Below are 288,358 nucleotides of genomic sequence, written 5' to 3' on the forward strand. Positions count from 1 at the left end.
TCCACCCTGAGTGCAGACACTCAGGATGGAATGAGAGTGTATTACTGAACTAGCTTCCTCTTGGTAACAAGCCTGGCTGATTGATCAGTATCACCAGGGTCATATTTTGAGAGGTAGTATGGACTACTGCGTTTCAAGACAATCTGTCTGGGTGGAGGAAGGAGAGGAGGTTATCTGCTGAACCCATCTTGTTTTGATTAAAGATTTACCCCAAGGACATTAACTCCATTGCACTTACAGCTACACTTTGTTAGAAGCCCAACAGTTAGGCACTATCTCAGCCCTCTTGGGGTGGGAGGTGAGATGTGTGTGGCTTGGGGAAAGGGAGGGGAACCATCGGGATGTGCTCATGTAAAGTCTGTTGCTTCCGTAGTCTCTGGGCAGAGCCCATACAGTGGTTGCTACGGTGGCAGTTGGGGAAATAAGTGGTCAATGACCCTGGAGTCAGGCCAAGCTGTTTGGTTTATAGGTGACATATACACTGCTTGATAATGTCTAACACACTGCCCTCCTTGAATCTTGTTTTCAGCATTTCTTTAATTCCATTTAGTGTTCTTCCAATAAATTCTCATTTTTTGCTTGCTAATCAGAGTCCATTTCTGTTTCATGAGGCCAAGGAAACAATTTTAAGCAATATTTTACACTCTCCTTAGTGCTCCAAACACTGCTGTATACTTATTCGGTGCTAATGCTCGATGAACTGCAGAAACTTATCTATGTACTGTGCCACTTATCTATCGCTGTATAACAAACTGCCCCCAAATTAATGACTAGAGCAATAATGATTCACTGGTTCTCCTGCTTATCTTCTCTGGTAGGTGGGTGGGTATGGGCTCAGACTCTCTCTCCATGTGGTCTGTCATCTTCATAGGGACTAACCCACATTTCTTACGTGGCACCTGGATTTTAGGACAGCAAGCGCTAATGCTCTTATCAAGGTGCTTGCTGAGGTCCTATTGGCCAAACAAGTCACAAGGCCAAGCCCGGCATCAATGTGGAACTCTGCACAAAGGCATGAATGTCAGTAGGTGTGATTCATTGTAGGCCATCAGTGTTACAGTCTACCACGGGGTATTTACATTGTTCTTTGGAGCACAGACTTCTGGTGGTCCCCCAACAGCTGTTCTCCCTTGCTTCTGTATTAAGAGATCCCTGAATTCTGTTAATGAACTCATGATTCTCAAAAAAAATATTTTTTTCCCTGTATCCCCACAGTAAGGTGTGGCTTTATGTCCATGTTTTGATCAATGGGATGTAAACGAAGGTGTATTGTGGCAGTTTCCAGGAACTTCCCGTAAGTGAGAACAGGCGTGTGCCTCTGGCTTTTTCTTTATGCCTTCCCGCACCCCGCTGTTTAAAATGTGGGTGCGACTTTTGGCTGCCATCCTGGACCCTTAAGCACCCTCCAGGGATGATAGAGTTATGAGTTGTAGGTGCCTGTGTCCCCTGAGGACTTCACTGAGGAGAACCTTCACTTAGTCCTGGAATTCCTACCTCTAGACTTTTATCTGGGATACTAATCTTTTATTTAATCTATTGTTATTTTGGGTTCTGTTATTAGCAGCTAACATAATCCTGTCATACTGTTGAAGTATAGTCTCTCTCTATGTTTTTAGACCATACTTGACCGTATGTAATTATTTTATTTTTATTTATTTATTTTTTTTGAGACAGAGTCTCACTCCGTTGCCCAGGCTGGAGTGCAGTGGCGTGATCTCAGCTCACTGCAACCTCCACTTCCTGGGTTCAAGCAATTCTCTTGCCTTAGCTTCCTGAGTGACTGGGACTACAGGCGTGCACCACCATGCCTGGGTAATTTTTGTATTTTTAGTAGAGATAGGATTTCACCATTTTGGCCAGGCTGGTCTCAAACTCCTGGCCTCAAGTGATCTGCATGCCTTGGCCTCTCAAAGTGCTGGGGTTACGGATGTGAGTCACCACACCTGGCCCACAGTATGCAATTTATTCCCTTCTACTCATCTTCACCCAAAACATTCTGATGGCTTTTATTGATTAGAAGAGGAGGAAAATGCATTAAGTTTAGTTGGCAGAAATTGTGTGAGTTTAAATCAGTGCATTTAGAGAAACATGTGTAGCTCATCAAGTCATTAAGAAAACAAAAAAAAGGAAACAACAAAATGCTTGTATTCCTGTAGCCCACAAGAGACAAATCTAGAACAATGCTGGGGTCTGGTCAAGTAGGGAAAGCTCTCAGTAAGACCAAGCACAAACCCCACTTCTGGTTTCCTTGGTTTGGGGCTGTCTCATGTTAATGATACCTTTGATGAGAAAAACCACATGCAAATGAAACAATTCGTTGTCCCCACTTGGAGGTGCAGTGGTGGTGGTGGGGAGAGCTAGGGAAGGGTTTGTGCATCAGACAAAGGTTGGGATTACAAGGGTTGTAAATGAACCAGATGTGCCTTCAGTCACAGCCACTTCTTAACTGCTGTATGTCTATGTGACTCCTGATGACTTGGTCAAAGAAAATATCAACAAACTGCCTTAGCTGTTTTCCTTGATGGGGAGAAATCAACACATTTGGAAATGGAAGAGTTTCCTCTCTTGGTGCAGTGGCTTTGTGCATTGGCTTGAGCTGTAGTAATGTGGCAGTTTGTTGCTTCAGTCACTGACCCTGGCCCTTGCCACTGCCGGGGAGAGTTGAGCCTGCACTGAAGGCATAATAATAGTGGCTCAATACAAACATTATGGAAAATGTTTTAACTTTTTTTTTTTAAAGGTCTGTCTGTTATCTTTACACCTCTGTTACCCACCCCACCACTCCAGAAATGAGCCAGAGCCTTTGTGATGGCTAGATTTGTTTGAATATTTAATCTCCTTCCCCATCTGTTTTGAGAAATATCTAGTCTTTTTATCAGAAGAGAGCTTAAAGTCTCACCAACATTCTTGTCCCAGGTATCATGGGCTGAACTGTTTCTCTCAAATTTATATTTCGAAGTCTTAACTCCCAGTACCTCAGAATGAAACTGCATTTGGAGATAGGGTCTTTACAGAGGTAATTAAGTTAAAATGAGGTTGTTAGAGTCATTCACTGGAAAAGTATTTGTCAAATGTCTACTATGTGCCGGGCACATGTTAGGCATGCAGCCCCACTGGTTAGGAGAACAGATATAGACCTACCTTCGTAGACTGTCTGGCGTCGTGGACATGCAGCCTGTGTAGTCACATAGTTCTCCATGTTAGAAAGACTCTGTGGTTGGTTTAAGGCTCTGTTGTCACCATCTTGAAATTCTTAATAATTTTTGAATGAGGAGTTCTGCATTTTTTTTTCCTCTGGACCCTGCAAATTATGTAATTGGTCCTGCTCATGGAAATTGGTGTACTAGGAGAATCAATCGTATTCTCTGCACTGAGGAGTGTGGTTTGGTGGCATGGAGAGAAGGTCAGTGTAGCAGAAGTAGTAGAGTATAAAAAGATGAAGATGATGATATTCACAATGGTGGGAAGGAGGGGAGCCTGCTGCTGGGGGATGAAAAGATAAATGAGTGGAGCAGCAGGGATTCTTTTTTATTTCCTTCACTTTTTTCCCCCTAATCTTATTATTAACCCTGAATAATTCAGATAAACTGAACAGGTCTGTATTCCTTGAAACCTGAAAGAATCTAACATGCACATATGGGAAGTTATTTAAGTCATGGGATTGAAATAGAGCAAGAAGAGAGGAGAATTGAAGATGCTTGAAGACCAGTGTTTCCCACACTATCTATGAAAGAACTTTTCATTCTTTTTCATTACCCTTTTGTCATGAACTGATATTAACACTTTGGAATGTAAAATAGAAACAAATTGCAAAAAATTATAATGAAAACAGAGGCACACCAAATATTGTACAAGCTCACATTTTTTATATTAAACAGAAATATAATTACATTTCAATAAAAATAATCAGAACAAACATAAATGAAAGAAAAAAATTACAAAATGTACATTTATTGAGAGTGTCCAGATAGATCATTAATAAAGAGAATTGCCATTATCCTCCTAATATTTATCACTTCACAGCCATAACAACTAACAAAAAGTTGGGAGAGAAGTAGCAATTTCCCACTAAACAACCAGCATGAATGTTAATATTTGAAGTTTTAATGTGACAAATGAGTGGGCTCTTTGCTTGTTAAATTGTCTAATCTAGGTTGGATTGGTGACATGCTACTTGCAGGAGATGATGTATATCTAAATTGTTTTTATATTTTATTTTAACAACACTAGTAGTAGAAAAATTAGTCTCTCAAAAGTATGTTGAAGGGAATGGAAGAAGAGTTAAAGCAATTTAACAAAATCAGGATAATCACTTTTAACTTTTATCCTTAATGACGGAAACAATGCGTTATTTTCAAAATTCATCTTCAATCTTTCATCAGTAGCCAGTTTCAAAAACTGTCACTCCAATTATCTTTCAGTGAAATAAATGGATTTTGGATCTATGAATTTCTTGCATGTGGAGCTTATTTTGATAGAAAATACTCAGATATTTTATCAAACTTATAATTAGTTTTTAAAATATTTTGTATATAAATGTCCTTTCAGTTTGATGGCTTTATTGTTTCATTAGTCTGTAATGATTTTAGCACTTCACTATGAGTTATGGCTAAAAACTCAATAACAGGGGATTATACTTCTGAGTAAAATTAGTACAAACTCCTAGTTGTTTAATTCTTTGGAATTACTTCTCTGATCATTATTTAGTTTACTATTATGATTACTAACACATTACTGATGTGTGTCTTGTATTGGCAAAATTGGACAGTAAGGCTTGTTTTGCCATCTATAATTTAGGGTGAAAACAAATGACACAAATTTTACTTCCCTAATTTAGGTAAGAATTTCCAAAAAATAGGCTTGATTAAAAATGAAAATGATTGTAAAAATAACAAGTTATATAAGTAAATAAATATTTACATTTTCATAGATTTTTACTCTTGGGTTGCAGGTGACAAACTTTGAAATTTTACTTATTGTAATGTCGTACTATTGCACATGACAGGGACACAACCATGCCACCTACAACTCAAGAACCAGGTTGAAGAATACCTGAACTGTTTAACAAGCAGTGTCCAATGATCATGCACTTGGATAGTCCTGAAATGTCAAATCGATATAAACACTGCTAAGCACTTATCCTTTTAATTTCAGTACTTATTTCCTTGTGGACTAAACACAAAAAGTTTGCAGACTAACACTGGTCCAAGAACCACACTTTGAGTAGCATTACTCTAGGGAACACTTGCATTGAAGGGACTGGCAGAAAGAGAACTAGTGAAGGAATTTATGAAGTAACAAGGGAGGAGAACAAGGAGACAATAGATTTGTGGAAGACTAGGGAATTTTTAAGAGGAAGTGGTTAACTACATTGACTGCAAGAAAGGTCAGGTAGGTTGAGGACCAAAAGAAGCCATGGGATTGACAATTATCATCAGCGACATTTGAAAGAGTGATTTCAGTAGGGTGCTCTTGGTGGTAGTGAAAGAAAGCCAGGGACCAGCAGGCTGAGAAATTGGGGAAGCAGAGACAACCAATGGGGACTAACCTTCTAAGGAGCTAAGTAGTTAAGAAATGGAAATAGTGTGGTAGCTTGGGGGTATAAAAACTTTGAAGGAAGACTTTTTAGACCGATGAAGACTTTTTAGACTTTTCCCCAAATTTTAAAGTCACTGAAGGGGTCTCAAGCTGGAGAGAGTTCCCTCTCTAGATAGAAAGTCGAAGAAATATATATATATTTTGTAGGAGTCTTACAGTAATCTTAAAATTACCATGCAGGTTGGAAGAGAGCCATGAATTTCAACAAGTTCAGGGGGAACTTCTTTTAAGACTCTGCTGAAACTTTTTTTTTTTTTTTTTTTTGAGACAGGGTCTTGCTCTTGTCACCCAGGCTAGAGTACAATGGCACAATCTCAGCTCACTGCAACCTCTACCTCCTGGATTCAAGCAATTCTCCTGCCTCAGCCTCCAGAGTAGCTGGGATTACAGGCACCCGCCACCACACCCAGATAATTTTATATTTTTAGTATAGATATAGTTTCACCATGTTGGCCAGGCTGGTCTCAAACTTCTGACCTCAGGTGATCCACCCGCCTTGGCCTCTCAAAGTGCTGGGATTACAGGCGTGAGCCACCGTGCCTGGTCTAGACTCTGCCGAAATTCTAATATTTCTTTGGTAGTGCAACAGAAAACTGTAAAGATTTTGATGGTGAACTCAATTGCTTCTGAGTTGTGTAGATGGAAAATATATTTTATTATTTTTTCCTTCAAATTTATTTTAAGCTCCCGGCTATATGTGTAGGATGTGCAGGTTTGTTACACAGGTAAATGTGTGCCATGGTGGTTTGCTACACAGATCAACCCATCACCATGGTATTAAGCCCAGCATCCATTAGCTCTCCTGACCCTCTCGCTCTCCTGACCCTTCCGCCCTACTGGCCCCAGTGTGTGTTGTTCCCCTTCCTGGGTCTGTTTTATGGTATGTATGTGTGTGTATATATATGTATCTATTTATGTGTATATATTATGATATATACACCACACTTTTAAAAACTATTATTTTAGGTTTAGGGATACATGTGCAAGTTTGTTATACAGGTAAACTGCGTGTCTCTGGGGTTTGGTGTGTACAGATTTTTTCACCATCCAGGTAACAAGTGTAGTACCTGATAGGTAGTTTTTTGATCTTCTCTCTTCTCTCACCCTACACCCTCAAGTAATCCCCAGTGTGTGTTTTTCCCCTCTTCATGTCCACGTGTTCTCATTGTTTAGCTCCCACTTATAAGTGAGAACATGCGGCGTTTGGTTTTCTGTTCCTGTGTTAGTTTGCTGAGGATAAAGGCTTCTGGCTCCATCCATGTTCCTGTAAAGGACATGATCTCATTCCTTTTTATGGCTGCAGGGAAATATATTTTATATACTAGTAAACATAGTTAAATTAATCCATGATCAAAATATACATTCTTTTGTAAATTGAGAAATCTCTTTATCATAATTGTACTATGGCAGTAAATAAACTGGTTTTAAATAAAGCAAGTGATATCTACATATGAAGAGAGTTTACTTCAGTTCCTAGAACTTTCCCTCGCTTTCCTGCTGTCCCTACTTTTAGTAAGCAAGCATTTATTGTATGCGTAACACTGGGCTAGGTACTAAGGCAATGAGGATACCCAAGATTTGGTCTCTATCCTGAAGGCACACACAGGAGAAACATTATCAGTCATGATGCTTCCTGTTGCTAACAAGTAAAAACCTCAGCTCAGCTTACCTCACTCCAGGGCTGGCCAAATCAAGAGGCTCATTTATAACACTAAGGATCCAGATTCTTTTGAAATTCCTCCTGCACCAATCTCAGCATTTCTACCTTCTCTGTAGGTTGGCTTGTCTCACGTTACAATGGCTGCAGCAATTGGAAGTGTCATATCCTCAGTAATATTTAATATTATTATTTAATAATATTTAGAACTGTGCCATCCTTGTATTTCAATTTATCAGGCTCCTAGCAGACTACTCCTTACCTTTCAAATGTCTAAACTGCATCCTGAGCTCTTGCCTAAACTGATCTGGGGTGAGGTGAATGGAAGTAGCACTTTAATTGTATTCATTCTTTGTAGTTGGACCTGGGTCTGGGCCCTACCTCCTGACATTTGCCCTCCAAGAAAGATTTCTGAAGTTACGTAGGATTGGCTGTTGAGTAGGCCAGTGCTTGCAAACCTTTACACATCCTCACATATGTCATGATATGCAGACAAAAAGATAATCCCTTATACAACTTGCTGGATAAACTCAGGAGGCTTACAGCCATGACCTGCTTGAAGGTTCTTCCTGCCTTAGACCTTGCTCAGCTACTCCAGGATGAGTGGATTTACATCAGAGCACAACTGTATTTTATTCACAGCACAAACAATCTCATTCCTTCTCAGTTGGTGAGTTCAGAGTGAGCAATAACAGTGCCTGCCAAAGAGAAGAAAACATGTACTCAAACTAGATAATCTATTGATATAAATACCAAGACATAGAAGTGATACAGCTTTAAGCCAATGTTTGATGGTGGTAGTCCCAGCAAGCTCTTTTCTGATGTCTTTGTGTCTTTGCACATGCTCCTTCTCTGTCACTGTTTTCTTCATCAACATAATGTAATGGACAAGTGGAATCAAATAGAGTTGAGTTCAAATCCTCTGCTACCCATCTGCCCTGGTATTGGACAAATTAATTAACTCTTCTGAGCCTGTTTCCTCATCTGCAAGCTAGACTAGCTAATACTACCCATTTGAAAGGGCTGTTTCTTAGCTACATGCATGCGGGGCTTAACACCTAGATGACGGGTTGATAGGTGCAGCAAACCTCCATGGCATACGTATGTCTATGTAACAAACCTACACGTTCTGCATCTGTATCCTGGAACTTAAAGTTAAAAAAAAAAAAAAAAAAAAAGGCTGTTCCTGGGGATTAAATAAGATAATTATGTAAGGTGGCCAGCACAGTTCCTGGTACATAGTAAATGTCAGGCCTGCCTGACAAACATCTATTCAACAGCTACTGCTCCCCTGAAAATCTTCCTTAGACTTTTCCACGGTGCTTCCCGTTTTTACACCACTATCATCTTTTATTACACTACTATCCGTTCATTCCCCACAGCTCCCTCCCTTCCTTTCCCTAACCAGTGATCCCCCAAAAGGCCAGCAACTGTCTAACATTTTGTATCTTCTAGTGACTGGTAAAGTTCAGCATCTACTAGCGCTCCAAGTTTCTTTTTGTTTTGGCCGAGTTTGCAAAACGGATTAAGCGCGATGAGAGGGCGGGCGCCGCCCAGAGAAGGAGAGCGGCGCGCCCGCCGAGGGTGCACTAGCCAGATACTACCTGCGGGGCCCGAGCGTCTTCCCTATCAGACCCCGGGATAGGGATACGGCCCACAGTCACCCGCCAGACTCTTTGTATAGCCCAGTTAAGGGCAGCTCGGCTTGGAGGGGGTGGTTCCGGGTAGAAACACGTCCGGGCTGCGCCGGATGCTTCTGGGAAGGCTCCTGGACCCACGCCAGGTTTCCCAGTTTATCCCTTCCCATCTAGCGTCCCAGCCCGCGCACCGACCAGCGCCCCAGTTCCCCACAAACGCCGGCGGGCCCGGGAGCCTCGCGGACGTGACGCCGCGGGCGGAAGTGACGTTTTCCCGCGGTTGGACGCGGCGCTCAGTTGCCGGGCGGGGGAAGGCGCGTCCGGTTTTTCTCAGGGGACGTTGAAATTATTTTTGTAACGGGAGTCAGGAGAGGACGGGGCGTGCCCCGACGTGCGCGCGCTTCGCCCTCCCCGGCTCTCCTCCACAGCTCGCTGGCTCCCGCCTCGGTAAGGCGTCATGCCGCCCAAAACCCCCCGAAAAACGGCCGCCGCCGCCGCTGCCGCGGAACCCCCGGCACCGCCACCGCCACCCCCTCCTGAGGAGGACCCAGAGCAGGACAGCGGTCCGGAGGACCTGCCTCTGGTCAGGTGAGCGAGCAGAGCCGCCGCCGCCTCACGCGGGAAGGGCGCCCCGTGTGCGTAGGGCTGGCGCCAAGGCTGCTCGGCGGGACGCGTCCTCGCCGGGGGCCGGGTCCCGGCGTGAGGAGACGCCCTCCCTGCCCCCCGCCACCGCGGAGAGTCTGCAGAATGGTGACAGGATTTTGGGGTTGCGGGCGTGGGGTCTTGGCTTTAACTTGACACGTGTCGGGCGGGTGGGTCTAGGGTCCTGAACGAAGTGACAGGTGCAGTTCCCTCTTGTGAGGCTCAGAGGCAGAGGGTCGTTGCGAGCGTCCATCAGACGCAAAAAAATGAAAAATAAAAATACAAAAATGGTGTCTGTGGGAGAGTTCTTCACCGGTTGAGAACTGGAGTACTCCGGTGGTCGTCTGACTTTCAGTTTTGGTCTCACGCGATGCAACAGTTGGGAAGTATTTTCTTCTGGGCGTGCACTGCATCTGAACTCCATTCGTGGGAGAGGCCAACCAGAAAGCCTTGGACAAGAAGCACAGGGTCCTGAGTGTCCATTGCCTGCAGGATACTCGGCTCAGGAGCCTTGCGGCTTCTCCTTAGAACAATAATGCATCGAGGCCTTGGGGACTCAAAGCCATCTGTAGTGATCGATGGAATGTAACTCTTTAGAGGAACTGATACATGGGCAAAACTTTCGTGAGACGTTTACCAGAAGTGCTTGAAAGTTTCTAAAGTTTTTTTTTTTCTGTTGGATGAACTCTTCTTGCGTGTTAGTCGGCTTCAGCTTGTCTCATTATTACTTCCATTTTGCCTTTTGACTTTGAACCAGCAACGATCCTGGTGTCCCGTCTTTTTGCCTTTGTTTTTGGCACAAAATTAGTGGTTCTGTGCTCAAATGGAAATTTTCGTTTTCCCTTATTAAGTGGAATCTAAATTTAAGCAAGTCCATGCGAATGCACTAGAACTTGAAGGGAAGTATTTATTGTATTGCATCATCTTACTTTTCTTGATTGTACTACTTTATGGTTAAATAGCTATGACTGAAAGAGTGTAATTGTCATTATTATTGTCAGCACTGGTTCTACTTTGAGATTACAAGTTCATTGCAGGGGGAATGGGACTTGTTTCTGTTTTTCACTATTTTCTCCCCTATTCTTGCCCATCACCAAATCCTTTCACCCTCACCCATTTCTTTCCACTCGGTAGACACTAACAGAATTAACGGCAGAAAAGATTGAAGTGGGATTTAGGAAATGGCCCGTGGAAGGCTATTAAAAATTTATATATTTAAATGGACTGTCTTATAGGTCAGTTAAAAACCATATTTGTTAAAAAACCAAAACAACAACAAAAAAATTAAAAACCACGTCTGGGGCATGTTCTGGGAAAAGACATGACTTTAGTTTCTGATTAAATTCTGATGTATCCAATTCTTGCAAATTTCCCTTTGGAAAATGCAGTAATGGCTACTCTAAAGAATTCCATGTTACGCACACAGCTTTAGAAGCATACTCTAATGTAGGGTAACCAGGAATATTGACGTTCTGACCACTGCTTGGAAAAAAGAGGACTGTTTCTTTCATTTTTTAACTCATTATTTTATATATTTTAAGTAATGGAACTATAAAAAATTCTCTTATAAGTCAGATCCATACAAGATACAGTCTGTTCTTGATTATCCTTACCCACAAAGGGTTTCATTAACATAGACAATTGAACTCTATAAATTAACCAGCAAGGGTAGAACCACTGCCGTGCAGTCTGATGCTGAGCATCTTGCCTGGAGATGGAATCAGGGCTCAGTCCAACTACACTTCCAGTGACAGATTCCATTCCTAATTTGAGAGTTGAGATCTTATTTCTGTTGCCTTATCTCTGGCCTAAGTAATGTAGCTGGAAGGGAAAGTGTCACTAGGAACAGCATACCACATTCATTGTTGAAATAATCAAAGGTTAATCATGTTTCAAGCTGGGCGTGACGGCATGTACCTGTAGTCCATGCTACTCAGGAGGCTGAGGCAGGAGGATTGCTTGAGCTTGGGAGTTGGAGGCCAGCCTGGGCAACAAAGCAAGACCCCAGTCTTTAAAAAAACAAACAAAAAAGTTGACCAGGCATGTTGGCTCACGCCTGTAATGCCAGCACTTTGGGAGGCTAAGGTGGGAAGATTGCTTGAGGCCAGGAGTTTGAGAGGAGCCTGGGCAGCAAAACAAGACCCTGTCTCTACAAAAAAATTAAAAAAAAAAAATTATCCAGTCGCTGTGGCACGCCTGTAAGCACATCTACTTAGGAGGCTGAGGTGGGAGGATCCCTTGAGCCCAGGAGTTTGAGGCTGCAGTCAGCCATGATTTCACCACTGTACCCCAGCCTGGATGACAGAGTGAAATCCTATTTCAAAACAAGAAAAAAAAAAAAACAACGAATTATGTTTTGAAGGAGGAATTGGCAATCTAGAATAGTGGTCAAGGGCATGGATTATAGAGTTAGATTGTTAGGCTCACATGGTGGTTTACCTCTTACTGGCTGAGACCTCAGGTAGGTTCTTTAACTTCTCTGATTTGACACACATCTGTAAATGTCTGTTTTTACAGATGAGAATACTTATCTAAAAGGGCTGATGTCAGGATTCAGTGAAACCATATGTTTAAGGTACTTTCTATAGGATCATAGTAAATACTCAAGAATTATGAATTATTCTTCGTACTATTCTTATTATTAGATGTCACATAGAAATTAGATGAATGAAAAGGAATTAGCCAACAAGAATTTATTGAATGCTTGTCTTTGTTAAGGAGAAAGGACAAAAATAAGCAGTCACATCATGTAAGATGTGCTAGTAGGTAGAGAGGTTATGTGAAACATTGATAAGAGTAGACTACAGCTTAACAAAGTTACTGGTGTTGAATTGTATAATATTATCTATGGGTTTTTATCTTCTTCTTGTTATCTTTGTCCTATTTTCCCAAACAGCTTTAGCTGTTACATTTATTTTCCTTCACAGAAGTGTTTTGCTGCTCTGAAGTATATTTGACTTACCATGCAAGCAAATATTTTTCACTGTGTGGTATCCTTGTTTTGGAATGACCATGAAAAGGATAATCATGTTTAAATTTGAAGTGTAATTTTTTCTATGATAAAATAAGATCTTAAAGTATTTAATAATGTTCTCTTTCACAGTAGTGTTATGTGCAAACTATTGAAACAAGTGTGTACTGAATCAATTTGATTTATAAGTATATGCCAATTATATGATTATTTTCATTTGGTAGGCTTGAGTTTGAAGAAACCGAAGAACCTGATTTTACTGCGTTATGTCAGAAATTAAAGATACCAGATCATGTCAGAGAGAGAGCTTGGTTAACTTGGGAGAAAGTTTCATCTGTGGATGGAGTATTGGTAAGGATTTTCTTAAAATGTTTTGAAATTTTTTTTTCTCATTTTAAAAACAACTTCACATCACTATATAAAAATTGAAAGATAGAAGAATATAAAGACAATAAAAGCTAATAATAATTTCACTACCCAGAGGAAATTTACCTCTGCTAACGTTAAAAATGTTTGAGGCTGGGCACGGTGGCTCACGCCTGTAATCCTAGCACTGTGGGAGGCCGAGGCAGGCAGATTGCCTGAGCTCAGGAGTTTGAGACCAGCCTGGGCAACATGATGAAACCCTGTCTGTACTAAAATACAAAAAAAAAATTAGCAGGGTGTGGTGGTGTGCGCCTGTCGTCCCAGCTATTTGGGAGGCTGAGGCAGGAGAATTGCTTGAACCCAGGAGGTGGAGGTTACAGTGAGCGGAGATTGTGCCACTGTACTCCAGCCTGGCAACAGAGCGAGACTCCGTCTCAAAAAGAAAAAAAAAGGTTGAAAAAAAATCCCTCCATATATGCCTCCCACCAAACAATTTTAAAGCAGGTCTTAGTTATATTTTATTCACTATAATACAAGGACTTTTAAAAAAACACTGCCATACCTTATAAAATAATTTTTATACCTTCTAATATGCAGTCAGTGTTCAGATTTCCTGATTGACTCAGAATTAGTTTTGTTAGAATTCAGGATCTTGAAAATATTTTGATATATTCCTTTCATGTTTTTCTTTGCATATGTATAAATGTATATGCTTAATAAAAGCAGCAAATAATTACTAGAGTTTTATATGTACTGGGGCAATAGTATAAGAACTTTACATAGCCGGGCATGGTGGCGTGTGCCTGTAGTCCCAGCTACTTGGGAGGCTGAGGTGGGAGGATCATTTGAACCTGGGACGCGGAGGTTACAGTAAGCCAAGATCGCACCACTGCACTCCAGCCTGGGCAACAGAAGAAGACCCTGTTGCAAAATAAATAAATAAATAAACAAACAAACAAACAAACAAACAAAAATAAGGCTGGGCGTGGTGGCTCAAACCTGTAATCCCAGCACTTTGCGAGGCTGAGGTGGGTGATCACTTGAGGTCAGGAGTTGAAGACCAGCCTGGCCAACATGGTGAAACCCCATCTCTACTAAAAATAAAAAAATTAGCCAGGCATAGTGGCAGATGCCTGTAATCCCAGCTATTTGGGAGGGTGAGGCAGGAGAATCGCTTGAACCCAGGAGGCAGAGCTTGCAGTGAGCTGTGATCATGCCACTGCACTCCAGACTGGGCAACAGAGAAGACTCCATCTCAAAAAAAAAAACACACACACACAAAACAATCAACTTTACAAATCTACAAATAACTCGTTTAAAAACCATTGAGATGAAATATAAAATCTTTATTTTTACAGATGAAGACACCGAGTAGAGTGAGGTTGAGTAACTTGACCAAGGTCCCTAGGAAATAAGATCTCAAATATAAATTTGAGATTATACATGTAGTTATGTATAGTTACATGTAGTTACACATAGTTTTGTATTTTCCTGTTTTTTTTCTCATATGAGCATTTTCTTATGTTATTAAATTTTTTTGTAATATAGTTTCTAGTGATAGTATAATATTTTAGCTATTGGATATATTTTAATTTGTTAACTCTTACTGGATATTTGGGTTTTTTCCAACGTTTTGATGCTATAAAATAATGTAATAAACATTTGTATTCGTAAGACTAATGCCTGGCACAAAGTGAGTCCTTGATAATTTGTTAAATAAATTAATGAATGAATCTCTGATTATTTTATTAGAATAAATTCGTATAAGATGAATTACTAAATCAAAAGCTATGAACATTTTTATGACTCTTGATGATTATTGGTAGATTACACTTCAGACAGATACTTTTAATGAATTTACTTTCTCAAAATAGTAGTATAAAAGTATATATGTTTTTACTGATCTGATTAACACAATAGAATGTGTTTATGTATGTCCCATAAGAAAAGTGTTTAAAACCATTAAATAAAATCTCTGGCAGTAAAAAGGAGAAAACAAGTGTCATAATTTCCAAAGAATTGAACATAGTCTCACATTTCTTATCTAAAAAGAAAGGAATACTGAAGTATCTTGAGTGTATGACTTGGGTATTATAATCCCCAGGCATCTAGTGTATATTTTAACTGACTTGGGTACTTCATGTACAAAGCTGTTTTTGTGCATATACAATTAAATGGAATCAGAGCTCCTTCACTTTTCTCTTCCTAAAATACTAGATTTTTGGTGTTCAGAAATTTTGGGATAGCTGATTATAGAGAGTATTAGTGAGTATACATACTGTAGTTTTCAATTTATAAGTGCATTGTGTTCCAAATCTGTTTGTAAGTTTGATATAGTAGTTAGATTTCCAGCCTAGTTCACATAACTTATTTTTTTTGTACTAAACTATAAAAATAATAGTTTTAACAGTAGAGGCTCTTTTGAGCTTCAGAATTGAATACATATTTAAGCAAATATTACTGCTTTATTAACCCTTTTTTCATCCTGGCTTTGTCTCTACCTTCCCTGGGAACTGGCCCAATTTAAATGTTATTTCCTAATGGACCTCATGATGGGGACTAGGATGTGTGAAATTATTTATGGCTAGGTACTGGAGGAAGGTAAGAAAGGAATTTCATGTTACTTTTGGGATTTGAGGTATGCTTTTGAAGGGTATAACAGAAGATGATGTCCTGTTGTTGTGTTATAAATCAACAGACTTTTCCTTGAAATATGATTTTAAGTGACAGTTAAGTTTTTGAGGGTTGGCCTGAGAATTTAACCTTCATTTATATAATAATATCTAAGGGAGAATGTGATAGAGTGTGTTCTAAGAGGCACATGTAATGACAGAATGAATATGTTTCCAGTGCAGCTATTCTAGTGGCAGTTGTCTGTCTTCTTTGAAACAAGAGGAGGAATATTGTCAAAAAAGGAAACCCCTTTTTAACAATAGAAAGTAGGTGATGTTTATTGGGATAGAGGATGGGTTAAGAGCAAGGATTAAGAGTCAAACAGATATACCATGTCCTAACTCCATTATCCTGAACATGTTATCTACAATTCTCAAGCCTTAGTTTTCTTATCTGTAAAAGGGACTGACAATAATTTCTGGATCTTGGAGTTATTGTGCAGATTAAATAAATTAATGCATATAAAGCTCTTATTAGAGTCAATGAGTGTGTATATTAGGTCTTGGAAACAGAATAATTTTACTTAAGAAATACCCCAGAAAATTTTATCATTAATGTAATTTTTTTTGGAGAATTTAGGATATCAGTTAAAATGGTTATAATTTTAAATGCATTGTTGTGATTTTGATGCAGTATGTTTGTTAAAACTCTTATTTTTAAGTACTTTAGAGTCAGAAAAGTTGTTTATGCATACATGAAAGCATGTATTAATCCCTTTAAAGTTTGTGGTATTTTGTCTAGAAAATTTTTTTTTTTTAAATAAATATTTAGTGAAGTGTAATAATAATGATTAACTTTGTTCATAAGGTTAGATTGTGTTCATGCTGCTTATAGCATATGAATAGGACTTTCCATTAAGAAATTGGCTAAGGTGCTGTTCATATTGTGACTTAAGGTGAATCAGCTGTTAGAATTTTGGTGTACTTTCTGCATCTTCATTGGCAGTGTGGTAGAATGGAAAATGCCTTGGACCTCAAGGCAGAAAACTTTGGTTGTAATTATATTGTAGCTATATGATTTTAGGCAAATTGGTTAATTCTAAGAGTCTCAGTTTGCTAACCTGTAAGGCAGAAATAATGCCTGAATATGAACCTCATAGGCTTTTTGTTATACATACATATATATGTATATGAAATGTATGGGTATATACATATCTCAAAGAGCTTTGGGATATATTGCCCTTGATAGAGCCACTTATTTTTGTGATATGGTGGTTATATTTTAAATAAATACAGTCATGTGTTGTTTAACAATGGGGACACATCTGAGAAATGTGTCATTAGGTGATTTCATTGTTGTGTGAACATCATAGCATGTACTTACACAAACCTGGATGGTATGGCCTATGACACACCTACATTGTGTGGTATATAGCCTGTTGCTCCTAGTCAGCAAACGTGTACAGCATGTTACTGTACTGAACATTGTAGGCAATTGTAACACAATGGTAAGTATTTGTGTATCTATACATAGAAAAGGTACAGTAGATCATCCATATCCTTACTGATTTTCATTCTGTGTATTTTACTAATTATTGAGGGAGAAATATGAAGCTTCCAACTATAATTAGATTGACCTTTTTAAATTCTGTTTTTTATTAATGTATTTTTTATTTTATTTTATTTTATTTTGAGATAGAGTCTTGCTCTGTCACCCAGGCTGGAGTGTGTGGCACGATCTTGGCTCACTGCAACCTCCGCCTTCCGGGTTCAAGCGATTCTCCTGCCTCAGCCTCCTGAGTACCTGGGATTATAGGCATGTGCCACCATACCCGGCTAATTTTTGTATTTTTAGTAGAGACAGGGTTTCACTGTGTTGGTCAGGCTGGTCTTGAACTCCTGACCTTGTGATCTGCCCTCCTCGGCCTCCCAAAGTGCTGGCATTACAGGCGTGAGCCACCACACCTGGCCTTTATTAGTGTATTTTAAAGCTTTATTCTTGGGTGCATACAAGTTTAGAATTTTTATGCCTTCTAGGTAAATTGGTACCTTTATCATTATGCAGTGTGCTTTTTTATCCAAATTTGTATCTTTTGTTCTGCAGTGTCCACATATCCATTCCACTTTTCTTGTGATCACTGTTTACATTATATATCTTTTACCTTCATTTTGATTTTAACCTATTTATTTTTTATATTTAAATGGATTTTTGTTGTTTTGTAATCAGCATTCATTAAAAATTTTTAGCTGAATACTTTTTACTTTTGTTAGGGTTCCCTGTGTCTCTTCCTTTCATGCTGTGCCACAGATGAGCCATTATTTATATCTTTTCTCTCACTGGAGTTTCCTTTTTTTAGGGGAAACTAATCTGAAATATAAGGAAAGGATATGTTGATTTCAAGAAAGGTTATGTTTTTATTCCTTATCTGGCTTGTTCTTGTTGTGAAGGTGGGAGCAATACTCTGCAGCTTTCTACATTCTAGGAAGAAGTGGAATTTTACATTACCATTTGCTTCCTTTACAGGTTTGCCTTGATATTGTCTATCCATAGGACTAATTAAAACTATGCCAGACTCCTATTTTAAACCTATCCATTCAGTCTCAAGTTATCTTTTTGCATTGCCTCTCACATCTGTCCCTTCCTTTCTCTTACCAGCAGTGCTTGGTTTTTACTGTTTGCTTTGGTTTTAGTTTCCTTTTTATTTTTTTAATTTCAGAAGGTGGAAGCTTATGTCATTTGGGCATTTTTAAATGCATGTTTTAGTGCCTCTTTCTGACTAGAAAAAAGTCAGTTTTCTCCATCTCATCCATCCTGTGCCTGAGTTTTAGAAAAGACTGGTTTACAGTTTGCCCCCTTTGCTTTAAAATTTATTTTTCATTGTTACAACCCACTCTCAATAGCCTCCATTGTAACACCCGCCCATGCTCCCACCACCATTATGAAGAAGTAAAGTCCAAACTGTCTCAGTGTTTGTAGTTCTCCATAGTCTGTGCTTTAACCTTCCTTCCAGTCTTATTTTTTATTTCCATTGATGGCCCCCAATGCCTGTGTTCTCCTCCCTTAGTATTTATATTCATGCTGTCTCCCCCTTTTTTTGGAATACCCTTCTTTTTTCCTTTAGCCTAAATTCTGTTTTTAAGATGCAGTTAAAGCTTCTTCTTTATGCATGTCTCTTATAAGATATATTATTTTCAGACTTCCCCCCATTCTGTGAGTTGCCTTTTCACTTTCTTGATGATGTCATTTGGAGCGTAGGATTTTAATTTTGATGAAGTCCAGTTTTCTATTTGTTTTTTTTTTGTTGTTGTTTTTTGGTTGCTTGGGCTTTTCATGTTGTATCTAAGAAGGCCGTGACTAACCCAAGGTCATGATGACTTATTCTATGCTTTCTTCTAAGAGTCATATGATTTTTAGGTCTTACTTGTAAGTCTTGGGGGTTTTTTTGTTGTTGTTTTTTGAGTTAATTTTTGTGTATGATGTGAGGAAGAGGTCTAACTCCAGTCTACTGAATGTGGATATCCAGTTGTCCCTGCACCACTTATGAAAAAGACTATTCCTTCTTCACTGAATTGTTTTGGTGCCCTTATTGAAAATCAGTTGACTATAAAAGCCAGGGTTTATTTCTGGAGTCTCAGTTCTATTCCATTGCTCTGTATGTTTATTCTTATAGTACCATGCTATTTTGATTATTATAGCTTTGTAGTATGTTTTGAAATATGGAAGTGTGAGTTCTCCAACTTTGATTTTCTTTTTCAAGATTACTTTGGTTACTCTTGGTGCTTGAATTTCCATGTGAATTTTTAGGATCAAGTTGTCAATTTCTGTTTTAAAAAAAGGCAGCTGGGATTTTGATAGGGATTATGTTGGATCTGTAGATCAATTTGGGGAATATTGCCGTCTTAACAACACAAAGTTTTCAGATATGTGCATATGGAATGTCTTTTCATTTAAGTCTTCTTCAATTTCTTTCAACAGTGTTTTTAGTTTTCAGAGTATAAATCTTATAGTTGAAAATTATTTCTAAATATTTATTCTTGGTGATACTATTATAAATGGAATTGTTTTCTTTCCTTTTTGGCTTATTCATTGTAGCTGGATAGAAATAAAATCTAATTTTTTTGGATAAGAGCAGCTAAAATCAGTCAGGCGTGGAGGCTCATGCCTATAATCTCAGCACTTTGGGAGGCCGAGGTGGGTGGATCACTTGAGGTCAGGAGTTTGAGACCAGCCTGACCAACATGGTGAAATCCTGTCTCTACTAAAAATACAAAAAATTAGCCGGGTGTGATGGTGGCACCTGTAGTCCCAGCTACTGTGGAGGCTGAGGCAGGAGAATCACCTGAACCCGGGAGGCAGAGGTTGCAGTGAGCTGAAGTCGCGCCACTGCACTCCAGCCTTGGCAAAAGAAAAAAAAGGAGCTAAAATCTATGTATTTAACAAAAATCTCTAATACAATACCATTTTATTTATTATAGTCCTCATGTTGTACGTTAGATTTCTGGACTTGTTTGTCCTATGTATTTGCTAGTTCGTATCCTTTGTACTACATCTTTTAAAAGGATGAAATTGGGTAATGTGATGCCTCTAGCTTTGTTCTTTTTGTGTAGGATTGCCTTGGACATTCAGGCTTTTTTTTGGTTCCATATGAATTTTAAAATAGTTTTTTTTTTTTTTCTTTTTCCTAATTCTGTGAAGAATGTCATTGGTAGTCTGATAGGAACAGCATTGAATCTGTAAATTGCTTTGGGCAGTGTGGCCATTTTAATGATATCGATTCTTCTTATCCATGAGCATGGAATGTTTTTCTATTTGTTCGTGTCATCTCTGATGTATTTGAGCAGTGTTTCTTGTAGAGAGTTTTCACCTCCCTAGTTAGCTGTATTCCTAGATATTTTATTCTTTATTGTGGCTATTGTGAATGGGTTGCATTCTTGATTTGGCTCTCAGCTTGGGTGGTGTTGGTGCATAGGAATGCTAGTGATTTTTGTACATTGATTTTATATCCTGAAACTTTGCTTATCAGCTGAGGGAACTTTTGAGCAGAGACTATGGGATTTTTCTAGGTATAGAATCATCATCTGCAAACAGGAATAGTTTGATTTCCTTTTTTCCTATTTGGATGCTCTTTATTTCCTTCTCTTGTCTGATTGTTGTGGGTAGGACTTCCAATACTATGTTGAATAGGAGTGGTGAGAGAGCATCCTTGTTTTGTTTTGCCTTTCAAGGGGAACACTTTCAACTTTTGCCTCTTAAGTATGATGTTGGCTGTGGATTTGTCATAGATGGCTCTTCTTATTTTGAAGTATGTTCCTTCAATGCCTAGTTTGTTGAGATATATACCACACTTTCTTTATCCACTAATCAGTTGATGGGAACTTAGGTTGATTCCATACTTTTGCAGCTGTGAATTATGATGCTGCAGTAAACAAGTGGAGGTCTCTTTTTGATATTATGACTTCTTTTATTTTGGGTAGATACCCAGTAGTGGGATTGCTGGATCGAATGGTTGCTGCTTCTAGTTCTTTGAGAAATCCTCATACTATTTTCCATAGAGGTTGTGCTAATTTACATTTCCACCAACAGTGTATAAGCATTCCCTTTTCACTGCATCCTCACCAACATCTATTTTTTTTTTTTTTACTTTATTTTCCATACAAAAAGGGGTTTATTTAGACGTTAGAATCATCTAGTGATTGAAAAAGATTGGACATGAATCCACCCAGGCCCAGGGCTGAGCTGCAGAGCAGCTGCTACTGACATCCGCGGGGGATTTCACATGCAACAGGGAGCCCTCACGTGCTTGCTGGCCATTGTGCTTCAAATCGTTTTTCAGGGGACGGCTGTGACTGCAGTTTTCAAATGTGCTCTGGCCTCCAAGGACCAGGGGGCGGCAAGGGGGCAGGGATGTCCTCTGTATAAAAAATGCTGTCCCGCGAGCTTCCCGACAGATACCTTGGGGCATCTGAGAGATTCCCGGGGAGGGTAGCTTGGCCTTCCTCAGGCTACCACTGCTGCCACCGATGGACATTGTCACCAGCAAACAACCAAAAAACATCAGAGTCTGTGAACTTGGCTGCGATGATAAGAACCAAATGTTTTCTAATCTAAGACTTGTATGCAGAACACAGAAAACTGCAGTTAGAAACACCCTACAAAACTGAACAACAGTATTTTCTAAAAATATTTTTTACCTCACTTTAAATAATTTACAGATAGCTACAAAAATCATATTTACCAGGACACATCTGTTAAATAAAAGCATTGTTTCATGTTGGTGTACGTCTATACAGGGCTATACGTATAAGGGACTCCTGTTTCCCCTCCCTGCAACCACAGAACCGTCACACATACACACGGATACACGCACAGATATGCCCCTTTCCACAAATGCACGGAAACCGGGACACGAACCCACAACTCGAGGGCTTAGACCTTCATTGCTGAGCTGCTGCCACTGTTCTCCGTGTGCGGAGTGTCGCTGAAGTCACTGCCCAAGGCGTCCCCGTCCAAGGCGTCCTGGTCCTGGTCGTCCCTATCGGTGACCCTTCGTCAATACCTCAGGTCTAAAATACTTTCCTCTGAGCCCGAGTTCCTCCTGTCGGGCAAACTCAGCCCTGTCTGTGCCTTCCGGCTTGGCCAGGGCCCGCCGTCCTTCTTCGCCAGCAAGTGTGGGCTTCCAAAGACAGGGCTGGGCTCGGCCTGGGCCTCCCTGAAGGCCGAGAAGGACGCGCCCTGCAGAGGCAGCCTCGTGTGGGGGCTGAAGAGACCGGCCTGCCTGCACCCCCGGGAGACACCCTTTCCAAAATGGAAGAGCTGGGTGGACCGCACGGGGAGAAGCCCGCAAGAGGTAGGCTGGGCAGGCCCTGGGCGGGGCCCTCGGAACCCTTGGTTTTTCCGCTCCCGACGCCCCGCCTCTACTCCGCATCTCTACCTTCGGAGCGCAGCCCATAGGCTCCGGAGGGTGAAGTCGCTCCAGGGCAGGGTGTCGTCGATCTGGGCTCCAGAGTCCCTCAGCTTCCTGGCTGGGGGTGAGGAAGCCCCGGCTCCCGCAGCCCAAGTGAAAGGTCCCCCCAGCACCTCTTGCCTCGGTGCCCGCTGTGGCACTGCTGGGCAGCTGACCAAAAGCACTATTGGCAGCATTCTCGGCCCCTTGTGAGCTCTGGTCTTTCTGAATGTAAACATTTCTCCTGCTCTCTGAGAGCCCCTTGGCGGAGACACTGCCACTGGTGCTCCTCGGTGGTGCTGGATCCCCTTGGGCCGGAGCAGCGGGGAGCCCCTGCCCGCCCTGGCTGAACAGGCCGGCTGCGCCTTGTGCTCCAGCGCTTTCTGCACCTCACGGCCCTTCTGCTGGCTGTAGGACCCCCTGGCCCTCTGGCTCTGCGTGCACACGCCAGGCGGTGGGGCCGGCTCCTTACTGCCCAGCAAGTCTGGCCTGAATGAGCCCCCAGTCCCGAAAGCAGCAGGGCCCTCTGCCTGAACTTCTGAACTGCTCAGACTCCTTGGCCTTTTCCGCCAAAAACTTAGTAATCTACAGTTCGATGCTATCGTCACTGTGCACTGAACTGCTGTCGTGAGACAGCGAGCCGGGGCTGGGAGCTGGGCCCTGGCATTCCCTGGGGAATGGATTCCCTTCAGAGGTGGAGGCAGAGGCGGGTCCCCTCACTCGGAAGGCTGGGGCCGTGTCCTGGCTCCTGGCGCCCTCCTGCTTCTTCCTCTCTGCCATTACTGCCACAGACACTGGGAGGTTTCTTCCCTGGGCCCTCGCCGCTGTCTCTCGTGGACTTGGAGAGTCAGCTATTAAGCACTGGCGGGCTTCGGTCTTTCCAGTCTCTCCAGAGCCCGCCCAGCTGCTCCAGGAAGTGCGTCTGGGCAGTGCTGAACCTGAACTTCTTCCTGCACGCAGCCCTGGGCTCCTTGCAATGCTTCTTGAGCTTTCACTTGGACCTTAAGTCCCTGATGGCCGTGTCCAGGTCCTCGTCACTGTCCAGGGAGCTGCTCTTGTCTTTGGAGCTCTCCTTGTCGTCCAGACGCCTCGCTTCATCTGTCTTACCCTGGCCCTGCGTCATGCGAGTGTCGCCGGGCCCCCTGGCTGCGCCCTCCCCTCCCAGGACCTCGTTGGCTTTGCCCTGGACGGGCAGGTCTCGCCTCTCATGGCCCGGCTCGGCTCACACCTGGCTGTGGTCGGCATCCTGGCCACCATCTTTCACCACCTCCCGCGTTTTCTTGGGCGTGGATGGCCTCACGGCGTGGCCGCCGCCTCTACATTTCCTTTTGCAGCTCAGAGGTGGGTCCGGTGTTTTAGAGAGAGGGGCCTTGGGGCCACTGGTCTGGCTGTTGGGGCCAGGCGGTGAAAGTGGGCCCTGGGCAGCCTGCGAGCAGCTCTCACCTCTGGTCAGCAAACTCCCCGAATGTGCCTTGAGGTTCAAAACGTCTGGATTTCCTGATTGATGCTGTCGTCGCTGTCCACGGAGCTACTGTCGCCGTCAAAGTGGGAAGGCACGTTCGGGGAGTAGAAGAGTGGGTTTGCAGACAGGGACTTGTTGCTGCCTTACACGGGTCTGGCAGGCTAGTCTTGGAAATGCCCAAGACTGCTTCCGCGCACGTCACTTCAGCGGACATGTCTGCCTGGCACGAGGACCGTTCTACAAACTCGCTCCTGGAAGCCGGGCTCGCTGGAGGCGGAGCTTTGGTTTTCTTCGGGAGCTTGTGGGGAATGCTCAGCGTCCAGGCGTCCCGGGCAAGGGTCTGTGGCCTTGGTGGCCACTGGCTTCCTCTAGCTGGGTGTTTTTCTGTGGGTCTCGCGCAAGGCACTTTTTGTGGCGCTGCTTGTGCCGTAGTGCGGAAGGGTCGGGCGTCCTCTCTCCTCCCGGAGCTGGGCCCTCTGGGGCAGGTCCCCGTTGGCCTCCTTGCGTGTTTTCTGCAGCTAGTACACCTGGATGGCCTCCTTAGTGCCGTCGTTGCTGCTGGAGTCGGACGCTTCGGGCGCCTGTGCCGAGCTCATGACTCGCTTTCCCCTTCTCAGGGCACCGGCGCTCCTCTTGACCCCACTTTTATTCTGTGGTGCTTCTGAAGGGCGGCAAGGGGCTGCTGGCTTTGGGCTGCCCTTGTTCTCCTGCTTGGTCGTGACCTTGGACTTGAGGCTTCAGGGCTGCACGTTCGCCTTTGCTAACCCGGGAGGTTTGCAAAAGGCGAACTCCTTATGGGCGCCCATCAGACCCTGCCGATGCGCCACCTTTGCCGCTGACTCTTGGTGGGATTTCAAGAGTGACTTGGTCGAATTTTCGTTTGGGTCTGGTTTTTTATCTATTGACCCATCACATTTTTGGTTCGCATGCTGTCTCTTCTCATTCAGAAACTATTCTATTTCCGCCTTAATGCTCTGCTGAAAGGAGTGGTTGCTGCTCGCGCTGCCGGGGGAGGCGGAACCCTAGTCCTCACTGGATTTCACCGGGCTGCCAGGGCCACCACCTGAGCCAGGTACAAGTTTCAGGGGGACATACGGAAGTCGGGGCACTGCCGTGAGATGGTTCTGGCTTACATCTACTGCCACTGCCTGCGGCCCTGGAAGGCTGGGCTGCGCCTGATTCGCCCCTGCCAGCCCCTGCCTGTGCGGCTCCAGTCTTTGCCTTCAGGTACTCCTGGATGGCTTCCCCAGTGTTCCGGTCCATGGAATCGTCATTGTCTTAATCTAGCACCAACGGGCCAAAGTCTGCAGTTTCCTCCTCCCCCGTGGGGTCAAAGTCAGCAACAAGACCACAGGCAGGCAATACGGGCTACTCCTTGTGCACGGTGGGCTTGGCAGCTGGCTTGGCGTCTGCCCTGTGGCCTCTCAGTGCAGCGCGCTCATTGCTGGTGCCCCGAGCAGCCCCGTTGCGCTGCAGCGTGCTGCACCAGTGCGCTCACCGACACGTTCTCCACGCCCTCGTCAGCCTCCGAGAAGCACCCGGGGAACCTAAAGCTCCGTGGTGGACCAAAGGCCTCCCATTAGGACTGGGGAGCAATCCCTGGAGGAGCATTCCTGAGAAACGTTCTAGCAGACGAGGAGGGACGCGCAGAGGGACGACGCTTTATTTTTCTGCCAGCTTCATGTCCTCAAAAGGTTGGCGGCTGGGTGCAGTGGCTCACGACTGTAATCACAGCACTTTGGGAGGCCGAGGCGGGCGGATCGCGAGGTCGGGAGTTTGAGACCAGCCTGGCCAACACAGTGAAAACCTGTCTCTACTAATAATACGAAAATTAGCCGGCGTGGTGGTGTGAGCCTGTAGTCCCAGCTACTCATGAGGCTGAGGCTGGAGAATCGCTTGAAGCCGAGAGGTGGAGCTTGCAGTGAGCCGAGATCGCACCACCGTTCTCCTGCCTGGGTGACAGAGCGAGACTCCGTCTCAAAAAAATAAAAAATAAAAAATAGAAATTAAAAAAAAGGTTGGCAAGCGGTGGCCATGAGATAAAGCCTGCAAATGCTCCTTTGCAGTTTAAAAAGGACGACGACTATAAACCCAGGATCAGGACGACATCACGCATAGATTTATTCTTGACCTGACCAACAAACTCTTGAAATTCTCTTTACGTCCAGATCGACTGTGATGAAACTGCAGCCAGTGTCCCCAAACGCCCCAGGGATCAGGTCTTTATCACTCCGAGGCATCCTCTAACCGCTTTTTAAATAGACTTTTGACTCGGCCCGGCCCCCTGCCACGCGCCGCCGGGACCCTGCCTGCGCTTTGGTCCTCCAGCGGTGAGGCGGCGGGCCGGGGTCTCCCGGGCTGGCCCATTTACTTAGTTTTGTTTTTGTTGCATTTGCTTTTGGTGACACCCCCTTTTTTATGTTCCACATATAAATGAGATCATGCAATAATTTTCTTTCCATGTCTGCTTATTTCATTTAGCATAATGGCCTCCATGTCCACCTCAGCCCCCCGCGCTGTGACGAGGCGCAAGGCCCTCCGCCCAGCCCCGCCTCCGCGCGCGCCGCTGCCGCCGCCCCGCACCCTTTTTTGACTTTTTAATAAGGCTAATTCTGACTGTGATAAGGTGGTATCTCATTATGGTTTTAATTGGTATTTCCCTTGTGATTGGTGATGTTGAGTATTTTTCGTGTTTGTTGGCCATTTGTGTATCTTCTTTTGAAAAATGTCCGTTCGGCCGGGCGCGGTGGCTCACGTCTATAATCCTAGCACTTTCGGAAGCCAAGGCGGGTGGATCACCTGAGGTCAGGAGTTCGAGACCAGCCTGGCTAATATGGTGAAACTCTGTGTCTACTAAAAATTCAAAAATTAGCTGGGCGTAGTGGCATGCGCCTGTAATCCCAGCTACTCTCTAGACTGAGGCAGGAGAATGACATGAACCCAGGAGGCGGAGGTTGCAGTGAGCCAAGATTGCGCCATTGCACTCCAGCCTGGACGACAGGAGTGAAACTGTGTTGCAAAAGCAAAAACAAAAAAACCAATCCATTCACCTAGTTTGTCCACTTTTTAACGGGATTATTTGTTTTCTCCTTGCTTATTTTCTTGAGTTTCTTGTAGTTTCTGGATCCTTTTTTGGATGTACAGTTTGTAAATATTTTTCTCCCATTGTGTGGGTTGTGTGTTTACTCTGTTAATTATTTCTTTTGCTATGCAGAAACTTTTTAGTTTAAGTCCCATTTACTTAGTTTTGTTTTTGTTGCATTTGTTTTTGGTGACACCCCCTATTTTTAGATTCCACATGTAAATGAGATCATGCAATAATTTTCTTTCTGTGTCTGCTTATTTCATTTAGCGTAATGGCCTCCACGTCCACCTGTGTTATGGCAAGTGACAGGATCACTTTTCTTTTTATGACTGAATAATAGTCCATTGTTTATATATATTACATTTTGTTTATCCACTTGACTGTTGACAGACACATAGGTTGTTTCCATATTACTTAGCTGTATATAGAAATACAGGTGATTTTTGTATGTTGATTTTGTACTCTGAAAACTTGGTGAACTAGTTTATTAGCTTCAATAGTTTCTTAGTGAATTCCTTAGGATTTTCCATATGTAAAATAATGTCATTTGCAAATAGAGATAGTTTTACTTCTTTTTTTAAAATCTGGATACCTTTTATTTCTTTTTCTTGCCTAATTGCTTTGTCTAAAATCTCCAATAGAATGTTGAATAGAATGATGAGAAGGACATTGTTGTCTTTTCCTGGATCTTAGTGGGAGACCATCCAGTTTTTCACCATTAAGTAGATGTTAGCTGTGGGGTTTTTGTAGATGCCTTTCATCAGCTGAAGAATTTTTTATTTACAGGGTGTTGAGTGTTTTGTTATGAAAGGGTGTTGGATTCTGTCAAATGATTTTTCTGCTTCTATTGATATAATAATGTAGTTTTTGTTCTTTATTGAAATGGTGTACTATATTAGTTGATTTTCAGGTGTTAAACCAACATTGCATCTGTGGAAAATAAGTCCCACTTGGTCACAATGTATAATCCTTTTGATATGTTGCTAGATTTGGTTTGCTCATTTTTTTTTGAGGATTTCTATATGTGTATTTATAAGAAATTTTGGTCTTTAGTTTTTTTCCTTGTGATGTCTTTGTCTGATTTTAGTATCAAGATAATACTGGCCTTTCACAGAATGGACTGGGAAGTGTTCCCTCCTCTTCTGTTTTGATGGGGCAGTTTGTGAAGAATAGATATTAATTCTTCTTTAAGTATTTGGTAGAATTCATCAGTGATGCCATCTGGGCCTGGACTTTTCTCTGTGGAAAGTTTCGAAATTACTAATTCAGTCATTTTACTTGTTACAGGTTTATTCAGTTTGTCAGTTTCTTTTTGAATCGGTTTTTTTAGTTTATTTTTCTAGGAATTTGTCTACCTCATCTAAGTTATCTAGTTCATTGGCAAATAATTGTTCATGGCATTGCCATTATAATCCTTTTTATTTCTGTAAGATTGGTAGTAATTTTTTTATTTCATTCCTGATTTTAGCCTTCTCCCTTTTGTCTTGGTTAGTCTAACTAAAAGTTTCTCAATGTTGGTGATTTAAAGTTTTTTTCTGGTTTTATTGATTTTTTTCAATTTCTCTATTCTCTAAAAAATTTTAATCAAAGAAGTTTTCCCTATTTTTTCACTATCTAATGTTTATACTTAATGTGTGTATTGGATAACTCTATTAAAGTTCATCATCATGAACTTTCATCATGAAATAGCCAGATATATCTTATATATAATTGTACTGCCTATTTTTAGAATTGCTTGTTCTTAAAGCCTTTGACTTCATAAAAATTTTCACTCTTGGCCAATATTATTTACTGCAGTGCGTTTTCTTCTTCATGAGGAACCATGGAAGAAATCTTTGGTTCAAGACCCATTAAGCTTTTTTTGAGAAGCTAACTAATTAATTTAATTTAACCTTATAGATACTATGAATCTTATAATTGTTTGTTACTGTTTTAACTGCCAGCTTTCATGATAGCATGCATTTTGGGGGATACTAACATTTTTCTTGTCATTTTTTTCACCTTTCTATATTTTACTTTCACAATAATAAGTAAATAAATAGACTTGTTTTAACATAAATCACACTTTATAGTAATAAAGAGCGGGTCTCTGTTGCTCTCTTTTTTTACTTTAAAATTTTTTATATTTAATTATTATGGAGGCATAATAGGTGTACATATTTACGGGGTATATGTGATATTTTGATACAAGCGTATAATGTGTAATGATCAAATCATGGTAGTTGGAGTATCCATCACTTTAAGCTTTTATCATTTATTTGTGTTAGGAGCATTCCAATTCTAATCTTTTAGTTATTTTGAAATGTACAATAAATTATTGTTAACTATAGTCACTGTATGGTGACTATATAGTGTTTCCATAGAGCACTAGATCTTGTTCCTTCTATATAACTGTCTTTTTGTACCCATTAACCAGCTCCTCTTTTATCCTCCCATCCCCACTACCCTTCACAGCTTCTGGTAATCATCATTCTACTCTGTCTCCATGAGTTCAATTTTTTTTTAAGCTCTTGCATATAAGTGAGAACCTGTGGTATTTGTCCTTCTGTGCCTGGCTTATTTCACTTAACATGATGTTCTCTGGTTCCAAATGACAGCATTTCATTCTATTTTATGGCTGAATAACATTCTGTTGTTTTTATGTACCACATTTTCTTTATCCATGCATCCATTAATGGGCATTCAGGTTAATTCCATGTCTTGGCTGTTGGGAAAAATGCTGCATTCAACATGGGAATGCAGATATCTCTTTGATATGCTGATTTTATTTCTGTTGGATATATACCCAGTAGTGGATTGCTATATCATATGGTAGTTTTATTCTTATTTTTTTGATGAACCTCCATACTATTCTTCTATAGTGGCTCTACTAATTTACATTGTCACAAGAGGTTGAACTTTTTTTTTTAATTTTTTAATTTTTTTTTTACTATTTTAACATAATTATTTGGAACTTCATTCATGTTGGCATATGCATCAACAATTTATTTATTCTCATTACTGAGTAGTATCTCATTGCATGGGATTTTTTTTTTTTTTTAACTTTTAAGTTCAGGGGTACATGTGCACTTTTGTTACATAGGTAAACTTATATCATGGGGGTTTGTTGTACAGATTATTTCATTGCCCAGGAATGAAGTCTAATACCTACTAGTTGTTTGTCCTAATCCGTGTCCTCTCCCACCCTCCCCTCTCTGATAGGTCCCAGTGTGTGTTGTTCCCCTCTGTGTGTCCATGTGTTCTCATTATCTAACTCCTACTTATAAGTGAGAACATGCAGCATTTGGTTTTCTGTTCCTGCGTTAGTTTGCTAAGGATAATGGCCTCCAGGTCCATCCATGTCCCTGAAAAACATTTCTCTCTTTCTATTCCTAGTTATAGCCATAGAAATGACCACTGATAGTTTTTGCTTACTTTGTCCCTCCAGTTTTTCCTTCCTCTAGCATATACACAAGGATTTTAATTTTACCCAATTGAAGTCTTACTTATCTACACCTTTTAACAAGTCATCGTCAGTAATTTTGGAATAGGCATTAGATTCACATGGTTCAAGATTCAAAAGAAAGAAAAGTATAAACAGTAAAAAGTCTCTTATTCCTATCCCTAAGTCACCCACTTCTCTTCAGAGGCAACTAGTAAAAGTTTCTAGTTTTGCATTATTCTATATCTTGCTTTTTTCATTTAGCAATATATCTTGAAGAGCACATCTCCCTCTGTATTTAGCTTAATGCTTTTAGTGGATATATTTTTTATTTTTGGGTATATCATAATTTATTTATGAATTTCATTGTTGAGAGACATTTAGTTTGTTTTTGAATGTGTGATACTACAAACCGTTGTGGTGAATTATCCTTATATATGCATTTTCATGCCCAAATGAGAGTACTTTTATAGTGTAGATTCCTAGAAGTAGAACTGCTAGGTCAGAAGGTATTCACATTTAAAAATTTTAAATTTGCTCGTAGAATGAAGTCTTTGCTCATACAATAGTCTCTGCTCAAATCTCACCTTACCAAAGAGGCCTATGGTGACCACTCTGCTTAATAATGTAACCTGCTCCTACTTCTCCCTGAACTTCTCTATCCATTGCACTCTATTCTTTTTCTGGCATAGTATATCGTTTACCTATTTATACTGCTTTCTGGTTACTATCTTTTTCCCTCTGCTCCAGGAAACAGGAATTTTGTTTTGTTCACTGATATATATTTCTAGTAGTTAGAATAGTGTTTGGTGCTTAGTAGGCATTTAGCAAACAGTATCCAAAACTGTCTTCCATAAAAATGCCCAATTTCTTTTTTTTCCCTCCGTATCTCAATGGATTAAAAAAAAAAAATTGCTGACTTCCTTTACCCACTTATTTTGGATTTTTTTGGTCTTTTTTTTGTTTGTTTTTGAGTTTGACAAATTTATTGGCATTTTCGTAAAGACATTCATCTCAGTCGTTTCTCTCTCCTAGCTTGACCTTAGGTTGATATTTCATTTGGGTCAAGAAAAGAATATGAGAAGAGGTATGTTATTTTAACAAACAGGAAAATGGACAAAAATGGATAGTTTGCCTACATTAAAGTGAGTTAAATTCATGTATCTTGATATAATTAAATCATGTAAGAACTAAGAGTTCTATATACATTTCCATCGTTTTACCTGGGGCTTATTCTGAACTTAAATACTAGTGAACAAAGTGTTAGGAATATACACAGGCTGCTTCTCTGAGTTATTACCGACTAAAAGAGCTCAGTGAGCAGTTACCACCAATAAAACAGTCTGAAGCTGCCTTCAAACACAATGTTGTAGTAGTAGTTTTCAAGGAAATTTTTATACTGTATTTTTTTTTTTTTTTTGTCTGTGGCTGTGCTTTTAAAGATGTTTGTCACATTAGAAAAAAAGTTCATATACAATACAAAAATATGAAAAAAAACCCCCACAAATTAACAAAGTATGTGTGGTGAGATTCCAAAAAATGTTGGAAGATGCATTTTCTTTCCTTCTATTTCAGTATCTAAAATGTGCTTTTTGAGAGGTCAATATGTATACATTTAAAATAAACCATATAATTTTACTAGTAAGAAAGCCAGTAGTTAAGTTCAATTCAAATTGCATTTAACAAGTTAGTAATTTAAATCCTTAGACAAAGTTACAGAAAGTGAATCTTCTTGTTTTCCATCTTCATACAATGTTAATTTTTTTTTTTTTTTTGGTGTTTATACCTTTTAAAAAAGAAAAGCAACCAAATACTTAAGCAATGTGTACATTTAAAGTTTTGGTGGTGGTTTGTATTTTAAAAGAAACAGCTTTCTTATGATTTGCCTCAAGTTCTGGTGGAAATGCTTACAGGACCTAACTAATAAACAAAAAACAAGAGAAGCACATTCAAAATACTGATTTACGTTGGTAGCAAATGATTTTTCTCTGAAGACTAATGAGGATACATAAGACCCATTAAGGTGAAGTGGGCTATTTCAAATATTCAACAGTTTACATATAAAAAATTATTTTAAGAGCTAAGCGTCTGTATCCACTGATAGCAATGCCATACCTAGTTTATGATGACTTGAAAGAAAACAAATACCCATAAAGAAAAAAGCTGTATTTTAATTTTATCTAAATTTACTTTCAGTGAATAGTTCAGTAACATTTTCCTCCCAATACAATACTCCCTCTCTCTATAAGGCTGTTCCTGGGAGCCAGACAAGTTTAGGTAATAAGGGAGTTAAGAGAGTAACCGCTTGCAGCTTTAAATGGACAATAACTTTTTGCTTCCCTCTTAATGTGCTAATAGTTGTGTCTAAAAAAATAGGCAATTCTTAAAAAGGTACCATTTCTGATTTCTTTATTACCTGTAAACTTGGGAAACTAATTACACAAAACTACCAAATTAGCAAATGGCTTGAAATCTGTATATTAAACATAAATTACCTCTAATTTCAAACTCTCATTTATTAGTACACCACTCAATCTTTCAAAAAGATGAAAAAGAAAAAAAAAAAAAAGCAACTCCAAAGATAGTCTTACACCATTCTTAAAAAAAGGAAACTGTTCCTTTTAACTTTATACCTACCCCACACCCCAATTTCAAAACATCATTTAATTGTCTTGGTCATGGACATTTCCAAGATGAGATTTTATATTTCGCTCCCATAGCTTCTGGTTATCAGAAAACCCATGCTTTCCTTTATTGAAGGAGTTTAGTCCAGCCGCTGTTGATGTATCCCTTCCAATATTCTTCATCCTCATCTTTGCTTCTGGAGGCCTTTCCTCTGGTTCACTCTCTTCATCTTCATTAAAAGCTGCTGCTACCGAAAGAGTTTTTGGAGCAAGAGTTGGAATACTTTCTTTAGGGTTACTTGATCCAAGTTTGATGGATATGGGTGATGTTTTCTTTGTCGTCTGACTACCTATGGCAAATCCAAAGTTGGAGATCTTTGCAGGCTTTGTTGGAGGTCTGCAGCTTCTTCTTCAGCTGATCGCTTCTCAGCGCTGCGACTGGAACTTTCCTCTCCACTACTCCGGCAGCTCCAGCTCGTTGCGACTTTTCGGGCTTCTCCTCTCCCGCCTTCTAGTCAGCCATTTTCCCCGCCGCCTTGTTTTTTTAAGATTTTAGAAATCTTTCTAATACAAGTTGGGATATAAATAATTAGATATAGAAAATAGCTACAAGGTATTTCTTTTAACTTTCCCCACCCCCAGCTCCCAACAGTTAAGAGTCAAGCCCTAACTCTTGTCCTTTCTGTCAGAAGTAGATACAAGAAGGATACATCAAACACTGCTGTAACACCTCTCTCATAGGATTCAAATCGTTGTGGAGATTATTATAGGCTCCAGGTGAGTTAGGATATCTTAAGTCTCAATTTAATAAAACTAATTGTTTTCCTGTGCTTTAAATATCTCTACATTCTGTACAAATATAATATAGATCTAACAGATGTAGTCTTGAAATAGATGGCTATAATGTCAGTGAAGTATTTTTTCCTTATTTATATACATTATAATTTTCCTTATTTATGTACATTATAATTTTAAAGGCCTGATAGTCATAATTATTGATGTTCAGATTGGTAGTTATTTCTGTCTCTTATGTATTCAACTATAAACATTTAATCGAGTTTATGAGACCTAGATATTTAGCAGAGTTTTGCAGTAAATTATTTTATCAAACAAAGAATATAAAATAAACTTTCCTATTTATGTTCCTTTTTTAATTTACCTCGTTTATATGCATCTTGATATTGCATTCTCAAATTCTAAAAACTATTTTTAAAGACAGATTGATTCAGAATTACAGTGTACTTGAAAATCATCAGGTACCCATTATCAGTTTTCGCCCACATTGAATCTGTGTTTTGGAAACTGTCTACCAAACTTTGTTTATTAAGTAATTATTTTCCCTAGTTTTATTCAAGGTATAGAAAGCTACCAACTAGTGCTTTTTATCAGCATCATGTAAATTGTGTTACTATACTGTGCTGAATTTTAGCGAAGGTAAAGTATTTGCTATTTTAGTTATTGTAGCTTTGTTGAAAGTAAACATATAGGTTTTTAAAAGTATTGGAAAACTTGCCAGATTATCGTTATATGACTTGGAACCCTAGAAACTCCCAGACCACGAGACTTAATGGTTAATGATCTCTTTCAGTTCTCTTTCAACTTGGAATTCTCTTATTCCAATGCCAACTCATTGCTCTTTTGGAAAGACCCTTTCTTTCCTCTATTGTCTTGGTACCTCCTCAGGACATATTCCCCAAAATGGAAATTTCAGTTTAAGAGAATTTTTAGCATGGTGTAGAATAAGAATGGTTAGACAGCTGATGTCAGCAAGATGGTAGAATAGTAGCACTGTCCTTCAGAAACACCAGTTTTGACAACTACCATGGAAAGAATGCCTTTATACTTGAGCATACATGGAACATTCTCCAGGATCAATCATATGTTAGGCCATAAAACAAGTATTAATATATTTAAGAAGATTGAGATAATATCGAACATCTTTTCTGACCACAATGGCATAAAACTAGAAAGCAAAAATAACAGGAAAACTGGGAAATACACAAATACGTGAAAACTAAACATGTTCCTGAACAACCAGTAGTCAAATAAGAAATCAAAATGGAAATTAAAAAAATATATATATGATACAAATGAAAATGGAAACAGCACATCAAGATTTGTGGAATGCAGCAAAACAGTTCTAACAGGAGATTTTGTAGTGATAAACACCAACATGAAGGAAACAGTAGGACTTCAGATAAGTAACCTAACTTTACATCTCTAGGAACTAGCTAGAAAAAGAATAAATAAGCCCAAAGTTAATAGAAGGAAGGGGATAAGAAAGATCACAGCAGAAATAAATGAAAGACTCGAAAAACATAGAAAAGAGCAAGAAAGTGAAGAGTTGTTTTTTTGAAAAGATAAACAAAATTGATAAACTTTTAGCTAGAATAAGAAAAAAAGAAGATTCAAATAAATAAAATCACGAATGAAAGAGGAGACATTATGACTGATACCACAGAAATACAAAGAATCTTGAGACTACTGTGAACAAATTATATACTAACAAATTGGATGGCCGAAAGGAGACATATTTTTTGCCACATACTACCAGCTAATACTGAATTATGAAGAAATATAAAACCTGAATGATCAGTAACAAATAAGGAGACTGAATCAGTAATCAAAAATCTACCAATAGAGAAAAGCCTCAGGACCTGATGGCTTCACTAGTGAATTCTACCAGACATTTGAAGAAGAATACCAATCCTCAAACTTTTTCAAAAACTTGAATAGGAGGAAACACTTCCAAACTCATTTAACAAGGCTAGCATTGCCTTAATACCAAAGTCAGGCAAGGATATCACAAGAAAAGAAAATTATAGGTCAATATCCCTGATGAACATACGTGCAAAAATCATCAACAAAATATTAGCAACAGCACATTAAAGGGATCATACATCATGATGAAATGGGATTTATCTCTGGGATGCAAGGATGGTTCAACATATGCAAATCTATAAATATAATATACCACTTCAGAATGAAGGACAAATTATTGATCATCTTAATAGATTCAGAAAAAGAATTTGACAAAATTTAACATTCTTTCATGATGAAAACTCTCAACAAGTTACGTATAAAAGGAATGTACCTCAGCACAATAAAGGTTATATGTGATAAGCCCACAGCTAACATTATACTCAATGGGGAAAACCTAAAATCTTTTCCTCTAAGATCAGGATCAAGACAAGGATACTCGCTTTGCCACTTGCATTCAACATAGTACTGGAAATCTAGCCAGAAATATTAGGCAAGAAAAAGAAATTAAAGACATCTGCTACAGTTTGTATGTTTTTCCCCTCTAAAACTCATGTTGAAACTTAATTCCCAATATGGTTGTATTAAAGATGGGGACTTTAAGAGGTGATTGAGTCCTGAGGTCTCTGCCGTTATGAATGGATTAATCTATTCATTGATTCATTGGTTTTCATGAGAGTGGCATCAGTGGCTTTATCCCGAGCTAACATCTTAGCATGCTCAGTTCTCTCACCATGTGATCCCCTGCACCACCTCAGGACTCTGAGGACTCATAGCTATTATTCAAAAAGTCGGAAGATAACAGATGTTAGAGAGGATGTGGAGAAAAGCGAACTATTGTTCAGTGTTAGTGGTAATGTAAATTGGTACATCTTTTATGGAAAACAGTATAGAAGCTCCTCAAAAAATTAAAACTCAAACTGCCACATGATTCAGCAGTCCTACCTTTTGGTATATATCCACAGGAAATGAAGTCAGTATGTTGACGAGATACCTACACTCCCATGTTCATTGCAGCATTATTCACAGTTGCAAAGATATGGAAACAACCTAAGTGTCTGTCATTTGATGAATAGATAAACTAATGATTGGGTTATATACTGATAAACCCATTGTATGTCAAAAAATCTTGTTAAAATTGCATTAAGATCCTGACAAACCCATTGTAAAGTTGAAAAATTGCAAATTGAACCTTTGTAAGTCAAGGACTATCTGTTATATATAATGGAATTTTATTTAGCCTTAAAAAAGTAGGTAATCCTGCCATTTGCAACATGGATGAACCCAAAGGACATTATGTTGTATTAGTCAGACACAGAAAGACAAATACTGCATGATCTCATTTACATGTAGAATCTTTAAAAAGTCAAATACAAACAGTAAAAAGTTGGTTAGCAGGGGTGGGGGGCCTGGGAAGAATGTGGAGATGTTTGTCAAAGGGTACAAACTTTCAGTTATAAAATGAATAAGGGTTAGATGTGGCAGCTCACACCTATAATCCCAGCATGTTTGGAGACCAAGGTAGGAGGATTGCTTGAGGCCAGAGTTAGAGACCAACTTGGGCAACATGGGGAGATCCCCATCTCTACCAAAAATTAAAAAAAAAAAATTGCAGGTGGTGACATGTACTTGTAGTCCCAGCTATTTGGGACCCTGAGGTAGGAGGAGTGCTTGAGCACCCAGGAGGTTGAGGCTGCAGTGACTATTATTATGCCACAGCAATCCAGTCTGGGTGACAGAGTGAGACCCTGTCATGAGACCCTGTCTCAAAAACAAAAACAAAAAAAGTGGTAGTTCTGGACACTTAATTTACAGCATGGTTGATTATAGTTAATAATAATGTTTTGTATTCTTGAAATTCACTAAGAGAAATCTTAAGTATCTTTACCACATACACACAGACAAAATGGTGACTATGCGAAGTGATAGATATGTTAATTAGCTTAACTGTAGTACAGTAGTCCCCCTTATCCTCAGAGGATGTTCCAAGACCCTCAGTAGATGCTTGAATCCACAGATAGTACTGAACCCTATATATACTATGTTTTTTCCTATCCTGAACATATATACCTGTATTAAAGTTTAATTTGTAAATTAGCCACAGTAAGAGATTAGTAACAATAACTAAGAAAATAGAACAATTATGACAAGATACTGTAATAAAAATTATGTGAATGTAGTCTGTTTCTCTCAAAATAGGTACTCTGCTCATCTATTTTCAAACCATGGTTGACCATGGGAAACTGAAACTGGAAAGTGAAACCATGGATATGGAATGACCGATGTAATCACTTCTTATTGTATAGATATATCAAAATATCACATTGAACACCTTAAATATAAACTTTTTCATTTGTCAATTGTACCTCCATAAAGCTGGAAAAAATTGTCACCTCATTTGTTTGTTGGTGATTTCCTTTTTTGAAACAGCACATGTGATATTTGGTAAAAGGAGTTGATACTGTTGATCCATGTAATTGGATCTGAGTTGTAGGAATTAATCTCCTTACTCAATGGTTTTCAACCTTGTTTCCAAGAGTAGTAGACATCAGTTTTGTAGCTATTTTGCAGAAAAGCCAATTAGTAGCCCTTTGAGTATGGTGGCAGTTTTCTTTCCTATATGGTTATACCTTCTTGGATGGAGAATTTTTGGGCTTTGAGCTCAATAATCTAAGCAGAGAACTTGACCAGAAACTTAGTTCTAGGTAGGTTATATATCATCTGTTCAGAAAATGAGGTCTGTAATGTCATTCTTTTTGTGTGTGTGTGTGTTACGCTTATTGATACTTACCAGTTTGCTATCAATGTGTGAATGGGAGCTGAAGAAACTATAGTGGATCTAACAGTCTTAACTTACACTTTGGTGGTTCAGTTTCTGCTTGTTTCTCTGAGCATATTGGAGAAAAAAAAGAAAAAAAAAAAACAAAGAGAGAAAAAGTCACTCTGTAGCTACTGCCACAGCTTTTTAAAAAAATTATTTTTATTTTTTCCTTTTTAGAACTATGTTAGTGTTAGTGTTGGACACTACAAGGCTCTTGGGGTACAGTAGTGAATTAGATACAATTTTTCTGCCTTCAGGATGCTTACGTATTAGTAGTTGAGACAGGGACAAATGAGCAAGCAAGCAAGTCAGTCACAGTTCAGTTAAGAGCTTACATAGGTTTATGAACTGAGTTCCATAGGAGTTTTTCAAATTTATTTTTATTTTTCCGACCATATACTGCATGATCTGTAAGAGTTCTTAAAGGAGGGAGTCCCAGGTGCTCAACTTTTGGGCAAATGGCCAGGTAAATCTGAATTTGCCAGGTACATGTTTTTCTGGGAATAGAATCAACTTTCTTACCCACGAAGGCATTGTATAACTGGGTGACTGATTCACATGGTGTTCACTCCTACATGTTGTTTCAAAAATGTGATTGAGTACAGGTAAGGTCAGTTTTTACTTTCCTCTTCTTGGCTTTGCCACTCTTGCCTTTTACTTCTGTGCACATCCAAGAATGTCCTTAACACTAGACTACTGTAAGCTCATATTATATAGGTGAAATTTTCAGACATCTTAGCACGTTATTGCTTTTGTTCCTACGTATCACTTAGGTAAGTAGGAAATCTAGTAGTAAAAGATAAAGGCAGCTCTTCCCCCTATTTCTCTGTAATACCTTCATATTTCATTTAATGTAACCCTACTGCCACTGACTTATTACAGTCTCATGAACTATGTGTAAGGATGTATCTTTTGACCCTGAGATAGAAAACAAAAGCACATGTTTCTTATGACTTATTTTCATCTTTCATATTTCACAAAGTACAAGCTAGATAGAACATTATTTTTAACTTTTGAAACTGCAACTTAAATTTGTGTTAGTTATGATAGCATGCATAGTAGTAATTTTCTGATAGTTCCAAGATGATTTATGTCACCACTTGGTGGAGCTCTTTTATAAGTACGTGCATTGTTAAAAAAAAAAAAAGCAAGTATAAGTTGTCACTCATTAGGGGTTATCATTAGATTGGTTCAAATGAACTCAACTAAATGACGGTATAATAGGTAATCTCTTCAAGTACTCAGTGTAGATTTTGATTTAAACTGTAATATATGTGATTAAAATTTTGATAATTTAAAGATTTTTTTCGAGTATTTCTAATTTTTTTCTCTCCTGCTTTATGTAATGTAGCATTTTTATTGACTTTTCTCCTATTTTACAATTGTAGATAATTTAGAAAATGTATGTAGGATTAATAAGGAATCCTACCATATAGAAGATAATCATGAACATTTTAATATATATTTTCATTTTCTCTTTTTTTTTTTGTTTTTTCACAAAATTGGAATCAAAATACGTGCAGAACTTTTTATTCTGCTATTTTTTTCTTAACATTCTATGTTGGATATTTTTACATATCCTCTTAATATTCCTTGAAACTGTTTTGGGGTTTTATATTATTCTATGATATAGCTCTATCACAATATGTTTAACCATTCTGTATTAAGATTTTTAGGTTCTTCTTACTATTTTTGCTATTATAAATAACTTTTCAAACATCTATTACACTAAATCTTTTTTTAATTTTTAATTTTTGTGGGTACATATCAAGTGTACACATTTATGGGGCACATGGAATGCCCCAATGCAGGCATATAATTCTGTTACTCTAAATCTTGACTTAACTCTATTTTTACTTGTTAAATTCTTAGCTGTAAAACTGAGCTATTTTAAGGATTTTTATGTACCTTAACAAAATGTCCTTCAATTGACATTATTCTGAGGTTTACCATTTTCAAAATATGTTTGTCGAAAGTACCTTTTTTTCTTGGCAAAGTGCTTGTTCTTTGCCCATTTTTTTCCCTCCAGTTTTTGTTCTTTTTTTGGTGGGGGGGAATTGTTTTGGCTAGGTAAGAATTACTTTTCTTCTGTTTCAACAATTTTTAAAGTGCTATCCTGAGTCCTTTTCATAATTTTCATCTGAATTTTCAAGAAAACACATCAGTTACAGATTTTAGGTTGCAAATTGTTGTTGGAAAAGGAGACCTGGAGCTTAAAAGAGGAATCAGGCTGGAAAGCAGAATGAGATATGAGAACCATCTGTATGTGGAGATGATGAGGGCTATAGGAGTGGATGAGAGTGCTGAGGAAAAAAGAGAATGGTGGGAAAAAAGCACATGGGGTTGAGAAACCCCATGAAAAAGTTGTGAGAGGAAAAGAGAAGAGAATGAGGGTGTGAGGGCATTTAAAAAAGCTAATGAAAAAAGTTGTGTGGAGGTATATTGAAGGAGAAAAATGGCAGCAGTGTCAGATGCTGCATAGAGGTCTTTCTGGATGAACTCAAAAAGGCCATTTGTTTTAGAAAGCCAAGATTTTTGAGGACTTAGAGAATAGCCTCAGTAAAATAGTATTTGTGTAGTAAGAGGGGTATATGTTCAGTGTGTGCAGTGTGTGTGCACTCTGATAGTGTGTATGGTGAGTGTGTGTGGGAATACTGAGAACAATGAGAGGTGTGTGTATATAGTGAGAGGGAGTATATGTGTAGTGAAGTCAGTAGCTTGATAAGGTCCAGGGATGGAGGGACAGGTATTGTAAGCTTCCCTGTACCCAAAGGGAAACTTTGAGGGAGAGAACTGTTAGAGAAGTTATAAAAGACAGAGAAAGGAATTAATACACTAGGTCTTGAAGGATATGAGAGGCATTGTGATCTAAAATGGGAGGGAATAGGGGTGGTATTAGAGTTGTAATTTGAGAATGGAGGAGAATATCCATTTGTCTAGGTCAGAAGAGAAGAGGAATTTATAGATGAAGATGCAGAAATATTTTGAGAAAGACTAGAATATATGATGATTAGAAATGATTTGATGTGGGGCCAGGTGTGGTGGCTCATGCCTGTAATCCCAGCACTTTGGGAGGCTGAGGCAGGTGGATCACCTGCGGTCAGGAGTGTGAGACCAGCCTGGCCAACATGGTGAAACTCCATCTCTATTAAAAACGCAAAATTATCTGGGCATGGTGGGGCGTGCCTGTAATCCCAGCTACTGAGGAGGCTGAGGCAGGAGAATCACTTGAACCTGGGAGGCAGAGGTTGCAGTGAGCCGAGATCGTGCCACTGCACTGTAGCCCGAGCAACAAGAGTGAAACTCCATCTCAAAAAAAAAAAAAAAAAAAAAAAAAAAAAAAAAAAAGGATTTGATGTGAAGAAGAATATGAGGTTTTTTAGATAATGTGCATCTTCAGCCTTCCCAACAAAATGGAAATCAAGACCCCTAGTTAAGAGGACAGAACTCTTGATGGGGGCAATGAGATTAAGGATTTTGATAGCAAAAATGTTAAGGATATCAATATAGAAATGTAATAAGAAAATACCTTTAAATGGAAGATTACTAAATTAAGTGGTAGGAAACATGGGTTTTGGGTCTGTAACAATTAACTGGTTGTGTTGAGTAAGTCTTAACTCTCTAGTCTTTAATTTTTTTTTTATTATTATACTTTGAGTTCTAGGGTACATTGTGTACAACATGCAGGTTTGTTACATATGTATATATGTGCCATGTTGGTGTGCTGCACTCATTAACTCGTCATTTACATTAGGTATATCTCCTAATGCTATCCCTCCCCTCTCCTCTCTTCCCGCACCCTACAACAGGCCCCGGTATGTGATGTTCCCCTTCCTGTGTCCAAGTGTTCTCATTGTTCAGTTCCCACCTATGAGTGAGAACATGCAGTGTTTGGTTTTTTGTCCTTGCGACAGTTTGCTGAGAATGATGGGTTCCAGCTTCATCCACGTCCCTACAAAGGACATGAACTCATCCTTTTTTATGGCTGCATAGTATTCTGTGGTGTGTATGTGCCACATTTTCTTAATCCAGTCTATCATTGATGGACATTTGGGTTGGTTCCAAGTCTTTGCTATTGGGAATAGTGCTGCAATAAACATACGTGTGCATGTGTCTTTATGGCAGTATGATTTATAATCCTTTGGGTATATACCCAGTAATGGGATGGCTGGATCAAATGGTATTTCTAGTTCTACAACCTTGAGGAATCGCCACCCTGTCTTCCACAATGGTTGAACTAGCTTACATTCCCACCACTGTTGTAAAAGTGTTCCTATTTCTCCACATCCTCTCCAGCATATATTGTTTCTGTACTTTTTAATGATTGCCATTCTAACTGGTGTGAGATGGTATCTCATTGTGGTTTTGATTTGCATTTCTCTGATGGCCAGTGATGATGAGCATTTTTTCATGTGTCTGTTGGCTGCATTAATGTCTTCTTTTGAAAAGTGTCTGTTCATATCCTTTGCCCACTTTTTGATGGGATTGTTTGTTTTTTTCTTGTAAATTTGTTTGAGTTCTTTGTAGATTCTGGATATTAGCCCTTTGTCAGATGAGTAGATTGCAAAATTTTTCTCCCATTCTGTAGGTTGCCTGTTCACTCTGATGGTAGTTTCTTTTGCTGTGCAGAAGCTCTTTAGTTTCATTAGATCCCATTTGTCAATTTTGGCTTTTGTTGCCATTGCTTTTGGTGTTTTAGTTATGAAGTCCTTGCCCATGCCTATGTCCTAAATGATATTGCCTAGGTTTTGTTCTAGAGTTTTTATGGTTTTAGGTCTAAAATTTAATTCTTTAATTCATCTTGAATTAATTTTTGTATAAGGTTTAAGGAAGGGATCCAGTTTCAGCTTTCTACATATGACTAGCCGGTTTTCCCAGCACCATTTATTAAATAGGGAATCCTTTCCCCATTTCTTGTTTTTGTCAGGTTTGTCAAAGATCAGATGGTTGTAGATGTGTGGTATTATTTCTGAGGGCTCTGTTCTGTTCCATTGGTCTGTATCTCTGTTTTGGTACCAGTACCATGCTGTTTTGGTTACTGTAGCCTTGCAGTATGGTTTGAAATCAGGTAGCATGATGCCTCCAGCTTTGTTCTTTTGGCTTAGGATTGTCTTGGCAATGTGGGTTCTTTTGTGGTTCCATATGAACTTTAAAGCAGTTTTTTCCAATTCTGTGAAGAAAGTGATTGGTAGCTTAATGGGGATGGCATTGAATCTATAAATTATCTTGGTCAGTATGACCATTTTCATGATATTGATTCTTTCTATCCATGAGCATGGAATGTTCTTCCATTTGTTTGTGTCCTCTTTTATTTCATTGAGTTTGTAGTTCTCCTTCAAGAAGTCCTTCACATCCCTTGTAAAATGGATTCCTAGGTATTTTATCCTCTTTGAAGCAATTGTGAATGGGAGTTCACTCATGATTTGGTTCTCTGTTTGTCTGTTATTGGTGTATAAGAATGCTTGCGATTTTTGCACATTGATTTTGTATCCTGAGACTTTGCTGAAGTTACTTATCAGCTTAAGGAGATTTTGGGTTGAGACAATGGGGTTTTCTAAATATACAATCATGTCATCTGCAAACAGGGACAATTTGACTTCCTCTTTTCCTGATTGAATACCCTTTATTTCTTTCTCCTGCCTGATTGCCCTGGCCAGAACTTCCAATACTATGTTGAATAGGAGTGGTGAGAGAGGGCATCCCTGTCTTGTGCCAGTTTTCAAAGGGAATGCTTCCAGTTTTTGCCCATTCAGTATGATATTGGCTGTGGGTTTGTCATAAATAGCTCTTATTATTTTGAGATATGTCCAATCAATACCGAATTTATTGAGAGTTTTTAGCATGAAGGGCTGTTGAATTTTGTCAAAGGCCTTTTCTGCATCTATTGAGATAATCATGTGGTTTTTGTCTTTGGTTCTGTTTATATGCTGGATTACATTCATTGATTTGCGTGTGTTGAAACAGCCTTGCATCCCAGGGATGAAGCCCACTTTGTCATGGTGGATAAACTTTTTAATGTGCTGCTGGATTCAGTTTGCCAGTATTTTATTGAGGATTTTTACATCGATGTTCATCAGGGATATTGGTCTAAAATTCTCTTTTTTTGTTGTGTCTCTGCCAGACTTTGGTATCAGGATAATGCTGGCCTCATAAAATGAGTAAAGGAGGATTCCCTCTTTTTCTATTGATTGGAATAGTTTTAGAAGGAATGGTACCAGCTCCTCCTTTTACCTCTGGTAGAATTCAGCTGTGAATCCATCTGGTCCTGGACTTTTTGTGGTTGGTAGGCTATTAATTATTGCCTCAATTTCAGAGCCTGTTACTGGTCTATTTAGGGATTCAATTTCTTCCTGGTTTAGTCTTAGGAGGGTGTATGTGTCCAGGAATTTATCCATTTCTTCTAGATTTTCTAGTTTATTTGCATAGAGGTGCTTATAGTATTCTCTGATGGTAGTTTGTATTTCTGTGGGATTGGTTGTGATACCCCCTTTATCATTTTTTATTGCATCTATTTGATTCTTCTTTCTTTTCTTCTTTATTAGTCTTGCTAGCGGTCTATCAATTTTGTTGATCTTTTCAAAAAACCAGCTCCTGGATTCATTTATTTTTTTTGAAGGGGTTTTTTTGTGTCTCTATCTCCTTCAGTTCTGCTCTGATCTTAGTTATTTCTTGCCTTCTGCTAGCTTTTCAATGTGTTTGCTCTTGCTTCTCTAGTTCTTTTAATTGTGATGTTAGGGTGTCAATTTTAGATCTTTCCTGCTTTCTCTTGTGGGCATTTGGTGCTATAAATTTCCCTGTACACACCGCTTTAAATGTGTCCCAGAGATTCTGGTATGTTGTGTCTTTGTTCTCATTGGTTTCAAAGAACATCTTTATTTCTCCCTTCATTTCGTTATGTACCCAGTAGTCATTCAGGAGCAGGTTGTTCAGTTTCCATGTAGTTGACTGGTTTTGAGTGAGTTTCTTAATCCTGAGTTCTAATTTTATTGCACTCTGGTCTGAGAGACTGTCATAATTTCTATTCTTTTACATTTGCTGAGGAGTGCTTTACTTCCAACTATGTGGTCAATTTTGGAACAAGTGCAATGTGGTGCTGAGAAGAATGTATATTCTGTTGATTTAGGGTGGAGAATTCTGTAGATGTCTATTAGGTCCACTTGGTGCAGAGCTGAGTTCAAGCCCTGGATATCCTTTTTAACTTTCTGTCTCATTGATCTGTCTAATGTTGACAGTGGGGTGTTAAAATCTCCCATTATTATTGTGTGTGAGTCTAAGTCTCTCTGCAGGTCTCTAAGGACTTGCTTTATGAATCTGGGTACTCCCGTATTGGGTGCATATATATTTAGGATAGTTAGCTCTTCTTGTTGAATTGATCCCTTTACCATTATGTAATGGTCTTCTTTGTCTCTTTTGATATTTGTTGGTTTAAAGTCTGTTTTATCAGAGACTAGGATTGCAACCCCTGCCTTTTTTGTTTTCCATTTGCTTGGTAGATGTTTCTCCATCCCTTTATTTTGAGCCTATGTATGTCTCTGCACCTGAGATGGATCTCCTGAATACAGCACACTGATGGGTCTTGACTCTTTATCCAATTTGCCAGTCTGTGTCTTTTAACTGGAGCATTTAGCCCATTTACTTTTAAGGTTAATATTGTTGTGTGTGAATTTGATCCTGTCATTATGATGTTAGCTGGTTATTTTGCTCGTTAGTTGATGCAGTTTCTTCCTAGCTTCGATGGTCTTTACAATTTGGCATGTTTTTGCAGTGGCTGTTACCAGTTGTTCCTTTCCATGTTTGGTGCTTCCTTCAGGAGCTCTTGTAGGGCAGGCCTGGTGGTGACAAAATCTCTCAGCATTTGCTTGTCTGTAAAGGATTTTATTTCTCCTTCACTTATGAAGCTTAGTTTGGTTGGATATGAAATTCTGAGTTGAAAATTCTTTTCTTTAAGAATGTTGAATATTGGCCCCCACTCTCTTCTGGCTTGGAGAGTTTCTGCTGAGAGATCTGCTGTTAGTCTGATGGGCTTCCCTTTGTGTGTAACCCAACCTTTCTCTCTGGCTACCCTTAACATTTTTTCCTTCATTTCAACTTTGGTGAATCTGACAATTATGTGTCTTGGAGTGGCTCTTCCTGAGGAATATCTTTGTGGCATTTTTGATATTTCCTTAATTTGAATGTTGGCCTGCCTTTCTAGGTTGGGGAAGTTCTCCTGGATGTTATCCTGCAGAGTGTTTTCTAACTTGGTTCCATTCTCTCTGTCACTTTCAGGTACACCAGTCAGATGTAGATTTGGTCTTTTCACATAGTCCTATATTTCTTGGAGGCTTTGTTTGTTTCTTTTTACTCTTTTTTCTCTAAACTTCTCTTCTTGCTTCATTTCATTCATTTGATCCTCAATCACTGATAACCTTTCTTCCACTTGATCAAATCGGCTACTGAAGCTGGTGCCATTTGTCACGTAGTTCTTGTGCCATGTTTTTCAGCTCCATCAGGTCATTTAAAGACTTCTTTACACTGATTATTCTAGTTAGCCATTCATCAAATCATTTTTCAAAGTTTTTAGCTTCTTTGAGATGGGTTCAAACTTCCTCCTTTAGCTAGGAGAAGTTTGATCGTCTGAAACCTTCTGCTCTCAACTCGACAAAGTCATTCTCTATCCAGCTTTGTTCCGTTGCTGGCGAGGAGCTGCATTCCTTTGGAGGCGGAGAGGCATTCTGATTTTTACAACTTTCAGCTCTTCTGCTCTGTTTTTTCCCCACCTTTGTGGTTTTATATACCTTTGGTCTTTGATGATGGTGACATACAGATGGAGTTTTGGTGTGGCTGTCCTTTCTGTGTGTTAGTTTTCCTTCTAAGAGTCAGGACCCTCAGCTGCAGGTCTGTTGGAGTTTGCTGGAGGTCCACTCCAGACCCTATTTGCCTGGGTATCATCAGTGGAGGCTGCAGAACAGCAAATATTGCTGAACAGCAGATGTTGCTGCCTAATCATTCCTCTGGAAGTTTCGTCTGAGAGGGATACCCGGCCATGTGGGGTGTCAGTCTGCCCCTACTGGAGAATGTCTCCCAGTTAGGCTACTTGGGGGTCAGGGACCCACTTGAGGAGGCAATGTGTCCGTTCTCAGATCTCAAACTCCTTGCTGGGAGAACCACTACTCTCTTGAAGGCTGTCAGACCGGGACATTTAAATTTGCAGAGGTTTCTGCTGCCTTTTGTTTGGCTATGCCCAGCCCCCAGAGGTGGAGTCTATAGAGGTGGGCAGGCCTCCTTGAGCTGTGGTGGGCTCCACCCAGTTCGAGCTTCCAGGCTGCTTTGTTTACCTACTCAAGCCTCAGCAATGGCAGGCGCCCTTCCCCCAGTCTCACTGCTGCCTTGCAGTTTGATCTCAGACTGCTGTGCTAGCAATGAGCGAGGCTCCGTGGGCATGAGACCCTCTGAGGCAGGCACAGGATATAATCTCCTGGTGTGCCGTTTGCTAAGACTGTTGGAAAAGCACAATATTAGGGTGGGAGTGACCTGATTTTCCAGGTGCTGTCTGTCACAGCTTTCCTTGGCTAGGAATGGGAATTCCCTGACCCCTTGTGCTTCCCAGATGAGGCGATGCCTCTGTTTGCTTCAGCTCACACTCAGTGGGCTGCACCCACTGTCCTGCACCCACTGACAAGCCCCAGTGGGATGAACCCGGTACCCCAGTTGGAAATGCAGAAATCACCCATCTTCTTCGTCACTCACGCTGGGAGTTGTAGACTGGAGCTGTTCCTATTCGGCCATCTTCTAGTCTTTAATTTTTAATCTGTATGATGAGAGGTGAATCCAGTGAATTTTTTAGATTGAAAAATTTTGAATCAAACTCAACTAAATACAAACAAAATATATAAAACTACAGTAATGAAGACGTTATGATATTGGTGAAAAAGGACAAGTAAATCAATGGAACAGAACAGATAATCCAGAAGTAGACCCACATATATATATTATTGTAAGTTCATTTTCTACAGAGATGCAAAGGGTATTGGAGGAAGGATATTCTTCTGAACAAATAGTGCTGGAGCAATTGGGTATCCAAATGCAGAAAATGAACTTCAATCCTTACCTCACACCATTTATAAAAACTAACCAGAAATGAAGCATAGACCTAAACTTCTAGAAGATGACATAGGAGAAAGTCCTAATGAGCTTGGGTTAGGCAAAGATTTCATAGATACCTACCACTGAAAACATAACCATAAAAGAAAAAAATGAATAAATTGAGCTTAATCAAAATTAAAAACTTCTGTTCCTTGAAATATACTTCTTAAGGAAGTAAAAACACAAGCTGCATCTGAAATAAAGGTCACATTTTGCTCATAGGAATGTTCTTCAGGTCCTTAAAAATCAGAACCTACTTGTAGAACATTTCACTTATGCATTTTGTCATATCAGATGATCCTGTATTTAATTGTTTTGGCTACTAAATGTCCTAATAAAATTTGCTGTTTTAAAAAAATGAATAAACAACATACTAAATTTTAGCAACTTTCACTTCATGTTTTAATCTTTAAAAGAGAGAGAGAGAGAAAAAAAAAGGGCTGGAATTGATGAAAGTACATATATTGAGAGCAGTTATTGCCTGACTGCAAAGAAGCAAACCAAAATGGTAAGAAATAGGCATAAAAATTTAAAGACTATGGTAGTTGGGGTTATTTATTAAAGAGACAAACAACCTTTGACGTCTTATTAGTTCCCAAGAAATTGACCGTATTAACATAAACACAAATGCAGAAGTTGATTTTTGTTCATTTTATTAAAATATATATTCTTAATTAGTCATCAAAACCATGAAGCAGTATATACTTTGTATCTTCAGTTTCAGAAATAGTAAGTGTGTAACATAGTTGCAAAATCAGATTTATTGAGGTATAATTTACATACACAAAATATGCCAATTTTAAGTGCACAGTTCAATACATTTTAACAGACATATTCACTCATATAATCACCACCATTAAGATATAGAACTTTTGGATCACTCCAGAAAGTTCTTTCATTCCTCTCTGCAGTCATTTCCCAACACCTCCCCCCTCTGTTCTGCAGGCAACTACTGATCTACTTTTTGACTTTAAAGATTGGTTTTGCCTTTTCTAGAATTTCATATGAAAGGAATTATGCAGTGCACCCTTTTGAGTCTGGCTTTTTCTCAGTGTAACAATTTTGAGATTTATCTATGTCGTTATATATATTAGGACATTTCCTTTTGATTGTCAAATAACATTCCATTGTAGGGATAGACCCCAATTTATTTATCCATGCACTTCTTTTTTTTGATATTTGGGTTTTTGTAGTTTTTGGCCATTATGACTGAAGCTGCTATGGACATTCACATATAATGTTTTCATTTCTCTTGGGTATGAATATCTGGGAGTAGAATTGCTAAGTGTTATGGAAAGTGCATATTTAACTTTATAAGAACTTCCAAATTTGTTTTCCAAAATGATTGTGCCATTTTACATTTTCACCAGTGGTGTTTAAGTGTTCCATTGCACTACATCCTCGCTGTCCCCTAATATTGTCAGTCTTTTACATTTTAACTATTCTAGTGGTGTATAATTGTAATTTAAGTTGTAAAATATTTACATCCCAAGTAGCTAAAATTAAGAAAAAGTTTAGAGTTGGATGGTGGTAAACATTTAATTACCTGTAAAATTTGGTAATCCAGAACAACTGACTTATCCCAAAACTTTTATATAATTGATATTTCAAAATGATGTGAAATCGTATTACATGCTTTTTAGCTCTATTGTAATCTCCAGTTAAGAGTAAGTAAATAGTTCCAACTATTTAATGAACATTAATTTGACATTTCTTTTGTTTCCAACTTAATATAATCCAAATTTTACCCATAACATGTAATATTTAAGAGTGGTATATATTGTGGGGAAAAACATGCTCTAAAAATAATGAAAAAGTACTCTAGTGATAATGATAGCTGTCAATCATTAAGAACTGACTGTATACTGTATACTATGCCAAAGGCTATATAAATATAATTTCATTTAATTCTTACAAAATGGGGTACATATTATTATTTTGATTTTACAAAGAAGGCAGTTAAGGAACTGAAACATGAAATACAAGGTTAAAAAATACTTGAATAAATAAATTGATAAAAGGAATGAATGAATAGAGCAAGGAAAGAATAAGCGAATAAGAATGTGGGCTTGTTGGCCGGGGGTGGTGGCTCACGCCTGTAATCCCAGCACTTTGGGAGGCCGAGGTGGGCAGATCATGAGGTCAGGAGATCGAGACCATCCTGGCTAACAGGGTGAAACCCCATCTCTACTAAAAATGCAAAAAATTAGCCAGGCGTGGAGGTGGGCGTCTGTAGTCCCAGCTACTCGGGAGGCTGAGGCAGGAGAATGGCGTGAACCCGGGAGGCGGAGCTTGCAGTGAGCCGAGATCGCGCCACCGCACTCCAGCCTGGGCTACTGAGCGAGACTCCCTCTCAAACAAACAAACAAACAAACAAACAAAAAGAATGTGGGCTTGTTTTTTTCAAACAAATTATATGTTATGGACTCTAAATCTCTTAATTTGGTTTCAATGACATTGGATTATTGAAAAATGAAACTATTTTGAGGAGTTGACCCCTAAAGTTTCCACAGTAACTTATTTAATTTTTTGATCTTTCTAGTACTTTTTTGCCTTATAATATAAAATTCGAATGTTTGTAATTAGTGTGAAATGAAATCCTTTCAAATATATGCCATCAGAAGGATGTGTTACAAATATACAATATTGCAAACATTTATTTTGTATGCTGAATAAGAAAAAATCAGTTATAATGCAGTTTTAACGCAGTATCCAGTGTGTGAATTATTTAATGAAATATTTGATCTTTATTTTTTGTTCCCAGGGAGGTTATATTCAAAAGAAAAAGGAACTGTGGGGAATATGTATCTTTATTGCAGCAGTTGACCTAGATGAGATGCCATTCACTTTTACTGAGCTACAGAAAAACATAGAAATCAGGTAAAGTTTCTTGTATAAATATAAGCCTCTGCCATAAAAGGAAACTAATTCTGGACTTTCCTTTTAATAGACTTTAGTGAATTAGTGAGAAATGCTAAAATCAAGTAAAACGTAAAGAACTTGGGCCAAATAGTGAACTGCCATTCTCTCATGGAGCTGTTATGAAAGTGTATTTATGCTGTATTTCTTTAAGATGTAGCAGTTTGTGTTCTGGAAAAATTTTCGTTGTGTCTCTCACTATTCATGTGTAAGCTTTCTTCATTGTGGCTGTTAATAAAGTGAACAGAAAAGCAAGGATTTGTAAATAGGCTTGTTTTACATTAAAATCTTTATATAAGTAGTTTGAGTTTATCTTAAAGGAATTTAGGTAAGGTTTATTAAAGCCTAGGATTGTTTTAACATAGAGGATATTATAGTTAAATGCATTTTTTCAGATTATATATTGATTTGAACATGCTACAATACTTGAGCCAGTAATTACTTAATAGGTGTTTGTTGTTGAGTTTATAAGCCTCATAAGAAGAGCTTATTAATGTGTTTTCAATAATGTATGAACTTTATCTTCAGAAAGTATCTAGGACTTCCAGTCATTTTCTTTGCAACATATTTACAAAAATGCAACAGTATATATTTTTACCAAATAGGTAATTATGTTTCTCCTTGAACAAAGACATCTAGAATTAAACATAATTGATATTTTATTTAAATGAGATAGATTGAATTGTTGCATTTTTGAAATACTTTTTTTTGCTATATCTAAATAAAAACAAAGGCCTTGCTTATTCATAAATATACAAAATAATAGAAATAACATAAATAGTTCATAGAGTCAATACCTGCAACACCACAGGCACTCACTGCTTCTCTCCCTTCCTTCTTTTCTTCCCTTAAGTTTCCCCTAGAAAAAACGCTTTGTTGTAACAATTTAGTTTTCATGGTAATCTCAGGACAGGAATTCCCATATACCTGAAAAAAACTGGAACTGAGAGTAGTTCTTTAATAAATGCTATTCTGAGGCTGATTTCTTTTTCTCTGGATATATCTGCACATTTGTTCCTTTCTCTTTTCTCTTCTAATCAACATTCTGATCTTCTATTCTTTGTCATTTCTACTCTTTCTTTATTTGCTTTTTCACATAGCTTGTCCTGGCTTCCCCATTCCTTTCTGTATCATGGGAACTTTAATAACCTTTTGGTTCCCCTGCTGATTAGCTGAAGCTTTTATTTCCCCAGTTCTTACGATAAGTATCTGATTGGTCCAGCCCATTTTTTTGAGTGAGGGCTATAACTCATTGGTTGCTGGACAGCCTATGGATGGGTCAGGTGACTATCTTTTGGTTCAGTTAGCTGCTTTGGTATAATTCCTTATACAAACTTCATGATTAGAAATTAGCATGTGAGATGTAGTTGATGATTGCTATCTTTAATATCCTGTTGGAAAATGTGTATATTGATGTTTCAAATAGGTTAATTTTTATGGAAAACAGTAACAAAGGATGATTTAAAGTTATTATTTAAACTGCTTAAATTTTTAAAATCAACTTTGCTTTTCCAAAAACAATTCAATTCTAAAATCATTGGTGGGGCAAATAAAGTATGCATTTTGGTGTGTATCTCTGACAGGAGGGTGCCACAGGGCCCAGAGCAGGATGTTAGAGTCAAAGTAGGGTGAGGAGGGCATCCTTTATGTGGGGGCAACCCGATGTGGCTGCTTGGTGTGCAGTGTCAGAGACTAAGCAGGGTGTGCAGGCAGCCGGTGCAGGGAGTCAGAGCACAAGGGAGGTGAGGAGGGCAGCCTACTGTGGGGAGTCGGAGCCCTACCATGGTGAGGAAGTGTCTATGCTAAGGGGTGGGGTAAGTCCAAAACTAGGAGTCGGTTCTGAGAAGAACAGAAAAGTGTCCACATGGGGGAGGGGTGGCTTTGGAGGTGGAAGATGGTTACTTACAGGGGGATTGATTAAATGAGTAAGTAAACTGAGGATGAATGGGTTCCAGGTTTCCCACTGTCAAAGAAGAGTTACAAATATAGAAAGGGAAACACTAAAATGAAGCATATGGTTTTATATTGGAATTGGATAAATGGATGTGAACTCATGTTTTTTAAAACATATAGACAGATACAGAATAAATATACACATATCTCTTCATGACCCTTCGTTTTCTTATATTCTCAATGATAAATAGATATAAGCATAGGTATATAGATAATAGAGGTGTAAGTTGAAGGCTAATTGTTTTTGCAATAAGTAATTCCTTCCAAAGGATATAGTAGTGATTTGATGTAGAGCTAATAATCTTTTGAATTGAAATATCTATGATTTGAAAACAAAATAACAAATTTTTAAGGTTACTGATTTACTTTTTTCTATTCTTTCCTTTGTAGTGTCCATAAATTCTTTAACTTACTAAAGGAAATTGATACTAGTACCAAAGTTGATAATGCTATGTCAAGACTATTGAAGAAGTATGATGTATTGTTTGCACTCTTCAGCAAATTGGAAAGGTAAAGTAAACATTTTATTAGGGTTATACTCTGATTTTTTATGTCATTGTTCATAATTAGATTCTGGGAATTATTTAACACGTTTAGTAAAGTTAGTATTACTTCTTAAACTTGTCCCTTTTCATGTGAGCTTATTAATTCTTAGCTTTTGTATTTATCCAGTAATATGCATTCTGAATGCTTCCTGCAAAATTAACCGTTTTATTGTCCTTTCATGTCTTCCATTTGTTTTCAAAAACTTTAAGCTTATCTCCCATTGTAGCCTTCTCTGCCAGAAAACTTCTAGTTCTGAATAGAATGATGACATAAATTTAAACTTCTTCCTAATAGTGTTATTTAGTTTGGAATGAGAAAACACTGGCAATGGAAGGTGTATGTGACCTATACTATGAAGTAACGATTTGTACTCCCAGTGGTGGCTTAGAAGACTTTTTCCATTACAGTTCAAGTAGGAGCATCATGAATATGCTTAGGTTAAGTTTTTTCTATACTTTTCATCAAAACTGTAGTCTCCTACCCCAAATGTTTCAGCCCTTAATTTGGCATATGTCTGTTATCATGTTTGTTTTGAGGCTCATTCCATTTGCGGTTAAGAGAATATGAAAGTTACTGTGTTAGCTAAATAAGCAATTTGTAATAGCATGGTAAAGGGAGAAGGGTAAAAGAGGCATGTCCGTATTCTAGAGAGAATGAGGATGCATATAGAGGTGGAAAGAAGCATCTCCTTAGGAGGATGCCTCTATTTTTCTCCCCCTTTTTCTTTTTTGATCACTAAAGCTTGACAACTGTGGTGGAGGATGAGAAAAAATAGAGAAAAAACTCAAAGGCCTAGGGCTTTTGAAGGAATGTCTTTTCTTGCCCCTGGTTTTAATTGTAATATGGTAGCATTGGCCATCTTTTTTTTTTTTTTTTTTTAGTCTTTTCTTGATGAGAATAGAAGCTTTTTACACAGGAAAAAGGAGAATTTTAAATTATTAATGGAGATAAATTATCTAAATAATTTGCATAACAAACATGAACTAATTATAGACTACTTTGAAAACACAGAAAGACATAAATAAAATATGAATCGACCAAAATGTCAACGGTGGAGAGAATCACTTTTCGTGTTTTAGAATGTTTCTTTTCTTTGGGTATTGTTTCACACTGAGTAGAATATTATGTGTTTGTGTGTGTGTGTGTGTGTGTGTGTGTGTGTGTGTGTATGTGTTTTGCTTTTAAAATTTACCTAATTGTGACTTTCTACATTTTTTTCTATTCTTTAAACTTGTTTATGACCTTTTAATTCATATCTGGTAGCTTATTTTAATATAATCCTAAATACAATGTTGCTTTAGAGGTTTTTTTTGGTCACAATATTATTTAGACCCCTGAAAAACTGGAAACAACTGTGTATTCACAACTGAAGTTAAGCAATAAATATTAAACGTATCTAAACATAAAATGTTATAAATATAAAATAAAATGTGATAAAGAATAATGGCAATATTGGAAAGTGCTTCTAATGTTAAACAAACGAAGCAGGATATACTCTGATTATAACTGTGTGTAAGGAAGGAACCTAGACCACTAATGCATAGAATGGAAATGACTGGAGAGAAGTTTACCAAAATGTTAACCCAAGTTTTATATGAGTAACCTACATTTGTAAGGAGGATGTATTACCTCTCTAGTAAACAAAGCAAGCAAAAACTTCTTTAAGCCAACTTTAATGAGTATTCTGTACATATAAGTACTTCAAGATCTATAATCATCAGGGTTTTTTTTTTTCTAGATACAGAATTTGGGGACTCGTTGGTAGGAGTGATTTGGGGTACAGGTCTGATTTTTTTTTTCCTGCTATGGTAATTTTGACTGGATGCTTCCAAGTTGTTTGCTCTGCTGTATGGGATAAGGAATCTGCTTGGATATTTGTTTCTGTTGTAAGAAGCAGAAATTACATAGCGGACAAAACATTACATTGTATATGTTTAAGAGTGAAGGGTAACTATAGTCGTGATTTTGGTCAGAGAAAAAACCATAGAAGGCAATGTCGGAATAGGGTTTACAAGAAAAACAGAAATTCACCAAGCAAAATGAGTGGGAACTGGGAGCAAGCATCTTAGAGATTAGCATGTGTACAAAGCCAAAGCAGTAATATCAGGATGTACTTTGATATTGCTAATGACTGAAAGGTAGGAAGGGATCAGATTGGTAGTAATCTTGGACTTTGCCCTACAGGCAGTGGAAACTCCTTGAATGATTTTAAACTAGGGAGTAACAGTCGGATTTGGCCTCAAAAGACCACTCAGGACTTTGTAAAAGGGACTTAAAATTTTTATTGACAAATCATATGAGATAATTTAGAGTAAACTTTACTAACCTTAGGTGGATCAGCAGGGTTTTTCCTATCTTATTTATACCTTTTTTTTTTTGAAGAGTAATTGAGAGGATTAACTGTGATACCAAAGCCTGTTTATTTCAGAGTAGGCTATATGAATGTATATGACTAGCAGTTAAATAGGTTTTTATGACCTGATCTAGGATTCTAACCAACTACAGTGTTACAAATGAACATAGGGAGTTCAGTCACTGTAATTAGATATTACAGTGATGTGAGATGTCATAAATTGGGAAAATCTACTTGAACTTTGTTTTGTAATGCTGTACATTTTTTGTTTTTAAAATGTATAGTTCTTAAAAGATGAATAAAGCATGAGAAAACTACTATGACTTCTAAACTATGAAAAAATGTTAAAAAATCATAATATTTTTCTTTTCAGGACATGTGAACTTATATATTTGACACAACCCAGCAGTTCGTAAGTAGTTCAGAGAACGTTATTTTTCACTTTAAAAAAAAGATTTTTCTGGAATAATCTCAAACATCTTGATAGTTAGGGTTAGTTTGATCGATTATAGCAGGCTACTTCATAAATGAAGCCCATAGATTTAAGTCCTGTGTAGATTATTTATCTTCTCACAAAGAAAATAATATAAAATACATGCCTTGTACTACAAGGAAGAACTAATAAGGTGGAATTGATTCAGGGCAACATATCACCAACTCTGAGAAAAATGCAAATTGCTTGACTAAATCTTTATTGAGGGTCTGTTAAAGGCACTTTATTAACTAAGAATCAGCATAATTTCTGTGTAAGAATAAATGTAAAAATCTGTATTACAATTTCCAAATGATTATTTTAAATGTATAATGCATGCTCTAACAGTATGCCAATATAGAGCTCCAGAGTTTTTTCTTGAAAATGGAATGAGTAGTACATGAGATTTTCTGCCCCATTGGAGTAGTATTGAAGATTATTAATATAAAGGGAAATTGTATATTTACTGATTAATTGATATCAATCTATTAATTCCAACAAGTGAATGTCTATGGAAAGATTATTGAGGCAAAGTGTTAAATTGGCAAACTAAAGTCATCCAAACCTTCATTTTTCTGCTCAGTGTTGATAGTTAATCAGAAAAAAAGAGCAAAAAATATTAAGGTAATTTGAAACAAAGTATATTATAGCATACTATGTCTTTTATATATTTTTATATTAGAATTGAAATATTCAGTATTTCTTTTACAAAATTTTTCTCTCAAAATATATACTTTTTTTCTTAATTTTTTTTTTTGCAGCTTCTCATGGTCAAGAATGTATACTGTTCTGTAGGCTAAATATCATATCTTAGAATTATAAGATATAGAAACATTAAATGAATAGAGATATTCAGGTGTAAATTATGCATTTAAAATGGACTGCATTCTATTATGCATTTAACTAAGGTCATTTTTTTTTTAAATGCACAACAAGAAACAATGAAAAAGTGTATCTGGAAAACATTCTTTCAGTGATACATTTTTCCTGTTTTTTTCTGCTTTCTATTTGTTTAATAGGATATCTACTGAAATAAATTCTACATTGGTGCTAAAAGTTTCTTGGATCACATTTTTATTAGCTAAAGGTAAGTTCATTATATTTATTAAATGCTAATATTTCAAATGTAATGATTAAATTGGCATTCCTTTGGACTGAATTCCCCAATTTTTATTGAGTAATGTACTCCTCTCTCATTCTCTACATGGCTTATTAACTGTTAGCAAGTTCTTTTAATTCTGGTACTAGAAACAACCTTGGAAGTGCTTTATTTCATTTATGTTTCTAATATTCCATCTTTCCTTCCTTTCTTTTTTTTAAAATAATGATGTTACTGTTTTCATAAAAATGATATTTGCTCATGAAAAATAATTCAAATAAAATAATTTCGGTCAGGAAAGCACAAAGAAAAATTACCTAAAATCTACCCAGGAATAATTGGCATTAAAATTACATAATTAGGATGCAGTTAAAGTATAGAGTTTTTATTATTTTTGTTTGTTTATGCAAACAGTGTTAACTTGTTATCAGTTAAAATAATGGGTTATAAGATAGTAGTTGCAAGCCTCATAGTAACCTCAAACCAAAAAACATACAATGTAGACATGAAAAATAAAAAGCAAGAAACCAAAGCATATCACCAGATAAAATTAACTTCACTAAAGGAAGACAAAAAGGAAAGAAAGAAGGAAGAGAAGACCACAAAACTACCAGAAAACAAATAACAAAATGGCATGAGTAAGTCCTTACTTATCAATAATAACATTGAGCGTAAATGGACTAAAGTCTCCAATTAAGAAAAACAAGACCCATTTGATCTGTATCCTACAAGAAACACACTTTGCCTATAAAGATACACGCCAACTGAAAACAAAGGGATGGAAACATATATTCCATGCCCACAGAAACCAAAATAAGAGCAGGGGTCACTATACTTGTATCAGACAAAGATTACAAAAACTTTAAGGACAAAGAAGGTCATTATATAATGATAAAGGGGTCAATTCAGCAAGAGGATATAACAGTGTTAAATATTTATGCAACTAATACTGGAACACCCAGATATATAAAGCAAATATTATTAGAGCTGAAAAGACACACAGGCCCCAATACAATAGAAATAGCTGGAGACTTCAACACCTCACTTTCAGCATTGAACAGATCTTCCAGACAGAAAAGCAACAAAGAAACATCAGACTTAATCTGCATTATATAGACCATATGAATCTAATAGATATTTATAGACCATTTCATCCAAGAATATACATTCTTCTCCTCTGCATATTGCTCATTCTCCAGGATAGACCATGTGTTAGGCTTAAAACATTAAAAAAGCATGAAATAATATCAAGCATATTTTCTGATCACAATAGAATAAAACTAGAAATTAATAACAAGGTATTTTGGAAACTGTACAGATACATGGAAATTAAACAACATGCTCCTGAATGACCATGGGTCAATGAAGAAATTAAGAGGGAAATTTAAAAAATTTTTGAAACAAATGATAATGGAAACTTATAACCAAAACCTATGGGATACAGTAAAAGCAGTACAAAGAGGGAAGTTTATAGCTGTAAGTGCCTACATCACAAAGAGGAAAACTTCTTTTTTAAAAAAAAAATTTATTTCAGATTTGGTGGTACATGTGATGGTTTGTTACATAGGTAAACTTGTGTCACAGGGGTCTGTTGTACCGCTTATTTCTCCACCCAGGAATTAAGCCCAGTATCCAATAGTTATCTTTTCTGTTCCTCTCCCTCCTCCCACCTTCCACCTTCAAGTAGACCCCAGTGTCTGTTGTTTCCTTCTTTGTGTTCTTAAGTTTTCATCATTTAGCTCCCACTTATAAGTGAGGTCATGCAGTATTTAGTTTTTTGTTCCTGCATTAGTTTGCTAAGGATAATAGCCTCCAGCTCTATCCATGTTCTTGTGAAAGACAGGATCTCATTCTTTTTTATGGGCTGCATAGTATTCCATGGTGTTTATGTACCACATTTTCTTTATCCAGTCTGTCATTGATGAGCATTTAGGTTGATTCCATGTCTTTGCTATTGTGGATAGTGCTGGAGTGAACATTTACATGCTTGTGTCTTTATGGTAGAATGATTTATATTCCTTTGGGTATGTACCCAGTAACGGGATTGCTGGATCCAAGGGTAGTTCTGCTTTTAGCTCTTTGCGGAATCATCAGACTGCTTTCTACAATGTGTGAACTAATTTACACTCCCACCAACAGTGTATAAGTGTTCTCTTTTCTTTGCAACCTCACTACTATCTGTCATTTTTTGACTTTTTAGTAATAGCCATTCTAACGGGTGTGAGATGGTATCTCATTGTGGTTTTGATTTACATTTCTCTAATGATCAGTGATATGGAGCTTTTTTTCATATGCTTATTGTCTGCATCTACGTCTTCTTTTGAAAAGTGTCTGTTCATGTGCCTCGCCCACTTTTTAATGGGGTTGGTTTTTTTCTCTTGTAAATTTGTCTAAGTTCCTTATAGATGCTGGATATTAGACCTTTGCCAGATGCATAGTTTGCACAATTTTCCTCCCATTCTGTAGTTTGTTTACTCTGTTGCTTGTTTCTTTTGCTGTGCAGAAGCTCTTGAGTTTAATTTGATCCCACTTGTCAATTTTTGATTTTGTTGTGATTACTTTTGGTGTCTTTATCATGAAGTCTTTGCCCATTCCTATGTCCAGGATCTATCCTTTTTGTTTTTTTTTTGAGACAGAGTCTCACTCTGTTGCCCAGGCTGGAGTGCAGTGGCAAAATCTTGGCTCACTGCAACCTCTGCCTCCCGGGTTTAAGTGATTATCTTGCCTCAGCCTCCTGAGTAACTGGGACTACAGGTGTGCACCACCATGCCCGGCTAATTTTTGTATTTTTACTAGGGATGGGGTTTTACTATGTTGGCGAGGCTGGTCTTGAACTCCTGACCTCAGGTGATCCACGCTCCTCAGCCTCCCAAAGTGCTGGGATTACAGGCATGAGGCACCACACCTGGCCATCTTTAATCCATCTTGAGTTGATTTTTGTACATGGTGTAAGGAATGTCCAGCTTCAATCTTCTGCATATGGCTAGCCACTTATGCTAGCACCAGTTGTTGAAATGAGAGTCTTTTCCCCATTGCTTGTTTTTATCAGCTTTGTCAAATAGATCAGCTGGTCCTAGGTGTGCAGCCTTATTTCTGGGTGCTCTATTCTGTTCCATTGGTCTACACTATTCTGAAAAAAATGTGCCTGTGCCTGTTTTTGTACCAGTAACATGCTGTTTTGGTTACTGTAGCCCTGTAGTATGGTTTGAAGTTGGATAATGTGATGCCTCCAGCTTTGTTCTTTTTGCTTAGGATTGCCTTGGCTATTCGGGCTCTTTTTTGGTTCCATTTGAATTTTAAAATAGTTTTTTCTATTTCTGTGAAGAATGTCATTGGTAGTTTGATAGGAATAGCATTGAATCTGTAAATTTTTGGGGGCAGTGTGGCCATTTTAATGATATTGATTCTTCCTATCTGTGAGCATGGGATGTTTTTCCATGTGTTTGTGTCATCTCTGATTTCTTTGAGCAGTGTTTTGAAATTCTTGTTGTAGAGAGCTTTCACCGCCCTGGTTAGTTGTATTCCTATGTATTCTTTTTGTGGCAATTTTTAATGGGATTGCCTTTCTGATTTGGCTCTCAGGTTTGCTCTTGTTGGTGTATAGAAATACTAGTGATTTTTATACGTTGATTTTGTATCCTGAAACTTTACTGAAGTTGTTGATCAGCTGAAGGAGCTTTTGGGCTCTAAGTCTATAGGGTTTTCTAGATATAGAATCATGTCATCTGCCACAGAGATAGTTTGACTCCCTCTCTTCCTATTTTGATGCCCTTTATTTCTTTCTCTAACCTGAGTGCTCTGGTTAGGACTTCCAATACTTTGTTGAATAGGAGCAGTAAAAAAGGGCATACTTGTCTTGTGCCAGTTTTCAAAGGGAATGCTTCAAGCTTCTGCCCATTCAGTATGATGTTGGCTGTGGGTTAGTTATAGGTGAAAAAAGAGGAAAAACTCAAACAATCTAACATTGCATCTTAAAGAAGTATAAAAATAAGAGCAAATCAAACCCCAAATTAGTAGAAGAAAAGAAAGATCAGAGCAGAAATAAATGAAATTGCAATGAAAAAAAATTGCAAAAGATCAATGAAACGAAGTGTTTTTATTTAAAAGTTAAACAAAATTGACAAGCCTTGAGCTAGATTAAGGGAAAAAGAGAGAAGATACAAATAAAATCAGAAATGAAAAAGGAGATACTACAACTGATACTGCAGAAACTAAAATTATAGAAGTCATTAGTGGCTTCTATAAGGAACTATATGCCAATAAACTGGAAAATATAGAAGAAATGGGCAAATTTCTAGACATGTACAACTTACCAAGATTCAACCAGGAAGAAATCCAAAACCTGAACAGAACAATAACAAGTAATGAGATTGAAGCCATAAAAAGTCTCCTAGTAAAGAAAAGCCTAGGACCTGATGACTTCACCGCTGAATTGTACCAAACATTTAAAGAAGAACTAATATCAATCCTACTTAGAGTATTCTGAAAAATAGAGTAGGAAGAAATACTTCCAAACTCATTCTATAAGGCCTGTATTACTCTGGTAATACCCTGTATTACCAAAACCAGATAAAGACACACTACAAAAAGAAAACTACAGGCCAGTATTTCTGAGGAATATTGATACATAAATCTTCAACAAAACACTAGCAAACTGAATTCAATAATACATTAGATAGATCATTCATTATATCCAAGTGGGATTTATCCCTGCAATGCAAGGATGGTTCAACATACACAAATCAATGTGGTATGTCATATCAACAGAATGAAGGACAAAAATCATATGATCCTTTCAACTGATGCTGAAAAAGCATTTGATAAAATTCAGCATCCCTTCATGATCAAAACCCAAAAAAAACTGAGGATAGAAGGAACATACCTTAACATAATAAAAGTCATACATAACAGACCCACAGCTAGTATAATACTTAATGGGGAAAAACTGAAAGCCTTTCCTCTAAGATCTAGAACATGACGAGGATGTCCACTGTCACCACTGTTATTCAGCGTAGTACTGGAAGTCCTAGATAGAGTAGTCAGACAAAAGATATAAAGGGAATCCAGATTGGAAAGGAAGAAGTCAAGTTATCCTTGTTTGCAGATGATACAATCTTATATTTGGAAGAACCTAAAGACTCCACAAGAAAACTATTTTAACTAATAAACAAGTTCAGTAAAGTTAAAGGATAGAAAATCAACATATGAAAATCAGTAGTGTTTCTGTATGCCAACAGTGAATAATATGAAAAAGAAATTTTAAAAGTAATCCTATTTACAATAGCTACACATAAAATAAAATGCCTAGGAATTAACCACAGAAGTGAAAGATCTCTATAATAAAAACCATAGAATACTGATGAAAGAAATTGAAGAGCACACCAAAAAAATGGAAAAATATTTTATGTTGTTCATGGATTGGAAGAATTAATATTGTTAAAATGTCCATACTACCCAAAGCAATCTATAGATTCAATGCAATTCCTATCAAAATACCAATGACATTCTTCACAGAAACAGAAAAAAATAGTCCTAAAATTTGTATGGAACTACAAAAGACCCAGAATAGCAAAAGCTATCCTAAGCAAAAAGATGACATTGCTTGACTTCAAATTATACTACAGAGCTATAGTAACCAAAACAGCATGGTACTGGCATAAAAGCAGACACATAGACCAATGGAGCAGAATAGAGAGCCCAGAACCAAATCCAGATACCTACAGTGAACTCATTTTTGGCAGTGACCAAGAACATAGTCTGGGGAAAAGACAGTCTCTTCAATAAATGGTGCTGGGAAAACTGGATATCCATATGCAGAATAATGAAACTAGACCCCTATCTGTCACCATATACAAAAATCAAATCAAAATGATTAAGGACTTAAATCTAAGACCTCAAACTATGAAACTACTATAATAAAACATTGGGGAAAATCTCCAGGACATTGGTCTGGGCAAAAATTTCTTGAGAGATACCTCACAGACAGGCAACCAAAGGAAAAATGGACAAACGAGATCACATCAATTTAAAAAGCTTCTGCATAGCAAAGGATACAATGAATGAAGTGAAGAGACAACCCACATTCTGTGGGAAAAAATATTTGCAAACTACCCCTCTGACAAGTAATTAATAACCAGAATATGTAAGGAACTCAAACAACTCTATGGGAAAAAATCTAATAATCTGACCAAAAAATTGGCAAAAGATTTGAATACACATTTCTCCAAAGAAGACATACAAATGACGAACAGGTATACGAAAAGGTGCTCAACATCAGTGATCATCAGAGAAATGCACATCAAAACTACAATGAGATATCTATCTCACTGCAGTTAAAATGGCTGATATTCAAAAGACAGGCAATAACAAATGCTGGCTAGGATATGGAGAAAAGAGAACCCCTGTACACTGTTGGTGGGAATGTAAATTAGTACAACTACTATAGAGAACAGTTTGGAGGTTTCTCAAAAAAATTAAAAATTGAGCTGCCATATTATCCAACAATCCCACTGCCAGGTATATAGCCAACAAAAGGAAGTCAGTATATCAAAGAGGTATCTGCACTCCTATGTTTGTTGCAGCACTGTTTACGATAGCTAAGATTTGGAAGCAACTTAAGTGTCCATCAACAGATGAATTGATAAAGAAAATATGATACATATACACAATGGGGTACTGTTCAGTCATAAAAAAGAATGAGGTCTAGTCATTTGTGACAACATGGATGGACCTGGAGATCATTTATGTTAAATGAAATAAGCCGGGTACAGAAAGACAAACATATATTGTCATTTATTTGTAAGATCTAAAACTCAAATCTAAACTCATGGACCTAGGGAGTAGAAGGATGGTTACCAGAGGCTGGGAATGGCGGGGGCGGGGGGCGGATTTGGGGGAGGTGAGGATGGTTAATGGGTCCAAAAACATAGAAAAAATGAATAAGACCTGTTTGATAGCACAACAGGGTGACTTTAGTCAATAATACCTTAATTGTACATTTTAAAATAACTTAAAGAGTGTAATTGGATTGTTTGTAACTCAAAGGATAAATGCTTGAGGAGATGGATATCCCATTCTCCATAATGTGATTATTTCACATTGCATGCCTGTATCAAAACATCTCACATACCCCATAAATATATATATATTATATACCTACAAAAATTAAAATTTAAAAAATTATGTAATTGTCATTCCAGATATATCTTCATATATACATTTTGATTAAAAAGATGGGTAGTTGAGTGCATTCATGAATATAATTTTCTAAAACTAGGTTCATATTATAGTGCTACCTTCAAAATATAAAAATTAATTTCACTGAAACTTTACAGAAGAAAATAAAGAGAAATGGAAGGAATTGCTTAAATTTAGATAAATATTTTGCCACTTTAAGTGATATTATTTCAAAAAATATTTCTCTAAGATTATGAAAAAATGTGAAAAAATTAAGAGGTCTTTGTTTGTGTTTTTATTTAAAGCAATATACATTAATCTGCTTTGAAGAAGGTTACTATCCTCACTCTACCTGTTGCCTCCCCCTCTCCATTTTCAGATTAGTACGTTTTATTGTTATGACGTTATCAAGTATTATAACATTTAAATTCTATTTTGTCATTATAATTATTGTACTTGGTTAGTCTCAGTTCTGTGTGTAAATGGATTCTAAGGTTATCGTAACTCCTATGTTATAGTTTTTCCATTTCTCAGTTCTTTATTTTTATTCATCTCTTAGCTGGGCTGTATTTTACCATCAAGAAGTTTTTAAAAATATGCTTTTTGGTTCCATGTCCTTTATGTTTGACATGTTTATGAGTCATGTCTATAGCTTTTATACTTGAAGGACAGCTTTGTCATGTATTCTATTCTTGTGTCATATTTTGTTTTCCTAAGGACAATATTTTCTGGCATTGAACATTGCTGTTAAGAAAACAGACTAGCTTAATTCCCCTCCTCATTTACTTCCTAAAGAATTTTTTTTAAACTTTGAGGTTTAATACCTTAACCAGGATAATATTTCTTGATTATGTTATTCTGTAGTAGCTTTTTTTTTTGAGCACCGTATCCTTTTTTAAACTGAAGGTTCTGCTGTTCATTTTAGAAAATCTTAACATACTCTATTTAAAAATATTCTATTCAGCTAGGTTGTTCTATACCATTGTATTTTGGGAACATTTTCTTATGTTGGATTGCTTTTGTTCTCCCTATTTATTGTCTTCTCTCATATTATTCTGAATTTAAAAATCTTTTTCTTAAGTATTGGCTGTTTTTATCTGAAGTATTTTTTCCATTTTGAGCTTAACTATTTTTGTAATGGTGTTATTTGGTCCTCAGCTTTTTTCTTAGCTTGTCTAGTTCCTTGCTTTTATATAATTTGTTCATTAAGTTCCTTTTTATGATACATTTTTATTGAATTGGATTTATAATAGACTGAATTATTCAATAATATGTATTTGGATCACCAAACAAATATATTGAGAATAGCAAGTGGATTTTAACTCTCCCGGTAACCCAGATCAATTGCTAGTGGCTTTCTGGCCCATTGTGTTAAGAAGGACTCTAGATTAGCATCAGGTCTCTGCAGGGAGGGGTACACTTAGTGATGACTGCCATGTAAAAGCTATGAGATGGTGATGGTGATGCTACCCTCTTATCTCAGAGGCACGTTTACATTTCATATAGTACATTACAGGTGACTAAAGGTCATGGTTGTGCATCAGAGAGGGTAAGATGATGATTAGGAGAAGCTTCAATATTACCATTTATTTATTGATTCAACAGTTATTTATTAGAATTTACAATGTCTCAAGCATGATACTAGGTGCTAGGATAAAGTGGTGGAAGATATATATGGTCCCTGCTCAGATAGAACTTATAGTCAAGTAAGGGAGATAGACATTAAATGAACAATCACAGAAATACTTAACTACATTTGTGATAAGAAATGTAAAGGGAAAGTGTATTCCCCCAATGGGTTTGTCCTGCTGGCTGCACAGACAAAATCAGTCCACGAAGATTGTGGCATTGCAGTAGAGAGAGTTTAATTGACCACTAGACTGACCCATGTGGGAGAACTGGAGTTATCACTCAAATCAGCCTCAGCTTGTTAAGTTCTTAGTGCAGGAACTCAGGGCATTTTCTTCTTTGAGATTATCTTTCAGGTTGGGTTCTCTGTCTGATTTTTTTCCCCCTTCTTATGTTGTGATTCTTTTTTGATTTTCTATGTTTAATAATCACTGTGCTTTTCTCCCTCATATTGCTGGGACTGTATGTGTGTAACCCTGACTTGGCATTCTGTTTTCTCTGATTTAATGTGAGTGAATATCCCTTCACTCTGCACTTAATCTGTGACTTGTTTATGTTCCCCAAAGAGCTATGGTATGGGAGCAGGCATTTTTATTATATCTACTTTTAGTCAGGAGGTAAGGGAGAAAGTAGATAATTCAACTGTAATCATACAAGCAGTTGTTGTTCTGAGTTTTTGTTAGAATGAACTTTATAACAAAACACTTCTAGCGGCAGTTTTATCTTTTTTCTATAGCGAATTGTTTTGGGATTCAAATTCTCCCCAGTTCAACACAGTATGCTAGAGTCTCTATGCTGTCAAAAAAAAATAAGCTATAGTTGTTTACTTCCTCCATTTTACCCTTCTCTCAGCAGCAGTTTCTCCCTCCAAGTCAGAGAGCAAAAGATGAGGATACCCTTTGAGTTAATCTCTCTCAGTCTCTCATCTGGTATTGGTACCAGCACTTTAATACCTAATAAAATGAAAGCAAAAGAATGTACTTGAGAGAGATTCTTTCATCTGACGTCATTTAACCGTTTTTACCTAGAAATCCATGATATCGTTCTTTACCACTATGGTATTTTAAAATAACTTATTTGTGAATATATTGCAAACATATGTTTTGCACCATACCATTATATCTAGAAAACCTATAAAAATGCAAGGTTATCTGTTTTCTCACAAAGTTTCTGCACTTCCAGTTTTTGTTGAGATTTTTACTGGTTTAGCAGTCAGATACTCAGAAGATAGAAAGTGAATCAAACTGAACTTTTCTTTTAAAAATAATGTATAACATGGAGCCATAAGCAAATTTGTGATAGTTATCATGTAAAATAAAATGTAAAATAAAATACTATGTAATAGTGTGTGTTTTATCATGATTTGTATATTTTATGTAGCTACACTATTTGTTTTCTTGGGTATCTGTTACATGCATTTATTTTTCTCACAGCCATCTAGTTGTGTATATATTCTAATAACTTTAAAGATTTTATGGTGAACAATTATTTTATAGATGACTTTAAATTTATATACTAATTTTGTTATCTCTTAATGGTTCTGATTATTATAAGATTTTAGAGGGGTTGAAATTAAAAATATATAAGGTTTAGATGTAAATAATTGGAATAAAATCATAATTTTATAAATAAAATAATTATTTTAAATTTTTAGATAGTGAGAATAAATCGAATAATTGGAATTAGAATAAATTCTAATAAACTTAGTGATTTTATATAATAAATATAATACTTTATAAAATTGGAATTAAATATTTTAATTCTAATTATATTATAAATAAAATATTTATTATACAGACATAAAGAAAATATTTATAAAATTAGAATTATAATTTTTTTTTTTTTTTTGAGATGGAGTCTCGCTCTGTTGCCCAGGCTGGAGTGCAGTGGCGCGATCTTGGCTCACTGCAAGCTCCGCCTCCCGGGTTCACGCCATTCTCCTGCCTCAGCCTCTGGAGTAGCTGGGATTACAGGTGCCCGCCACCACGCCTGGCTAATTTTTTGTATTTTTAGTAGAGACGGGGTTTCACTGTGTTAGCCAGGATGGTCTCGATCTCCTGACCTAGTGATCCGCCCATCTTGGCCTCCCAAAGTGCTGGGATTACAGGCGTGAGCCACCACACCCGGCCCAAATAAATTTTAAAAAGCAAAATTTATAATGATTTTAGACATACAGAATTATTATAGAAATACTTAAATGTAAAATTCTCATAGTAGACTTAACACTCGATTTATAACTCCATAACTTTATATATTTCTATTTTATATATTTTATACCTTTTGAAACAGATTTCTTTTTGCAAAAAAAAGAAAGAAAATCTTTACCATGCTCATAGTTGAAGGAATGAATTTATGGATATACTCTACCCTACAATTTTCTCTGATACAGAGATCTGAATCTCTAACTTTCTTTAAAAATGTAAAATTTTTTTTTTCAGGGGAAGTATTACAAATGGAAGATGATCTGGTGATTTCATTTCAGTTAATGCTATGTGTCCTTGACTATTTTATTAAACTCTCACCTCCTGTGTTGCTCAAAGAACCATATAGTAAGTATTTAATTTATGCCCCTTTTACTTTCTCATTCGGCAGTTGCTTATTGAATGTCTAGTGGGTACCAAACATGGTTCTGAGGCTGACAGGATGATAAAAAATAAATCAGACATGGACTTTGCCCTTAAGTAGTGTAAGTTATAGAAGGAAAGATAAGACATGTAAACAAATGATTAGAGTATATGGTAGAAAGTGGTTTGGGTCAAAATACAACAAATGGAGGTTCAGGAGACAAGAAAGTTTTTCCAGCTGTGGAAGACCAAAGAATACTGTATAAAAGAAGTAGTATTTGAAATTAACATCTAAGACTGGTTAGGATTGGGGAAAGGCATTCTCAGTAAATATGTTGGGAGAGGGCATGCCCAGTGAAGAAAAGCAAGAAACAAGAAAAAGATATGAATGAAATTGTGTGGGAAGAGTGGCCTATTATATGGGAAACAGCTTAACTAAGTTTTTATTACTATTGGATGTTGTAATAACTATGTTTTTTTTGTATATAAGCTGTGACTCATACTATTTCAGTGGGTGATGAGTGATGAGATGGGAAGTACATTTAAATAAAAATAACTTGCTAATATAATTAGATAGCATTAAAGAAGTATGAGTGGCTGGGCTCGGTGGCTCAAGCCTGTAATCCCAGCACTTTGGGAGGCCGAGACGGGCGGATCACAAGGTCAGGAGATCGAGACCATCCTGGCTAACATGGTGAAACCCCGTCTCTACTAAAAAACACAAAAAACTAGCTGGGCGAGGTGGCGGGCGCCTATAGTCCCAGCTACTTGGGAGGCTGAGGCAGGAGAATGACGTAAACCCGGAAGGAGGAGCTTGCAGTGAGCTGAGATCCGGCCACTGCACTCCAGCCTGGGCGACAGAGGGAGACTCCGTCTCAAAAAAAAAAAAAAAAAAAAGAAGTATGAGTAAGGTATATTCCTTTTAACCTAGAATTGCTTCCTTTCATGGCCTCAAGAGTAGGATTTCAAAGTCACTTATATTAGTATATACAGAAAACTGTAAACTTTCCTACGGTCAGACTAACTCCTTGCTTCTGAAGTGATGAAAGTATTAATGCTAAAAATAATAGATAACATGGACGTTTCAAAGTGTTGAAATGGGTGGAAGGATGAAGCCTCATTAAACTTTGTGAACAAGAATTTAGTGGAAAAATGAAGTCTGGAGCAGAATTTTGAAAGTGTGTTGAACATGGTTTGGCAGAGAAGGCAGAAACTATCATTTAGCAGAAACTGCATGCAAAGAAAGAAAGAAAAAAAAACTTCTATATAGAAAACAAATATACTTCAAATTTTCTCCCAAATTTTATAAATTTCCTTTATGTACCCTTTTCTCACTTTTTTTCAATGTTGTAACTTAATAAGTTGATGTTGCAAGTTACTTTAGGTTGACAATCTTTGTTCTTTTGAATAATTCAAATGTACATTTGAATTCTCTAAGTGCTCTGTTAAAGAGAAATCAGCATGAGGTATTATTGAACTGACCGAATATGGTAACTCTTAATTAACTTTTGTTGTAGAGAATTTCAAATGAATACAAAAATAGACAGTAGTATAATAAGCCTCCATGTACTTATCATGTAACTTCAACAGATAACTTACAGTTAATCTGTAGCCCCATCGCCTGCTCAGTTCCCCCAGCTGTTATTTTGAAGCACATCTTTGCATACCATTTCATCCTTATATATCTCAGTATGTATCTCTAAAAAATACTTTTAAAAAAGTGTAATTACAGTGCCGTTTGTTATCACACCTAAAAATCAATAAATAGTGACTCGTTAATATTACTGAATATCTACAAAGTGCTCAGATTTTCTTGTAAAAATAATTTAATTTTTTTTTTACAGGTTGACTGTATCAGAATCAAAATAAGATTTATACTTTGTGATTGGTTGACATGTTTTAAAAACTCTTTTAAAAGTTTCTCTTCCATCCTTTCTTTTTTTCCTTGTAATTTTTTTTTTAAATAATCAGATTGTCTTGAGTTTTCCACAGTGTGGTTTTTGCTAATCATATTCTGTGGTATAGTTTAACATGTTCCTCTGTCCTCTCAATTTCTTGTAAGTTGTTGATTGGATCTAGAGGCAATACATACTTTTTATACTTAATCATCTGTAATTTTTTTTTTTTTTTTCCAAGACAGAGTCTCACTCTGTCGCCCAGGCCTGGAGTGCAGTGGCACGATCTCGGCTCACTGCAACCTCTGTCTCCCGGGTTCAAGCAATTCTTCTGCTTCAGCCTCGCGAGTAGCTGGGACTATGGGCATGCAGCATCACGCCTAGCTAATTTTTGTATTTTTAGTAGAAACGGGGTTTCACCATGTCGGCCAGGCTGGTCTTGAACTCCTGACCTCGTGATCCACCTGCCTTGGCCTCCCAAAGTACTGGGACTACAGGCGTGATCCACCACACCTGGCCATCTATAATATTTTTAATAGCTGAACCTGTATTTAGTTTGGATTGGGAATGCTCAAAATAATCCAGGAGATTTTTAAAAATCACAGTTTATTATCATATTATTATATTTACTATAATATATTTATACCTATCTCTTAAAGACATCATAATTTACTAAAACTTAAAATATTGTTTTTATGCTATGTCTAGAAATTGAATTCAGAAATATTTGCTAATTATTTTTAAGACTCTAAGACAGAAAACATTTTTTTCCTCTTGCAGACTAAGATGCACTTAGATTTAGTTTGAAAGTTGGCTATTTGTATGCCTTCTCTTTGTATTTGTTTATGAGACTGTAGTTTACAGTTCTTTTTGGGCTGTTTGGGAGCAGAGTAGACGAGGGATGACAAAAACTAATATTAGTACATAATTCGTAGTAGATATGGATGAAATTGTTATCCTTCTAATAAGTAAAAGTAGTCCAAGATTATTTTTGACCTAAGTTATAGTTAGAATACTTCATTATTTTATATGATGGATGTACAATTGTTCTTATCTAATTTACCACTTTTACAGAAACAGCTGTTATACCCATTAATGGTTCACCTCGAACACCCAGGCGAGGCCAGAACAGGAGTGCACGGATAGCAAAACAACTAGAAAATGATACAAGAATTATTGAAGTTCTCTGTAAAGAACATGAATGTAATATAGATGAGGTAATTTAACTTCATGATTTCTTTAAAACAGTTAAAGTAGACTTAGATGTAAGTTCTCCCTAACAATATTTACTTCTTTTGTGATGAGCATGTTTTTTGTAATTAGTGCTAACTCTTTTGCAGTAATAAAATATTTAGAAAAAATTAATTTGTTATATTTAGTTACTTTGAGTTTAAAGAGAGTAGCTCCCTCACTCTGGAATCACTGAAAAGTATATAATCAAGACAATAGTTTTCAAATGTAGTTTTTTATTTTATTCCTCTGAGATTACTGATACCCCTAATGTTTTAAAATACCCTACCAAGGCTGGGCGTGGTGGCTCACACCTGTAATCCCAGCAATTTGGGAGGCTGAAGTGGGAGGATTTCTTGAGGCCGGGCGGTCTAAACCAGCCTGAACAACATAGTGAGACTCCGTCTCTACAAAATACATATTTAAAAAAATGAGCTGGGCATGGTGGCATGTGCCTGTAGTGCCAGCTACTTGGGAGACTGAGGCAAAAGGACTGCTTGAGCCCAGAAGTTTGAGGTTACAGTGAGCCATGATTGCACGACTGCCCTCCAGCGTGGGCATCAGAGTGAGACTATGTCTCTAAAAACCAACCAACCAACCAAAAAAGCCCTGCTTAGAAAACTCTAGTGCTCTAGTGTTTTGGTTTAGTGATAAGTGATACCGACATTAAATTTCTGTTTCGCCTTCTATAATTACTCTCTTTCTAAATATGACAGCACATAATAACTGCTGGAGAATACATATGAATTACTTATCTTGCTCATAGAATGTGGCTTTTCCAAGGAATCTTACAAATAATGTATTAAATCTCCTTTTTATAATGAGTAAACAAGCTTCCAGGGACTGATAGCTTATTATTAACAGAGTCTCCATTAGACTTTGGGATATCTGGTACTACTGCTTCTTTCCTTTTTACCATACAGTTTTTTTCATAATTTGTTTTATTGTCCACAATCACTAACACCAGATAGCAGTAAAAAATGTTACATCTTTGAAATTTCTCTGTTAACTTTGGGAAGGAATGGGAATGTGGTCCTAAAATCTAATTTAAGAAGTATTAGAATGATTTATCAAGATATATCATAGTTTTTGCACTATGGCTTACTAATTTCAACAAATATACAGTTAACTCTTGAACAACAGGTTTGAATTGCATGGGTCCATTTACACACAGATTTATTTAATTACATATATTAGAAAAATTTTTGGAGATTTGCAATAATTTGAAAAAACTTGTAGCAAACCATGTAGCCTAGAAATACTGAAAAAATTAAGAAAAAGGCATGTCATGAATGCATAAAATATATGTAGATACTAGTCTATTTTATCATTTACTATACCATAAAATATATACAAATCTATTTAAAAAGTTAAAATTTATCAAAACTTATACAAGCACAGACTGTACATGGTGCCATTTGCAATCACAAGAAATGTAAACAAACATGAAGATGCAATATTAAGTCATAATTTCATAAAATTAACTAGTCCATATTGTACTATTGTAATAATTTTGTAGCCTGTTGCTATTGCGGTAAGCTCAAGTGTTGTATCCACTTAAAAAGCTGCCCCGTGACACTAATCATCTCCATGTGAGCAGTTCATCTTTCCAACAAATTGAATATTGCAATAAAAAGTGACTTCTTGAGGTTTTCACTATTTTTTATCATGTTTAGTGCAAGACCATAAACTTTGAATAACACCATAGGACCCATGAGGAGTTGCACTAGTGATGCTGGAATTTTTCCCAAGAAGCAGAGAAAAATCATGACGTTACAAGAAAAAGTTGAATTACTTGATAAGTACTGTAGATTGAGGTCTATAGCTTCAGTTGCCTGCTGTCTCAGGCAGATGATTTTTGTTAACAGATGACATAAACTTACTGTAAATGTATTTTCTCTTCTTACAATTTTCCTAATATTTTCTTTTCTCTATTTTTATCATAAGATGATATATATATAGTATGTATATATAGTACATATACAAAATATATGTGCATCAAATCTTTATGTTATTGGTTGGCTTCCAGTCAACAGTAGGCTGTTAGTTAAATTTTGGGTACTCAAAAGTAATCGATAGACCTGTAGTCTCAGCTACTTGGGAGGCTGAGGTGGAAGGATGGCTTGAGCCCAAGCGTTCGAAGCTGTAATGCATGTGATGGCACCTGTGAATAGCCACTACACTCCAGCCTAGGCAATATAGAGAGACCCCTTCTCTAAGAAAATAATAAAAAATAAAAAAGTTATACACAGATGTTTTTACTGCATGGGGGACTGACACCTCTAACTTACCCTGCATTTTTCAAGAGTCAACTTTGTATAGATATAGATATATCAACTTTATATATTCTAAAAAAGAAGTTCTGGAAAAGAAAACATGTTATGTAGAAATATTAATAGTACATATAAATATGTATACTTATATACATATAAATATATATGCTTTCTTTTTCTAGAATTACAAATTATCTTTACAAATAAGCTGACAAATGTAGTTGAAATGTTTCTTTTTACTCTGGGTTTGTTGCTTATTCATAAGATAATGAATAGCAGCAAATGTAATTTTCTGATTCCTGATTGTTAATTATCTGGATTTCAGAACTACTTGAAAAATTTCATTTTTAAGATTAGGAATAAACCATTTTTCTACTTTTAATTTTAAGGAATTTCTTACAATTTAGAATCTTCATAGTTATGATTTTTAAAGTACAGTCAGTTAAAAGCTTAGGTGGTATTTTAACTGACACTTCATTAACTACATATTGCACTTATGGTTATACAACTATTGGTTAGTCATTTTGATTGGTTAATTTATGGTATATATATGGTTTATATATAATTTATGGTTTATATACCTAATATATAACTAATTGGTTTGTTTATTGTTATATAACTATTGTTTAGTCATACTAATGGTTAATTAGAACTAGTTACGTTATAAATATTCTAGGTAAATGTAAGCTAATTAGGAAACAAAACTATTAAGTAGGGTCGGGCGCGGTGGCTCAAGCCTGTAATCCCAGCACTTTGGGAGGCCGCGACGGGCGGATCACGAGGTCAGGAGATGGAGACCATCCTGGCTAACACGGTGAAACCCCGTCTCTACTAAAAAATACAAAAAACTAGCCGGGCGAGGCGGCGGGCGCCTGTAGTCCCAGCTACTCGGGAGGCTGAGGCAGGAGAATGGCGTGAACCCGGGAGGCGGAGCTTGCAGTGAGCTGAGATCCGGCCACTGCACTCCAGCCTGGGCGACAGAGCGAGACTCCGTCTCAAAAAAAAAAAAAAAACTATTAAGTATTTCAGAGACTTAATTGTTATAACTTATTTAGGAAATAGAGGTAGGAACTGATATTAAATTACTCCCACCTTAATAAATGTAAACTCCAAGTTTGGCAAGGAAGATAAATAAAGAAAAGCAAATTGTTTAAAATTCTGTTAACACACTGCAAGTATAAAATGGCCAGGAATATAACTCCAGGTTTTCTGAGTGTGTGTGTGTATGGTTTTTTTTAGATCCATATTAATTATAGGGTGCTTTTGCATAAAGCCACGTATACTCCCAGAAAACATTTTTATTTCTAATTTTTTGATAGAAAAAAGTTTTATTATCAAAAAGTAGGTAAATATTTCTTTTCTTTTTCTTTTCCTTTTTTTTTTTTGAAACGGAGTTCCGCTCTTGTTGCCCAGGCTAGAGTGCAATGGTGCAATCACGGCTCACTGCAACCTCTGCCTCCTGGGTTCAAGCAATTCTCCTGCCTCAACCTCCTGAATAGCTGGGATTACAGGCGTGTGCCACCATGCCCAGTTATTTTTTTTTTGTATTTTTAGTAGAGGCGGGGCTTCTCCACGTTGGTCAGGCTGGCCTCGAACTCCCTACCTCAAGTGATCCGCCTGCTTCGGCCTCCCAAAGTGCTGGGATTACAGGCATGAGCCACCGCGCCCGGCCTGATAAATATTTCTTAATCAGGTCACAAAACCCACAGCCTATAAAGGAAACAATTAATAAATTTAAGTACATGAAAATTAAGAAGTTTTCTCTATCAGAAGACACCACTGAATAATTTGGTTTTGAAATGAATTATTGGGTATTAATTTTGGGTGTGAAATTTTTTTTTAAAATTTATGCTTAAAAATTGACTTGATATTTTCTGAGCAGATATCAGATGACCTATGAGTGAAATGTCCAAAAATATACTCTAGAGAGAAATCAGAGGCAATGTAGAAAAGCCTTGGCTTTGGTGGTAGACAGACTGGATTTTAATTCAAACTCTGCCACGAGTCAAGTTGCTTAATTTTTTTGAGTGTCCTGTCTTTTTATCATTTGTTAAATGTGGAATATTGAAATTGGTTTCAAGGGGTTCTCTTCTCATAAATCCCATTTCTTTAACAGTTTCCTACTTACCTTCATATGCATTAAAAAGTAAATAATTGAATTAATTATAAATATTACACTATCTTGAATGGATGTCATTGATAAAATGTCAGTTAACACTTTCATTCTAGTGTTAATAGTGACAGAGATTAGATTTGGTTTTACATTTTAATGATCATGTTGTAACTTCATCTTTTTCAGGTGAAAAATGTTTATTTCAAAAATTTTATACCTTTTATGAATTCTCTTGGACTTGTAACATCTAATGGACTTCCAGAGGTAATCTGAAAGGAAATTTAATAAAATATTAATGTTTTGAGACTATGGAGGGAGGATAATTGTCTAACTTTCTTAGATCAATTTACTGTGTATCAAAAATTTTTTTTTTGCCCAAGAAGAATCTAGCCAAGTAGAATTGTGGTGAAACTAACTTTTGTATAGTAACAAAAAGCTTTTGAGTAGATAATCAAATGTGTTAGCATCATTTTGTGATTTATACTAGAAATCAATCTTTATTGAAATTTTTCAAAACCCAAAGTATAGACTTTTAAACTTCTAAATACCATTAAATAGCTAAATATTAATAGCTAAATATACACAGTTACATTTGCTTTGGTAAGCATCATTAAGTGTAGGAACCATGATTAATGCCATCTACATTATTGGCATTACTATATTGTAGAACATCTCTTTTGAGGACTTTTAGGAACTACTTAATTGAAAATACAAATGTATTTGTTGAAATGACTGTGACGTAGGCCGGGCGCGGTGGCTCACGCCTGTAATCCCAGCACTTTGGGAGGCCGAGGCGGGCGGATCACAAGGTCAGGAGATCGAGACCATGGTGAAACCCCGTCTCTACTAAAAATACAAAAAAATTAGCCGGGCGCGGTGGCAGGTGCCTGTAATCCCAGCTACTTGGGAGGCTGAGGCAGGAGAATGGCGGGAACCCGGGAGGCGGAGCTTGCAGTGAGCCGAGATCGCACCACTGCACTCCAGCCAGGGGGACAGAGCAAGACTCCGTCTCAAAAAAAAAAAAAAAAAAAAAAAGAAATGACTGTGACTATTGCAGAAGTGTTTTACCTTTGTGATATTCCATCCATCTATCTGTTTTGTTTCGCATTTTCCTAGAAATGTCTTTCCAATGAGAACAGAATAACAGAGCTTTGCATGGTAAGGTGCAATATGTGGAGAAAAGGATGCTGTGATAAATGATGAAGAACAAAACCAGTGTTTTAGAAGCACCTAGTATTAGTCACTATGACCAAAAGGCATGAAATAAAATAGCTAGACTACTAGTTCTGTAACCTGAATTTATAGCTAGTTTTTGAATTAATTTATTAATTCAACAAATATTTTTTGAAAGCTTAATATATGTCAAACATGTGCTAGATGCTATGGATACAGAGATTTCACCCTCAGTCACTATCGTTAAAGTGCTAGTGGGAGAGGCTGACAAAGATATAGACCATTACAGGAGTCTACAAGACTGTGATAAAAGTATTCACAGGGTTCTGCGATATCTCAAAGGAGAGTACCTAATCCAAACTGGGGCTGATAGGTTTTGTGGAAAATAGTTTAGAGGTGATGTGATTTCAAATCTGAGTAAGCATTACAGATACAGCATTTACAAGGGTTGGACATTATAGATTCAAAGGTGCAGTGATGTATGATAGTATAGTCTGTTCAGTGAACTCTAAGTAATTCATTAAGGTTGGGATACAGGGCAGAACAATTAAAATATGGTACTGAAGAGGCAAGAAGGGACCAAATGTTATATTAATAAGTCTTGTTACCACTTTTGGTACCAAAAAATAGGCTGCTCATAACTTTAAAATCTGTTATAGCAATCTTTTTTTTCCTTTAGAAGGATTACAGTTTTAATATAAATCTTAAGAGTAATTTTACTTTTTCTTCAATATTTCACATAATATAGCCAATCAATAGATGACTGGTAATTAGTGCCTCAACTAAGGTAGGACAGGAACAATGATTAAACTTAATCAAGCACAGATTACTGTTCTATCTAATACATTTATGAAGATTAATGAAAAGTTTGCATTTAATTTGGTTTCTTCCTATCTCTCCTTTTAGAATGCAATTTTACTTCTCTCAGGTTGGAATCACTTTGGCATTAAAAGTCACAGTAGAAGACATGCCAATAGCTTTCTCTTGGGCATTGGTTTTTAAAGTATGATTTAAAAATTATGGATCAGAACTGATGAAAGATTTACAAATTCTAGCAATTGAAAAAGTATCTAAGATTGGGAATAAATTGTGCAAGTGTGTTAATTGAACTGATAAACTTTTCTCTTGCCCAAGATGCTTGACTGAAGGGTACTGGAGTGAACCAAAGGGTTTAGAAAACATTGGTAGAATATGTAATCAAGGGGATTTGCAATAATGTTTGAAAAAATATTTTATATTGATAACCATAAAAGATTAAAAGTAGACCAGGCACGGTGGCTCACGCCTGTAATCCTAGTACTTTGGGAGGCCGAGGCAGGTGGATCACCTGAGGTCAGGAGTTCAAGACCAGCTTGGCCAACATGGTGAAACCCCATCTCTACTAAAAATACAAAAATTAGCTGGGCGTGGTAGCAGGTACCTATAATCCCAGCTCCTTGGGAGGCTGAGCAGGAGAACCCATCGCTTGAACCCGGTGGGTGGAGGTAGCAGTAAGCTGAGATTGTGCCACTGCACTCCAGCCTGGGCAAAAGAGCGAAACTCCATCTCAAAAAAAAAAAAAAAAAAAAAAAAAAAAGATTAAAAGTAAAGCATATATGGAATGTTTGGAAAATCTTGGCAGTTAAACAGTTATAATAATAGCTATTTTTATCTTAGGTACTGTTTTGTAGCATTGGTTATCTTTGTCTACGTAAAATTCTAGTAAATCTTTCATATGCATGAAATAGACCTAAAATCAAAGTTGAACAAATATTGCAATTTTCTGTACCTCACTTTTAGATAGACCTTATTTATATTGCATGCAAACTCAGTGTATATTGCAAAATTAAATGTATATTGTACAAAAATTCTTTAATGAAATCTGTGCCTCTGTGTTCTGAGAGATGTAATGACATGTAAAGGATAATTGTCAGTGACTTTTTTCTTTCAAGGTTGAAAGTCTGTCTAAACGATATGAAGAAATTTATCTTAAAAATAAAGATCTAGATGCAAGATTATTTTTGGATCATGATAAGACTCTTCAGACTGATTCTATAGACAGGTATTGCACATGGTATATTTGATTGATTTGCCTTAGATATAGGTTGATACTGATATAGGTAGATTATATAGTTTTTAGCTTAGCGACCTTTAGATATCATTTGTAACAAATTACTTTCAAATGTCTTTATACAAAGAAAAGCTTAACAGTATTTTAAGCATATAACTTATCTACAAATATAGATTTAATGTGAATTGTGTGTCCTATAACAGTTACCTTTTTGCAGTTAACTGAATATAATTTTTTAAAATGTGCACCTAAAGATAATGTCTAAAGGAATTAGTTTCTGCAAATAGTGGTCTCTATTTTATTACTATCCTTTCATATACTATTGCTGCCTGGTTTATTAAAAAAAGTTAATACAAAAGTGTAGTCTCTTTTATTATCATGTAGAAGCCTAAAATTGGAATGATTGAGACTGATTGTTAAAATTTTTGACTGATCATAAGTAAAGTTAATTTTGTGTCTTTAGCATGAACTCTTTTAATATGAAACTGAAAATATGCGTAATTTAGAAGTTAAACACAGTAAAATGTTTTAAATTTTATTTAAGTGGAAATAAAGTTTTTGGAAGGAATAATGCATTGAAAAACTTGAGTTTTAATGCTTTTTAATACTGAACAATTTGGTTATCAATACCACCAGGGAGAAAGCATCTGACTTTCACTTTAAAAGAAATAATGGTTGGTATACCTCTTTGTCATAAGCATAATGGAAAGAGACCCACAATTAAAAACAATAGTGAAAAAGATTTTATTTAAGCAGCAGTTGGGTCATCTATTTTCTATCGTATCTATTATTGAGTTATCATTTTATATGATTTTATGAGACAACAGAAGCATTATACTGCTTTTTTGATGCATAAAGCACAAATTGTAAATTTTCAGTATGTGAATGACTTCGCTTATTGTGATTTAGTTTTGAAACACAGAGAACACCGCGAAAAAGTAACCTTGATGAAGAGGTGAATGTGATTCCTCCACACACTCCAGTTAGGTATGAATTTTCCTACTTTAATTATATTATAATTTGGTTATTCATTGCTTTATAGTGTTTCAGATTTGTTCACATGTTTCTTTATGTATTCATACATACATGTAAGAAATACATGTATCCACTCATAGATACATACATGTAAGAAATATATATTGAAGGCCAGGTGCGATGGGTCACACCTGTAATCCCAGCACTTTGGGAGACCAAGGCGGGCAGATCACCTGAGGTCAGGAGTTTGAGACCAGCCTGGCCAATATGGTGAAACCCCATCTCTACTAGAAATACAAAATTAGCCGGGTGTGGTGGTGCACACCTGTAATCCCAGCTGCTCGGGAGGCTGAGGCAGGAGAATTGCTTGAACCTAGGAGGCGGAGGTTGCAGAGAGCTGAGATTGTGCCATTGTACTTCAGCCTGGGTGACAAGAACGAAACTCAAAAAAAAAAAAAAAAAAAAAAAAAGAAAAAATATGTATATGTATAATCTTTGTGTGCTGGGCATTTTACTAGTTGCTGAAGATACGGTTATTGGACCTAGTTTTGTCTATCCTTAAGGAGCATAACCTAAAATAGGAATGTGTTCGATTTCAGTAAATAAAAAAGAAAAAATTAAAAGTATCACTATTTGATCTGCATACAACCTAAAAGGATTAGAACTATTTTTTATGTCTTTTTCCTCACTCATTTCCCACCTCAAAATCTGTTATCAAGGCTTGTTGAATAATCTACCTCCAAAATATTTCCTGAGTTCATCTACTTTTCTCCATTTCTACTCTCCCAACTCTTGTCCAAGACATCGTTCTCTTTCTCTTGGATTTTTTTGCAGTAGCCTACTACCTGCATCTGATCTCTTCACTGTTCCTGTCTCCTCACCATCAAAGCTATTCTCCATAAAGCCCCCAGAATTTCTCCTAGAAATGTAAATCAGTTACATTCACCTTGCTGTTAAAACCCTCTGACTGCATCCCATTACAATTGGTATACAATGCAAATTCCTTAACAATGCCTAAAAGATCTTATCTGATCTGGTTTCTGTTGCCTCTCCAACCTCATCTTGTTTACTTTCTTGCTCTGTGTTAGCCACACATTGGCCTTCTCTTAGTTTCTTGGGATTTCCAAGTTCTTTTGTACTTTGAAAACCCTTGTATCCCTCTTCTTGATATTCCCTCTTCTTGAAACTCTTCCTCCTTTTCTTTCCATGGATTACCAACTGCTACTCTTCATTCAGCACAAATATTGCTTTTGAAAATATGTTTCTCTCTGAAGTATTTTATTATTTCTCATAGCATCCTGTTCCATTCTTTATAGCATGCACCCCAATTTATATTGATAGATTCATTTGTGTTTGCTTATTTTTTACTAATACCCAAAATAGCCTTAAAATTCCATATCACAGAGACCATAACTTTTTTGTTCACTATCTAATAATTAGGACCTGTTATAATACTTGATACATAATAGGCAATCAGTAATATATTTCAAATGACTGTATAAATATGTACATGAATACATTTTCATATAAGTATAGTATATACTTATGGACAAGATACTGAGATGACACAGAAGGGACTATAAAGCAATGTCTGAACTGAATTTTGAAACATGTAAAGGCCTTTGTCACAGGATAAAGATTTTAGGGAATGGGAACAGCATGTTCAAAGGTATGGAAGTGTGAAACATGTAAGTGGAGAAAACTCTGCTGTCACACTACCGACAACAATCAACACAGAAATCAACACATTTGGAATCAACACATTTGTACAACATTATGTGACCAAATGTGGGCAAGTTTTCCTCACCAAGAAACAAGCAATCAGTTCTGCAGCAGTCCCCAGCTGGGTGTCCTCTAATTTACTTCTGACACTGGTTACCTGGAGACAGTGTCAGATCCCACAGGTTGAGGGCTCAGTCCCCAAAACTGGCCCCAACTTCAGATGCCAGTTGCAAGTCTGGGTTTTTGGATCTTCTGACCAAAGGGCTTCAAGTTGGGGATCCCATGACACCTCTTAGGTTCGATTAATTTGCTAGAGTGGTTCACAAAACTCAAAGAAACACTTCTGTTTACTGGTCTATTATAGATGATATTACAAAGGATACGGATGTAAAGATGCATAGGATGAGGTATGGGGGATGGGATGGGAAGCTTCTATGCCCTCCCTGGCCAGACAGCTGTCCAGGAGCCTCCACGTGTTCAGCTCTCCGGAAGTTCTCTGAACCCTGCCATTTTGGGTTTTTATGGAGGCCTCATTGCATAGCCATGACAGATTAAATCATTGGCTATTGATTATCAACCTAACCTTCAGCTTTCCTCCCCTCCCCAGAGGTTGGGGGCTGGGGTCGAAGGTTCCAATCCTCTAACTCTGCTTTGGGCTTTCTAGTGACCAGCCCCCATCCAGAAGCTTCCTAGGGGCTGCCAGCTATGTCAATTCATTAGCACACAAAAAGACATCACTGGAGTTTCTAAGTATTTTAGGAGTTGTATGTCAGGATATGGGGTCAAAGACCAAACGTGTATTTCATAATATCACATAACACAATGTGTCTGGGAAACTATTAGCAGCTCTGTATTGATTGACTGTAAAATGAGAGTAGGAAGTCACAGGAGAGGAGAGTGGGTGCTAGATATGAGGGGCCTTATATGCCATACTCACAAATTTGGACTGTAGCATGTGTATGATAGAGCCTGTGCTATAAATGGATGTTAAGCAGGGGTAAGGATAAAATCAGACATAATTTTTGCAAGTTCACATGGTAATAGTCTGTGGGGGGGATAGACTGAGGAGAATAAGAAAAAGTGAGAAATAAACCTGTCAGTCTGTCTCAGTGGTTCTTAACCAGGTGTGCAAATTAGAATAACCTGAGGAATTTTGTTTTGATTTTTCTTTTAAAAAATTGTGTGTCCACTGAGGAATATGCCTCGGCCTTACTACCACAGACATAGTATATGAAAATCTCTGGACTTGTCTGTTGCAGCAGTTTACTTGAGAGGTTTTAAAGATCTGACCCAATGGTAGTGGTGGGAATGAAGGAACAATAACAGATTTGATAAATATTTGATGAATTCATACTTAGAATATTGTTCTAGAGGCATTTCTGAAGAAGCTATCTAGTAAGCAGTAGGATAGTCTTCTATAGATTTGGGAATCATCAGGGGAGTTAAAACCATAAAAAAAATGAGATTGCTTGAAGTGAGGGTGCATAATGGCAAGAGTCAGTGGCTAAGGGCTGAAGCCTAAAGGATGCTAGCATTAAGGACTAGATAGAAGTTGTGAGGTTCTAGAGCAGGGGTCCCCAACTCCTGGGCCAGGGACCAGTCTGTGTCCCCTTACGAACCGGGCCATACAGCAGGAGGTGAGTGGTGGACAGACAAGCGAGCATTACCGCCTGAGCTCTACAACTCCTGTCAGATCAGCGGTGGAATTAGATTCCCGTAGGTGCGTGAACCCTATTGTGAACTGCGCATGTGAGGGATCTAGATTGTGTACTCCTTATGAGAATTTAATGGCTGATGATCTGAGGTAGAACAGTTCAAAACTATTCCCCCTACCCTCTTTTCTTCCCATGGAAGAAAAATTGTCTTCCATGAAACCAGTCCGTGTTACCAAAAAGATTGGGGACCGCTGTTCTAGAGAATGGGAAAGTGTGGTTGGGAAGCGCAGAGAGTGAAGCCAAGAAAGCTGAGGGAGGGAGGGAGTTTCATTAAGAGCAAGTTTCTCTAACAGTGTCAAATGCTTCAAGGAAGGTCAAGTATTAGAACAAATGAGAAAAGTCTTTTGTTTTTACCAGTTGGTCATATGTGGCTTCAATCACTGTAGCTTAAATATGGTTAGTGGACACAGAAGCATATAGAAGCTGTGTTGTAATATATTTGAAAGGCGAGGCCAGGTGTGGTGGCTCACGCCTGTAATCCTGGCACTTTGGGAGGCCAAGGTGGGCACATCACCTGAGGGCAGAAGTTTGAAACCAGCCTGGGCAACATGGCAAAACCCCGTCTCTACTAAAAATACAAAAATTAGTCCAGTGTGGTGGTGGGCATCTGTAATCCCAGATAATCAGGAGGCTGAGGCAGGAGAATCGCTTGAACCCGGGAAGTGGAGGTTGCAGTGAGCCAAGATTGCGCCACTGCGCTCCAGCCTGGGCGACAGAGCAAGACTCCTTCTCAAAAAAAAAAAAAAAAAAAAAAAAAAAGAAAGAAAGAAAGAAAGAAAGAAAGAAAAAAAGAAAAAGAAAAGAAAGATGAGGAAGGTAAATACTGGTTTTCACATGCTTAGTTGAGAACACTGAGCATATTTTACTAAATAATATTTGAGGATCTTTTCAGCCCTAAACAGTCTACAGTTCTTTGCATAATTAAAGTATCCCAAATGTTCAGCTACTCCAAAATTGTAATATTGATATTTACCATATACTGCCCCCTTCATATACACACACATAAAATTATAGAATTAATGAGATCTTAAGAGATTGACCTAATTTTATGCTTTGAAAATGGTGACTTTTAAATGTATCCAGGATCTTAGTATCCTTTCTTCTTGAAGGTCTCTGTAAAGAAGAATCATCTGATTCTTTACTTGAGTTGCTATCTTATTGTCTTTAGTTTGAAAATGTTTAACATTTGATTGCAATAATGTTTTCTTAAAACAATACCATTTTGTTGCCAGTTTATATAGTTTCTCCTAAAAATAATGCCACTATTTTATTGATATGTAGTTTTATTAGTAAATAAGTATATCCATTCTATAACTATAAACTTATTGATTGTGAATACATATTTTCTTAAAGATTTAAGTGAAATGTAATTTCTTATAAACCACAGTCTTATTTGAGGGAATGTAAAGACAAGCGGGAGGCAGTGTATTTGAAGACACGTTTAACTTGGGGGATAGAAAACATTTCATTTTTTCCTTTTTTCTCCCTTCATTGCTTAATACATTTTCCTATTTTTTTCCCCTCTAGGACTGTTATGAACACTATCCAACAATTAATGATGATTTTAAATTCAGCAAGTGATCAACCTTCAGAAAATCTGATTTCCTATTTTAATGTAAGCCATATATGAAACATTATTTATTGTAATATCTTGGCAAAGAAACTTGAAATTAAAAGTTAAAGTACTGGATTCTTTTTAAAGTACTTATCTCCTATCTAACATGTAGTTATCCATAATCTTGTCTTGCTTAGTATTGTTTTATTTATACAGTGTTATTTAAAAAAAATTTTATATTTACCTATTTGCCTTGCTCACCATTCTTCCTTACAACTGATGCCTCACTTCTGAGATCATTGTTTTCGTCTTCAGATATATCCTTTGATAATTACTTTAGTGGTATTAATTTGGGATGAACTTTTTGAGGTTTTGTTTTGTTTTTTGGTTTGAAATTTTCTTTACTCTTATTTTTTTGTGAGATCGCTTTGCTGAATCTTCAATTCCAGGTTGACATTTACTTTTTAGACTCTTATAAGTTTGAAGATAATACATTTCCTGGATCCCATTTTTGCTAATTAAGAAGTCTTATGTCACTCGATCTAACTGTTGTTCCTTTATAGTTAATCTATCTTTTTCTCTCTGGCTACTTTTAAGATCTTTTCTTTGAATGTAGTGTTAGATAGGACTTAACATTCCCCATACCCCTATAATCTTTTTCATCCAATATTTAACCCGTTTTTATTTACAATTCTTACCTGGCCCTGTTAGCATTGTAGTTTGCAACTCCTGATAGACAATGAGTTTGATATCTGAAGGCATCTGCTACCCTCTCTCCCCTGAAGACAAGGAGAGAGAAAGAGAGAGAATGAAACTATCATCAATGTTGCTTGCTTGCTCCTTCACTCCTTCCTTAAACTCAGATGAGGGTTGGGACCCACTGAAATGCTCATCCTCTAAAATTGGACATAGGGTCAGGAGACTTATTAAAATTTGGCTTTTTTCAGCAACTGTGCTTTTTGTACTTGTTAACAATTCATTCATTGCCATAACCTGTCTGTAATTTTGTCATAATCGGTTGTCATCTCTTGCTGTGTTCCCCCAGGAATTAGCAAAGTAATATCTGTCATCATATTCATAATTGTTTTGGCTCAGAATTGATTTTGTTTGTCCAACATGCATAAAGTCACTTTTGTTTATGAGTTATCTATAGCACAAGAATATATGCCAAAACATATGTACCCAGGTACCTAAACCTTTTAACAAGGGATAATGGAAGAATTTAAAAGAATGATAAGCTCTTTCTTCTCATATCATTTTGAATACTTCCTCCAATATTTGGAGTATGTAGGAGTTCTTTTTTATTTAAAAAAATTCTGCCTCAAAGACTTTTTTTTAAACTTGGAAACTATATGATCTTTATTTATGTTTTTATATAGTTTTTCAACCCTCGCTCCCTTCCTTCCCTCCTCCCTCTAGTAGTGCCTAGTGTCTATTGTTGCCATCTTTATGTCCATGAGTACACGATATTTAGCTCCCACTTATTAATGAGAACATGCAGTATTTGTTTTTCTTTTTCTGTATTAATTTGTTTAGGATAATGACCTCCAGCTACATCCATGTGGCTGCAAAGGGCAAAACTTCGTTCTTTTTTTTAATGACTGTATAGTACTCCATAGTGTATGAGTACCACATTTTCTTTATACAGTCCACCATTGATGGGCACCTAGGTTGATTCCATGTCTTTCCTATTGTGAATAGCACTCCAGTGGACATATGAGTGCATGTGAAAGACATTTTCTAGAGCTCAATTTAAAGCTTAACTTTTAATGAAGCTTAAAAGCTTAATTATGTAGATGATAAGTTGCATATGTCAAAGTGAACATGTCTTGAAGGTCATTATGTTTTTCCTTCATTTTAATTCTCTATTATTTCAAGTTTCTTAATTTTTAAAATTAATGCCATCTTCCCTCCATGTGAAATCTTAGAAGCTATGAACATTTTAATGGACATTTTGGCAACAATTGTTTTATGACAGGAAATGCTTGTTTGTTATATGTTTCTAAGATTTTTGTGCTTTTTTTTTTTTTCAGGAATATAGAATTGTTGATATTCTAGATTGTGAAAATGTTGACAGACAATGCACATTAGAATGAAAATTATAATCTTCTTCTTATTTTTTTGAGACAGAGTTTCACTCTGTCGCCTAGGCTGGAGTGAAGTGGCATGATCTTGGCTCACTACAACCTCCACCTCGTGGGTTCAAGTGATTCTTGTGCCTCAGCCTCCCAAGTAGCTGGGATTACAGGAGGCTGCTACCGTGTCCAGCTAATTATTGTAATTTTTGTAGAGGTGGTGTTTGACCATGTTTCCCAATCTGGTCTCAAACTCCAGACCTCTGGTGATCTGCTCATCTCAGTTTCCCAAAGTGCTGGGATTACAGTCATGAGCCACTGTGCCTGGCCATACTCTTAATTTTAGAAATTTTATTTTTGAATGTATATTTTGAATGTGTTTTATGTATAAAGGATTAAAAAAATAAATCTTTGTAGCTGATGAGAATCATGCTGTGATTACTTTTAATATATCATAATATGAATTATATAATATTATAATACATTATAATATGCATTTTAATACATCATCTTGTGATGTGTTATAATTATTAAAGTTGAATAGCCCCATTCCAAATGATACATGTATGGGAACTTCTTTTGAACAATTTCCCTATCTTGTATTTCTGAAAAGGTAATTAAATGATTTAGCTAATTCATAACTCTTTCAAAGCACATTTTAAAATTAGGAAATGGGCCGGGCATGGTGGCTCACACCTGTAATCCCAGCACTTTGGGAGGACGAGGTGGTTGGATCACTTGAAGTCAGGAGTTCGAGACCAGCCTGGCCAACATGGTGAAACCCCATCTCTACTAAAAAGACAAAAATTAGTGAAGCATGGTGGTGCATGCCTATAATCCCAGCTACTTGGGATGCTGAGGCAGGAGAATCACTTGAACTTGGGAGGTGGAGGTTGCAGCGAACCGAGATCGCGCTACTGCACTCCAGCCTGGGCGACAGAGTGAGACTTTGTCTCAAAAAAAAAAAAAAAAAAAAAAAAAATTAGGAAATGATACCAAGCGCAAGCCTTGGTTTTATTTCATTTGCTTTTTTGGAGGCAACATACCTCCCAATATAACCCTTAATTGAAGATATTTTATGAGAATGTATGAGGCTCTTTTTGATGGATGGAAAGCTTAACAAATTTGCTCTTCTGTAGCCTAGTGGCAGAAAATTTAGATAATAGGGTTTTTTAGTTGTACTCTAGTATTTTTTGGTCATTAACATCCAATGAAATTATATTGTCTGCTTATGTTCAGTAGTTGTGGTTACCTAGTTATTGTGGAAGCGTTTCCACATTTTTATAAACAATGTTAAAAGTCATATATTATGGAGCAGAAAATATTAATTCTGATTACACAGTATCCTCGACATTGATTTCTGTTTTTACCTCCTAAAGAACTGCACAGTGAATCCAAAAGAAAGCATACTGAAAAGAGTGAAGGATATAGGATACATCTTTAAAGAGAAATTTGCTAAAGCTGTGGGACAGGGATGTGTCGAAATTGGATCACAGGTAACTTGAATTCATTTTAATTAGTGGTACTATAGAGTAATAATGTTAAAAGCAGCATCTTTCCAGTTGGTATAAATACTCTAACAGTATTTGTCTAGTAGTATAAAATACTGGCAGATACTATATCCCTGCTGCCTGTGGATGTTGCTATTTATAGGAAACTGTATGGGAAACTACCTCCCACCCCATTATAAAAGCTATGTAATAAAGGAACACATACCACTTGTAGAAACTTTAGAAAATACAACTAAGAAAAAAATTGAAATCTTTGATATTAAATTTTTGATTTTGCTTTGACTTCTACATGTATGACTCTTCATGTATGCATATCCTAATGTGAATGGGACTATACTATACATGCCATTTCTCAGTGATATTACTGAGTGATATCATTATTATTTCAGGAAATCTAAAGCTAATATAATAGGTAAGAGTATGGGCCATGGAGTTACAGCCCTGGGTTTATATTTGGTTCTACCATTGTCAATCTTGGACATGTCATTTAACTTCTCTGAGAATCAGGTTCTATATTTGCTCTGCTTTTTTGTGTGGCATTAATGAGGATAATATACAAAAATATATTGGAAAACTGTAGTCCACTCTACACATTTATTTCAGTGTAGTGAGGTTATATTTTGATGCCATCAGTGATTTAAACATTGATATTTAATGGTTCTTTTTGATCCTACAGCCATGCACCACTTAACAGGCATATGTTCTGACAAATGCATCATTAGGCAGTTTTGTTGTGTGAACCTGGTAGAGTGTGTCTATACAAACCAATGTGTTACCATTTGTGTATCTAAACATATCCAAATACAGAAAAGGTACATTAAAGATATAGTATAAAAGATAAACAATGGAACACCTGCACAGAGCACTTACTATGAATGGAGCTTACAGGATTGAAAGTTGCTCTGAATGCGTCAGTGAGTGAGTCACAGAGTCAGCAAGTGAATGTGAAGGCCTACAACATTACCTATGACATTACTGTACACTATCATAGACTTTATAAATACTACACTTAGGCTAAACTAATTTCATAAACATTTTTTCTTCAGTAGTGAATTAACTATAGCTCACCGTAACTTTTTTACTTTATAAATCTTCAGTTTGTAAAAAACTTTTGACTCTTATAATAACACTTAGCTTAAAACACAAACACCTTGTCCAGCTGTACAAAAATATTTTCTTTCTTTATAATCCTTATTCTATATGCTTTTTTTCTGTTTACATTTTGTTTTCAATTTCATAAACATTTTTGCCCAAAACAAAGGCAAACACACACATTAGCCTAGGCCTACACAGGATCAGGATTAATAATACCACTGTTTTCTGCCTCCAAATTCTGTCCCAACTCTTCAGGGACAATAAAATGCATGGAGCTGTCATCTCCTATGACGATGATGCTATCTTCTGGAATATCTCTTGAAGGAGCTGCCTGAAGGTGTTTTACAATTAACTTTTTTTTTTTTTACAAGTAGAAGGAGGATGCTCTAAAATAATGAAAAGTATAGGATAATAAATACATAAACCAGTAACATATTCATTATTAAATATTATGTACCATACATAATTGTGTGTGCTATACTATGACTGGCAGTGCAGTAGGTTTATTTACATCAGCATCATCACAAAGATGTGAGTAATGCATTGCACTACAACATTACACTAAACAATAGGAATTTTTCAGCTCCGTTATAATCTTATGGGACCACTGTTATATATGCAGTCAGTTATTGACCAAAAACATTGTTATGTAGTGCATGATTGTGTATGAGATTTTTGCTCTTAATTTGAATGAAATAATATGGTGTGTGTTTATATCTCTAAAATTTGGTTATTCTTTCAAATAATGGGAACCAGTTATTTGGTTAAAACTTCTTGCTCATAAGGTCAGTTTGATCTGATTTTTTCTGTGTCAGTTTTACTAAATTTATGGACAAAGACTGTCCTCTTAATCGTAGACAGCCATCTTGAAAATACATGTCCTAGGTCATGAGAAATGTTATAGAAGGTACATAAAGTGCTTAAAATAGTACTGGGCATATAACCTATCTTTAGTATGAATGATATAGACTGAAAAGAGTTAAGGAAATCCAGGTACTGGACCTACCCTCTTGTTAATTTACTTGGGAATGTTAATCACCACTTAATACTTAAGTCTTGAGTTTTAGACAAGCTAGCTTTTGTGTTTTCTTGGCGGCCATATTTCTAAGAAGGGTGAGAAGTATGTTTTAAGAAAAGGCTTTTTAAAAAATTAGTAATTGTCAGCTGGGTATAGAAGTGCATGCCTATAATCCCAGTCTCTTGGGAGGCCAAAGCAGGAGGATCTCTTGAGCTCAGGAGTGTGAAGGCCAGCCTGGGCAAAACAGTGACACTCCATCTCAAAAAAAAAAAAAAAAAAATTAGTAATTGTGATTTTCTAAAATAGCAGACTCTTATTTTTCTTTTTGTTTGTTTGTAGCGATACAAACTTGGAGTTCGCTTGTATTACCGAGTGATGGAATCCATGCTTAAATCAGTAAGTTGAAAACAATATAAAAAAATTTCAGCCGGGCATGGTGGTTCACACCTGTAATCCCAGCACTTTGGGAGGCCGAGGTGGGCAGATCATGAGGTCAAGAGATCGAGACCATCCTGGCCAACTTGGTGAAACCCTGTCTCTACTAAAAGTACAAAAATTAGCTGGGCATGGTGGTACACGTCTGTAGTCCTAGCTACTCGGCAGGCTGAGGCAGGAGAATCACTTGAACCTGGGAGGTGGAGGTTGCAGTGAGCCAAGTTCGTGCCACTACACTCCAGCCTGGCAACAGAGTGAGACACCATCTTAAAAAAAAAAACCAAAAACCAAAAAACAAACAAACAAAAAAAACAACAAAAATTTCAATGCTAACACAAATAAGATTTCAATTAAACAACTTCTTTTTTTTTTTTAAATTATCTGTTTCAGGAAGAAGAACGATTATCCATTCAAAATTTTAGGTAATTTTTTTACTTTTGGTAAAACAATTTTTTTTTCTTTTTATAAAAGTAAATATCTTATAATCTTTTTTTTTCCTTTAGCAAACTTCTGAATGACAACATTTTTCATATGTCTTTATTGGCGTGTGCTCTTGAGGTTGTAATGGCCACATATAGCAGTAAGTTAAATTTTCATAAATAAACATTTTTGTTCAATTTAAAGTGAAAATGTGGTGTGTTTCTTTGGTGGGAGGAGAGGGATAGTGTGAGGTTAAGGAGAAGGAATGCTTATTTTAGATCACTATACACTGAACAATGTAATTGGTCATTATAAGCCATTTAAGAGGCTTATTTGAATTATTTGAGGCCATCTTGGGGATAATATTTCACTAGGCTCCTCTTCTGAGTATACTGGTATACTGAATTTAGAAAAGGTGCATTTTGAAATCCCTCCGAAGACCTGTGAGATTGTAGAGTGCCAAAGGAGTATTCAAGAGTGGCCTCTACTGATATGGAAGCACTGCTATAACCTCCATGGTTATGAAACTAAAGACTAAAGCTGGAACCCACTGGATAAACAGAACAAAGGCCAGTTACAGTGTTTTTAAAAATATAAATGTATGTCACTTTGCAAATTATGTTGCAAATGTTAAAAGAAAGTTTTGCTTGCAGAAACAAAAGGAACATTTGTAAAGGATGCAAAACACAGTGAAAGAGGAACTTCTAGTTTCCTTATTAGTAAACAAATAAGGAAAACTGTGAATCCTCATTTATAACCAAGAAATGCATATTTTAAAGAGATACCATTTTCTAACTAATGAAATTAGCAGGATCTTGAAGAATCTGTCTCTCCTCTTACCAAGGATTAATGAGAATTAAAATAGATATGCTAATGAATGGCTGGTAAGATACTAAACCTATTCCTGATATGAGTTTAGGGTATTTAAACCTTTGAAAATTTGAGATAAGCTATAAGCCCTTTCTCTAGGAAAAATATAGATGTGCATACACTCAAAATCGGAAGGCTATTTCCTATGAGTCCGTAGACTCCAAAATAAAAAATTCTGCTCTAAATAAAAATCGTTTAACCTTTCTACTGTTTTGTTTGATAAGACTTTGCAAAAAAATACCTAGCTCAAGGGTTAATATTTCATACCTAAGTTACTTTTTTATTCATTTTTAGGAAGTACATCTCAGAATCTTGATTCTGGAACAGATTTGTCTTTCCCATGGATTCTGAATGTGCTTAATTTGAAAGCCTTTGATTTTTACAAAGTGATTGAAAGTTTTATCAAAGCAGAAGGCAACTTGACAAGAGAAATGATAAAACACTTAGAACGATGTGAACATCGAATCATGGAATCCCTTGCATGGCTCTCAGTAAGTAACTAGCTAAATAATTGAAGAAATTCATTCATGTGCATATGGCTAACAAATTACCTGTTAGTGAGAGGTGTTTCTTCACATCTACCTCAAGAACAAATAGGCAATAATGAATAACGTTATTTCAGTCTGTAGCCCAAGAATCATGTAGAATATTAGAATGGAGCTTTATTCGAGTGCCCTAAACCATCTAATACAGCATAGTGATTTATTTAAGAATAGCTTTTCTTAAAACATGGCACTTTAAAACAAAACAGAATTCTTTTTTTTTATTATTATATTTTAAGTTCTAGGGTAAGTTCTAAGTTCTAGGGTGCAGGTTTGTTACATATGTATACCTGTGCCATGTTGGTGTGCTGCACCCATTAGCTCGTCATTTACATTAGGTATATCTCTTAATGCTATCCCTCCCCCCTTCCCCCACCCCACAACAGGCCTCAGTGTATGATGTTCCCCTTCCTGTGTCCAAGTGTTCTCATTGTTCAATTCCCACCTATGAGTGAGAACATGCAGTGTTTGGTTTTCTGTCCTTGCGATAGTTTGCTCAGAATAATGGTTTCCAGCTTCATCCATGTCCCTACAAAGGGCATGAACTCATCCTTTTTTATGGCTGCATAGTATTCCATGGTGTATATGTGCCACATTTTCTTAATCCAGTCTATCACTGATGGACATTTGGGTTAATTCCAAGTCTTTGCTATTGTGAATAGTGTGGCAATAAACATACATGTGCATGTATGTTTATAGCGGCATGATTTATAATCCTTTGGGTATATACCCAATAATGAGATGACTGGGCCAAATGGTATTTCTAGTTATAGATCTTTGAGGAATCGCCACACTGTCTTCCACAATGGTTGAACTAGTTTACAGTCCCACCAACAGTGTAAAAGTGTTCCTATTTCTCCACATCCTCTCCGGCACCTGTTGTTTCCTGACTTTTTAATGATCACCATTCTAACTGGTGTGAGATGGTATCTCACTGTGGTTTTGATTTGCATTTCTCTCATGGCTAGTGATGGTGAGCATTTTTTTCATGTGTCTGTTGGCTGCATAAATGTCTTCTTTTGAGAAGTGTCTGTTCATATCCTTCACCCACTTTTGGATGCGATTGTTTGATTTTTTCTTGTAGATTTGTTTAAGTTCTTTGTAGATTCTGGTTATTAGCCCTTTGTCAGATGGGTAGATTGTAAAAATTTTCTCCCATTCTGTAGGTTGCCTGTTCACTCTGATGGTAGTTTCTTTTGCTGTGCAGAAGCTCTTTAGTTTAATTAGATCCCATTTGTCAATTTTGGCTTTTGTTGCCATTGCTTTTGGTGTTTTAGTTATGAAGTCCTTGCCCATGCCTGTGTCCTGAATGGTATTGCCTAGGTTTTGTTCTAGGGTTTTTATGGTTTTAGGTCTAACATTTAAGTCTTTAATCCATCTTGAATTAATTTTCGTGTAAGGTGTAAGGAAGGGATCCAGTTTCAACTTTCTACATATGGCTAGCCAGTTTTCCCAGCACCATTTATTAAATAGGGAATCCTTTCCCCATTTCTTGTTTTTGTCAGCTTTGTCAAAGATCAGATGGTTGTAGATGTGTGGTATTATTTCTGAGGGCTCTGTTCTAAAACAGAACATAATTCTTTAAAGTATTTAGATAATTTATTTAAAATACAGTCATCATTATGTTTGAAAATGTAAATGTCTGCTCTTAAATTGTGAGATTATGCTATTTAGATTATTAAAAAGTGCATTTTTTTCTTGTTGAATATAATAGGATTCATTTTTCCCATTATTAGAGTATAAAAATCTATACTATTGTTCAATTATCAGTATTGGTGTATTGGTTCAATCATTATAGGGGCACAAATTATATTGTCTAGGATTCTCTTTATAGCATTATAACTATTGATAAGGCTTTTGTTTTAATAAAATTGGCAACTTGAGTTTATGCTCTTCAAATGTGCATAGTTGGATAATACTTTGTGAATCATCAGATTTGTAGATTAATGGTTTCTTTTGAAACTGTGTTGCATGCTAAGTATATATCTTTTAATTTGTATCAGTATATAGAAATGGTAATTAAAAATTAAGACTTTAGGTATGCTATAATCCTAATTTGCACATGTAACCTTAGTTTTAATTTCTTTATGTTTTGAATTTTTAATGACTAAGCAATAGTTTATTTCTTAGTGTTTTCTTGTGTTGCCATATAGATAGTGAATAGAGGAGAGAAGCATGGGAAATTGATAGAAGAATGTTATACTCCTATTATTGAATTTGGTAACTACTTATGGAATGAACTTACACTTGATAAGGAGTACTTAGGAGAAAACTTTCTGAATCTGGGGAATTAAGTGAAAGTAAAAATAAATAAATAGATAAGTAAATAAAATAAGCACATAGAGTACTTTTTAAAGGCTATGTGTCCTCTCCTCCCAGAAATTGATATTGAGATATTACCGTATCATCTGAAAGTGACTTGTTATTTCTTTTAGAGAGTTAATTTTATTTCTATCAACACATATTTATTGAACATATGCCATATGCCTTGAATTGAGAGAGATATTGTGAGGCTACAAAAAAGATAAAGGCTTGGAAAATTGTGTAGGAAGTAATAAAAATTTACTGTTTAAAAATTGCTTGTATGCAAGTCTGTCTAGCTCAATTATTTAGGGCTTCTAAACAATATTCCTTTATTTTTGAAAATTTTTGGAGAAGAAGTGACAAGTCCAAAGTTTGGAAAAGACTATAATTGATTTACAATAAGAGATGTGGAAGTCATAAGCCTCCGAATTTAAATATTAAATGTGGTTCTTTGGCAGATGAAACTATAGAAGACTTTTATTTAGTCATATATTTTTAGTGTTTGAATTTTATGTTACATTTTTAATCATAAAACCCTTGAGTGGTAGTGGGTGGCTTTGTGAAGATAAATTATGCCACACAAACAGGATGCTGTGTATTTTTTCCTGTGAGAATAATTGACATTATAGAGAAGGGATATGGCTTAGATACATTTGCATTTTCACAGACTTTTTTTTATTTGAAATATATATTGAGAAAAGTGTATATCTCAAGTGACAGTTTGGTGAATTTGTTACAAATTGAATACATCCCTGTAAACAACACCCAGATAAATACCCAGAGAAAGTCTTTCGATTCTGTGTCACAATAAAAAATTCTCGTTTAAACTGTAGATTGATAGGAACATATTCACACAGAGTTGTTGACTGAGGGAAATTTCAAATGAGGTGCCGCTTACTTCTCTCCTGCCAATAATTTAATGAAAAAAGAATATCATCTTATTTTTAATGGTTGTGTGGGGAACTGGGTTCAGCATTTTTGCTTGACAGCCTTGAGAAAGAATAAAGAAGGAAAAAGTCCACTTCTGTTTCTTTTCATCCCAGAGAGATTAACGGGCAATATGAGTGTAAGATGCTGGAAAAGTCTGTTGAGAAACCTAGTGAAATCTCATTCTCTGAAAATTTGGGGGATTACAGGTGCTTTAGAATGCATCATGCCTAAGGGTTAGATGAAATGACCTCCAGGTGTTTGACCCTATTAAATCTGTTAAGAGGCTTATAATGCCAGCAGGTGATGAAATGAAATTTGGATGCCTTAGTTTCAGTATTTTCAGAATTTATCATATTTTTTCAATAAATGTTTATAAATCAAAATACATCAGGTGCTTTATTCTCTATATGGTCTCTCTTTCCTGGACTCTTCTGGACTCTTCCTACTGATCTCTCATTTGCTACCTTGAGGCCTTTCTCTCACAGCAGCCAGAGAAATCTGCTCATAATGTAAATCTCATCATGCTAATTCCGGTAAAAACCTCCTGTGGAGGACACATTCCTCTGGTAATGTTGGAAGAAAACCCTACCATATGACTCTCTGCAAAAAAAAAGACCACGATACTACCTGTTTGGAATACAAATAGTAATTGACTGAAATTACTGGACAGGAAGAACAGACTCTAGTTGAGAAAGAGAAGAGGGGAGCTGGGAGCCTGAGGAGAAGGCTTTTAGTCTAGGGCTAAGTGCAGTAGGTATAGGGAAGGACAGTATGGTAGGGCAGGGATGTCAGTGGGAAAACTATGGGTCTCTTTACCAGGGAAACTGCAAAGTTGAAGCTGAGGAAACCTTGGCCACTGAAGAGAGTGGAAGAATCCTGCCAGGGAAAGAGCCAAGAAAGGGTACCCAGATTCTGTCTGAAATCTGAATAGTTCCTGTGTATAACAGAGTCAGAGCAGCCAAATGAAGGGCAGAGGATCTGAACTGAGACTGGAGTTGCTGCCCAATAAACAGAACAGTTCAAGTTAAGCAAAGGTAATTGTTTCTTGTAACAAACAACAAAACCATGCTTATTTTAGAAAAATAGCAGAATTTAGGATCTTCACAATTTAACATTTATGACGTTCAGGATACAATTCTAAAATTATCCAGCATAGAGAGAAGGTCAAAGGAATCAAATGCAGGTTTATAGAATAGGAGCTTTAGACCAGGTGTGTGGTGCACACCTGTAATCCCAGTATTTTGGGAGGCTAAGGTGGGAGGATCTTTTGAGCCCAGAAGTTCAAGACCAGCCTGGGCAACAAAGCAAGACCCCATCTCTTAAAAAAAAATAGCTAGGTGTGGTGGCATGTACCTGTGGTCCTAGGTACTTGGGAGGCTGAGGCAGGAGGACCTAAGCTTGGGAAGTCAAGGCCGCAGGGAGCCATGATTGTGCTTCTGCACTCTAACCTGGGCAACACAACGAGACTCTGTCTCAAAAACGTAAAACCAAAAAAACTAGAATGGGAGCTTTAAGTTAACTGTGGTCAGGCATTGCTAAATGATGGGGATACATTCTAAGAAATACTTCATTTAGGCTATTTTGTGAACATCATTGTGTGAACATCATAGAGTATGCTTACACAAACCTATGTGGTATAGCCTACTACACATCAGGGTAGGAATAGCCTGTTGCTTCTAGGCTACAGACCTGTATGGTATTTTTTTATTATTATTATTAAATCTCCGCTCTTGAGTATGTCTTTTTAATATTCAATGTGGTAAAATTGAAGGATGTAGAAAGTTACATACCAAGGTATGATAGTTGTCTTGAGGAAAAATACTTATTTTATTGGTTGAGTTGTGAACTGAACCACGCTTTTCATGAAACACATGTGTTACTTGTAAGACTGATGAGCAATTGTGTTTATTCTTGCTTGGGTATGTGGTAGATTCTTGCAAATGAACAAAGTGAGCCTGTCACTTCAAAGAAAACAACTGACAGTAAAGGTTGCCAATGATAAATTTTGTGTTTTTAAGTAAAAATTAGAATTTTAGAAACTTGTATCTACCACTGAAAGCTTGACAGAGTCCTAATATATAAAAGACTTTTCTGATGAAATAGGTGGTCATGTCAATGAATGTGATTTTTAAAATATTGTATACAGAGATTTGTAAACATGTAGAAGAAGTAGATAATTCAGTGAACCAGTATTTCCAAATGACCAAATGCATGGGTAAGAGATTCATTAAAAGTTCAAGATAAACCAATGGATTTTAAGGTCTTAAAATATGAAAAATTTATTTCTGTTCATTGTGATTGTTTCCAATTCCACCCTGCAGCTAACCTTTAAGAAACTGTGACTTGTTGAGTTTTGGTGTAGTGTCAGAAAACAATAACCATAGTTATCTGAAAAGGCTATTAAAATACTCCTCCTCTTTCCATATGAGGCCAGATTTTTCTTTGTATACTTCAACCTAAACAGCATATTGCAACAAAGTAAATGTAGAAGCAGATATGAAAATTCAGCTCTTTTTTATTATGTCAGATAGTAAAGACATTCAGAAGATCATAAAACAGTGCTATTGTTCTATCTTTTTTGTTTTGTAGAATATGGTTATTTTTCATTTAAAAATTATTTATGTTAACATAATGGGTTTATTGTTTAAGATAAATATTTTTAAATTTTCTCAAGTTTTTTTGAGCCCTCAACATCCTTTAACGTAAAAAAGCTATTAGCTACTTTATGCTTCCTAATGGAAGAATATATAACCACCTTGAACACATGATGTTGAAAGAAGCCAGTCACAGAAAACCAAATATTGTCTAAATTCATTTATATGAAATGTCCACAAGAGGCAATTCAGTAGAGATAGGAAGTAGATTATTGGTTGCTTAAGGCTGGTGGGGAGGACTAGGTGTTTCGAGGATGATGGCTAGAGAGTATGGTGTTTCTTTTTGAGATAATGAAAATGTTCTGAAATTGACTCATTATTATAGTCAATTTTACAACATTTTTATCATCTCTGTGAATACACTAAAAACTATTGAATTGTACACATTAAATGGGTGAATTCTGTAGGATGTAATTTTTAAAAATTTCTCAGTTTTAATTAAATTTTAACTAAATTAAGATTTAACTACTAACAAAGTAAATATTAATAGATTTAACCCACACAAACAAAAGCTTTTGGGATCCTTAGTAATTTTAAGAGTATAAAAGAGTTTTGAGTCCAAAAAGTTTGAGAACCCTTGCCTGTATTCTCTTCCCCATTCAGACTCGTCTTTCACTCACACAACCATGTCTGTTTTTGCCTGTCCCTGAGTCTTGAAATGCTTTCCTCTGCCTTTTTCTTGACCAGATTTTAAGGTCTATTTTCCTGATCATCCTAGTCTATAGTCATTCTTCCCCCATTTAGTCTTAACCTGTTTATTATCTACATACTTACTAGTCATTTATAAACTTTGTTTTACTATATGTGCATATCTCATGTTAAATTCATGTAAAGTACTTAAAACAATATCTGACATTGTATTATAAAATGTAGCAGTTAATTACATAAGGGTAAAGGACAGAGAGGAGTCAACTTATGATGACACCCAGGTGTCTGGCTTGTATAACTTAAGTGGATAGTAGTGTCATTCATTAAAATAAGATACCTAGGATTGAATGAGGTTTGCTTGGGAAGATGAATTTCATTTGATTGAGTTTGAAGTAATTATAGGTCATTTAAATAGAGGTGTCAAGTAGCAGTTGGATATGTGTGTCTGGAATTTAGGAAAGAAATCTAGGCTAAGGTTATGGACCTAAGAGCTGCCACACATGTGTAATAAAAAATGCCACCCTTTATTGATAGTTTATCTTGTGCCAGGCACTTTGGTGAGCACTTCTTAAATTTAATTTTCATAATAATCCATGAGGTAGTATTACCCTATACCAGGAAATGAAAGCTTAGAAAAGTTTAATAACTTACCCTAGACCACACAAGCTAAATGGCAAGATCTATGATTTGAACCCAGGTCTTTCTGGCTCCAAAGCTATTAATCCTTAGCTTTGCTGAGTAACTGAAGTTTGGAGAAGGGATAAGATCACTTAAGGGGAGAACGTAGTATGAGAAGAGAAGGAGGCTAAAGATAGAATACTGAGGAGCTCTAACATTTAAAGGATGGACAGAAAAGAGAAGCCTGTGCCTACAAAAGAGATTGAGATAGAACAACCAGGAAGATAAGAGGAAAATCAGGAGAAGTGGTATCATAGAGAGACTGACCAGGTGCAATGGCTCCCTCCTGTAATCCCAGCACTTTGGGAGGCTGAGGCAAGTGGATCACTTGAGGCCAGGAGTTCGACACTAGCCTGACCAGCATGACAAAACCCTGTTTCTATTAAAAATACAAAAATTAGCTGGGCGTGGTGGCGCATGCCTGTAATTCCAGCTACTCGGGAGGCTGAGGCATGAGAATCGCTTGAACCTGGGAGGCGGAGGTTGAGTGAGCCAAGATTGTGCCACTGTATTCCAGCCTTGGTGACAGAGTGAGACTGTCTCAAAAAAAATAAAAAATTAAAATTAAAATTAAAAATTGAAAAAAAGAAAAAGGAGAGAGAGCATTACAAAGTCTGAGTGAGTGCTTGCTGTTTCAGATAAGAGCTGAAAAGTTTTAGCAACAATGAAGTCACTGGTGACAGTGACGAGGACTGTTGAATGAAGAGATGGGGATAGGATGAGATCTGAATGAGAGATAAAGTGGACACAGTCATAATAGATGGCTTTTACCAAAAGTTTTGCCTGTGAAGAGAAATAAAGATATAACAGAAGTAAAGATACAGCTTGATGTGTGTGAAGTGGAGGGAATATATACATATTTTTTAAATGAGAAAAGTAGGGTTTAAATATTGATGGAAAAGAGTCATTAGAAGTGTTCTCTTGCTGGATAACACTTGTTCTCTTGGTGGCTTTAAACAAATGTTTTATTGTGCTCATGATTTTGTGGGTCAGGAATTTGGGGAGAACTTCACTGGGTGGTTTGTCTCTGACTATGTGTCAGCAGGTGTCTGGAGCTATAGGGTCCACTTCCAAGATGCTTCTTCACTCAAAAGTCTGGCATCTTACCGCTCCTTCGTGCACACTCAGCTCTCTTCCTCCCATCTTCCCTCCCTAGAGTGGTTAATGTTAAGCTTTGGAGTTTTCACCTGCAGAGAGAAAATAGAAGATTCATAGTGAAAGTAGAGGTTTTAAGAAACAGGATATTTGGCAGGGTGCAGTGTCTCACACCTGTAATCCCAGCACTTTGGGAGACCAAGGTGAGAGGATTGCTTGAGCCCAGGAGTTCAAGACCAGCCTCGGCAACATAGGGAGACCCTGTCTCTACAAATAATTTTTAAAATTAGCCAGGTGTGGTGGCACATACCTGTGGTACTTGGGAGACTGAACTGGGAGAATCTCCTGAGCCTGGGATGTTAAGGCTGCAGTGATTGCACCACAGCACTCCAGCCTGGGTGGTGGAACGAGATCCTGTCTCAAAAACAAACAAGCAAAACAAACAAACAAAAAACCCCAAAACAAACAAACAAAAAGTAACAGAACAGTTCATTAAATAATTCATTCATTAAATAATGAAGTTTAACTTAATGAATTTAATGAAGTTTAATAGGTGTAGTGGGAGTAACAGTGAGAGTAAAAGTGTAGGAGGTTGTAGTCAAAGAGTCGTTTCACCTTAGAATTTCCAGAGACAGAACATTTCTGGGTAGTTCCCTGTATTTTAAGAAATGATCTTGGGAGTGCATGAGGAGGTCAAGGAGCCAAAAAGTACAGTGAGCAAGAGTCCAGGACATGTAGCGAGGATGAATGTGACTGAACTAAGGACTAGCGTCTTCAGTGCTTGAGGGGAGTAACCAGGAGAGAGAGAGACTAAATGGGGCAGAGGGCTAGAGAGGTCCTGAAAGCAAAACTCCTGACTCACTTAAAAAAACAAATCTCTCTCTCAATACCTAATCCAATGTCTAACATGTAGAATTTAGATGCATAAAGCATTAGGTTTGTGATGTTGTTTGATGAATTTACCCCTTTAATCATTATGAAATGACCTCTCTTTATCCCTGGTAATATTGTTTGCTCTGAAAACTACTTGTGCCCGATACTAGTAAAGCCATTCCAGCTTTCTTTTCATTAATATTAACATGGCATATTTTCCCCATTCCTTTATTTAACTTATATGTGTCTTTATTCTTAAAGAAATGATTTTCTTATAGGCAGCATATAGTTGGGTATTGCTTTCTTAAGTCTCATATAACAATATCTGCATTTTAATTGGGATGTTTAGATTATAATTTAATGTGACTATTGATATGGTTGGGTTTAAATTCTCCATCTTATTATTCATTGTCTATTTTTTTCATCTCCTTTTTCTCCCTTTCCTCTTTCTCTTCCTTCTTTTGGATTGAATTTTTAAAATTCTGTTTTATCTTCTTTGTAGGCTTACTGTCTATACTTCTTTGTTTTATTTTATAATTGGTGTTTTTGATTTATAATATGCATCTTTAACCTTTCATAGTCTTTCTTTAAATAGTTTTACACTACTTCACATATAGTATAAGAGTCTTAGAATAGTATATTTCCATTTTCCCTTTTCCAAACTTTGGGCTATTGTTGTCATACATTTTACTTAACAGAAGTTATAAACTCTACAATACATTGATAACTTTTGTTTTAAACCAATTATCTCTGAAAGAGAGTTCAAAACAAGAGAAAAAAGGTGTTTTTATTTTATTACATATTTACCTTTCCAGTACTCTTCATTCCTTGTGTAGGTCTAGATTCCTTTTGTTTTCCTTCTGACTGTAAAACTTTTTTTTTTTGATAATTTCTTGGCCAGGGGCAGTGGCTCATACCTGTAATCCCAACACTTAGCGGGGCTGAGGCGGGAGGATCTCTTGAAGCCTGGAGTTCAAAACCAGTCCAGGGAACAAAGCAAAACTCTGTCTCTATTCTTATAAAACAAACAAAAAGCATTTCTATTTTTTTTTTTTCTTTTGGAGATGGAGTCTCGCTGTGTCACCCAGACTGGAGTGCAGTGGTGCGATCTTGGCTCACTGCAATCTCCACCTCCCGGGTTCAAGCGATTCTCCTGCCTCAGCCTCCTGAGTAGCTGGAATTACAGGCACACACCACCATGCCTGGCTAATTTTTATATTTTTTTTTTTTTTTTTTTTTGAGACGGAGTCTTGCTCTGTCGCCCAGGCTGGAGTGCAGTGGCGCGATCTCGGCTCACTGCAAGCTCCGCCTCCCGGGCTTACGCCATTCTCCTGCCTCAGCCTCCCGAGTAGCTGGGACCACAGGCACCCGCCACCTCGCCCGGCTAGTTTTTTGTATTTTTTAGTAGAGACGGGGTTTCACCATGTTGATCAGGATGGTCTCGATCTCCTGACCTCGTGATTTGCCTGCCTCAGCCTCCCAAAGTGCTGGGATTACAGGCGTAAGCCACCACACCCAGCCAACAAAAAACATTTCTTGTGTGTTTGTCTACTAGTGATGAATTTTTCCAGCTTTTATGTCTGGAAAAAAACATTTTACCTTTATTTTTAAAAGGTCTTTGGCTGGATATTGAATTCTAGTTGATAGTTTTTTGGTTTTTCTTTGAGTGCTTTAAAAATATTGCTCCACTGTCTTCTGGTTTGTCTTGTTTCTTTTTTTCTTTTTTTTGAGATGGAGCCTTGCTCTTTTGCCCAGGCTGGAGTACAATGCATGATCCCAGCTCACTGCAACCTCTGCCTCCCAGGTTCAAGCGATTCTCCTGCCTCAGCCTCCCGAGTGGCTGGGACTAAAGGCACATGCCCGGCTAATTTTTGTATTTTTAGTAGAGATGGGGTTTCGCCATGTTGGCCAGGCTAGTCTCGAACTCCTGATCTCAGGTGACCCACCCACCTTAGCCTACCAAAGTGCTGGGATTACAAATATAAGCCACCACACCCGGCCTTGTTCTTTTTTTGCTGTATTTTTTTCCTGCAGGTTTTTCTTTCTGTAGTTCATGTTGAATACCTTCTATAGCTATATCTTCAAGTTTATTAATTTTTTTCTTCTGAGGTATCTAATCTGCTATTAATCTTATTTATTGAATTTTTGGTCTTACTATGTTTTTCATTTCTAGAAATTTGATTTGGGTCCTTTTTATATCTTCCATATCTATCTTTATTATGTTTATGCTTTTCTTTACCTTCTTGAACATATGGAATAAAGGTATTATAACTTTAAATGTCCCTGTCTACTAAGTGTAGTACCTATGTCTTTTTAGGTCTGTTTCTCTTGACTGATAGTTCTCTCTCTCTCTTTTTTTTTAAGAGTCATATTTTTCTGCTTTTTTGTCTGCTTGGTGATTTTTTTGTTAGATGCCAGATATTTGTGAATTTTGCTTTAGTGGATCCTGGATATTTTCGTATTCCTTTCACTATTGACCTGTGTTTTGGAACACAATTAAATTATCTGGAAATAATTTGACTCTTTTAAGGCTTCATTTATTTATCTGGTTTTTGTTTTTGGACACAGTCAGAGCAGTCTTTAATCAATAGCCGATTTTCCTTCACTATCCAGGCATTGCTCTTCTGAGTACTCTACTGAATGTCCCGTATATGAGAAGGTTTTTCCATCTGGCCAGTGGAAAGCAGAACTCTTCCTGGCCCTGTGTCAGCTCCTGGAAGGATTCCGCTCCTTCCCACGGTTCTTCCCTGGCTTTGAGTAGTGTCCTCACATCCAAGCACTGATCAGTACTCAGCTGAAGACTCAAGCTTAACCCTCTGCAGCCCTCTGGAGTTCTCTTTTTGTAGCTTTCTTCTCTCTAGTATTCTTATTTTAGTTTGCCTTGGCATCTCCCATTTCTCAACTCTGTTTCTTCACCTGGGGGACCACTGGACTGCATTCCAGTTTCTCATCTCTGGACTGTGGACCATAAATTGTCCCCAGGCAGTAAGCTGTGGCAATAATGAGGCTAACCATTTGTTTTCTTTCTCCCAGGGATTGCTGTTCTGTACTGCCTGTTGTTCATTGTGTAAAAAGTATTCTTTTATTTATGTTGTTCAATTTTGTGGTTGTTTAAATGAATCTGGTCCCTGTTTCTTCATCGGAGCTGGCAGGGTTACTGAACATAAAGCTTAGTAATTGATGAAGTATTTATAAATATGAACTATGTATACTTACAGAATATTTAGGGTATCATTTCTGTTTCCTTGTGTTAAATGCATCAGGTCTTCTGACTGATGCATTGTACTATTTCAGAGGGGTGCTTACTATATGGATAACATAGAAGTACTAGTTATTAACTATTTTCTTATATTAAATTTTGGTAAGTCACATAAACATTGAGTCTCCTTTAAATGTGTCAAATGTAGCTGACTTACCAATTGGATTCTGTCATACTCTTTTTCTGTGATCACCGAATATTAGCAAATTTCTTCATTCAGTTACACAAGTAGTTGGCCAACATACTTTTACATAAGAAAATGTTTAGGATGGGCTGGCAAGATAGCTGAATAAGAACAGCTCCGGTCTGCAGCTGCCAGCGAGATCAACGCAGACAGTGGGTGATTTCTTCATTTCCAACTGAGGTACCCAGCTCATCTCACTGGGACTGGTTAGACAGTGGATGCAGCCCACAGAGGGCAAGCTGAAGCAGGATGGGGTATCACCTCACCTGGGAAGGGTCAGGGAACTCCCTCTCCTAGCCAAGGGAAGCTATGACAGACTGTGTCATGAGGAGCAGTGCATTCTGGCCCAGATACTATGCTTTTCCCACAGTCTTCACAACCCACAGACCAGGAGATTCCCTCGGGTGCCTACACCACCAGGGCCCTGGGTTTCAAGCACAAAACTGGGCAGCTGTTTGGGCAGATACCAAGCTAGCTGTAGGAGTTTTCTTTCATACTCCAGTGGTGCCTGGAACGACAGCGAGACAGAGCCATTCACTTCCCTGGAAAGGGGGCTGAAGCCAGGGAGCCAAGTGGTCTAGCTCAGTGGATCCCACCCCCATGGAGCCGAGCAAGCTAACATCCTCTGGCTTGAAATTCTCACTGCCATCACAGTAGTCTGAGGTCGACCTGGGATGCTAGAGCTAGGTGGGGGAAGGGGCGTCCCCCATTACTGAGGCTTGAGATTTCCCCTCACAGTGTAAACAAAGCTGCCAGAAAGTTCGAACTGGGCAGAGCCTACGGCAGCTCCCTAAAGTCTCTTTAGCCAGACTGCCTTTCTAGATTCCTCCTCTCTGGGCAAGGTATCTCTGAAAGAAAGGTAGCAGCCCCAGTCAGGGACTTATAGATAAAACTCCCCTCTCCCTGGGACACAGCACCTGGGGGAAAGGGTGGCTGTGGGCACATCTTCAGCAGACTTAAATGTTCCTGCCTGCTGGCTCTGAACAGAGCAGTGGATCTCCCAGCACAGTATTCGAGTTCTGCTAAGGGACAGACTGCCTGCCTCCTCAAGTGGGTCCCTGACCCCCGTGCTTCCTGACTGGGAAACACCTCCTGGCAGGAATCGACAGACACCTCATACAGGAGAGCTCCAGGTGCCATCTGGTGGGTGCCCCCTGGGATAAAGCTTCTAGAGGAAGGAACAGGCAGCAATCTTTGCTGTTCTGCTGGTGATATCCAGGCAAACAGGGTCTGGAGTGGACCTCCAGCAAACTCTAGCAGACCTGCAGCAGAGGGGTCTGACTGTTAGAAGGAGAACTAACAAACAGAAATGAATAGTATCAACATCAACAAAAAGGACGTCCACACAGAAACCCCATTTGAAGGTCACCAACGTCAAAGACCAAAGGTAGATACAATCACGAAGATGAGGAAAAACCAGAGCAAAAGGGCTGAAAATTCCAAAAACCAGAGTGCCTTTTCTCTTCCAAAGAATCACAACTCCTCGCCACCAAGGGAACAAAACTGGACAGAGAATGAGTTTGACGAATTGACAGAAGTAGGCTTCAGAAGGTAGGTAATAACAAACTCCTCCTAGCTACAGGAGCATATTCTAATGCAATGCAAGGAAGCTAAGAACTTTGAAAAAAGGTTAGAGGAATTGCTAACTAGAATAACTAGTTTAGAGAAAAACATAAATAACCTGATGGAACTGAAAAACACAGCACGAGGACTTTGTGAAGCATACACAAGTACCAATAGCTGAATCGATCAAACAGAAAAAAAGGATATCAGAGATTGAAGATCAGCTTAATGAAATAAAGTGCGAAGACAAGATTAGAGAAAAAAGAATGAAAAGGAACAAACAAAGCCTCCAAGAAATAGGGGACTATGTGAAAAGACCAAACCTACATTTGATCGGTGTACCTGAAAGTGACAGGGAGAATGGAACCAAGTTAGAAAACACTCTTCAGGAGAACATTCCCAACCCAGCAAGACAGTCCAACATTCAAATTTGAGAAATACGGGGAACACCACAAAGATACTCCTCAAGAAGAGCAACCGGAAGACATATAATTGTCAGATTCACCAAGGTTGAAATGAAGGAAAAAATATTAAGAGCAGCCACTGCTCAGGGAAATAAGAGAGGACACAAACAAATGGAAAAGCATTCCATTCTCATGGATAGGAAGAATTATAGCGTAAAAATGGTCATACTGCCCAAAGTAATTTATAGATTCAATGCTATCCGCATCAAGCTACCTTTGGCTTTCTTCACAGAATTAGAGAAAACTACTTTAAATTTTATATGGAACCACAAAAAGAGCCTGTATAGCTAAGACAATCCTTAGCAAACAGAACAAAGATGGAGGCAGCACACTACCTGCCTTCAAACTATACTACAAGGCCGCAATAATCAAAACAGCATGGTACTGGTACCAAAACAGATAAATAAACCGACGGAACAGAACAGGGACCTCAGAAATAATGCCACATATCTACAACTATCTGATCTTTGACAAACCTGACAAAAACAAGCACTGGGCAAAGGGTTCTCTATTTAACAAGTGATGTTGGGAAAACTGGCTAGCCATATGCAGAAAACTGAAGCTGGACCCCTTTCTTACACCTTATACAAAAATTAACTCAAGATGGATTAAAGACTTAAATGTAAGACCTAAAGCCATAAAAACCCTAGAAGAAAACCTAGGCAATACCATTTAGGACATAGGCATGGACAAAGACTTCATGACTAAAACACCAAAAGCAATGGCAACAAAAGCCAAAATTGACAAATGGGATCTTACTAAACTAAAGAGCTTCTGCACAGCAAAAGAAACTATCTTCAGAGTGAACAGGCAACTTACAGAATGGGAGATAATTTTTGGAATCTATCCATCTGACGAGCTAATATTCAGAATCTACAAGGAACTTAAACAAATTTACAGGAAAACAAACAACCCTATCAAAAAGTGGGTGAAGGATATGAACAGACACTTCTCAAAAGAAGATATTTATGTGGCCAACAAACATATGAAAAAAAGCTCATCATCACTGGTCATTAGAGAAATGCAAATCAAAACCACAATGAGATACCATCTCATGGCAGTTAGAATGGCAATCATTCAAAAGTCAGGAAACAACAGATGCTGGAGAGACTGTGGAGTAATAGGAACACTTTTACACTGTTGGTGGGAGTGTAAATTAGTTCAACCATTGTGGAAGACAGTGTGGCGATTCCTTAAGGATCTAGAGCCAGAAATAACATTTGACCCAGTAATCCCATTACTGAGTATATACCTAAAGGATTATAAATCGTTCTACTAAAAAGAACATGCACACATATGTTTATTGCAGCACTATTCACAATAGCAAAGACTTGAAACCATCCCAAATGCCTATCAATGGTAGACTGGATAAAGAAAGCATGGCACATATACTCCATGGAATACTATGCAGCCATAAAAAAGGATGAGTTCATGTCCTTTGCAGGGGCATGGATGAAACTGGAAACCATCATTCTCAGCAAACTAACACAGGAAGAGAAAACCAAACAATGCATGTTTTCACTCATAAGTTAAAGTTGAACAATAAGAACACATGGACACATGGAGGGGAACATCACACACCAGGGCCTGTCAGGCGGTGGAGGTCTAAGGGAGGGATAGCATTAGGAGAAATACCTAATGTAGATGATGGGTTGATGGGTGCAGCAAATCACCATGGCATGTGTATACCTATGTAACAAACCTGCATGTTCTGTACATGTATCCTAGAACTTAAAGTATAATAAAAAAAAAGAGAAAATATTTAAAATATATCTTTCAAATTATTTCTTCAAATTTAAATCAAGGGTCATTTTATGTATGAGTACAATTTGTAATGAATAGCCCATGGTTTTAGAGTCCTGATTTATTGACAAACTTATAAACAAAATTTTAAGCTTTTTTGATATTCTTTTGAAATGTCAATATTGACAGGAAGCAAACACAAAAGGGAGAACAGTCTGTGGCTCTCAAAAAACCAAAAAGGATATCTGTTGTCTGTTTGTATGGTGGGTCATTAACCTTTGGTGTACTTTGCAGAAGTATTTTAAGTATTTACCATTAGACATTATTTGTTTTAAGTTATATTTTGCTGAGAGCTACAACTCAGGAAGGCAAGTTAATTGTAAGATAATGATTAAGCCACATTTAACACTTTTTAAAAGCATGGATCAGGACAGTGAAGCAGTATGACGCCATATATACTTTTGCACAACAGCCATGCTAATATAATGATAAAGTAATTATGCTATATTTTTAAAAGCTTCTCATGAATTACTTAAAATAACCGTGTATTTACTGTTCTTTGCCAAAAAGAGGAAACATTTTATTTTAATTTTAAAAAATTCAATTCTGAAAACATAGCTAAAGCTTTAACCTTTCTCACTCTGACCCAGTGTATTACTAATATAGCTTTGCCCTTGACTTCCACAGCAAAAACTAGTTTCTCAAGTGATTTAGGAGACGACTTCATTATTCAAAACTGAAATTATTTAGCTTGTTCTAAATGGACCTCTGCTTCCCACTATGTCTATTTTTTTACTTTTCAAATCTTCCAGGCTTAAATACTGAGCATTTTCTCCTTTTCTTTCTCAATAGTTGATAGAATCCTGTATTTTTTTTAAAGCTGTCTCTCATATTTATTATATTATTATTTTAAGGATCTGTTTCATTACACTTCCCTAGAACAGATCATCAGCTCTCTTTAAGTAGTTTGTCTAAGGTCACCCAGTTGGCATTTGAACTCATATTGGTTTGATTCCAAATTCCATACTGGTTTCCAGCAAAGGGCTCTGTCAATGTACTACATTATTTCTGTTTAATCATTCACGCTGTTTATATTACCTCTATAATATATAGTCAGGCATATGGGACAGTATAAAGGGAGCAATATAAATAGTAAGTTAATTTTATTCTAAGTGAAAGCATAATATATATGTGTATTTTTTATCTTGAGTAAGAAGAGAAGTGTTTTGCCTGGGAGCTAATTAGTAACAAGAAAGGGAAAAGTAACATTTGTTGACTAGCTCCTTTGTGCAGTGCACTGTGACTATTGGTCTGATTTATTCCTCAGGAAGAAGGATTAAAAGAAGACTTTACAAAAATGAGCAAACTATATTATAAAAGTAAATGCTAGTATGCATATATGTTTCATTCATGCAACTCCTAGAAATGAGACTTTACTATAAGTGTTTTCAGAATCCATAATAATTTAGTTTGAAATTAGGTATTTGGATCAACTTTCAAGGGAAGGGGTGAGAGAAATGGATGTCAAGATTGTTTTCATAGACTGAAACATTAGACCTGAGGTTTTTGTTGTTTTATTCTTTCTCTGTTTTTAGTAAAAGATTCCAGGTATGCCTAAAGTCATCTTCTATACGAATGAAAAAATGTAACGACAAAGAAGGGAAAATAAAAGAAGGCAATATCTTAGAAATAAATATTTTATGGTGACATTATTTTTCTGCCAGTGAACTAATAATCTACAAAAATTTTAAGATAGATAAGCAGAAAGAATACAAACAGAAAAAGGATAGTAATTTAACTCATGAATAATCATCCACTGAAATGTAGCGAGGATATGCTACATATGAAATGTAATTAGATGATTGCTTAAAGATCTAGGAATATAAGCTCAATGTAATAAAATAACTGTATTTCTTTTTCATCATTGTTAAGGATTAATAAGGCATTAAATGGGTTTTCATGTGGGTTCTCATATGTTAAAAAAGGACAACAATAAGAAAATCTAAAGAAACTGTAATAACTGTTATAAATCAATGCAGGTAGCCTGTTTATGATTTTAAACATAAAATCCTTTTCATTTCTAAACCTTTGCTCAAGTAACTTCTAGTACCTGAGTCATATGTCTGATCCCTAAGTCTATTCTTTTCTCTATGTATCTATCCCCTTCTTTAATTTTAAAACACTCTGACACATGAAAAAATGCCAGAGTTTACTGTAGAGAAATATTCATAACTTGTCTATTCATGTCACTCCTCCCCATCACACCATTCATATTATACATATTACCCATTCTCTTTGTTCATTAATTGGCAAAAGGGACTCAGAATTTCAAGGATGTCCAAAAATAAAAAAATCTAACAACTCAGGAATGTCCTGTAGGTAGCTCATAGAAACTTCCTTTAGGAAGTAGTGCTCATCACTTGCTTACTTCTTTGGAAGCTTGTCTGGTAACCATACAGACCAACATCAAAATAACTCTCATTTATGTGTGTGACATTTCAGTGTAGAAGTAATATTAGGTAATGTTTTTGCATATTTCCTATTACAGGTACTATTAAAAGTGCTTTGGTGTATTAACTCATAACTTCTCACAACTCTATGAAATAGATTCTCTTATCACTGTTTCACAGATGGAGAAACTTTCCCTTGTCCACAAAACTGGCTGGTGACAGAGCCAGTATTTTAACTCAGGCTGTCTGGTTCCAGAGACTATACTTTTAGACTCTATGTTGCCTCTTAGTGTATGTTAGTTTACTGTTTGGTATGTACGTTGTCATGATTCATTTATTTCCTCATGTTTTATCTGTGTTTGTATTTTTCTGTTTGTGAGTGTTACTATGCTATAGCAAAAAGGGCCTGGACTTTGAGTGAGCAGATCTTACTTAATATTCACAGAAGCCTGGAAGTGTAAACATTGCTATCCCTATTTTATAGATAAAGAAACCTGAGGTCCAGAGATGTCATGTAACTTGCTTTGGTGTGGTTCTGAGCAAATTATGTCTCTGTATCTCAGGTTTCCTTGTATATAAAATAGGGATAACTTTCAGACTTGTTGTGAGGAATAAATGAGCGTTTATGAGAATAGTAATTAGAAACATAACAATTAATTGCTAGTACCCTTCATTCCTTTTCCTCTACTATACAGTAATTTCATAAGAACAGAGAACCGAGGATACAGTTACACAGTATTAACCTGTTTATCTTGGCTTATTATAAGTACAGAGAATTTTTCTCTGCTCTTGAGGCACCCCTCCTCCCCCATCACCTTCTCAAAATGGAAAAAGTTCAGGGGGAAAAGGCATCATGGGACTCCAGCATTGTTAAGTATGGGCAGTGTTCACTGTTATATTACAGTTGGAATTTGTCATATTGCTTTAGTTATGAATCATGTCAGTAATTACCCTGAGGGTGGTGTTAGTTCACTATTCAAGTACAAACAAGAAGGGAAGTAGCAATGGCAGAAGAATAGCTAGGACATATTCTCTGTACTTAACCTGTGGGGTGGAAGCACATATATTCTTATTCAGAGAATTTTTATGAAGAGTCATGATATTAGATAATTACTTGAATTTAGTTTTAAAATTTTCAGTTTGTAAACATATCTTAACTGGAATTGTGAGGAAGGGCTCTGGAATTCTGGATATGCAACAAACAAAGAAGAGAAATAGGAGAAATCAATCCTAATTAGTGTAGCTTCTGAATTTCTGCAGCGAAATAAAAGGCTGTTATTAATTATTGAGTTTACTAAAATTTTAGAACTACTCTAAGGCAATTGTTCTTAAATCATCTAAGCTTACTTACCTTTAATTATAAAATATAACTTTTTGGCATTTCATTTTTCCAAATATTTATAGCATGTTTTAAAAACTCTGAACTGTCACAACCCAGTCTGTTTCAACATACACATTTGTGGTCCTTGGTGTTGTTATTAATGTACTTAATTGATTCTTCATATTTTCAGCTTTTCTCAGAAATGGCCAAATATCAAAGGTATTTTTGGTGTCTTCCTGTAAGTGCTAGATTTAGAACATGATAAGGAAACGTAGAATAGGAAACAGCTGGATTTGTTTCTTAGCCTTTTCAAAAAAGCCTTTTCTTACTTTGCTAAGTTTCAGTGTTCTTATCTCCGCTAAATATAACAACAAATTTATCTTTAAGATTTTGATTATATTCCTTAAGAATTCTTCAAAGACTAACATAAATCTGTCTTGCTATCTTTTAAGTCTGGTCGTTTTATCATTATGCCCTTTTCATATTTTCAGATAATTAAATTGTCTAAAAGTTTTTAAATTTACGTATTAGGTAATGATAGTTTTTATATTAGGTTTTCTCATTTAGCTTTTTTCTTTTAAACATTAAGACGAAAAAGGTGGAGAAGTGAAATTACTTATCTTTTACATGAGTCATAAACAAAAATGAACATAGGATACCCTAATCCAATACTGAACTTACTATCTGTTCTTGAAAATATAATTTTTTTGCATTATGTTTTTCATAGGAATATTGGGCACTTTTAATAGTATGCACTTTTAGATTGGCATCGGATTTAGTTGAACCCACGTATTTTAATGGGGTCTTCTGAAAATAAACTTTCACACATTTCAGTTCCAATGAAGAATAAATGGCCTGGGGAAGGGATGGAGAGTAGTAGAGAAATCCCTTGCAGAAAACCTTTTTTTTTTTTTTTTTTTAAAACAGACGAGTCTCACTCTGTTTTCCCAGGCTGGAGTGCAACGACACAATCATAGCTCACTGAAGTCTTGAACTCTTGGGCTCAAGTGATCCTCCCACCTCGGCCTCCCTAGTAGATGTGACTACAGGTGTGAGCCAACACACTCGGCTAATTTTTTTTATTCTTTGTAGAGACAGGGCCTTGCTGTTGCCCATGCTGGTCTCAAACTCCTAGACTCAAGTGATCCTATTGCTTTGGCCTCCCAGAGTAAGACTCCCAAAGTCTTAAGTAGTATTCATTTTTATTTAAATAAACTTCTTCTGTTCATAAAGTACTATATATAAAATCTTTTAACCTTTTTTATATATAAAACCTATAACTCATAGGTTTTATGTCCTATTAAAATATGAGCTAACAATAATTGGTAAAATTAGTTGGAAAATTATCAGTTTTAAAAGAAAATTAAATTTAAGGTTATGTTGTTAGTAATGTAAAGATCTCCTGTGTTTTGATGTAAAAACACTTTGTTATTTTTTAGCAGCAGTAAAAGGGCTTAAGTAATATGACTTTTTGTGTAACTTGGACTGTACAGTTGCTTTTAAAAATGAGACTGTTTCTCATTTATAATGAGATATTGGAACATAGCGCATTGGAATAGCAGACTCACCACACACTTCTACCTCCTTTCTCGCGGCAAACCCTGCAGAAATGACAAAAAAGACACATATCACAGGGGAGTGAAACCCAGCAGTACTCAGACTGTGAAGCAGAAAAACTACGGAGGGATGTGGAGGAGTTGATTCTTTTTTTTTTTAGTATAAAAAATAAATGAAGACTGTTGTGGATATGATAAAGTAGAGAAAACCACAGCACACACCCCCAGGAAAGGGGACTTGTGGAAGTGGGAGTCTTAGAGAGCCCCCAAGCTCCAAGTAGCAGATGCAGAGAGTGGGGCAATAATCAGGAAGGTTTTCTAAAGTGCTATCTGGCAATGGTCCTCAAACTTGAGCATGCATCAAAATTACCTGGAGGGCTTGTTAAAACACAGATTACAGATTGCTGGGCCCAGTCACAAAGTTTCCAGTGTAGGGTCCAAGAATTTGTATTTCTGATATGTTTCCAGGTGATACTGATGCTGCTGGACTGGGTACTACACTTTGTGAGCAACATTTTAAGAACATGAAACACCTGGACCAGTCCCCCATCTAAGGCCATGCCAGCCTATGAGAATAAAGAAAATGCACCTCTGTAGTCCCAGATACTTGGGAGGCTGAGGTGGGAGGATTGCTTGAGCCTGGGAAGTTGAGGCTGCAGTGAGCCGTGACTGTGCTACTGCATTCCAGTCTGGGTGACAGAATGAGACACTGTCTCAAAGAAAAAAGAAAAAAAAGCACCTTCCTCTGTACTAATGAATTATAAAAAGATGCCATCTGGACACAGCAACCCTAAGCTTGGTGTGCAGTTTAGGCTAAAGCCCCATGCTGTTGTGTAATGCATAAACTATACAGGTACAAGCCTGCCCCCACCGTCAAATTTTGTGTACACTTGTAGACACAGGGCTAGGGTTTCCTGATGGTGCCAAAGAGAGAAGCAGAACAGAAACTGAAGTAAACCCAGACTTCTGTAACAGACCTAAAGAAAAAGAAATAGGAAAGGCAGTTCTTCCTAGGAGGAAAATACAACAAACTATTGTACTGGTAGGTTATGTAGTTCCTTACTTTGGTATTTTCAGGTACCTCAGTTCAATATTTATTCATTACCATAAGAAAGACCAGAGAAAATGGAGGAGAGAAAATAATAAAAAAGAACAGAAAAAAAAAAAAATTCCAAAACTAATGAAAACTAGGGGGCTTCAGATGGAAAGGTCCCATAGTGCCGAGCATGATGAATGAATGTGGATACTTTTTTTTTTTTCTCCCTATGACAGTCTCGCTCTGTCACCCAGGCTGGAGTGCAGTCGTGTGATCTCGGCTCACTGCAACCTCTGCCTCCTGGGTTCAAACGAGTCTCCTGCCTCAGCCTCCTGAGTAGCTGGGATTACAGGCGCGTGACACCATGCCCAGATAATTTTTGTATTTTTAGTAGAGACAGATTTTCACTGGTCTTAAACTCCTGACTTCGTGATCCTCCCGCCTTGGCCTCCCAAAGTGCTGGGATTACAGGCGTGAGCCACCCCACCCAGCGAAAAATTCAGAATTCTAAAGATAATGAGAAAATTATAAAAGCTTCCAGAGAGAAAAAGTAAGTTATTTTATGGGAATGAGATCCAGATCAGCACAGAAGTTCTCACTAGGAATACTGGATATTTTATAACCTAAAATTTGTCAAATATGACAGCAAAATGAAATTTGGAAATGCAAGGACTCCGAATGTTTATCTCTTGACTGCCCTTTTGAAATGAAATAACTAGGGAATGTGCTTTAACTAAATGAAAAAAGAATCCACAAAAGGGAAATCATGAGACCTAATAAAGAGTGAAACCATCACACCAGTGCAGGGAGAAAAATACGAAAAATCCTAGGATGCAACAAGCCCAGAAAATATTTGTTCCACATGAGAAATCAGATAGTTTCAAAAAGAATGCCTTCAACAACAAAATGGTTTCTTTTAGCAATTGTATAACCTCATCTAAATGGTGGGAATTTAACAAATACAGTTTAAAGTTGATAAATGAAGTAATAAGAGTAATAATGAATTTGTGTATTAACGAAAGAAAATTTGCCTTTTTTCCTCGGGCTTTTGAAGAATTTTAAGATTCATTCTAATTATTGAGACCAGTTTGTGCCAGACACTAAAATAAATGAAGTTCTAGGGTGTTTTTCCCCCATCCTTGTTGGCCCACAGTTTTGACTACATATAACAGGAGATGGCATGCACAGTCCACAGACCATAAATTTTATTGTAACACAGCCACTTTATTCATTTATATATTGTCTGTGGCTGCTTTTGCACTGCAGTACAGAGTTGAGAAGTTGCAGCAAGACAGTAGAGCCTGCAAACCTAAAATATTTACTATCTACTCCTTGAGAAGAAAGTTTGTCAATACCCCGTATAAAACACTAACATGTTTCCCAAAGTCGTAACTATACAAAAAGGTATGATCTGAAAAATGTCATATTCTTTGATATTCCTTCTATCCCATTTCCCACCCCACCCTTGTATTTTGGTTTATCTTTCCTCTGTTTCTTTTTATAAAAATAAGCAGTTATACATGTTTTATTTTGCCTTTTTCTTATACAAAAGGTGGCATACTATGTGTGCTCTTTTATGCTTTGCTTTTTTCATTTAACACTACCTTCTTGAAGTCATTCCCTATCAGTTTATAGAGATATTTCTCATTATCACGGCAGCATAGTACTGTATTGTGTATATATACTACAGTCTGTTCAACTAGTTTTCTATGATTGGACATCTAGGTAGTTTCCAGTTTTTTGCAATTTTGAATATTACCACAATAAATAGCTGTGTGTGTGTGTGTGTGTATGTATGTGTGTGTTATGTGTGTGTATGTTCATGTAATTGAAATTGTGTCTTGAGGATAAATACCTAGAAGTAAGAATGTTGGGTCAAAGGGTTAATGTGTGTGTATATGTGTATGTTAGATATTGCCAAATCCCATCCGTAAGTTTTGTACTATTTTTCATTCCGGGTAGCAATTTCTCCATGACAGCTGCTGTCCAAATTTTGCCAAGTAATGACATTAAAATAGTCTTCTCATCTATTATCACCATCATTTAAAAAAGAATTTCTCCCATTTTAATAAGGGAGAAAGGACAAATCAGAAAAAAAAGATAAGAAGGGCCCTTTAAATGTATAAATATAGTTCTTATTGTGATTATTTTTCTTTTCTTGCTGAAGACAAATGCATCTCTACCCTGTATCAGACAAATCTTTATTTGATTATGTTTCCCCTACCTTAAAATTCTTGAGGACTCTCCACAGCCTCTCAGCACTTAACGTGGTCTTAACATGGCCTATAAGTATATGTAAGATGTCAGCCTTATTTCTCCAGCCACTTTGAATGTTTTAATCCTTTCAGTATCCAAGTTCTCTCCCACAGGGCCTTTGCCTGTGGTGCTTGCCTTGCCACCATTAAATAATTAGATGAGTAAAAACAAAGAAACTGGGTTCAGCCAGGTGCAGTGGCCTGCACCTGTAGTCCCAGCTGCTTGAGAGGCTGAATTGGGAAGATTGCTTGAGCCCAGGTATCAAGTCCAGCCTGGGCAATATAGCAAGACCTCATCTTTCTATTAAAAACCAACAAAAAACAAACAAACGGAGTTCTTACCCTGGCTCTACCTTAATTTGTTATGTGATATTGTGTCTCATATTTAGTCTTATAGTTCCTCAGTTTCCTCAGCCTAAGATGTAGTTATATCAGATGACCATCAGGCCCTTTCTGTTCTAAGTTGTGAATGTTCCAGAAGCCATTTTGATAGGATGATAATGGAACTTAGCACATTTATCCCATGGCTATTAACTGTAACTCTGCTGTAAGTATACAACACATAATTGTTTCTTACAGTTACTTAAACTTTTTTTATTTTTAAAAATTGCTTGAAATCTATTATGAGTAAACCAAGTTTTGAGAAAACTGATTATTAAATTTTTGAATTATACCCCTTCTGGGGCTCTATCATTTGAATTCTGTTTTTAACACTGCTTTTCCAATAAAAGAGGTAATTTTGTACCCTTTTAAGAGGTTATTGTAGTAAATCTTTTGGGGGCAGGAAGACAGGAAGGTGGGAGAGGCTTAACGCTATCATTTTAAGGTAATAAGAAAGAGGGAGAAGTTTGCCTGGCGTTAATCTCCTATTCATTTATTATCTGGTCTGTTGCTTTGTTTAATGGACATTCTTTGTACTTTCATAAAACTGTCTGACATTAAGTAAAAATGATAAAGAGAGGAAATAGAAATTTGAGAATTAGAGATCTTAGGAGTATGTACATGTTGATATCTGGAAAATGTTGCTAAATAAGTAATGTTGATCATTAAATACTCTGGTCAGTTTAGATATTAATATGTTCTACATTCTTAAGTTTGTTCATTAGCCCTTTTTAATTTGTAATTTATTTCTTAGGAGCCATGTTATAAATGGGTAATTCAATTTTCAGGAAAACCCCAAAAAGCTTTTCAAAAAGTTTGTTTTTGGAGTCTTTAAGATTTTATCCCTGCCTAAGCACTGTTTATAAAATTGTTTCTACACAAAAATTTATTCACAACTAAGAACATTTGTGACATCCAGAGTTGAACTGGCATTTAGGCACTAAAAAAGTTTAGGTGCTGGAAGGTAGTAAAGCTTCTTCTTAGAAATAGTAACCTAATATATTGACAAAAGACAAAATACTTGGTTCATCAAGTGTCCAAAATTGTAGGACCAAAAAGCAATTGCTTCAGATTCTTGATAACTATGTACCATTCATGAACCAAATGTTTCTTGGATGGGAATATGAAGTTTGCTCCATTTTCTATTTTATATTTCTCAATTTAGTGGCTAATTTCTTTAAATACCAATATCTATAATTAGGATTTATATTTCCAATTTACTTTTCAGCATTTTGAACGTAGAATATTAAGGTTCGTTGATAACTCCTTAAGTAGTATATTCAGTTTAATTTTCTGTGAATATATTACATATATAATATATAAATACATATAATAAAAATACATATATTTTTATGCTTTTTTAAAACTAGGTACTTGATATTTTCTCAGAAAAGATGATTTCTAAGTTCAGAAATTATTAGGATGCTGGAAAGCCATTTTTCCACACCTGAAAAATTTTCTTAGTAACTCTGTTCCTTTGAAGAGAGTTAATGTGGGAAGGAAGATTAGTCAAATCATCTACTGTTTTATGAAAATGTTAATAACAGTGGGCACAGTTTTTGTAGGGGGGCTTAGTGCTATCATTTTCAGGTAATAAAAAGTAAAATTATCAGAGTTCTAATATTAATATAGGTTTTTCTGAATAAAGGGGGAAGGGAAGAGAAAACCCTCAGAATATATGATTTACCACAAAGTACAACACTAACAAAGGAAAATAAATTTTGTTCTGGTACACTTTTTTCCCATAGGTAAGATTTACCCAGTATTTGAAGTTCTAGATGAGAAAACTATGTTTGTTATCTGTTATGTATTGCTTTATGAAGAATCTTACAAAACTTTTGATTCATTTATCTTCCTGTTGACAAGAGACACCAAAAAGTTTCTTTATGAACATAGTAATAACAACTATTTAATGACTGTTTTACTTGTATTTTAAAGTTATATTCATGCTTTGCGATCTTGCCTTAAGTTGAGATCTTTAAACTGAGGAGAGTTCCGAGAAATCTCAAAGTTACAGAATTCTCCACCCGTTTGCCCCAGATTGGTAGATTGGTAGTTGCTTTTCAACTCAGTATGTTTAAGAAAGAGTGTATTTTTATTTACTGAAGTGTGATATCAAATAAAGGGATTTCAAGTCAATGGAAGAAAACACACTTATATTATGTATATACTTCTCTTGGGATATAAAGGACCATGGTTAGTATTCTTCACTAGTTTTTGGGTTTGTTCTAAGCATTTTTCTTTTCTTTCTTTATAATTTTTTTTCTTTTTTTGAGATAGGGTCTTGCTCTGTCATCCATACTGAAGTACAGTGGTGTGATCATATCTTACTGTAACCTGGAATTCCTGGGCTGAAGGCATTAAAGATGTATTTTGCTTAAAGTATAATAATAATAAATAAATTAAAAAAAAAAAAAAAAAAAAAAAAAAAGATGTATTTTGCTTTAGGTTTATCTAAAGGAAAACATGGATCCCTAAAGAAAACCCCCCACTGTTATTTTATTGAAAATGGGTTTACCTGTCTAGCAAATGATTGTGGTTTTTCTGAAATCATTGCAGCTCAAACCTAGAGAACAGCAAAAATCAAATTTTTGTCTTAAAAGAATTTTTTGTCCAAGTTGTATTCAGGACTTGAAAGATTAAGACAGTAAAAATCAGATAGGTTGGATGCTGAATTTAATTACATGTCCTTTTTCTTAAATAGAAGGCCTTCTTTTTTAGTTAACTTTGGAGAACTGCTTGATTTTTTATTTTTAATTAATTAATTAATTTATTTATTGATATAGAGTCTTGCTCTGTTGCCCAGCTGGAGTGTAGTGGTGAAATCTTGGCTCACTGCAACCTCTGACTCCTGGGTTCAAGCGATTCTCTTGCCTCAGCCTCCCGAGTAGCTGGGACTACAGGCATGTGCCACCACGCCCAGCTAATTTTTGTATTTTTAGTAGAGACAGGGTTTCACCATGTTGGCCAGGATGGTCTTGATTTCTTGACCTTACGATCCACCCGCCTCGGCCACCCAAAATTTTAGGATTACAGGTGTGAGCCACTGTGCCCGGCCTGAATTTTTTTAAAAAACGAATATGTTGGATAATAAAAAAGTTTTAGTGTACTTGGTACTTTTTTCTAAAGTATACCTCAGAGCCATACCCATTTTATGTTTAGTGAAATGAAAATATAGTTTTGTTTAGTTTTTTGACCTTGTAGTTTTGTTGCTTTATAATGAAAGGAACTGTGTCCTTAATAAATCATTTTTACATACAATAACATCTTGCCTACTTAAAATAATGTTTTGAACTGTCCAACATTTGGCTTAAAATGGCCAGAAGAGTGAAGGAAAAGAAAATATTTATAGTCATGCATCACATAACAGCATTTTGGTCAATGACCACATATACGATGGTTGTCTCATAAGATTATCATACTGTATTTTTACTGTACCTTTTCTATGTTGAGATATATTTAGATACACAAGTACCATTATTTTACAGTTTCCTAAATTATTCTTTACAGTAGCATGCTGCATAGGTTTGTAGCCTAGAAGCAATAGGGTATACCATATAAACCTAGGTGTACAGTAGTATATACCTTCTAGGGTTGTGTAAGCACACACTATGATGCTTGCATGACATAATTACCTAAGCAAGCATCATAAGCAACATGTGACTGTATATTACTTTCTAAATGCCAAGTACTATATTTCACTATCTCTGGTGTTTCTCTGACCTAACATACTTAAAACGTAAGTTCTTGACTGTGATGTAAGTGCACCTTTAAAATGTACCTATGGTAGTATTTTATTTTTTTGCTAAGTAAAAACTTAGCAAAATGACATTTTATTAGTTTTCTCCCTCTCAATTTTTGTGGCATGTGTCATTTTGAAATTGAGTGCATTACATACAGAAAATCAAAATAGTAACTTCAAACATACCATATAGATAGCATCTGCTTTCTACAAATTGCCTACACAAACCAAACTCCCCAAATGTTATCAGTGTGTTACTGCTCAAGATCTTACAACAATGTTAATATGTCACCATTTCTACAGAAGACTACGTTTTTAGTTATATATGTATTTTAAAGTACTCCCAAAACATTTGATATTTCAAATTACTCTTCTTTCTCATTTGTTAATCATAGTTTAACAAATACGATTAGTTGTTTTAATTCAAAATAAAAATGGTATGTTGAATAAAAATATTAAATACTGAAACTTATATAAATTAGTATAAAATAATTTAGTAAATTAAATCATTCAAAGACATTACAGATTGTCACCACATAATTTAAATCAGTCACTTTTAGACACTGAATAACTTTAAGAGATTTTTTTAATGAAGGAACAAATCAAAATGGCTCAGAAAAATCAGATGGAGTGTATACACAAATAAAATACATGTTAATGCTTAACACATTGAATACAAATTTTCTTTATACTAAAGACTTTAAAATGTCCATGTGTTAATTTCTTTTGGAGGTGGAAAAATAGTTTGTCCAAAAAGACACTTTTCACAGTTGAAGGAACTTGAAAGTTCTGTCCCAGTGAGTCTTAATGGTTTTATTTCAGGCAGCAGATTCATTGTCAAATATCTTACGTTTTAAGGTCTGTAGGTTATGCTGAATAAAATTCTCTGTACCATGAACTTCAGAGAATCTGAAGTCACTTCTCCTGGTAGACCAGTTTTTCATTTTTATTGAATTCTGAATTGTGTCCGATGTAAAGTAGTAAACCACAGGGTCAAAACAACAGTTTGAAACAGCAATACAGAGAGTGATTGGGTACATTGTCCTTACTGCTGCCACTACTGAGCAATTAACAAATGTTTGTGTTCTCACAAGAGAATATAAAATAAGATTGATATTGTAAGGAACAAAACAGAAACAGAATATGATCAAATGTACAAAAATCATTTTTAAAACCTTAGTTTTGTTTATTTTGCTTCTACTTAATGTAACAGGTTTATTTAAAGTTTTTAGCACCATACTAGAACAAGTTACATTTAAAATTAGAGGAATAAAAAATCCCACTATTTCAATGAAAATTACAATCCTTGAGAGATATGTTTTCCATGTGGCTTCTGGGAAATTTTCAAAGCAGGCTTCTGAGGCATTGTTACCCTGAGAGTGGGTAGACTGAACCAAAACCGCTGGTGCACTTCCTCCGATCACAGTTAACCACACACCAATGCAAACAATCTTTGCATTTCTTTTGGTTCTTAGAGTCTTTGACTTAAATGGGTAGACAATTGCCAGAAATCGATCTACACTAATACAAGTTAAGAACAGAATGCTTCCGTACATGTTGGTGTAAAACAGCATCACAGAAATCTTACAAAGTAAATCTCCAAATGGCCAATTTTGTGTTGTGAAGTAAAAAATCCTGAAGGGTAAAGTAAAAACAAAAAGCAAGTCTGACATTGCCAAGTTAATCATGTAAGTTGTAGTTTCATTTCGGACTTTGAGGACGCAGATGAAAATGTATATGGCAACACAATTCGATATTAACCCAAGCACAAAGACCGTGCTGAACATGCACCCATACAAAGTGTACTTAAAGGAGTCATTATAGAAGCAGTGGGAGCTGTTAACGCTTACCATCGTAAAGGCACGTCCAGTTTTCAGTTTGGAAGCACTTTCATCAGCTGCAGTCTCCTTTGGTATTCATATTATCACCTTCAATTTATTTGTAAATTATCTGGATCTTTGGATGGTTTTATAAATATTTCATTTTTCTCAAAAATATCCAAAAGAAACATGAAATTTGTTGCTGTAAAATTTCCGCTGGGTTCTTCAACAGGAAAATCTTTTCATTTGTTAGTCTTTAGAAAATCCATGAATTCCAAGGCTCAGTTAACTGACGAGAAACCTTTAAAAAATACAGTCAACGAGGCCAACCCATAGGATTATAAATTTAAAGAAAAGATGTGATCTGTGACCAGAATGAAACCACTTGTCTTCTAAACTTCTATTTCAGTAGACAAGATGAATACTCCAAAGTTAATGTTTCTTTATGCCTCAGAATGTTAAGCTTAAGTTATCAATCTTATTTTCTTTTCAGTGCAGAGTTTCAGAGACTTAAACATTCCGAATTTGTCCCATTTTACTTCTTGCTTCTTTTAAATGAAGTTTTCCTTTTTTGTTTTCCTGCAGTGGATCCCAGATGGTGGGTAAGCAGAAGAGTCTTTTAAAGGTTCCAAAATAAATTCCCAAGCATGTTAGTGCTTGCCGAATTGAGGCCTTTTCCTCAGTTGCCAGCTGTATCTTGAGGTCGCTTTCTCTGAAGTGAAAAAGAAAGGCTTGCTAGATTTGTAATATGACATCACAGGAAGAAGAGGCTGGGTTTTGACAAAGAAAGTTTCAGCCCAGTTTGTTTGCACTTCCTTTAATCTGATAGTGTGTCTGCTGGGAATATACCTAGGAGGCTTGCAAATGGTCACTGGCTGTTTAACTGCGAGGTCTGCTCATTAACTCTTTTTATGCAGAAATGCCTTCTGGGGTGCTGGCAACCTCTCAGTTGGTTTGATTTGTTTCAGTAGTAATAATTGAAAGAAAAAAAAACACTATTAATCCTGTTGTTCTGCTATTCGATTGTTTTCGTGTTTGGGATATGACATTTTAGAAAAGAAAATGTATATGGGTGTGTATTTATAAATTGCAATTGTTAGTGATATCTTTACATAGCATTTCAAAGAACTGTTCAATGACTATGAAACAGGGGCCTTTAATCTTTAAGGTATAAAAAGCATTTGACTCGGTTTCTGAAAAATCCTCAATATTTAATTGTTATGATTATGAGTAGCTCTTATCCTGGGTCTCATTATTTTTTGATAAGCAATTTTCTAACATTCTTTCCTCTTTCCTATGAAGTTGAATTAATATTTTAGAGCTGTTTAAATTTTTAAATTACTCATTTCACCAAAGAACAAATTCAAGAATGTTTCTCTTTGGTGTGGTGTTAATCTTACTTTTTAAGCACAAAATGAAGTTGCATCCTTTTAAACAAAAATTTTTTAACTTTAAATTGATTGAAATAAGGTTTAGAGAATAAAAATCCTACTACCTGGCTAAATTTTAGGTTCATAGTCTTATCTTCCTTCTTCCTCCCAGCTCTTCCCTTAACCCCTTAATATGACATTAACTATATATTGGAATATATTTCAGATTTGTCTTCATTTAAAAGTTTCTATGAATGGTTTCTCTATATATTTATATTTAAAGTATACTCATATTTTGGGCCAGGCGCAGTGGCTCACACCTGTACTCCCAGCACTTTGGAAGGCCAAGGCAGGTGGATCACCTGAGGTCAGGAGTGCAAGAGCAGCCTGGCCAACATGGTGAAACCCCATCTCTACTAAAAATACAAAATTAGCCTAGTTCAGTAGTGTGTGCCTGTAGTCCCAGCTACTCGGGAGGCTGAGGCAGGAGAATCGCTTGAACACAGGAGGCAGATGTTGCAGTGAACTGAGATCAAGCCACTGCACTCCAGCCTGGGCGACAGCGAGACTATCTCCAAAAAAAAAAAAAGTATACTTACATTTTAAAAACTCCAAAATCAGAAGAAAGTGTGTGTAAGGTGAGGGTAGTTAAATATAGGTGTTATTTCCTCAAAGATTGAGGATATCACAACCTCTATAGCACATGTTTTTCTTGTTTTAAATATTTTTTCAGAAAAGGCTAGATCTGGTTATGCCTTACTGTTATTATTTTTTTGAATTTGGTCTAGTTTAAGCTGAAACTCTTCCTTTTGGGTATTAAGTAATTTAAGAATAATTTATTTTTTCTCATAAATTACTTAGCTAGCTTAAAAATAACTTATTACAGTAATATCTTTTGTGTTGTTTTGCACCATTCTTTCACACTCAGCAATTTTTGTCATTTGTTGATGAACTATAATCTATTTCTACTGTCTGGACTAGAAAATTCATCTATTATCAAATGACAAAAAAAGATGAGTATTACTTATAACCAATACTTAAAAATTGGACGGGTTGAATATCTTTGTATCACATTTGGTATAGAAAAAAGGTATGTGTGTGTTCTTATTAGAAGACTGGTAGAAGCTGAGTGAGCATTAATGAAAAAAGGAGTAGTTAGTTAATAAGCTTGTATTCTCATTGGAAAAAATTTTGTTAGTAATTATGTCTTACTTTTTAAAAAAAATTTGGTTCAGTATGTTTAAAAAAACCGTAAAATCTTAGTAATCTTCTTTCAAATTGATAGTCTCCTCTTTAGTCATCTTTAATGAAATATATGCAGTTGTATATGCTGATCTTGTCCTACTTTTACTTTCATTTTGAATATGGCATTTTCTCATTCAAAGAATTAAAATGTTCAGGGCACCACTCCTGTTCAGGGCAGTCAGAAAAGAGGAAGAAATAAAGCATATTCATATAGGAGGAGAAGAAGTTAAATTGTCTCTGTTCGCAGAGTACATGATTGTCTATTTAGAAAACCCCATTGTCTCAATCCAAAATCTCAAGCTGATAAGCAACTTCAGCAAAGTCTCAGGATATAAAATCAATGTGCAGAAATCACAAGTATTCCTGTACAACAATAATAGACAGAGAGCGAAATCATGAGTGAACTCCCATTCACAATTGCTACAAAGAGAATAAAATACCTAGGCATACAACATACAAGGGATGTGAAGGACATCTTCAAGGAGAACTACAAACTTCACTACTCAAGGAAATAAGAGAGGACACAAACAAATGGAAAAACTTTCCATGCTCGTGGATAGGAAGAATCAATCTTGTGAAAATGGCCATATCACCCAAAATAATTTATAGATTCAATCCTATCCCTATTGAGCTACCATTGACTTTCTTTATAGAATTAGAAAAAAAACTACTTTAAATTTCATATGGAACCAAAAAAAGCCCATATAGCCAACACAATCCTAAGCAAAAAGAACAAAGCTGGAGGCAGCACACTACCTGCCTTCAAACTATACTACAAGCCTACAGTAACCAAAACAGCATGGTATTGGTACCAAAACAGATATATTGACCAATGGAACAGAAGAGAGGCCTCAGAAATAATGCTACACATCTACAACCATCTGATCTTTGGCAAACCTGACAAAAACAAGCACTGGGCAAAGCATTCCCTATTTAATAAATGGTGTTGGGAAAACTGGCTAGCCATATGCAGAAAACTGAAGCTGGACCCCTTTCTTACACCTTATACAAAAATTAACTTAAGATCGATTAAAGACTTAACTGTAAGACCTAAAGCCATAAAAACCCAGAAGAAAACCTAGGCAATACCATTCAGGACATAGGCATGGGCAAAGACTTCATGACTAAAACACCAAAAGCAATGGCAACAAAAGCCAAAATTGACAAATGGGATCTTACTAAACTAAAGAGCTTCTGCACAGCAAAGGAAACTGTCTTCAGAGTGAACAGGCAGCCTACAGAATGGGAGAAAATTTTTGCAATCTATCCATCTGACAAAGGGCTAATGTCCAGAATCTACAAGGAACTTAAACAAATTTACAGGAAAAAAAAGCAAACGACTCCATCAAAAAGTGGGGGAAGGATATGAACAGACATTTCTTAAAAGAAGACATTTATGTGGCCAATAAGCATATGAACAAAAGCTCATCATCAGTGGTCATTAATGAAATGCAAATCAAAACCGCAATGAGATACCATCTCCTGGCAGTTAGAATGGCAATCATTAAAAAATCAGGAAACAACAGATGCTGGAGAGGATGTGGAGAAATAGGAATACTTTTACACTGTTGGTGGGAGTGTAAATTAGTTCAACCATTGTGGAAGACAGTGTGGTGATTCCTCAAGGATCTAGAACCAAAATAACATTTGACTCAGCAATCCCATTACTGGGTATATACCCAAAGTATAAATCATTCTACAATAAAGACACATGCACATGTATGTTTATTGCAGCAGTATTTATAATAGCAAAGACTTGGAACCCACCCAAATGCCCATCAATGATAGACTGGATAAAGAAAATGTGGCACATATACACTATGGAATACTATGCAGTCATAAAAAAGGATGAGTTCGTGTCCTTTGCAGGGACATGGATGAAGCTGGAAACCATCATTCTCAGCAAACTAACACAGGAACAGAAAACCAAACACTGCATGTTCTCACTCATAAGTGGGAATTGAACAATGAGAACACATGGACACAGGGAGGGGAACATCACACACCAGGGTCTGTCGGTGTGGGGGATTAGAGGAGGGATAGCGTTAGGAGAAATACTTAATGTAGATGATGGATTGATGGGTGCGACAAACCACCATGGCATGTGTATACCTATGTAACAAACCTGCACATTCTGCGCATGTATCCCAATACTCAAAGTATAATAACTTTAAAAAATGGGGAAGACAAGCCTTTTTAGGAATGTTGCCATAATGACCATGTAGACTGATTTGAAATATAGTGTATCAGCTTTGGCAACATAGGGAGATCCTGTCTCTATAAAAAATTTAAAAATTACCTGGATGTGGTAATGTGAACCTGTGGTCCCAGCTGGTTGGGAGGCTGAAGTGGGAGGATTGTTTGAGCCTAGGAGGTTGAGACTGCAGTGAGCCTTGATCGTACCACTGCACTTCAGCCTGGTGACAGATCAAGACCTTGTCTTAAAAAAAAAAAATAGCCTACATATACAACCAATTCAAAATATAGTGAATCTTGGCCGGGAGCTATGGTTCACACCTATAATCCCAACACTTTGGGAGGCTGAGATGAGAGGATCACTTGAGACCAGGATTTCAAGACCAGCCTAGGCAACATAGTGACACCCTGTTTCAAAAAATTAGGCAAGTATGGTGGTGTGCACCTGTAGTCCTGGTTACTAGGGAGGCTGAGGTGGGTGGATCACTTGAGCCCGGGAGATTGAGGCTGCATTGAGCTATGATTGTACCATTTTACTCCAGCCTGAGTGATAGAGAGGCCTGTTCTCAAATAAATAAGTAAATAAATAAAAAGAATGAAATAGAGTGAATTTCATTATGTAATGCGTCGGTTTTTAAAATTTACTGACATCTGATTCTGATTCTTTGAATACTTTCAGTGCTTAAGCTGCTGGGTTGGGTTTTTGGTTCTGTTTTCGTTTTTTTTTTTTTTTCTTGAGATGGAGTCTCGCTCTGTCGTCCAGGCTGGAGTACAGTGGTGCGATCTTGGCTCACTGCAACCTCTGCAGGTTGAGTTTTTTCCCTCTTAGGTGTAATAGATCAAGGAGTCACCTAACATTCTTTATGTTTAAGGATTTCTGATTTTTGAAACCAGGTTGCACAAGAAACATGTATAAGATTAAATATTTTGTAAAAGGCTTCCCTTTATGTTTCAATAGCATTCTTCTTTGAAAGATCTATTTTTTTCCACAGTAAGACACCATGTTCTTTTACTATAAAATTGATCAAACAGGAATTGATTAAAACTTTAAAGAATTCTCTCATTAAAAGTTTTGAAGGCCATAATTGAAATTGTACGTAACATTGAGAACAGGGGATATGCCAAAAAAAAAAAAAAAAAATCAGATAAGAGAGTATGTGAGACTTAAAACAGAAATAAATTCATTTAAGTTCAAAAGAAAGTGTGAGCCAGGCATAGTGGTACACACCTGTAGTTGAAGCTACTCTAGAGGCTGAGACAAGAGGATCACTTAAGGCCACAGGAGTTTGAGGCTTCATTGCTCTATGATGACACCTATGAATAGCCACAGCACTCCAGCCTAGGCAACATAACGAGACACTGTCTCTTAAAAGAAGAAAGAAAGAAAAAAAATATGGAACACTGATATTTTAAAATTTAAAAAGAATTATTCTAAACTAACTTTAGTCATTTTGCATGCAGCACGTGTTTGCCATGGTGAAATGTGACTTCCATCTCTAATTTATACTAATGAAAAAAGCAGTTTTCTCATTTGGGATTCTTTTGATGCTCATTATGATAAAATTTTCTATTTAAGTATAGAAACAAATAAACCTTTTTCAATTTGAGAAATGAACATTTGTAATTTATGTTGACAGAATATATTTATTTTCTATAGAAAGATCTTTTAGCCTAAGGGGGGAAAATTTTAAATTCTAGACTAGTATTACCATAGGTCTATTGGTATCATTTGGAAGTGATTTACCTTCCTTTCATTATTGTAAACACTTAATACTTTATGGTACTTTTTACCAGAATGTGAGTCATCTACCCAAGTTCAAAGAGTTGAACCAACTTTTATAGAGTTGGATGGAAGTAGAAGAGGAAAGATTTAAAAGGTGATGAGTGATGATTATAGCAAAGTAAAAGTTGATGGGAATGATGGTTGAAGCAGGTTCAGACAAGTAGGGAAAGGAAATCAAGAGGAGTGAAAATGTTATTGTGATAAGATTTAAAACTTTAATAAGCATATTTATCTGTGCATACACTTGAGTTGTCCCTTCTTCCTTATCTTTTTTCGAACTCTCTTGCTGCTTCCTCATCTCCAGCTCTTAGAATCGTATCACGTCTTTTCTATGGAGTCTTCTTAGTCTCATCAGTTCCTTTTCTGTACTTCCACAGTACTTAGTTTGCCTTTTAAGACATATTCGTGCAATTCAATTAAGAATGAAAAGGCCACGTGTGGTGGCTCATGCATGTAATCCTAGCACTTTGGGAGGCCAAAGTGGGCAGACCTCTTAATGTCAGGAGTTCAAAACCAGCCTAGCCAGCATGGTGAAACTCTGTCTCTACTAAAAATACAAAAAAGTCATCCAGATATGGTGGCTCACACCTGTAATCCCAGCGACTCAGAAGGCTACGGCAGGAGAATCGCTTGAACCCGGGAGGCAGAGGTTGCAGTGACAGAGATCATCCCACTGCACTCCAGCCTGGGTGACACAGCAAGACTCTGTCTCAAAAAAAAGAAAAAAATAATAATACAAAACAAAGAAATAATTGCAATACAAGATATAACAATAGCTATTAGTAACACATAGAGATGAGAGTCTACGAATTTAGTAAAGAGCTTCTTGAGGAGATGATGTGTAATGAAGGCTAGCCTTTACAGTTGAATACAAAATTTTAAGTTTCAGGTCTTGAAGGCTTGAGCCATTCCTGGTAATAATGTCCCATTAGTATAGTCATGCTGCCTTTCTCATCCCAAAACACGGAAAACTATTTGACTATTTTCTCCATTCTCTCAAGGATGCTACGTAACCTAGTCCTACTCTGAATTCCTAGAAGATGTTAATTCTTCACATACCATATGTGCCTTGTTGCATAAAGGCTGAATTTGGTCATAAAACCTTAGTTGGGAAAGGCTAGGTGGATTGTAGCTTTCAAAAATTTTTCACCTACTCTAGAAGCTGCAAAGTATAATGAAAGAACCAGTTTCACTAGGTGTTAAGTGACCTGGATTCTAATCCCAGTTACTAAAAATTAATGTGCATCTCCTGAGCCCCACCTACTCAGGAGGCAGAGGTGGAAGGATCTCTTGAGCCCAGGAATTCCAGTCTAGCCTGGGCAATATAGAGAGACCTCAACTCTTAAAGGAAAAAATATTAATATGAGCTTGAGCAAATAATTTAGCTTCTCTGTTGTGTATTTGTAAAAGGAGAGTATTAAATTAGACCTATAGAATTCTTTTCAGCCCTCAACTTTCTATCTAATTTAGTCTCCACACGAATTTTGAATGATAGAAAGAGCATATATTATTGTCTCAATTTTACAGATCAAGAAACTAAAATTCAGAGAAGTTGTGACTTGCTTAGGATTACAAAGTGATTATTGGTGGAGAACAATGAAGTCAAAACTAAAAGCTGGGTCCTCACAAGAAGTACACAACCCAGTTCCTTATACATGTTTGTCTAATGAAAGAATACAACTCAGTGAGTGCATGCATAAAGGGATAGTAGAAATCACTGTGACCTAGAGATCCAGAATCCTTGATTTCTAAATTTTGACCTTACCTTGGGCAAACTGCCCTGAACTTTAAGATGGATATAATATGCCCTTTTGACCTTATGAAGAGTTTTCAGAATAAAATGAAATGAAAACAAATTTTGAATGTAAAACTCCAAAAAGATACTATTATAGATGAAATCACCTATAATATGTTAACTTTATAGAAATAAAGGTTATGTTGTGGGAAAACATGGAACAATAAGATTTATTTTGTTTTCTTCACCAAACAGAATGCCTGTGCTCTGTCAGATAAAGAAGTGATCATGTGATGCATTTGGTGTGCCTTTTTTAGCACTTTTGCTAATGTACAGCCAATTTAAATCAAATAGACATAAGCTTTGCTTATAAAAACCACATATATTTCTAAGTTAGTTTGCTTAGTGGTTAACATGTTGCATATTGCATTAGTCTTAATATCCTCTAATGTTGGAGCTAGCACTAGATCCTAGAAATTCATAATAAAAGTCCACCTTACCCCTGTTACAACTAGCCATTCATCTTCTTTGGTATATAGTTTAGCTCTCCTTCCGGTCACTCAAGTACAACTTAGGAAACTAAAACCATAGCTGATTATTGCTGGAGTGGGAACTCGAATCCTAGTTTCTTGACTTCTAGTCAAATTTTCTCATTGTAACAGGTAGCTTTCACCCCTTTTTTTCTTACTGATGTTGTGCTAGTTCATTCTTGCATTGCTATAAAGAAATACCTGAGACTGAGTAATTTATAAAGAAAAAAGTAGGGTTTAGTTGGCTCACGGTTCTTCAGGCTGTACAGGAAGCATGGCACCAGCATCTCCTCAGCTTCTGGTGAGTCCTTAGGGAGCTTATATTCATGGCAGAAGTCGGAGGGGGAACAGGCATGTCACATGGTAGCAGTAGGAACAAGAGGAAGGAGGAGGTCCCATACCCTTTTTAAACAAGCAGATCTCTTGTGAACTAACTGAGCGAGAGCTCAGTTATCACCAAGGGGGTGGTGCTAAACTGTTCATGAGGGATCCACCCCCATGATGTAGTCACTTTCTACCAAACCTCACCTCCAGCATTGGGGATCACATTTCAACATAAGATTTGGGAGGGACAAACATTCAAACCATATCAGACATAAAACAGGAAACTTGGTCCATAGCTTAGGTAAATATTAAGCAAAGAACTTTGTTTTTAAATGTGTAAGCTATATAGACTTTTAAAAACACTAAATTCTAACATTATGATAGAAATGTAAGATTAAGAGATTTTAGACATTTTCATCCTTCTATATATTAAAATCGTATGATGGCCATCCTTCATTTTTAGCTTCATCTTTTTTATTTAAAAAGTTTGCATTTGTACATAATAATGTGCCAAGTTTTATACAAAAGCAGGAAATATCTCTGCTGCTTTCAAATAATTAGAACAGGGTTTTCTGTGAATAGCAAATTTAACACCTTCCAGCACAGATTATTATCAGAAATCCAAGTACTCTTCAGTTTAAGTAAATACTTATTGACTTGTACCTTTCACCTATTACTGAGGGGTAGAAGCTGAAAAGGATTGGTTTCTCAGGATGCTCCTGGAAGCTGAATGCTTGTGGCTAGAAAGGTATTCTCTGATATACTTGAATTCTTTTGCTCGCAGTAGTGAAATTGTATGTATTAAAAGTTTAAGCATTGTTTACTCCCAGATTTATATTTGCTGGTTTTTCATATTGTTGTAATGTTATGAAATGTAAGTGCAAAAAAGGATTGTTTTAGTCAAACCAAGTTCAGTGCTTTGAAATGACTCAGAGGCATGTTGCAGAAAATATTGTAGAGTTAGATGTAGAAAAGATACGAGGGGGCAACATAAGAAACTAGAAAGGATTGCTAGGTGCAGTGACACATGCCTGTAGTCCCAGCTACCCGGTAGGCTGAGGTGGGAGGATCGCTGGAGTTCTGGGCTGTGTGCAGTTCTGCATCAATATGGTGACCTCCCGGGAGCAGGGGACGGCCAGGTTGCCTAAGGAGGGGCGAACCCGCCCAGGTCAGAAAGTAGAAGGATTGTGTCTCTAGATAGATTTGACTAAATAATTTTGTTGCAAGAACAACATAAAGTGGAAAGAAAACATCAGTCCATCATATGAATCATATGAGTTACAACATTTACAGAATAGTTAAATGACAAATTTCTTTATAGGAACAAGTCTGTTAGAACAAACTAACAAAAAATAACAACCCATTCAAAAAAGTGGGAAATGTGTCTAAACAAGCATATCATTTTGTCCTTAACTTAAAAGTGGTTCTCAGTCAGTTTTAGGTATCCAAATTTAATATTTGTATTTTGTTTTAAGTTTTGGCCTTCAACATAAAAATGACTATACATTTGATTAGATTTCTTTCTTTTTTTTCTTTTTATTATAGATGACAGATTTTTAAGGACTAGTGCTATGAACATTAATGCAAGTATGCTTAAAACCAAAAACATATTTTGACCTTAGGTATTTATGTAGATAAATGTTTTGCTCTTAACCCAATTGGAATTCAACGAAAGAGAGTAGCTCTGAATTCAACGAAAGAGACGAGCTCTTTAACAGATACTGATACTCAAAGATAAAGAAGAATTATTGGTATGATTCTAAGCCACTAGCCATCTATTCTCAGAAGAAAATTTCTGTGTTCACTTTTTTTTTATTGGTTTTCTAGTGTGCTTGCTTTAATCAACTGTTTTCACACGTGTGGAAACTTTGAGGGTTTCCTGTCTATACTAGCAGATACAAGCACTACTCCAGAAAGGTTAGAAACCAAAGACCAAAGGACTGCTTCTACAAAAGGCTCCCTGTTAAAGCCCAGCCTTTTGTTGTTGTTTTAGTTAAACAGAAGTGGTCTATTTCAGCCTAACCAAAAAAGATTGCTGGATTTTTGCTTTGGCCATATAAATAGGAAATTAAGACAGGCATATTAAAATTTTTTCCTGCTTATGTTGTCTTCATCTCTGGGTTCATTGATATTTATTTTTTTATCCAGTAGGGAAATATTTATGAAGTGTAACTGTGTACCAGGTACTTTTCTAGGTGCTGGGAATATAGCAGTGAATAAAACAAAATCCCTGATCTTATATTTTATTTGGAGAAGACAATCACTAAATAAACAATTATACAACTGGTCATATGGTGATAAGTTCTCTGAAGAAAAATAATTTAGGAGGAAAAAGGGGGTGGGCTGTTACTGTTCTATATAGGGAGGTCAAAGAAGGCCTTGCTAATAAGGAATGAATCATGTGGCTGTCTCAGGGAATTAACCCTTAACTGATCAACATCTTTAAAAGGCCTTCCCCAATCTGTATTTCCAGCTCACCTCCCAGAAATTCACTCACCATGTTCATGTCCCCAAGATCTTTGGGGCAATTAGAAATTTCTAAACAGTGTTTTGACTTGGTAAGATTCTACATGTCTACTTCTGATTCTTATTTTTCATGGCACCTCATAAAATAGGAATGTATGTTTTGTTTTGTTTTGGGCTACTTGCCAGTGTTCTGAAACTAAATACTTCTAAGAGAGTAGCTGTCTCTTATTAAAGAGCCTCAGGTCAACAGTTCCATTTCAGTCACATTCCACCCTGACTTCTCTCTTCTCGTCATTCAGTGATTAGGTTAATGTCTTTTACTCTTTGATGCTTTGGTTAGCATCCTGTTTATTTAAAGGTTACAAGAATATATGTTCTTTAAATGTTGAGAATTAAAAGAAATAATTTCTTCAATCATAATAACTTTGTATTTTATACTACAAATTGAAACATTGAAGTTTTAAAATTCTTCTTCAATGAGCCAGGCCTAGTGGCTCATGCCTGTAATCCTTGCACTTTGGGAGGCTGAGGCAGGAGGATCACTTGAGGCCAGTAGTTTGAGAATGGCCTGGGTAGCATAGTGAGAATCAATCTCCATCTTAAAAATAAATAAATAAATAAATAAATAAAAATAAAATTCTTCTTCAGTGAATCTGTTTTTTGATTCAGTCTTGATAATAAAAAGGGAGAAAAAATTTTTTAACAGATAGGTTATTTCAATATTGCTCTGTCAGCAATATCTGGAAATAGCATTAGTCATTTTGCTTCGGGTGCTTTTATCCAACAAGCCTAGGACTCCTAAGATTCCCTTCCCCATTAGGAAGCTCCTGGCAAGCAAGTGAAACCAGCAGAAGGGACCTAGCCACAAAAAACACCGTGGTCCAGGAAGTCTCTTTGACCCTACAGCCGAGACTCTTTCTCAACCCAGAAACATCAGGGCTGTAGAGGGACACTCTTCAGGGGTTTCCACTATATACCATTCCACCAGGCAGCCTGACCTGGTGAAAATGTGTAGGTCCATGTATCCACCACCGCAAGCAATTGCACCCACATCCCTCCAGCCTCTCTACCCCTGTCCCTAATACCTGGCCACTACTAATCTGCCCTTCATTTCTCAAATTTTGTTATTTCAAAAATGTTATATAAATGGAATCAAACAGGATTAGTTTTTTTCTCACTCAGTATAATTTTCTGGAGATCGGTCACGATATTGCATGTATCAATAGTTCATACCTTTTTATTGCTGACTAGTATTTTGTAGTATGAATGTACTACAGTTTCTTTGGTCAGACACATGTTGAAGAATATCAAGGCAGGTTCCAGTTTTTGGCTATCACAAATAAAACTGCTATGAACATTTGCATTTTGTATGAATGTGGGTTTTCATTTCTCTGGGATAAATGCCTAATGAGTAAAATTGCAGAGTTGTATGGTTATTGTGCATTTTCTTTGATCAAAGAACCATTCTTTGATCAACCAGAATGGTTGAATCATTTTAAATTTCCGCCAGCAATATATGAGTGAGTGATCCACTTTCTCTGCATTCTTTCCATCATTTGGTGGTGTCTTTATTTTTTATTTTAGTCATTCTGTAGTGTAAGGATATCTCAGTGAGGTTATAATTTGCATTTCCCATCAGGATGATAGCTAATGATATTGATTAACCTTTCCCTGTTTATTTGTGACCTGTATTTCCTCTCTGGTGAAATTTCTCTTCATGTCTTTGCTCATTTTCTGATTGGATTGTTCGTTTTTTACCATTGAGTTTTGAGGGTTCTTTATATGTTCTCAGAACTGGTCTTTTTTAGTAGATATGTGGTTAGCAAATATTTTCTCTTGGCCTGTAGCTTCTTTCTTCATCTTCTTCACGTCATCTTTCTCATCCAAAAGTTTTTAATTTTGATAAAGTCCAGTTTATCACTATTTCCTTTTATGGATTATACTTTTGGTGTCAAATCTAAGAACTCCAGATCCTGAAGATTTTCCCTTATACTTAAAAAATTATAGTTTCACATTTTAATTCCATGATCCATTTTAAGTTTATTTTTGTACAAGGTTTGAGATTTGGGTTGAGGTTCTTTTTAGGGGGTGCTGAGGTAGGGCATCATGGATGTTCACTTGTTTCAGCACCATTTGTCTTAAAGGCTATCCTTTTTCTATTGATTTGCTTTTGTATCTTTGTCAAAAAAGGAACAACAAAAAAAGATGAGACAAATAGATGTAGAATTTAATCATATTAATAATTGCATTAAATGTCAATGCTCTAAGCAGCCCAATTAAAAGGCAGAGATTATCAGAGTGGATGAAAAACAAAACCCAACTCTATGCTATCCAAAAGAAATCTATTGTAAATATAAAAACACAAGTATGTTAAAAGGATGAATGAAAAGATTAGGTTCCGAATGGAACTGAGGTTAACTGGGGATAATTTTAAGATTTGTACTATGGGTGATTAGGTATTTGATAACACAATTAACCGAAGTAGGTATTGAAAGACCATCTCATAGCTGGTTGGTGATGAAGGTAATGAGTTCATGTTAATGTTTGAACCTATTATATTTGAGATGTTTGCCACATATTCATGTGGATATCTTTGGTTTTCAGTTGGAAATATGGAACTAGAACTTAAAAGCATAGTTTTAGTCAGAAATGTAGACTTAGGAATAATATAGATATAGTTAAAATCATGAGGCCAGGTGCTGTGGCTCACACTTATAATCTCAGCACTTTAGGAGGCCAAGGCAGGTGGATCACCTGAGGTCAGAAGTTCAAGACCAGCCTGGCCAACATGGCGAAAACCCATCTCTACTAAAAATGCAAAAATTAGCTGAGTGTGGTGGCACATGCCTGTAATTCCAGCTACCGGGAGACGGAGGTTGCAGTGAGCTGAGATTGCACCACTGCACTCCAGCCTGGGCAACAAGAGCAAGACTCTCTCTTAAAAAAAAAAATGTCAGCCAGCATATGTGTTGGCAAGCGGATCTGCAGAAATACTAGTATTAAAGGACCAGCAAGGTAAAATGGAAAAGATCCTCAGAAAGGCCAAAGTCTGCCAAAATTCTTCTATTTTCTATTCTAGTTTCCTCTTGTGAGGCAAAATAGACTTAGAATTTAGCTTAGGGTAGTACAAAAACATTTCCTGTAATGTAGTTCTAATAATATTCCTTAAAATACCCAGAAAACAATAGCAATTCCACCTTCCACTTCCTCTATTGTTAATTTTTCTACTAGCACTACAGGCTTGCACTTACTTCAATAATCAGAATCTCTTTTAGGAGCACCTTGACTTAATAGCCTTGGAGTTCTTTACTCTCTAGACAAGTTCAAGCTTGCCTTACAAATGTATGTTAATTATGAAAAGTCATATAGAACAGACTTATAGCTTCTACTTTTTCTATCAATATTATTTACCCGGTGGAATTTATACTAATCTTGCTGACAGAAAGAGCCTGGCTTCCTTCACAAGACTAGGTAGCAAAACAGAGTGAAGTGTTGTATAGAGAGGAATTAGGCTGACAGTTACTTTGAGTAGATAAGTAATAACATGAGACGAGTACCAGAGAAAACTACTGCCCAAGTCCTGGATAGAAACAATGCTATAGAAAGAAATATACATATTTTACTTTCAAAAGTTAAGTATTCTATGAAATCTTTTCTTCATAGTTAAAAAAGATCAATGACTATATTAGTTATCTGTTAGAACAACTAACATTTATTATCTCACACAATTTCTGAAAGTCAGGAAACTGGGAGTGGCTTAACTGTATGGTTTTGACTCATGTTTCCTCATGAGAGATTCTTAAATTGTCAACCAAGCCTGCAACTGGTTTAAGGCTTCACTGGGATTGGAGAGTCTACCTCCAAGTTCACTCATGTGGTTGTTGGCAGGCCTTAGTTCTTTGCTGGCTGATGGCCAGGGGCTTCATTTTTTTTGCCACGTGAGCCTCTCCATAGTGCTACTCCATAGCAGCTCCCTGGCTCAACCCCAGTGGAAGAGATCCTAGAGAGGGAGAGAACCTAATATGGAAACTGCAGATTTTTATACATTCATCACAGAAGTGACATGCTATCATTTCTGCCGTATGTCATTGGCCCACAGACTAACCCTGGTACAGTTTAGGAATGGTCTACACAAGGGTATAAATACCCAGTGTCAGAGATTATTGGGGTGATGTTGGAGGCTGGCTGCCATAGTTGTGACTTAGTGTCAATTAGAAAACAAATCCTATCATCTGTTTTCTTGTTTGTGCTTCGCTATAGTTAATTTAACTCATGACATGGCTGCATCATATGTCAGTATTCTAGAAATATTTACCAAGTGTCCATTATATGCTTGGCACTGGAATTTAAAGAACTCTCTGAAAGTCCCATCCGAACCCTGGTAGTCACCTGCCTAAAATCCTTCAGTGAGTTTATATTTTGCTATTTCCTTGCTATGAAATCTGTATTTTAGCATTATGGAAAGAAAAATTTCTGTCTCAAAGGCTTGTGTGCCAGGTACCCTTCTAAGCACTTTACATTTATTATCTCATTTAATTGTCAAAACAGCCCTATAGTAAGTATTATTTTTCTTATCTTATAGATTAGCTACATGAAGTTTCCCTAGGGCCATATTATTTTTTTCTTCTCTCGCTTCTGAGTGCTCTATTCCTCTGCTTTTTACTTAAAATAATTTGTTCTTTCTTTAGGATTCAACTCAAGCATAACCTCTTCCAAGAAGTTTTCTCTAATGCTCCTAATCTGAGTTAGTTGTCTCTTCTGATTTTCATGGCATCCTGTGCATTCTTTTATTGTGGTACTTAACACTTTGTATTGCTATTTTTTTATTTACTTATCTGTTTTTTTTTTTTTTATTAGACTGTAAACTATAGCATAAAACTTCAAAACAAGGGCTCTGAAATCAAACAGTTTGAAACTGTGTCCTGGATCCACCACTTACTCATGTGACTAGACAATTTACTCCTAGTCTACCTTTCTTCACTTACAAAATGGCATTTAAAAAATAGTAACTTCTTTCTAGAGTTTATTGTGAGAATGAAATAATATAAATAATGTGGTTGGTGCTATGCCTGGCATTCAATAAATGTTGTCTCTTAAACTCTTTGAGGGTAGAATTATTGATTGCTTATCATGTGCCATGTATCATACCAAACTTTTTGTGTAGGTTGTTTTATTTTCACAACAACTCTATATGGTGGGTACTACTGTGAATGTGTTATTTCTCTTAGCATCTCTAGATGAGTGGATCAGTGAATGAATGATAGATGGAATTGTGACCAGTGGAGCTAATTATAGGGGTAAACAGCAACCTAGAAACATGGTTAAAAGCATGACAATCGGCAAAGAAAGAGTGAAAGAGATGGTGAGCAAAGGAATGTGACTCCCGTACTAGTATAGCAGCTAACAGCACAAGTTGTAGAAACAGGTAGGCTTGGGTTTGAATCACTGCTCCATCACTTATCAGCCATATAATATGGGGCAAAATTTATAATTTCTATAAAATACAGGTTATCTACTTTATAGACATATTATGAAGATTAAATGAGATAATATATATAAAATATTTTAAATAGAACCTAGCATATAGTAGATATTCAATAGATATTAACTAGTACTATTGTTAAATTAAGATAATCATGAAGACAGAATTTTGATAGTGAGAGAAATAAAATAGAATCATGAAGTATAAGGTAATGACTTTGATTCATTAATCATAGTTATCAAAATCAGGCATGATAGAAAGATTCCTACTGTCAGTCTTCTTTATAGTGCAGTATCCTCACCAGTCCACACAATATTTTTGCCCACTGAGTCTGGGATAAAGTTAAAAATTAATCCTCATGAACTAAAGCTAATGAAATGTTTAGAATATTCTGCCTTCTTACCCTATCATCACTTTAGCCCAAATGCTAGGAAAAAGAGAAACAAAAGTTTTCTGTCAGCTATTGAATGTGTTATGATTTAGAGAATTTCTGAGATTCACAGCAGAGTCTGTACTTTTTACATTTGATAGACCTCAGACTTGCCTGAGTTATTAGAATTCCAGAAAAAAGGCTTTGGGGAAGGGTTGAAGGCCTTTTTGAACCTAAGAAGACAAGAAATTGAATTGTTACAACAATGTTGCTATTTAAGAAAGAATATTAAGTCATTTTTCAGAAATTTATATCAGAATTAGAAAAATGCAGAAATATAGTTTATACTTCTTAAGGAGGTGGTGGAGGAGATTAGGTATATACATGCATACATATATACATAGGTCTAAATATATTTTTATGTATATGAGAGAAGTATCAGGAATAGGGTAGGAAAGAGAATAGTAAGATTACATTAGAATCTGCTTAGGAGCTTTTCTAACATGTAGATATTCTCTCTTTTTGGGTATATCAAAATCCTAAGAGTAAACGGGAAACCTGGCATGTGTGTTTAATAAAGCTTCCTTGGGGACTCTGATATATGCTGCCTCCCAAATAAATTACAAGCCATGTCAGAAAGTAGGAGTTTACATTATAAAATATAACTGAAAACTAAAGTCTGATGTTCTAGAAAATATTAACTATTTTTCCTGAGATAGAAGTGGTTGAAATTTGGGAGATAACTTTTGCTATGTTTTGTGAGGCAAAGAGGAGGAAGGCTAGAGTTGATGAAGACATCTTTCTTTTATGTATGATTTTGTCTATGTTGGGCCCTGTTAATTTTCATTTACTTAGGTACAAATAGCTAATGCATCTTTTTTAACTTTAATGTTTGTTATTTATGTGCATAGCCTGAATGGGAACATGATCCAAAGTTTAATTTTTTGGTTGAAATTTAGTATTTGGCTTCATATATATAAAGATTGGGGTAAGGCGATCTGCCTTGCCTTGCCTTGCCTTTCTTCCACTGTGTCAAAGAATTTATGATCAAGGGCCAGAGTCAATATTAATTATATGATTTTGTTTTAACTAAGAATAACTTAGTTAAATTTAAAATTGTAGTTGTACTCATAGATAAAGGGGTTTCTTTGTTAAAGGGGAAAGAAGAGACATCTCTTATACTTGCTTAACTTTTCATTTAAGAAGTTAATGTATTCATAATAAACAGAAAATGAAAGGAGTTTAAAAAGCAAATTGAACACATAGTTATCAGAGAAAACAGTTTTAAAATTATGATTTTAAACTCTCATCTGTATTGCTAAGAAAAGAATGCCCTATATGGTAATAATTAAAAAGTGGGGAAGAAAAAAAGAATCCTGCAGACATTCTAAGGATGACCTAGACCATTGATAATCTAAGCTTGAAGTTAATCATTAGATTTTCTGAACCTTTATTACACTGGGTCTGTTCAGTCTGCTTTAACAAAATTCCATAGACTCGGTGGCTTATAAACAACAGAAATGTGTTTCTCACAGTTCTGGAAGCTGGGAAGTCCAAGATCAAGTTTCCAGCAGATCTGATATCTGGTGGAGGCCTGTTTCCTGGTTCCTCCATGGTGCCTTCTTACCATGTCCTCAGATGGTGGAAGGGACAATGCAGCTCTCTGGGGTCCCTTTTATAAGGGTACTAATCATCCTTTTCGTAAGGGATGTGCTGAAACTAAATTGTGCCTGAAGACCCTTATGTTACCTTTACATGTCAAATTTCTATTGTATTTGGCCAACCTTTGATTTTAAGGCACTAGGGCAAGAATGACCAAGAGGTTTCCAAAGGTATAGAAATAGTAACATGTGCATATCAACAAAAATCATTTGGTAGGAACCCAATACCAACCAATAAGCCTACTCCTACTGTCTCAGACCTACTTCCATTTCAGAATTAGAAGCTTTAAGGATTATGAAATTCTGGGAACTTGGAGTAGGTCCACCTAGAAGTAGAAGCAGCAAAGCACAAAAAAACCAGTAAAAATTTTTAATAGTGTTGCTTAATTTTTTAAGTGTTATTTACTGGAAAATAAAACTATACCATGTTTAATCACTAAGCAATTTTTAACAAAAAACTTTAGCCCTAGGAATAGGCTAAACATGACACAATTTGCTATCATAGAATAATATATATGGGTAAAGGGTGTACCAGTTAGATTCCCATCAGCAAAAACTGGGTGATTTTCATTCTGTGGTATAGAGGTGCTAGTTAAGAGGCAGGAATTATTTTAAAATGTCTTTAATTTTGATCATGTAATTATAGGATCTATTTATTCACTTGTTTTTAACTTATTCACAAATCTTAGTCATGAGCATTATTAATAGATAATTTGATGCCTTGTCACTTAGCAGTACAAGCATGTTTATTTCTGACTTTTAAACTCTAATTCACCCTTCTTGTGTTTTTCTATTCAGTCATAACCCTCTCCTTCAAAATTTGGTGAGGCATCTTTGACTTTTGTCATAATCAGACATGCTAGCTTCAAGAGCTTTCCTGTTCCTATTTTAATGTCTGTTTCGCACATTGTATTAGTTCCTTTTATAGTATTAATTCTTCCTACAGTATGAATTTTTTTTTTTTTTTTTTTTTTAGATGGAGTCTCGCTCTGTCGCCCAGGCTGGAGTGCAGTGACGTGGTCTCTGCTCACTGCAAGCTCCGCCTCCAGGGTTCATGCCATTCTCCAGCCTCAGCCTCCCTAGTAGCTGGGACTACAGGCACCCGCCACCATGCCTGGCTAATTTTTTGTATTTTTAGTAGAGATGAGGTTTCATCGTGTTAGCCAGGATGGATACAGTACGAATTTTTATTCATTTTGCAAATATTCATCATAGATATTTTTGTCTTATTATTTCAGTTAGAACATGATTTTTTTTCTTTGGATTCAGAAGGTAACTTTCCTATTGCACTTAGGATAAATTCCACAAAAACTCTTTAACAAGGTTTTTTTTCCTGGCTATTAGAAAGCAGGAAGACCCTTGTTGAACTGAAGATAGTAATGATGGGAGAGGACTTTGACTTCTGTAACACCTCATTCAGATAAGTGGCTATTTTAGTTTAATTACATGAATTTTGTCATCTCCCTTGGAGCTGCCTCCCAGAGCTGGTATGTCAGATATCCTTAAGTAAACCTTGACTCAATTTTAGAAATCTTGGCTAATTTTTAGTTAGGAAGTCCTTTCTTTAAGCAATATTTTTACATTAACGGAACAATCACAAAATATATTTTACATATTGCACTTTTCAAAATACTTTAAAGTACTTTTAAAAATACCCAACACCACAAAGTAACTTAGTTTAAAATAAAATAAAAATTTTTGAAATCAGACTTAATCAAATTTATATATCTCATATTTTCTTTCAAAATTTTGACTAACATATCAATTAATAAATCCACCTTGAAAGACATTTGAAGGTATAAATGTGTTTGTTCATGTGTATAAAATTGTGTCATTGATACAACATTACTATTCTTTAAAGAGTTTTATGTTCTGAAAAATATCTCCTCTTAGTCTATAATTGAGCAAAAGGATTACTGTTTTGAAAGACTTAAAAAAAATACTTAGCTATTTTTTAGCTAAGGAAAAAGATTCCTTTTTCAGTAAATGGATAAAGCTGAAAAATAATAAATTAATAAAATGTTTTAAATAAAAAGTCATAAATATCTTAATAATTCTAGGAAGCTTCTCTATTCATTTGCTTTTTTATTTTTAAAAAGTTTAAAAGAGTTTTAGTTTTAATATTTATAAACTTCAAATGTTACTATTCCACACTCAGAAAATATTTTTAATGTATTCAGTCACAGTTTACTAAAATAGCTAAGTTTTCTGCTCCATAAAATGAATAATAACACTTAATTTTAAGACTTCTTTGAAGATTAAATGAGGTAATACATTCGAATAAAACATTTTAAACTGAAAGTACTTTCATTCTTATGTAAGGAAACCATGAAAGTAAGAGACACATCATTCTATTTTGCCAGTGTATCTTAAATTAACTTGCTTTTATTGTCAGTTTAGTGTTCAGCGCACCAAGGGTACATTTCATACTAAGATTGTGCAAGTGAGAGTAAATGCCTCTTTAAATTTTCCATCTTAGGCACCTCCATTGCTTTTAGACCTGGCTATGTTTTATATTGCTTATATACATTTTTTTTTCTTTTAGAAAAAAGATAAGCTGAAAAACATTTTTGTTGATGACATACTATTGCTGAAATAAAAATAACCCAGAACATATTGGTGTGAAGGAAAAAACTCTCTCAAACTGTGTTTTTCTTCTGCTCTTATACCACCACAACAGTCGTCAACACAAAAGACTTCTGTGACCAGCTAGGGTTTTTTTCCCCACACACTAAGCAGCAGATACCAGCTGGGCATCCTCCAATTCAGTTCTGATACTGTCTACTTGGAGATAGTGTCAGATCCCACTGGTTGGGGGCTCAGTGCCCAAGACTGCCCCTCACACCCCCAGACACCAGCCTAGGCTTCCAAAACTTCTGACCTACCAGCTTCAAATTGAGGTTCTCACACCACACTCTTTAGGTTCAATTAATTTGCTGGAGCAGCTCACAAAAAAAACTCAAGGATACTGGGCACAGTGGCTCAAGCCTGTAATTCCAGCACTTTGGGAGGTCGAAGCGGGCAGTTCACTTGAGGCCAGGAGTTCAAGAACAGCCTGGCCAACATGGCAAAACCCCATCTCTACTAAAAACACAAAAATTATCTGAGTGTAGTGGCACACGCCTGTAGTCCCAGCTACTCCAGAGGCTGAGGCATGAGAATCACCTGAACCCAGGAGGCAGAGGTTGCAGTGAGCTGAGATTGTGCCACTGTACGCCTGCCTGGGCCACAGAGCAAGACTGTCTCAAAAAAACAGAAAAAAGCACATGCATGTTTATGTGCACTACAGCACAATTCACAATATGAAAGACACGGAATTAACCTAAATGCCCATCAATGTTAGACTGGATAAAGAAAATGTGGTACATATATACCCTAGAATACTATGCAGCCACAAAAAAGAACAAGATCATGTCCTGGCAAGGACATGGTTGGAACTGGAGGCCATTATCCTTAGCAGAATAGAAATAGAAAATCAAATACTGCATGCTCTCCCTTATAAGCGGCAGCCAAATGATGAGAACATGTGGACACATAGAGGGAAACACACTGAGGCTTATTGGAGAGTGGAGGGTGGGATGAGGGAGAAGATCAGAAAAATATCTAATGGGTACTAGGCTTAATACCTGGGTGATGAGATAATCTGTACAACAAACCCCCATGACACACATTTACATATGTAACAAACCTAAACATGTATCCCTGAACTTAAAATAAAAATTTTAAAAATCAAAAAAAAAAAAACCACCAACAAAACAAACAAACAAACAAAAAAGGAAAAACCCAAGGAAACACACTTACTGGTTTATTACAAAGAATATTACAAAGGATACAGATGAGGAGATGCGTAGGGTGAGGTATGGGAGCAGGGGTGCAGAGCTTGCATGCCCTCTGGGAGCCCCACCCTACAGGAACCTCCATGTATTCAGCTATCCAGAAGCTCTCCTAACCCAGTTCCTTTGGGTTTTTATGATGTCAGCATTCCTCCCCTACACTATAGGGCAAAAGCCCTCTCTGGGGAGGGTCTTAAAGACACACAATTTACAACGATGGGGAAAAATTAGAGTCCTGCCTTGGAACAGGTTAAAGGAGGGCAAGAGAAGACCGGGGGCCTGCCTCTGAGGCCTACCACACCCAACATTGTAACAACACAACAGTTGTTATGTATTTTCAGGTATTTTCAGTTCTGCATACTATGAAGTTAAAGACTTAAGTAAATTGAGTAAATAGTAGTTTTTGCTTTTTAAAAAAAATTTCACAGATCAATAGAGTTAACTCCTGAGTTATATGTATACAACCCCAAAGTTGTTTGCTGTCACTGGAGCTGTGCCTACCCCCGCCTGGCATATTCTTGAGACATTGGAGCTAGGAAGTTGGAAATTGATAGAAAATTTTGTCACTTGTAACAGAGTTAAGGCAGTATGGATATGGTGGACCCTATCACCTGGAATACTTTCCTGAAAGCAACACAGATCATCAATGCCAAATATTTTTAGGACCCCAATTCTGTACTAAGTGCTAGTGATGTGATAGGAAGCTAGACACAATTGAACTAGCTATCTCTATATTAGTGACTTATCCTAAAACAGCGTTTCTATTGTAATTGGTTTCCTGTTTCTCTTAGAATATTTGAACGTTTTACCATGGTCTTTCAGATTCTGCATGATCATACAGCTTCGTACTTTTTAACCTCTTTAGCAACCTCTCCACTATCCCACCTGGGTACTTTAGTTCTGGTGGCCTCTTTCATTTTCTGAAAGAACGTCGGTTTCTTAGCATATGATCTTTCATCTTTTGGAAGATCTCTGCCCCTTCTCCTTTCAAAGCACAGCCTCCTTCTCACATTTCAAGACTCAGCATCCATGTTACCTTCCCAGATCAGCCTTCCTTCAACCCACCCCATCCACCTGGATCTCCCTGTTTATTCTTCGTGAGAGAACCCTGTTCTTTCATAGGATTGTTTTGAATTTGTCATCACATACTTATTTCCTTGTTTGTGTGCCTCTTCTCGCCAGACCCTAAGCACCATGTAAGTAGGAAGGAAGTATTATTTCAGAGACCCAAGTCTGAAATGGTTTATCTCTTTATACTTTATGGCTAAGGTATACATGTACACGTATTCTGTTTGACTAATATTTGAGGGAAAAAACATGGGGGAAAGGCATAGATAACATTTTTTAGAGGATTTAGGGTATATATAACTGAGAAGCTTCCCTTTTTTTTTTTTTGGTGTGGGGGAGAGGGAATCCCGCTCTGTCACCCACACTGGAATAGTACAGTGGCACGATCTCGGCCCACTGCAACCTCTACCTCCTGGGTTCAAGCAATTCTCCTGCCTCAGCCTCCTGAGTAGCTAGGATTACAGGCGCGTGACACCATGCCCGGCTAATTTTTGTATTTTTAGTGGAGATGGGGTTTTGCCATGTTGGCCAGGCTGGTCTCAAACTCCTGATCTCAGGTGATCCACCCGCCTCGGCCTCCCAAGGTGCTAGGATTACAGGTGTGAGCCACCATGCCTGGCCTCATTTTAAATCTTATTCTCACTTTGAGGTGGAGTTAACCTCAGGTAACTTTGAAGACGTCAACCTTCTCACTTTATTCATTTATTCAACAAATGTTTATTGAGCCCTTATTGTGTGCCAGGCAGTTTTAAACATTGGGGATACTATTGAATAAGACAGACAAATACCAAGTTTTCCTGCATCATGCTTGCTAGTAGAGAGATAGTTAATAAATAAGAAAATAAATGAATTTATAACATAACCTCAAGTGGTGATCAATACTATGATGGAAATAGAGCAGAGGTTGGAGTAGCAAATAAGCGGGAGTTATGGCTGTCTTAGGCAAGATGTTTAGACAAGGCTTTGCTTAGGAGGTGCTATTTGAGGAGATATGTGAATAATGGAGTGGGGTGAGTCATAGGAAGCACTGGTCAGAGTATTTTGGGCAGAGGAAACAGCAAGTACAAAAACCCAGAGACAGGAAGAATTATGCCACAGTCATGGAATAGAGAGATGACCAGGATGGCTGGAGTAAGAAGAGTGTTAGAGCATGAGGTCTGAGAGATATCAGGGGCCCAGAACTCATGTAGTGTTTTGTAAACCAAGATAAGGCATTTGAATTTATTCTATGTGTGATAGGAAGCTCTTGGAGGGTTTTGAGTGTGGAGGTGGGATAACGTTAGCTCTATGAGGAGATCTAGGAGACAGCAAGAGTAGAAGTATGGAAACCCAGTTTGTAGGATGCTTTTGCAGTGGAACAGACAAGAGATAAGAATTGATTTGACTCTAGCAATGGTATAGGCAATGAAAAGAAGTTAGACTTGGAATATATTTTGAATTTAGAGCCAATATGACTTGCCTGGTGTCTTGGATAAGAGTATGAGAGAAAGAATAATAATGATGACTCCTTTTCTTTTTTGCTTTGGGCAGCTGGATGTAAGGGGTGATTTAATGATATGGTAAACACTAGGGAGAAGCAGGCCTTTTTTGGGGGTGTTAGAGGATGATTAAAGTTTATTTTATACATAGACATCAAGTGAAGATGTTGAGTAAAGTGAAGTAGGGCAGATGCTTCTGAAATACTCCTTCAAGGCTATTTAGTATCTGACAAATGGAGCATTGTTACCTTTATGGCTCTACTTCCTAGCATAGGGTCTAGTAGAGAACAGACATACAACATATACTGGGTGGATGGATGGATAACTGGGCATACTGTCATACATTTGAGGAAATAGAATGTTCTTTGTATAATGACACTCATAGGTGTAAAGAAGAATCACAACCATAATAATATCAAATATTATATATTGCTCTGTGTCAAGCACTGTTCCCAATTCTTAACATTATTAATGTACTTCTCATATACTATGATTTAAGTTACTATTCTTATCATTAGTATCCCTGCTCTACAGTGAGAAACTTATCGAGGGGCATGTCGCTACAGGTGGCCAGGATTTGAACCCATGTACTGTGGCTCCAGAGTTTGTGCTCCTACCTACTGCACTATACTTTTCCCATGATCATGACATTCATCATCATAAACCAATATCTATATATCTGTGTGACCATTTGGTTTGGGGTGATGGAGTGATAAAAATAATATTTGAATGAAATATGAAGACTATTGGTGAAAAATGCCACCTTAATCCTTGGAAGAGAAATTTACCTTTAGTATAATCCTATTGGGTGAATCTGAAGCACAAATTAGGTTTTATCTCATATCTGAAAAGTATCTAAAATACCTAATTAGTGTACTTAAGTCCTGTTAATTGCACATCTTTGCAAGGTCTCAAGAGTCTCCTAAAATTTCATTGTTTGAGAGAAAAATTGGTAGTAGGCTACTCTTGAATATATGTGGGTTTATACTCATACCATTTTAGTTAAATAAAGATATTCAGTTCATCCATGGCTAGGAAGTATAAAATATTTAGTATAACAATATGTGTATTAGCCGGAATGAATTTCTTAAGGGTTGGTTAATTGTTAGCATTACTTTGCTCAGATGAAAGCCATTATTTATACTGCCGTGCCCCTAGTGAATACAGGAAAAGATGGCATGTCAACAAAAATTATATGATGGGAGTTGTAGAGTCTACTTTTCCAAAGTATACGTGCCACCTTCTCTTTTTTCTCCCCTGATAAAATACAGCTCCTGTAGGACACCTTCTCTTCTGATGCCTCCATAGGAGACAACTCATGCTCACCATCTCCACTTTGAGAATTATTTCTGTAGTGAGTCACTATTACAGATAATAATCCATCTCCTGTTGGTCTGCTGGAACTGAAAAACGACTGAAAATTGTTAACTTTTGTAGTGATATGTGTAATGACTATATGATTATCTTGCCTCTTTTTATTCACAACTTATCAAGTACCTACTTGACATATAGAAAGGAAAACAGTAAATTTAAGAAAAGACAGTTTTTTTCTTCTGAAAGTTTAGAGTTGAAAGCGCATCTTTAACACATTCATACATACATCCAAGAGATTCAAATAAAATAATCAAGCCAAATCACTGAAAGCTGAGAAAAGAGTTGAATGTTCAAGTGGCTACTGCGTAGTCACTTCATGTGATGTACCATGTAATCCTGCAAAATGAATGCTGTATTGCTGCTTTTCAAGTGATGAAACTGAGGTTCAGAGAGCAAAACCTTTCATTACTAGTAAACTTCAAACTAGTAAACAAGAATTTGAGCTTATATATCTCTAATTCCAGAACCTATGCTTTTATTGCTAATGGCTTTTTAAAAAACTTGTTCTTCATTCTTTTTTTTTTGTTGTTGAGTGAATTAAGAGCAGGATAAATAAGAAAAATAGTATTTAGGAATGTATTGCTTAGGTATGAGTAATTTCCTATTTGAAAGAACTGTTGAGTAATCGCCGTTTTTTTTCTTTCTTTTTAAATTTCTCCTCCCTGCATAGTTTCTGCATCTCCCAGATCACCTTTTTGTTTGTTTTGTTTTGGCACATTTATATCAGGGACTTTCTGGAAATATTTGATTGCCACTCATATGTAAGAGTAAATCACTAAAAATTAATTAGAAGCTCTGAGCACCTGGATGAGGTTTGTGAAATTCATTGTATAGTTATTTGATAGAGCAAGTTCTTAAGAAACCCCCGTTGCATATCTTTAGGTCTTTTATCCTGTTACTCAGTACCTTACTGCCCAAAGTACCTGGTATCGCCACTGCCACATCCTTTTGGTGGGTTAAAAGTTTATCTGGTTTGCCTGTTGACTTTCCTTACTGCTGAGTTCCAATTCAGTTTTTTCTCATCTACTGAGTAGGTTACCATTTGTGTATCTATCTTCCAAGCTTTCAAAATTTTGTATCTCCAGCCTGGACAACATAGGGAGACCCTGTCTCTACAAAAAATTTTTTAGAAAATTAGCTGGGTACCATGGCACATTCCTATAGTCCCAGCTACTCAGGAAGCTGCAGTGGGCCATGATTGTGTCACTATGCTCCAGCCTGGGTGACAGAGCAAGACCCTGTCTCTTAAAAAAAATAAAAAATGTTGTATCTGAAAGGTTTATGTCTTTTAAAATAAGTCAGTTTATTAGCATTTTAGTGGAGTTTTATGAGAGAAAGTTAATGTATACATTCAATTTGCCATCTTTAACCAATGTTGTTTATCTTCTGAAGATTCCATTTAATTTAGTTTGTTGTAGTTTTAGTCATCCAGAAGTTTCCAATTTATATGAATTCAGATCTGTTCATATCCTTTGCCCACTTTTGAATGGAGTTGTTTGTTTTTTTCTTGTAAATTTAAGTTCCTTGTAGACTCTGGGTATTAGACCTTTGTCAGATAGATAAGACCGCAAAAATTTTCTCCCATTCTATAGGTTGTCTCTGCGCTCTGATGATAGTATTTTTTTTTTTTTTTTTTTTACTGTGCGGAAGCTCTTGAATTTAATTAGATCCCATTTGTCAATTTCTGCTTTTGTCGTGATTGCTTTTGGCATTTTCATCATGAAATCTTTGCCCATGCCTGTGTCCTGAATGGGTATTGCCTAGATTTTCTTCTAGGATTTGTAGAGTTTTCGGTTTTACATTTAAATCTTTAATCCATCTTGAGTTAATTTTTGTATAAGGTTTAAGGAAGGGGTCTAGTTTCAATTTTCTGCATATGACTAGCCAATTCTCCCAGGACCATTTATTTAATAGGGAATCCTTTCCCCATTGCTTGTTTTTGTCAGGCTTGTCAAAGATCAGATGTGTGGTCTTATTTCTAGGTGTGTGGTCTTATTTCTGAGTCCTCTACTCTGTTTAATTGGTCTGTGTGTCTGTTCTTGTACTAATACCATGCTGTTTTGGTTACTGTAGCCTTGTAGGATAGTTTGAAGTCAAGTAGTGTGATGTCTCCAGCTTTGTTCTTTTTGCTTAGGATTGTCTTGGATATTTGGGCTCTTTTTTGGTTCCATATGAATTTTATGAATTTTGGTTCCATATGAATTAGTTTTTTCTAATTCTGTGAAGAAAGCCCATGGCAGTTTAGTGGGAATAGCATTGAATCTATAAATAACTTTGGGCTGTATGGTCAGTTTCACAATATTGATTCTTTCTATCCATAAGCATGGAATGTTTGTCCATTTGTTTGTGTCCTCTTTGATTTCTTTGAGCAGTGGTTTGTAGTTGTTGAAGAGGCCCTTCACTTCCCTTGTTAGCTGTATTCCTAGGTATTTTATTCATTTTGTAGCAATTGTGAATTGAAGTTCATTCATGATTTGACTCTTTGCTTGCTTATTGTTGGTGTATAGGAATGCTAGCGATTATTGCACATTGATTTTGTATCCTGAGACTTTGCTGAAGTTGCTTATCAGCTTAAGAAGGTTCTGGACTGAGATGATAATTTGACCTCCTCTCTTCCTATTTGAATATCTTTATTTCTTTCTCTTGCCTGATTACCCTGGCCAGATCTTCCAATACTATGTTGAGTAGGATTGGTGAGAGAGAGCATCCTCATCTTGTGCTGGTTTTCAAGGGGAATGCTTCCACCTTTTCCCCATTCAGTATTATGTTAGCTACGGATTTGTCATAGATGACTCTTTGAGGTATATTCCTTGAATACCTAGTTTGTTCAGAGTTTTTAACATTATGTTGAATTTTATCAAAGGCCTCTTCTGCAACCACAGATAATCATGTGGTTTTTGTCTTTAATTCTGTTTATGTGATAAATCACATTTATTGGTTTGCAGATGTTGAACCAGCCTTGCACTCTGAGGATGAAGCCAGCTTGATCATGGTAGATAAGCTTTTTGGTGTGTGCTGGATTTGGTTTGCCAGTATTTTATTGTGGATTTTTGCATTGATGTTCATCACAGATATTGGCCTGGAGTTTTCTATTTTTGTTATATCTCCTGCTTGGTTTTGGTATCAGAGTGATGCTGGCCTCATAAAATAAGTTAGGGAGGAGTCCCTTCCTTTCAATTTTTAGAATAGTTTCAGTAGAAATTTGTACCTCTGATAGAATTCAGCTGTGAATGTATCTGATCCTGCAATTTTTTTTTGGTTGGTAGGCTATTTATTACTGCCTCAATTTCAGAACACGCTGTTGGTCTACTTAGGTAATTGATTTCTTCCTGGTTTAGTCTTGGGAGGGTGTATGTGTCCAGAAATGTATTCCTTTCTTCTAGATTTTTTAGTTTATGTGCATAGAGGTGTTTATAGTATTTTCTGATGGTTGTTTGTATTTCTGTGGGGTAAGGGTGGTATCTCCCTTGTCATTTCTGATTGCGTTTATTCCATTCTTCTCTCTTTCCTTCTATATTAGTCTAGCTAGTGGTGTATTTTATTAATTTTTTCAAAAAATAAGCCCCTGGATTCATTGATTTTTTTAAGGGTTTTTTGTGTCTCTATCTCCTTCGGTTCTGCTCTGATCTCGGTTATTTTTTGTCTTCTGCTAGCTTTGGGGATTGTTTGCTCTTTGAACTGGTTTTAGTATCAATATTGTACTCGCTTCATAAAATGAGATGAAGAATGTTTCTACTTTTTCCATTCTAGGAAGAATCTGAATAAAAGTAGAATTATCTGTCCCTTGAATGTTTGGTAGAATTTACTAGTAAAACCAATTGAGCTTGATGTTTTATTTATGGGAAGATTTTAAATTATTGATTCAAATTATTTAATAGTTGGCAGGACTATGTAAGTTATTTTTTATTGAGGTTTGGTAATTTGTATTTTTGTAGTAATTTTCCTCTTGGTCTACGTTTTCCAATTTATTGATATAAAATTATTCATAATTCCCTATTATCTTTTTAATCTTTGTGATTCTGTCCCATTTTTCATACCTAATACTGCCTATCTATCTCTTTTCTTTATCTTGATCAATCTGACTGGAGATTTGTTTATTAGTTATTTCAAAGAACCAGTTTTTAGCTTCGTTGACCAAACTGTGTTTTATCTTTGTTTTCAGTTCATTAAGTTCTGCTCATGTCTTCATTTCTTTCTTTTTACTTTCTTTGTTTTTTTTCTGTCTTTCCCCGTAACTTTTAACTTATTTTCTAATATAAGCATTGAAGATTATACATTTTTCTACTTTTTTGTGTGTGTTTAAAGTACAAAAATTGTCAATTGGGAATTTCGAAGTGGAGAAAAATATTTCATTCTGACTTTTAAATTGCCACTCTCAATTGTGCCTAAAATTCATAGTGCTTACCATGTCAAACAATATGATTTTGATATGCACCTGGGAAAATTATGCTTACTAATGTGGTTTTAATCTCATCATGTTTCTTATAGGATTCACCTTTATTTGATCTTATTAAACAATCAAAGGACCGAGAAGGACCAACTGATCACTTTGAATCTGCTTGTCCTCTTAATCTTCCTCTCCAGAATAATCACACTGCAGCAGATATGTAAGCAAAATATATGTTATGTTGACCATTCAAACTACAAACAGATTTTAAGCATAAGTGCGATGTAAGGTTCTATAAAGAAACTGTAGGAAATAGAATTTTGAATAATACATTGTTTCTGTTTTTAAGAAGTTAGTAATAAAAGATACATGACCCAAATAAAGTCATATAAAAGAGTACAGAGTGCTACTGAATCACCTAGGATTTGCATAATGAGAGCAGTTTTCATGGCAGAGTTGGCAGTTTAGGTGGAATAGGATTTCAACATGGAAACTGGAGAGGATAGAGGAGACAGAGGAGTGTGTTCCAAGAGTCAGAATGATATGAACTCAAAAGTATCAAAGGAAGCAGAAAACATTTTTCAGAGCGTGCAGGTCAGACCATTTGGAGTGAAGCATAGGGTAAGTGTAGGGAGAAGTATAGGATGTGGACTAATACACAGTTGATTACTGTGTGCTGATGACGATGATGGGAAAAGAAAATGTAAACCCAGAAGTATCTGAAACAGGTCTCAATCAATGTAGAAGTTTATTTTGCCAAGATTAAGGACATGCCCAGGAGAGAGATCTGTGCCTTTCTCCAGTGATGATTTTGAGGGCTCCAATATTTAAATGGGAAAGTCAGTCTGGAGGAGAAAGAAAAAAGGGTATGGTAATCCACATGTTGCAAGAGAAAAAAAGCTGGTAGAGAAATAGTCAATTATCTATCCATCTCATGCTGAGTGAATTGACATTTTACATAAGATAAGGTGAACTTAGAGTCGCTATCTGTAGAGGTATTTAACCTTTTATCTGTATTTATTTGTGTGGGAACAAAAGGAAAGGCAGTCTCTTGCGTGACTCAGCTTTCAGCTTAATTTTTTCCTTTTGGCATAGTGAATTGGGGTCCCAAGTGTTTATTTTCCTTTCACAAAAGCAATCACTAACTGTGTGCTGGGCAGTGTCCTAAGTACTTAAGATTTATTTTTTCATTTAATCTTCATAACAATCCGTAAGGTAGTAGATACTGCTGTCAGCCTGTTATCTAAAATGTAAAATAGGAATTAGAGAAGTAAGATAACTTGCCTAAGGTCAACAGAATTCAAACCCAAGCTATCTAATCCCAAAGCCCAGGCTCTTAATCACTGTAGCTACATTGCCTTTCACAGAAATGTGCCTAATATTTTGTTTCTGTTTAACTGTGTGTAGGAACTGACATTACAGTATTCTGTATTAGTGCAGGGGCCATTTTCCAGAGACGTCATTTTCATGCTAACTTGTACCCAAAGTGTTTCTGGCATATGGAGACCCTGCCTTCATGCATACATTTGTTTCCTAAGTAATGCTTTATATAAAGAAGTTAAGCCTTTTTTTTTTTTTTTTTAATTCAAGAAGCAGTCATCTGTTAACTGCCAGGAAGTGGTGTAGGCACTGGGAATACAGAAGTAAGATGGCCTGGGTCCTTCCCCTCATAGAGCTTACATTCTGGAGGAGAAACACAGGCAGTGAACAAGTAAACCAAGATGCAAGATGATTTTAGAGTATAGTAAGTGCTATAAAAGAGATAAACAGAGTGTTGTGAAAGAGAGAAATGGAGAGGGTGATAGAATGTTTAGTGGCACTTTCCTTTCTCTGAAAAAGTGATATTTTGACCTGACACCTGAAGGGCAATCTGATGCTGGCCAAACAAAAATCTTTATGATGTGCATTCCAGGCAGCAAGTGCTGTGGCTGTAGGGCAGATCAAACTTAGTTGGATTTAGGAACAGAAAGAAAGAAATCCTAGTGTGGCTGGGGTATTGGAAGAGGCGAATGGTGCAAGATGAGACTGAAGAGCCAAGCTGGGGTAGATCTTGTAGGTCCCCACAGGCCATGGTAAGGAGTTTGGATTCTATAAGGGCAGTGGGAAGCCATTTAAGCAGAAATGCAGCTTGCTATAATTTGTATTTTTAAAGGTCCACTCTCTGGCTGCTATCTGAAGTACAGGTGGGTTTGGAGGAAAGAAAGGGACAGGGCAAGGCAGAAAGCGAGGAGACCAGTTTGGAGACTATTTCTGTAGTTCAGATGAGGGATGTAAGTGACTTGGTCTAAGGTATGGTGTTAGAAATAGAAATGGAGAGATCTGGGGTATATTTAGAGATAAATTAATAGGTTTTACATTGGTTTTACATTGGATTTCAGGAATTTGTAAAATGGAGAAATTAAAAATAACTCCTAGATTTTTGACTTAAGACACTAGATGTAATGTGGAGCTATTCTTTGAGATGGGAAAACAAATCTAGAGCTCTGCTTTGTTCTTATTAAGTCTGAGATTCAAGTAGTTACATCTGGTAGGTAATTGGATATTTACACCTAGAACTTCAGAGACTAACTTTGCCCAAGTTAAGCCAGTTTACGATACTGTCAGTAAACTGAATGAAAATCCAAAGTGGAAAATAGACCAGACACTGGTCCTTCTAAAATCATTGTGATAATGAGTTGCTTTTCTTAGTGTACTAGTTAATATACTACATGTTGTAGAAACATCCATAGTAAGGTACAAATTCTACTTCCTGTTCCTTTGTTCTTAAAATTTATGTCTTTAAAAATAAGTTTGTTTGCCAACTACCAAAAGAAAATCAGAAAGTAGATCTAGATTATTCTGTTAAATAGGGGGCAGCACAGAATGATAATATTTGCTAATATCCTTGCCTTGAGTTATGCTTGACATATTTAGTATACAGGTGTAAATCTGTCTGAATAATGTTATTTGAAGTATTAATTCATAGAATTCTGTACTGTGTGATTTAGGTGTGTGTAAATCTGTGTGTGTAACTGAAATCTTAGATATGAACCATATCTAAGTTATCACCGTATTTAGTTACAACTAAAAAAATTTTGGGGAGAATCACAAAAACAAGGTAACACTAATATCAATACTTTTTTTTTTAGCTGGAATCATCTTATGGTCTCAATCCCACTATAATTATTAAAATTGTACATTATACATATATAGCTATTTTTTCTAGTAAGGCAGCAATCCCCAGGAAAAGCCATTTATTAAAATAGAGTTAGATATGATGATGACAAGCAGTTTTCCTATTAATATATCTTTCCCAGCTTACATTTAAGTAGTCTGCTCAGTGAATTTGGTATACAATACCAATTAAATAGACAAGATGTATCTTGGTATACAACCTTAAAGTGTGTATATAGTCTGTGATTCTTAGCCAACTTCAAATGAAGACTTTTCCTTTAAATATATCTAGGTATCTTTCTCCTGTAAGATCTCCAAAGAAAAAAGGTTCAACTACACGTGTAAATTCTACTGCAAATGCAGAGACACAAGCAACCTCAGCCTTCCAGACCCAGAAGCCATTGAAATCTACCTCTCTTTCACTGTTTTATAAAAAAGGTTAGTAGATGATTCTTTTCAAGAGCATGGACTCTGAAACTAGGCTGACTGGGTTCAAATCATGTTTCTTCTATTTTCTAGGTACATTACTGGGCAAGTCACTTAATATCTCTGTGGCTCAGTTTCCTCATTTATAAAATGGAAATGATAATGTTGTGAGATCTTTCCTGACTATTCACAGAGTCGTTTTTCTGGCCGGAAACCTCTGTGGCCGGTGGCGCCTTTGACCGAGTTTTGCTCAGGCCCACTGGGCTCATTTCACCCCCTTGGCCTGACAGGCTGCACTTGGCTCACACTACCGGCTTGGGTCCCATGCCAGCCAGGAGCAAGTCAGACGTGGAACAGAGAGGGGTGTGTGAGCAAGCATGAGGTCTGGCCATTGCACACAGTCAGAAATACCGGCTCCTGCAGCGGGGCAGGCAGGTGCTGGCTCTCTGTGAGGCTGCAGCTGGACCAGACACACCACAGGCAGTTTCCACAGCTGGCATCGGGGAACAATAAAGTGGCCCCCAGAAGCTTGGAGATGCCAGAAACCACAGGGCCCCAAAGAGGGAGTCACAGCCCTGGCTCAGGGAGCTCCCAATTCTGGGCTGCCCGAAGGGCCGCAGCTCTTCTCTTTATCTGCAACATGGTGAGCAAGGGGCACGTTTCAGCCCTGTTTGTGGTACTGTCCTTTTTGCCTCACCATTTGGTGGGTCCTGAGTTCTTGTCCTGCAACCAGGAAGAATGAGGTACACAGACAAGTGGAGGGTGAGCAAGATGAAGGGGAGATTTATTGAGCAATAGAACAGCTTAAAGAAGATCCACAGTGGGCAGCTCCTCTCTGTAACCACAATGTCCCGATGAGTGTTCAGCTCCTAGCAGAGAAGGTAGCTCCTCTCTGCAGGCAGGTCATCCCAACAAGTGTTCAGTTCTCAGCAGAAAGGGTAGCTCCTCTCTGCAGCTGCTGGTCCTGACAAGTGTTCAGCTATCAGTAGAGAGGGTAGCTCCTCTCTGCAGCTGCTGGTCCTGACAAGTGTTCAGCTATCAGTAGAGAGGGTAGCTCCTCTCTGCAGCTAGTTGTCCCATCGTCTCATCCTCTGCTCTGCTCTGGCTGAGCCTCGGGCTTCTATGGGCCTCAGTGGGGAGAAAGTACGTATCAATTGGTCCATGGGCAGCCACTAGTGGGCCCAGAAAAGGTACCACAAGTCCTCACTCCGGTCTGTGGGACTGGCAGCGCCCACTCCTAGCCTTCAGGCACTCCCTGGCCTGAAGGTGGGGCCTCAACAGGAGGCCCATCTGCCTCCTGCTGCCATCCATGCACCAAGGGGCACCTGCAGGCCAGTGCCAAGCTGCCCTCAGCCCCCGCTTTGGCTTCCCCAATGCTTGTCAGCACCCAAAGTCTGGAGAGGGCTGAGGCAGCAGGGGGCTGGTGTGTCAGTGCTGCCTTGAGCGTGCGCACACCTGGCTGGGCTGTGACAGCACCCAGGCTCAGCCCTGACTTTGCTCTGAGATTGGAGTGGGCGCTGGCAGCAGGGAGAAACCAGGCAGTGGGAGCAGGCACTTCTGAGCCTGTGAGGGTGGTGGCGGTGAGGGGGGTGCCTTCCCGGGCCCCCAAGAGTACAGAGATGCCTGGGTCCACAGCCATGGTTTGGGTGGCTGCAGCTGCACTGGGGAGGGTGGGATCCCACCTGCTCCCCAGCCCTGAGAGCACAGGGATGCCTGGGTCTGCAGCGGTGGCTTGGGCAGCTGCAGAAGCACTGGGGAGCTCCTGTCCCTACTCGGAAGGGGCGGGGTTCCTACTTGTCCCCGGCTCCCCCGGGCTTCCTGGAGCATGCCGCCCCATCCATGCCTCCCTGCTGCAGCCGGTGTGATGTACATACAAAAGTAGTGTGTTGTTGCCTACTGCAGACACATTTAGTGGATATTTTCAGGACCTTTAAGAAGGCCAGTAACCAGGTCATGTAGCATTCTCTGAGTGTGTATATATATTGTGGGGTGGGGAGGTTGATTTGAGTGTCTGTACATGCGCATATACTTCCTAGTGTACACCCACTTAGAGCTCTTTGAAAGACAGTAAAAGGTCATGTTCCTCCATGATAATCTTTTTCCTGATTTTATTCAAGTAAGAATTATGCTGAGCTTTACAGGCATATTGTCAGATATTATCCTTAGGTTAGAGCAGTGGATTTCAAAGTGTCATTCCCAACCAGCAGAATCCACATCACCTGGAAATTGTAGAAATGAGAATTCTGGGGCTCCAACCTAGACCCGCTCAATCAGAAACTCTTAAGATAGGGCCCCCAAAACCTTGTTTTAACAATCCTCCAGCTAAGTCTGATGTATGCTAAAGTTTAAGACCACTGAGATAAATTGTTAGCTTTAAAAATTTAAAATTAGCTTTTGCAAGTCATTGAAAGAGACATATAAAGGGTCTTTATATGATATTTAAAGTAGATGAAGGAAAATTCAATTTTATGGATTCCTTTTTGCCAAATTTGCATTTTCAGTAGTTTTTATAGACTAAATAAATTACATATTGCAGTCATTTTACACTTAGGTAATCTACAAGTTTACCATTTTTCAACACAGTATGCTCCATTGGTATTTTATAGAGAAATGTGTGGTTTAATTTTTTTAGGACTGGAAAAATTCATAGACACTGGCAATTATATAATTTAAAAAAAGATTGTTCCTCTTTAATATTGATAGTGGGAATGACCAATGGTGAGTGATTATTAATGGAACTGAAACAAACCCTACTGGGTTGGCCTAATTTTACAGTGTCTTATGACCTTTCCTCCACTACTTCCCACCTCTGCCCCAATTTCATGCCATAATAGTTAATTCAGCATGTATCATTCTGCCTTATATGTACCTAGAACTGTGCTAACACAAGGAATCAATTATTTTTAAGGAAAATAGTAGTAGAGAAATCTTAAAACATCACCACTAAAGAACTTATTCATGTAACCAAACACCACCTGTTCCCCCAAACACCCATTTTTTTAAAAAAACTCATGCCTACATAGTGAAGCCTCCATAAAAACTCAAAAGGACCTGGTTCTGGGAGCTTCTGGGTATCTGCCCAGCTGGAGGTTCCTGGAGAAAAGCATGCCTGGGGAGGGCAAGGAAATTCCATGCCCCTTCTCACATGCCTTGCCCTCTGCATCTCTTCATTTGTATCCCTTGTAATATCCTTCATAATAAACCAGTAAACGTGTTTCTCTGGGGGGGGGGGAAAGTGGCAGAAATGAGGTTTCTGTTAAAATGCTGCTTAACAGCATTATAATCAGAGCAATTTCATGATTTGAAAAAAATCTACTTGTAATTCAAAATGAACAGTAAAAATGACTAATTCTTCTTATCCCCACAGTGTATCGGCTAGCCTATCTCCGGCTAAATACACTATGTGAACGCCTTCTATCTGAGCACCCAGAACTAGAACACATCATCTGGACCCTTTTCCAGCATACGCTGCAGAATGAGTATGAACTCATGAGAGACAGGCATTTGGACCAAGTAAGAAAATCAAGCACTTCACCTTCTCTCCTCCCTACTTACTTGTTAACTGATTTCTTTTTTCTTTTTTTTTTTTGAGATGGAGTCTCACTCTGTTGCCCAGGCTGGAGTGCAGTGGTGCAATTTCGGCTCACTGCAACCTCTGCCTCCCAGGTTCAAGTGATTCTCCTGCCTCAGCCTCCCAAGTAGCTAGGATTACAGGCGTGTACCACCACGCCTGGTTAATTTTTGTATTTTAGTAGAGACAGGTTTTCACCATGTTGGCCAGGCTGGTCTCGAACTTCTGACCTCAGGTGATCCATCTGCCTACGGCCTCCCACAGTGTTGGGATTACAGGCTTGAGCCACCGCACCCAGCCTTGTTAAGTGATTTCTAAAGAAAATATTAGATTCAAATGAGAAACTAGATCAATTTATTAGACTTAATATATGTTCATTTTTTGGCTACCATTTACATTTTTGTTGTAATTCTTACAAATTAAAGCTTTAACACTCAAGAGTATATTTTAGTAACTACTTATTTAATGAGACAAAAGATCTTACCTGTAAAAAAATAGGTGAAGAATCTTCTTATAGGCTTTTTCTGTGTAGTAGTGAGCTGGATATCATTTTAGTGTGAAAAAAGCATGAGACTTAAGAATCAGTTGATTTAAAACAATACCTATTGAATGAATGAATGAAATAATTAGTTTACAGTGAGAGAATTATCTTTCATATCCTCCTTTTTCTCTATAAAATAGGTTAATAAGAACAATATACTTTTGGCTGGGTGCGGTGGCTCACATCTGTAATCCTAGGACTTTGGGAGGCTGAGGTGGGCAGATCGCTTGAGCTCGGGAGTTTGAGACCAGCCTGGGCAACCTGGCAAAACCCCATCTCTACAAAAAATTTAAAAATTAGCCAGGTGTGGTGACTTGCACCTGTGGTCCTAGCTACTTGGGAGGCTGAACTGGCAGTATTTCTTGAGCCCAGGAGGTGGAGGTTGCAAGTGAGCTGAGATCACACCACTGTACTCTGGCCTGGGTAACAGAGCAAGACCCTGTCTCAAAAAATTTTTTTTTCTAATTAAAAAAAATATATATATATACATATATATAGTTAATAGCTTTAGTGACATAATTCACACACCATAAAAACCACCCATTTAAAATGTACAATTCGGTGGTTTTTAGTGTATTCACAGAGTTGTACAAACATCACCACAATCAATTTTAGAATTTGTATCACACCAGAAAGAAACTCCATACCCTCAAGCAGTCACCCCCTATTCCCCTACCCCCTAAGCCCAAGACAATATTAATCTGTTTTCTATGGACTTTCCTCTTCTAGACATTTCATACACATGGAATTATATAATATGTGGTCTTTTGTGTTTGGCTTCTTTCATTTAGCATGTTTTCAAGGTTCATCTGTATTGTAGCTTGTATCAGTACTTCATTCCTTTTCATTGCCAGATAATATTCCATTGTATGAGTATATACCACATTATGCTTATCATTCATGAAGTGATAAACATTTGGGCTGTTTCCACTTTTTGGCCATTATGAATAACGTTACTGTGAACATTTATGTACATGTTTTCATTTCTCCTGGGTACATACCTAGGAGTAGAGTTGCTAGGTCATATGATGATTCTATGTTAACTTTTTGAGGAATGCCCAGATCATTTTCCAAAGTGGCTATACCATTTTACATGCCTACCAATAATGTATGAGGTTCCAATTTCTCTATATCCTCACCAACTTTTTTAATCTTTTTTTTTAATCATAGCCATCCTAGTGGGTATAAAGTGGCATCTCAGTGTGCTTTTGATTTGCATTTCTCTGATGGCTAGTGATGGTGAGCACCTTTTCATGTGTTTACTGGCCATGTGTATATCTTCTTTAAAGAAATGTCTATTCAGACCCTTTGCCCATTTTTTTATTTTTATTTTTATTTTTTATTTCTGACATGGAGTCTTGCTCTGTCGCCCAGGCTAGGGTGCAGTGGCATGATCTCAGCTTACAGCAACCTCTGCCTCCCGGGTTCAAGCGATTCTCCTGCCTCAGCCTCCTGAGTAGCTGGGATTACAGGTGTGTGCCACGACGCTGGCTAATTTCTGTATTTTTAGTAGAGATAGGGTTTCATTATGTTGGTCAGGCTGGTCTCGAACTCCTGACTTTGTGATCCACTCGCCTCGGACTTCCAAAGTGCTGGGATTACGGGCGTGAGCCACCATGCCCAGCCCATTTTGTTTTGAGACATGGTCTTATTCTGTCACCCAGGTTGGAGTGCAGTGACATGATCATAGCTCACTACGGCCTCAAATCCCTGGGCTTAAGTGTTCCTCCCACTTCTGCCTCCCAAGTACCTGGGACCATAGGCACACACCACCACGCCCAGCTAATTTTTGTATTTTTTTGTAGAGATAGGGTTTTGCCGTGTTGCTCAGGCTGGTCTCGAACTCCTGAGCTCAAGTGAGTCACCCACCTCGGCCTCCCAAAGTGCTGGGATTACAGGCATGAGCCACCACACCCAGACTGCCCATTATTTAATAGGGTTATTTGTCTTGTTATTATTGAACTGTAAGGGGTCTTTATGTAGTCTATATACAAGTCCCTTATCACATACATAATTTGAAAATATTTTCTTCCTTTCTGTGAGTTGTTTCACTTTCTTGGTAGTGTCCTTTGAAACACAAGTTTTTTATTTTGATGATGTCTAATTTATGTAGTTGTTTTCTTGTTATTGATGCTTTAGTGTCATATCTAAGAAACCAGTGCCAAATCTGAAGTTGTTAAGATTTATCCCTGTTTTCCTCCAAAAGGTTTATAGTTTTAGTTCTTACATTTAGGTTTTGCTCCATTTTGAGCTAATTTTTTAATATAGTTGAGGTAGGAGTCCAGCTTCATTCTTTTGTATGTGGATAACTAGTTGTTCCAGCACCATTTTTTGAAAAGATTTTTTCTCTCCTCATTGACAGTTGTCAAAAAATCAGTTGACTGTAAATATGTAAATATTTATTTCTGGACTCTCAATTCTGTTTCATTGATCTACATAAGGTATTCTTATGCCAGTACTACACTGTCTACACTTGGCTGTAGGATGCCAAGCAAAAGATGATTATTTGGCACTCTTGGCAATAGTAGGTAAGAGCAAGAATGTTGCAGAAGTAATGAGTACTTAAATTAGGCTGTAAAGTTCATACAAATAATGTCTGATGTTTTAAAGTCACAGGGAATCATTTTCAGAACTTAGTTTTGCATTTAAAATATCTTTTATTGAAATGTAATACACATATGTAAAAACCTGTGTATCAAAAGGATACATTCTAACAAAAATTCATCAACTGAACTTAGTTATATAACCAGCATCCAGATCTGGAAACAAAACATTGTCAGCAACACATAAGACTCTCTTACATGCCCTTCCAGTCACCATGGCCTCCTCACCACCACCACCAAGTGTGTTCAATATTATTTTATCTGATAGTTTGAAACGTTTTCACATCTGGCTTTTTAAAGTGCTAGTTATACAAAATTAATTGATTCTAGTTTCAGCTTTTCTGGGAAACATTTAAGGGACAAGAGCCAAAGTTAGGGTAATTTACAAGCCAGGTGATCAGTCCTGAATAATTGAGCCTTGTGATTTGCATTTTGTTCTTTAAACACACTTTGGGTTAAACATTTCATGTAGAATTTCAAACTGAGCTCAGTGTGGAAAGAAATAACTCTGTAGGAAATTAAACTTTTCTTTTTTGAGGCTAAAAGAAAGAAAATGGTATTTTTTAAGAATAAAACCATGTAATAAAATTCTGACTACTTTTACATCATATTTATTTACTAGATTATGATGTGTTCCATGTATGGCATATGCAAAGTGAAGAATATAGACCTTAAATTCAAAATCATCGTAACAGCATACAAGGATCTTCCTCATGCTGTTCAGGAGGTAGGTAATTTTCCATAGTAAGTTTTTTTGATAAATCCGTATCCATAACATAGGTAATTTCATTCATTAATGAGATCATATATTCTGACCTTATTTTGTAAATTCACAAATGAAAATTGTTATATTATTTATTTGTAACTTAAATAGAATTGGAAAGATAAGGCAAATAATGAAATTATCCATATCCATATTTTTTAATAAAGTTAACAAGTAATACTTTATCCCTGTAATAGGCAGGTATTTGTAATAAACTTGACATGAGTCATAGAACATTAGATATTCTTTGAAGTTATTTGTATTAGTTTATAGGAAAAGCCAATATAAATGCAGCCTTGCAAATAAATAATAAAAATGTTCAGTATAAACACATTTTGTGTTTCTGGTTTACCTTCCCTTTAGAGAAATAGTAGTAGTAAAATATACTTGGTATGACATATTTCATATTGTTTTGTGGAAAGTGAGTTGTGGGATATTTTTCCCATTTATTATTGGAGTTTTCAAAAGTAATACAAACCAAGTCATTTTTGTTTGTATGTTTGAAGTTATTTTCTAAATGCAATCATTTTAATTGTATATATCAGAGGCATCTGATATAACCTCTGTGTTTTTACCTAAAATTTGAGTGAAATCTATCACTAAAATATAGTGCCTTTACTAAATGGCTACTTCTTGCAATTGAGTAATGCATACTTAAACCCTTATAGATTGGGGGGAATACCAGGAGGTACAGGCCAGAGAATGTAGTCCAAATATTGATACATAATGTTATTGGCTTTCGCTCAGCTCTGGCCCTTTGATTCGCTTTGATCATGCTTTCCATTCTACTAGCCTGTCTACTCCTGTCTTCTTAGATGGCCAGCTATTCCATCTGCTGCTGCCTGGCTATTTCTCTCAATCATTCTGTGACATTTCACTTCTCGGAGAGCAGCTATAATCCAAGCCTAAGAAGTAATTTTAGATTATTTTTTTCTTTTATAATATGTGCTTCTTATCAGTCAAAAAGTATTATAAACTATTAGAAAAGAAAATCTAAAGGTAGAAATTTTAAAATTCATTTAACAAGTAAATTTTACTTTTTTTTTTTCTACTATTCTTTCTCAGACATTCAAACGTGTTTTGATCAAAGAAGAGGAGTATGATTCTATTATAGTATTCTATAACTCGGTCTTCATGCAGAGACTGAAAACAAATATTTTGCAGTATGCTTCCACCAGGGTAGGTCGAAAGTATCCTTTGACTGGAAAAATCTAATGTAATGGGTCCACCAAAACATTAAATAAATGGTCTACTTTTCTGTTTTTGCTCTAGCCCCCTACCTTGTCACCAATACCTCACATTCCTCGAAGTCCTTACAAGTTTCCTAGTTCGCCCTTACGGATTCCTGGAGGGAACATCTATATTTCACCCCTGAAGAGTCCATATAAAATTTCAGAAGGTCTGCCAACACCAACGAAAATGACTCCAAGATCAAGGTGTGTGTTTTCTCTTTATGGAAGTGGTAAAGAATGAGAGGGCGATTATTTTGATCCAAGAATAAAAAATATAAAGCTTTCTTCATTTCAAATAAGCTAGACTCTTGAAACTCTATTTGCTTATTTAAGTAACACAATAAGAATATGGAGAGAAAGAAAATCTATTTACTTGGATGAGTTTACACATTTACTTATCAGATTTCCTGACTGTTAGGGTATCTTCTTTTGTAAACAGTTTGAGAACCAGTTTGGTTATATGTTTCAAAACACTTTCATATTTTTCTAAGTAGCCAATCTGCTAAACAAAGCAGGTTACTTTAGGTTGAGTACTTTTAGTTTGTAGTTTATTGGATGTCCTGTAAATTTTGCTTCCTGTGGATTTTGTTCATTTTGCTTGTTATATTAAATGTAGATTACTGTCAATTAAGTCTTTAGAGGTCCATCCCTAATCCTGCTGGCGGCCACTTTACCACTTTACCTTGGGCAGGTCTCTATCTCTACTTCACAAGGGTGCTGTGGATCAGGGAAATGATGAGTATGAAGCTGTTTTAAATGCTCAGATGAAAGGTTGTGTGCAACTACAAATCATTATATTATCTTCCACATCCAACCACAAGTGCTCTCTGGCTTTGAAGTGCTTCAATTGACTAATTATATGTTATCACGGGCTATTTGAAACTGACTTTATTTGTGTAAAGTAGGAGGCAGATTAGCTAGTATAGTTAATGTAGTCTCATCTCAGAAATTATCAGCCCATATGGTTGTACCTAATGGGCAAGAAAAGGGGAATATGTTGGCCTTTCAGAAAACATTTGCATGGTATATTTAATTATTTAAGTAGTACGTACTCATTATAAAAATTTCAAACTCTACAGAAAAATATGAAGTGAGAAATAATTGGCAATATGATACAAATGCTCTCATGTGCCTCTGTATCATCCTTTATTTATTTGGTGTTCTTGTAGTTGGATATCTGTGTACTGATACCTACTACTTGTTCTAAGCTGCTAAGATGCCACGTCATGTCTATTTAAGAAAATTTACATTGTTCCATGCCACTATATGAAAATGTATACTTAGGTAGTTTTCTTTAATAGTGATAATTAGTCCATATTATGGTGATAATGATGGCTACTTGCTGATCCTTAGTGAAATAAATTCTGTGTTGGTATTCTTTAGCAAGAAAGTCACATTCTGAACATCCTAACTAATAAATCATTGACCAGGCATTAGGAGAGCATCTTAACACTACCTAGTACATTTAGGTGTTCTGGTTAATCAAATATTATATGTAGCATGATGGCCACTTATCAAGGAATTAGAGGACAAAAAATTCTCTATATTCACTAGTTCCGTGTTCATGTTTTCAAATCTTTGTTGAGTCATGTCAGTCTAATGATGTTCTTCAGATTTATTATCAAGAACATAAATTATATGGTTCAAATAAAGACAGACTAATAAAGATTTCTGACTCCATATATGATATATGATAGCCTTTACTATATCAATATAGAGGCTAATTAGAATTCTGATTATTACTTAATATTGTAAGTTTTTTCCAAATATTACTTGAATTTTAAATGAGAAAATATGAAAGAAATTTGATAACTTACCCATTGATTTACGAAGAACTCAGTAGGGGTAAACTTGAAACTTTCCTTTGCCCTCCCTAAATATGGGCAATAGCAGAATATGTTCTTGCAGACTTATAACTTTTGCTGTAAAACTAAGAGACTAGGTGAGTATATGATTAAATGGGCACTGTTACAATAATTCCCAAATGAATATAGTTTGTCAGTAGTTCTAGGGTAGAGGTAACCTTTAATTTAGTATTCCTAGTAGTTCAGAATGATGTATCTATGCTTGTCTCTGCAAAATTGTATATGATTTTTTATTACTAATTGGCATTTCATCTTAACTTGACAGAATCTTAGTATCAATTGGTGAATCATTTGGGGTGAGTATTTTCTTTCTATGAAATATAATAGTATGCATTGTAAGTATAAAAGAAATTAAAGCTTTCTATAATTCGAGTTTCTAAATGTAATTATTCAAACACCTCATCCAGGCATATTGCATAGAAATTTATGTGAGAGAGAGATATATATATATATCATACTCCTAATCTCAAATCATACTCCTAATTGGTGAACTTCAAAACTTTTCTAAATATTCATTTGAGATTATATAATACATATATACATTTGTGTATATACGTACATATATACGTGAGCTGTTTTTGCTCATAACACTTCTGTCACCAAATGTGTAAGATTTTTTTCTCACACAAATATTCAACTCTCTGGTGTTCTACAATTCAATTCAATTCTGACACTAATTACTCAGAGTCAGCATCAGACTCCACAGGTTCAAGGCTCAGTCCCACAAAACTGGTCTCACTGCAGACACCAGTCACAAGCGTCAGGTCCCCAGGCTACACCACACTTCCTTCTGACTTGGATACAAAGTTGGGGGGTTCCAGTAGTGCCTCTTCCTTACAGGTTTGATCCATTGCCAGAACTACTCACAAAACTCTGGAAAATATTTTACTTACTATTATCAGTTCATCATAAAAGATACAAATGAACAGCCAGATGAAGAAGTATTATATAGGGTGAGGTCCAGAAGAGTCCCTAGCACAGGGGCTTCTGTCCCTGGGGAGTTGGGGTGCACCACCTTCCTAGCACTTAGACCTGTTTACCAACTCCAAAGGTCTCCCAACCTTATTGTTGAGGGGTTTTTATAGGGGTTTCATTATGTAGGCATAATTGGTTAACTCAATCTCCAACCCCCTCCCATCCCTGGATAGAGGGTGGGGCTGAAAGTTCCAAGCTTCTGCTCAAGACCTGGTCTTTCTGGCAACCAGCTTCATCCTAAATTAGCTAGGTATGCACTAAGTATCACCTCATTAGAACAAAAGAGGGTCCCATTACCCTTATCACTCAAGAAATTCGAAGGGTTTTAGGAGCTCTGTTCCAGGAACCGGGGACAAAGAACAAATATCTCTCTATGATACCATGTATGTATGTACATAACCTCACAGGAATTTTATAAAACAGTTTTGAAATTCACTCATTATGAGTGTGATTTGAAATAAGATACTCCAAAATGTAAGCCCGATATCCAAATGTCACCAACCTGTCCCTGCCTACTGGTCTCCTTCCATACATATGCACTTTTTGCTTATCCTTCCTCTCAGACTTCTCAGACTTCTAGGATATTCTTTTTCTGGTACACTGATTAGGAATTGTTTACATGAGATCCTGCCTCAATGAAAGTGGCAGGGCTTCATTCTAGGAGATCCAAGGGAAAGCTTTGCTTTGAAACATTTATTCTAGGCTGCAAATCTACAACACTAGTTGGCCTTCCATTAAAGTCACTAATTCAGCAGTCCCATATTCAGTATGCATTACTATTAATATGTTGCACCATCTCCACTCCCCTGAGAGCTTATATTTTCAATTTTTTTATTTTTATTTTTAGAGACAGTGTCTCCCTCTGTCACCTACTTACCGTAACCTCAAACTCCTCGACTCAAGCAGTCCTCTCACCTTAGCCTCCCAAGTTGCCAGGACTATAGGCATGCACCACCATGTCCAGCTAATTTTTTAATTTTTTGTAGAGACAGGGGCTTGCTATGTTGGCCAGATTGGTATTGAACTCCTGGCTTCCATGATCCCCTGTCTCAGCCTCCCAAAGAGCTGGGGTTACAGATGTGAGCCACTGCGCCTGGCCAGAGAGCTTATATTCTTATAGGAATGCGAAGACTGCCTATATTATGTATTGCTACATAATACATTACCCCCAAACTTAGTGACTTAAAACAAACGTTTATTACCTCCATTTCTGTGGGTCAATAATCTAGGCATGACTTAGCTGGACCAGAGTTTCTCCAAAGTCTGTGATCAAGGTGTCAGCAGGGGCTGCAGTCATCTCAAGGCTCCACTAGAGGACCATTCACTGGCAGACTTACTCAAACGGCTGTTGGCTGATCCTCGATGCCTGTTGGTTTCTTGCCCTTGGGCCCCTCCATAGTGCTACTTGCTACTCACAACATGGCAGCTTGCTTTGCCCAGAGCAGGGACTCTGAGGGAGGCAGGGAAATAAAGAGCAAGAGAGGGGTAGATGGGTCACAGTCTTATTGTAATCTAATTCTGGAAATGACAGCCCATTACTTTTGGTATATTATTTTGGTTAGAAGCAAGACAACAGTAGATCTAGCCCACACATGAGGGGAGGAGGATTACACAAGGAGGTGAATACCAGGAGGTGGGGTCATTGGGAGCCATCTGAGAGGCTGCCCACCACACTGCCTCAAGTAACTAGGGAGAGGTAAAAGTTTGTATGCCAAATGACCAAATGTTAAAATGTGCATTACAAATAGTTCATGATGGGCTGCAGCTGTGAGGCTTTACAAAGGAGCTATGGGACCTTATAAGGACAGTTGGAGCTGGCTAGGTATCACATTGTGGTCTTCAAACATTTTTGCTTGCCATAACCTCTAAAATAATTGGGAAAAAGTTGAATGTACTTCCATATCTTAAAGCTGATAATTTAAAATATTATGCATTTAATAGCAGCATGGGATTTAGTTTTTGTTAAATTGTATATGTGCTCCAGATAGATTTACCATCAAAACCTGTTTGAATTTAATATTGGGAGAATTCACTTATTTAATTTTTGGAAAATAAAGCATAATTGGCAAAGCTAATTCTCACTGTTGAATCTATCAGTCAAATCAGATATAATTTCTATCAGAAAGTCTATATGACTTGTCAACATAATACCCACAAAGTGAATCAAAAATTATTATTCGTTGAACACATCATCTCTTATCAAATTCTTGTGACCTTCCCTCTGGTTATGTAATAGCCTAAAAGAAAAAAAAAAAATGACAAAAGCAAGTTTCCAGAAAGCTATTCTGACTTGCCTACTTCTGAAAAGTAGTCCTGTATAGTGGGTCCTGAAAATGAGGAACCAGCACTTGCAGAGTAGGCAGTTGCTGGAGGAAGAATGTGAGCTGCATGGGAAAAGACAGGAGGATTTACAAAGAGTGGGTGTTTAATTGGGGAGGGAATTAGGTAGTTATTCTGATTTTTAGATATTTCATATATTTTATTTGGTCCAATGAAGCAGAAAATTAAAATGAAGTGATTACCTCTGCCTGATTTTTGACACACCTCAAACTATAATTTGAGGTTGCTAACTACAAAACACTGGCACTTAATGATTTAAAGTAAAGAATTATGTAATTTGTAGACTTCTGAGAAGTTCCAGAAAATAAATCAGATGGTGTGTAACAGCGACCGTGTGCTCAAAAGAAGTGCTGAAGGAAGCAACCCTCCTAAACCGCTGAAAAAACTACGCTTTGATATTGAAGGATCAGATGAAGCAGATGGAAGGTAGGAACCATTTTTGAATGTTTTCCAGTAGCTGAGATGGTCATCTGGGGAATCCAGAGTCTTAGCACTGCTCCTGACTTATACCACTTTCTTTCATGCCAAGTTTATTTGGCAGCTGTGAGAATGACTCAAAATAATAGATATGAGGGTAGTGCAAAGTTAAAAACACCTTACAAATTGTGTACCAACATGCAGTGAAGATAACTAATAAACCCTGATCTTTTTTACAAAGCTATTCATAAAATTTTGTTATTAACATTAAATTTAAAAATGTTTACTCTTTAAAAATATTAACCACTATGTTTTGTAAGAACCACTGAAAAAATATATAGCATCATAAATTTGTGACATTTATGTTTTAGATGGTTAGTTTTTAAGTTTTAAAATTAAAAGCTACTCACTAAAATAATAGCATTAAAATAAGGCATCGAAAGCGTCAGTTACTGGAAATTTGAGTTTTCCTTTTATAAATACACATGAAATGTTTTACATTTTTTTAAATCTGCAGTAAACATCTCCCAGGGGAGTCCAAATTTCAGCAGAAACTGGCAGAAATGAGTAAGTACTTATTTCACTTTGTGTAAATGAAAGAAACAATTGTTTACACTGCAGGAAGTCTTTTCATTCTATAAAAGAATGTATAATCTCTTCCGTTGGCAGGTTTGTTTATGCATTTAAAATATAATTCAATCAAGATTATATTATTTACCTACAAACATCTGTGGATTAAATGTATGATGCAAAGTGAAGGTCATTTTTACTCTTCCTGTGATCTTTCGTGCGGAAAGACTAAGAAGTGAAACATTGCTTGACCACATTCAACACAAATGGCTACAGTTACAAAATATGTTAGCAGAACTACAAAGAGGAACTACTTAGGAGTATTAGATATAGGGAAAGGCTTTATAAACCTAGCATATGTAAACATCATCACCCTTATTTAAGGAATAACCTTTGATTCTGCCATTATTAAACTTTCCTTATTTGCAAATCTTAAAACAATTTCAAACAAAAGTTTCCATTATTGGAAATCAGAATTTTAAAAAGAACACTGTGTCATTTTTCAAGTTATACAGAGTGATATAATGTTAGGGTAAGTGGAATTCTATTCAAAACTACTCTGAGACTAGAAAAAAAATTAATCCAAGTATAGTAGATGGAAGGCACATCAGGAAAGAGAAAAATGTTGACTGACTACTACTGAGTTGTCTTCGGTAGCTATGGTAGTGAGTGTAACATTTCCCGTTATCTGCTGCCAGACCCATTGATAGGAAAAGGAACTGGGATTTTGAAAGAAGACAAATATTCAGGAGATAGGTGTTAAAACTATCGTTCCTAGGGCACAGGACACACTAATGAGAACAATACCAATTAAAATGAGAGGCTTTCTTTTAATACATCTTTGTAGATACTAACTTTGAAAATAAGATATTTAAAAGAAATTTTTGTATGTATTATTTTTAAAGTGTAATTAAAAGGAACTAAAACAAAATCTTCTAGTTATAAACGAATCTCTTTTTGGATTTTATGTCAACTTCTATGTTCCTATTTTAACTTTTAAATAGTTGTGTCTTTTCCCCTCCGTACACGAAAATAGACAAGAGGCTTATAACCAAAATCAGGCCTTGAAGACATAAGGAAACATTTTGGAACCCACAAATATGCACTTAAAAAGGAGCTGAAAGCTGTAAAAACATGATATTTTCTTAGAGAAGAGTTCAGTTGCTATAGTTAGTACATTTCCCAGTGACATACTTAGCTATGGTGGCGAGCTTCCTCTGCCAGGCCAAAGTTCAGGACCTTTGTACATCTACAAAATTGTGAAAAAACAGCCAGAATTTTAACCCCTGAGGCTAAGGCATTTCTTTTTCTTTTTTTTTCTTTTTTTGAGATAGAGTCTCGAGGATGCTCTTCAGCTTTTCTTAAACAATTACATTTAGGAAAGATCATCATACAATGCTGGGTTGCCCAGAATGAAAGGGCATTCCATTTTTCCAAATTTGCTTCTTTATAAAGAGCTCATGCCTACCTCTAAAATCAAGTTAAGAATTTTTAAGAAATTTAAAATAAGTATCCTGGCTTTGTCTTTATTGTAATTCATAACATGCTTTTAACATGGCCATGCCCTGGGTAGGCATGATGTCTCATGTCTATAATACCAGCACTACGGGAGGGCAAGGTGGGAGGACTGCTTGAGGCCAGGAGTTCAAGATGAGCCTGGGCAACATAGCAAGACCCCATCTTTACAAAAAAATCCAAAATTAGCCAGGCATGGTGGCATGTGCCTGTAGTCTCAGCTGCTGGAGAGGCCGAGGTAATAGGATTGCTTGAGCCCAGAAGGTCAAAGCTGTAGTGAGCTATGATCATGCTACTGCACTCCAGCTTGGGCAACAGAGCAAGACCCTGTCTCAAAAAAAACAAAACAAAACAAAACAAAACAAAAACTCTATGCCCAGTTTAAATGAGCTATGATCTGATGTATTTGCAGTACCTGCAAGGCATCTCCAAACATAAGGGAAACTATAGCTTTGTAAAGAATACCACTACTCACTCTGGCATATTCGGTCTGGGCCAGCTGAGTATTCTAGTCTGCTGAAGTATATGCCAAGCATCAACCACCTCATATCTAGAGTAGTGGCCTGCAAAATGGGGCATACCTGGAAGTATGCAAGATCATCTTTTGGGGTACATAAAATAGAAGTTCTATTTATCTCATTTTAATGTTTGCTTGGGGTATGTGTTTTATAATTTGTACACGCATACATATTTTTGTGGTACAGGCTTGGAAAAAAATTTACTCACAGGGATATATGATTTTTAAAGATTTGGAGACCACTGCTTTTTTGGGGGGGGGAGTTTTTTTAAATTGATATATCATAGTTATACATATTTTAGGGGTACATGTGATGTTTTGATACATGTACACAATGTGTAATGATCAAATCAGGGTTATTGGGATATGTATCACCTCAAACATTTATCTTTTCTTTGCATTGGGAACATTACAATTCTAGCTATTTTGAAATATGCGCTAAATTATTGTTTACTGTAACTCCCTACAGTACTGTCAAATACTAGAATGAAGACCACTGCTTTTTGCAAGGTCCTGAGCGCCATCAGTTTGACATTAGCATCATATGTATGGCAGCCACTTGCCAGCTTACCCAGTACCACCAATGCTGTTAACAGTTCTTCGTCCTTTTTCCAGCTTCCACTCGAACACGAATGCAAAAGCAGAAAATGAATGATAGCATGGATACCTCAAACAAGGAAGAGAAATGAGGATCTCAGGACCTTGGTGGACACCGTGTACACCTCTGGATTCATTGTCTTTGACAGATGTGACTGTGTAACTTTCCCAGGTTCTGTTTATGGCCACATTTAATATCTTCAGTTCTTTTTGTGGATATAAAGTGTGCAGATGCAATTGTTTGGGTGATTCCTAAGCCACTTGAAATGTTAGTCATTGTTATTTATACAAGATTGAAAAATCTTGTGTAAATCCTGCCATTTAAAAAATTGTAGCAGATTGTTTCCACTTCCAAAGTAAAATTGCTGTGCTTTATGGATAGTAAGAATGGCCCTAGAGTGGGAGTCCTGATAACCCATGCCTATCTGACTACTTTGCCTTCTTTTGTAGCGTATATGTGATGTTTGCTCTTGTTTTTATTAATTTATATGTATATTGTTTTAATTTAACATGAACACCCTTAGCAAATGTGTCCTATCTTCCAAATGCAATTTGATTGACTGCTCATTCACCCAAATTATCCTGAACCCTTCTGCAAAAATGGATATTATTAGAAATTAGAAAAAAATTACTAATTTTACACATTAGATTTTATTTTACTATTGGAATCTGATATACTGTGTGCTTGTTTTATAAATTTTTGCTTTTAATTAAATAAAAGCTGGAAGCAAAGTATAAACACATGATACTATCATACTACTGACACAGATTTCATACCTCAGAACTTAAAAGAACTTACTGATTATTTTCTTCATCCAACTTATGTTTTTAAATGAGGATTATTGATAGTACTCTTGGTTTTTATACCATTCAGATCACTGAATTTATAAAGTACTCATCTAGTACTTGAAAAAGTAAAGTGCTCTACCAGATCTTAGATATAGAGGACCCTAACACAGTATATCCCAAGTGCACTTTCTAACGTTTCTGGGTCCTGAAGAATTAAGACACAAATTAATTTTACTCCATAAACAGACTGTTAACTATAGGAGCCTTAATTTTTTTTCATAGAGATTTGTCTAATTGCATCTCAAAATTATTCTGTCCTCCTTAATTTGAGAAGGTTTGTGTTTTCTGTGGAATGGTACATGTCTTCCATGTATCTTTTGAACTGGCAATTGTCTATCTTTTATTTTTTTAAGTCAGTATGGTCGAACACTGGCATGTTCAAAGCCACATTATTTCTAGTCCAAAATTACAAGTAATCAAGGGTCATTATGGGTTAGGCATTAATGTTTCTATCTGATTTTGTGCGAAAGCTTCAAATTAAAACAGCTGCATTAGAAAAAGAGGCGCTTCTCCCCTCCCCTACACCTAAAGGTGTATTTAAACTATCTTGTGTGATTAACTTATTTAGAGATGCTGTAATTTAAAATAGGTAGCTTCAGCTAGCTTTTAGGAAAATTACTTTGTCTAACTCAGAATTATTTTTAAAAAGAAATCTGGTCTTGTTAGAAAACAAAATTTTATTTTATGCTCAATTAAGTTTCAAACTTACTATTTTGACAGTTATTTTGATAACAATGGCACTAGAAAACTTTACTCCCTTTCATCATTAATTTCTGCATGAATATCATACAAATCAGTTGGTTTTTAGGTCAAGGGCTTACTATTTCTGGGTCTTTTGCTCCTAAGTTCACATTAGAATTAGTGCCAGAATTTTAGGAACTTCAGAGATCGTGTACTGAGATTTCTTAAATAATGCTTCAGATATTATTGCTTTATTGCTTTTTTGTATTGGTTAAAACTATACATTTAAAATTGCTATGTTACTATTTTCTACAATTAATAGTTTGTCTATTTTAAAATAAATTAGTTGTTAAGAGTCTTATTGGTCTGATGTTGTGTTCTTTGTATCAAGTACACTAGTGTTCTCCTCTCTATCTAGGAGAAGATAGATAGAAGATAACTCTCCTAGTATCTCATCCATTCTCAGCCTTTAAGGGGCTCTATATGCTAGAGATTTCCAAATTTATTTCTTCAGCCCTGATCTTTTCACAGAGGACAAGGCTCTTATAGCCAACAGAACTCTTGATTCTACTCCCCTCTACCCAATGTCTCAAAATATAAACTAAAATCAAACAAAAGTCTTTTTTTTTTCTACCCTGGTCGTTCTCCATTTCACGTATCAAGTCAACAACTTAGGAACCATCTGTTAATTCTTGTCTGAACCACTGCTGAAGACTTGTAACTAGTCTCCCTGTTCCCTTTCTTTCTTGTCAAACTCCATAAAGAACAAAAATGATTGTTTACAAATATAAATTGATTCACATTGCTCCTCTACTTGAAGTACTTACCAGGAATTATAAAGCCCCTACTGACTTCCCATCCTCATCTTGTAGAATTTTCTCCTTATCACTGTGCTTTAGCCACACTGAACCTTTTTCTTTAAAATACCAAGCCTATTCTTACCTTAGGCTTTTATATTTCTTCCTTCTTCTGCCTAGAATGCTCTTTTCCCACAATTTTGCAACCAGTTCCTTTCTGTCTTTCAGAACTCAGCTCAGAGGGCTTCCTTGACCACCAAGCTAAAATCATCACTTTGTGTTGTATCATTGTCCTTCAAAAGTGCAACAGCATCCATCTATCACTATTTCCCACCATCTGAAATTGCCTTTCTTGTTACCTGTCTCCCCATTCCTAGCCACTCCCCACCCCAGATTGTAGCCATCAGCCTAGCTATTCTTTTTTTTTTTTTTTTTTCTGAGATAGAGTCTTGCTTTGTCACCCAGGCAGGCTGCAGTGCAGTGGTGCGGTCTCCACTCACTGCAAGCTCCACCTCCCGGGTTCATGCCATTCTTCTGCCTCAGCCTCCCGAGTAACTGGCACTACAGGCACCTGCCACTATGCCCGGCTAATTTTTTGTATTTTTGGTAGAGATGGGGTTTCACTGTATTAGCCAGGATGGTCTCCATCTCCTGACCTCGTGATCCGCCCACCTCGGCCTCCCAGAATGCTGTGATTACAGGTGTGAGTCACTGCGCCCGGCCTAGCTATTCTTATTGACCACTTTAGATCTAGTACCTAGAAAGTCCATCTGTAGAGGAAAAAACAGAATATATGTTTTCCATATTTTTCCAAGTATGTGAAAACAAACAACACTCTCTTCCTCTTTTAAAATGCCATGTACTAGTATCTACCGTATTCCAGGCACAGCTGTAAATGCTAGAGCTGTAACAATGAATAAATAAAACTAAAATCCCCATCCTTGCAGAACTGACTTTCTAGTTTCAGGCAAAGAGAGCAAACGAATGAATAAATGAGGAATACATAGTATGTGAGATTGTATTAAAGACTGTGGAGAAAAACAAAGCAAAGAGAAGGGCAAGGAAGGCTGGTAGGGAAAGGAGTTTTAACATTTAAAAGAGAGTGGTCAGGGAAAGACTTGAGTGATATTTGGGCAAAGATCTGAAGGAGACAAGAGAGTGAGCCAGACACAAACAGGAGTCACACATTCCACGGAGAGAGGGAGGAGTATGTCTGGTATGTCTGAAGAACAACTAGGAGGTCATAGTAAAATGGGCCTCAAGTATCTCTCTTCGTCTAATGCAAAGTATAAAAGGCCTTTGTGTATATTACAAGTCTATAATCCTTTATCTGTAGTTCCAAAATTGAGAAAGCTTTAAAAGCCAAGTGGTTCTGTGTGTTTTATGCCAAAAGTCATATGGCATCAGAACCATATGTAAACTGGCACAGAGCTATTTATAATCTTTATCATACTTGGAATATTCTCTTGGAATACTCACTGCAGAAATATTAATATGTTTGATTGGGAGCTAACCCAGACCCGCCTTAGGTGTTATGTATTATTTGGCATATGTACCATATTATCATTCTAAACTCCCTCAAAATTATGAAACCCATCTGGCACCAAGGGTTTCAGACAAGGGATTATCTTAAATGTATATGATTTCTCAAAAACATGGCAGATGAAATTCTTTCCTTCTGGAACAGCGACACGTTTGTTCCTGAAGGAAGAAAGGCAAAGTGTGCGGAGCAGGAAAAGCAGCAAGCATATCTCAGTAGGCTGTATTTATATTGGGCAGGGATCTTAAATGAAATGCAGTCTCTTAGGTCACATCAAAATCCAGCAGCCTAAATTACACTAAAAAATTTTGTCTGCATGGCAGAGAATTGTTCACTTCTAGAGATGAATTTAGTATTCCAATGAATAAATACTATAATACAAGGGGCAAATTCAAATTTTTTTTTTTTTTTTTTTGAGATGGAGTCTCACTCTTGTTGCCCAGGCTGGAGTGCAGTGGCACGATCTTGGCTTACTGCAACCTCTACCTCCCGGGCTCAAGCGATTCTCCTGCCTCAGCCTCCCGAATAGCTGGAATTACAGGAGCGCACAACCACACCCGACTATTTGTTGTATTTTCAGTAGAGACTGGGTTTCGTCATGCTGAGCAGGCTGGTCTCAAACTCCTGACCTCAGGTGATCCGCCCGCTATGGCCTCCCAAAGTGTTGGGATTACAGGCGTGAACTACCGCACCCGGCCTATTTACTTTTTCATTACAGCTTTCTAAAGGTACAAATGGCTGGGAGGAAACTAGTTATACTATTTCTATTATCATCTGGATGATTTCATAGAAACTTGCTTTTAGAAGTATATTTTTGTTCCTCATTTAAGGGCCAATACAGTATACACAGCATAGGTAAAGTTTCAGTAGAGTTTTCCTTTGGACTAAATAGATATTTTACAGGACAACTCAAACCTTGTCTCCAGAAATATTAAATTTCTACCATAGGTGTAGCTTCTTAAATAGAAATATATTATGGTAGCACTGTATAATGTCTACATGAGATTAAAACAAGCTCTTTTAATACACAGTAAGCATAGTCATCCATTCTCAATACTTTTTTGTGTGTCCATTATCTTGGGACTATATATATTAGTACTGACATATGACAATTGTCATCTTAAATAATGACAATATGAAAGGTTAAATTTATTACACAGACCAACCTCAGTTACTTCCTAAATACAAAATGTTCTTTTTAACTGAATTTACTGAGAAAATTGGTAAGCTTTGTATTTCTATGTGTTTTGACAAAGGTTGAATTAAAAACAACAGTAAGATTTGATCTCTTCCTTTCTCTTCACGATTCTCCCAACTCTGTTGATGTAATAAAGGGGGGGTGCATAATAAGATAGTTAAGATTATAGTTAAGATAGTTAAGATTGTAATTGCCTCTTTTCATTATTCCTGGTTAAGAATCCAGCCTCTAAATAAAACTCTCCATGTTAAGGTCCAGAATGACTGGCAATTTACATGAATTAGAGCCTGAAGAACATACTGAACATTCTTAACCTTTGTTTTTTCAAACGAATTCCATGGCATCTTCGCAAACCTCTACCAGCAGATGAGGGCGCTTCTTCATTCCTATAAAATCTTAACCTTTCTCTGTGTAAATTAGTGGACAATTATTTTAGAAGCACTAAAACATCGACTTCCTTGTGTGAGCAAGAGAGGAAACAAAACTTTTGGGAAAATCTAAGATAAACTTGTGCAAAAAGAAAAGAATCCATTAATTTCTAAAGTAGTGTCCTTATGAAAATGTACCTTTTCTCTCACATATCACTAAGGTTCTTCAAACACTCATCTGTTAGAAGGAAAATTTTAAAAGGGGATCTTTTTCCTTCCCATAGGAGTGTCAATGGCAAGCCTATCCTCAAAGACCAGAAAGAAAGCATGTTTTTTCAGATAGATGTACCCACACCCAGGACTCATCTGTCATCTCTCAGATCTAAAACTAGCTCTTCTTTATTGTTTGGTGTCAGAAGTTTTAAGGGCTAAACCACTAATTCCCATTCTTGGCTGAACATCAAATTACGTGTGGAGCTTTTAAAATGTACTGAATTTGGGCAGGGTGTGGTGGCTCATGGCTGTAATCCCAGCACTTTGAGATGCCAGGGTGGATGGATCACCTGAGGTCAGGAATTCGAGACCAGCCTGACCAGTATGGTGAAACCCTGTCTCTACTAAAGATACAAAAATTAGCTGGGCATGGTGGCGTGTGCCTGTAGTCTCAGCTACTTGGGAGGCTGAGACAAGAGAATCGCTTGAACCTGGGAGGCAGAGGTTGCAGTGAGCCGATATCACACCACTGCATTCCAGCCTGGGTGACAGAGCGAGACTTGGTCTCAAAAAAAAAAAAAAATTAGCCGAACAAGGTGGCATGTTCGGGCAGGCAAGGTGGGTCACCCCAGCCTCCCAAATAACTTGGGGGGGGGGGGGGGGTGGATTGTGTGAATCCAGGAGTTCAAGACCAGCCTGGGCAACATGGTGAAACCCTGTCTTAAAAAAAAAAAAAAATTAGCCGAGCTTGGTGGCATGTGCCTGTAGTTCCAGCCACTTGGGAGGCTGAGGTAGGAGAAGTACCTGAGCCTGGGAGATAGAGGTTGCAGTGAGCCAAGATCACACCACTGCACTCCAGCCTGGGTGACAGAGCAAGACCTTGTCTCAAAAAATAAAAATAAAAAAATGTATATATAATACACACACACACACACACACGTATATATATAAAACACATACACACACAGTGAATTAGAATCCTCGAATCTATATCCTGTGAAAGTCCCACAGATTGGCCAGGCGTGATAACAGTCCTTTATCACCTATGTCTTTTGCAAATATTTTCTCCCAGTTTGTGGCTTGTCTTTTCATTCTCTTCGTTGGGTCACATCACTTGAGGTCAGGAGATCGAGACCAGCCTGGCTAACACAGTGAAACCCTGTCTCTACTAAAAATACAAAAATTAGCCGGGCGTGGTGGCACATGCCTGTAGTCCCAGCTAGTTGGGAGGCTGGGGCAGGAGAATTGCTTGAACCCGGGAGGCAGAGGTTGCAGCGAGCCGAGATCGCGCCACTGAACTCCAGCCTGCTGGGCAACAGAGCAACACTCTGTCTTCTGTCTTTAAAAAAAAAAAAAATCCATAGATTATTCTGTTGTATGCAGAGACAAGACACATGCAAACCTACACAAAACAAAGCTTAGGGAGCAAAATAGGATAAGAGTCCAGAGTAACAACCTATACTCTGGCAGTATGCCTACTGAGCCATGGTGGAGTGTGTAAAGGGTAGTCCATTTTTCATCCCCAGGTAAACTCATCTGTTCCCCTTTGAGTGTTCCAATTTTTATATGAAACGAGTTCACAAAAGAAAAAGGCACTGAGGAGCTTGAGAAGACCCTGTCAGAAATAAGAAAAAGGAAGACACTGTGAAGCTATAAAAGCCTACTCAGCTATAGCTAGCACAGGAAGGTGAGGGAAAGCGACCAAAGAAACAAAGACTGTGGTTGTCTAATGGCCAGAATGGATGCTATAGGTACTTGCCATGTTTGCATGTTTTTTTGTTGGATAAAATAACAAACTTAGCAAAAAATGAAAACAAATGGTATAATGCTACTTTTAAAATAACAACAGAATAAAACTATATAGTTTTAAAAACAGGATTCTGATTTAGATCTAGAGACACTCAGACTCTTTGCCTCTACCAGATAAAGTCTGAAGAGAATGGTTAAGCAATTTGTTAAAGAGAAACTCTGTCCATTTACTGTTGCTATAACAGAATAACTGAGGCTGGGTTAATTCGTAAATTGGAGGAGTGTATTTGGCTCATGGTTCTGATGACTGGAAGCTTCAAGATTGGGCAGCTGCATCTGCTGAGGACCTCGGGCTGCTTCAAGTCATGGTGGAAAGTCAAAGTGGGGCAGACGTGCACAAAGAGATCATGTGGTGAGAAACCAAGGTCGTTGAAATCCCCTTTTTTTAAGACAGAGTCTCATTCTGTCACCGGGCTAGAGTGCAGTGGTGCCAATCTCAGCTACACTGCAATCTCCACCTCCCAGGTTCAAGTGATTCTCCTGCCTCAGCCTCCTGAGTAGCTGGGATTATAGGTGCCTGCCACTACGCCTGGCTAATTTTTTGTATTTTTTTTTTTTTTTTTTGAGATGGAGTCTCCCTCTGTTGCCCAGGCTGGAGTGCAGTGGCACAATCTCGTCTCACTGCAAGCTCCGCCTCCCGGGTTCAGGCCATTCTCCTACCTCGGCCTCCTGAGTAGCTGGGACTACAGGCGCCTGCAACCATACCTGGCTAATTTTTTGTAGTTTTAGTAGAGATGGGGTTTCACCATGTTAGCCAGGACTGTCTCGATCTCCTGACCTCGTGATCCGCCCGCCTCGGCCTCACAAAGTGCTGGGGTTACAGGCTTGAGCCACCGCGCCTGGTCAATTTTTTGTATTTTTAATAGAGACGAGGATTCACCATGTTGGCCAGGCTGGTCTTGAACTCCTGACCTCGTGATTCACCCGCCTTGGCTTCCCAAAGTGCTGGGATTACAGGTGTGAGCCACTGCGCCCAGCCTGAAATCCCTTTTATAACAACTCAGTCTTGGGAACTAATTCAGTCCCAAGAGAACCAGAACCCACTCTTGCTGGAGGGCATTAATCTGTTCACAATGGATCTGCCCCCAGGACCCACACACTTCCCACTAGGCCCTACCTCCCAACACCACCGCGGTGGGGATCAAATTTCAATATGAGTTTTGGCAAAGGACAAACCACATCCAAATCATAACAGAAATAATGGATTCAAAATGTGACCCAAAGAAGAGAATGAAAAGACAAGCCACAAACTGGGAGAAAATATTTGCAAAAGACATATCTGATAAAGGACTGTTGTTACCCAAAATATACAATGAACTCAAAACAATTTAAAAAAAGATTTAAAAATTGGCTACCGATCTGAACAGACGCCTCATCAAAGAAGATATGCAGACAGCAAATAAGTAAATGAAAACATACTCCACATCATATGTTATCAGGGAAATGCAAATTAAAACAAAAATGAGAATACCCTGTTAGAATGGAACACTGACAACACCTAATGCTGGCGAGGATGTGGAACAACAAGAACTCTCATTCACTGCTCACGGACAGGAAAAATGGTACAGCCACTTTGACAGTTTCTAGAAAAAAAAAACAAAACCCAAACAACAAAACATATTCTTAACATATAATCCAGTAATCATGCTCCTTGGTATTTACCCAAAGTAGCTGAAAACTTATGTCCACACAAAAACCTGTACACAGATGTTTATAGTAGCTTTATTCATAATTGCCAAAACTTGGAAGCAACCAAGATGTCCTTCAGGAGGTGAATGGATAAACTGTGGTACATCCAGGCAATGGAGTATTATTCAGCACTAAAAAGAAATGAGCTATCAAGCCACGAAAAGACTTGTGGAAACTTAATTGCGTATTATTAAGTGAAAGAAGCCAATCCAAAAACGTTATATACTGTATGATTCCAATGATATGACATTCTGGAAAAGGCAAAACTATGGATAGAGTAAAAAGATCCATGGCTGCCAGGAGTTAGGGGCAAAGGAGGAAGGGATGAATAAGCGGAGCTCAGAGGATTTTTAGGGCAATGAAACTACTCTGTATGATACAATAATGATGGACACAGGTCATTATACATTTGTCCAAATCCACAGAATGTGTACCACCAACAATGGACGCTAATGTAAACTATGGACTGTGGGTGATAATGATGTGTCCAAGCAGGTTCATGAGGTATAACAAATGTACCACTCTGGTGGGCGGTGTTGACAGCAGGGAAGGCTGTGCATGTGTAGGGACATGAGGCATAAGGGAAAACTGTGTTTTCTTCACAATTTTGCTGTGAACCTAAAACCACTCTACAAAATAGTCTTCAAAAAAGTCACCTTGCCAATAAAGAGCAGACAAAGGCAATAATATGAATAATAATTAGGTTGTTTATAAGCTATTTGTGCTCTAGGGTGGTTTTTACTATGAGACTTTATCTGAGTAACTGCTTTATGAGAGTATAATATATCTAACTGATTTATGTGCATCTAAGATACATGAGGTTGACATTTTATAATTTTGCTGCTGTTTGGGGATTAAAAAAAAAACCCCAACACATTTGTTCTGTTATCTGCAAATAAGCACTTTATTATCAAATAGTTCAGCATCAGAACAAGAATTCTAATTCCAAAAGGGTTTTCTTTACATTACATGATGTTGTGAGATACACGTTAGAAGAATCTGAGACTATGTTCCATTCCAGTTTCTCTTTTGCAATTAATTTGTTTTGATCTAAAAAGTATAAATTTATCTCATTCTTGTTCATGCTGTCCATGAAATGTAAGTATCAGTTCCTTCTCAGCTTCTCAGTGAGTGCTTTATAGTTACACTGGTGCCAGGTTAACAGACCTATTTTATACTGACATGAAAGTCAACTACAAGAAAAGCACATTGTCATTTTCATTTACAGAGGCAAATCCCTCTTAACACAAAGAAAAGCAAAGGACCTTACGAGATTATGTAAGGCAGATCAGCCCAGGAATTTCATTCAAAGATATTACTTCATACTCCATAATCCCATATGAGAAATTAATGAATGACACCAAGTAAAAAGAAAATTAAAATTAGCCCTTGGGCCTCTGACAATTTAATTGCCAAGGCCTTTTGTGAATTCTAAACAATGTTTTAAATTAGCCACAATTTCTCAGAATGATATACCAGAATAATATGAACCTCAATAATTACAGGCTGTTTTAAGTTTATTTTGTGAACGTTATTCCTTCCCCTAGTATTCCACAACTAAAGCTGTTCTCAGATTTACAATACATTGAGTGCCTATTATACGCAAGGCACTGTGCTGAGTGCTGAAAATGTGGTAAGGACAGCACTCCTTGTCAAGCTATCTATGTGGTATCAGCTAGCTGAATAATGGAACATTTGGGCCAGAATAGCATATACTGAGACCAGGGTACCAAAGGCTTCCAACTTAAGTGACTCAAAAGAGGAAATGGTAAATAAGATATTTCCACTTTTTTTTCTTTGACCTTAGTCACTTCTGATCAGAACATTCAATGCTTTCTACATAAACTCTGGATTTAGGCAGACAAAGACCACTCACCATCATCCTTCTTTTGACAGATATAAGTACTCAGCCAAATGTAGCTCATCGTACATACTACTAATTAAAGAGAAGTGATTCATCTCTGGCTTTTGCAGGGGAAATGGAAAGCCTCAAAAACTCCTTTCCTGCAGATGGGATCAATTTTTAAAGGCTCCAACTCTGCTTGCTTTGCTGATAAAGTTCTTCAGAAGATCATGATCCATTTCTGCAAAACCTGAAGTTTGTGTTACTACAGTCAGATGGTTTATGCAAAACCTGAAGCAGAATTCTTCTAAATCCTAGGAACAACAACAACAAAGACAATTTAATAAATTTATCTTTCCTAATTCAATGCAGCATAGCACGAACATTGCTAAAACAAGTTAGGCAAGGAAAAAGAATTTGACAGCCAAGTGGAGGAAATGATGGTATGGTAATACCTAAAGAATAGTCATAAAAAGTGTAACAAATATGAATCATCTATGCTTGTAAAAATTTAAATAGCACAGAGTAACATTCAAGTTCCTCCGCACTAACCTAGGTAAAGAATCTCACTTTTTCTTTCCAGAGATCGGCAAGTGAGTGTGTGAATTCTTTGGTACCTTTGTCTAGTGACAGTATTTGTAACTGTTGATTTCACTTTCAATAATCGTTAAAAGCCCTATACTCCTATTTTATATTTGTATCACGGTCTTTAAGTATGTCTGTCTGTAAAGAGTTGGTGGAACAAAAAGGTAAGCCATAAAAAGCAGTGATGCCAGGAAATTGCTGCTCTGAAGTCATTAACAGGTCACTGCGTTTTGCCTTTATGAGACGACACAGGATGGGATGAATGGATTTGATCACACTACATATGCCTTCAGTAATCTCAACTGGGAAAATGCTTTAAAGAAATCATGACTTCTAAGGCTCTGGTAAGAGAGACCCACAGATTGGTGTTTTCTGGCTTACTGTAACGCACTCTGGGCCAAAGAATAATGTTGTAATAATTTGCTTGGTTAGAACTATAACTTGAAAATCAGAATCAGGCTGACCAGATGCTTTTTGGCCCTGGACAAGTGAGGGCAGGCTGCTGAGACCTCCGATATGCCTCAAACCCTGGGCTACTTGGCCCAGGACAAGATGCCGCTAGGCGGTGGTCAATTTTTAAGTTTCCTCTCCAAGCTACTGTAGGTAATTTATTAAAAAAAAAAAAAAAAAATTTAAAAAGCCCCAAATACTTTCTAGGCAATTACATACGCACATTACACATGATAGCCTTTTCTTCTTTAGACATATAAATTATAGCAAATGCTGAAGATGGAAAAAATAGAAAAAGCAGCAATGCTGATAGCCTTGCCAATGTACATATAAACCAACGGGTACATTTTCTTTTAAGAAAAGAAAGAAACTATACTAGGAAAATGCTTATTTCATGCCTGAACATAACCGAGCAGGCTGTTGGTACCACACAAGCAATATGATGTGTCTCTGTTCCAGGTAAGCCCTCAGTGATACACAGGGAAAATGCACACACCCACTTGTCATCACAGCATACTATACATAAAAATGTGCTTCACTGACACATGCTGAATAGCCAAGGATCCATTTAAAATTATGTGCTGTTGCTTAAATGTTTAGAAATGGCATTTTTGCCTACAGCACACCAAAGTGAAACCAGATAGAGACGCATCGTCTCTTTGGATGAACTCTACAGAGAGGAATGGAGAAATTCACACCTACACCACACACATTGGAGTGTGTCTGGAATCAGGGGGAGGCGCAGTTTGACGCCTCACAGATCTGGACAGCAGCGGGAAAATTGCTAATTAACGGGAGAATGAAAAAGCCCTAAAAAGTTATCACTTGGATCCATGTGCCTTTACCTTATTCTAGAGTGGGATTTCCCCCTAAATATTAAATTAAGGACAGGACTTGGAAAGAGTGCCTGTGGTTCTAAGAATTCAATAAATTGGCATGGGGGGTACTGGTTATAAGGGAATGCTGTCCATATAAAACAAGGCCCCCATTATTTTTCAGTTAAAGAATTGTAGTCTATTTTGAATGCTACCACTCCATGCGGCTTCATGTTCAACATGGGGCCCTCTGTTCTGTCCTGAAGTCCTACCACACTCTTCTAGTTTGCTCATTTTCCCATAGGACTCCCATACTTCTCCCCATAAGCCTGACATCTCCCCTCTCATCCTCGTCCTCAGCTGACATGACTTCCTCTTTCACTGAGAACCAGAATCACTTGAAAAGAACCTCCACAAGCTCTCCCCACCACGTCTCGCTGCCTATTAGAGAAAGGCCTGTGGATGCAATCTTCTCTGGATCAACGGTCCAGGACCCTATAGAAAGCAGAGCCCTTGCTCTGTCACTAGATCCCACTGCTCCACCTACTCAGGCGCCCTGCTCTAGCCAACTGTCCCCTGCATCACTGGCTTGTTCCCCTTCACCGAGTCATTTGCATCATTAGACAAGCTTCCGTTTCCTACATCTTAAAAAAGTAAAGATGTTCTACCTCAAATGCCCCCAAACCTCTTCCTTTTTATCTTTATAATAAAATTACCATGAAAACCTGCCTCTATTCCCCATCTTCAGTTCCTCTACTTCTGGGCTCCGATCAGACTCCCTGCTTCACTGCGCTAAAACTGCTTGCCAAGGCCCCCCAGGCGTTCTCATCCGCAAACCCACTGGTCAGTTCTCAGCTCTCCCGCAGACCCGCCAGCAGCATCCGGTGTGGTTCGGACTTCTTCCTTCCTGTTTCGCTTTCTTTACCAGCCTCCAGGAAACGGTCGGCTGGTTTCTCGCTTCCGTCACTGCTCACTCCTCTTCAGTCTCCTTTGCTGGTGTCTCCTTATCTCCTCCAAGCACGGAGTGCTCAGCACTTAATCCTCAAACCTGTCTCACGTCACTGCCTCATAGCTTTGACTTCAGTGCATTTCTCTCTGACTTCCAGGCTTGCTTATCCAATTTGCTTATTAGACATTTCCATTTGGATGTCTAATAGACATCACATACTTCTCATATTCAAAACCAAATTCCTGATATTTCCCCCAAAATGTTGCTCCCATCTTCTCTAGCTCAATAAATACCACTTTCATCCTTACAGCTGCTGAGGCCCAGAACCTCCTCAGTCATCTTTTTTCTTTCCTCACATCTAATCCATCCGCACATCCTGTTGGCTCTACTTTCAAAATGCATTCAAAATCTTAACCACTTTTTACCATCCCCACAGGTGATAGCTTGGACCAATCCACCATCATCACTTACTGAATTATACAGCCTCCAAAGTACTCTCCTTCCCCTAAACACTCTCTCACTCTCTCTCTCTCTCCCCTCCCAAAACACAGCAGCCAGGAGGATTACTTTCAAATGCCCATCAGATCATATCTGCTCCTCTCCAAACCCTCTGATGGCCACTCACCTTGGAACTCTGATTCCTGAAACCTGCCTATGGGCTCTGCGGGCCCTGCCTCCTCCCACACACGCCACTGTGCACCTCCATCTCCCTACCTCATCAGCTACTTCCCTCCCCACTGTGCTCCATCCACACTGGGCTTGCTTTTCCCCGAACACACCACCCACACCTCCTTCAGGTCTCTGCTTGTGTCACCTGCTCAGTGATGTCTTGCCTCCCTGACCACTGTATTTAAAATGTCAACTTTCATCTCAGGAAGGCATTCCCTAGGCTGTCTTCCCTGGCTTACTTCTTTCCATATCACTTGTCACCATGTGACATACTATATATCCTATTCGTTTACTGATCATCCGTCTCCCCTCACCAGAAATTCCCACAAGGGCAGAGATTTTGGTTTGTTTTGTTCATTTGCAGTACCCCCGTGCCTAGGGCAGTGCCGGGCATGTAACAGGCACTCAGTGAATATCTGTTGAATCCATGCATAAATACTCCTGATTTCAAAATACTGAGTACAGTGGAGAATTGTAGTTAAACATGCGGTTTTAAAATTTGCCCAATCTTGGACTGTATTCCAGTTTTGCAGTTTACTAGTTTACTCAGATTACTTAATCTCCCCAAGCTTCAGTTTTCTCATTTATAAACTGGATCAAATATAATAATGCCTATGTCTTACAAGGTTGTTTTGAGGAGTAAATGAAATATGAACTGTGCTTAGAATAATCCCTGGCTCATATGAATTATATACTAAGTGACAGTCCAGCATGAGGGATAATAATTTGCGGAAAGAGCCCATTTCTTGCTTATTCGAGCTAGGCAAATCAAATACAGCACTGTTCTTTATTTACAAAAGCTTGTATTTTACATTAAGGATATATACAGTCTATTTTACTTGTACTCTATTATGCTAATTTAGGGTACAACAATTAGCTGGACAGGCTGTAGTAAAACAGTGCATCTCTATAGGCAAAACTGAACATCTATGAAAGGAGTATTTAATAAGTACCTACTATGTGTCAGACACCATCCTAGGCACTGGGGATACGGTTGTGAGCAAAACGAAGTCCCTGCCATGCCTCAAAGAGGTTACTTTCTAGAAAACAGAGAGCTGGAAGGTAGCCAGACAAATAATTCACATAAATAGAGAATATTAAAAAGTATTAAAAATGAAGCCTGATTCAGATGCAAACACCACGAGGCACCATCTTGACATCTGAGATGGCCCTCCACCACCATGGTTCATCACTGTGATGCTAAAGAACAGACTAGGAAAAGTGCATGGATTTTGTTTGCCCATGAAACATTCTGTGTTGTAAGTCCCCAATATGTTATTGCCTTGATATAAAACATTCACTGTGCTTTTAAATGTCAATGTTTTGAGGTAGTACTTTTTAAAAAAATGTTAAGTGAAAAAAAATCTAGGTTTCGAGTATTTACAAATATATAATGTGACATAAAACAAAAACTCAGAAGCTGCTATATGAAAGTGCTACTGTTCTCTGGTTGATGAGTCATTACCTTCCTCACACTTTTTGTCTTTTACAAATTTTCTTTAATAAGCATAGTATTATCTACATAAACAGAAAAAAAGTTATAACCTTTCATCTACTAAAATGTCTCTGTTTTTTTGACCAAAGGAGAGGATATCCTTATACCAAAAGGAAATTGACTTGAAGATGTTATGGCCTGTTTCCTAAAGATTTGGTTCTAAGTTTGGTTTTCTTTCCTTTCTTTATTATCATAACAATACATGGTCACTGTAAAAGTTCAAAAAAAATAAGCAAAGAGAAGAAAATAAAAATCATCCACAATCCCACCATTCAATGATAACCACTAAGCATAGTTTTCAGTCTTTTTTTCTATGTAGATAATGAACTTTAGTTTTTTTATTCAGCTAGTTATACCTTTTTAAAAAATAAAAATAGGATAATAGTTTTTCACTTAGTGATATATCTTGAATAGCTGCATAATTTCTTGATATTAACATTTTATAAACAAGCCTCCACTATTCACACTAACCTTTTTCTAATTTTTCAAAATTATAAACTGCTGCAGTAAACACCTTTGAAGCTAAGTCTTTTTCCAAATCCATGATTACTTCCTCAAGAGAAATACTTATGAGTGAATTCCTTGAAGAATTGTGTCTTTACTTTAAGGTGCTTAACACATATTATACCAAGTTGTTCTCCATATCAATTTGTACTCTCATCAGTAGTTTAGGAGAACACCATTATTCTGATCTTATACATTGTCTCCAAAACAGTGTCTTCCTGCTTTGACAGGGGAAAAGCCATACCTTGTTTTCATTTATGTTTTTTGTCTGTTTATAGAGCCATTTGTTCTTTGATCCATTTCTTTCAACCAAACTGTTCCTATTCTCTTTTTGTTTTTCACTCTGGTAAACAGACTTCATTATATGTTGCAAATATTTTTCCCAGTGTCTCACTACTTTCTAATTTTCTCTATGGTATTTTTACGTGGATAAAAGTTTCTTATCTTTTTAAATCAGAGCTATAAATCCTTTCCTTTATGGCTTCTGCCTTTGATGTCCACCCCAACGTTATATAAATACTCACTTATATGTTGTCTAGTACTCTTGTTATTTCTTTTTAAAAAAAATATTCAATCTTTCCTCTACCCAGACTTTATTTTAGTTTAAGGTATGAGGCAGGCACCTCGGTTCCGTTTCTCCAGGCCAGCTGCTGGAAGCAGGCTTTCCTTACCTGGGCCTCATACTTCACTGCAGCCGAGAGCAGAGCGATGGCGTTCTCCTCGCAGATGCCTTGCTTGATAGTTTGTTGGCAGAGCTTTTTCAGACGATTTTCTCTATAAAATGTAGCCAAGTCTAGCAGTCCTGTTGGAAAAAGGTGTTTATTAGGGGGAGTGATTTCAAGCATCCTGATTTACACTCACTCACTCAGCCACTCAGAGATGATTTTGACAGTATTTTGGATATAATCCTCAGTGAAGCGCTGCGTAGACTGATGCTGACTGACACTTACACTTCAGTGTGGGGCTCTACCCAGGATGGCAGCCAAGCTGAGCAAATACGATACACAAATCATTAGCTGTTGAAAAACAGGAGCACAGGGAAAATACCTTTAATAATTTTTTCCTAGGAAAAAAAGAAAAAGCATGTGCACCTTGAATGACCCCTTTCCCTGCAATCTCAATGTCAGCTTCTCCTGGGCCATTCCCAGGAGCACACACACATGCTGTAAGAGTGCCTGCCATGAAAAGAAAGAAAACAAAAGAGAAGAAAAGAGGAGGGAGCGGAGGGGAGGGGATGGGAAGAGAGGGGAAGAGAGGGGAGGGGTGACCCTTTCATAGATATGTGTCTGCCTCCTGTTACCCTATCCCACTGCTCCTCCCTACAGCAAAACTCCTAGACAGAGCTGTCTGTATCTGCTGTCTCCATTTTCCCACCTCCCATTCTGACCTCAAGCCATTACAAGCAGAATCCCATCCCCACCACTACTGCAATCACACCTGGGGCGGTCACAATGGATTCCAGGGTGCCATATTCTCTGGTTTCCTCTTACTTGACACTTACACAGCATTTGACATGATTGATAATGCTCTCCTTAGGGCACTTTGTCACTTGCTTGCATTTTTCTTTAATTAGTTGCTCCTCAGTTCTCTAGGCTGAATCATTTTTCCTGACTTCCAAATGTTTGAGTGCCCCAGGGTTAAATTTTCAGATACTTCTCTCACTTACTTCCCAGAACTCCAGCCCCAGGGTTTTAAATATCATCTACATATGCAGGTGAGTCCTGTTATATTACCTGTCACCTATTTTTCAAGTAATTCAATAGAGACTGGGTGAGGTGATATATGTAAATTAATTTTATTCTACCCCAAGGAATGATAGGAAGTACTCTAATTGAAGCAATTAGCATCTGAAAGACCCTATTTGTTTTTCTGAATCTTCATTAGAGGATTTGTAATTAGCATAAAGAATGTCAGAATTAGTTTGTCATTGGCGAAATGAGTGGTAGATAGGATCAAAAGGTTAGCTGAATCCGGCTACTAGAATACTGTCATGTCCACCTCAAGCTAACTTTTCATGCAAGGTACTTAATAGAGTGTATGAAGTATAGAGAGCTGGGATTTCATCTATTTTACAATATTAATTGTTTTTGTGTCTGTCTGCTAATAAATCTTCTACATGTGGTAGACTTTGGTTGGAAACTTGCTTTTTTATAACAAATATTATCAAAGTTATAGAGGACACTGAAATCTTGAGAGTTGTGAATGGCTTCATTGTTTTTGGCCCCAAGCTTCAGATTCGCATCCGTAAGCGGCACTGCCCTAAGAGAGGACTCTGCCCCAAGTCCCGGCTCTACACCTCCTCCATGCACACCCTCAGCACAGGGTGGCCAAGGAGCCACATGCCCACTTCTAGACCACACTTTGGGTACCTGGGAACCTGGGACTGCCTGCATAATTGGCCCTGAGGCCACATGTGTGGGTATTTCCTCCCTTAGACCCCACCACCAATGTGCAGACCCCCTGGCCCAAAAGGGTAACCTGGGTTGGGGGTGGATAGAGCTTGGAATGCAAGCTAGGGTGCCCACACACCCTTCTGCCGGAGGAGGGGTCGGTCCTGCCAGTGCCATTGGGTTCTGGCACAGAACTCCAAGGAGTCCAGCAACTCTAAATGCCAACTAAAACTGAAACCTGTCCTTTCAGTTCTTAATGAAATTACATTTTTCAAGGAGGGAGGATTGGACATATTTTATCTGAAGTTCATTAGCTTGACATATAACTTTAAATTTTTAGACATATGGAGCATAGGTCTCCATTCAGAGTCTTGGCCAGAGCCCTGCAAATGTTAGGGGTGGGCCTATAAAAAATTGCCATTTGGGGCCAGGCGCAGTGGCTCATGCCTGTAATCCCAGCACTTTGGGAGGCCAAGGCGGGTGGATCACCTGAGGTCGGGAGTTCGAGATCAGCCTGGCCAACATGGAGAAACCCTGTCTCTACTAAAACTACAAAATTAGCCAGGCATGGTGGCACATGCCTGTAATCGCAGCTACTCAGGAGGCTGAGGCAGGAGAATCACTCGAACCCGGGAGGCAGAGGTTGTGGTAAGCCGAGATTGTGCCATTGCACTCTAGCCTGGGCAACAAGAGTGAAACTCCGTCTCAAAAACAAAATTGCCACTTGGGTATCTAACGGGAAGCTCAAACTCCTTTGACTTTCAAAGTCCAGAGCAAGCCTGTTGTTCTCCATCTTCCTCACCTCAGTGAATAGGACTTCCATGAAGGCAGCTACCCAGGCCAAGTACCTCAGTGCAGCCATCCTTCTCTCTCAACTCACATCTCTCATCCTATCTATCAACAAATCCCATCAGCAACCTCTTAAAAATATTATCTAGTATCTGATCTCTTTCAACACTTCCACTGCTATACAACCCCAACCCAGGAGACCATCATCTCTCACCTGAACCAATATAATAACTGATGTTTTAAACACAGATCACATCTCTCCTGTGGCAGAAGCTGCGAGCTGCTTCTCTCTCAACCCCTACCCCAACACACACACACACACACACACACACATCCACACTCTCTCTCTCACATCCATTCTTCCTTTCTACTGAAACCACAGAATTTTCAGCTGAGCAATGGCCATCTGGAAATGCCCACTTTCCCAGCCTCCTAAGCCGCTCGGCACAGACTTGATGGACTCGGGCCCACAGTCTGAAATAAGTGGAATTCCCGGGCCCTGCTGGTGGAGACACTGGGATCTGCTGCGTGGCCCTCGGTCTCTGTCCCCTTCTCCATGCTGCTGCCTGCAGTGCTCCACAGTGGTGATGATTTGATCCTTCTCTCTCTTATCTGTCCAGTCAACCTTTGCATAAGTAGTAACAAGGGAAATGTGTTTGGATTCAACACACACAAAAAGAAATACTTCTGTAATTACCCTCACGGCAACTTTCTTTTAGGTTCTATAGAAACCACCTTGTCAGTTCCTCAACATTTTGCCAAGTTTTCGGAAGTCTTTGGCAATTACCTACTGCCTCCTCAGGAGAAAGGCTGATGCTGTCTGTGTACAGGTATTCGAGGAAGGCCCGGTAAACAGGATATGAAAATTCACTCATTTCTACAATATCATCCTCGTTATCTTCCAACGACGAACGAAAATGCTCACATCTGAAGGAAGAAAGCAGCAAGTCAGGTCCTAGCTTCCCGGCCAGGGCAGACAGCCTCTGTGAGGAGGACGTCCTTCTCTCGAAGGTGCACACTGGCACGTCCCTGCTGTGGCTCCTCACTTTCTTTGCTGGCCTGGGTTTTCAAACAGTCATTTATTCGGCAAGGCTGTACATGCAAACCTGCTGCCAAGGGTGGCCCGGGAAGCAGCCCCAATGGCCGTGCTAATGGGGACAGAGCCGGACTCCCTGGCATCTCTATCACACCACAACCATTGTCAGCATCTAGAGAAATCAGCATCTAGAGAAATTTTTTTTTTTTTTTTTTATAAAATCTAAGTAATTCTGTTTCCTCACTCCATCATGGGTTGAATGATGTCCTCTAAAAATTCCTACGTTGAAGTCCTAATGGCCAATACCTCAAAATGCGACCTTACTAGGAGAGAGAGCCTTTAAAGAGGTAACCAAGTTATAAGAAGGTCACCAGGGTGGCCCTAATCCAATGTGACTGGCATCCTTATAAAAAGGGGAAATCTGGGCTGGGTGTGGTGGCTCACGCCTGTAATACCAGCACTTTGGAAGGCCAGTGGGTAGATCACGAGGTCAGGAATTTGAGACCAGCCTGACCAATATGGTGAAACCCCATCTCTACCAAAAATACAAACATTAGCCAGGCATGGTGGCGTGCGCCTGCAATCCCAGCTACTCGGGAGGCTGAGGCAGGAGAATCACTTGAACCTGGGAGGCAGAGGTTGCAGTGAGCCGAGATCACGCCATTGCACTCCAGCCTGGGCAATAGAGCAAGACTCTGCCATCTAACAAAAAAAAAAGGTGGGGGGAAATTTGGACACAGACATGCACAAAGGGAGAATGCCACATGCTGACTGGAGTTAAGCAGCCACATGCCAAGGAAGGCCAAAGACTGTCAGCAAACCCCCAGCAGCCAGGAAAGAGGCAGGAACAGATTCTCGCTCACAGCCTCAGAAGAAACCCATCCGGCTGACACTTTTGATCTGGGACTTCCAGCCTCCAGAACTTTATGTTGCTTAAGCCACCCAGCCTATAGTACTTTGTAACAGCAAACTAATCCACCCCCCTTCCTTCATGCAGGTTGATGTGATGCAGAGAGAGTGAACAAATGCTGCATAGCTTGATCTTACTAAAGAGGAACTTGGCCGGGCGCGGTGGCTCAAGCCTGTAATCCCAGCACTTTGGGAGGCCGAGACGGGCGGATCACGAGGTCAGGAGATCGAGACCATCCTGGCTAACATGGTGAAACCCCGTCTCTACTAAAAATTACAAAAAACTAGCCGGGCGAGGTGGCGGGCGCCTGTAGTCCCAGCTACTCGGGAGGCTGAGGCAGGAGAATGGTGGGAACCCGGGAGGCAGAGCTTGCAGTGAGCTGAGATCCGGCCACTGCACCCCAGCCTGGGCGACAGAGCGAGACTCCGTCTCAAAAAAAAAAAAAAAAAAAAAAAAAAGAGGAACTTGAGACTAAAATGCTGTGTTGAGTTTGTGACTCACTGCGGTAGGATTTAAATATCTGTTACACAACAACATAAAGAATTTCAAAATCATCATGTAAGAGAAAGCAGCCAGGCACAAACGAATGCATCCTGTATCATCCCATCTAAATACACTCCAGAAAATGCTAACTCATCTACAGTGACAGAAGGAGCCACGGTCTCCCAGGGCTAGGACATGAGGGGTCTCTGAAGGGTGGTGGGAATGTTCTCTATCTGGATGTGGGGCAGCGGTTTCACAGGCGTGGACATGTGTCAGCACCCATCAAACTGCACACTTGAAATGCACACAGCTCATTGCTCACAAACATTCACAAATGTGATTTTTAAAATCTCTGCGCTAGCCTCACTACAGACCTTTTTGGTCTGGAAAGGCCTCGATCTTCTCTTTTTTAAACCATCTAAAAGTACCCCACAAGTGATTAAAGAAAGTGATTACTATGAGCCGAGCTTGATTCCCAGGCAGAGAGGGTAACTGATGGACGTCCAAGTATCAGTACGGTGTTCAGAGCACAGGACACATTTGCAGGGTGCACTGGCTGCTCCCTGCTGCCAAGGTGACCACCCTACTTTTCAGGCCTCAGGATCGCCTACGGTCCTGATTCCCTGAACCACACACAACCTGTGTTATTTCTTGTTTCACGTATATTTCCCCCTGCTCCACTGTATGCTTGTAAGAGCAAAACAGTCTTACATTTTCTCTTTATTACTGAGGTGCCTAATAGAGTTGGACACTCAGAATACAATTGTTGAATGAATTATTTTTCTCAATTCTCAAAATAAATGATTCCTTACCGAATCTTGAGAAGGACTTTATGTGCATAAATGTACTTTCCATCAACCAGAAACTTCAGGTCTGCGGTGTCCGGGTTGTCAAATTCCCTCTTCAGTGACTCAGCCACTGTGAGGTGGTCATCGGGTTCTAGGAGAATAATGCAAATGCTTCCAGGTTAGCTACAGACATAATGAACATGCAGGCCAGGGTATGGCACTGCTCTACCGATGCTCATGAAAATACGAATTCCTCAAAATAACTGAGCAACTGAGCAATGGGTTTTTTCCCCTGAAGACAGATATGCATCTCTGTAATCATTAAGGATAAGAATCTCACACACATCGGCTTATAAATCTGGCAAAATAATAAGAAAAAGTCCCAAGCCACATCACTAATTTTGAATGAAATTTTAAACATTTGAGCAAATATGCTAGCTAAAAGTAAAAGACACAGTTTCTCGGTAAAATTAAAAAGTAGTCAAATAAGGGCAGGGCACAATGGCTCACACCTGTGATCCCAACACTTTGGTGGTGGTGGAGACAGAAAGATGGCTTGAGGCTCACAGTTTAAGACCAGCCTGGGTGACACAGCGAGACCCCACCTCCACAGAAAGTTTCTTTAAATTAGCCAGGCGTGGTAGTGGGTACCCATACTCCCAGCTACTCAACAGGCTAAGGCAAAAGGATTGCTTGAGTCCAGGCGCTCAAGGGTACAGTGAGCTACGATTGCACCACTGCTCTCCAGCCTGGGCAACAGAGCAAGACCCATCTTTCTCTCTTAAAGAAAAAAAAAAAAGCAGTCAAATAAAATTACTTTTAGTTTAGTACTAGCGTTGGTTTCTGATGCTTTGAAGAAAATAAAATTAGTCCCCTTTTGCAGAAGCCCATCAGAGAGAAATAAATTACGAGAGTGCACCTAACAAAATCCTCATTATCGAAGTAAAGCCCTGAGTTCTTTCCCAGATTTTCGGGCCATCCCCCAAATGGACAGTGACTAGCTCACCCACGGAGAGAAGGCGCCACGAGACGGCGGGAGTGGCAAAGCAGGCAAACACGTCGTCGGTGCAGGAGAAGTGGGTGAGGTGCGGGAGGATCACGGACTGACCCCGGCACTGGCCCCACATGTACACGTGCCCACCCTGCGTCTTGGCCGCAGACGTGTGTGTGGAGTGACAGGCTGCAATCTCGATAATCCTAAATTCACAAATACACACCACATAAGCACAGTGACCAGAGGCAGAAACAAGTTGTATCCTCCCCCACTCAGGTTTAACTGATGTGGGGCATCATAAAATTACAAAAAGGGTCAGGAAAAGAAAAAAACAAAAAAACAAAAAACTACCACATGACTCATACACCTCATCTCCTAAATTATCAGGCACCAAACCGTTATTCACATTTAAGCCACACTTCAATGGCACTTATAACTCATGAAGATCTGTTTGTACCGCTTCTAGCCAGTAGGCCTATAAAAATATGTACCATCCTATTTTGAAATTCAAGTATAACCCAAGAGAGTAGTGGTCCCCCCACCAAAAAAGGGTGGTTTAAATTTTTTCCCCTAAAACATTACTTACTGAAGAAAATAATAAAGATTTGGGTCATCTGGACTGAGGGCCAATAAATAAATATTTTAATGAAGACTTCACTGATTTCTAGCACGCTATTCCAACTCCTATTGCACAGAGTAAATTCAGTAGTTCTACCACACTGGACTATATGACCTGGAACCCAGGAGAGCAGTTTTCTAGGATCACCATGTGATACGCCCTACTGCTCTAAGTTCATGATTGACGAGGAGGTAGTTCTCGGAACATTTTTTTTTTTTTTTTTTCTGAGACAGAGGAGTCTTGTCCTGTCACCCAGGCTAAAGTGCAGTGGCACAATCTGGGATCTTGGCTCACCGCAATCTCTGCCTCCTAGGCTCAAGCGATCCTCCCACCTCAGGCTCCGCAGCAGCTGGGACTACAGGTGCAAGTCACCACACCTGACTAATTTTTGTAGAGACCAGGTTTTGCCATGTTGCCCAGGTTGGTCTTGAACTCCTGAGCCCAAGTGATCCGCCCACCTTGGCCTCCCAAAGTGCTGGGATTACAGGTGTGAGCCACTGTACCCGGCCTCGTAACACTTTTAATGGAAAAACATTGTTTCCCCTGGAAGTAATTTCTTTTCTATCAGAATAAGCCACCATACAGATTAAAGGAAAAGGGTAAACTCTTTTAACCCAGGGGAAGTCCCCATCTTGATTTTGCTACAGCAGACAATGGTACCAGCATCCTCAGACTTAGGCTCAGAACTTCAGGGTCAACTTTGACTTATCCCTCCGTATTTACCATTTTCTTTAGAATATCCAGTTAAATAACAAAGATGCTTTGCAATGTCTCCTCTCAGCCACCACTGGGGGGTCAGGCACACCCTGCATCTGGGCCCTGTAACAGCCTCCCAGGTCTCCCTTGCCTTAGACTCTCCCTTCTGCCCCAACTCACACAGTGCTGGCAGGTTAACCATCCTCCTGGAACACCGTTCTCATCAGAACTTTCACACGGGCAGCGGCTTCCCTCAGATAAAATCCTGACACAAGACATAACCCCATCCATGATTTGGTGTCACTTCTGAACAGCCAGCTCTCAAGTTACTTTTGTGCACACACCCTGCTTCAACAAATGGGGCTTTCTCACTGCCCTTCAATGGCTTCATCCATGGTTGTTCAGGAATGTTCTTTCTTTCTGCCTTACAAATCCTACCTATCTTCTAAGGCCCAGTTCAAACACCCCAAGTTTGAGGTCTCCCGCTCACCTGAGCTCCTGCAGCACTTCCTGTCCACACCACTCCAGCCTGGCCCTGTTACTCTTTATGCATCCGTTTCACCTGTTCAGCGCGATGGCCAGTTTCTGGCAGGCCTAATCACTGGCTTAATTCTCTCTAAGCACATAGCATGGTGTCTTACTGAATATAATCTGTGGGTCACTTTGCTGACTGAGGAAGACTCAACAACACAAAGGAGAGTTGTGTAAGGCCCCACTGACACGGACTAGCACCTGAAGGGTGAGGATGATCCCACGCTGCCTCCTTTAGGCAGCTGCCCCCAAACCAGGAGGGAGGTGTCATCACAGAACCTGGAGCTTGTGCCTGCTCGCCTCAGAGGCTGAGACATGCTGTTCTCACGGGTGGCAATTTCACTGACTTATTAGAGGATCGTTCTTAGCCCTTGAAAACCACACACAAATACTACAGGAAAAGAGGCTACGATGGCCCACAGTAGAGAGCTCAGGATTTGGAGTCAAACAAACCTAGGTTTGTTTTTTCTTTCTTCTTTTTTTTTTTAATTGCAGCTCCAGCTCAAAGGAAAACAAAAACTAGATTTGAATCTCCGCTTTACCACTAGGCTGCATGACTAGGGGAATGTCACTTAGCACCTAAGAGCCTTGGTTTCATCACATTGGAGGGCTGGTGTAAGAATCAAACGATAAAATGTTAAGTGCAACCAGGCACAATGTCTGGGTGCAAATGGTTGCATGACAATGGAGGCTTCTTTACATTATGACAAGTACTCGGCATTTTAAGTGACAAAGCGTCCTTTAGGTAGAGACCACGTATTTCTAGTGATCAATTCAGATTAGTAAGAGTTTCCCTAGAAGAATCTTTTTCCTGATATTTCCTGATTTCCCGGCCTAATCCAGTGCTGTGCAAAAGAACCGTGACAGATGGGGAAAATGGTTAATAATATTTGGCTTCTCAATCAGCACATTCTTTTCAACAAATAAAGAAAATGGGAGAAGGAAATAGAATAAATGTATTAAAAGAGAAGTACATCCACTGTTACCATCGATTTTATTAGCAAGCCTCCTAAGTTACAAGCAAATGTGAGGGTAGCGACGTGGTATGTCTTCGTGGCCTGGTGCTGTGGGCAGGACACAGGGCTCAGAGTCAGAGTGTAGTTCTAGGGCCACGTTACTTAAATTCTTATAATCAGCTTTACCATCTTTTTAAAGAAAAAAAAGATGAGGGGGAACAGGATACAGGCAGCCATCCTCTCACAGTTGGTGGTTTCGTGTACATGAAATAAGTTCCTTGGCAGAACTGAGAACCGAAAAAGGCTTCCTTCCGTGACTGAAAGTGTTTACCAGCTGCAGCAGGAACTGTGGGCCTGTGATTTAGCTGAGAAACTCATGATGTAGCTGGAGAGAGAAGTCCAGAGTGTGACTTTGCAAATAATTCCCAAATGATATCAGTGTGGCCCTGACTACAAGTCTCTGGTGAGTAAAGAAAAATACCTAGGGGCTCCTCAGGGAATATTTCAAGTAAAAGGGAGCTAACTGGGCCATGTATGCTTTGGCCTGGCCAGAGCCGTGGAATAAGAGTCTTATGAGGTGGAGAGAAATGCAGGAGCAACGTGCAGGCAGAGCTGGAGATGGCAGGACGCCAGAGAGCAGCATCATACGAGGCCTGACAGGGACGGAGGCCAACGCCGGGATCGAAGGGCAACGAGGCTTGCCAGGAACAGTGGCGTCGGCTTCAATCCAGAGCCGAAGAGTTCCGATTTGATCTGATGTGATAGGCAAATGGGAAACAGCTTTGTAAACAGGGCCATGATGTGAGGAAATGGTATTCTCAGACAGACGGACCTGGTCACAGTGGTGTGCAACACAGGCTGCAAGGGAGAGAAAGAACAGTCTGGAAGGCTGGCTGGGGAGGCCAACCCAAGCTAGTTTGCCAAGGACTAATGAGGGTGGCCTGGATGTTAATGCAGAGGGAGGGAGAGGAGTTGAAGGTGGCCCAGAGGATGAGTCTGAGAAAAGCCCCGCCTGGCAGTGCCGAGGGAGGCAGAAGCCGCGCTGGCCAGGTGGCAGGTGTGGGGGCCAATGTTCAGATAACTGAGGAAGTAATGAAAGGAAAAAGGGCCTTCTGCGTTTGAACCACCTCAATTGTAAAGCCATCTGGTATTCTCTGGGAGCAGGGGAGGTTAGGACAGCCCAGTGAACAATGTGGAGATAAGCATTCATGAACTGCTCTTCCTTTCTTCAGATTTCAGCACTTCTGCAGTGACTTACTAGGCAAAGACTTCTACATTTTTTGGAATCATTTCTGTGTACTCTGGGGTAACGTTCTATGAAACATGTCAGTGACTGGAGCACAACAGCATCCTTCACTGATCTGCCCAACATCAGAAAAGCCAAATAATGCGGTTCCTATGTTCCCTTCTGAGATACGTTATTTGTTACTAGCGTCCATGAAAGGGCGTAGCCTCTGCCCCTAGAGCAGCTGGTGACCTGAAGTGGGACACTACTTTCTAGAGAAGGGCTGGGACAGACAGAGCCAAAGGGTGGGTCGGGGAAGGCCACATGATGCCGCCCGACCCCGGGCATGGCCTTGTGACGTATACCCGGCACACCCGGCTCCACGTGGGAAGTCAGGGGTGGGACGCGGATTTGGTTGGCTGCAGTAGCTGCTACAGGAATGAGAGTGGAGAAAGTTTAGAGGGTACCTTCAGGTCTAGGCTTGTGATCCAAGCAACTGCTAAGGAACCCTGCCATTGCCTAAGTCATCATCGGTTTTTAAACTGGACTCATACCAAGCAGCACATGCTGACGTTCCAATTTTCCAGTCAGACGTGCAACAGACAATGACTAGCAACTGAGCTCACCTTTACTGTCAGGATGCCTGGCATGTTTCACACTTTATTTCGTAGCCAATCTTAATGGGAAAAAAATTCACTACATGTTGATAATAAACAGGTTTTGTGTCACCTCAAGGGAATGATCCACTACAAGCACTGAGCTTACTGGATATGAAGTACTAGAAATGAAAAAGCAGAGAGTGAGAAAGAATAGAAACCAGAAAACCCCAAGGAGGGGTGAAAGGTCATCTGTGAGGGACAAGAATATTGGAGAAGAAACAGCAAAGATGACAGATCCACAGCAGGGATTCCCAATCCTGGTTTTGTAAGAGCCCAAGGATTATACCGACTACCTCAGAAGTCGAAGAATTCTCAGAAATTCAAGGAAAAGATAGCTTTACATCAGTTTAGTTTAAAATATGCTGTTAGGAAACGTTAAGAACAAAGATACAAACGTTGGTCAATCTGTGGCCAAGGTACTGAAACTTCAGAAAGATTGGGAATGACTGGATTAGGAGAAGACAATCATTTTAATCATTGAATTTATATTTATGTAAACATAAATTGCTGACAAATATCAGTATTCTCCATCATAAATACAGTCTTTTTCTGGGAAAGATTTTAAAAGATTTCCCTTGGATGGTTGTTCCAGCAAAGAAAACAATGTAGACAGGTTTCTCCTTCCCACTTCTGTGAACAGATAACTAAGCACTGAACCCCACCCCACCCCATACTCAATCCAGTTCCTAATTAGTCAGGCTTTTCTGTAATGGGCCCCAGAAGAGTCAGAAGTAAGGCTCCCGGGTTCCTGAGGGATAAGTTACGACATATACTTGACTTTCCATTCCTGGAAAGGGTGGAGAAGTGCAGAACAAGTCCCAGCACAGACCTATAAACCCCTCCCTTGCAATACGCCTGTGCTTGAGTGCCTGGTTGAAATTGTGCAAGTTCAGAAATCACCACTTGAAATGCAAGTACAGAAAACTGAGAAAATCAGGAACATCTCGTTTAAAACATTCCTCCATCCTTTTTTTTTTTTTTTGAGACAGAGTCCCACTCTACTGCCCAGGCTAGAGTGCAGTGTCATGATCTCACTGCAACCTCCGCTTTCCACGGGCAAGGGATTCTCGTGCCTCAGACTCCCAAGCAGTTGGGATTACAGGTATGCATCACCACGCCCAATGAATTTTTGCATTTTTAGTACAGACAGGGTTTTACCATGTTGGCCAGGCTGGTCTTAAACTCCTGACCTAAGGTGATCCGCCCGCCTCGGCCTCCCAAAGTGCTGGAATTACAGGCGTGAGCGCCTAGGCCATCCATGATTTTTATAGCCAAATTATAATTCGAAAATAACTGCAGTTTAAGAAAGACAGAAATGCAATAGATAACTCCCAACATCCAGTTAAGCAACTTGGCACTCACACAGCTTCCATTCCCATTACCTGCTTCTCTGCTGCTTTGTCTTTCTCCTACCTTGATACCCCACAATCCATCTGCCCCAGTGAGAACGTGAGTCAGAGGCCTTGGGCGATCATTCTGGATCAGGCACCAGCAGTGCAATGCAGCAAGTCACTGGTGGGCAATGATGGCAGACTCTGTGAGACCAGGGACAGATGTGCTAAAGCTTTGGGTAAGTGTGGGAGCACCATAAAAAGTAATGGGCCGGTGGCTCACACCTGTAATCCCAGCACTTTGGGAGGCCAAGGCAAGAGGATTGCTTAAGCCCAGGAGCTACCAGCCTGGGCAACGTGGCAAAACCCTGGCCCTACAAAAAAACACACAAAAAAATTAGCTAGGCATAGTGGCACACTCCTGTAGTCCCAGCTACTCCAGAGGCTGAGGTGGGAGGATCGCCTGAGCTTGGGAAGTCAAGACTACATGAACCGTGATTGCACCACTGTACTCTAACCTGGACAACAGGGAGACTGTGTCTCAAAAAAATAAAAATAAAAAAAAAAAAACAGGCCATACAAATCCATCGTTTTTATTTCCATGCCATCTTTACTTGATCCTTTAACTCTGTTTTTTCAGTTTAAATATTAAGTGTCCCTATCAACTGAGGTACTTTTGTGGTTATTCAAAGCCTCAGGACTGTCCCTTCTCTTCTGAGGAGCTCTAAGCTACCTTACAAGATGTGTGAATGAACAGTTGCAGGCATCTGCCTGAACCACCTCCTGCCTCCATTATTGTCCCTCCTCCCTATTCTGAAGGGGCCAGGGGTCTTAAATTTTAAGGTTTTTGACAAAAAAAGTTTTATTTAACCTATTAAAATAACCTATGTTAAATTGGTTAAATAAAACTTTTAAAACGTAGGTTAAAGAAAGTCAGCCAAGTTCACAATACTCAAATGAAAATTGAGGCAGCTGAAAAATGGCAATTTCGTTCCTCATTTTCATTGTTAAGTATTCCAACAGAAAATTAGAAAAACACTGCATATAAGTGCGAGCTAATCTGTTTGTCTATATATTTCTTTTAAAATGAAATGTAATAAAGATATATGCAGTAAAAATAGCAGCATTCGTTTCTACGATGACTGCAACCCTGGTTTAAAAGAAAAGATAATGAAACGTTTTTGCTCTATACTACTGTTAAGAAATGGAAAGCGAAAAGGCAGCAATCTGACCATGCTTGAGAAATTCCAAAGGCTTTCAAAAATATCAGAATAACATGGAAACTAATTCTGGATGTGCTAATTACATAACACAACCTTGCAAACAAGTGCACAAAACTAAATCTTAATTTCCTAACCATTTTACTCTTCCTCATAGTGACAGCTTGGGAGTTAAAAGTAATGAAATAACCTTATCCTTTTCAACCGGCAAATTTTCTATGTAGCTGAGTGACCAGCTTTATACCCCACGCAAGGTACCTTTTCCTAAGCCAGGGAAGAGCGCCCTCGAATGTTATCGACATCACCTTAAGAATATAAAACAGGGAAAGGAGGAGGGCAAAAGGGTGATTTGTAAGGGAGAAGAGTAACAGAGTAGCTGTTGCAAGTTTAGTCATTGCAGTTTGCTTAGAATAGCTGTTGGAAGTATAGAGGAAACATGGGTAAGTGAAAATAGCATATTTAACATACAATCAATCTCCCCAACAATTACAAAGCCAATTTTTATAAAGGAATAAATACTCTTGTTAAATACTATTCTAACACTAGCAGTACATTCCCCACCATTCTCTCTATGTCTAAGTCCTGTTTAATCACAATCACCAAAGACCAGTGTGGGGACTGTGAAAATGGCCATGTTACCTGTCCTTTTCCACAGTGACGGGAGTAGGATAGGACTGGTTGCTTTTATTGCCAGTGCCCAACTGCCCATAAGAATTGGCGCCCCAAGCATACACTTGGCCTTCATCTGTTAATACTAATGTGTGTGCGTAGCCACAGGCGACCTGGAAGGAAAAAAATCCACTCAGGACTGCAAACAGAAGTCATTATTTCACTGCTTCCGCAAAGTAGGTTAAGAAACAAAAATGAAAAAAAGAAAGAGGCAGCCTATCCGTAGAGGCAAGCATTAAGTTAACCAACACCCTTCCAGAACATGTGGGCCAGAACTGCAGTAAGACTGTCATGAGTCCCCTGGCGTGAGCACCTGCCCCGGTTCACTGGAGCTTTAATGCTCACAGAAATCAAGGGGTATGAGGGGAATGTCAGAAACGACACTTGTATTTTTTAAATAATTATTTTCTTTTTTGATTATAAAAGTAAACCAGGTTCAATTTGAAAAATATAGAAAAATATAATTATAAAAGTTCTCTGAAGATCAGAGGCTTTTTTTTCTATTTCTATTTAGACATAGAGATATGCACCTATAGCATTTTTTTTTTACTGACCATGTTGTATAAGCAGTTCTGTATCTTGCTTCATATTATTAGACATTACACATAGCAGTTTCCCATATCATTAAAAATTCTTTGTATACATCATCTCCAGCATATACACTTGGCAGAATTTAGCTAATCATTAACTTATGATTTGATTTCTGTTACACCTATTGTTTTTTATTAAAGTTATCATATATACATATATATATCTCTTCTTAACTAATTCTGTAAGAGAGTTACAGGAACTGTTGGTTCCTCAGGGAAATTCCCTAGGAGTAGAACAACAGGTCAAAGGATAGAAAGGCTTTTAAGGCTCTTGTACACCCTGCCAAAGCTTCCTCAGGAAAGCTTATAACAATTTATATTCCAAAAGGTATGTGACAGTGCCCTGGAACAGAAATTTTCTGAACATCTGCAATTTAATTCAAGGAAAAAGAGATTTAACCTTTATTTTAATGAAGACATCCAAGCAGCTAAACTTTTCATCCTGCCAAGAAATCTATGTTTTTAATATATTGATATCTTTGCCAGTGAAGACTTAAAAATACACGCACACAAACTGACAGTGGACGTACCCGCTGGACACGGATGCCTTGCAAAGCTGCCACTCTGCAAGGGGTTGGCTGGTTGCCACTGCTGCCAAGTCCAAGCTGCCCGTTTCCATTGTAACCCCAGACATAGACCTGAGAGAAAATGACACCCTCAATCCTCTCAAGAGATAAACAGCCAGCAAGTTGTCTATTATGTGGGACATACCATACTAGCATGAGACTGATGTGGCAAACAGGGTTTTTAAGCAAGATGTAAAATAACTTCCTTACCTCCCCCGTGTCCACTACCGCCATGCAGCACATCTGCCCACATGCTATGGTCACAACTACTTTATTCTGTAGGCAGCCAGTGACTCTTCGAGGGATTGGCTGATTAACTGTTGATCCAGATCCTACCTGCCCAGAGTTATTATAACCCCAGGCAAATACCTGTTTAAAGGAAAGATCAGTAAATGAAACACATTAATTTATAAAGTGTCTCAACTGGACACTGACATGTACTTGTGGCACCGAGTCTTCCCTCTCAAAGTGCTTCAGATCTATAAATCCTCACAACACAGGCAGAGAAGTGTTTACAAAATTCATTCTTACACAACGTACATGATTTTATAAAATTAGGTGGTTGGTGTTATCTATATGAACAGTAATAATTGCTATTAAATAACACGTAACACAAAAGTATCTACTTTGCCCTAGCCATCTTTTTCAGCATTTGGGGATTTTTCTTATTGCAAATAACCTCTTTACTACAGCAACAGAGAAGGAACAACACCTCCTTTTAAATTTCGCAATTATGGAAGACCTTACTACGTACAGATAAATGTCACAACATCAATACCCTGACTGTGAATTGCTACCAAAAATAAGGCTGAATTTGAGGGAGGTTATTTTAATCAGATGATTGTATTTCCAGGACTACTATAGAAGTCTACATAATCTTATTGAAAAAAATCAATGAGCTTTATGCTGACTATTCTCACCTCTCCATCAGATGTTAGCACCAAAGAATGGTAAGACCCACAGGCAACTTCAATGACTTGTTTGTTTGACAAATTAGTTGAGATTTGACAGGGCACTAAACCATGATTAGTTGTCCCATTGCCCAGCTGGCTATAAGCATTATGACCCCAGGTAAAGACTTCTCCTTCTGAAAATAAAAAGAAAGACAACCAGCTTTTACGACATCTACTTCATTATACAAAAATATATGTAGCACAGCTTCCACAAATGAAATCTAAAAATTCAGGTGCAAAAAACTAATCAACTTCCCCATTCCACCAAAGTCATTCTACAAAAGAATCTATTTGGAAAGTATAAACTGCATTCTACCTCAAAGCAACAAGGTGAAACTTAAATGCACACAGTTATAATAACGGGAAAATAAGTTTTTAATAAACAGCAGAGAAAAGGCTGCTGGGAGTAATAGCAAAAACATCAGAATGAAGTCAAAAGATTATAAGGCCACTTAACTCCCCTGGGTCTTAATTTCCTTATCTTTAAAATAATCACCAAGTTGATTTTTTAAAAATCTTTGTTATTACTTATTACATAGCATAATACACAGAAAAGTTCATAAAACATGTATGTACAGTCACGCACTACTACTTAAGTCAAGAAATATAACCTTATAATCACCCCCCAAAAGGCCCTCATGTATGCATCTTGCATACAAATTTTTAGTTTTTCCTGTTTTTGAAATTTAAATAAATGAAATCATACAGTATGTACTCATTTCATCTGTATTTTCCAGCATGTTGTCTCTTTGTGCTATATTCTGAATAATGACTTCTGATCTATCTTCCAGTTTACTAATTTTACTAATTTGCTGTGTTCAAACTGCTACAAAATTTGTCCACTGAATTTTCATTTGATAATCATATTGCTCATTTGGATCTTTTCAAATCTTCTATAATCCCTGCAGATTATCTTCAAGCTCATTTTAATTTCTTCAAACAATAAATATAGCTGTCTTATAATTGGTGTCTGATAATTTTAACACCTGATATTTAGTAATCAGTTCTTGCTGTCTGTTATTTCCTCTGGTTCCCATTCATGGTACCTTGTTTCTCTGCATAGCAAGCCCCCCTTATCTGCAGGAGATACATTCTAAGACTCTTGTACTGAACCTGTATATACTATGATTTTCCCTATACATACATACTTATGATAAAGTTTAATTTGTAAGTTAGGCGTAATAAGAGATTAACAACAATAACTAATAATGAAATAGAACAACTACAAAATGTACTGTTCACAATGTCACAGACGGAAGATTTGTTCTTACCATAAATCTTAACAACCTCAGCATGAAAACTCTCCATTTTTCATTTAAAGCAAGAACTGTATGGTTTCTCTTCGGCATATCCAAATTGCAAGCATCACTACTCTTGCACTTTAGGGCTATTATTAAGTAAAATAAGGGTGACTTGAACACAAGCCCTATGAAACCAAGACAGTCAATCTAATAACTAAGACAGCTACTGAGTAACTAACGGCTGGGAGTGTCTACAGCAGAGACGCTGGACAAAGGGATGATTCATGTCCCAGGTGGGATGGAGCAAGATGGTGAAATAGCACCCTACTCAGAATGGCACACAATTTAAAACTTATGAATTGCTTATTTTGGAAATTTTACATTTATACTTTCAGACCACAGTCAACTGCAGGGAACTGAAACCTGAGAAAGTAAAACCATGGATAAGGGGAGACTACTGTATATCTGGTTGTTTCTTGACTATGTGCTATTGCCATTGAACAATTATTTCGGTTAATTCTCTCAGGCCTAGGATAAAGGTGCCTTCCCCTAGAAAGGATCTGCATTAACATCTATCATGCCCTTAAGGCACTTGCCATCCAGTACCTTGAATAAATTCAAGGGTTGAGATTTCTTGTACCATTCAGTCTTGATGTGAATTAAACTACAAATCCATGGTTACAACCTTCTGGGGAGAAATTTTATTTATTTTCTTTCTTTCTTCCTCCTTGCTTCACTCAGAGCAAGGAATTTTTCTACTCAATCCCTTATGAAGTGGCTAATCCCTACTACTAACGCCAACTACAGCCATCAGTCACTCTTTAGCGTAAGAATCACAGAATGCTAAGAGTTGGCGAGGGGGGTGGGGATGTTGGACACAAGGTTTAGTCTTTCAATTCATAGATCAGGAATTCAAAGTTCAGACAGACTTGCCAAAGTTCACAATGAGTTCAGCAGTGTTTACTGGGCTTATAGCATTGTCATTCATACATCTAAAACACAATGATTACTAGATTCCATCTGCCACATTACCTTATGCTGGCATTCAGATACATTCATGTTTCATGGTATCCAAAACATAGTCAATTTCACAGGAAGAACCAGCAACTCTCAACCAATTAAACAATGTTCTCAAGGGCAGCTGACAAATAAACCTGAAATTCTACATGGGGTTCCTAGGTTACCTGTTGTTGCAAGGACAATATGTGGACCACTCCCATAGCTGAGGCTGGCTATTTTCTTGCCACTTAAAGAATCCAGTCTCCGAGGTTCAATGGTGCTCTGGACGTCACCTAACCCCAAACAGCCACAACAGTTTGTGCCAAGCACAAAAATCTATGGGAAAAACCACTGTTAGTTCAAGCAGTTCTATTTCTAACAAACTATAAATTACATCCAAACAGGCATCATCTTCCTTAAGCAAACTGCTTCTTTATATAATAAATAAAATCTAATTTCCTTTGTTTTTATTTACTTTTTTTTTTTTTTTTTTTTTTACCTTTTATTCCTTAGTTCCCCCAAGATCTTCAATTTGGCAAATCCATTTCTAAAAATGTGAGCAGCTGAATTATTTTCTTCAAAATTACCTCATCATTTACTGTAGTGTATAAAACTTCATTGCCAGCACTGCCAAAGACACAAGCCTGACGAATTAACTGTAGTTCTTCCTCAGAACAAAGGGAAAAAATTGGCCACTTTCCCACATCTAACATCTTCAAAGATGACAGAGTAGCCTGTACTGGCTGAAAAGGAAAAAATATATGTTGAAACAACAAATTAAAAAGTGAATTTTCTCTGCCCCTTCAGTTCTGTAGAAGAGAGCAAACACTGGTTTTGGGAGGAACACACTGCATCTGTTTTCTAGAGGCCTGTCACAGCTGCAGGGATTGCCTCTGCCAGCTGCTTCCGGGCGGCTCCCAGCCGCCGAGCACCGGAGGCCCAGGTGGAACCAAGTCTCCCCTACTCATTGTCCTCAAGGACACAGGAGTCATCCACAGCTGGGCTTCTGGGAACTGAATGTTCAGCAGATACTTTAAATATTGGCTATGTCTTAAATGTAGCTGTGAAACTAGGCTGGTTGTAAAAACAAGAGAGAGAGAGCGAGCTGCCATGTCATCTGCTGCCTAAGTCAAGAACAATGCTTAGTAAAGAACAATGCTGAAAGTGACACCAAGGAAACGGTCCGAAGTTTTAGTTCATGGGCAAGCTTTACCTGGCCTTCAGTTTGAGGAACTGGTGGGTTTCCTCATCCCTCAAGCAAGTTTGGGGGTCGGCACAAGAAACACCCAGAAAATACGTGTACTTGTTTGTTAAGGCAGCCGTAACAAAGTAGTGACAAGCGAGGTGGCTTAACCAACAGAAATTTACTGTGTTATGGTTCTGGAAACTGGAAGTCCAAACTCAAGGTATCAGCTAGCTAGCTCCTTTTGAGGGCTGTGAGGGAAGGATCTCCTTCCAGGCTGCACTTCTCAGCTTGTGGATGGCTGTCTTCTCCCTATGTCTGTTCACATCATCTCCCCCCATGCCCTGCATATCTCTGCATCTAAATTTCCCCTTTTCATAAGGACCCCAATTATATTGGATTAAGGTCCACCCTAATGACCTCATCTTAACTAACTACATCTGCATTGCCCCATTTCCAAATAAGTTGCACTGTGAGGTACTGGCTGTTAGGACTTCAACACACAAATGTTGCAGGGTCACAATTAACCCCCTAACAGCATACATTAAGATCACGAGCACCTGCACTCCTAAAAGAGCATGTTATAAATTTGTTTGAAAGAGTTTTACCTATTTGCTACTTTGGAGGCATTTTTATTGATATACTTTTCAAGTTGCCAACATTTTGAAGGTTATAGTAAGATACATAAACAGCCAATATGCCTATCAAATGGCATGTCTGCTATTTCCCACAACATCAACAAACTTAAACATGATTTAAAGCAGCAAAGATTTTCTAAGGCCTCCTCTCTTTACCATCAGTTATTAAATCAACCTTACCGGGAATGCGTTCTGGTGTACAACTGAGTGGACTATCCACTTACCTTCTACAGAACTGAACACCTACTTGTCCCTTCCACCTTAAAAGAGCACAAGTCAGCAACTCTGCTCTTCTCAAGTCCACACTACTAACTTAGCAAGCCTCCCCTGTCCTCATTACCATGAAATTCTCTGGGGCCACCTTCACAGACTCCTGAGTATACTTCAGGAGGACAGAGACCGAGTCTTTTACTACCATGTCATCCATCCTTTGGAGCTAACAATGCAATACATACCTTTGTGTTGGTGAAATGAACAAGTAAATGTTTGAATGGCTGTGACTCATTTCTGGATTCACAGTCCTCCTTTCCATCCCATCCTCTGTAACTCCTTCACATGGAAGCCATTCTGAAAACTGGGCCCCAAATCCCTGCTCCTGGCTCCAGAGCTCTCCATTTCTACTCCACCTGAGCCATATCATCAAATACAGCTTTGTTACTAAGTTCTCAAACTTTTAAGTTTCCTTCTGATCCTGGCCAACGGTATTAACTTGTAGCCCAAGTGAAGTCTGCAGTCAGTAAAGGGAAGCTAAGATGCATGGAGCAGCTGTCCCAATGGCCACTGGACCTAGAGACAAGCAGAGCCACCAGCTTTTTTCTTGTACATAAAGCTTTGTTTTCAGGTTTCTATCTTTTCTGAATAATCTTCATGGCACTATCGAATGCTGTGGCTAAACAGAACTCAAAAGATAATTTTCTGAGAAACCCGAAGAAACCCCAGAGAGGAGCTGCAGTGGGTTGAATGGTTTCCCCTCGAAGTCCAGATCCACCTACAACCTCAGAAGGTGACTTTGTTTGGAAATAGGGTCTTTGTAGATGTAATGAGTTAAGATGGAGTCATACTGGATTAGAGCGGGCCCTATGTCCAATGACTAATGTCTATAAGAAGATGAAAGGGCACACAGTGATACACAGGGAAAAAGGCCAGGTGACAACAGAGACAGGGACTGCAGTGATACATCTGGAAGTCAAGTAGCAGCAAGGATGGCTGGGGGCCACCACCAGAAGCTGAGAAGATGCTTCCTGAGAGATACCGAGGGAGCATCGCCCTGATGATGCCTTGATTTCAGACTTCTAGCCTCCAGAACTGTGAGAAAAGACATTGCTGTTGTTTGAATTGTAGTCATTTGTTGCAGCTGCCCCAAGAAACTAACAGAGAAGCCAAGCAGCTTGTCCCTGCTATCAGCATCGCCCTGTGAGTTAACGGCAGAGCCTGTACCAGGGCCAAGCTCTCCTGATGCCAAATCCAGTCACATTCCCTCACAGGCCACTTGGATCACAAGACCTTGCCCTAGGAAGAACACCTTCTGTTATCTTTTGGGCAACACCAACAGTTGGTTCTCCCATTCACTTTTGAAACAGTGCTTACTGTTTCTGCATTTACTTTAGTTACAGAGTACTTTACAAAAAAAATATATATATATATGTATATATTTATATATATATGGTAGGAAATATATATATATATATGGTAGGAAAATCCACAGGCATTCCCTACAGGACAACCTTAATTTGGAATTTGGAATTCAAAATAAAATCTCACATATGTAAGAGGTTACAGTTATATGCAAGTGTAAAACTATGTCCTCAATTTTATTATATATATATTTTAGGAACACACAGTGTTCTATGGTGAAGTGACATTGATCTAGAAATCTAAGAATCTTTATTTAAAATTTTTATTTCTTCTCTGTGACACCTGGTTTACTGAAAAAATAGCAACTTGCCCAAGGCCACGATAGAGCTAAGGATGGAATTTTGTTACGTTAGTTTTTGGTTAAGCTTCTACTTTAAATTACCCCACCATCCAACATCATGAAGAAATCTTATTTTCTATGAGGTCTTCATTTTTAATTTTTTTCCTATTTTAAGCCTGTAAATTTCCAAAAGAATAAGGTTTAGGAAGTGGAAGTGGAACAAGTATTTAATGTAGATGTATTAATAATCTAATAATGTTTATATCTTACTTCTCATCTTCACAACAATTGTAGGACATAGATACTATTATCCTCATGTTACCTATGGGAAAACTGGGGCACAGGGAGACTAAGTAATCGTCCAAGATCACTAGCTTCTCAGTGGACGGGCCAGATTAAAGCCCAGAGTTCTTTCCACATATCATCCGATGGCTGAGTAAAAAGTTGACATAAAGTGTGATACCGCTGGTAGACCTAGTGTTTGCTTGCATTTGCAGGGCTTTGGCTATTCTCAGACTCCATAAGGAACAGGCAATAATGCCTACTGTGGGTTGTCTTCCACGAAAAGCACAGATGGAAAGACACAATGACTATTTCATTTTTCCCTTGCAAGCAGAGTTTTATATTTCATCCTGCTCTGCTATTAAATCAAGTGGTTTTCTGGATGTCTAGAATCAGGCTGTAAATTCCAGCCAGCTCTTACACACCTGTCTACAAATGATTAGTTATAGGCTTTCTTCCTGGCCCACCTGTGTGAAAACCTATGGTACCCAGCCCGTAACTCTACTGGCTACTGGGATTCTAATATGTGTTTTCTTTAATGAAACCTCCAGTCTGTAAGTTTTATGAAATGATGCTACAAGTCAGGAGAATGTGGGATCTGATAGTATCACTGACTAAGATACAAAAATAAGACATGATCATTCCCTTCAAGGAGGTCACAATTTAATAGAAAACAAATAATTACAATATAACCTGAGTACAACAGAGATGTGAATACATTGCTTTTAATCTCTGGCAGAAGGCTGGCTGCTGGAAGTTAGTCATCAAATACTCAATTTTTAAGTTTGTTAGGGCAACTATTACATAGGGAACTGATGACTAAATTTATAAAATGCATGTATTTGCATTTTTTGAAGTACATATTTAATACAGGCTGAGCATCCCTAATTCAAAAATCTGAATCCAAAACCCAAAACTTTTTCAGCACCAATTTTGATGCTCAAAGGTCCTGCTCAAAGGAAGCGTTCATTGGAGCATTTCAGATTTCACATTTTCAGATTAAAGATACTCAACTGGTAAATATAAAGCAAATATTCCAAAATTTAAAAAAAAAAATTGAAATCCAAATGCTTCTGGTCCCAAGCATTTCGGATAAGGGATACTCTACCTGTGTCAGTCTCAAGGAATTACAGCATCTTTGTTCAGAGAAGCAATATACATTCTTCTGTCCAGCACACTCATGAGACAATGTAGGATGCACACAATAGTCCCCCATAGCAGCCTCAATCTATCTGCAGTCATTCTGCATGACAGCAGCTGTCTCTGCAGAATGACCCAATCAACTCCGTGCCCCACTGTCAAGTAAGAAACTGGCTGAGCAAGAGCCAAGTGTAGTCAATAGAAAAATCTGTATGGGGAAAAAAGCAGTACTAAGGAATGAGAGCATGGCAATATGGTGTCCCTAGAATTCAGTCCTGGTTTGGCACAGGTAACCCTCCTTACTGCAAATAACACTGCCACAGGTGATAATTAACCCAGGCCGGCTTTCTTTTACTACTTTTCTCACATCTAGTTCACCTCCCCTTCCTTCAAGATCTGGCGTCTGTTTGGGAAATGTCAAGTCCTGAAATTTTAATATTAGCTCAAGGAAAACATAATTAAGGAAATACATCTGCCACAAAATTAGAGGCCAAATTGCACCTTCTTCTTCCTTTGAGTGAGTGATACCTGTGTAACTATGCTTCTCCAGCAATATGAAGAATCGAGTGTATAACCATACTTCACTTAATTACAGACAACTATCGAGTTGTTGCAATTCAATTTAAAATACAGTATATTTAAAGAAAATCAAAATTACATGTTAGGCATACCTAGCAAAAAAGAGTTAAGAAAAAATGCCAACACTTCACCTTTTGAGTACTTCCTAGCATTAGAACAATTTGTATATATTCATTATATTCATTATATCTTATAAATATATTCACTATATAGTATTCATTATATTATAAACATTCATTCATTATAATACTTTGTATATATATTTGTATATGTTCAATCACTATGTAGTTACAATACTGTAATTTCATTGCTGATTCTGTGAATCTATTCTTTATTTTATGAAACTTGTTCCTAGGAAAAATTAGGAATTTTTCTGCTAACATTTTGTGAGACTCTTAAGTTCTATACATTACTTTTGTAAGCTACTTTTGGACTTTCCTACAAGGGCTCACAAATGAACACTTAAGTCTGCACATGGTAATGCTACGGTTTAGTTTCAAAAGCTTTGCCATCTTTGTACATGATGCTGGCTTTGCATAATTCTTTACAGTTTGATTGAATTTTGACATGATTTTATTAAATAAGTATGGGAAACTGACAAAAGTTAATAGTGACGGTTAATATTAAGCTGTTAATAGCAATAAGCAGATATTTTGTAAATTTAACAAAATAACACAACATGGAAATCAATATGCATGTAGGAAGATGTGAGGCTTTTAACATCAACTGGACACTGAGTGGACTTAAGCTGGTTGACTGTCATGTTCAGATGTGATGAAGAAAGAAATTAAAGAATGTCTACGATGAATTGAGAACATATCATCTAAGATCAGATAGTTTATAATTTTAAAAATCTCTGGGAATGGGATAAACATTGGTCAACTCAGAGTCTCTTGCAGGCCAGCACTGTCTGAAGGTAGGGGATGGCCTTCCTGCCTCATCCATCACTGTCACCATCTCTGGGAGCCCTGTCTCTGCACCTCAGGCGTATCAGTTCCCTGCTGGCCCCTTCAGCATTCTCCATACCGACAACAATTATCTGCTGGCATCTCAGTGATTACACTGTGAGCCCCTCAAAGATAGATAGTATCTCATTGATCTTCCTATCGGTGACCAATAGATGCTTCATGAAGTATATTTCATGCGACAGAACACACATGCTCCAAGGGCATGATTTTTCTAACCTTGCCACTGTCTCCAGAGAAAAGAGGAAGTTCTTCTTCCATATGGACTCAGTCCTGGGCAGTCCCTGAGGAAAAAGTATGTGGTAAAATCAGGATCCCTTATGTTCGATGGAACTAGGCAGGTTAAAATTACTTTACTGCTAATTAGCAGAGAAAATAAGCTAAGCTCAAATGTTGTGAAGGGAAGATAAAGGAATTAAACTTTAGGCATGAAAATTACCAGCTACAAAACTCCAAAAATGTTTTAATTGATCTGGAACTACTGGATGGCCTCTTACGGGAATCTTCCTGCTGAGGTCTGAAAAAGTAGTCTCAAAATATACATGGGTCCTTAAGACTATAAAGGAAATGAGTAGAAAATTTTCATTTCAGAGTTGACTTCCTATGATAAGGAAAAATAAATTTTAGACCTTGGTCAACTTTTCTCTGGGATTGGAAAGTTCCAAATCACTGGGAAGAGCAGACATCAATTCTCAGTTCCACAGAAGAATATGTGATTTGCTAAGCTGGAAAAAAAAAAAAGGAGAAATGAATGAAAATGATGAAAAAAAATGAATGAATGAATGCGGCTTTGTTATTCTGGACTTAATGAAAAATCTGAAACAACAGCCACCCAATATGTAGCAATGCATTGAATGTTCTTGCCTTAATAACCATGCTAACATCACCTACTTTCTACCAGGTAGAAGTAACAGCAGGAGCAGCTCTAGCAGAAGCTATGCAATATGTCTGGACTGTGGTTCAATAATTATGAGGTCAACTATTTCATCACTAAAAATAAATAAAAATAAAATAATCTCTGTCCTCCAAAAAGCAATTTAATAAGGCTGTATTTAATGATGTTGCTTTTTCTAATTCATGAGGTGGGGTCCATTTTCTTAAATACAATCTTTTATTTCAGGTACTAACATCGGAACCTTTTATCTGATATTTTCTATAGTAGAGTGAGAGCCCCATAATAGACAGATTAAAAACAATAATCAAAATATGGCCAAGTCTAAACAGTGTTCTTTATCAATGTTTTCTACGCCCTTGAAGATATTAGTAATTTTTTTCCTCAGCTATAAAAAGATCTCGCAGAATGAGGAATCATAATTTATTCAGAATTATTATAACTTAAAATTATGAAAACTAATAGCAAATTATTATTTATAACGTTTGGAAACAAGTAAAAAAGATACGCTTGCTTTTAAGAAGATCAATTAGAAGTTTCTCACTTAAAAATGTATAAACCAATCTGATTGATGATATGGAAAGATATTTTGCCATTTTAATGAATACTTACTACATATTATCTATGGCATCTTAGCAGATCTGTTAAAATCCTAATTTTCTCTAAGACCCAGCATGACTGCCACTGAGATTTACATCAGCGTGGATTCTGATTACCCAAATGGGCTGGGACCTCTTCTCTGTATTTCCACAGCAGTTTTTTGTTTTGTTTTTAACTACATTGATGGCACTTTTCAAATTCTGCCTCATATGACAATTATTCTTGTATGATGTATCTTCTCTATTAATTGGTAAGCTCTTCAAAAGGGCAGATGATGATTCCTTCAATGCCACAGCCCATGGATCAGAGTAAAACACAACGTATTTATAGAAAGCATCCTTAGAACCCAGCTTTGTGTATATTAGAACTGGCCTGTACCAAAGATCCCTCTCTTTCTCCTTCATCCTACCAGGAAACACCTTTTCCATATTTGCCCCAAGTTTCCTGGAATAAAAAATAAAAGGAGAGGAGAAGAAAGAGAGATAGAAGAGAAAAAACGAAAAGGGACCGAGTACAGATGTGACTGCCCCTCACTGCACTACTCTAGGCCCCTTTCGTTCCTAGCAGAAGGGAAATCTTGTTAATGTGCAAAATCATGAAAAAGTGATCCTGGACTTTTGAGTAGGACAAAACCTCTTTTCAGTGTCTTTCATCAATTTCAAGTATAATGAAACTCTTTAAAATTAGAATGGTGGGAACACAGGCCATTCTGTTTATCTGACATCAGGTTAAGACATAATTGCATGTATGTCATGGAAATTACCACATTCAAAGAAATGATGTGCAGGATTCAATTTGGATGAAATATAAGATTAACATAATTTCATATTAGTCAATCAGAAAGTCCTTCAAGATTTAAAAATAAATCAAGATTAATTACTATTGTATACTACTACTAAAAAGTCTTTTGAATTTTTTAGCATTGTAGATGGTTGGCTTTTTTTTTTACATTATTTCAATGTGATGCATACATAATAGAGAAAACTAGCATCCCCAATTTGCATGTATAGTTTGTGCAATACATGTGGAGATTACCTTACCCTGTTATCCATGTGATTTCACCAGGCTATTAACAATAGGTTGATATATATACTTAAAATAACAATTCACAATATACATACAGAAAGCCATACCCATGATGTGATAAAATGTATTCTAAATGACAACAGCAATAATAACAGTAAAAATAAAGTTATTCTGTGCCAGGCACTAAGTGCCTCACCTTATCTCATTTAATCTTTATAATATCCAAATGAAACAGGTTAATCATTGCCTCCATTTTATTCACTCATTTCAGTAATGTGACCAACAGTCACCAACCAATCAGTGTCAGAGCCAGTATTAGAACCAGGACTATCCCAAAGCCCTTGTTTTGGGACCCTCCACTGTATTTCAGGGCTAGATACTTTAAGATTTTCTTGTGTACATTCTCAACAGTTTTATTTTTATACTGACTGGCTGGGAGCATTCCCTCCAAACACTTTTGTACCTGATTGTTTTAAATTTCTGGAACCCAGTATTCAGTCATCTTTAATCCTGTTCCTTTTTGATCCTTGTAAAGTTGTCTTCTAGAGCAAAGTTAATGTGACTGGAAATATAAATACACAAATAAATTCTATTAGAGAAAAACAGAAGGAAAAGAATACACTATCTTGCACATTTAACAATCCATTCTTTATCTGTGAAAAATACAGTTTAAAAATTGTATCTGTGCTATCTACTATTAAAAAGTCAGCAGCAGAGATGCTCTATTATAAAAATGTTAAAGTTATAAAAGGTAACTTTTGAATATCATACTTTATAAGCTTCAGGAGAGGGTTTAAACAAGCTGGACACCGAAACATATGAAAAAATGTACACTAAGGAGAATTTAATCTATAGTATTTCCATACAGAAAATAAAAGAGAATCCATGTGGAAATGTAAAAAAAAAGCAAAACTTTCGAACTTTTGGAAGTATAGAAATATCTTCATGACCTCAGAGCAGTTAAAGATTTCATAAATACGACAAGAAAGCATAAACCACAAAGAAAAGAGCAGTAAATATGAACAAAGGGAAAAATATGCCACAGAATGGGGGTCGGTATTTGTAACATACATAATGGACAGCTTGGAAAGGATTCATATACAAAATATATAAAGAATGCCTGTAAATCAATAAGAATAAAACAAACGACACAATTCAAAAGTGAACAAATGATCCATGCAATTCACAGAAGAATAAATTAATAAACATATTAAAAGATACTCAAGTTCACCACATTATTTATCATAGAAATGCAACCACAATGAGATAGATCTCTTTTATCAGATCAGCAAAAGTTCAAGGGAGAAAATTCCCCAGTGCTGGCGAGGATGTAGATGAGAAGGCACACTCATATCCACTGCTAGAAGGAATGTACATTGGTGCAATCACTCTACAGAACAGTTCAACAATATTTAGACCACAGCAGTCTTTCCATCTTTTTTTGATATGTATACATAACTGAAACAAAAATTTCACAAAATAATTCGTACTCCTCCTACATGAGATGCTTGATATCTTTTCTATTTTTTCTACTTTATGCTATTTTATTCTACCCTACTCTATCCTATTTTATCCTGTTCAATTTCATTTTAAAAGAAAATGCTGATCTCAGCCCACTAATTTCCAGATCACTAACAAGTCCTGCAATTTTAGCAACACTGCCCTAGATAAACTCTAGAGCATACACACAAATATTCCCAATAGCAAAAAGCAAGAAAGAGCAAGCGAATTGGTCAACAGAACCAATGAACTGTGGCATATGCATACTAGGCAGCTATTAAAACAAATTATCTAGAATCAAAACAGGTATATCTACAAAATAGTGTTCACCAAAATCACTAAGTCACAAAATGATACATATGGTATACTATTTGATACAATTTTAAAACATGCAGAAGACAATACCATTTTAACATGTTATGGATACCAACATATGCCTGGCTAGACTTTGATGGGAATTTTTTCATGGGTAAGTTTTGGTGGAGGGAATACCAAAGATAAAAGGTCCCATGTAACTGTCAATAAACTGGTGTGCTACAGCTTTTCCATCTGACAAGATGGCTTTCAAGACTTTGAGCTTAAATTAATCATCTCAGGATGGAGAGATTAAGGTTACCCCATGTTAAAGAAAATAAACTCTTAAAATGAGAATTCTATCATTCTAATTTTGCCTTTACCAAGGACATGGAAATCCAATAAACGTTTGGTAATGAAAACTCATAAACTATAATTTCTTTAGCCATCTATAAAATAAAATTGAATCAATACCCTAGGAAGGCCAGGCATGATGGCTCACACCTGTAATCCCAGCACTTTGAGGATCACTTGAGGTCCCCAAAAGTTTGAGACTAGCCTGGGCAACATAGGAAGACCCCGTCTCTATAGAAAACTTAAAAATTAGCTACATGTGGTAGTACACACCTGTAGTCCCAGCTACTCGGGAGGCTAAGATAGGTGGATCGCTTGAGCCCGGATGTCAAGGCTTCAGTGAACCATGATTGCACCACTGCACTCGGCCCGGGTGCCAAAGATCTTATCTCAAAAAATAATAAATAAATAAATAAAATGTTTTAAAAATGAGCTATGATCACACCACTGCACATCAGCCTAAGCAACAGAGCAAGACTCTGCCTCTAAAAAAATGAAAATAGGCCGGGCACGGTGGCTCATGTGTAATCCCAACACTTTGGGAAGCAGAGACGGGAAGATTAACTGAGGTCAGGAGTTTGAGGCCAGCCTGGCCAACATGGTGAAACCCCATCTCTACTAAAAATACAAAAATTAGCCAGGAGTAAGGGTGTGTGCCTGTAATCCCAGCTACTTGGGAGACTGAGGCAGGAGAGTCACTTGAACCGAGGAGGCAGAGGTTACAGTGATCCAAGATCACACCACTGCACTCCAGCCTGGGTGACAGAGTGAGACTCCATCTCAAAAAATAATAATAATAATAAATAGATTTTTTAAAATAGGAGGATTAAATAACATTCCAATGAGTAGTATTTATACTATTGTCCCTGTAAGAAAAATCCAAAATAGAAAAAATAATGTTTAATATCAGTGTATTAAAATGGCAAAAATGTGCTTTCTGCTTAGGGTCTAAATCTGCTTACAAACGTCCTCTTTTCTGCATAGGAGGGCAATGTTTCTTGTAGAACCAGGGCAAAAGCTGGCAACAGTATTGGGAAGATTTTCTTCACAGTGACAGTGTTACAGCATAAGATCATCTCACACGATCTTATTATGGGATGACAGTAAGATTATCTTACTATGTGTTACTTTATTAGTTTTTCCCTTATATGTTTCTTTTGGGATATATGACTTGGCTCATATATATATGATATATAGTTATTTATATTAAAAGGTGCTTTGTTCTTTGCAAAACAGTCTCTTATGTATTTCCTCATTTTATTAAAATGTAACCTAAAACTGTTTTTACAGAATCTTACTATACTAATATCTGCCTTGCAATATAAATAGAAAACAGAATGATAAGTACCCTCTCCCAGCAGAAGCTCCCACCACTGATCTCTGTCTTTAAAGGTTCCAAATGGGACACTCACGGGCCAGTATTTCAAGTCTGTACAAAAGTAATGTTTCAAAGCCAAATATATATCAAGTAAGGTAATCTGTCATATGACATTTCCTATTTCAGCTGCTTTCCTAATTGTATGGCTCTATAATTTATTTTTAAAGTGTCCCTGTTTGGGGCAGATAACTCCTTATTTCTATATATTCTATGCTGAGAGTTTTGTCTACACTCTTAAAAACTATGCAGTTGAAGACTACTGAACAAGGGGACACTCTTTTGATAATGCGATAAACACGTTCATTCTTAATCTTCACATAAAGTCAAATAATTCATTTCCCTGTGTAAAACATAAAACAGGCAGGTTGTACATATTATTTTTGGTAAAGTAATCAGTATTAATCAGTGTATCTGCTACACAATGTGTTATATTACTTGGTAATACCTCTGACCTAAAAAATGAGTTAAGCTGCTTACAGGACATAGGTTCATTTGCCTAATTCATTCAACAAATATTAATTCAGTGCCTGCAGTAGGCACTGAATTGAAAGCAAATACATGAGAGAAAACAGAATAACGTAGAGCAAAACAATATCCAGCTCTTAGGGGCTTGTGTCCACATTACCCCAACCCAATGGTAGGTTTTAAGTGCTGATATTTTGCAGTTAATCAGGGGCTTCTAAATGCTAATAATTCTTCTTTAGAAGTGATTCCAGAAGAAGCGGTGAAAAAGAAATAGTAATTCCTGTAGAGAAGTCCCAGTGTTACATATTTTAATATTCAACTTAATGAGATCAACTCCAAAGCTATGCTTGAGAAACACATTAATATTTTTTAGTGTATGTGCTGCCGAAGCGAGCACGAGAAACACATTAATATTTTTTAGAATTATCTCAATATAGAACTCTATGCTTAAAATTATCCCATCTGGGTGGGCAACACATTTGATGATGCTTTTATAATCAAAAGAAACAGGAAATTAAATAATATCTATGTCTTTTAGGGTACCAGCATGCAGTTTACAGCATCAATGTGTTAGTGAGCTGCAGACCACATAAATTTCAATAGGATAATGATGGTTCCCAAATATATGCTTAGGTGAGTCATTAGATAGTATCTTTAATAGCTTTTTAAGGGTCATCTTCAAGTTATAAATAATATAAATACATATACAATAATAAAACATGATCCCAATTTTCACTTGCAAAAAAGGATAATGTTAGCTGCAATGTTAGCTCCACTTAAATGAGATGTCTAAAATCAATGACAAATAACAGTAAAATACCTACATGGCTAATTAAAATGGAACAATTATAAACAGTATGGACAAAACTAAAACACTAAAAGCATAACTAAAACTAGCACACAACCTCAGAGGAAATGATATTGCCATATGTTCATGAAAAACAGAAAACTGTTGTGTAGAATACAGAAACACTGTTGCTATTTTAATTATTTGTTTTTTTAAAAAGTTTTCCAAATTTCAACAAGAGTGATGAGTCAGATCTTCAGTACAAAGCAAAGCAGTATTTAATTGAAAAGATTACTGAGCTTGACAACTTCAGTCTTTTCAGCCACACACAGCCAAAGTGTCATTTTCAAATATGAAAAATAATCAACACAAATGATAAAAATATTTTTAAGTTGTTATATTAACTAATGTGAGTTGAGACTTGAGATCTCATTTGTAAATCCATTTTAAATCTAGGTCCTTATAGATTTAATCCAATTTTTCAAAAAAAAATCTTAACATGCATGTTACAGAGATCCTAATTGTTAAAGATCTTTGACCCACGGCATACCTATCCCTTCAACATGGCAGGCCCTCTTGGCCTTGGCTCATTTCCACTTGAGATTGGTTTTGTTCAGTATTATATACATGCATACATGCAGCATAATACAGGAAATATTATAATGCACTCAAAATTTGTTTTATTCACATACTATCTCCTACCGGTACGTGTTAGCTCAAAACATCTTCCATAGGGAAATATACATAAGAGATATTAGCTCAGGCCAATTAGCAAGGCTGAAGACATAAAAGAAACTCACTCTAACGTCAGATTAATGCTGAAAAATTATTATGGTTTAAGTTTCCTGGAAACCTTCACGTTGTTAGAACGTGATCACCATGTGAACTGGACACATGTTCCTTCCAGACAATGAAAGCTCGAAGTATCATCTTAGCCTTCCATTGATGGACATTATCAATATCCCTTACCAGGAGGCAAGCTATCCACTCCTTTGAAGTAAAATCTTCATGTGGACCTCTCTTTCAGTCTTTAACAAGAGTCCTTAATGTCACTCTGTAACCCCAATAATTCCTGGTCTCCAATCTCCCTTTTCCTGGACAATTTTAACCTGTAGCAATATTTATTTATTTATTAGATGGGGTTTTACTCTATTGCCCAAGCTGGAGTGCAGTGGTGTGATCATGACTCACTGCAGCCTCAACCTTCCCAGCTCAAGTGATCCTCTCACTACAGCCTCCCAAGTAGCTGAAACTACAGGTGTGTGCCACCATACCTGGCTACTTTTTGTTTGTTCGTTTGTTTTTCTGTAGAGACAAAGTTCTGCCATGTTGTCCAGGCTGGTCTCTAACTCCTAGGCTCAAGAAGATTTGACTGCCTCGGTCTCAAAGTGCTGAGATTACAGGTGAGCCACCACGCCCAGCCTGCTTTGTAGTAATTTAAATCCAAGTAAACCTCAACAGTAGCAGTATCTTGGGGCATTTAAATTTCACTTTAATCAACTGATAAAACCAAACTTGACTATGACAATTTTGTAGGGCATAAGCAAATTCCATGGATTCCTTACATTTATGGTCCTAGACTAATAATATTTTGGTGTTTGAACACCAAATATTTGTAATCTATGTAAGTAAAGAACATGAGGGGAAACACACTTTACTTTCTAAAATTATTCCTCTCCATCACCCTCTTTCTCTAAGCCTTCTTTAATTATGGATTGAAATTTAGTTAGGTTTATCCGGTTCATTCCGATACCTCTAAGAGAGGTCATTTAATACCTTATAGCATAATATCACACCGGGTGATTTAAGCTCCTCTCCTACACAGTTTCAAAAACAGAAAAGCAACGAACATTCTTAAAAAAGATCTTCACCAGTCATCCACAGTCAGAGGGACATTTGGAAGCAATCGCAAAAAACAGTGGAGACAACATACAGTTTTTCTCAGCACAATTTACATAGTTGTCTGGCTAGTCTCTTCCTTGTAAAAGTCCAGTGTCTTCATTTGATGTGCTAAGTTAAACTGTAAACTCCTGAATAATTTGAACTCTTATTTGGGAAAAAAATGTTTTTTCACCTATATACTATAAAAAATGGTGACGTTTATCACAAGGGTCATGCTGTGGGTTCCCATAAAAGACACTGTAGAGCTTGATAAAGAACGTTTTCTCCCAGAAGAACATTTATCTCCAAAACCCAGTTCTCCATGTTAAACATCACCTTTGGTTTATCCTTCAGACTCACCATACCCATGATGTTTAAAATTGCAACCCATACCTGCACTCCCAATTCCCTTTCTCTGTTCTCCTTTTTCATAGCGTTTGTAATTTTTTAACCGAATAAGCAAATACGGTTTTTATCATTCTTTGCTAGAATGTAAGCTCCAGAGGGAAGGAATCTTTGTCTGTTTTGTTCACTGATATACCCCAAGCACCAAGGACAGGACCTGACAGAAAATAAACTTTTGTTGAATAAGTGAATGAATCTATGTTGAGTTCAGTACAAAAATATCTCTGGAGTAAGTTAGTTTCCCATTTTACTTCCACAATCAACAAATACCTTCTGAGCTTCAATTACGGTGGAGGTAGATTGATCATACCCTTACAAATACATAATATCAGACGGTGATTAAGTGCTACAAAGCCAAACTAGCAGTACAAGAGTTTGGAGGGCCAGCCATTTTAGGTGAGGTAGTCACCTCTCTGAAATGATGGCAATTGTTTCAAGACTTAAACGAAGTTCTGTGCCATGCAGGCTTGGGAGGAGAGGGAAAGTGAGCATTGAACATACTGGAAATATCAAATGCAGAAGCCCTGGGGTGAGGGTCTGCTTGGCGAGCCCAGCAAGAACAATAAGGCCTGAGTGGTGGAAGTGGGGCATGCAAGAACCTATCATTCTTGTTGCTTTTACCTGCTGCTTAATAACATGCATGTGCTGTCTAGCAGGAAATAAAGAGATTACATTTCAGCCAGAGTATTCATTCTCTGAGCCTAAATGGCTCTTCCAGCCCCCAAATCTGTATCACCACATCATATAAGATTACAAGGCACACAGTAATGACATTGTTAGAAACTCTTCACGGTAGCCTCAGCAGTCACGAAACTGACTTAACTAGGACCCCCGTCTAGTAACGTATAAAGCCCAGCAGGAACACAATACTAGGAAGGTGCAAAGCCAGGAGGCTAAATAAACGTTAAACAGTGACTGTCACTTTCGAGTGTGGGGGAAAGAGCAATGATCCAGAGCACTGTTTGTGAACTCAACCACTTTTATTCAGCTCTAACAAGGTAAGTTGCCAAGCGCGGTACAAAGTAGCTCCACGAAATGCATTTTGTTTTAGTCCTGGCCTCGAACTGTTGCAACATTTTATGTCATTTTTGCAAAGAACAAAAGCAAAAAGTTCATTCTAAATTCGCCTTCCAACTCAGTTCTTTCTCCGCCAAGACAGAGCGCTTGGAAAGTTTTCAATGTCTGAAAACCTATTTCCAGGGCTGAGCAGATCAGTCATGTTGCGGCTTAAGACGCTCGGCGATTTCTTCCCCTCCCTCCACAGTTCCAAAACAGCTTCGCCTAACAAAGTCAAACTTTCCGCGCTATTCCTGGACATCAGGACCAAAATGTCGAAAGCATATACTGCCACTGAGTTAACGAGCTGGTCTGGGGCCCGGGACCTGTGGTACTAGATTTATGGGACTGGAGCCTAGGGGTCGAGGCGACAGAAATGAAAACATCAGCACCCTATGCAGTGCTGCGAGTTGATTATGTAGGCGAAACTCCAGGCAGGACGCTCCCCCGGGACCCGTGACGGCCCCCTCCTCCGCCCCAGTCGCACCGGACGCGGGAGCCTAAGTTGAGAGCGGCCTCTCGGCAGGTGATCACCCTGGAATGACGCCAAACGGGACCCCAACCAGAGGACTCGCGCATGCGCAGCGCAGCGCAGCCTGGGCCGGCGCTTCGGCAGGATGTAGTCCCAGAGCAGCGCGCCGGACCCACGCCAGCGGAATTGCGCATGCGCAGGGCAATCTCTGCCCGCGGCCTGGGCTGGTGTGTAGCTCCAGAACCTAGCCTCCAGCTCCCGCCAGCAGGTTTACGCATGCGCGGCGACGCCTAGGCCTGTGGCACGGTAGTGGCTCTACTCCCCTGGGCCCCTCAGCGTTTTCTGGCGGGGAGGTCGGGCCGCAGGGCGGGGAGGGATGGCCTGCCCCAGGGGTACCTGACAGCATCCCACGTCACGGCCGCGATCCCCCTCGGCCTCCCACACCACTCCTCCACCCTCTTACCTCCGCGCAGGCCGGAGCCTCGTCCGCTCCGCCTCCTGGGTAGCGGTTACTGCACGGTCAGGGGCCCTGCGCCGCGACGAGTTGGCGCCTCCCCCTGAAACGGCCCGGCCTCGGCGGGGTGCGCTCGGGTGCCCGACCGACAGGGAAAGGAAGGGAGCGCAGACGAGGGGAGGGGGCTGGCGACGGCGCCTCGCCCCTCCTCTCCTCCCGGGGCTGCCCACCGCCGCCCCTCCCCTTTCTCGCAGACGCCCCCTCCCCTCGTAGTTGACCCCCGGGAGTGGACGCCGCATCTCCAGCTGGGGCCGTCTCAGCTTTTCCAGGGAATTCCTCCGTGGGTCACCCCCACCTTCTCAAGGGTTATGTTCTCGCAAATCTTGGGAATTTGTGGATACCCGTTCTAGAAGAATGAGGCGTGTGTGATGCTGAGAGCAACCTTTTCCACAGCCCCTCTCCTCCAGCCTGCCCCAGCTTTTCTTCTAGTGGTGGCCCCTCCATCTGGGAGCTCCGACGTTTTCACCCCATTGCTTTGGGGCGGAAGTCCTGTAACCCCCTATAGTACAAATGCTGAAATAATGAGGGATGTGTGCTGGGGGGTTCGGTGGGGGTGACCTCAGTTACCTTGGGGCCAAGGGCTTCAGTAACAGCCACCTTCTCCCCTTATTATTATAATATTTTGCAGTAATTTATTATATCACACTGCACTTCTGTTGGCCTTTGTAGATTTAAGTAAAATGCAACACAGCTTTGCAATGTGCAATAATTTCTTCCACTGCACTACACTTAAACTGACGTGAGTGGGTTTTGGTAAAATGCTCAACAGTTAAATGTTATTAGCTACTCCTATGAAGTAAGCTGCTTGCTCTTATACTGGCTGTTTCATGAGGACACTGGTTCCTCTCCAGTGTAGAGCCAAAAGTAGTAAAGCCAGATAGAAAAACTGAGATTCCAAACCACAGTGACCGTGTCAGTCTGTTTCGTCTGGCTTTTGCCATTTCTTCGGAAAAACATCATTCTGAAATGTGTAACTGCCTTTCTGCTACAGACGGCAGACATTTATCTCCACTCTCTGAGCATAGCCCACTGAGCCTCACAAGGAGGCGCGCAAGATGGTATACAGGTATTTCTCCTAGAGCTCTAAATAGAAGAAAAAGTAAGTGTACATTCACAGGACGTTGCAGAGATAGTACAGAGAGGCATCGTGTGCCTGCCCCAAGTTTCCCATTGGTTACATCTTATCAATGAAAGAAATTTATGAGTTAAACATATTTGCTCTCAGAAAAAGCTCACTTCAGTGATGATAGCTGGCTTTTTTTTTTTTTTTTTAAGCACCTATTGTGTGCCGGGAGCTTTATCTTATTTGGAGCTCACAATAATCTTATAAAGCAAGGATGATCCTTACTTTACAGATAAAGCAACTCAGGCCCCAAGAGATTAAGTTTCTATCATCAGCAGCCATGGCAAGATCTGTTTGCCTTGCACACTTGGTCTTTTCCACATTATGGAGAGCTGAAGTTCATGCAGGCCTTACACTGTGCTTCAGGTGAAGCCTGACAATTAGCTAACGATAAAATCATGTCTTAGTGTTTTGAAAACTGTGATATTATCTCAGAAGTTAAAACTTTTAAATACACCTATAAAAGAATGTGTTTCACTAAAGATTTCAATTTTATGTGGGTCCAACAGTTTTTTCCAGGGCGGTCAAAGTTTAGAGTAAGAGGTAAAAATGTCTCAATCACATATAAGTTTCCTTCAAAATTTTTGGATAATTTGGTCTACTAAACTTCACTGTATTGCTGAATTCAGTAGACTAAAAAATTGGACTCTGAGAGAGTACAGGTTAGTATTTCAGGAGTTAAAGTTCCCATCACCACATCTCCCAAGTTTACCTACATCTGGACCTGTGCACTCTGTATTCCCTTCCGTTACTGGGAATGAGCTGTGCATGCTCTTATTTAAGTTCAACTCTTCCACCTTTGTATTAGATCCTGTCTTCCTTACAGTCTCAACTTTTTCACTCGGGTAGTTGTCAGCTCTCAATCCTACATTATTAATTTTTATCTCTATGCTGGATCTTTCCCATAAGCATATTCATATTGTGCAACATTTGCCTATCTTTTAAAAAGTTCCTTGATTACATGTTTCTTCCAACGTATTCTCTGGTCTCTTCCAAAATGTCTTAAAAGAGTCATTTATGCTCACTGTATCCTCATCCCCTCCTCCAATTTTTCTTTTTCTTTCTTTTGTTTTTTTTTTTTTTTTGGAGATAGAATCTTGCTCTGTTGCCCAGGCTGGAGTGAAGTGGCTCAGTCTCAGCTCACTGCAACCCCTGCCTCCCGGGTTCAAGTGATTCTCATGCCTAAGCCTCCAAAGTAGTTGGGACGACAGGTGTGTGCCACCATGACCAGCTGATTTGTGTATTCTTAATAGAGATGATGTTTCACCATGTTGGCCAGGCCAGTCTTGAGCTCCTGACCTCAGGTGATCTGTCCGCCTCAGCCTCCCAAAGTGCTGAGATTATAGATGTGAGCTACCATGCCTGGCCCTCCTATTCATTCTTAAATCTATTTCAGCCAGGCTTTTGCCCCTACCCCTCCGTTGAAACTCCTCTTGGCAAAGTCACCAATGACGTCAGAATTGCTAAATCAGTGGTTACTTTTCCATCATCTCACTTGAACTATCAGCAGCATTAGAAACAGTTGCTTACAGCTGCCATCTTGAAGCATTCACCTTCTTGCCGTGGCCTTCAGGTGGCCCCTGTCTCTTGGTTCGTCCACCTCACTAGCAGCTTCATTGGCTCATCCTCCACTTCTCCAGCCATTGGCATGCCTAGAGTTTGGTTCTTGGACTTCTCTATCTTCTCATTCCCTTAGCAATTTTATTTCAAGACATGTTTTTTTGTATTCAGCCTGGGGCCGTTCCTTCTCCACCCAACCCTCCATGTCCTGCCACTTCTTATGTCCTAACAAGTTCATGACATTACTTTCGTGAAACTGGGAGCCCTTGTCCTTTTCCAGCCCACAATGGGGACCCAGCTGCAATAAAAGTCTTCCCTTTCTTCCCTTTTTAACCCCTCCAGTTACTTCTGCTTTAGGGTATCTTTAAGCCTTCTTTAGTTATCCAAAATCAGAGGAATTCATCTTGCTTTTTTCTTTTCAGGTATACAGGCACCAAGGCCCTAATCACAAGAAAAGTTGGATGGGGCCATCTTTTGACTTTTTCTTGGAAATTCAGAAAGTCTAGTTATGTTTCAGGGAAGAGGAAAATGTTCTTTCTTTCCTCTTTGAGTCTCTAGAACAAAAATTTAGCACCAGTAAATTTCTACATCAGTCTGCTTGTTACAGATTGAATGCATGAATGAATGACTGCAAGCAGCCTGCACTTTGGTGCCGTATGTGCCATTGATTAGGTAAATGACCTTGGGTAGCACCTTAGTTTTCTAGAACTTAAATTCCTTAGTTTTCTAGAACTTAAATTCCTTGAGACTGCATTAAATTGGTGCACTGCCCAGCTCTGCGTTTTGTAGAGATATCAGTCACACTGCACCTTTACTGATACATGCTATTACCATGCTGTATAGCATTGTGCATCTCAGCATGGTATTAGAATTGGCATTAGAATACAAAAGTGATAAAGATGATAATAGGCACATATACACTTACTGTGGCAATACTGAAAGAATGACAAAATACCAAGAGGTGATCAAAGAAGGCTTTCCAAAACAGATAACTTTAGCATTAAGTTTTCAGTGTGGGCTGGGTGCAGTAGCTCATGCCTGTAATCCCAACACTTTGGGAGGCAGAGATGGGTGGATCACTTGAGGTCAGGAGTTCTTGATCAGCCTGGCCAACATGGTGAAACCCCATCTCTGCTAAAAATACAAAAATTAGCCAGGCATGGTGGTGGGTGCCTGTAATCCCAGCCACTCGGGAGGCTGAGTCAGTGTGTATATAAGTTAGCTAAGAGAACAAAGGTCAGGGATGGAAGTGTTAGGGAAGGGAAGTATTCTAAGTAGAATAAGAAATGTGATGTGTTTGAGAATTATAAATTGCTCAGTAAGGCTGAAACAAAGGCTATATGGAGGGAATAGGGCAATGGGAGGAGATTAACCATTCATTCATGAATGGACACTAGGGATGATTCTGTATCTTGACAATTGTGAATAATGCTGCAGTGAACATGGGAGCGCAGATAGCTCTTCAACGTACAGATTTCATTTTCGTTGGACATATACTCAGTAGTGAGACTGCTAAAAATAGTCCTATTTTTAATTTTTTGAGGACTTCTGCACTGGTTTTCGTAATGACTGTACTAATTTACATTCCCATCAACAAAGGTTCCCTTTTCTCCACATCATTGCCAACACTTGTTATTTTTCATCTTTTTTATAATAGCCATTTTTACAGGTGTGGGATGGTATCTCGTCGTGGCTTTAATTTGCATTTCCCTGATGATTAATGATGCTGAACTTTTTTTCATCTACTTGGCCATTTGTATCTCTTCTTTGAGAAATGTTTATTCAGATGCTCTGCCCATTTTTAAATTGGGTTGTTTTCTTGCTATTGAATTGTTTGAATTCCTTACATATTTTGGATATTAATGCCCTAACAAATGTATGGTTTGCAAATATTTTCTCCAACGTGCTAGCTTTTGTCTTCACTCTGTTGATTGTTTTCTTTGCTGTACAGAAGATTTATAGTTTGATGTAATTCTGTTTGTCTATTTTTGCTTTAGTTGCCTGTGCTTTGGGGTCATCTTCAAAAAAATCATTGCCCAGAACAATGTCATGGAGTTTTCCCCTATGTTATAGTAGTTTTATAGTTTCAGTCCTTAAGTTTTAAGCCTTTAATTCATTTTTAGTTGATTTTTGTATTTGGTGTGAGAAAAAGGTTTCATTTCATTCTCCTGCATAGGGATATCCAATTTTCCCTACACCATTTTTTTTGAAGAGACTGTTCTTTCCCCATTGTGTTCACAGCCTTGTCAAAAATCAATCAACCTTAAAAAAAAAAAAAAAAAAAGACAATTCTGTCATTTGTGACAACATGGATGAACATGGAGTTCATTAAGTAAAATGCCACATGAGCTCATTCACATATGGAACCTTAAAATGTTGAACTCATAGAAGTTGACAGCACAATGGTGGTTATTAGGCACTGGGACTGGGGAGGATCAGGGAGATATTGGTCAAAGAATAAAAAATTTCAGTTAGGTAGGAAGAATAAGTTCAAGATACCTACAGTACAATAGGGTGATTGTAGTTAATAACAATGTTTTGTATATTTACAAATTGCCAAGAAAGTAGATGTTAAATGTGCTGAGCAGACACACACAATGATAAGTATATGAGGTAATGCATTTATTACTTAGCTTGATTCAGCCATTCCATAATGTATCCATATATCAAAAGATCGTGTTATATACCATAAATATATAGAATTTTGTTAATTAAAAAATAAATTTTTAAAAATTAATAGTTTAAAATAGCTTTTTTTTTTTTTTTTTTTTTTTGAGGTAGAGTCTCCTGCTGCTGCCCAGGCTTGAGTGTAGTTTCATGATCTCAGCTCACTGCAATATCTGCCTTTCAGGTTCCAGTGCTTCTCCTGCCTCAGCCTCCCAAGTAGCTGGGACTACAGGCGCACCACCATACCCAGCTAATGTTTGTATTTTTATTGGAGATCAGGTTTCACCATGTTGGGGACTTGGGAGTCACGCCCTCCAAACCATAGTCTCATCAGACGGGTTTTATTTAGTGCTACATAACGTGACCTACTTTCCAACCTGACTCTGGCATAATATCACATGATAGATAAGGAAGGAAATCAAAATATTTTAACCCTAAATATATTTTCTTTGCCATATCTTGAAGTAGTCCTGCAAATGGAAAATCAATATTCTAAAGAGAATCCCCTTCCTTCTCTCTCCTTTTTCTTGTTTCAGGAGATAATTACCTCTGATAAGAAACTTTTATAATCTATTCTCTCTGATGCCTGCTACCTGGAGACTTCATCTGCATAATGAGAACCTTGGTCTCTACAACCCCTCATCTTAACCCAGACATCCCCTTCTATTAGTTCTATTTGCATAATGGAAACCCTGGTCTCCACAACCCCTTATCTTAACCCAGACATTCCTGTCTATTGATTCTAGGGCTTTAGACAACAATTTAACTCTTTCAACCTATTGCCAATTAGAAAAACTTTGAATCTACCTATAACATGGAAGCCACTCCTTCCAGTTGTCCCATCTTTCTGGACGAAACCAATATACCCCTTACATGTATTGATTGATGTTTTATTTCTCCCTAAAATGCATAAAACCTAGCTGTAGCCTGTATCCTGACCACCTTGGGCACATATTCTCACAATCTTCTGAGGGCTGCGTCATGAGCAATCTGTCACTCATATTTGGATCAGAATAAATCCCTTCAAATATTTTACAGAGTTTGACTCTTTTTGTCAACATTACAATTATTGGCAACTTAAGTCATTTTTGCCCCATCCTACAGGTGAGATAGTGAAGACTTACATTAGGTAACTTGCCTAAGGTCACATAAGTAGTAAGAGGTGGAACTAGGACTCAAATCCATCTTCGATTCCCATCTGGAGCTTTTCCACTGGACCATGTGGCCTCTTTCCAAATTAGAGGTAAAGGTAAATGGGCCAAATAATAGAAGGCCTTGTCAATGTAACAGCAAGATGTATCATAGGATCTAACAAAGGATTTTAAGCAGGAGGACAACATGATGGCCCAGCGTCATGCCAATGGGGAGAAGGGTGATCTGGGAGCCACGGAAACCACTTGAAGACACTATTACATCAACCCTGGCAGGAAACCAGCTCTCCTTGAACTCAATGTGACAGTGGCATGGGCTTAAAGAGAGAGGAGAACATGGATTTGAGAAAATTTTAGGAGTTGAAATTAGCAAGACTAGATATAAAGAGTAGAAAAGGGCCAGGTGTGGTGGCTCACACTTACAATCCCAGCACTTTGTGGGGCTGAGACAGGAGGATGATTTGAGGCCAGGAGTTCAAGACCAGCCTGGGCAACACACTAAGATCCTGTCTCTACACACACACACAGAGAGAGAGAGAGAAAAGAACTTAATGGGATGTGGTCTCATGTCTGTAGTCTCAGCCACTAGAGAGGCTGAGGTGGGAGGATCACTTGAGCCCAGGAGTTCAAGGCCACAGAGCCTTGATTGTGCCACTGTATTCCAGCCAGAGTGACAGAGTTTTCGAAACCCCACAACTCAAAAATAAATAAATAAATAAATAAATAAATAAATAAAAGTAGATGTGCAACACTTGCAGGGAATAAAAAAAGAATAAAAAATAATGTGAACTTAGTAAATCACTTAATATTCTCGGGGCCTCAAAAATCTTTACCTTTAAAAATGGAGGATTAGACTTAGTGTTTCCTTAATATTTTAAGATTTTTGCAAAGCCAACTAATACCAAAGCGTGATAAAGATTGCACATTTTTTGCATATTGAATAGGAAAAATATACTAAATAAAATGTAACAAATAGAAACTAGCAATAATTTTAAAAATATATTGTACGATTACCAAGATTGGGTTCCTTTCAGTGATGTAAATATGATTCAGTGTTAAGAAGTTGATTAATATATTCCTCCATAGTAATAGGCCAAAGGAATAGAAATGTTTTAACTGATGATGAGAAAAATGTTTGATTAATAGTCTGTAGTCATTTTTGATCAAAGAAATCTTTAGTAAGTGGCTACATATGCTGAAAGCTAGGTTCGTGCTTAATGGTTATAAATCAAAAATAAAATTCTAAGCCCCTCAACCATCTGAATGGACCCCTACTGTTGGCCAAGTGCACTCCAAGTTAACCTGAAAACCTAGTTCAGGCCATGATGGGAAGGAGGAGTCAGACATGCCTCCTTATACCCTCCTCCCTTTTGGAATTCAGGAAAAGCTAGCCAGAATTAACATTAACACATACCTTAACTCTGATAAGAAACATTTATAATTGTTAAATCAAGTTTAGCTTAAAGCTGCCTTCTTACATATTTTAAGTTTGGCCTAAAGGTTTTTCTGTACATCATGAATTATAACAAGTAGAGGTGTATATGGAATACTATGCAGCCGTAAAAAAGGATGAGCTCGTGTCCTTTGCAGGGACATGGATGAAACTGGAAACCATCATTCTCAGCAAAGTAACACAAGAAAAGAAAACCAAACACCTCATGTTCTCACTCATAAGTGGAAGTTGAACAATAAGAACACATAGACACAGGGAGGGGAACATCACACACTGGGGCCTTTTGGGGATTGGGGGACTGGGGGAGGGCTAACATTAGGAGAACTACCTAATGTAAATGACAAGTTGACGGGTGCAGCAAACCAACATGGCACATATATACCTATGTAACAAACCTGCACGTTGTGCACATGTACCCCAAAACTTAAAGTATAATAATAAAAAATAAATTTAAAAAAAGAAAAAAAAAAAAACAAGTAGAGGTGTAAATAAACTGTAGCCTACAATTGTGCCAATCACTGAGTTTTCCAAAATCTGATTTCCTTGAATGTACCCTTCATAGTTCCCTCAAATTGCTGTGATTGGATCTAGAGTCTTGGTTAGATTCAGGTTCTATTTTTTTGGCAAGATGAATTCCTAGATGGTATTGTGTCCTTCCACCAGGAGGCATATAATGTTGGGTTGTTTCTTTCTGTGATATTGGTAGTTGTTAGTGCTCAATACCTAGATCCATTAACTCAGCAGATATTGGAAATGGTCCTAACCCTATCACTTTCATCTTCATTTATTAGCTGACATGCTTTTATAAAGGGAAACCTCCTTCCTCTGTGATTTGATTTCCTAATGACATAGGAAAAGCATGATAAGCATTTGATTCTGTCTCCTAATTTGTCAGTTTTTATAATAATTTTATAATAATGGGTTGGACATTAGCAGTCTGCAATGGCCACTAATTGAGTTTGTTTGTTGGTTTGGTTGTGAATTCATGAATTTAAGCTTATTTTATTGCCCACAGGACTCTGCTTTTTGTGACAATCACAGAGGAGTAAGTCTGGCTTGTCTGAGACAGTCATATCAATTCATTCTCACTTCACAGTGTCTGGGGTGGCCATGTGACTGGTCCTAGCCATAGACATTTTGATAGGGACGGGGACAGAGAAATTCTAGGCAAAGAAGGGCAGGTCCCTGGTGAAGCCCCACCTCAAGCTGAAAAGCCTGAGACTGCAGCCCAAAGTTAGAACTTACACCACTGTTTCCCTGCTCGAATGTTGCCTTTTCCAAAGCATCTATGGCCCCACCCTGCCCCCCATCCTGTGCCTATAAAAACCCTAGGCTCAGCTGGCAGAGAGAGGAGAAGCAGCTGAATGTCAGGGACTATGACTGGACATCAGAGAGAAGTGGCCTGACTTCAGAAGGACAGCTTGATGGTATAACTTTGGAGAAGAATCTGACTGGAGACTGCCAGACTTCAGGGGAAGATTACCTTCATGTCTTGTCACCTTTTCAGCTCCCTCTCTTGGTGATGATCACTTTCATTGTCAATAAAATCCATGCATTTACCATCCTTCAATTAATTCATGAGACCTAATTTCTCCTGGATGCTGGACTAGAGCTCGGGAGCCATGAGTGATGATACAAAAAATCTGTCACACTTGCCCTTTGCCCTCACTGGCAGAAGGCAGTCGCCTCATATGAAAAGGCAGAGGGCCCACTGAACTGTTAACACTCAAGTTGTCTGTGTATAACAGGCAAAGCTAAAGGGCACTGTAGCACTGCCTCTGGGGTTTCCGGGGTTGCAGGCACCCCCACCAGCCCCCCAGATGCTGCCACAGGGCCTGCACAGAGTTCACTCCGGCCAGCACCAAAAAGCACTCGCCCTGGCTCCTGCCCACCTATGTGCTCCCTCCCATGAGGAGTGGAGTGCAGCAAATCCAGGTGAGTGGAGTTCACTCCTGCTGGCACAGAAGCAGCCGGCTAGTTCCAGCACCCGTGCACTCCAGTTCCTGCCCCGTTTGCTCGCATGCTGCCTCCCTCAAGGGGTTGAGAGCTTGTGGACTGAGTAAACAAGACAGCCCCTTTGCAAGTCCCACGAAGGGGTCAGGTAAATATCATGCTTCAATTTCATACAAGGAAGTCCACTAGGAAGCTTCTGAAAACACACGCCCACCTACCTACCCAGCTGCCCCCTCCTTCCCTTCCTGCTTTTTTTTTTTTTTTTTTACTTCTTTTTTTTTTCTGTGAGACGGAGTCTCGCTCTGTCGCCCAGGCTGGAGTGCAGTGGCCGGATCTCAGCTCACTGCAAGCTCCGCCTCCTGGGTCTACGCCATTCTCCTGCCTCAGCCTCCCGAGTAGCTGGGACTACAGGCGCCCGCCACCTCGCCCGGCTAGTTTTTTTTTGTCTTTTTAGTAGAGATGGGGTTTCACCGTGTTCGCCAGGATGGTCTCGATCTCCTGACCTCGTGATCCACCCGTCTCGGCCTCCCAAAGTGCTGGGATTACAGGCTTGAGCCACCGCGCCCGGCCCTGCTTTTTTTATGTTGTCACATGAGGACTTGTTTGGAGAGGTGCTGCTGATTGGAACATCCCAATGGATACATGTGACACAAATGCACAATTGTGAACACTAATACTGCAGAGTTTTTGACAGGGAAAGCTGTCTAGGATGTGTTGCTGATAGAAATACAAGTCATAAAAACTTTATATGTAAAATTGAACATGAGTGTGTCTATTCACACTGAGACCTGCTTGGAAATACTTAAATACTGAGTGATCATTTCTGAGAGTTGAAATATTGACTAATTTATTTCTCTCTTGTACTTTTATAATTGTTTAAGGTTTAAATTTTTACATGAATAATAATCTTTTTAAAAAAGTATGATTCCTATTTATCTCATGTTACTTATAATGGTTTTTTTCCCCAAATATATAAGATCTCATAACTGGCATTACATGATTTTTTCCATGGCATGATCATCAACAGGAAATGTTTTAATTCTAGAATAACATTTACTGACAAATATTTTTGGAAACATTTAAGCATTTCCTGATCTGAAAATTTTTGTGATTTTTTTCTTTGTGTAGTTTGTTATACTTAATAATGCTTTCTAGTCCAGTGGAACACAGTCATCTTGTCGGAAAAAATACTTTCAGAAAAATACGAGTTTTATAGAGAGACATTTTCTACTCACTAGAAAAATGAAATTAGTACATTTTTCACTTAGTGGTAAAAATGATAAGCAATCTCCCTTTAGCCTACCTTTAAGAAATTTCAATTTCTTGGATCCATTTAATTCTCCTAAGACACTGCATATTCTTAAAACCAAAAGGATATTTTTAAAAAATCTCTAGGCTTCCAGAATAAAATTGAAAAAAGGTCTTCTTTCTTTTGTTAGTAACTCTTCAAATGGCTGGTCCTGCACAGGGGGTCAAGGCCAGGCTATCACAGTAGACAAAGGAAATAGGCTCAGTGCTGCGTGCCCTGCATTATGAAAGCTGTTGTGACAAATTCAACGTAAGCTATAAACTTACGCTCTGGATCTCATAAAGTCAAGTCAAAAATGCCAGAAAGAAACGTGCGGAGCCGAGGCTGGAGATGAATCTAGAAAGGCAGTTCCTCAAGGGTGTTGATAAATATTAAACAGAGAGCAGATATGCTCTGGAGGATGACATGAGGGGGACAAGTTGGATGTAGGGAAACAAATAGACATGGTTGAAGGAATCCAGAGGAATTTGAGTGGTGGTTTTGAGATGGAGAGGAGAGGAGAAAGCAGGATTTAGGCAAATACTTACATTGTGTAGTCTCTTTGGTCGTTTCTCTCTTGTTTTCGCTTAGCATCATTGGAGTCTTCAGAAGGGTTAAACTGAAAACAAGATTTTTCTATCCATCCTTGGGTCAGAGCTCTAAAGGAGGAAAAGCTGGCTCCTGGCAGCCAGCATGGAACTTGTAAAACTAAGCCAAGACATCTGCAGATTGTGTTTTGGTTGGACAGATCCACCTCTTCACTTGATGACTGACAGTAGGAATCACCTCCCCATACATGCAGATAAAGATGTGATCCTGACCCCAGTACAAAAACATGAATCCCAGGTCCATACTGGAGCCTTGATATCCTCTCTCTGTTCTCCTTTTAGGGTCTTCAGTGGGGTGGTGTTCCTCACACCCTCACCTTGGTGTGTTCTTGTAACTTCTGGAATGGGCCTGATCATTTTCAGCCTTCCTACAAAACTGGCTCTTCACCCAAATTTCACTTTAGGGAACAGACTGTTCTGAAATCTAGTTGGAGGTCAGTTGAGTCCTTCCTAAGTTTTCTATGGAACAGCAGAAGCTCAAACCTGATCTTGCCATTCCAGTCTGAGTCAACGTGGGTCTGGAGATACTGTAGCAAATCTGCAACCTGGAAGGAAGTTTGGGGCTGTCTCCCCACCAAGCTGTTCAAAATCCAGAATCTCACGTCAGCTTTGGCTCATGAATGCCATCCCAGCTGTGAAATAATCACAATGCATGGGTCAGTGAGAAAGTTTAAGAGCCCCACCTAGAAGAAACGGTATTGAGTTTGTATTATTTAGAACCAGTGTCCATTTAATCCTCTCTCCTGAGATTCCTATCTGGTATGCTAGTTCCTAGCTAGGGTTTGGGGCCTCAGACACAAGTCACTAGAGAAACCTTGGAAACGGATGTATCGTCTCATTTTGCAAGACCTGGTATAATGTTTCTAAAGCTCAGTAGTATAGTCTAAACTGATGATCTCATATACATGGCAGTGGAATAAGAAACAACATGAACATTTTAAATTTTTTTGTACTTTGAGATAATTACCCTTGTGATGGGTTTGAGGTAAACTCAGCTTTAGGATTTCCAAAATTAAAATTGAGAGAGAGGTCTATAGAAAATTTCTGACCCTATCCCCTGGAGCTATGCAGCCTGGGGTATGGCCCGTGGGACTGAAACTCTGTCCCAACATCACCACCCAAACGGCTGTTGATTCTATTCCCAGGGGACTTCTCAAGTCATTTGTAGAAGGAGAAATGAAGAGTAAGACAGGCAAATTTGGAGGCGATTATCAGTCAATAGTTTACAACAGGGCTGCCAAGTAGGCAGGACCTACACTATTGAGAAACCGGGAAGACGCAATGCAATGTTCCGGGCTCTGTGGCTATGCCCCATGCTCTCTTCTATTTACTTTTCACCTCAACCCACTTCTATTTCTGATCTCTTTCCACAAGATTGACAGGTCTTTCTTTCGGACTTCTCTTCGATTAGGATTTAGCTTTTCCTTGGCTCACTAGGGGTTTCAATGTCCTAGAATGCTTTCCCAGCACACCCCTGTATCTCAGCATTTTCCATAGCAGTCTGTCTTTCCTCGTCACCTATGACCCAGCACTGCCACCTACTTCATTCATGGGAATGTCCAGGCCCTCATTTAACCAGTCTTCCTAGTTCCCTGTTCCCTTTCCTTCCCCACTAGGACCACTTGAACCACCTCATGGATCAGATATGTCTCCCACATCTTCCAAAAAGCTCAGAGGATTTTCTGCCCCAAAGAGACAATCCTCAGGAAGCCTGCTGGTCCCCTCCCTTTTTCTTTCAGTGTTTGGGACTTGAAGAGGATTATTCTGATGCTTTCTAGGCTCGTCAGAGGATACAGGCCTATGGATCCCTATGAATGCATCCACCATGAAATGGAGAATCGTGTTTTGAAGATAATGCTAGAAAGCTGACACCACTAAGTCATATAATTCTCTTCTGTTCACAGAATATGATCAAAACTATTTTTTAGATACAAAGTTGATGTTTTTAGCATTGTCCCGCAAACTCCTGTCTCAGTGTATCTCCTTTACCCTCAACTGATTTGGCTTTAGGGTATAAATTAGTGGTAAGACATGTATATGGCAAGTGATTTGATATGCAGAACCATGGCAACAAGAGCTTCTGTTAAGGAGAAAAGGAACTAACATTTATTGAGCGCTATGTACTAGGTACCATGTGCCATTAACCATAGTGATAATGACAATATTGGAGCATGCATATTATGTGTAGGCATTGCTCTAAGCCCTTACATATGACCCATTTTAAGCCTCACAATAACTCCATAAGATGAGCACTGTGTCACTGTCCTCATTTTATAAAAGAGGGACTTAAAGAGGTTGAGTAACTTGTTCAAGATGAACTGAGTACCAAGCCCAGGTCTGTCTGAATCCAGCATGTTTTTACAGTGTATTTTTAAAATGGATGAAACTTCCTATGGATTTAAAACTTTAAAGTTTTAGAAAATGAAGAGCTGAGTCACATGGCATAACTTGGACCTGCTATAGTTAGATAATGATGAGATAAACGAGTTTTGACTGAGATTATCCATATTATCTCAATTTACTACATTTAGGCTATGAACGCAGATTTCAATGGAACTCAAGTGACCATTTCATGAGAATGTATAAATTGCATCCGTTCATTTCATCTGTGTTTGTTGCTACAATATCAGAAGGCTTACATGGCTAATTCTATCTTAATATATAACTAGTCTTAATAGAAATTTTCTATTTAAATCCAGTCGGTAAAACACATATACAACCTCTTATTTAAAAAATTAAGGCCAGGCTGGGTGTGGGTGCTCATGCTTGTAATCCCAGCACTTTGGGAGGCTGAGGCAGGTGGATTGCTTGAGGCCAGGAGTTCGAGACCAGATTGGCCAACACGGAGAAAACGCGTCTCTATTAAAATACAAAAAAATTAGCCGGGCATGGTAGTGTGTACCTGTAATCCCAGCTGCTCGGGAGGCTGAGGCAGGAGAATCGCTTGAACCTGGGAGGTGAAGGTTGAAGTGAGCCGAGATTATGCCACTGCACTCCAGCCTGGACGACAGAGCAAGACTCTGTCTCAAAGAAAAAAAACATTAAGGCTAAGCGCAGTGACTCATGCCTATAATCCCAGCACTTTGGCAATCCATTGAGGCCAGGAATTCGAGACCATCTGGGCAACATAGTGAGACCCCCATCTCTAGCACCTTGGAGTGTTCTTATAATTTCTGGAATGGGCCTGGTCATAACTGGGTGTGGTGGTGCACATCTGTAGTCCTAGCTACTGGGGAGGTGGAGGTCAGGGAGTCACCTGAGCCCAAGAGTTTAAGGCTGCAGTGAGCTATGATCCTCCCACTGCCCTTCAGCCTGGGTGACAAAACAAACCCTATCTCAAATAAATAAATAAATACCTGCTTTTGGCATTTTGCAAAAAGAATAAATGAAAACCTACTCATATTTGCTTTTTTGTTTCAAACCTTTTTTAGCCAGGCATTTAAGACTCTGGCTGAGTGTAACCTTTGCCCTTGCCTTTTGGGGGCAAAACCACAGGTATAGGCCAGCCCTGGTGTTCGTGGGAGGATTGTGCCATTCAGCAGTGTCAGGTCATGAAGCACAGATTCTCTCCAACAGTGCTTCATAAATACACCACGTGAATTTGGGAATGCAGTCTGTTTAATTTAAAATTAGCTTATTTCTCCAGAAGATTTTCTCTTTCCTATGAAAACTGTTTTATCTCTCAGGCGTTTTAATTTTTTATATTTTTTAATATTTGTCTCAGTCTGTTCACTTAAACTCCTGAAATGAAATCACATTCTACACTGATGGAATTGGTCTAAGAAACACACATGTTCTCTATATTGAGTAAATGCACATTACTAACTCTATTTTAAAACACGCTTTCATTTTAAAAAAGGAAATAAAATAGACATTATAGGCATAGATTATCACATACACAAAAGAAATAATTCATCCTCAGCTAAGAAATCTAGGGGAAAAAAAAACGTGTATTTTCTCTCACGATTAATTGCAAGCTACCCTGCCTTACAAAGCTATCATATAAACTATTCAGAGGGAAGAGGTTAAATAGTTCTATAATATAAAGTCTTGGTGAGGGTGTGGGAAACAGGCATTGCTGGTGGGAGTGTACACTGAAATCCCTTCTTTGTAGTGCAGTTTGGTAAAATCTGTCAATATTTAATATGAACATACTTTGACGTCTTAATCTTATTTCTAGGAATTCATTCTGTCATGAACTTGGCATCCCTGCAAAAGCTGCCAAGCCAAACCCAGTTTTTTCCATAATTTTCTTCTGACTCAAAAATGATATTCTCAGTCCTTGTTAGGCCCATTTTTATTTCTTCACACCGTCCATTCAACACTTTCACAGTGGTAGGAGAATATGGATTGCCCAGTTCTGGGGTGGTGATTTAATCTTAGTTTAAAGATAGAAAACATAACATAGTATAGTGGACTGGGGAAGCTGTTGGGTTATTTGGTCTTGTTATTGTTGTTCTTGTTTCCTGCCCAACACATTTGGTCCCAGTAGGCCATTTGTCTTGGGGAACATTTTCCTAACTCCATATGGTCTGGATGGGGTTGAGCTATGGTCTGAATGTGTCCTCCCAAATGCATGTGTTGGAAACTTAATCCCCAATGTTGGAAGATGGTGACTTTTGGGAGGTGTTTAGGTCATATAGGCTCTGCCCTCATGAATGGATTCATGCCATTATAAAAGGGCTCGATGGAAGGAGTTTGAGCCCTTTTGTCCTTCTATCGTCTGCCATAGGAGGACACAGCAAGAAGGCCTTTACCAGATTGCAGATGCTTGTGCCCTGATTTTGGATTTGCCAGTCTCTAGGGATGTAAGAAGTGAATTTCTGTTCTTTCTAAAATTACCCAGTCTCAGGTATTTTGTTATAGTACCACAAATGGACTGACAGGATGTCAATCACTTTCTGGCCACAGGACAATCATGTGATCCAGACTGGGTCACTCATGGTTCATTATATGCTTGATATACTGATTGGTTTAAGAATGGCCACATGATTCAGCAGGAACAGCTTTCCTTTGAATTGATTCACAAATGTGGTGAGTGAATTGCTTTTCTGCTGGGATGGCTGAGCTGGGAGAATGTGAATCTGGGGCTACCAGTGGGTGCCTTCCCTGGTTGCATGGAGGAACCCTGTCTTCAGTGGAAAGGAAAAGAGTGAGGCCAACAGAAAGAGGAAAACAGAAGCAGCCATGGATAGAAAGAAAGAGAGAGAGAGAGAGAGAGAGAGAGAGAGAGAGAGAGAGATTGAACGGCAGGAGAGAGAAGGGAAATGAGAGAGAAAACAATGTTATTTACTATGCCTAAATATAAATTCATCCCCAGACTTCCCTGTTTTATAAGCCAACTTACTTTCCTTTTCTCTTCCTTAAGTTAGTTTGTCTTGAGTTTCTGAACTTGCAAGTGGTAGAATCCAGACTGTCATCTGTCTCCTCCTTTTCTTTGAATTCCATCAAGAATCTACTCATATAATGCCTTAGTGAACAATGTACACTTTACTGAATATTTCACAGATAAGGAAAAAGAGAAGGTTGGCAAGGTATTTGCACAGAATACAGTCTGCAAATCCCCACTGTCATTTCTCGTCTCTCCTTGCCCCATCCTACTACAGGTGGTTTTCCTTCTGATCCTTCCACCTCACAGCCTCCAGCCTCTTTGGTTCCTTCTATATGTAAAACAATTTAGCTACCATCTTTGATTACCAAGCAGTCCCTTGAGATTTTGACTTTGATTCCAAGTACTTTTTCTTTAAAACTAAAATGATTGTATCCATTTTATTTTACTTGTTAGCTGGTCTCAAGCCCATGACCCTTATGACATGACTTTCGGGTAAAGTAGAAGGAAGCATGAGATACACATCCCATGCATGCCCAAAGCAAGTCACTAGCAAACTGCTACTGTGAGAACAACCAGACAATTATAAATCAAGAAAAAGAGACCAGAAATAAAGATGCTTAGATCATCCCTCAGATTAAGTCTTGATCAGTTTACCAGTTCAGCTTCATGGAGGGAAGAAATGGAGCAGAGCATCCCAGAAGGGTTATATCAATGCATCTGTGCATGAGACCTTTTATTATGCAGTGGCTGTGTTCAAGAGTAAACATCAATGGCAGCAGCAGTCATGATGCCAGCTGCAGTGGGAAAGGTGCAGTGGGGGCTGCAGGCTCCATGAAGTTGACAGGAGCAGGGAACAGGTGGGGGCTTCTGAGTTGGAGGGGTAGACCTCTGCCCTCCTGGGCACAGTGGCAGCCACCCAGCTGTGGCTGAGGACCCAGACATCCCTGTGCTCTTGGGGAACCAGGAAGCACCCCTGCACCTGCAGGCTTAAAAGTGCCTGCTCCCACTGCTTGGCCTCTCCCTGCTCCTAGTGCCTGTTCCAATTTTGGAGCAAAGTTGAGGCCAAGCCCAAGCATTGTTGCAACCTGACCAAGTGTGCACATGCTTGGAGCAGCACTGACATGCCAGCCCCCTGCCACCTCAGCTCCCTTCAGACTTTGGGCTCGGACATGAGCACTGGAGGGAGGATGAGGGGGTGCTGAGGGCAACTCTGCAGGGGCCTGCAGACATCCCTGAGCACAAATAGCTTGGGTGCCATGGGTGCCATAGAGGGCAGGTTGATGGTGGCAGGAGGCAGTCAGGCTTCTGGGTGGAAAGGGACATGTCCCCAGTGAAGCCCCACCTTCAAGCCAGGGATGACGTGAAGCCGGGGGGCCAGGCTGCCAGTTCTGCAAATGGGGTGAGAATTTATGGCGCTTTTTCCTGGCCCATCCATGGCCACTCACAGATGAATCAGCATGCACTCCCTCCCCTCTGAAGCCCATAAAAACCCCAGACTCAGCCAGACTCAGGCTGATGATGGGACAACCTTCCTGCTTGCAGATAGGAGCTATCCACTCTGGGTCTCCTCTCTGCTGAGGGCTGGACACTCACTGGTCAACCTGCCTGCAGAAAGGAGTTACTCACTTAGGGTCTCCTGAGAACTGTTCTGCTGCTCAATGAAGCTCCTTTCTGCCTTGCCCACCATTCGCTTATTTGTGTACCTCATTCTTCCTGCACGTGGGACAAGAACTCAGGACCTGCCAGATGGCAGGACTAAAAGAGCTAGCTGTAACACAAACCAGGCTGAAATACATGCCCCAGCCACCCTCTCACCATGTTGTGGGTGACAAGGAGAGAAGAGCTATGGCCCTTTGGGCATCCCAGACCTAGGGGCTCCCTGAACCAAGGCTGTGGCAACCTCTTTGGGGTTCTGCAGTTTCTGGCATCTCCAAACTTTCAGGTGCCACCACATTCCTCTTGTCCAGATGCAGGTGCCCACAGTGGAAGCTGCGTGCAGTAACTTTGGTCCAGCTGCAGCCTTGCATGGAGCTGGCACCTATGCCTGTACCTGGAGCTGCCTGCCCTACCAGTGTGCCTGGCTGTGTGCAGGGTCTGGCTCTGCACTCACCCACCCACACACCCCTCATCACTCTGTGCCTGGCTGGCACTTGGCAGGTGTGGGATCTGGGCCAGTAGTGTGAGCTGAGTGCAGCCTGCTGGGCCAAGTGGGCAGAATGAGTCCAGTGGGTATGAGCAATAGTCAGGCAGAAGGCGTCCATGCCACAGAGGTTTCTAGATGGTGAAGTGATATCCCAAGGATTCTGTGACAACATGACCCAGTCAGTATTCTGGAATCAAATTAGTATTCTCCCATTTGGAGGAGAAAAGAAAGGGAGAAGGATGGTGTGTCATAAACTATTGATTATTCTCACAATAGCAGTTCTTTTCTTTCCCCGCAATAGAAGCCCCAAAATTTAGCTGGGTACTAGCAACTTGGAATAAAAACTACATTTCCAGCAACGCTTGCAGCTAGGTATGGCATATAGCTAAGTTCCGGACAATGGGATATAAGCATAAGGTGATGTGTACAACATGCTGAAAATGTCCTTAGAGATAGGGGATATTCATTCTTTTTTACTTTTTCCGTCTGCTTGGCCAGAATGTGCATGTGATGGCTGGACCTAAAGTAGCTTCTTGGACCACAGGATGGAAGCCATACATTGAAGATGATAGAGCAACAATTGAAAAAGAGCCTGGGTCTCTGATGACTGTAGAGTTGCCATACCATACTTTTGTCTTCTGTAAGTCACTGTTATTATGGTCTCTGCACACTATTACTGAACCTATCTTAACTGATACCGGTGGGGATGCTATCTACTTTATGTGGCATTAATCAAGAAACCTTTGAACTCTATGCTATGAAATTTAGATATTTTTGGTGTATATCATGGGAGCAAATAATAAATGTTTAGATATGAAGAGAAATGTCAGAGGAATAAAATTCATTCACATTTGCAATAATGTTGCATTTTCCCTTTACATCACTAAGAACTAAGAGTACAATTTCTTAAAGTTCATTTCACCACCAAGTGTGACATTTGTAGTAAGTTTTTAATAAATGATCTTGATGGTTTAAGAAAGTTTCCTTCTGTTCCTCAATTAAATATTCTTTTTGTTTAACATCATGAATAAATGTTGAATTTTATTAAATGCTTTTATTGGGCATATATTGTGATGATCATATATTTAAAATTTTTTAATATGGCAAATTATATTAATAGATTTTTATGCCTTAAACTATCTTTACATTCCTGTGATAAACTGGTTAGTTATGATAATTTTTTAAATTATTATTTTGAATTGACTCGTTACAATTATACATATTTATGGGGTACAGAGTGATATTTTGATACATGCATACAATGTGTGATGATCAAATCAAGGTAATTATCATCTCCATTACCTCAAACATTTATTATTTCTTCATGTTGGGAACATTCAAAATCTTCTTTTCTAGCTGTTTGAAACTACACAATAAATTATTGTTGACTACAGTCATCCTATAGTGCTATAGAATATGCTAGAACTTATTTCTCCTATCTAACTGTACTTTTGATTTCTTAACCAACCTCTGGCATCCCTTCTTCCTGCTATCCTTCCCAGGATCTAGTACCATCATTCTACTCTCTGCTTCTAAGTCATGATAACATTTTTGCATACATTGCTGAATTCAGTTTGCTAAAAATTTTTTTATAGTATTTGCATCTATGTTTATACATAAGCTTACATTCAATTTTCCTTTTTATATTTTCTTGCCTGGTCTAAGTGGGGAAATGAGTCTTCTTTTCCATTAGAAACATTTATTTCTTTTTTCTTTTTTGAGATGGAGGCTCACTCTGTTGCCCAGGCTGGGGTACAGTGGCACAATCTCAGCTAACTGCAAACTCTGCCTCCTGGGTTCAAGCGGTTCTCCTGCCTCAGCCTCCCAAGTAGCTGGGACTACAGGCATGCACCACCATACCCACCTAATTTTTGTATTTTTAGTAGAGAGGTTTCACCGTGTTGGCCAGGCTGGTCTTGAACTCCTGACCTCAGGTGATCTGCCTGTTTTGACCTACCAAAGTGTTGGGATTACAGGCGTGAGCCACTGCACCTGGCCTCTATTATAAACATTTCTGGTATTAAAAAGAGTTACCTGCCCCTTAAAGTTTTGATAAAACTTGTTTGTAGACTCTTCTGGGCATAGGGCTTTCTTGGTATGTCTGTTTTTTAAACCTTTGAATTAATTTTTCCAAAAGTTATGAGTGGGTTGATAATCATCTACTACCCATGATAAGTTGATGCCAGATTTTTTTCAGCAATTGTCTGTTTGGATTTGTTAGTTGTTCTTTGGTTTCATCATTGTCTATCCTGTATCAGTTCAATATTTTAAAATATTACTCTTGGATATAGACCTATTTAAGTTTTTTATTTCTTCTTGAGTCAATTTACATAATTCACATTAAACCAAAAATGCCCTTTTTTATCATGAAGTTGTTCATGGTATTTAGTTAAGTTTTAATGATCTTTATGTTAAACTCTTATTTTTCATAGTGTTTATTTGTGCCTTCTTTTCTTGATCAATCTTGTCAGAGAATTATTTAGACTTTCTTAAACTTTATATAATTCTAATTTTGGGGTGTTTACGCTGTTCTTTTTTTCTAACTTTTAATTGAACATTTAACTCATCTATTTTCTATCTTAAAAATGTAGACATTTAAAGCTATAATTTTTCCTCTTGTATCACTATCTGTAATTCATAAGTTTTAAAATATAATACTCGTAAAATGTCATTCAGGTTTAAACACATCTCAAATTTAATTGTAATTGTTTTTTTCAGGCTACTTTGAAATTGCAGTTTCTAATTTTATTGCCTTGTGACCAGTTTATTATGTATGCTATTGATAATTTGTATTTTAAGATTTCCTTTGTGGCCTAGAAGAGTGCTCAATTTTAATAAATTCTCTATAGGTGCTCAGAACTTTAATTGTTGGTAACAGTTCCTCATGTATTCTTATATTAAACTTGTTAATATCATTGTATTCAACTTTTCTATATATTGACTTATTTTTTCTGTCTTCTGTCTTCTCTTTCACACATTATAATGATATTTTGATAATTTCTCCTTTTTTTTGCTTTATATATACATAAGACTATATTGTTCATTGCATATGGGTTCAAGATTGTTTCTGATCAACTTTTTTTTTCTGTCACTAAGTCCTAATTCTCTTTATCACTAAAACCAAGGTTTTTCTTAAAGTATCTATTATCTGATATTACTTTAACTACATCATCTTCATTATTTATAGTATTTGCCTAATATATTTTTCTTTTTATTTTATTTTTTCAATCTTTCTGGGTCATTATAATTTGAGTGTTTTCTTACACAAAGCATAGACTAGATTTAAACATTTTCTCAGTGAATCTCTGATTTTTAAAAAGCTAGTTTAGGCCGGGCACGGTGGCTTGTGCCTATAATCCCAGCACTTTGGGAGGCCAAGACTGGTGGATCACGAGGTCAGGAGATGTAGACCATCCTGGCTATCATGGTGAAACCCCGTCTCTACTAAAAATACAAAAGAAAATTAGCCAGGCGTGGTGGCAGGCGCCTGTAATCCCAGCTACGTGGGAGGCTGAGGCAGGAGAATGGCATGAATCCGGGAGGCGGAGGTTGCAATGAGCCGAGATTGCGCCATTGCACTCCAGCCTGGGCGACAGAGTGAGACTGTTTCAAAAAAAAAAAAAAAAAAAAAAAAAGGCTGGTTTAACCCATTTATATTTATTGTAAGTTCTGACATGTTTAGTTTGATGTCTGCTATCTTTTATTGTGTTTTGCATTTACTATGCTTTGTTTTTACTTTTCCCTATTACCATCAGTTTTCTCTAGTGTATTCGATTTATTGAGTTTTCTTGGGCCCTCAACACTTTATTTTAATTACTTTACTAGTTACCTTAAATTTTTAGCATGCATAACTGATATAAAAACCTCTAAAGTTAATTGTAATATTCTGTTACATTGAAATGTGTCTCTCAGTATTCAGGTGCTTGTGTAGTCTGCTCCTCTTGAATCTGGGCTTGTCTTTAACCAATAGTATGTGGCAGAAGTGACATCAGATCTGAATATAACATTTTAAAAGGCCTAATGGCTTCTGCTTTTGCACTCTTAGGTGCCATGGGCTAACTTGCTGGAGAGCCACATGGAGAGACTGTATGGAAAAACCACACGGAGAGGGAGAAGCCTTTAGACCACATGGAAGAGAACTGAGGAATTGAGCTGACAATGAGAACTGAGGTCCCAGCACATGGTCCCAGTTGTGTGTTCCAGTCAGCTTCTAGCTGTTTGAACCATCTCTATACTAGTAAACAGGTAATTAATTAATACAAGTAAATTAAAACTAGTAATAAAGTAATTAATACAAGCATTAAGGGAGTGAAAAGAAACCATTTACCCACACAATTGTGAGCCAATAAAGTGGTTGTTGTTTTAAGCCTCTGATACTTGGGATCTATTTCTACATGATAACAGGTAAATGAAATGTTAATGAAATCTTGTCCCTCATACTAAATTACATACCATTCTTATTTTTAAATTCCAGTTTCTCCCATGCTTGCCAATATTCCACACTATAGTCTTTTTGTGGTTCTATTTTCCCTTTAAACATCTCAAAATTAATCGTTTAAATCAGTTTGTAGTTAATAATTCATTGGATATACCCACATGTTATCCAGTTTTTTTGCTTAATGTTGCTTCTTATATCCCCATATTCATTTTGCGTCCTGTTTCTTGTTTACTTAATTATATTCCTTTGTTGATTACCCAGCAACAACTGAGTGATAAAAAATGGTAAGCTCAGTTTTTATTAGCTGAAAAGTATTCATTTTGTCCTTACATTTAAATCATAGTTTAGCTTGATATGAAATTTTAGATTGACATTTATTTTCTCTTAGCAATTTGAAGATAATAGACTATTACCATCTGGTTTTTGTTGTTGCTATTGAGTCATGTGCTGTTTGAATCTAAATTTCATTTCTTCTTAATGTATGTGTTTTCCTCAGGTTGCTATAACATTTTTCCTCATTACTCTACTTATTATGCAGAATCACTATGAAATAGCCAAATAAATTTACTTTTTTTTTTTTTTTTTGCTCATAACGCATACTTCCACAATCTGAAGATTCTTTCATCAGGTTAGGCCTTTTCACTCTAAGGCCATATTCTTTTCACTTGACTAGCTTTTTATTATACAGCAGTCACACTATGGAAGGCATGTAGTTGTGAAGATTTTGCATTATTCAAAATTCATGTAAGTCAAGACTAATCCTTACCTCACACAGAGAAATCTTAGTAGAAAACAACAGCATGGATTACTTTACAAAGCGAATTTAGGTACAATAAAATGTTTGATCATCAGATATGAAACTGGTGCAAACTTAGCAAAATATGAAGGGTCTCTTTAAGATTTAATGAGGAAAGAAGGCTTGTTTAGGTTGGAAAAACAGCTTCTAGGTTTTGAAGCATTCACTTTTAGATTTCTTTGAAATTAAAAAGGTGGAAACTGTTTCAGTAATCATTGTTTTTTTTTCATAAAATGCTAAATATTTTTCCTAATGTTCTGTGCATATTGAATTAGTAAACGAATATGTGAAAGAAAGTAAACAACTAGCCTAGGTTTTCTGTTCAAAATGTTTTTCTACCCTCTCTTGGGAACTGACAGACTAAGAAACAGCAAGGATTAAGAGGGATCTAAACAAACCAATCAAACAACAGGTTCTAATTGACATATATGGAACACTCCCACCAAATGAGAACAGAAGACACAGTTTTTTTTTCAGGCTACATAGAACATTTCCAATAGATCATATCATAGGCCATTAAAGAAAAAACTCTCAACAGAAGAATTGAAATCATACAGAGTATGTTCTCTGACCATAATGAAATTAAACTAGACATTAATAACAGAAAAATGATAGAAAAATCTCTAAACATATGGAAATTAAATAATATACTTTTAACTAATCCATGGGTCAATGGGGAATTCTCAAAGGAAAGAAAATACATAGAACTGAGTGAAATGAAATACAACATATCAATACATGTGGGATGCAACTAACGCAGTCCTGAGAAGGAATTTATAGCAGTAAATGCTTAATTAGAAATGAGGAAAGGATTCAAATCAATAATTTAAGTTCATAACTTGAGAAACTTTAAAAAAAAGATAAAAATAAATCCGTAAGCAGAAGAAGGAAAACAAAGTAAAAACAGAAGTCAATGCAGTAGAAACAGGAAAACAACAGAGATAAATCAATTAAAACAAAAGCTAGTTCTTTGAAAAAAACTAATAAAATTGATAAACCTCTAGCAAGACTGACCAAAATAAAAAAGAAGACATAAATCACCAAAATCAAAAATAAAATAGGAGATATCACTACAGATCTTATAGCTATTAAAAAGTTAACAAAAGAATGCTACAAACAACTTTATGCTTATATATTTGATCACTTAAAGAAGTGGGTCAATTTTTTAAAAACCTAAAACTACCCACTCTCAACTAAGATGAAATAGACAATCTGAGTAGCTATAACCATTAGAGAAATTAAATTCATAGTTTAAAAGCTCTTGAAAAATAAATCTTCAGTCACAGATGTTTTCACAGGTGAATTTATCCAAACATCTAAAAAAAATTAGCACTAATTTTAAATAAACTCTTCCAGAAAATAGAAACAGCAGAAGTACTTCCCAACTCATTTTATGAGCCCAGTATTACCTTGACGCTAAAATATGACATAGACAGTATTTAAAAATAAAGAAGAAAGGAAAAGAAATCTACAGACCAATATCTCTCATGAATTTAAACATAAAAATCCTTAACAGTTTGGTAATTTCTTATAAGGCTCAAAGTTAAAAACAAGATAAACTTATTTTGTAGGTTACTTCTGAAAGGGGAAAGAAAATAGTAAGATGGATAAATGTGCTATTAACTAACAAGCAGTAAAACGACCCTTCTTGGTTCTGGTGTTTTTTCAGCTGAGTCAGTTATATTAAGAATCATCTTCTCTGCCGGGCTCACTCCTATAATCACAACACTTTGGGAGGCCAAGGCGAGAGATTGCTTGAGCTCAGGAGTTACAAGGTCAGCCTACGCAACACAGCAAGACCTGCAACAACAACAAAAACTAGCCAGGTGGGGTGGGGCTCACCTGTAGTCCCAGCTACTCGGGAGGCTGAGATAGGAGGATCGCTTGAGCCCATGAGGTAGAGGCTGCAATGAGCCATGATTGTGCCATAGCAGACAGAATGAGACTCGAACTAAAAAAAAAAAAAAATCTTCTATAATTAACAGAGTACGGTTGTAAAGAAGACACTTCCCTTGAATGTGGTCAGGCAGTATTTTTTTGATAATGAAATGGTTAGGACCTTTTTTTCTTAGAATTCAGATTGTACATGACATCATATGACTGAAGGGACATTTCTCTTGAAGTCTATCTGTACTATCTTTCTACAGCTGCAAAATTGTTCTCTCCACTGCATTTGTAATAATGATGATTACTATTATTAATACTAATAGCCCCAACAATATTATGCAGTATAATGGCTCAGTGATTATACTGAGAAGTTTGATGGAATTACTTTCCTGAGCTCATTCTAAAATTTCTTCTTGCTCAATATTATCTTGTTATTTCTGTTCATTTGTCCCTTACAATCTCCTACCTATTATTTCCCTGTAATTAGAAGCTCATGGGGGTGAGGCTTTTTCATTTTGGTTTCCTCTTCACTGCCTGGAGCACTGTGGACACTGTTTCTCTTTTGATGTTGACATCTTCAAATGGAGACTGATGGCTTCACAAGTTAGGACAGTCACTGCATCAACCAGGACTAATTTGATAATATTCTTCAAGCTCATTATAATATTGGCTCTTTCCCAAACACCTTGATTTTTTGAGAGATTAGTGCTAAGAAACCAGACTTATTCATTCCATTAAGACTTTGAAAATCCAACCCAAAATGCTCAGTCACTTTTTGTGACTCTATTTGCAGTAATATTTAATTTTTAAAATATTTAAGGTCATGATAAATTTGACATTTACCAAGTAAACATTGATAAATGTTGATATTACTATTTTCAGGTTTATTGTTATGTAGCATCTGAATCAGTGAATTTACACACTCTTAATTGGGGAAATAAAGTGCACAAAAAAATTAACTAAGCAGCAATTGCACCATCTACTGCTCTGATGCTTTTGAAAAAGGAAGTGACTGAGATACACAAAACAACCCATGCAACTTGCAGCAAATGTATCTAAACTACAGTAAAGTGACAGGATAAATAAACTAGACGTTGCTCCTTGAAAGGACCATTTTCTCTACTGGACCTGTCAAAACAGTGAACCCAATGACAGTGTTTAGAAAATGTTCACTGAAACGAACTCACAGACCAAAGTATACACAAACCTGCTGTTGAAAGCTGTTCTCTGAGGATGACGATAATAAATCAAAAAACAAGTCTCCTGCAAATAGAATTTATGTGGACCGGTGTCTTCTTCGCTGAATATCACCTTCATAGAAAATGTGATACACCCTGATTTGAGATGTTTAGTCCCTTATCTACAGGAAGCACCACTCACGTTAGAGAAGGAAACTTCAGACCACTCACATGAGAGCTAGCTCCCATAGAGGCAGTGAGAGCTGGATCTGAACCACGGAAGTACTTACTCATGCAAAGTGTGGCTTCATATTTGAACCAGGGAGATTCAGGTGTGGGTTTCTGTTCTGCCATGGAGTAAACACCTCTCTGCCCAAAATTACAAACTCAAACTTGGTACAATTTCCTCAGACCAACTAAATAATACACCTAAGCTTGGACAAAGTCTGGGGGAACACCAAAAAAAAATTTTTTTTAATGATTTCTTACCTGAAGGGAGAAGGAACCTAATGATAGTAGTGTCATGCAGGGTAAAGGTGGACAAGGTTAATATAATATAGCAGGTGTGGCTTGAAACTGGGCAGTGGAGGCTGCAGAACAAAGGCTCCTGACCATTGTTGCTGTCTAGATTAACTTAGATATTCGGCAATGCCATTTCCCATCTCTGTCTAGAACGATAGGCCTCTTCAACCACAATGGTCTCTTTGCCTTGAATTCTTCCTATCAGATTTCTTTTTCAATGGTATCTCTACTCAAGATTGCTAAAACCAGAAGCAACTGGCAGAAAACATTTTATTTCCAGCAATACTTGATTATCTCTTCTGTTGGTCAAAATGGTTTCAAATGCAATCTCTTCATTAAAATCAGGCCGGACACGGTGGCTCACACCTGTAATCCCAGCACTTTGGGAGGCCAAGGCGGGTGGATCACCTGAGGTCAGGAGTCCGAGACCAGCCTGGCCAACATGGCAAAACCCCGTCTCTACTCAAATACAAAAATTAGCTGGGTGTAGTGGTGCATGCCTGTAGTCCCAGCTACTCAGGAGCCTGAGGCAAGAGAATCACTTGAATCCAGGACTAGATTGCACCACCGCACTCCAGCCTGGGCGACAGAACAACACTCTGTCTCAAAAAAAAAAATCAGAAAATGTTGAACTTGATTTTCTTTCTTCTTCACTGAACTTAAATGTACCCAATATCTAAATGTTCCTAGAAATCTGTATTGGAGCCATAAATAATACCCTTTGCTCTATGCCCAGATCTTTGTACTACAAACCTCTTTCTAAGAGATACACATAACGTCTAGTGCTACAGGTGCTACTGGTGTAAAAATCCTTCTTTATTTGCCATGGCCCCTTATTATCATCATGGCCCCTTATTGTTATCATGTCTAGCTATAAAAAAAACTCAATTTAATTAACAAATAGATTTCTTTATTGTCCAAATGTCCAAAAATAATATAAATCAATGGTCTAATGCAAAAACACAGGAAAATTTCTCTCTCTCTCTTTTTTTTTGTCATCAGCTGTCTGCTGACCTTAGATAAATCACCAGATCACCCTGACTCCCAGCTTCCTCATCTGTAATACAAAGGAACTGGTCTAGGTAATCCCCAAAGTCCCTCCCTGCTCTAAAAATTCCCAATTCTACAGAGGACCAAGAGAAAGTAATTTCTTCCCTAATTATTCTATAAAGTTTCTAATTATCAATCCCATTCTTCTGGTTGCTTTGTATTCAAGCCTGGATTGCTATAATTATTTAAGGGTAATTATCATATTTAAATATAAGTGTTTAAACTATAAGGGACCATGGCCGTAGGAACCTTAGCATTAATTAGGCCATGTGAGACTTCACGAAATTAAAAAATAAAATAAACCTCTCGGTTTCATCAACTATCAAGTCATCTGAGCTTGCTCTGGCCTTGATGAGCTTTTAATAAGCTGTGTGACTCACCCGGAAGACAGAGCAATAGATTCTCCTAGTGTTTTATACTGTTTATTGGTAAAAGCGCCTAAGGGAAGATAGGATATACAGTTGCCCATCAGCATCTTGGAGAGAGATTGAAAATGAAATTGCTACTTCAAAGGCAGAAAAACACTCAAGTTTCTTATGTAGAAATAATGATAAAATAAATGCTATCTTATCTCTGGAGTAATTGGCAATAATGTCGCATGAAAAAAATACTTATGCTATCCCAGCAAAGAAAAAGTGATGATAATAAGGGGCCATGGCAAATAAAGAAGGATGTTTACGCCAGTTTAAAAAGATCATCTTTCCCTGTTTCCTTTCCTCTTTTGACTGCTGACCTGCTGTATTATAACAGTGATAAGAGACATTTTGAGAGGTTTTACAAATACTGACTCTGCAACTTGGAGTTATCAGTAACTTTGTCCCGTGTCCTTTCTTTAGGCAAAAGAAAATAAAAATAAACGTGCACTGCAGTTTATCTTAGAATTGAGTATTGTGAGGGGAAAAGGGGGCCTAAAAAGTCACAGATACATTTGACTAGAGGAAGTAGGAATATAGTTTAAAACCAAGACGATGATAGCTCAAACTGTTATGACCACTCAATATTTTCTGCTTTTTAAAATGTAGTTGATACCTGCATTATGATAATATAGGTAATTGCTAAGTATGAAATGGTAAGACGGTTGTACAGATTTCAGGTGATTGTAATCCGAGATGGTTAGCCAATTTGAACAATATTATTTGTGTATATCAGTGTGTCTCATTCAGGGGTGAGTTTTCTCTCAGGAGACATTGGCAATTCCTGGAGACATTTTTGGTTGTCACAACTTTGGAAGGTCTGCTGGCATTCAGTGAGTAGAGGTCAGGGGTGCTGCTAATCATCTTTCAATGCACAGGAAAGTCCCCGACAACAGTTACCCAGTCCGACATGCCAATAGTGCTGAAGCTGAGAAACCCTGATGAGCATTATAAGGATAAAATTAATAAACATTTGGTGTAGATCGATGACTTCCATGGTATGCCTTTTTAGGGAAGGAACAACTCTGTTCCTAGATAGTTGGAAGATTGACCAGCTAGATAAGGCCTCCAATATGCCAAGCCTGGTGTCAGGAAACTCCCTGGCTGAGACGGGGCTGCTAGGCCATGATTTAAGGTACCCGATCCAATGTGCTTGGCCAGAGGCCATCAAACTGCACCTGAGTTGGGGAATTCTTGGATTATGTCACCGATCTCAGATAGAGTGTAAGAAACTCCTGTAGTCACTAATTCAACCAGAAGGAAGAATTCAGGCTTCTTCTCGTATCTGCACACAGAAAACTGTGGCTCTCCTCAAGTTAGCCAAGGTACAGACCGGAAAACGAGTAGTAGTTGCAATGATGAAACAGTCTGCACATAAGCAACTTGATCAGCCAGAGCAGGGAGGGGTAAACATAGGTATGTGTGAGTGTGTTAGCACGAGTGTGAGTCTGCATGTGCATGTGCCCCTGATGAGGCATGCTGGTGAGGTCAGTCTTCTAAGGACCACAGATTTAGCCCAGGGACAGCGTGAGGCATCAGCCTTTAATTTCTGTAGACTTCAGGTGACATTCCATCTATTAGACTATATTTCACAGGTATGCTTGCAAATGGGAACGTGAGAAATGTGTTCTTAAAATTTCATGTGGCTCATCTGACTTTGCCACATCAAATCAAAATGTCCTTCATCTCAGAGGTACCACAGGTGGATTCTCCAGATTTCAGAGGAGGTACTAGAGAATAATAATCTCATCAAAGATATTCCTGCCTTTTGTGTCTTAGGGTCTGTGACACATAGGCCCTTAGTTATTATGAGGCCTTTAAGTCTTCTGTGGGGAGTGCGTTCGGGGATGATGGAGAGAAACTTTATGTGTTTAATTCAGTTGTACTCGTTATTAAAGCTTACTCAATATATTTACAGTACAATATAAAACTTAAGGTGATGTCTGGATCAAACTATCTATTAAACAAATTGCAATATATTTTGGAACTTTATTCTAATTTTCCCATTAAAGTAATTACCTAAATTCATTTATAAACTTCATACACCACCACTTGTAGTTTTTAGTTCTATAACATATGCGTACGTATATGAGTACAGTGTGTATTCTTTGCTTTTAGGAAATCCAGTATAGGAAAATCTAAAGTTGGAAAACAGATAACCCTCAAGGTGATTATTTATGTGATCAAATAATTGGTTTCTTTCCAAAAGTCCCTTTCAATGAAAAAAAAAAATAGAATAAAAAACCAAATCAAATCTATAAATATAAATTAAATACCTAATCTTATGAGCAAGACAGAAGAGAATGAATATACAAAGAAGACCAAGATTAATTTTGGGTCTTTAAGATTTTATAGGCTGGGCGTGGTGGCTCTCAGCCTGTAATGCCAGCACTTTGGGAGGCCAAGGAGGGTGGATCACCTGAGGTTGGGAGATCGAGACCATCCTGGCTAACACAGCGAAACCCCGTCTCTACTAAAAATGCAAAAAGTTAGTCAGGTGTGGTGGCACATGCCTATAATCCCAGCTACTCAGGAGGCCGAGGCAGGAGAGTCGCTTGAACCCGGAAGGCAGAGGTTATGGTGAGCCAAGATCACGCCATTGCACTCCAGTCTTGGCAACAAGAGCAAAACTCTTAAAAAAAAAACAAAAAAACTTTATATAGTTTAAGTGGCTTCAAAAGCGTCATTTACATATCATTAACCACATGACTGGTGGGTAGAGTTGTTTCTGTCCATTAGATTCCTTCCTCAGGGAGCCGCTTATCCCTGTTTCGGCCTGCATGATCTTATGTCTTTTTTTTTTACATAAACCTATAAGTCTTTGAATGTTTTTCTACTTTCTGGTATGGAACAGGCTTACCTTGTACTTTCCTTCTCCTAGCCCTGAACCTATTCAGTTTCTCCAGGAAGCCCAGTGCAATGATATTTAGAAACCAAAATCAGGGCATCAGATGTGTTCACTGCTACTGAGATATTATTGCTTCTTAGCCCTTTTAGTAGAGACAGTTAGAATATATATTTATTTAAAGTGTGACTGAATCACACTGAATCCCCTGTTCCAATTCAAAACCACAGGGTTTTTCCTTTAATGGAAAGGCATTCTACATTCTTTAACTCAAATCAGTGATCCCTAGTCAGGAGTGCTTCTTGTCTCATATTCAAGTTTGTAATCATTTATTTCTTATTTTGCTCCTAAAGTGACTCAGTAAGGGAAAACTGATGTGCAGGCTGATTAGTTTTTACTGTGATCCCTTTTTCTAAGGAGCTTTCAACAGTTTCCATTCATTTTGCCTGACTCAGAAGGTACAATCTCTTATTTCTTTTAGTACCTTAAAAAACAAACAAATAAAAACACCACTTTCCAAAATCCTATGTATTTCACATATGTCTAAGGTTTTGAGGACAACCCAACCTATACAGCTTTCTTCAAGGATTGTGGAGGAGAGGGAACAGAGCAGAGAGGGGGTGACTGCCTCGTGATCTTGTGCAGTTCACTGCTTACTGTTTGAAGTCTTGAGACTAGGAGACTCATATTTCTGCTACCAGATAAGTAAGATACAACATCTTAATTATCCTTCTGTCATCATGCAGTTCAATGGTGTGCTGTGTAAAGTTTTGCCGAACTTAGTATTTTCACTGGTTCCAAAGGGCTGCACTATTTCATAAAAAAAGAACTGTGTTTCATAACAAAGCATGGCAAAATTAACGTGACTGTAACAATGACAAAAATGTGAATTTCCACCTTCTCTTTCCTTTCTTTGAAGTCAAATGGGGAACCAAAAAGGAATGGAAATGGAAGCCTTTTTTGTCTTTCTTCTACCAAGCTTTGTTTGAGGTTCCAAATTCAATACACAGCTAGCACTGAGGAGGGTGTAGCAAATTTTCCAGCAGCTGCAGCCAGGATTAACCGCATTGCCTTCTTCCTTTGCCAAATCCATTCGTAAAACAAAACTGAAACAGGTCCTGAAGCTTTGTCATCTTTGAAATTGAGGCCCAACACACGGTGCAGAAAGTGCCGGACTTCAGAAAATCTGGGTTTGGGACCAGTTTTTCTGCTTTAGTGCCAAGTGGCCTTGGGCAAAGCATTGGTTCTCTTTGAGCCTGTTTCCTTCCCTGTAAAGCAAAAATAAAAGTCACCGTCTTGCTTACCTCATAAGGGCGTTTGAGGCTCAAATTAAATGTGATAATGTCAAAGAGCTTTGCAAACTCTAAAGAACTATAAATATAAGGTGTTATTAGAAGCTGTTGAAAGTAAATAATGAGGCAGCTTAATTCAAGTAATTTCAAATGCCTCAGGGTAAAAAGAGCTGCGTGAGAGTGTTAGATATTTGCACTGCCCTGTGGTAATAAGAGAAGAGAGGGCGGGCTGAGGTGGGGAAGGTAGCATGACTCCTCTTCCCTGGTAAAGGTGGGCTGGGCTTGGGGAGGGAGATATTGAAGTTGGGGAAGGCAGGAGACGTCATCACAGCAGTTTGTAGAATGGAATTATGATGATGAGATGGGGTTTAGCTAACAGGAGAGAGAAAGATGGTAGGAACAGCCAAATGTGCTCCAGAAATAGCAGAAGTAGAGCAAAAGATGTGGCTCAGAAATAGCAATAAAAACATAAGTAAATAAATCAGAAATCAAGGCCGATAAAGGTCAGAGGAGAGGGCTACACATATAGGGAGAGCCTGGGGGGAAAGGAGTCTCCAGGCTTAGTGACAAAGGAGCCTGAAATGGGGATCCCAGGGTATCAGCAGCTGATGTCCTAAGCCAGCGGTCTCCAGACACTCGTTCGCATTTGAGTGCCTACTGTGTGCCAGGCACTAGAAAGAAGACTCTGTTTTCAAACAAAATCTTACAAGAGCAAGAATATGTAAAATAGAAAAATTTGACGCTGCGCTGTTGAAGCAAGGCCTGGGGGACTCAGGGCCATTCAGCTTTCCTCTGGATCCCGTTGGTAGCTCCCAAAACATCTCTGCAGGGAGTGAGGCCTCTACTGAGAGACAGAGATAGTACCACTCATCCACGTTAACTCCAGCGCCTAGCACATGATAAGCGTTAATATTTCCTGCACAAATGAGTACATATATGCATGAATGAATGCACAAAATAGAGAGTGGGTGATCTGTAGGAAAGAATTCAGATAAATGGATGCAGGGGATTCCAAACTGCGTAGTGAGGCTATAACTTAGCAACCATGAATAGTTAGTACATAAAGGCTTCTCAATCTTCAGACATGGAATGGTGGGTGGGTCACTGTGACTGGCTTGTCAGAGGCCGAGGGAGACACATCCCTGTGTGTCCAGCCATGGCAGCCAAAGTTAGAGAGCATAAGACAAGACAGTACAAGAGAAAGCTTCTAGTGACAATGTGTTGGTCACCTCATTGCAAAAACACAACTAGTCCAGTGCTCTGCTCCCGTGTGGTGGGGCAGGCTGTCTTCAGAATCACAGAACACAAGAAAGACAGCTGACATTTATCGTGTGCTACTTGCCAGGCACAGAAGCAGTCCTTTTATGTGTGGTGGGTAGAATAATGGCCCTGTAGAGACGTCTATACCCCAATCCCCATAGCTGATAAATATTCGATGTTACGCGGCAATGGAGAAACTAAGGTTGCTAACCAGCTGACCGTGAGGTGGGGAGGGTGTCCTGGATTATCCAGGTGGGCCCCATGTCATCACAGCATCCTTGCAAGTGACAGTGGCAGGCAGGCGAGTCAGAGAAGGAGCTGTAAGGACAGGAGCACATGTTGGAGTGATGTGATGTGATGTGATTTGAGGACTTGACTGCTCACTGCTATTTTTGAGATGGAAGAGGGCCACAGACCAAAGCAAGGCAGGCAGCCTCTAGGAGCTAGAAAAGCAAGGAAATAGATTCCCCCCTAGAGCCTCCTGCTGATACCTTGATCTTAGCCCCGCAAAACCCAGTTCAGACTTCTGACCTCCAGAATTGTAAGATTAAATAATGTGTGTTATTTTCAGCTACTGCATTTATGGTAATTTTTTTTTTTTACAGCAGCCATAGGAAATGAATACAGATGTTCTCACTCCACCTTCATGTGACAGCCCTAACAGTTGGGTACTTACTGTTGGCGTTTTCCAGATGAGTAGAATGAGGCACAGAGAGGTTGGATCACTTGACCTACTGCTGCAGCAGGTGGCCTGACTCCACAGCCTGCTCTGTTTATCACACTGTCCCCCAGAGTGGCTTTACTTCCTCCTCCCGACAAATGAGAAAATGAGACGGGAGAGAATTGTCCCGACCTGCCCCAGGTCACATGCAAGTTTGAGGAGATAAAGCTCAAACTATGCCCCTAGGAGAATGGTGCAGACCAGTGCTTCACAAACCTAAAGTCTCATCAGAATGCAGGTTCCAATTTAGCAGGTCTGTCTGAGCTGGACTCTAGGACCCTGTGTTTATAAATAGCTTACAACCGAGGTCCGGCCTCTGGGTCTGGGAGCAGCAAGGCTGTAGTAGCAGCTCCTGTTCTCTGCTTTGGGGGTCTGAGAATCTAGGGTCATTAGAAGAGGCTTGGGCTTCCAGTGGGATGAAGATGATGGGGCACTGGGAGAGAGAGAGGATGCTTGGAGATGGGGAGACACAGGCACGCGTCTCCTGTGTGGAATGTCCACGCGTTGGCCACGCGACAGTCCTGTGTGGAATGAAATTTAGGGTTTTATAGGGAAAGGCCAGGGCTAACCAGAACAATATAACTCTTTGTGCTGCCGGAGAGAAAGATGTCACTCAAAAGTGATGATTATTTTTGTCATTTAAAAAGTCATCAAAAACACTCACATGTAATTCCAGTGCTTTGGGAGCCCAAGGCAGCAGGATCGCTTGAGCTCAGAAGTACAAGACCAGCCTGGGCAACATAGTGATACCTCATCTCCATTAAAAATTTAAAAAATTAGCTGGGCATGCGGATGCATGCCTATAATCCCACCTACTCTAGAGGCTGAGGCAGGAGGATCATTTGAGCCTGGGGAGATGGAGGCTGCAGTGAACTATGATTGCGCTACTGCACTCCAGCCTGAGTGACAGAGTGAGACCGTAATTCAGAAGAAAGAAAGAGAGAGAGAGAGAGAGACAAAGAGAAAGAAAGAAGGAAAGAAAAAGAAAGAAAGAAAGAAAAAGAAAGAAAGAAAGAAAAGAAAGAAAGAAAGAAAGAAAGAAAGAAAGAAAGAAAGAAAGAAAGAGAAAGAGAGAAAGAGAAAAAAGAAAAGTTATCCAAAGCTTGAAGCTTACAGGCATGGATCGGGCTTGGTGAATAGCACAGACAGGTGGAGGACATTCTCTCCGCCACAGAGCCTAAAATATCTATATGAGATTGTGGGAGAAAACCCAACAGTCTTCATTTCCTGCCATGTGTTTTATGTAATTCTTTTATTTTATTTTTTGTTTTTGAGAGAGAGAGAAAGAGGTAGTGTGCTTCTTCTTCGAGAAATGTCTCTAAAGTTTTGGCAGAATCAAAAGGCTAGTACCTCAGGCCCCTTCCTCTCCTCAGGCCCAACACCGCCCACTCCATAGACAGCAAACAGCCCCAGGAGAGTTGCTCCTCTATAACTGCGGTCATGGACCCCTGAGTCTTCATTTTAAAAGAATCCATGCATCCCTCTGTTTGTGTGTGGGGTGCCGGGAGATTCCCTAACCCACTTCACTGCAACTTAATAATTTCCAGTTGTCTATGGCTACTGCAGCTGCCTGCAGACTAGGAGTGTTCTGGTTTCATTTTGAAACAACTCCCAGGCACGCAAGTAAGAAGTATCAACTTTCCTTTCACATATGTGAACTCAGAGAGGAAGCCAATGTTTGGCTGACTGTTTCCTAGGAGTACAGAGTGAAAACATTGCTTCTATTTATTGAAAATGGCTAAAAAATGAGAACATTTTTAAAAAAATCATCATACTTGGCACTGTTCTTTTAAATACAACGGCAGTTTTCATAGGGAATAATATGTAGATTGATAAATAGGTAGACAAATACTCTTTTTCATTATTTCATTAGGTCAATATGGAAAATGCTCAGTAGGCCTTTTGAACATTTTAAAGGACTCCAAAGATGTTGGAGAAAATGGAACATTCATTCTTACTTTTTTAGATAGATAATAATGTAGACACAGAGAGAAATAGCCAGAAAGATATTCATCAAAATGTTAACAGTATTTGTCTCTGGATGACAGAATTTAGAGCAGGTTTTGGTTTTTTTTTCTTTCTCTCTCTCTTTCTCTTTTTTTTTTTTTTTTTTGTGAGACAGAGTCTTGCTCTGTCACCCAGGCTGGAGTGCAGTGGTGTGATCTCAGCTCACTGCAACGTCTGCCTCCTGGGTTCAAGCAATTCTCCCTGCTTCAGCCTCCCAAGTAGCTGGGATTACAGGTGCCCACCACCACACACAACTAATTTTTGTATTTTTACCATGTTGGCCAGGCTGGTCTTGAACTCCTGACCTCAGGTGATCTGCCCACCTTAGCCTCCCAGAGTACTGGAATTACAGGCATCAGCCACTACATCTGGCCTATATTTCTTTTTTTTTTTTTTAATATTTTTTTCTCATATTCACAGCAATTCAGGGGGCCGAGGCAGGAGGATCACTTGATCCCAGGAATTGGAGGCCAGCCTGGGCAACATGGCAGAGCCCTGTCTCTACGAAAAGAGTACTAAAATTTGCCAGGCATGGTAGCATGTGCCTGTAGTCTCAGCCACTCAGGAGGCTGAGGTGGGAAGATCGCTTGAGCCTGGGAGGTCAAGGCTGCAGTGAGCTGTGATCATGGCACTTCACTCCAGCCTGGGTGACACAGTGAGACCCGGGGTCAAAAAAAAAAAAAAAAAAGTGTGTGTGTATTATGTTATATATACATATTTCAGTAACTTTTGGGGTACAAGTGGTTTTTGGTTATATGGATGAATTATATAGAGGTGATTTCTGAGATTTAGTGCACCCCATACTTGGCACAATTGACCTTCCATGCTCCCTAATGTAGAGTTTGCAAACTGGAGCTTTAAGGTACTTCTAAAATAAGTTTTCTACTAACCATCCCAGCTTAGGGGTTCACCTCTAACGGTAGAGGTAATTCTTCAGGAAAGTAATGAAATATGTTGATCAGTTGCCTGCTCAGTCAGCAAACGTTGAGGAGCCTATAAAGTCCAAGGAAGGTGTTTTGTTGGGTTCTGAAGAAAAGCCTCTCTTTGCTTCCAGTCAGGGCCCAGGTGCCCAGTGTGACAGTTCTGCATGCTGAGCACTTAGGTGAGGAGGACTCTGGCCATCAGGGGAACTTGAGGCTATGGGGTTTTCAACTATCTATCTAGAGTAGCGAAAAAACAAGCTTGAGGGTTACACGACCCTTGTTATCTGTGTGGTCTCGGGTCTCGGTCAGGCCCAACACTTCCTGCTATTCTTCTCCAATATGGTCTTGTGTCATCATCTGCAAAATATGAATAAAAATACTTCCTCCCAGGAGTATCGTAAGGATTAGAGGAGACAATAAGAATGGCACAAAGTAGGCCTCTAAAAATGTTTCTTCCTCCAAGAGCCCGAAGCAAACAGGGGATTTTCAAGAATAATTTCTGTTTGGCTATGGGATATATGATGTTACCTTTCTGCCTTAAACTGATCCACCAGTTGATCTGCATTTTACTTGGTCTACCAGTAATACTAATTTTTATTTCTTTTGAACATACAACTGATGATGGGAGAGGCAGATCCAAAGGGCTCTTTGTGGTAGTCTGTTGTGGTTACAATTCACAGAATGCATACATACATGCCCATAAAGGAGAAATGGTTGTGTTTAGAAAAAATGGTCATACATAAATAAGTTGATTATCTTGGTGATGGGAAACTAAGATTCAATGTCAGAAGAGACCTTCTTTGGTGACTACTAGTAGCTGTTGAGGATGAGAAAAGTTAGATGGCTTTTCCTTTCTTTCTTGCCCTCTCCCATCACACACACATACACACTCACACCACATCCTTTGCCAGCAGGCAGGGAAAGCACTCTCAGGGTGATGCTGATATGAATGTTCCTTCCTTGTCCCCGACTCACCCTGCTCAAGTCACATAGCTAAGGTCAGCTTTGGGGAGCCAGGTGCCAGCCCTGTCCCTTCACTGTTCTCAAGCTCCTGGGATCCTCAGGGCAGAGGTGTATAATGGTTTTCCATCGTGGTGGAGGGCCTGGGACATTGGCCCGTTTCCTCCCTGAGCACCAACTAGAGGGAATGAAACTTACATGGCAGGGCCCTCACTTGCACCAGCCCTTTTAAGGCCCTAGAACTAGGTTCTTATGGTTGTAGATTTCTGTAAAATCTGTAAGAAATATTTGAACCACCATCAGTTAAGACCCTGTTCTCTTCCACCCATTTCTGATTTCCCCCCACTTCTTCCTCATTTGTCAGTGACATGGTGTGTCCGTGCATTTCTAGGGAGTTACATGGGAGATTCATTTAGTTTGGGTTTAGTGGGATGTGTCTGTGTGTGTTGTAGCCTCTTCCAGGTAGAGTTAAGCTGTTGCTGGGGATACTCCTATTGCTCACTGTGCTGACTCAGTGGGAGCCGTGACAGGAAGGTGCAGGAGACAGAGGCCATGTCATGACATAACCATGTTCTTAAGTATAAGGAGAGTGAAGGATAAACAAGGTTTGAAATGTTTGGAGCGGGAAGATAGTCTATGGAGCATTCTTGCAATTATCAGTAAGTAGAAAATTCCATTGTCAAAGAAGACTAGTCAAAATACAAGTTCTTTCCCGTCAGGAATACACTGGAAAACGCAGCATAGATGATTTTAATATACTATACGTATTTTTCTTTCCTGTATTGATGAGAATCACATGCCACAACATCTATCTCTGAGTATATAGGCAAGTCTGAAGCAGTACTACAAAAGCAAGGTGTCTATAGCAGTTTATGAATGAAAAAAGCAAAAGCTTGATAGAGGTGCTTCAAAATTTAGGATAGCAATCTTAAAAATGTACATGACTTTACCAGTAATCAGTTGCAAACCAGAGAGAAGCTTTTCTACACAACTGCTTGGAGGACATAGATTTAAATCAATAGAGGAAAGACTAGGTATTATTTTTTCTATTTTTCTCTATGGAAAATATGACAACATTTGTCATATCGAGAAGTGATCAAAGGTTTTGCAGCCAAAAGGATATAGAAGAAAATATTATAGAGATGTGCCAGGCAGTAAATTAATAAAACATTTTGTCATTTGAGGGGTTTTTTAGGTTTCTGGTTCTTAGCAGCTTTTTAAAAATTATAATTTATTGCAATATATTTTTTCATTCTAAATAGACATTCACTTTCGTAACTACGTTTGGATACCTTCTTTTGTATTGTTTTTCTTAGAGAGGGTCCCCCAAATAGTTTAGGTCTTAGGATCTGTCGCTGGTGCTAATGTGTTATTGAAAGCATTTTCCAAGCTTACCAATGATTGTCAGGGATGAAGCACAGAGATGGAGACCAGCATGGTGAAACCCCGTCTCTACTAAAAATACAAAAATTAGACGGGCATAGTGCTGCATGCCTGTAGTCTCAGCTACCAAGGCGGCTGAGGCAGGAGAATTGCTTGGACCCGGGAGATGTAGGTTGTAGTGAACCGAGATTGTGCCACTGCACTCCAGCCTGGGTGACAGAGCGAGACTCCGTCTAAAAAAAAAAAAAAAAAAAAGAAGAAGAAACTGCTTCTTTGTTTGAGGATTAAATGACTTATTTTATACAAAAGGAATAGAGCAATGCCTAGCACGCAGCAAGAACTGTAAATGTGTTTGCTGTTATCATTATTGCCTGCCTAAGCATGTGAGTCACCAAAAACTCAAAATTAAAACTTCGGTTTCCTTATGCAACTTGTCATTGCTCTCTCAAAGACAAGCGGGGGCTGGCATCTCAGGAGTAGCTGAGTTATTCTAGGTCTTCCAACCCTCATCAGCTTTCTCATTTCAACGCCAATTTAGAAAGAGGAGGTACCTGCATCAGTGATAAGTGAAAAGGCTGATCCTGGCTTAGCAAACCATTCCATTTTAATGGTTTCCCAGAAGAATCAAGACTTCAATTATATTAATCAAAGGGACTAGCGCTGCTTAGAAAGTAACCATTGCATTTTACTGTCCTCATTACTGGGCCCGGAACACTAACTCTATGTACCAGGGCAACCTCAGGTTCTTTTGTGATGCCCTGACCCTACTTGCTTGGCTCTGCTCTATCAATTCAAAACCCACACTACCTGTGGTCCCAGCTCCCAACCTTCAAAAGCATGATGTCACCCATATCCCTGCTAATCTCCCCGGGAAAAGACTCTAGTTTTCACAATCAGGATTTGAACTTCTATTGAATTCAGAGACTGACAAGCTCCCAAGGATATGGCATCCAGTCCAGAGTATTAAGTTGTAAAGAAATAATATTCCTCTTTAGAATGCCACCATCTAGCAAGTAGAAAGGGTACATTTATTTAGTGGAAAATTCTGGCAAAAAATAAAATAGTTTTTTTTTGAAAAATTCTGAGGTTGTTTTGTTGTTGCTGTTGTTGTTTCTGAGATGGAGTCTCGCTCTGTCGCCCAGGCTGGAGTGCAGTGGGGCGATCTTGGCTCACTGCAACCTCTGCCTCCCGGGTTCAAGCTATTCTCCTGCCTCAGCCTCCCAAGTAGCTGGGATTACAGGCATGCGCCACCACTCCTGCCTAATTTTTTTGTATTTTTAGTAGAGATGGGGTTTCAATGTGTTGGCCAGGATAGTCTCAATCTCCTGACCTTGTGATCCACCCGCTTTAGCCTCCCAAAGTACTGGGATTACAGGCGTGAGCCACCGCACCAGGCTGAGATTTTTTTTGGAAAGTTTTCTTAAAAGCGTCTCCTTACCTCTGCTTCTAATAGAGCTCTTTTATGTTCTGGATTTGAAGTATGGTTGAAAGGTCTAGGCTTGATTGCCAAGAGAAATGCACAGTCAAGTTAGGGTGCACAAAACATAGGTGTCTCAGAAATTATGGCTGGTTCTCAGTTCCTAACAGTGAGGTCTCAAAAAAGGGGAAAGTGAGTTAGTCCTTCTAAAAAGCATAGAGGAGGAGGTTGAAAGGGCTAGAAAGGTCAAGTTTCTTGGAAGCTCTGTGTGGGAATTCCATCACTTTTATCTTCAGAACCCAAGGCAATGATAGCAATGATGATGAAGATGATGATGGTGGTGATAATGATGACCATGATGGTGCCCTGTACTTACAAAAAGGCTTTCATCTGTAGACTCAAAATGCAACACAACCACTAATTAATTCAAAAGGCAAGGTAGGCAAATATCATTATCTTCAATTTACAGGCCAGGAAGAAATTAAGCCTTTACCCAAGGTAATTTCAGAGTGAATATCACAAATGAAGAGTTCCTGCCTCTTCTCTGTCCACCTGTCACCTATAGGTAGCTACAGAAGGGCTTTCTTTTTATTTCTTCAGAAGTTGTTTTGGAGCCATTATTTGTGGATGACATTGTAGGACTACAAAAGATGACAATAAAAAGCAACACATAATTAAATATCAAAATGGAAGGTAAAGGTAAAAAGAATTCTGGATGAAAGAGAGAGCTGTGGGTCTGAGAAGGCTTCAAGCAGTGGGAGCTTGAAGGGGGATTCCAAATTTGAATTCCTGGAGAACTATTATGAGAGGCCCTGAGCATCCTTGTACTCGAGCTCGGAATGTTCTTGCTGGTTTTTCCAAGAATGCAAGGGCTTGACTGTTTTTCACTTGGGCCCTTTCTCAGGTTATTTGCTGTGAATAACCTTGAGGGATGAGATAATATCTCCCCGCAACAAAGAGCAGGTTTCCTTACCACCGGCTATGAAAGAGGTGGATTTCCCAAGCCTAGGTTCTTCTCCTGTAATACAACCTACTGCATGACAGCATTTATCTGAGCCCCATGTTGTCCTCTGGGACTTGGAAGGAAGGAAAACAACTCAAACATAATGCTTATGCTGCTTTGTGACTGTGAATAATAAGGCCCCTTGTCTCTGACCCAGGAATCTCATGTCGTCTGACAACATCCATGATACAGTAACAGGCTAACGAATTAGCTTACAAGTAGGATGAAATGAAATCCCACAGCTGGCAGAAACAGCCTGAATTACGTTAGGTGCACCTGCTCTGTGGCACTTGTACCCCTCCTGTTATGACACTGAGCACCTTTTATTGTAATTGCTTATTTAATTCCTTTATTCCCCACTAGGCTGGAAATTATGGGAAGAAAGGGCTATTGCATTTCCTTTGCCTAGAAAAGTGCTTGGCATATAGTAGGTTTTTCTCAAATATTTATAGAAGGAGTGACTAAATGGATATAGTCTGTTTAAGAGTACATAATAAACCCGTTCTCCAGGAGGAAAGGGTTTTAAAAGGTAGGCAGAGTAACTGCCTTCATGTGTCCTTGAATATTCCACCCTCTCCTCTGGGGCAAAGCAAGCTCCTTGCTGCACTGACCCCTCCCTTCACAGACTTCACTGAGGGCAGGGAGGAGACATAGTAAAATGACGCCGCCTCTACTACACAATGGTCTGGGGGGCCGCAGCATCTCTGCCTCATGATGATGTGATGGAGTTTCCCTGCCCCGACCTGCTTGTTTCAGTGTATGGTCCTGGTGTGGATGTTCCTTCAATTTCCACATCTCATGGGCATTGGTGGAAAGGAAATCAAGGCCATGCCTGCGGAGGTACCCCTTGGTTTCCTGAGGTCCACAGGTGTGGATGAGAAACATCTGTCCAGGAAACCAGCCTGCCCGAATCCCCAGAGTGAAGACACTCGAGCAGAAGAGAGGACAGCTCCTCAGTGTTACTCTGGCCCGTGATGAAATTCTCAGGGTTTGTGGAGCAATTAATTGCTTCATATACCTGCGGGGCCGAGGTTCTTCAGAATGAGGCAGGTCACGTCTACGAATTCTTAACCCTTTTGGAATCCAGGCGCTCACCACTTCTGGTAGGGCTAACACATCTTCCTCTGAAGGAAGGAACCAGTAGTTCTTGCGGGGAGAAGAGGGCCGTGGGACTGATTTGACTGTTCTCCCAGAGAGCAGGTTCTCCATTTGCCTATTGGGAAAGAGAGGTGGACACAGGTCAAAGATATCATGTCCTCTCCTCTCACCTTTCCTTCTCCCTTCCCTTCCTCCTTCTAAGACACAAATGGAAATAGTATATTAGCTATGACCATGAATATTGTATTTACTAGTGATTTTTACTTACAAGACTGATACAAGAGGATGTAATATCCTTTTATTTCTTTCAAAGCCCTGCATGGGAGTTAACCTAAAGGAAGAAGCTGAGACACAAAATACAATTTTAAGGAGTTAACTTGAGTCACAGTGAGGACAGCGGCCTGGGAAACACTTCCAAGTTGTCTTGGAAGTGCTCCCTTATGTATTTGTTACAGGCAGGGTCTTTTTTTTTTTTTTTGGTTTGTTTTTTGAGACACGGTCTCACGCCATCACCCAGACTGGTGTGCAGTGGCACGATCATGGCTAACTGCAGCCTTGGTCTGCTGGCCTCAAGCAACTCTCCCATCTCAGCCTCCCAAGTAGCTGGGATTACAGGTACATGCCACCATGCCTGGCTAATTTTTAAATTTTTCATAGAGACAAGGTCTCCCTGTATTGCCCAGGCTGGTCTTGAACTTCCAGGCTCAAGTGATCCTCTTGCCTCAGCCTCCCAAAATACTGGGATTACAGGCATGAGCCCCGACACCTGACCACAAGCAGATTTCTAAAGGCAAAAGGAAACAAGGATTAGTCTGATACAAAGTTGTTTGACAGGAATTCTCATGGGCTTACAGATGTAATATTGATTCGTGATTGGCTATACCTTGTTGAGCTATAGGGTAAGAGTTATGGTATCTAGCATATGGCATTGTTAGGTTCATGTATGGCCACTTGGTGTCAGTCAGTCTTGAGCCCACATAGCAAGTGGCTTCAAGAGGTGATTACTTAGCTCAAGGCGGGGAGTGAGGCGTAATTGCTGTCACATTTCAATGCCTCTTTGGGCCTGATAATTAAAAATGGCTCACGTTCTTCAGGTAAAGTTTCTTTTCTTTCTCAATGATATTTTGTTTGTTTGTTTTTAACTCAACAAACGTGTATTGAGCCTGTCCAGGGCCAGTCTGGGCCAGTCCAGAGAGTGAGAATAGCAGAGTTGGTGAGTTAAGAACACAGGTTTCTAGTTCAACAGACCTTGACTCAATCCCATCCTGTCTTATTCGTGGTGGGACCTTTGCATCTCCATGGGAGGATACTGGGTGGAGGCCTCTGTATTCCTCCCCTGCCTGTCTCCAGGCTTAGCAGCAGCCAGAGAGCCTGTTCTCTGGACACGCTCCCTGCCACACTTGTTCCTGATGCCAAGATCTCTTTACAGGAAGCATAAGCCTTTATTTTAGTTCAAATGAAACAAATACTCAAATGCCCTGGTGGCAGCAGTTAACACCCACAAGTTAAAACTTGCCTGAAGACAATTTCTGCAGCCAGAAATAACTTGCAGACACTTAGCTGGGGGTAGGAGCTGAACACCACAGGGAGGAGACACAAGGTTGGAAAAGAGGAATTGAGAGCCTCAGAGTCAAAATTCATTACTTCATGCTTTTTCTTTCAACCTGATCTCCCTTTCCTTTCTTATTTTGAGAGCAAGTTTCAATTCCTGATACAGCTGAATTCACCTGGAAGTATGGATAATTTGTCTCCGTACTTAACCTGCGCTTTAAGTGTAGAATTTTGGCCATTTATTTAAGGCCTGGCAGGAATTTACTAACTGTAAGAAAATCATGTGACTTTCTTAGTGAAATGGCATCAGAAGATTTCCGGGGGCCAAAGAGCACCGTAACCAGGTGTAGCTGGAGTCAGGCCATTTTGTGTCAGCCGGTGCCAAAGTCCTTCCAGGTGGTGGCTGCTCTTTCTAAGGACTGTTTGAACTTGGAGCAGTCTGATCAAGCGGGGTTTTAGGGTTTCAGGAATGCTGGTGAGCCATGTCTTGCATGTTTAACCCAAAGTTTCCCTGGAGTTGGAGACTGCTCTACTTTCCATTCATCATACAGTTTTTGGGCACTCGCTTGTTGGTGCTGGGCCCCGTGTTAGACTCCGGAAAGAAAGATAATTGTTTAGAAAAGGAAAAAAATGCTGTTTCCGCCCTGGAAAAATGTGCCTGACACAGAGGCCTTTTGTGTTTCTGTTCTGGTCAAATAGTAACTCTCTCCTTGAGGCCACAAATGCTGAAGCTTAGCATTAGCTGTGTGATAGCACAACAGGGTGACTATAGTCAATAATAATTTAATTGTACATTTAAAAATAACTAAAACAGTATAGTTGGATGGTTTGTAACACAAAGGACGCATGCTTGAGGGGACGGATACCCTACTTTCCATGATGTGATTATTATGCATTGCATGCTTGCACCCAAATATCTCATGTACCCCACAAATATATAGACCTACTATGTACCCACAAAAATTAAAAATTAAAAAAAAATTGTCACAAGACAGGAGAGATAAGTTAGCCTAAAAAGAGCTTGTTTTAAAAACAAAAAATCCTTTCTTTACAGTTGAATAATATTTTAGCAATGCTGCCCTCTGCAGAGTAAAACTAGGATCGCAACTCTAGGTGGTTAAACGAACTTCCTAACACTGGTTAATTTGAAGAGAACTGGAAGATTCAGTGGTCTTCCAGATTTTCTCACATCCCCCCCCAAAACAATTGTGAATAATCATGTGCCTCCTTGCATCTTTTTAAGTTGACATCCAAATTTGCCTCATCAGGTTAATAGTTGCAAAGGATGTTCTTTCCCACACATTTTCTGAGCTTTAAATAGTTGCAGATTGAGCGTATCCAGTTTAGTTTATGAAAAACACCTTCTGTATCACCTGGTGGGCAAAGCCAGCCCTCATTGTCAAACCAATCAGCTAACTTTGAATTGCTTTCTGACAGAAAAATAGTTTACTTGACTGTATTAATCATGCTGCTGATAAAGACTTATCCGAGACTGGGTAATTTATAAAGAAAAGGAGGTTTAATGGACTCACAGTTCCACCTGGCTGGAGAGGCCTCGTAATCATGGTGGAAGATGAAGGAAGAGCAATGGGACATCTTACATGGCAGCAGGCAAGAGAGAAAGAGAGTCAAGCGAAAGGGGAAACCCCGTATAAAACCATCAGGTTGTGAGACTTATTCATTACCATGAGAACAGTATGTGGGAAACCGCCCCCATGATTCAATGATCTCCCACTGGCACCCTCCCACAACACGTGGGAATTATGGAAGCTACAATTCAAGATGAGATTTGGGTGGAGACACAGCCAAACCATATCACTGACTGACTTAAATTCAACAGAACTGTGCTTTGGAGGACATCGTTGCACTGCTGACTTCTAACACTGAGGCAGGTGACTAGATAGAGCTGGTGCAGGTGACCCAGTCATTGCCCCTTTAGGGGTGCCTTCTGAGAAACCAAAAGGAGTTTTACTTTCATGGGACTCTCCTGTCTTAGCTGTAAATTTTCTTATTGTCCCATGGTTTGGTGCAAGTTCTTTTTTTTTTTTTTTTTTTTTTTTTTTTGACGAAGTTTCACTCTTGTTGCCCAGGCTGGAGTGCAATGGCATGATGTTGGCTCACCACAACCTCCACCTCCCAGGTTCAAGTGATTCCCCTGCCTCAGCCTCCCAAGTAGCTGGGATTACGGGCTTGTGCCACCACACCTGGCTAACTTTGTATTTTTAGTAGGGACTGGGTTTCTCCATGTTGGTCAGGCTGGTCTTGAACTCCCGACCTCAGGTGATCCACCCGCCTCAGCCTCCCAAAGTGCTGGGATTACCAGGACAGTGTATTATAATAAGTTTCAGGATGGTAAAAGGTGTATGTCTTCTCTTGTAAACAGAGAGAAGGGAGATTGTGAAAGGTACAAGAGGCAGGGGAGCAGCCCACTGAGCTGCCCCAGGAACTTCCCTGACAATCAGTTTTAAGGAGGACATGCAGAGGTTGAGGATGTGGAACACACATCCCGTCTAAGGGTGACATTCTTCAGTTTGTGGACAGCTGGCCTAATTCACTGGAGGAGGAACACAGCTCCCCTGGGACCATGCTCTGGTCACAGACCGGGGTGCAAGAGGTCGTTTATATTCAGGTAGCTCTTCTTATCTCTCCACTCTTGCTCTGGTCTTTAACAGCTTTCCTTCAGAGGCATGTAAAGGGCATGGCTGTGACATGCCTGTGTCATGCTTTTTAAAGAGTAGTCCTCCTGGAAAATAACTCTTCCTTCTCTAGGTCTGGAAGATGACTTTGGCCCCCAGGAGCTGTTTAGCAAAAGCTGAATGCCAGTTTACAGCAGCTGTCTGTTCATACAGACAGGTCAAGAAGTTTCCTGTCTGGTGGGTGGCTGGACAAAGTGCCTAGGGTGGATGAAGATAGTTACACCATAGGGCCTGGGTGACAGGGAGACGCTAAGATGACTCAGTATCTGCTGAGGAGCACCTTGAAAGTCAGACCAGGATATTTTAGGTCCTGCACCACCTGACCACTGCCTGTTGATAGAACCTGCTTCCCTCTTTGCACCATATCTGACTTGCCTTGACTTTCACCTTTGTCAAAATGGGAATCTTTTTAAAGCTGTAATACTATTTCCTGATTACTCCTTCCTCTTCACTCCTCTAACATTCTGTACTTACCAAGTCTCCTTCTGTTGCCCAAGCTGGAGTGCAGTGGCATAATCTCAGCTCATTGCAACCTCTGCCTCCTGGGTTCAAGCGATTCTCCTGTCTCAGCCTCCCAAGTAACTGGCATTACAGGCTCGTGCCACCACCTCAGCTAATTTTTTGTATTTTTAGTAGAGACAGGGTTTCACCATGTTGGCTAGGCTCGACCTGAACTCCTGACCTCAAGCGATCCACTCACCTTAGCCTCCCAAAGTGCTGGGATTACAGCTGAGAGCCACCACACCTAGCCAACATTCTGTACTTTTTAAGGGCATGTCTTGTGGTTTGCCTTGTGTTATAATTCTTTAACTATATGTCTTAAGGCCCTTTGAAGAGAGAGAGTCAATTCCATCTCTATACTTCCCAGCTGTCTAGCTCAATATCTGGTATAGGGCAGGTACTCAGAAATTGCTATTCTGTTTCCTCAGATCAAAGCAGGCACTTCTCACCACATGTCTAAAGAACAATAGGTTGGGGTCTAAAACCTGGTAGCTTCTTCTGGAGCTCCAGCAAAAGGCATCCGTGAAGGTGAAGGAATTGTGATTGTGATCAGGGAATTTGTCATGGATGATGACTGAGTGTGGAAAAACTCAAACTGTTTGTCCTCTGCTCTCATACCACAACAATCAACACAGAAGACTCCTGTGACCACATGTGTGGGATGTCTCCCCACCGACAAGCAAGCAATCAATCAGTTCTGGAGGGGACACCAGCTGGGTATCCTCTGGCCCAGTTTGACTCCAACCTATCTATCTGGAGATAACGTCAGATCCCACAGGCTGAGGGCTCAGTCCCCAAGATTGCCTCCACCTCTAACTTCTGATGCCAATTGCAAGCTCCAGGTTATTTTGCCAGTGTTTCTGACCTACTGGCTACAAATTGGGGTTCTCACAACCCTTTCCTTGGCTTCAGTCAGTTTGCTAGAGCAGCTCAGAGAAACATGTTTACTGGTTTATGATAAAGGACATTACAAAGGATACAGATGAAGAGACGCATAGGGCAAGGTATGGGAGAAGAAGTGTGAAGCTTCCATGAGCTCCCCAGGAGCACCACCCTTCAGGAACCTCCATGAGTTTAGCTATCTGGAAGCTCTCATACCACTGTCCTTTTGAGTTTTTATAGAGGCTTTAATATGTGGGCATGATGGGTAAAACCAGTGGCTATTAGTGATCAACTTAAACTTCGGCCCCTCTTTTCTCCCTGGAGGTGAGGTTGGGGCTGAAAGTCCCCATCTTCTAGTCCTGCCTTGGTCTTTCTGGTGACCAGCCCCCATCCTGAAGATACTATCTAGGGGCTGCCGGCCACCAGTCAGCTCATTGGCACACAGAAAGACACATATCACTGAAGATTCCAAGAATTTTTGGAGTTGTATGTCAGGAAATGGGTAGGAAGCCCAAACATGCATTTCACAATACCACAATGGCGTACCTTCAGATAGCATTTCGAAGGTGCTGCCTGGTGCTTCAAGGTCAGTAGACCCGAGTTCAGTCTCGACGTTTGTGTACTGGGCATTCAAGGGAAAACAGGAAGCCCAGCCTGAGTTCATGGATTGTTTTCCCTTTCATAGGAGAGACTGTGCTCGAGATCCAGATTCATTTGTTGGTTCCCACAGCTTTAAAAACATGCCAAGTGCCCACAGGTCTTTGGGAATCTTTCCAAATGTTATCAAAGACACAGATGCATAATAAAATAAACAGAAATTAAACTTTATCCTAACCTCCAAAGTATATGACTCCCGACTAAACGTGCAGCTTAGATTTAAATAATGGATTATGAACCATCACTTAATGGGGACAGGATAAACGAGAAGTATTTTGGTGCAAAAGTAATTGCGGTTCTTGCCGTTACTTTTAATGGGGAAAAAAACTGCAATTACTTTTCCATCAACCTAACAGGACAAGAGATGAAAAAAAGTTCTACCTAAGGCATATCTAAATTGACAGGGACCAAGTTCATTTGGATAACCATAAATACGCAAATAAATAGGAGGGTAGTTGGAAGGATTCTGCAGTGTGAGGGTTTTCCAAAGCAAACCAACTGAACTGGACCAAAGAACTGAGAAAACAGGAACGGTGTAAATTGCTTTATTACTCAATGCATAAAGAATTATGCCTCTGGAAAAGTGTGGTTTCATTCTGTACTGTAAAGATGAAAGTCTTGGCTATCAAGTGGGAAGGCAAGTTCTTGAATGGAAATACGCGCTAAGGTAGATGGCCCAACATGATGATTTCTTGCCTGAAAGCTTCTTGTTCCTAGTGCTGCTGTTAAACAGCTGAGTGACTTTGGTTGAAGATCTGTTCCTTTTCTTTTTTTCCAGAGATAGAGGCTTGCTCTGTTGCCCAGGCTGGAGTGCAGTGGTGCAGTCTCAGTTCACTGTAGCCTCTACCTCCTTGGCACAAGCAACTCTCCCAACTCAGCGTCCTGAGACGTTGGGATTATAGGCGCTTGCCACCACACAGGATAATTTTTTTTTTTTTGAGACCAAGTCTCTCTCCATCATTCAGGCTGGAATGCAGTGATGCAATCTTGGCTCACTGCAAACCTCTGTCTCCCGGGTTCCAGCAATTCTCATGCCTCAGCCTCCCAAGTAGGTGGGATTACAGGTACGTGCCACCATGCCCAGCTAATTTTTGTAATTTTTAGTAGAGATGGAGTTTCACCATGATGGCCAGGCTGGTCTCAAACTCCTGGCCTCAAGTGATCCACCCACCTTGGCCTCCCAAAGTGCTGGGATTACAGGCGTGAGCCACTGCACCTGGCCAATCTGTTCATTTTTATACTTAAAAACTGAACATGGGCCAGAGTCCAGATAGGAACACTTTGGATTGTTAATTCATTTTATGAAATAGTTGCCCATTCTTTAGATGCTAAAGTTTAGAGAATTCCTCCACTGCCTCTCATTCAACCTGCCGTTTTCCATGGAGCACCTTCTCTGGGCTCTGCACACCTGGCACTTGGAAAAGCCTCTGGGTATTTGGCAGCCAGCATGTCCTCATGGAGACCAGTTCTACTCTGAGAGAGTCTTCCAATCTGGCTGTAAATTGGGGTTAGCGAGGGCAGCCTCCATCCTGCTAAGAAACAAAGCCAGCCTTTCATAGAGCCAAGAAGCTGGCTCTTTACCGCATGTTTTTTTCAACATCCTCTATTAAAAAAACCCTTTGTGGTGTTCAGTGGATAACCTCTCAGTGACCTTTCTCTTGTATTCTAAATGCCATTCTCATGCCAAACTCCATGAGAGTTTTTCTTTTCCATTTTTTTTTTCTGCATTATTAGGGTTATGAGACTTAGCAAATACAAATATAAGATGCTCAGTTAAATTTGAATTTCCTATAAATAATGAATAATCTTTAATATGTAAGACTTGGAACATACTTGGGTTTAAAAATTATTAATTATTTACCCGAAATTGAAATATGACTGGGTGTCCTGTGTTTCACCTGGCAACTCTATACATGGATTCAAATGTCCTAATTTTCATACCTTACTGAAACGTTTGTTTCATCTGTTTATCCCTCATCTCAGGAAATACTGCTACACAACCTTGAACTACCTTACTCATCTAAAAAGAACACGCACTCTTTCTCTACCAAAAGTGAATTTATCAGTTACACATACAAGGTACACTTTTCCTTAATGGCTAAGGTTTGTTTATTTTCTCTCTCTCTTTTTTTTTTTTTTTGGATGCTTATAACTATTGCCTTTCAGCTTTTACCTTTTTATTTCCATCTCTGTCACCACTTGTCTCACTTTCTTAAATAAGAAAGCAAAAATCCCTTTATTTCAACCATGGAACATGCAGGAAGACCAGCAGTTCTTAAATCCGTTGGTTATATGGGTTAGGGAATCCCACGAGTTCTGAATCTAGTAATAGAACGATCACCTTATACCTACTCTTTCAGTTACTAAATAGTGCTTTTATGAATTAAAGATGATACTTAAATTTTGGGTTAAACTTTTGGAGGAAACCCCTGATTTTTCTTTTGAACATTAACCTAGTCATCTGAGGGCGTGAAGGGGAGCACAGCAGCAACAAGGGAAGGCTTCAGTGTTCACTTCTGGAGGCTCCCGTCTTGACTGCTGCCACAACCAAGTGCTCCTCCCAAATGCTTGCAACCACAGAAAGGCTGCGGTCCCTCCTTGGAGTTGGGCCAGCGTCCAGCCTCTGTCTACAGCGGTCTGTGTTGGAGCCTGCTAATGGGCTCCGGGTTATCTGGTCTAACACGAGCTGATGCTATGCTCAGGGAAGCAACAGGGAATGAATGATACAGAGGAAACAGAGCCACCAGGATGAGTGATTGTCAAAGGTGGATGCTTTCCTGATTAGCTGCAGGGGAGACACAACAGGAAGGTCTAATCACAGGGGACCATGTGTACCATCAGAGATTAGCATATTTGGGGTGAAGCAGGTGAGCATGTTTTGACTTTTTAAATGAAATGAGGTGCTAATAACTTGGCCACAAGATATAGAAACAATCACAGGAAACCAACTAGGAAGTGAAAATTGGTAGATATTTTGAGCACTAACATAAAGGATGGAAGAAGCAGAGACACCCGGAAGTCCTGGAAGCAGGCTAGGCAGGAGGAACATTTGAGAAACACTTAAGGACAGGCTAATCTGTAGGCCAGACACAGTGGCTCCCGTCTGTAATCCCAGCACTTTGAGAGGCTGAGGTGGGAGGATCTTTTGAGTCCAGAAATTCAAGACCAGCCTGGACAATATAGCGAGTGAGACCACCCCATCCCTAAAAAACTAAAAAGTGAAAAATTAGCCAGGCATGGTGATACGTGCCTGTAGTCCCAGCTACTCAGGAGGCTAAGGTGGGAGGATTGCTTGAGCCCAGAAGGAAGGCTGAGGCTGCAGTGAGCCATGATTGTGCCACTGCACTCGCCCTGAGTGACAGAACAAGACTTTGTCTTAAAAAAAGAAAAAAAGACTGGGTGTGGTGGGATTACACCTGTAATCCCAGCTACACAGGAGGCTGAGGCAGGAGAATCACTTGAACCTGAGAGGCGGAGGTTGCAGTGAGCCAAGATCATGCCATTGCACTCCAGCCTGGGCAATAAGAGTGAAACTCAACCTCAAAAATTAAATTAAATTAAATTTATTTAATTAATTAAATTAAATTAAATTAATTTAATTTAAAAAACAGGATAGCTGTTATACAAATCACCCTGGATTGTTGAAACCACTTTTGCAAAAATTATAGCAGTGAGAAAATTATGACAGTCAAAGAGACCTGATCTAACAAATTCCATCTTGCCTTTAACCTTCAAATTAACCTTGGTCTTTCTGGAGCATGGACCAAGCTAGCTTTTGGAGAAATTTAGTTTCTGGTTTAACCTTAAGGCAAGGATGATAATAGCCCTTCCCAGAACTAAACTACTTTTGTAAAACTAATGAAAGGCCACAGGTTAGAAAGGTTAGGATTATTAGAGGGGCCTGAATTCTGCTAGGATGCAGGCATAGTTAAATTATTACCAGCCATTGATCTGGAGGTTACAAGATTTGTAATTTCCTCCATTACTCCTGTAAGTAACATCACTATTGTAGAACCTAAAATTGGCCTTTTGAGATGTCTTTTCAGATTTTTGCATTTCTGACAACCAGAGGACTCCACCCGGACCCATGGCCCTTACCCAGAAGCTGACTCAGTGCATGAGGACTATTTTCCATGACCCTATGATTGCATCCCCAACAAATCAGCAGCACCCCTTCCCTAGCCCCCCTGCCCACCAAACTATTGTTAAAAAACCATAGCCTCTGGATTTTCAGAGAGGCTGATTTGAGTAATAATAAAACTCTGATCTTTCATTTAGCTAACTCCTGTTTCTCTATTGCAATTCCCCTGTTTTGATAAATCAGCTGTATCTGGGCAGTGGGCAAGATAAGCCCATTGGGTGGTTACATTGCTTAGGCACAAGAGAGAGGATGCTCCTGGCAGGATCAAGTCTGAACTACCCACTCCAACATATGAAGTACCCATTGTCAGGCCTGAGCCACATCTCCCTAGTCTGTCCCTCAGCCGCTCTTACTTGCTGAGGGGTGGTGTCAGTCAGGAGAGGCAGGGGCATAGAACCTGACTTTTTGCTGGTGCCTCTTCTGTTACACCGGCCACCTTCTGTAGAACACATCCAGCCAGGCAGCCTGGCCTCTTTGTGTCACCAGACCACCTGTGATGCTTTCCTTCCACCCCTCTAGTTGGAAAGCCCCCTCCTTTCCAGTTCTCTCTACATAACCCCCCCTTCACCCTGTCTGGTCTGCCGGCACCCACGCCTCTATTCTTGTCAGCTCCAGTGGGTAGATGGGTCAGTATGGAGGGGCACTTCCCCAATGAGTTTTGAACTCGTGTAACTTTAATAGGCTCATTGCGCGATGCACACAGCAAGTCATTACACTGAGACACTGGGTTGCAGCTGAGAAAGACGTTTAATCACAGGGTCACCGAAAGAGGAGATGGGAGGGAAATTCAAATTTATGTCCGGGCCAGGTGCAGTGGCTCACGCCTGTAATCCCAGCACTTTGGGAGGCTGAAGTGGGCAGATCATGAGGTCAGGAGATTGAGACCATCCTGGCCAACATGGTGAAACACCGTCTCTACTAAAAATACAAAAATCAGCTGGGCATGGTGGTGCGTGCCGGTAATCTCAGCTACTCAGGAGGCTAAGGCAGGAGAATTGCTTGAACCAAGCAGTCAGAGGTTGCAGTGAGCCGAGATTGCACCACTGCACTCCGGCCTGGCAACAGCGCGAGACTCCGTCTCAAAAAAAAAAAAATCTCCCTGAGGAATTCGGGGTTAGCGTTTTTAAGGGATTTGGAGGGGGTCAAAGGGTGGAGAGTGTTGATTGGTTGAAGAGTGCAGGGTGTAGTCACGGGACAGGGAGGTGAAGCAGTTGTGCTCTCATGCTCATCCTATTTCTCTGTGGGGGCTTTCAAACTGGTTGCTGGAATTTAGAGTCTGAAAAACATCTTAAGCAATCCTTAAATAAAAGTCTAATGATTCTAATGTCCGGGATCCTATTTATAGTAACAATGTGGATGCAAATCAATTTTTAAATAGTCTTCTGACCTAACATCAGAAATCCTACCTCTAGGAACAATGGGGATGCAAATAGTAAGGATCTAGTGACATTTAGCAACAAGGAATTGGGCCAAAGTGCGGCCTGATTAATGATTAATTATAACTACACTTCTGTCCAGAACCCAGCATGCCATTCTTGTCAACCCTGTGCAGATATTTTTTCTGCGCTTTTTCCCACTAGCATATCAT

General features: G+C 38.4%; 3 protein-coding genes, 1 long non-coding RNA gene and 3 pseudogenes across 16 annotated transcripts; 1 reads left to right on the forward strand and 6 right to left on the reverse strand.

Annotated features, from left to right (window-relative positions):
* Positions 1 to 9,167: 9,167 nt before the first annotated feature.
* On the forward strand, positions 9,168 to 179,337 carry RB1 (RB transcriptional corepressor 1). The gene is made up of 27 exons (XM_031655844.1): positions 9,168 to 9,480; positions 12,730 to 12,856; positions 51,490 to 51,605; positions 53,988 to 54,107; positions 56,870 to 56,908; positions 57,988 to 58,055; positions 69,311 to 69,421; positions 72,406 to 72,548; positions 77,134 to 77,211; positions 80,052 to 80,161; positions 81,080 to 81,157; positions 86,110 to 86,197; positions 89,592 to 89,708; positions 92,176 to 92,232; positions 92,662 to 92,693; positions 92,775 to 92,851; positions 93,856 to 94,052; positions 156,463 to 156,581; positions 159,807 to 159,952; positions 163,308 to 163,453; positions 167,278 to 167,382; positions 168,484 to 168,597; positions 168,691 to 168,854; positions 170,781 to 170,811; positions 174,114 to 174,256; positions 174,765 to 174,814; positions 177,465 to 179,337. Exons 1-27 carry the CDS (start codon positions 9,350 to 9,352, stop codon positions 177,536 to 177,538), a joined length of 2,781 nt encoding a protein of 926 aa, XP_031511704.1. The 5' UTR covers positions 9,168 to 9,349; the 3' UTR covers positions 177,539 to 179,337.
* LOC103879234 lies at positions 21,282 to 26,256 on the reverse strand (annotated as a pseudogene).
* On the reverse strand, positions 31,831 to 33,542 carry LOC108582772 (annotated as a pseudogene).
* Positions 102,264 to 102,774, reverse strand: LOC108582882. Its single transcript, XR_001896844.2, has 2 exons — positions 102,723 to 102,774; positions 102,264 to 102,504 (listed from the first exon to the last, which is right to left on the reverse strand). It is a non-coding gene; the product is annotated as an uncharacterized LOC108582882 (long non-coding RNA).
* LPAR6 (lysophosphatidic acid receptor 6) lies at positions 123,808 to 126,637 on the reverse strand. Its single transcript, XM_003913865.2, has one exon. It carries the CDS (start codon positions 125,090 to 125,092, stop codon positions 124,058 to 124,060), a length of 1,035 nt encoding a protein of 344 aa, XP_003913914.1. The 5' UTR covers positions 125,093 to 126,637; the 3' UTR covers positions 123,808 to 124,057.
* An 8,133-nt stretch (positions 179,338 to 187,470) lies between the features above and the next one.
* Positions 187,471 to 232,049, reverse strand: RCBTB2 (RCC1 and BTB domain containing protein 2). Of its 12 annotated transcripts, XM_003913863.4 has the most exons (15): positions 231,821 to 232,044; positions 223,229 to 223,327; positions 220,877 to 220,972; positions 220,467 to 220,531; positions 214,133 to 214,288; positions 213,731 to 213,881; positions 211,273 to 211,439; positions 210,563 to 210,721; positions 210,317 to 210,424; positions 209,167 to 209,309; positions 201,303 to 201,493; positions 200,321 to 200,447; positions 197,867 to 198,006; positions 194,572 to 194,702; positions 187,471 to 188,747 (listed from the first exon to the last, which is right to left on the reverse strand). In XM_003913863.4, exons 4-15 carry the CDS (start codon positions 220,506 to 220,508, stop codon positions 188,607 to 188,609), a joined length of 1,656 nt encoding a protein of 551 aa, XP_003913912.1. In that variant the 5' UTR covers positions 220,509 to 220,531; positions 220,877 to 220,972; positions 223,229 to 223,327; positions 231,821 to 232,044; the 3' UTR covers positions 187,471 to 188,606. The 12 variants fall into 12 exon arrangements, with proteins under 12 accessions (XP_003913912.1, XP_009190185.1, XP_003913913.1 ...); XM_009191921.3 differs by lacking the exon at positions 220,467 to 220,531 and having other exon boundaries at positions 187,471 to 188,683; XM_003913864.2 differs by lacking the exon at positions 220,467 to 220,531.
* Positions 204,114 to 207,678, reverse strand: LOC101018306 (annotated as a pseudogene). The gene has a single exon (XR_001896845.3). The product of XR_001896845.3 is annotated as an uncharacterized LOC101018306 (transcript).
* Positions 232,050 to 288,358: the final 56,309 nt, after the last annotated feature.

This window comes from Papio anubis, chromosome 15 (genome assembly GCF_008728515.1).
Source record: "Papio anubis isolate 15944 chromosome 15, Panubis1.0, whole genome shotgun sequence".
Taxonomy (NCBI): Eukaryota; Metazoa; Chordata; class Mammalia; order Primates; family Cercopithecidae; genus Papio; species Papio anubis.

Excerpts from the sequence above, each read along its gene's own strand:
- RB1 (XM_031655844.1), top strand. The coding sequence starts at position 9,350 with ATGCCGCCCAAAACCCCCCGAAAAACGGCCGCCGCCGCCGCTGCCGCG. Across the intron at positions 156,582-159,806 it reads AATCACACTGCAGCAGATAT|GTATCTTTCTCCTGTAAGAT; the intron begins GTAAGCAAAATA and ends AAATATATCTAG. Across the intron at positions 174,257-174,764 it reads TCAGATGAAGCAGATGGAAG|TAAACATCTCCCAGGGGAGT; the intron begins GTAGGAACCATT and ends TTAAATCTGCAG.
- LPAR6 (XM_003913865.2), bottom strand. The coding sequence starts at position 125,092 with ATGGTAAGCGTTAACAGCTCCCACTGCTTCTATAATGACTCCTTTAAG.
- RCBTB2 (XM_003913864.2), bottom strand. The coding sequence starts at position 220,933 with ATGTCTGCTCTTCCCAGTGATTTGGAACTTTCCAATCCCAGAGAAAAG. Across the intron at positions 213,882-214,132 it reads ACACTACAGTAAATGATGAG|ATTTTTGTGCTTGGCACAAA; the intron begins GTAATTTTGAAG and ends TTTTTCCCATAG. Across the intron at positions 210,722-211,272 it reads TGCTAACATCTGATGGAGAG|GTATTTGCCTGGGGTTATAA; the intron begins GTGAGAATAGTC and ends TCCTTTAAACAG.